The sequence below is a fragment of the Parasteatoda tepidariorum genome, chromosome 3, assembly GCF_982258835.1.
Source record: "Parasteatoda tepidariorum strain Cologne lab strain chromosome 3, Ptep-v5.0, whole genome shotgun sequence".
NCBI lineage: Eukaryota > Metazoa > Arthropoda > Arachnida > Araneae > Theridiidae > Parasteatoda > Parasteatoda tepidariorum.
The window spans coordinates 74,158,504-74,389,529 of record NC_141757.1 but is presented as its reverse complement, the minus strand read 5'-3'; the positions used below and the strand labels follow the sequence as shown (position 1 = coordinate 74,389,529).

At 29.1% G+C, this 231,026-nt stretch overlaps 4 protein-coding genes and 1 long non-coding RNA gene across 9 annotated transcripts; 2 read left to right on the top strand and 3 right to left on the bottom strand.

Annotated features, from left to right (window-relative positions):
- Window positions 1-12,432: 12,432 nt before the first annotated feature.
- On the bottom strand, window positions 12,433-45,441 carry LOC107436693 (putative divalent cation/proton antiporter TMEM165). 2 transcript variants are annotated; one of them, XM_087159608.1, is made up of 8 exons: window positions 44,984-45,441; window positions 38,101-38,323; window positions 35,573-35,671; window positions 35,417-35,496; window positions 33,628-33,645; window positions 31,238-31,414; window positions 27,556-27,661; window positions 12,433-16,677 (listed from the first exon to the last, which is right to left on the bottom strand). In XM_087159608.1, the coding sequence occupies exons 1-8, from the start codon at window positions 45,164-45,166 to the stop codon at window positions 16,607-16,609; spliced, it is 957 nt and encodes a 318-aa protein (XP_087015734.1). In that variant the 5' UTR covers window positions 45,167-45,441; the 3' UTR covers window positions 12,433-16,606. The 2 variants fall into 2 exon arrangements, with proteins under 2 accessions (XP_087015734.1, XP_087015735.1); XM_087159609.1 differs by lacking the exon at window positions 33,628-33,645 and having other exon boundaries at window positions 44,984-45,439.
- A 7,427-nt stretch (window positions 45,442-52,868) lies between these two features.
- LOC107436692 (sucrase-isomaltase, intestinal) lies at window positions 52,869-154,291 on the bottom strand. 2 transcript variants are annotated; one of them, XM_071181506.2, is made up of 24 exons: window positions 154,117-154,291; window positions 92,096-92,249; window positions 89,803-90,032; window positions 87,888-88,054; window positions 86,237-86,408; window positions 79,996-80,092; window positions 78,099-78,211; window positions 77,816-77,941; window positions 73,667-73,801; window positions 72,705-72,845; window positions 71,803-71,919; window positions 70,754-70,883; window positions 69,684-69,819; window positions 67,959-68,092; window positions 67,020-67,054; window positions 66,828-66,944; window positions 63,666-63,814; window positions 62,396-62,480; window positions 60,709-60,771; window positions 58,550-58,671; window positions 56,624-56,712; window positions 56,411-56,460; window positions 54,261-54,413; window positions 52,869-53,141 (listed from the first exon to the last, which is right to left on the bottom strand). In XM_071181506.2, exons 2-24 carry the CDS (start codon window positions 92,217-92,219, stop codon window positions 53,064-53,066), a joined length of 2,763 nt encoding a protein of 920 aa, XP_071037607.2. In that variant the 5' UTR covers window positions 92,220-92,249; window positions 154,117-154,291; the 3' UTR covers window positions 52,869-53,063. The 2 variants fall into 2 exon arrangements, with proteins under 2 accessions (XP_071037607.2, XP_042901074.2); XM_043045140.3 differs by lacking the exon at window positions 154,117-154,291 and adding an exon at window positions 99,264-99,453.
- Window positions 117,274-177,909, top strand: LOC107436691 (uncharacterized). Of its 2 annotated transcripts, none has more exons than XM_016048491.5 (14): window positions 117,274-117,628; window positions 155,897-156,074; window positions 157,853-157,929; window positions 158,019-158,117; window positions 162,205-162,393; window positions 163,712-163,821; window positions 163,953-164,070; window positions 164,502-164,709; window positions 165,541-165,608; window positions 165,708-165,788; window positions 168,005-168,169; window positions 172,270-172,364; window positions 174,037-174,145; window positions 176,008-177,909. In XM_016048491.5, exons 1-14 carry the CDS (start codon window positions 117,562-117,564, stop codon window positions 176,301-176,303), a joined length of 1,860 nt encoding a protein of 619 aa, XP_015903977.1. In that variant the 5' UTR covers window positions 117,274-117,561; the 3' UTR covers window positions 176,304-177,909. The 2 variants fall into 2 exon arrangements, with proteins under 2 accessions (XP_015903977.1, XP_071037614.1); XM_071181513.2 differs by lacking the exon at window positions 117,274-117,628 and adding an exon at window positions 144,561-144,766.
- A 14,647-nt stretch (window positions 177,910-192,556) lies between these two features.
- On the top strand, window positions 192,557-203,141 carry LOC147813901 (uncharacterized). Its single transcript, XR_015432278.1, has 2 exons — window positions 192,557-193,983; window positions 202,841-203,141. It is a non-coding gene; the product is annotated as an uncharacterized LOC147813901 (long non-coding RNA).
- An 8,053-nt stretch (window positions 203,142-211,194) lies between these two features.
- On the bottom strand, window positions 211,195-219,899 carry LOC107436689 (TWiK family of potassium channels protein 7). Of its 2 annotated transcripts, none has more exons than XM_071181453.2 (5): window positions 219,605-219,899; window positions 217,826-218,265; window positions 216,765-217,042; window positions 213,297-213,486; window positions 211,195-211,528 (listed from the first exon to the last, which is right to left on the bottom strand). In XM_071181453.2, exons 2-5 carry the CDS (start codon window positions 218,259-218,261, stop codon window positions 211,308-211,310), a joined length of 1,125 nt encoding a protein of 374 aa, XP_071037554.2. In that variant the 5' UTR covers window positions 218,262-218,265; window positions 219,605-219,899; the 3' UTR covers window positions 211,195-211,307. The 2 variants fall into 2 exon arrangements, with proteins under 2 accessions (XP_071037554.2, XP_015903970.3); XM_016048484.4 differs by having other exon boundaries at window positions 213,293-213,486; window positions 219,605-219,877.
- Window positions 219,900-231,026: the final 11,127 nt, after the last annotated feature.

Below are 231,026 nucleotides of genomic sequence, written 5' to 3'. Positions count from 1 at the left end.
GATGAATATTGAACGCAAAAAATCATTAAATAATAAAAAGCACATTTGGATTAAAAAATAATTCATAAAAAATTTTTTATAAAGTTTGTAAATGAAAAATACATTGAAACTGAAAAAAATCTTTACAGCCATCACTTTACACCTCACGTAAAAATTGAAGTTATATTTGGAATGAAAATTGAAGCTTTAAAAATCACATAATTTTCTTCTTCGAAATTGAATAATTGTTGCACATTTTGTTTCTTACTTTTAGATTTATATCTATGAAGCTAAAAAATTCAGCACGAAAAATAAAAATTAGAGAAAATCAGTTTTGACGCTGTTTATCGTAAATCTCGTTAAAGAAATAACTTTCACTGAAGATTCTTCGACGTTTTAGTTAAAATTTCATTCTGACGAGAATTACCATGATCAAAATAAAATTACGTTTTGAGTAAGACATTTTACATTTAGTAATAGAAAAATATTTAGTTCTTTTAAGTAATTTGTCTGCGTTAATTTTGCAACCTTTTGAGATTATATTTAATATTTTTAAGCTATTCAGGATCTAGAAATATTACTGCATTTCTTTTAAAATTTGTAAAAAAGAAACTGGTAACAAAATACCATTAAAGTCATTATACTGTACCTTGATTTTTGGTAGTCCAACATAGTGGTGAGGTTTTGACTAACAATATAACTTCCATAAGCACCTTTGATTCCAAAAACTCTAATTAGCTCTCAAAGTTTCATTTTAAACAATTTCAAATTTAGTTCAATTTGCCTCCAAACAAGATAAATTTTTTATTGATAATTTTCTATGACTTATAAAATTTTGCCTACATAAGAACAACATTAATGATTGTCTCTTACTCCTCCAAGTGCTCGACTTCGCGTGCAGGTCGTTGGGCTACCGAAGCACGACATTTTTTGCATTAACTTTCCTGTATTTTCATTATTACATCATTTAATTTATCCAAATTTTTTTAATATTTTTAAAACTAATCATGATGATATTGCTGTAAACTTTTTAGATTTACATATAGTGTTGTTCCACGAACCCACTACCTCTGTTTACAATAAACGCAAATACTTCAAATTTGACGTATTCAGTCTACAGAACTATTTCAGTTGCATTTCTGTCAAATTGCTCAAGGGCATTATTATTTCTCAAGTAATCAGATATAAAAGAATCAGATTTAAAAGAATTCGTAATCATAAAATCAATGTTACGATGGAAGTTGAAAATTTTAAAGCTTAATTTATGCACTTCAATTTTCTAATTAATTTCATCAATCACTTTTCAAACACTTTAAATTTCAGGTTTGAATTTACTTTATGAGATTTTCACTTTCCACAATGCTTAAACCGTTACAGGAACTTACATTAATTTATGATGCACCATGTTCGATCCAATAATTTGGAAGAATGGCTGTTGATGTTGTGGTATTAGTGTAGACGTGAATAGAATGAGGTTTAGCTATGACTTCGGATTCAACTTTTTGGTGTTATATTTTCAATAATTTTAGCGTTTTCTAGTAATTATTGATGGAGTGGGGTCTAGAGAAGGTAATGTTACTTGCGTCCGTGGAATCTTTTATTCACATTTGCTTCCTGGGTAGTGCGAAATGAGTAACGACTTCGACTGCAGGCCCCCCCAAAAAAAAATCTACAGCAAGTGTCAGGTAAATCTGTTACGTAATTTTAACATATTTGTTGTAGTTGATTTACGTCGCACTAGAGCTGCACAATAGGCTATTGGCGACGGTCTGGGAAACATCCCTGAGGATGATCCTAAGACATGCCATCACAATTTTAATCCTCTACAGAGGGAATGCACCCCCACTTCGGTAGCATGACGACCTGCACGCGAAGTCGAGCACTTTACGGTGGAACATTTTAACGAGAACCAATACAGCACACCCTCGGTCCCTACGCAGACTGATCCAAGTGGTCACCCACCAGCACACTGACCGTAGCCAGTGATGCTTGACTTCGGTGATCTGCTGGGAAACGTGTCTTAACGATCAGTCCACTGCGGGACTAACATATTTCTAGTTAAAACTATTGAAGTAAAATATATACTGAAGTAAAATATATATTGAAACAAAAAACTCCTTGAACACCAAAGTTGTTTTTCTTCTCTAATTGTAATTACAAGGGATATTTTAAAAACCTTCCCTGTATGCAGATTTGGTAAATTTTAAATTTATGGAAGAAATGAAGTGAGAAGTCTGAAAGGATAGCAAATAAGAAAACTTCAATACAAGCAGCTTTCTAAATAAATGAATATTTCATTTTATAAATAGTTTTAAAAGATACCAAAGTAGAGATTTTTCTGTAATGATTGCCCTTAATACATATTTTTAGAATTCTTGTGAAAACTGAGTGGAAAAAGTACGCATTGGCATTTAACAAAATCATTATCGAAACCTGACGAATCGAAGGCTTTATCTTTATTAACATTATATTTTATTTCGTAACCAGCGTTCACTATCAATGTTCAACTCCGCAGTCTCGTAGCTTTGAATCCAACCCAGTAGACGAGGGAACTCCTAGACTAAGCATTGGGACAAACTGTTCTTAGTAGAGAACTTTTTGATGGAACTAACTCGCATTTGTATTACATTTAGAAGGAAAAAAAACAGTAAAACTTACCTTGGATAGTCCGACAGCAAGGGGATTCTAACCTATGATGCGTCTTTGAAAAATACAAAGCGTATTTAATTGCAGAAGAGAACAGAGAAAAAGTAGAAGATTACTTTAGAAACATGTTTAAATTTTACATAATAATTTAACATAAATAATTTTTCTCCCTTGCTCTTTATATATTAAGGGCTATCAATATAGAAATCTTTTCAAATAAAATTAAATGACTTTAATTTTTTCCCAGTTTATAAATACAACTTATATAATTATGGAGAAATGAGACTTAACTGTGCCTTTAATAACTTACATAAAATATACCTAGTTAAGTTTTCAAACAATTCTTTTAATACAAAATCAAGAACTGCAGTTTTAAAAAAATGCACGGATTTAAAAGTGAGACCTAGATTTAAAAAAATTTATTCTTGAAGAATACTTCAGAAAACTAAATGAGAAGCAACTAGCTACAAACGTAATTTCATACAAAAATAATTTGTTTAGAATAAATCACTTGTTTAGCACTAAACTTCTTTCTAAAGAAAAAACTTCTAGAATTCAATTCTGAATTTGTACAACTAGATGTAATAGCCCCAAGCAATTGTCATCACTGCAAAAAAAAAAGAAGAAAAAACTGGCTGTTAAATTAGAAATCCGAAACACTTTTAAAATAACAATCGTAAGAATGCGAACGGAACTATTTTTAACTGTTAGAAGCCCACTCATTAGTCAAGAATATTTAATTAGAACAATCTGACAGATCGTTAAAAATACCATTCCGTTACTCTTAACGATATTTCAGAAATCGTTGCCCTCGCTTCTCTAAAAGTATCCGAAGTCCAAACAGTGCCTCTCGCCTTACTCGTCTCGTTAACCAAATGAGGCGTCAAATTTCTCTCAGGCACAAATAAAAAAAAAATATGTGATGAAATACTCATAAAAAAAGAGGAAACTACTTTTCCTACAATATAGCCCACTGAAAGAAGCCTAATGACGAAAATAAAAATGTCATTGGGCTACGTTCTCGGGTCTAGGGAACGTATTTACAGGGTGCTGGAATTATTAATAGGAAGAGAAAGTCGCAGGAAATGATTTACCTCTCGAAGAAGATTTTTATTTTCAAAAAAAAATATGTTTCGTTTTTTTTAATTATTTTAAATAGTTCATTATGCATATCTTTCAACTTTTATATGCACAAGTGTTTTTTTTTTCTTCTTTTTTTCAAGGATTATCATTGACAAGTAAACTTAGGAAATTTTTTCCTGTGTATTTCTTTTAACCTTAGGTATTATTCATTATTTAGAACAATGTTTCATAAAAAGGACTTAAAAGTTTAAAAAAATGAAGAAAACTGTTAAAGTATAGTTCAGTCTAACTATTCACAATTTGTGAGTAGTAATATTTTCTTATTTAATAGACAGAAATATGCGCAAACATTTAAAAAAAGAGGCTGAAGTAGAGAAAAGAGTAAGTTTGTTCTTGACCTAGATTATCTTCATGTTCATGACTTACGAGAGTTATAAAATAAGTAAAGGCAACATTCACGATAAACATTTTGATGAACGTACAAACAAAATTGCATTACATTGCTTCAATAAAATCACTAGAATGTCTTGCACCTTTTACCACAAGTTTGAAAGCTGTAAGATCTGCGCCTTACTGCTCGGATTAAAGATACATGTGATAAGAATCAGATAACTCAACCGGGTAATTTAAGTTTAAAGAAAGAAGTCGTAGTCACAAGGACTCATGCAAGGTAAGTACGGAATATGTTCAAACACCTTCCAAGACCAACATTTACGACTAGTGCAACATGTGGCGTTGCCATGGAAACGGATAGAAAGCTTGTTCCGCTATAGACATGGGCGTCTACGCTGTATAGTAAGGCACGGATGATGCAGCAATAATGGCAGCTTTGACAATTTCTTCTTGAAGTACAGCATGCGTAAGAACACCTTTGTAGACGTATGCCACAATTAAATTTCATTAAATTGATGATTTTCCTTGCGGCTTTCCCTTCAAAACTTCCAACATGTTGTAACAACATAACTTTCAGCATCGTTCGATAACTGAACCCAACTTCTACGCATAATTTCCAGTTAGTTCATCTACGAACAGGGCCGGATTAACCTATAGGCACACTAGGCACGTGCTTAGGGCCTACGAAATTCAGGGGCCTACGAAAAACTTGGGAGAAAAAAATTTGTTGTCAAAAATAGTTTAGCTTTAAAAACAACAAGTGTATTTTGCACAAAATTATGAAGATACAAATAAAAATATAATATTTTACGGTAATAAATTATTTTGCAGAATCTTATGATCTAATATATTACTTTTTTGCGATTTTTGGATTCAACGAAATCTTGTATTATGCTGTCGAATTCCAAACTACGCAAAATGTCTGATTGGATAGACATAAATGCGAGCGATGCCAAGCGATCTTGATTCATTGTTGAAAGCAAATAATTTTTTATCAATTTTAATCTGGAGAAGGATCTTTCTCCTTCTGCATTTGACCCAAGAATCGACAAATATATTCTTAATGCAATGTGAACGTTAGGAAAAGTATTCACAAGTTTATCTTTAATTTGAGCCTTCAACATTTCTTGTGCAGATTTATGTTCATACAAATTTGAAAATAGTAAAAATTCATCTACAAAGTTTTCCTCTAAATCGGATGAGTAAATTTTCATCAAATTTTGCGCTTTTAGTTTCATTTCAGATTCTGACAAATTTTTGTGAACAAGAAAACCGAAATTATCGTACAAATCACTGTAAGCTTTATGCCTTTTAGTCATTTTTGAAATTAATACATCTAAAATGGCGTAATACGTTTCCATACGAAGAAAATTTTAGCATATATTTTGAAAAGAGGGGAGGAGTGGGGGAAGGAGGGGAGGGCCCATAAACGGCTGTGCCTAGGGCCTACGAAAGGTATAATCCGGCTCTGTCTACGAACTATGGGAAAGGAGACTACTGTGTCAATGTGTTGTTGAAAAATAGATGGACGACTTCTGAGGTTCAAACCCTCAGTCTCAGCCGGACCAGAATTAAATATACTTCGATCCATCGCGCAACCGTTCTGTACGGTAACGGATTCTCGTCACAATCTTCAGGTGATACCCTGATTACTTCACTATGCATCTTCGTTACGGTCAACATCGATTTCTATAAACGATCTCTGTCCATGTTTTGCAAACATGATTTAGATCTTTTTAAACCGCTCTACCTCTTCTTATATAGTTTTAAGTACATCAACAAGCCACCTCATTACTCCGATATACTGTCTGTGCCCGATCGATGTTATGAGATTTTCTTGACTACACGGCCCCTATAACAACCCTCGTATATTAAAAAAAATCCTAAGTTGAAATTCATTTCAAAAAAGAAATTTAACATTGACAAATTAATTCAATTATAAAATTGCTTGCATTATCTTTGAAACAGATTACATCGAGATGAAAACTGTACTAAATATTTTTTTTCTTTTTTTTGTGATAAAGTAACTCTTTGGTTTAGACAAAAAAAATTCTTTTTAATTTCCTCAACTTGAACATGACCTTAATTCAATAACTCCCTCCACCGATTTATAAAACAATTAACCTTATGACCAGTCCCAATTTCTTTTCTTTTCTGCTAACAAAGCAATGGCACAATTTCTATACTTTTTCGGTCAAAAAAATAAGAAAAAAGTAGGTTATTCGAGTTTAGATGGAAAGTCAAATTATGTCATATTATACATTTTTAACTTAATAGCTTTAGATGATAAACAATTCACTGCTTTAGAACAAAAAAAAGATTTTCTTAAAAATGCTTCTAATTTTTCTATAATTTCACATGGAGTACTCTTCTATCAAGCACAAATAATATAGTAGTCAAGTATTCTTGTAAAAATTCGTGATATGCTTGATATATCTAGATTTATAATTGTTACATTCTTGGTAATAATATTCTTACATATTATCATCATCTTGATATTTTATTATGAAAAGATTTTGAATTGCAACTATAATTTTCTATTAGGTACTCCCGAAAACTATATAGCGATATTGTTAATTATGAATCGCCCAGAATAGTCGAAATTACACAAACATTGATTTAAATCATATTTTTATACAGGTTTTTTCTTAAAGATTGCTTTTAATATATGCTTTTAAAAGCTTATCGAAATCAAGTATAGTCCCAAATTAGTTAATTAGTAAAAATAAAAACGCCGTTGAAACTCGTCAGGTCGCAATAAATGAATGCGGATGTACAGAACATCAAAACCAGTTTGATTGCAGGCTGAAACTTGATGCTTTTATTAATGGTTTTTCAACCCGTCTAAGTTTCTTTCCGCAATCAAACTGGCTTTGGTATTTTTTACAGTCGTCTCCCCTAACTGTGATCCGTCAGATTCCGGTACGTTCTCTTTTTTTAGGCTTAAGTATTTTTTTTTCTACATCTTTGATAATTATTCAAAAAATATATATTAAGGGCAGCCTTTACGCAACAAGCTGAACTTGTTGATTAATGCACGTCGAGTTGCGGTGAAATGAAATCATATAGTCATAAAAGAACATGACAGCATACATATCAGACTTTGACACATTTCTAATAATTAACATTAAAATTACCAAAAAATAAGCGTTAATAAAGCTTTTCAAGCATTTATATAAATTAATTGCGTGAGCTATTAATGCTTCATAATAACAAAAATAGTAGTTATGTTTAAAAATATTAGCTAAACCTGTTTTATCAATTAATTGTAATTTCGTTAAAACTGAGCTCCTGGTATAAAAGGTAGTTCTTCAGAAAAGAAACAAATAAAATCCAATACAAGGTAGCGCTTCAATAGTAGATTTCGAATTCTTTCCTTGTAAATGAAGACATACATTCAAGTGAAGAGCTCACCCCTTTCGTTCCCCTTCCGGAAACACGAGTTAGGCCGGAAACTAAGCCTCATGGGTAAAGTCACCATTAAGTAACGAACACTAGAAGCTGAAATTACTCTTTGTGTTCTAATGGAATTCCCAAATACGTCAAAAAAGGAAATATTTCCGCAGTATTTCCTCGTTTTAGAGTTGATGTTATTTAGATTAATGGTCCGATTAGAAATTCAATTATAATTTTTATCAATTAAAAAATAAGCTGCAGAAGGTTATTAAAAGTTTTAGTTCAATGCTTATAAAATTTAAAAATAAATTTTGAAAAATACAATGCACTTTAGTCACATTTTGCTCCACAAAAACAACTTGCACAATATCCGTAAATTTGTTTTCCCGAAACAGGAATTTTGAATTAAGAATTAAAAGCGATAAAAATACTATTATCACTTTGAGATAAGCTGAGACAATAATAAGAATTTATAAAACCATGTCGAATTTGTAAATGGCTGATAGGTAATCAACAGTTTGAAGCAACAGGACGAAACTGATTAAATAAAGGTTTATCCATAAAATAAATCAATAAAACGATAGCATTTGTTTACAAACCACAACAATCAGTGTTAAGTAAGTTATGGGACACAAGAAAACAAAATTTATTAAAACGTTTCTAATTTGTATATGGCAGATAGGAGATTAAACAGTCAGAAGAAACTTTGATTCAAGTACGTTACGGGTTTATAGTCCCGCAGTGGACTGATCATTAAGACACGGTTCCCAGCAGATCACCGAAGTCAAGCATCACTGGCTGCGGTCAGTGTGCGGGTGGGTGACCCACTTGGATCAGTCTGCGTAGGGACCGAGGGTGTGCGGTATCGGTCCTCGTTAAACTGTGCTACCGTAAAGTGCTCGCCTTCGCGCGCAGGTCGTTGGGCTACCGAAGCGGGGGTGTTATCCCCTCTGCAGAGGATCAAAATTGTGATGGCATGTCTTCGGATCATCCTCAGGGATGTTTCCCAGACCGTCGCCAATAGCCTATTGTGCAGCTCTAGTGCGACGTAAATGAACTACAACAACGTTACGGGTTTATAATAATAAGGAAAAAGTTATAAATTATTTCCATATTTCAACAAGTGTATTAGAAATTTTTAAGCAAATCGGTTGAAAATTGCAGAAGTTGCATTTTATGTGTTTATTAAAAACACTGTTTTTATGAAAATACCCTTTAAAGTTTACTTAAGTTTATTTCATCCATACTTGTAATTATTGTTCATCCATACTTTCATCCATACGTAATTTTCTAATTTCTCACATTTATTGGAAATATAATAGGTATTATATGGATAATGGGTCTATAAGGTTATTTTCTTTAAGAAATTTCTTGAATAAAATAGCTTACATTTTTATTTAAATGATCAAATAGTCCTCTAGCTCCAAAAATAAAAATTATTTCATTTAAAAAATATATATATTTGGGGGGTAAAAAAGTTTATTTTTTTAAGGACTGCTAAAAGTGGATAAAACCGGGCACAGATAGAAATAATAAAATTAAAAAAATGAACTAAAAAGATTTATTTATGACAATAAATTACTATTGTGACTCTTACATTGCGAAACATATAGAGATTTAAAAATCAAGGAACATAAGTAACATGTTTGGAATTTATCGCAAATTAATGAAGTTGATCAGATTTCATAACAAAAATCACAATAAAACTTTGAACATGTTTAAATGCGATGCTACGAGCTTCATGTGCTTATCGCTTACAACTCAGAAACTATATCCTACAAACCAGAAATTTTTGACTGGGAATATTGTAGAATATTTTATCAAACAAATACCAGCCAGCAGCAGTCATGGCTTGTCCGGAGTTACATAAAAGACAATCTGATGAATATTGTAGAACATAGCTATATGGAATATAATATAGTCATCGTTTACAGTTTAGATGCAAAATCCAACAATCCAGAAATTTCGAATAAGAGTAATGTAGAATATAGCTATGTGAAATATAATGTAGTCATGTTGAACTTAATTAATTCTTCAAGAAATTAGAATCGACAGAATTAAATAGGTTTAAAAAATCATAGCTTTTCTAATCGAATGTTTATAAACGCTTGCATCGCAGACAAACAGCTTTCGTTTGCTTTTTATACATGTACAGGGTCATTCCTATGTCACGTAAAGGGCAATTTCTAAGGCATTTTCTTAATCAATTGTATCCTAATATGTTTAGTGACTTACAAAAATGAAAATTTATATTTTGTTTTTATGAAGTGCATATAGTACTCTATTTTTTATAACTAATAACTCTTTTCAAAATCATAAAATATATTAATTATAACAAGTCAACCAAGTGTTACGAACGGGACAGAGCTGAAATTGCGTAAATATAATGTTTGAAAAAAATCCATGAATTCAGCCAATTTAACGAAATTATTTAAACAATATATTTTTTTACACCGAAATTATGATTCAATAAATAAATTTCAATGATTTTAAATATGTTCGTATTCATATTTTCATTGCAATTAATTTTTGAGTGTGTTTGCAGTTTGTCACATGTGAGACATCTAGTAAGATTGCACAATGTCCCGCACGTGACAGTAAACAGCAAAATTTTAAATTTATTTCATTGTAGATTTCCGTTAAGCATTAAATAGGAAGCATTAAAAGGATTTCAACAACTAATGCAATTTTTTATTAAATGCACAATGAAAAATGAATTTTCTATGCTTCGTTTTTAATAAGCTATAAGACAATTACGTAAAACAATTTTTTTCACAAGAATTACTATTCAAATTAATTTTTTATTAAAGCTGAATTTGAAATATTTGTTGACAATTATGAAAGCAGGAAGCGCATCGCTAGAGATAAAATCATTGCGGACTGGAATGCTGAATTTCCTGCTTCGCCTCGGTCGCTTTGGATGAAAAGGTTCTTTCCATCCATTTTTCACCGTTTGCAATGTAAATTCTTTGCAACTGATTTTAAATTGACCCAAATTTTAACAAACCATGGAAATTTTAAGAGATATTTATTTCGTTTTCCATCTGCAGACCAGTGGAATTTGTGCTTGCGGTGATGCTGAACATATTCTTCTTCATTGTAGTCTGTATGCGAGTGCCCGAATGAATTTAAAGACTGATTTGAGACGTCTTTCTATTTGTTGGCCACCTGTCTTATCAGAACTGGTCAAAAGTATTGAAAGTCTTGCGGCCTTGCGGAATTTTGTTTTTAATGTAAATTTTTCTTCTTTTTGTTTTCTACTTACAACTGTAAGCCTCATGCTATACTTTGTGGTGCATGAGGAGTTTTAAGTCGCTTAAATAAAAAAAAATAAAAAAATTAATTATGAAAGCAAAAAAAAAAAAAAATTTTTCTTCCAAAATTTTTTGTCTACCATATGGGGTCCAGTCAGTCAGAAGAAAAGGACCATTTTCCAGATGAACCCTTTTCTTCATGAATGATTGATATACGAAATGTATTTCCATTATTTTTCCTGGATACAATTTAAAATTACGGAAACATTCAGCCGCCTCGTTGAGTCGTCATGCATTTGAACTTGACGTTTATCATCATTTTAAAATTAATTCCTCATCACTGGTATTGAATTTATAGTGCATTTTTTTCCTACCCTATCATATTTTCTTATACCTGGTACATTTAATATGGTCTCCCAAGGTTGGCAAATTTCAATTTTTACTTGTTCTTCCTCTTAAAAAAAAAATACTGTAATGCTTGGAACACGTTTGGATGCCTATTTTGTAAAAATTTTTGGACTGGTTTACGAGCCATATTAAACCATCATTTTTTGCCAAACGGATTATAGATGGCTTTTAAATAAAAAGTAAAAAAACTGCTCTACATGATTTTCAAACGATGTTTTTCAAAGAATTGAAACAGATGATGAAGTTTTGAATTAAAAACGATTTTAATGTCTTTCTTGCATTTTCCATTACTTAACAAATTCTTTTTTTTCCCTCCTTAAAATGATTATTTCTTTATAGCTATTTTATAGCGTTTTATATTTTTCATGTATAAGTTCTTTTTTGTCTTTTATTAATCTTCATTAAATTTTAATGAGCAATTCGTTAAAATTCTTATAATTCGTTAAAATTCAGAAATACTTAGAATTTTAAAATTAATATTCTGTATGAAATTAAATCATTTCTCAAGCATTATTTTGTTGCAAATAAATTTTGTTAATTTAAATGCTCATTATCTAATCAAATCTGCATAAAATTTAACAAACTATAAGTAACCTATGGCTATTAATTATTAGAGTAATATGTCTAGTAGAATAAGGAAGGATTCTATTAAAATGATATGAGCTGCCTAGCACCACAAATGGATTTGAACAAAGAGCTTACCTACATCTATTGAAATAAGAGGTTTTAAATATCTACCTGTTGAAGCACAAAAGATTTAACAGCATTTTATTGTAAGCTTACATAATTCAATACAGAAATGGTGAAATTAATTTACGTTACAGTTAATAAGTAATCGAAAAACAATAAATAGGGTTGTGACGATTAAAACATTGGACTGTGATCTATCTAGGGGATCTGAGCTAACTCCCATATTTTTTTTCTCAGCAGTGCTCTCTGGTCAAGCTTCTCCTTCTTAACTCAATTAGCAAGGCAAATGACTGGCAAGATTGGCTTTCTCAAGTGTCATTAGAAACAACAATAAATAAGTATTCACTAACCTTTATTAAATACATTATGGGGGAGATATCATTCATATATCATTTGTTACTGTAAGAGTAGAAGAAATCTGAAACTAAAAAAAAAAAATAATAATAAAAATAAAAAAGATATAAAAGGGCAGTTCCAATAAATTAAAATTAGTGTCCTCTTTTACCATTTATACTCAAATATGTGCACAATAGAAAAATGAAAAAACTTAAAACTCATATTGCATAATAAATAATAAGAGGAGAAAAACAGACAATTTTTTAATGAAAATATTTTTTTACATAACACAGGTTGCTTATAAAGACAATTTTTAAAAATGATAAAAATTCCAATTGCTTAATTTTCATAATAATCAGGAGAAAATTTCAATTTAATACAAAAGAAATTTATTGAATTTTTAATACACACTATTTCAAATAGTAATATAGGTAAACAGGATCAAACTTGAATAACCATTCTATTTACAAACAGCTAAAAAAATACATTTTCTCAATACTACTTGTTCTAAAAAATTGATCACATTCGTTCCAAGATCTTGTAAGTATGAAATATAATTGCTAATGTAAAAAGAAAACTAGGATACAACAATAACAAAATATTGCATAAAAAGATCAAAGGAACTTATTAACAACATATGAATAAAGAAATTACAGTTCAGCATGAAGTTTTATATCAACTAATACACTTTAGAATGTGCAGTCCAAGCCTCCATAGACAGGCATTTCAATTACTGACCTTTTCATATGGGATTGAAAAATTCAAAAAAAAAAATATTATTTCAAAAATGAAATAAATTTATTTGTTAATAGATTTTTTTGCTTTATTTTAAAACTTTTATTGTTTTAATGTTTCACTCTGATTTTCTATAAATAAATAAATTTTATTTTTTTTTAATTTAATCAATTTCCCAACCTTTTTTTTTTTTTTTTTACAAATAAACAGTATATTTTTTTCAAACTAACATTACTACTATAACACGCAAAATTACTAAGCCATGAAATTAAAAAAAAAAAAATTTAAAAAAACACCTTTTACTTATGACATTAACCTACTTGTAGATACGAAATTATTTTTTAAAACTATTTAAAGTAAAGAAAAACTATCATAGTGTTGCTAAGAAGCAATACTAGGCGTGAAAGAGAGAAATTACAACTCATTATTTAACTTTAATAATGTCAGAATGACCTAATGAAAGGAATATCAAAATTGATACAAGGTCGATAGAATTCGAGACTAGTTAATGTTGAGCCTGAAAAAAATAATGGTTAGGAAGCATTAACATAAGAGATCAATTAATAGCTACCATCTTCGATAAAATAAGTAAAATATTCTAGGATGCTGATAAATTACAGTTGTACTTTGCATGGAGCAAATTTTTTGTAAATAATTCTTTTATTAACTCTAGAGCCTGACTACTCTTAACCACAGTAAATCAGTTAAGGGAACCATAATATTAGGATTAAATCGAGATAAATCTTAAAGAAAGTTCTCTATGCATGCATATACAGTGACAGTAAATATCTTTTTAACTTTAATGCTGTTAATGTAAAAAGTATATAAATAATTTTCCCTGATTAAAACACCTTTGGAGACAATAAAATCACAGTACTGATGAAAAAAGAAAATTATTTGACAAATTTTTAACCCTTCAAATTTAAAAAAAAAAAAAAAAAATTCAAACAAAACACTTGTATTTTAAGCAACTTTATTCACAAAAATTTAATTCTTCCATTTATGGCATTTAAAAAATTAAAGAAAAGTTATTTTCATTATAGTAAAAATTCACCCTTTACTGCTTGGCAATAAATAAATTTAATTTTTATTATAAAAGGTTATTTCTTATTAAAATAGGCTATTTCTGATTAAAACAAGCAAAATAAATTAAACAATCAAAAATTTGCATTCACTTTAGCATCATACCATGATGTTAAGAATAATTTTTACAGATACAGAGCAGAAACTAAGATTAAAAGCAACTAAACACATTGTAAACAACCAAGATTGTTAACAAATAACACGTAGAGTTGAAAATAATAATTGCCTTCACTAAAATCACAAGATTCAATATCAATCACGGTGTATCTAAATAATAGGATTTAAATATTATATAATGTAACTAAAAACATTATTTTAAATTTATTAAAAGTAAAACTGAAAATATAAAATGAATTTAAAAATGGCAACAGAAATTAAACTCAGAATATTATTTTTGAAATATATCCTTTATCAATCAAAGTATGTTTTATAAAACATATTTATATATGTAATCTAACATCCTGTACAATGCCAAAAATTGACCAAGTATGAAATACTTTTCAAGGTATAGATTATATTATCAACAAAGTGGAAAATCCAGAATCTTATACAACGTTGAAAATGGACCAAGTATGAAATGTTTTAATATTTCTCACATTGCTCAGACATTGTAATGTCCAAATGACAAACCAGCAATGACAATTTAATTTTCTAATTTTACCTAAGCCTTTAATTTTTCTTTAAACATTATTCCTTTTTTTCTATTTAGCAATTTTATTTTTAACTTTCTTGGTGACCTTTCTCATGGTCAATGCGGTCATCCCACTTCCTGTGGGGAAAGTCAACCAACCCCTCTATTCACGCCTTTCTTTTTCTTCTTTTAATTTTAGGGGGGCTAACTAACCAATCTCTTTCCTTTAAATTTCAAACTCTCCGCCTCTTTAAATTTAATTGGCCGTAATTTTTTCTGGTATACCCCAGTTAAGGAATTTTTAAGTCTTTTTTAATGGATTCTCTCTCTCGAGCCTTCGGGCAGGTTACCTTTTTTTATTCTCCGAGATGTGGACTTCGGTCCGTATCGAGGGATTTCTTTTTACATTTTTTTCTTAACCTTTATTTTAAATTAAATCCACAGCTGCAATCAATTTCTGTAAATTTAAAATCAACATTTTATACCTTTAATTTTTCTTAACATTAAAAAAAAAACTTCTCGAATCTTTCTTTCCATATTTATTTTAACCTTCAAATTACTCATTCTTTTATAATTTACTTTTATCTATGACGCCTTCTGTGTTTTAATTTCTTTCGTCACCCATTTCTATTAAAGGTGTTCCTAATGTTAAAAATCGTTTTAAAGACGTCTTTCCACTAGTTATGTTGTTAGATATTTTTCTTAAATAAATCTTAATTGCAAGTTAAAAATGTGTGTTTCGTTTGATGGTTGTCCTTTGAAATGTCTTGTGTGTACAAGGTGAGTACCTTTCAATTATTGTTATGGGCATGCATAAATGTGAATTTATTAGTTTTTCTTATTGGAAACATCAGCTTACTGTATTAAATCATATATATTGTTGGGATATAGCATGACTTTATCGTTTTTATCTTTAATATTTAATTTATTTTAGTTTCGCCCTTTTTCCACATTTGGTGATACCAAATTATACAATTTGTTCAAACCTCACACTTTGTGACCATTTGAACCTATTGGGTTATTGTTATCCCACATTAGCATTGTACTACCACTTTCCTTAACGATCACGTCCCCCTTAATTATTTAATATTTACATATTTCAGCCTTATTTTAATTACTACAAAAATCAATCACTTAACTAATATTAATCATGACTATATCCAAATACAAGTAATATTTACCAAATATAACCCATCTATCAATTTTATTACATAAATAACTTTACTTTTATACACACCAAATAATACATTAATTTAACTGTTACAGGTTCCTCACCACATTGCCTATAAATATTTAAATACAACTTTACTAAATCACATTTTAATACATGACATTTGTCATTAATAAATAGTCAAACATTTGATTCTTAAAAAAAAATTTGAAAACATAAAATATTTTAACTTGATATAAAATCAAATTTCAGTCAGTAACTACAATTATACAAAAAGAAAACTAACACAATAATGCTTGAATATAACATTAAATTTTACGAGCGAGTTTTCTGACACATGTTCTGCTGGTGAAATATGGCATGATATGGTAAAAGTGAATTTACATCTCCATTTATGTATTTTAAAATAATATTTATGTTAATTTTCAATGCATCATAGAAAAGGTTAACACAGTTATAATAATTACAATTTTTAAACTAGCAGTATTAATTTGAATATTATTTACAATGAAATTCTTTACACACTGTACAATCAATAATATATTAACAGACAGGTTTAAAAATAAAGCCAAAAGTCAAGCAAAATTTAATAATAAATAAAAATAACTTAATAGAGACTTGAAATTTATAAATTGTAAGAGAATAAATAAGTTGTTTACCACTAATAATACAATAAAAAATATATATACACCAAAGCTTAAAAAAACCAAATAAAAATCCAGAAACCATCACGCTAGATTTAAAACTGGATTTAAAGCAATCAGAAAATGACCGTAAATTAGTTCTAAAAACTAAATATCTTCATGTTCCTGGACCAATAGCTAATGCCCAAACTGCAAAAATCAGGAAAACAACACCACCAATGAGAGTTACTGCAAAATAAATAAATTTTTTAGATGTAATATATATATATATATATATTAAATAAATGCTTGAAAAATTTAATATTCACCACACAAAATAAGCAACAACATAAGATAAATATTATTTAGAATATTATAATGTACGCCAAAAATATTTGAGCAAACATTTTTAGAATGATTGGAAAAGAGCAATAATAAAAATTATGGCAGAATTAATAATGATATAAATTTTAAGATCAATATGAATAATTCCTTCTTTAAAATTCTACACATAAAATTTGCAGAAATAACAGGAATGAAAATTCATTAACAAATGATTAAGTAGTTATATAGTATAGTTTCGACTGTAAAAAAATTAAATATCAAAAAGACAGGAAGCATACTGACAGGTAACGATTGGCTTTCACTAAGAGATTTTATTTTATTTTCTTAAATTTTTCTTTAATAGAAGAAATCTTATTTTAAATTTCTTTTTTAGTTTCATAATCATTTATTTTTCAGTTCCATAAAGAGACATAAATTTAATTTGTAGCAAGTTCTATCCCATTATTGGTTTACATAGTTATTGAACACATTTCCAGTTTCTGATAAAATTTATTTCTTTAATTGATTTAACAATCAATTCTTTAATTTACTTAAAACATTTATTTCTTTAATTGATTTAACAATCAATTCTTTAATTTTCTTAAAACATTTATTTCTTTAATTAATAATTTTTACTAACTTTAATTGTAATTGCAGGTGAGTAAATAACAACAACGCAACCCCCCCCCCCAGCATAATAATTTTTACTAACTTTAATTGCAATTGCAGGTGAGTAAATAACAACAACGCAACCCCCCCCCAGCATAATAATTTTTACTAACTTTAATTGCAATTGCAGGTGAGTAAATAACAACAACGCAACCCCCCCCCAGCATAATAATTTTTACTAACTTTAATTGCAATTGCAGGTGAGTAAATAACAACAACGCAACCCCCCCCCAGCATAATAATTTTTACTAACTTTAATTGCAATTGCAGGTGAGTAAATAACAACAACGCAACCCCCTCCCCCAGCATAATAATTTTTGCTAACTTTAATTGCAATTGCAGGTGCGTAAATAACAACAACGCAACCCCCCCCCCAGCATAATAATTTTTACTAACTTTAATTGCAATTGCAGGTGAGTAAATAACAACAACGCAACCCCCCCCCCCAGCATAGGAAAGGAAGAAATAATACACTACATGAGAGGATCTTTTTTACAGGAAAAAAAAATCGGAAATTTTGAATTACACATTTACTTTTTTGACACCCCAAATCTAAATCAATGTAGTTTTTCAATCGCTTGTTTCGGTGGTTATCATTATGAATTCCCAAGTTTTAAAAATTGCAATATTTTTAATATGGCAAAATTATGATGCGTAAATTTACACTTTTAAGGTATTTTATTTGAGTCCATTTCATAAAAAATCTAAGTGACTTTTCAATCACGTTTTTGGAGGTTATTGTAAAATTTCCAAGTGTTTTTTTAAAATCCTGATCTTTTAAAGACGATAATACTCGTGATTTTTTTATCGCTTTATAAGTGCCGATTTAATTGCAAACCTAAGATTTTTTAATTGCTCTTTCAACACTCTAGGGTTTCGAAAATCCTGATTTTTTTTACCAGCATAATAACAGTTTTCAAATTTGGCATTTTAATAATTATTACTTATGCTGGACTTTATTTGGGCCGATTTCATCATCAATCCATGCTTTTTCTCAGTTGCTACTATTTATTTCCACTTTTTTTTTTTAATATCTCGATTTTTTATGCAATATAATTACAAAAAGTCAAATTTGAATGTGAGTTTTAAACTGTTTACTGCTTTTGAGCTTTATTCCTAATTATTGGTAGGTTAAAAAAGCAATTAGAAAACTTTTAAAATCTAACATTCATAACATCTCTTATAATTCACTAAATATAAATGTCCAAATGTTAAAACTATACTAAACACTAATCCCAACTGAATGCTGAAGTTAATTTTGAGCTATAATGCATTTGTTTTACTTTAAATCATTTCATCATACAATTTTTTTCAAATACTTAATTTGTATTTATGTTGCTTGATAAAATATTTATCTTTTACTTTCATTTAAGAACATTATAGTTAATTTATTTTAAAATATACTTTTTGTATTACATAATGTTATAAAAAATCATATCTTCTTCCCCAAGTTTATATTTTTTAGATAAATTTATTTATTTATTTTACTTTTTTTAATAAAAAGGAAATTTTTTTTTTTTAAGTATGAGTTTGGCCTTTAGTTTTGAATGAATTGAATGATTAAAAGAATTAATTTTATGCAAATATATTACTAACTTGACTAATAAAAAAGAAAAGAAGGAATTAATTAAAAAAATTAAAGTAATATAAAAAGAACTATAATTATTTAAAGAAATTTGATTTCATGCATATATATTACTACGTTGACTGATAAAAAGAATTGTGTCAAAAAGACTGACGTTTATGTCATTGTTTTAGGCACAATTTTCAGTTGCATTAAAATATATAAATTTATACAAGCTAAATTAAAATGAATAAATAAAATTTTCTGAAAAAAATGTGGTCAACATATCTAGATATTTGGGCACATAGCCCTTCATTCAAAAAGATTGTGCATCATAATATATGAATTTCAATATAAATATTTTTATATTTTATAACATATTTTTTATTTACTTTAAAAATAAAAAATTATCCTTAACTAAAACTTTGAATATAATATGGTAAGATAATCAGTTATTTCCTCGTATTCTTAAGATAAATTTCATTTCAATGTGGTTAGTCAGTAAGCATGTACAATGTTCCAATTTAGCTTCTTTTTTTTTTCCGAAATCCCTCTGTTTCATCGCAATTTAATTCTTTATTAATTAATATTAAAATAATTTAAATTAAAATATATAAATTTATATAAATTGAAATAAAATGAATAATTAAACATTCTAGATTGTTTCTTTGGTGCTCTTGTCTCACATTATAATCTTTAAAAAATTGTGTTATGTTTAAGATAGGAAGTATTTATAATTCTTGCTGAGGGGTGCATCTAAATCTATGTACTCCATTGTGTGAATGCAACTTTAATTTAATTGTAATTCACATTGTAATTTAAGCTAAGGAATTATGTAGAAAGAATTTAATCATTAAAAATTACTCTGGTGTTCATTCGCCATTCAGTAGAAAAATGGCAAACTCAATACGTAAACAAAAAAAACAGAAATGGTATAGTAAATATAAAAAACAAATGATTGATCAAATTTAATGGTTTAATTAATTAGTAATGGTCTGTTGTAATCTGTTTGCCACCCCATTAAAACCACTATGTCAAAATAATTTATAGTGCTTCCTACTTAAAAAGGTGTTTCACTCACTTTCAAAAAATTTTATCGATCTTCGCATCAGAAAAATTTTATTTTTGTATCAGTAAAAACACAGTATTAGGTTAAAAATAACTTCACTAGCGAAGAAAAAGAATTTTTGTAATAGGAAGAAATAGGGTAAATAAAACATTTCTTTTGAGTTTCATTAACACATAATTTTTTTAATGAGATGAAACAAATAAAACCATAGAAATAATTATTTCATTTTCCCACAAAAAACCCCAACATTTCTCTGAAATTAAAATAGTAATTTTCTGAATATTTTTAAATGCAAGTTTTGCTTGCATACATTTTATATTATTAAGATTATGAAAATTTACCTAAAGCAGAATAACAACATATATCTAGAAAACTGTTTGATTGTCAACAGTTTTAACTACCTTGGATCAATTATAAATGAAAGAAAAGGTATAGATCAAGATATCGCTAAAGGTTGAACAAAGCATGTAGTGCTTTAACTATTCTAAATAAATTTTGGGCATGAATAAATAAGAACATTTAACTTAAAATCAGTACTTGTTAAATCAGTACTTTTAAATGGATCAAAAACTTAGTACAACTTGAAAACAAATATACAAATAAGTTACAGGTTTTTATCAACAAATGTATCAAAAGAATTCTTAAGATAAAATGGTTTCGCTGAATACCTAACAATGAATTAAACAAAATCAGCAGTCAAAAACCAATAGAATTCGAAATCAAATATAAAAAATAGTAATGGATTGGACATACAATCAGAAAATCCCCCCAAAAAAATTCAAAGTAACAGGCACTGGACTAAACACCTCAAAAGAGGGGTAGACCTAAAATGTCATAGTACAGAACTATGAATGAAATAAAGACAATAGAAAAATCATGGAGAGAGATAAAATGCTCATAAAAAAAACTTATGCTCCTCGTATTGAGACAAGGTTAAACCAGTACTTTTAAGCAAGTTTAATAACTAAAATAAGAACTTAATACAAGAAATACTCAGCGAAAATTCTATTCAACAAATTTATGAGGGCTGTTTTTTTAATAAGGGCCGTTTGAAAATAAAAACCAAACGAAAGAAAATCTTCATGAAGCAAATTTATTTTTTTATTCTACATACGTTTCTTTTTTTAAAAAAATAGTTGCCATGTTTACCTACATACTTATCTACCTTACAATTTGATTTAGAATACCCTCTACATAGTAACTTGCTGCCTGCTCCGATAACCAAGAGGACATGGCCGTTTTCCCATCTTCGTCATCGTTGTACTGGTAGCTGCCAAGAGGATGTTTGTCTTAGCGTAAGGTCTGGGCTGTATTGAGGGGTGGTCCAAAACCTTCCAGCCAAAAGAGGCCAATAAAGCTCGGAACTGAGCTATGGAGAGTCATTTGTCATGGAGTAGCAAAATTTCCTGTCAGCAAGCCAGTAGGAAACTTCACAAATCTGCCGGTGAATGTATGCAGCAGACAGGTTTATTGCCGTCTAAAACCGCATCACTGGCCAAAACAATAGCAAAATTTCCTGTCAGCAAGCCAATAGGAAGCTTTGTAAACTTCACAAATCTGCCGGTGAATGTATGCAGCAGGCAGGTTTTTTGCCAACTGAAACTGCATCACTGCCCATACCTAATATGTGGCGGGCGATTTGCAAAACTTTTAAAGGCACAGAACTGACTGTACAGGTTACCTGCACCGCTGTAACTGAGCAGCGTTGTTCACAAAGAATACCAGAACACGACACAAGCACTCGTTGCGACGCACCTGTCACCTATTAGTGTAAACCAGAAAACAGTCCACTTAAAAAACAGCCCTCATATGTTTATCAATTTAATTAATTGATGTTAATAAAAAAATTGAAGTACAATTATAGCTATGTGATAGCTGGAAGAATTTATCTGAAGTGTTTATTTCTTACCAAAACAAAAAGGACTATATATTCTAGTATTACGGGCAATATTCCCACATATTTTCAAAAAAAATCACATTTTTTTCCCTTTTTTACATATTACAAGCAGATAGCATATTATATATATAAAGCTGAGCCTGTTTATCTCAAAAACCTCTATATCTCGAAATTTCTAAAAATCGATACATTTACTATCTAGCATCAATGTATTTTCCTTGTTTATGTCGAACATTTTTTTTCAAAACCTCCGTTTCTCGAATTTCTAATAATGTAGCACAAATGTCTGAGCAAGATAACTTTCTTTATCACTAGAACTTGCAGTAGGAGATGAATTCTGTGAACGCACAGGAAGTAGAGAGTAACAAGTTCGAGGTGTTTTTGGAATTTCGATAATTGTCCTTGCACTTCTTTAACTCGAAAAAAATACAAAGATTCCGGCAGTAAGTGAGGGGTTGATGAGTAGGACGGAGGGACCAGCAGGAGTTAACTTTTCAACACAGATAAGAAAGCTAGGAATAGAAAATTCGTTTTCACCTCAAAATTGCAACCAATGGATCAAAGGATAATTAGAAATTTTAAGGTGAACTATTGAAAACAGTTGGTATGAAAACTTGTAGATGTCATTTATGAAAAAAGTTCTCTTCCAAAAATAAATTATCAGAATGACTGTTATCAGAACAACTGTTCTGCTAGGAAATATGTGCCTCTAAAAATTATCCAAAATGGTTTTAAAATGGTTAGGTTTAAAAATAGCTGTAAAGATGATGAACAAGAGATTGAAGGCTTCGGTAAAGAAGAAGAAACTGTTGACATTGAAAATACAGTGCCAAATTTGCAAGAATGAAATGCAATAAAATCGGGATTTAATGTTGAAATTTAAGTTAAAGATTTTTACTAGTGGACAACTGCCTGGCAACAAGCGGGAAATTGACAGATGCGGAAATCATAGATAATGACAAAGGAATATCAGATGAAAGAGTGCAAAATCATATTGATGAAGAAAAAGTGAGAGCAAAAGAAGCAGGAAACGCTGTAGAACTCTTACAAAGTTTTCTTAAATCCTAAGAAAATATTGGCTATGGGGGATTTGCTGCTCTTTTTAACCTTAAAAGAGCTATCCAAACAAAGAAGGTTAGACGTTAAAAATCTTTGAAAAATTATTTTCAGTGCTCAATGTATGTTAAAAGAAATTCTATGTAAATAAATGTATGTGGTATAATTAATTTATAAAAATGCCTGTATTTTTCTACTAAAAAAATTAACGCACTTTTAATAGAATTTCTTAATAAGTTTAATTTTTAAAGTACATGTATAACTTGAAACCTCTTTATCTCAAATTTTTTGCCCTTCCCATGAGATTCGAGATAAACAGGTCAGACTGTATAATGGAACTTTAAAAACCATAAATTCTGTGGGAAAAACTGCAAAGGAAATTGACGGCATAGGACACAGTTAAACAAATTTGTGAATAGAAAGTAAACGGATTTCATAAACCTTGGAAAAATGTGCAGCAGCAACCTGCGATAAAACAATTGAAACACATCATTGATTTATCATGGCGTCGGTGCAAATAGAGAGTGTCAAGAAAACTATATCTAAATTCAAATTCTGCATAAAATGATATCAGATATTAAAAATCATGTGAAAATCACAAGCAATTGTAAAAAAAAATTATTGGAAAACCACACAGATTAATGACGGAATTGAATGCGTTATAAAGTGATTGTTTAAACGCAGGATTCAAAATTTATATGTCGTAATATATTACAAATATTGATTTGATTTTATAGTAGGCAAATGAAGAAAAAAGAGACAAATATATCACATTGGAGAATAATTCTACTGTTTTAAATCGAAAATTTTAACGAAATAACCACTTGTAGATGATGTCATACTGTCTAACACTGATCACAAAATAGCTTTATAACGTCAAAAAAGTTTTTTTTTTTTTAAAAAAAAGGGGGGGGGAAGAACTAAATTTCTGGAACGAAAAATCTTAAATGCTTGAAATTTTAAAAGTACCTTTTCTCAGCGAAAACAGACATTTCTTAATCTTTCTTCTCTTTCTGAAGTTAGGTTTCACACTTAATCAATTTCCATGTAAAAAAGTTTCTTTGTGCAATAATGGGGGGGGGGGGTTGCTGATAATTATGGAATCCTTGATTAAGTTAAGAAATTAAAATTTTAAAATAGCAGAACTCGGGGGGGGGGGGGAATCATGTCTGCGTATAAATTTTTGATTCACAGAAGTCCTAGAATCTATGATCTTGAGATTGGTAATTATTTGCTCCACATAATTTAAAATTTAGTAAAAAAGTTGATTCCATTTAAAAATGCTCACTTCATGAACTTTTTCAACATGTTCAAAAGAATTTCGGATATTTAAAAGGTAAGTACAGGATGGTGTCAAATAACAAACTATTTTGAAGAACGTATTTGAATTTATTTTGGAGAAAATTGCATATTTTCACAATAATTATATTTTTTTATTTAAAAAAATGGTGCGGTACTGTAATAAATACAGAGCTAAATCAAGAAAAGTTTCAATATGTTTCCATAAATATTACCTTAAATATAATTTTTAACCGCAACAGCAGTTGAAAATTATATTCTATTAAATTAATCTCTTAGAATTTAAATTTCACTAATCAATAAAAAACTTTTTATAGATATCTTATCAATGAGCAAAACCAAAGCTAAAATTTAATCTTCTACAATTTAGCATGTTAAAGACTTACTCTGATCCACTAGCTATACCAGCCATAAACAAAAAGTTATTCCAGATAGTAGCTTTTAAAGGATAATAAATTTCATTTTAATATTTACTTGATTAATGGTTAGAAATTGTTTGATTGATTGATTGATTGGTTCATTTTACGTCGCACTAGAGCTGCACAATGGGCTATTGGCGACGGTCTGGGAAACATCCCTGAGGATGATCCGAAGACATGCCATCACAATTTTGATACTCTGCAGAGGGGATGGCACCCCCGCTTCGGTAGCCCAACGACCTGCACGCGAAGTCGAGCACTTTACGGTAGCACAGTTTAACGAGGACCAATACCGCACACCCTCGGTCCCTACGCAGACTGATCCAAGTGGTCACCCACCCGCACACTGACCGCAGCCAGTGATGCTTGACTTCGGTGATCTGCTGGGAACCGTGTCTTAACGATCAGTCCACTGCGGGACGGTTAGAAATTGTATTAAACATATTGTTTAATGGCATAAATGACAGGAATGGCTATGTGGTGCATATTCAAGCTAAATAGTTTACGGTCATATAAATGTGTGGTAAAAAAAAAATCTATGTCTGAATCAAAAACAAAAGGGAAAAGAATGAGAAAATAGACAATAAAGAGATTACTAGGAAATTTTAGAGCTAAGATCACGCAAAGTTTTGTTATAATTTTCAAAAAGTATACAGTATACATATCTGAAAGTACACATATATCTGAAAGTTACTATTTGATATCCTGACTAGTATAGGCTCCTTAGTGTTTACTTTACTTCCTCGCTTTTTTATACATAAGTTCTGCATTTTGAGATAAACATCCCACCTTTGTACTATCAACATGTTTGAATCAGCTCACAGATAATTTATGACAGAAATTTAAAAATAGCTATTTTGTACTTTTGCCAATAATATTTGATTTTAATCATATTAAATTTTTGAAAATGTCAATAAATATTCATTTACCGATCTGTAAAAGCATTAACTTAAAAAAAATTATACATTTCTCTTTTAAAATTTGAGTGTGCGGGTGGGTGACCACTTGGATCAGTCTGCGTAGGGACCGAGGGTGTGCGGTATTGGTCCTCGTTAAACTGTGGTATCGTAAAGTGTTCGACTTTGCGCGCAGGTCGTCGGACTACCAAAGCGGGGGTGCCATCCCCTCCGCAGAGGATCAAAATTGTGATGGCATGTCTTCGGATCATCCTCCGGGATGTTTCCCAGACCGTCGCCAATAGCCCATTGTGCAGCTCTAGTGCGACGTAAATTAACAACAGCAACAACAACTTTCACCATATTTTTAAATATAGAATTATTTATTTATTTTTGAACTTCAGTTCTCCTTACTTTTGTTTTAAAACAAACACAACATATCCATTATTTTTGTTTAATAAAGGAATTTGATTAATGTTCAACTATTTAAAGTATTTTTGTAGTATATTTTTGCTATATGAGTTGAAATAGGACAAAAGTGATAAACTTTGGCTATAATATGGCAATCCTTTACTTTGCTTTCAACTTTAACTAAGAAATGGGAGATTCTAAGTTAAAAATCTTGAGATTAAAATTTCCCACAGACGATAAAAAAAAAAATTTATTGATAATTGTGAAAATATGAAGAAAAAAAATTTAACACAGAAGACTGTGGTGTTTACTTTGACTGCAAGTGTAATTATTTGCAACACCAGTGAGAGAAATTTGCATTCAGTATATATAGTTGATAATATCTGTGTGTGTTTTACCCAAGGAGTAACATCCAATGGTCCTATGTACAAGATATGACGGCCCAAGATAAAATACCTTGGTCCAATTTTACTCATTTAAAAAACAATCTGATGTGTGTGACAAAATTTGTTGCAAAAAATCATATTAATAGATATTAATATAAAATGGTTTTCCCACAAAATTGATTATTACTTTCTGCAGAAAATAAATAATTAATTAAAATTGGCCCAAGGTGTAACACTCTCTAACTTATTTGTATTTATAACATAGTAACATAAATCTGTTTTACCTTTAATGGTATATAAGCTATTTGAGATATTACTTTCTACGTAAAAAAATTAAAAATTAAAATTAGTCTAAGATACGGCACTGTCTTTTATTTATTTGTATTAATTAATTTTACAATAGAAATCTGCAGTACCTTTAATGGTTTTCAAGTATTTTAATTATTACTTTCTGCATAAAAATTTTCTTAATTTTCCCACTCTACATTTGATTTGTATTCATCAACATTATAAGAAAAATCTGTGAAACCTTTAAGGGATGGAATAAATTTATTTTCACAGACATTGGAAAGTTTTCTTGTTCTTCTTTTTCGGGCAACATGAATGCAGATTAAATTCAGTTTTTTTTTTTAAAGAAAAAACTCATTGAAAATAAATTAGTTCTATAGTTGACTTGTGAGTGAATTATGTTTAAAACTATACTAAAATTGTTGCAATAAGAAAGTAACTGTACCATTCTCAGGAGAAAAAAAAAAGAAAATCAACAAATTTGCATTGGAACTGAAACTAATCAGATATAATTTTCCTGTATTCAATTTTCAGAAAATATATAAAAAATAAAAGTCTGCATTTTTTAACGATATTTTAGTAATTCAATAACTTGCATTAATGTAATAGAAAAAGTGATTAAAGGAGCAAAATTTGTTTAAAAAGTAGCATTATTAAGAAATGAAAGAGGTGTAATAGAGAATTTTCTTGCATGAAAATGATAAATTACAATACTTAAAAAGTGTACATAATTTTAAATTTCATTATTCTAATTTCTAGTGCATAAAAAATTTTTATATTTTGCGTTATTCGATAAATTAACAAAAATAATTCATATCATATGCTCAGTTGCTTAACAAAATATCTCACCAGATCTGACTGATATCCTTTGTGCTATTATTCTACCACCTATAACAGCAAGAGAAGTGCATATGCCATGTCCAATAATGGCTCCTAATGTTACTCCAATGGCATCCTAAAAGTTTAAAAGATAAATATTAATCACTGTGCTACAACAACAAAAAATCAACACCTAGATTGTTACATATTGTTACATATATATTAGACAGGATATTTAATAAAAATAAGAAAATTTATATTTAAAGCATGATTTATGAATTTTTTAATCTACTTTTTACCTTTCATAATTCAAGGACTGAATGATTTTTAAAGTTTTAAAAAGTGAAATAAAGAAATTGCAATGCTTACAATTCTTTTATTAAATGTTATTTTCAAAAAAAGAAATGATTTCACACAGAATAAAAATTAAAAAAAATTAAAAATTAGGAAATTAAGTGAATAAATTGTGATTTAATCTTCTTGTATGATGTAATAGTAAATGTAGTGAATTAACAACATGGTTTGCTTCATTTAGGGTAATGACTATGAATAATTTGTTTATTAATTATTATTCTCAAAATAAAAAAAAGAGAAGTATTTTATATTTTCCACTACAGGAATCTAAATGAACATGAAAAATACTTTCATTAATTAAAAAATTGGAAAACGATGAGAATAACTTGCAATTAATGAATACAGTGAAACCTCGATTTTACGTCCCCCGAATTTACGTTTTTCCCGCATTTTACGTTTTTTTCACCAGGACCCAGTTTTTCCGTATACCTCCAATGTTAATTTTTTCCGGATTGTAAGTTTTTAATTTACGGAATTTCCCGCATTTTACGTTTTTTGTAGAAAGAAAAAAAAATAAAAAAATGTTTTAATAAGCAATATTTAAGGTTTTTTACAGAAAGCAACTTGTCCGGAAAGCTGTAGCTGAACTAGCGAACGGAAACCTAAATGACGCCTGCAAACTAAAGTTAAGTGTTCTGGAGGCTATGCATTTTATTTCTGCTGCTTGGAGAAGCGTTACACAAAAGTGCATTTCCCACTGTTTTGAAGAAAGCGGAATCGTAGCTTCTAATGAACCGTTAACAGATGCAGGATTAGATAGACTATAGACTCGGAGAATGACAATGAAACAGTTAGCTATGACTTCAACGAGTACATCCGAGAAAACTTAGCAACATGCGAAGCTGAGAGAACCACTGCTCCATCCGTGGACAATGTTATGGACTTTTCATCCGCCGATGAAGATGAACAAGAAGGAACAGAAGCACAGCCCGTTCCTTCTTTCAACACAGCATTGAGAAGTTTGCTAATAGTGAAAGACTATTTTCTATCATACAAAGACCAGGAAAAAAATTTGCAAAAGATTTCAGTCCTGGAAGATGAGGCATTTACTTTGAACTCAATGTCTAAAAAACAATCTACTATTACGCACTATTTTGCACCTAAATTACATGATTCTTAACAAAAATTGTAAAAGTGATCTTGAACTGGTATGTTTTTTTCTTTAAATACTAATATTCTTTTCGTAAAATATAGATTTTAATAGTACCTTTTGAAAGAGTCATCTTTACTACCTTTAGTTTGTTTTATTTTCCCATTATTATTATATGATTTTTTGCTATCTAAGTATTTCCCGTATTTTACGTTTTCCCGGATTGTACGTTTTTTTTATCCAGTCCCCTGAGAAACGTAAAATCGGGGTTTCACTGTAATACAATATTTAAATTAGTGAATTAGTAGCATAAATCAATTCAATTTGTGTATCTATAAAGCAACAATGACTAACATTCAAATACATTATTCCAAGTTCCTGTGAATATTCCTCAAACCATTAAAATGAAAAAGCGACAGTCAAATTCTGATTTAAAAGCTATGTAGATAAGCATTTTGATATAACAGGATATGAAGACTGAACAGTTTCAATAAATTCAGCTAAGCATATTGTCAACAATTAAGAATGAAAGAGTTTATCAAACCAACTAATAAATATATGGCTCACAAGTAACCAGCAGTTCCCAACACTATTAATAGTGTCAAAAAGTTAAAATAAACAACACAATCATAGTTTGTGAGTTAAATAAAATGAAAAAACTAATTTTAATAGACAATTTTATAGATAATGACTATACAGAATTTTTCAATCCTTAAAAATATGAAATAACAGCTTTAAAGTTATGTACTCATAATTAACAAAAAACATATATATTATCAATTTGAAACACTTCAAATCTAATAAGAAAGACAAAAATATCTCTTAGAAATTGAACTTCCAATAAGTTTAAATTTTTGACTTTTTTTTTAATCCTCCAAATGCAGTTTTTTTAATTTTCACTTAAGCATTTTAAGAAATAAATACTTCTTCCATACAAACTCTAACCACAAATAATCACAATTTTCACAAGCGATTAAATTTCAAAGTGGTAAAACCACGCAATTGGTTGAAAATGACATCACTACATGTGGGGAGATAATCTGTATTGGTAGGCATTTGCTTGACTTTGGAGACAGAGTTCATATTCACATTTAACAAGTTAGTTTTTAATTTACTTTTTATATTTATTTAATAGATTTATTATTAATTTTTTTATAGTCTTGAGATATAAAACTGCATCAGTTTTCAATTGTGTTTATTGGCCTAGTAACAGTTTAGTTAAAAACTTAACTAAAAGAAATGGCTATCCAAGAGAACAATACTGCAGTTTAATGAATTTTAAAAAAACACTGATGGTAAGAAAAATATTAATAATACTACTGGAGTTAAATTTTTATAAATCAGGATAAGTAATTAACACAAATACTGTCATGGTAGACAGTATTTTTCTTTGTTTATGTTAAAAAATACATACTACTAAATAAATATTCATTTAAATAATTAAACTTGTTTTGAGATATGTTTTTATTTTTATAAAAGACCAAGCCATATTTTCAGTAAATCAATTTAACAAGTGAAAAATCAATATCGAGAATAATTAATAAAACATTAAAGCTAAAAGGTGGAAAATTTCATAAAATAATCATGTAATAGCATTACAGTAGAACCCCAATCATGTGACACCTTTTGAACCAAGGATATGTCAGAAAATCAAAATTGTCTAATAATCAGAACTTTAATCAGAGAAGTGACTAAACATTTAAGTAAAACGGCTGAAGATAAGTAGTGATTGTAACAAAATTTTAAAAAACAATTACAATTCTTTCTATTATAAATAATGATATGATAACATGAAGGAAAAATCATTGACACATTTCTGTTTATTGGTTGTTTTGTAACATTCAGATTTCGGATTCCTCACAACAGAAAAGTAACTGGTCATTTAACACCCATTAGAGCTATGATAATGCAATGACGAAATAGGATTTGAAGCTTGTCACTTGACTACAAAAAAATTTAAAAAATAAAAACCATTTTTTAAAAAAAAAATTACTATTATAAATAATGGTACAATATCATCAAGGAAAAATTATTGATACATTTCTACTTATTTGTTGCTTTCTAACATCTAAATTTTAGAATTATCACAACAGAACAGTAACCGTTCATGTAACACTCATTACAGTATGATAATATAATGAAGAAAAGGAATTCTATGCTTATCAATTGATATGCATGTAATATAACCGAACAGTTGCATGATCGGAGTTCTACTGTACTTAAGTTACAGTGGATTTACTGTACTAAAAAGAGTAATTAAGTAAATACTTCTCTGGCAGCAAGAATAATGGTTGTTAGTTGTGATCTGTCACCCCATTCTGCCAAAAATGTCATTGTAAATGCCTCAATAAATATCCTAGACACAAACATCATCAGTCTTCGCTTTAAAGTCCTTAATTTGCTCTTTTTTATTATGCCCGTTTCGACATCTACTTGACCCTCATACTGAAACACATAATTCATAAATAGCATTAATAAAACTTTATACACAAATAATTATTATCAAAAATAAATTTTAAAAATAACATTTGAAATTTTTAACAGGTTTATAATTATAATATTCAATCAGCTAAGCATAAATTATTAGCAAAGTATAATATATAACTTTTTAATATAATAAATTATTAGTAAAACATAACAAATTTCGATGAGTTTAGGAAAAATTCATTTTATCGCCATTTTTAAAAGAATCAAAACATGAATTTTATTATTGCTGATAGATTATTTAAAAATATATTTGTATACATTAGACAAATTATTGAATATTAAGTTTCACCTGCATTATATACAGTAGAGCGCCGATTATCCGAACCCTTATTATCCGAACGTCCAATTATCCGAACTGTGTCTGAATTCTTTTTTTTAAGTTTAGAATACTTTTTAACCCATCGACAATTTTTCTAAATTGAGAAGAATAAATAATACCCCCTACATCTGAAGACCATATTTAATTTACAACCTTTTTAGCAGTTTTCTTATAGTAACCATATATACATGCATTGTAATACAGTTAAACCTACATACCCCCTTAGCCCTTTACAACAGAAAATTATCTTCCAAGAATGCAAGCTTCATTTTGATAGTCTTACAATGGCTGGAATGCAGAAGGAGTTTATGAATTGATAAGTTCTGAATTTCTATAATTGGGGAATGGGTAGTTGTAACTTATGGTTAATAATTAGTGATTGCAGTGCTTGGAATCTTAAGTCTTGGAATAAAATTCTTAACAGAAAAACAAACGAAACTGAAGTTTCTGAACCAGTAGATCTTTCGGATGAAAATGATGAAATTGTGGCTGAAATTTTGAATGAAAATCGGAACTCTACAGACAAAGTGAAAGAAGTAGGTGATCAAGTTCAAGATAGTGGACCTTCTCATATAAAAGCATGCAATCCATTAGATTTCGCAATGAATTGGCTAGAACGTCAAAATGATGTTGATCCAGTTCAGTTGATTTATTTAAAAAGAATAAGGGATAAATGGCTGCTAAAAAAAACGCGTCTTCTTTGAAACGAGATCTTTGCTGGATTTCTTTTGAAAATGGAAAATAATGAAAAATGTTTTAAAATCAGTAATTAACAAAAAAATTATAAAAAACTGAAATATGATAAAAATAATTGAAAATGAAAAAAAACATTTAATTAAAAATATTTAAAAATTGAAAAAGGAAAAAAAATTTAAACACGCCAGAGCTATTCTAGATAGTACTGCCAGTCCTAAGCCTACAAAAGGTGCGAAGGGAAGTTAATGCATAAATAAGAATCATTTACACTAGATTTTAAACAACTTTCCAATTATCCGAACTTTTAATTATCCGAACCATGTTCGGTCCCGAGCAGTTCGGATAATCGGCGCTCTACTGTATTAATTTTCAGCCAATTAAATAAAAAAATTTAAAAAATATAAAAACTTAAAATTCAAATCAATTTGGGGTGCTTATTGGACTGATGGACCCATCTATGATAAGATAAAGGTCGCCAGGCCAACCTTTCTCGACCTGAAAAAAATTATACTGACTAACCACACACATGGTGTCGAAATTCAAAAATCAAGAAGAAAAAAATTATAGCGTCATTCAACATTTGCGGGTAGGTTCTCGTTCTGTGACGTCATTCATCCTCAGCCATTTACCCCTTATTAGGGAATTGTCGCTTGCATGAAGTGATTTCTAGATCTAAAATGGGAAATTCGGTAAAACATGACCCAGCCACCAGCCAATATTATGAAACATACAATCTTTCTGTGAAAATTAAATAAAAATTAGATTAATTTAAAGATTTCTCTCCCTTTATCTAAACTCCTTTAAAGGTTGAGTTAAGTCAAAAGAAACGAAACATCTTAAGAAGCAGAGTTTTAAATTTTTTTGTTAACTGATGTCAAAAATTAAATAAATGTGCATTAATAAATATCCATTCAATGAAATCAGCACTTTTTTCAGAAATAAAATCATTCTAAGAAAAAGGATTACTTTTCATTTATAATTTACATATATGCATAAAATTATGTATACAATAAAATCATACACCAAATTTTAATTTTATACATAAATATATATATATACACACACATACATATGAAGTTTCAGTAGCTCCTAAAAAATAAGGTTTTTAAAATTGATTAGCCAATTAAATCATAAATCATTAAAATAGTTAACTTACTAGAAAATTCTGCTTGCGCTATATCAAAAATAAATTACAACACCATTTAGTAACTAACATTTTAAATTAAGGATCTTCTTCAGACAAAAATGGGATTTTAACTTATGGAGAATTATATAAGCATAATTTGTTCATTGATAAAGTAACTAATAACTATTTTTGAATATTTTCTATTTAATTTTATTCATTGAAATGCAGTCTGTGAAACTTGGTTACTAAATTTTAAAAAAGTTATTTAAAAGTTTTAATTTAAAAAATATTTACAACCTTAAAATTAAAAATTTGATAACAAGATCCAGCAGAATGCATATATAAATGAATAAAACTAAACAAAAAATATTAATTACTGAATAACTAAAGATATTAGGCTCAAGTAGTTCTCTGTAATTAATATGAAGGAAGTAAAATCCCTTTTCCGTTTGAAGGGAACTCTTAACTCTAAAAACAGTGCAAACAGACACTAAAACAAAAAATTGGTAATAAAATTTATGGAAAACAACTCTCCCCCAATCCCTAATGAGTAAGGTTTGAAAATCTTGTTAACAATACTTGGCTTTTATTGAAAAGCTGCAAATTTATAGTAAGAATAGTAAAAAAAAAAGAAAAAATACTTTTACCAACTTGAACATAAAACTATTAAAAAATTACATAAGTAATTTAATGAGCTGGCACACGTAATCACAACACATAAAATTTTATTTACTTGAAGTAACATCATTTGTTAATTTTTTTTAGCAAGCTTCTTAACCCTTTAACTGATTTGCTCCTTGTGCATGTTTATACAAAAATTCCCCAATCAAGCACAATATCCTCATTGAATAACATATAGAAAATTGGTTTTCTATTCAAAAAAGCAACCAGTTTGTTTTTAGCAAGTTAGTCTATCTTCATGTTTCACATTTATTACTTCATAGTATTATTGTATGGTTTTATTTTATTTTTTCGCAACTTGATGACTGCTGCAGAAATCAAACTTTACAAGTTTTTATATCATTTTTCTACACAAGCAAAATAACTGTCTCTTTTTCATTTACAAGTAATTGATAGTCCTAATTAGCATTCTACATTTAATATGTTTACAATTAATTTTTTTGTAATAGTAATGCAACAAAAACTTTTATTTTAACTATTTCTCTTTTTTTTTCAGCCCACGGAAATCTAATCACTATAAATAAATACCTTCTCTTTTTACCCTTTGACTGATTTTCTACTTAAATTAAATTGTACAAAGATTTCCTTTTTTAGTTCGATATCTAATTAAATAGCATGTGGGAATCTTATTATGGGACATCTAGTTAAATAGCTTGTTCGATTAAATAGCATGTGGGAAAACTGTTTTTTTGAAGAAGACAGCAAATTGTACTCTTAATTGAGTTAGGTATAGCATTAAACTGTTGCCATTTATAAAGTATACTATGCTAACAATATAATTTAATAAGCTAAAAACAATTTTTCTCAGCTTAGCTTATATTCCAACGTTTTTTTCACTACATTTTAATGCAAGAATTATTTCGGTGCATTTTTAAATATTAGTATTTAATCAGGATACAAAATCCCTGCATTTTTTCCAACAACCCTGTATTTGATCTTTTCAATGATATTGAATATCAAATCAAATTTCAAGTGAACATACTAAACACTAAAAGGATCAAGGATCTAATTCAAACAACAACAAAAAAGTATCAAGTATCAAAAAAAGTTATCTGTAATACCGAGTAAATTTAGACTTTTGCTCAACTAGACATTTAACAAAATATCATAAATAATGAATAGTACATAAACATGTTACCTCCTCAACTTCACGTTTATTTATATCCTTTTGAACATCTTCAAATTCTTCTTTGCCTTCATCAGCTGGCATGGAATAACCTTTAAAATTTAAAACTCATTGGTAAAAGTCATTAAGAAATCTTCCATGTTAAAATGTTTTAACTTCACTACATACCTTCTTTTAACATTTTTAAGCCAAATATTGCAAATAAGGCAGTGGAAATATAATGGGTATAAGTCCTTGGAATAACAGTAGTAGCAAATCCCAAACAAGCTAAAAGATTTCATTAATTGAAATAAGATGTACTTTCAGCAGAAGTTCATATTATTATTAAACAGCATCAAGATATTAAATTCACACAGAAATACAATCCTAAATTTTTATGAAAAAATAAAATTTTACTTAAAAAATAAATAAAAAATAATAATACAAGGATCTATCAATTTTTATGCAAAGAAAAGGAGCATTAATTGATCTAGAAAGAAATTGGTTTATGTAACAGAATGATCAGTTTATAATGCCAACGTCAATTCATTTAAATCAAATAAATAAATAAATGGTATTACCTGATTATACATGGAAAGAAACACAAATGGAAAAAAAATAGGTTTGAAAAGAAAAGCTAAGGCAGGGATAGTTGGCCAAAAAACAAGAAAATGTCTTGTTGTGAGTACATTAATATTCTTTTTAAAAGCAATAAAAAGGACTTAAAATATATAACCTTTTTTTTTTTTTTTTGGTGCTAATAATAGAAACTGAAACAAACAAATAATATTTATTTTAATTAAATCTAGACAAATATAGTTATAAGACGTTTGCATGTATTTTAGTACGTAAACACAAAAGTTTTATTGCTTTGTATTTATTTCATACTTTCATTAATATTTAAGACAATAGCTTTCTGTTAGCTGAAAATTAAAAAATAAAATCTGTTTTCTGTTACGTTATTTGATTAATACATATTTTGTACATATTTTGATTAATATATATAAAAAAAAAAAAAAAAATGGGCTGACTTAGGAGGTAAATTGCTCTTTTCTCTATAGTATAAAACAGATTTGAATCCTAGTGATAGCTAGTAAATTCAAATACAGCTCCCAAAGTATAGAATGCTCTCCTTTCTATTACACAACACAGCTTTGAATCCTGGTGATAGTTGGTTAATTTAAATACAGCTTCCAAAAGCATTGAATACTTCCTTCTCTGTGTAGATGCTAATGTAGAATATCTCTAAAGGTAGACTGATCACGGTTTAGAATTATCTAGCTGTTGGAATATCAATGGGAGAATTTTGCGGTCTGCCTCACCATGCAACACAGATGCAGATCAGTTCCAACAAAACGTCTACCACAAAGGCAAGTTTGTTAAGTCTGCTCAGAAACCCATATCAAAATGTTTGAGGTAAATTTTAACCTGCATGCAATTGGTTGTGCATCTCTGGCATAAGACAATTAATTAATCAAAAATAACTTTAATTCTGGAGCTAAATACTTTTTATAGATGGATGATTAGGAGACATTTGATACACCGACACCGAATTTTGTGAAGTTTAAACTATAATGGGAGAAGAAAAAGAGTATCAAGAAAGATATATTTTTTTAAAAATGGTATTTTTACTAGGTAATCAAGTTACACATGGTGTAGCATACCTTTTGTAAAAAGAACTTTAAAGTTGAATAACTTAGTAAAACATCTCTGCATAAAATTCCAAATAACTCAGAGATGCTTAATAAGATTGTTTTATCATGATAAAGAAACCTGATTAAAAATGTATTGAACAAGTGAAGATTGTTTTACCTTTTAAAAATAAGGTTAAAAGATAGAAGGAAGTTAATGACTTAGTCCAATATTGAGCACAGCTAGTAAGTTATTGAAAAACTGAAAGGATTTAATGAAGAAAAGAAGTTACAGATAATTTTTTGCTATTTTATAATGCAGATGGCCAATAAAGAAATTGTAGTTTTGCGTCTGTGTGAATTTAGAATGCCAAAAACATGGCTTTTTAACATTGTCTTTTTGATTGCATAGTAAGACAACCCCTCAACGCAAAACATTATTCCAGTGGTTGTTAATTAAAAACATTGCTTAAACAAATAGAATTTTTCAATATTTCTTATCAGAACATATTATTTAGCTTTTTATATAAGTATCTTAAAATACCTTTTCTTCCACTAAAAAAAATATTTTTCAAAACTAAAGAAATTCTGTAATGGGTAAGGGTATTATTATTGATGATAATCTTAAATAACCAAGCTGCCATATCTTTATTGTTTTTTGCTATTTTAACAGCATTACATACTATTTTTCAGCATTTTAAAAATCCTACTTTATGTTTTTGTTTCTGTGTAAAATAAGTAAAATTTCTTTTTAATATTTTATATTATAAAATAGAGAAAAGATTTATTAAATTTGGTTCCAATGGTAATTTTTACTACATAAGATTTATTACAAACTTAAAGAAGCTACTATACAAAACACAAAAAAAAAGAAAAACAAAAAAAGAAGGAAGTGATGTTAACAAAAAAAATGACACTATAAAGAATCAGGCTCTTGGTAAAAATTTCATCCAACTCGCAATAAAAATTCTTTTGCATTATTATCAAATTTTAAAACAGAAATAATATGCTATTCAATTCAAAAATTTCACAAAAAAGAAATATAAGGTCAACAACTAATGTCAGATAATATTTTAAGGCACAAACCTGATAAAATAGTCATTATAGCTAAAGCTGATATAGCGCCCATGAACACTGTAATACGAGAATGTCTCATAGCCATAACTGCAGCAATAAAGAAAGTTTTGTCGCCTAACTCTGAAACTATAATAACAGATATCGCAGCAACAAAGCCATGAACAAAACCTAAACTATGAATGTCTTTAATCTTGTGAAAAAAGTCACCCGGCTTTTTGAAGTCTCCACCAACCTAGATAAAATTACAAACTTCATATTATAAAAATGTAATTAAACCACATCAAAATTTTAGTAAAAAAGTAATATGGTATATAATTGTTTTTTATATATACAGGGTGTTTATAAAGTCCCGGACCCATTTTGATGTTTAATAACTCATAAAATAATAAAGATAGATTAAAATTAATAACATAAATGGTTAGATAGACTCAAAAAGTTTCATGACTTTTGTCAATGAACTTCCACATGTGCCCCCTTCGTCGCACGGAGAATATCAAGTCGATAGTCAATTTCATGCCAGGTAGCAGCAAGCATATCAGCATCCACAGAAGCTATTGCGGTTGTAATTCTGGCTCTTAGGTCATCAATGTTAGACATGATCCTCCTTTAAACATTGTCCTTTATAAATCCCCAAAGAAAAAAGTCCAGCGGCGTTATATCAGGTGATCTGGGTGGCCAAGGAATTGGACCTCCTCGCCCAATCCATCTTCCTGGAAAATGGTCATTCAAAGAACTACAAATGATGATACCCCAATGAGGTGGTGAACCATCTTGTTGCAAAAAGACATGTGGCTGAAGCTCTTCTAGTTGCAAAAATACGAAGCTTTTCAACACGTCTAAGTATATAATAGCTGATGAGACCATCTTTTCTGTAAAAAAGAAAGGCACAATGACGGTCGTGCATCAATTCACATTACACATTAATCTTTGGGGAATCCCTTTGTGTCTCACGGTATTCATGGGGGTTTTCAGATCCCCATATGCTCACATTATGGAGATTAACAATGCCAGAAACATGAAAGGATGCTTCGTCAGAGAATATTATGCGCTTCAGAAAATCAGCATCATCTTCTATCCTTCCTACTATAACTGTTGCAAACGCCATCCTCCTAGGCCTATCATCCGGTTCAAAACCTTGAACAATTTGAACTTTGTATGCATGCACTCTTAATTGTTTCTTAATAACCTTGTACACCAGGGGTGTCAAACTCGTGGGCCGCATGCGGCCCGAGATGAACATTTTTGTGGCCCAGTAATATATCTGACGCAAAGTAAAAATAAATTAGAAAGGAAACTAGCATATGAAATTATAATATACTTTATTAATAAACTATACAGATCATTTTAAATTGTACGCGCGAAAATGTAAAATTCTAATTGGCTTGCGGCACCTGCCATTCCAGGGATATTGCATCGTATCAAAAACACGCAGAAAAAATTTCAAATCTTAGAACGGAATTTGAAACAAGGTTTAAAGATTTTAATTCATCGGAAAACAAATTTTGTTTGTTTTCGTCGATTTTCTCAATAAATATAGACTCAAATTTGAAGGCAAAATTCATTGAAGTGGTTATGCCTGAATTTTACAAATATTTACCGGCAAGGTTTGAAAATACTGGAAAATTCGCATATGAAATTATTTCCATGTTTGGAAGCACTTATCAGTGCAAGCAATTATTTTCTGTTATGAATGGAAATAAATCTCCTGTTCGAAACCGTATTAATAACGCTCATGTTGGGCCAAAAAAATTTCTCCCGAATTAGGAAAGATAGCAGCAGAGAAGAGATGTCAAGCATCAAACAATAATTTAACTTTATATATGTTTATTACAATGTGCTATTCAAAATAAAAATATTTGTTCCTATGAACATTGATTTTTTTTTTTTTTTTGCGGCCCACCTAAAGTTAAGCATTGTTTATTTGGCCCAAGTCAGCTTTTGAGTTTGACACCCCTGTTGTACACCATCGAAATTGGCACATCCAATTCTCTTGCCGCTGATCTCACAGATCTTCTAGGATTGTCTAAAAATGTCTGTCTAACACACTCAACGTCAAAATCACTTGTGCAGGGACGTCCAGAATGTTTCGTATCTGCGATACTTCCAGTTCCTAGAAAATTCTGTTTCCACCTCAAGATACTGCTTTTGGATGAAGGATCTTTTTGGTAAATTCTTCTACAATTTCTCTGTGCTTACACTATCGATTTCGTTTCTATGAACCACCATAAAATATGTGCTTTCTCTTGTGGTGTATGCATTCTCCTTAATATCCGCTCGAATAAAACATCGCATAGAAAAATACTACATAGAACAAACACATCAAAAGTAAACATAACATTGCAACAGTTGCCAAAAACGAAAGAGAGAAAAATGCAATTAATAAGCAGACGATATTTAGAAAAATACAGATATTTAAACAGGAAAATGAAATTATCTGAAATTAACCACACGCGCAGACGATATTTACAAAAGTAAAGGTATTCAAACCTGAAAAGGAAAATATATGATTTATTCCATCAATAAATGCCATAAGTTTGTTTATATCTTCATTATTTTATGAGTTATTAAACATCAAAATGGGTTTGGGAATTTATAAATACCCTGTATAATAATATTTTTTATTAAACTCAAATACACTTTAATTATAATTCACAATAAAAAAAAAATTGTGTTTTTAGATAAAATTATTTAGACCTCTTTACTTAACATTTATCTCACACACTTTTAAGTTAAAAGGTTAATTTTTTTTTTTTTTTTTAAATTCATTCAAACATAAATATATTTATGCTGCTAAAAATATTTTCAAGAATGTATGATGTTTTGCAAATATAATAACTAACTAAACTTAAAATGAATCAGAAAGCATTAATGTAGCTATTTTATTCCATTTTTAGTAAAAACTATTTTAACCCCTTAACTTAACAATTATCTTGGGCTTTTAAGGGGTTAATTTATTTGAAAAAAATAATTAATTCAGAAATAAATATATTTATGCCACTGAAAATATTTTCAAGAATGTATGATATTTTGAAATATAATAACAAATTGAACATAAAATTAACTATAATGCTATATAAAATTAACTACTTAGCTATTTTATTCTGTTTTTAAATAAAATTATTTTAATTATTTGAAAAAAGAAATTTACTCAGAAAGAAATATAAGTTAATAAAAATTTTCAAGAAAGTAAGATGTTTTGAAAACATAACAAAATAAAAAATTGAACTTAAAACATTAACTATAAAGTATTAGTTTATTGTAATGGGAATAAAATTTTTCACAAAATTAATTTTTAAAAAAAAGAAAAAAATTTTCAAGAAAAATATTTTTAATTTTTGCTTAAAGATGTCCAATAGAAATAGGTCCAAGATTACAAAAGAAAATGATTGCATAATTTTTATCAATTTGTGTTCAATAATGATTACATATTTTTTTTTATCAACAATGGTGTATCAACTCGTTAAAATGATACAAAAAAAAGTGAGAAAAATATTTAACTCTCTAAGTGGTGCTGAAAGAAAATGGTCTAAACATTTATGGACTTAATATTATCTTTTACCCAGTATCATAAATAACAAATCAGAATAAACAATTAGAAAAGAAAGTATATCATAAAAAAATAACTATCAGTCCCACATTTAATGTATCGTCATTGACCTTAAAAGCATAAGTAAATCAGGTCAGTTATGAAGTTCATCTTTCTTTCTAAGTTTGACGGTCACTTGATATCTGATTCAATTGATGTCTGGATATAAATAAAACACTTTGATTAAAAAGAAAAAAACTGCAGAACAAAAATAGCTACAATATTTATTAAAATTTTTAAAAAATTGTCAAATTTAACATAACCATATGTAGCAGATATTATTTCTTTTATTTTTATTTGCTTTTATCTTGAATTAAAAATAAATCAGAACTATTTTAACAAACTTTTTAATGGTTGAGAAAGAAAAGTGTTACTCAATCCAAGACAAGCTAAAGCACATATAATGTTATTAAAGTAAAAGTAATTTATCATAAATATCTTAAAACATTTCTAATGCTTAATTTTGTAAATAAAACAAATTTTAATAATTTTTTTTTAATTTCTGATGTAAATAAAAGAATATAATAAAAATATTTTTCTATCATTACATAATCTAAACTAGAGAATATACTGGCACCTGGATCAACATTAAATCCTACAAAAACAATCTGGATTGATATTCTCAGCATTAAAGTTATATATCAAGTTTTGTAGATAAGGTTGTATACATATAAAGGCAAATAAAAAATTAGAATGGATTCAAAGAAAGGGCAGATTTTGATCATGTTTAATAAAATCCATTTGAGCCTAGATTTTATTAAATTTATGGATTGATCAAAAAGGCTGATTTTTAAAGCTATTACTTCATATTTAAATATTTACTAAAATTAAAATTAGTTAATTTCAATTAATTTCTTAATTAAATATTTTATTGCATAATTTCATTTCATTTTAATTAAATCTTATTGAATTGAAATTTTATATTGTTTTACAGCAAATACATAATTATCAGAGTTCACCCTAGGAATAAAAAAAGGCAGAGTGCTTCCTCACAGAAAAGGACACTTTAAGCTTTAAAAGGGCATTCACCGGCATTAAAATTTATCAAAATGTGTATTGTATGTATAATAATATTTGAATTAGATCCTTAATTTTTAAACTACCCTCTTATACTATTTTATGTGCATATTTCACAAAGTAATTCTGATTCAGTAGCAAAATAACAGAAAAACTTGAAACTTCAGAAAAATAATTAAAGGCATGCTAAAAGACAATATCTGTGCATAAATTTTCTTCAAAAAAAAGCAAACTTTAAAAAAAAAGATAAATTGATAAATTAATCTTTTGATTGATTAAATTGATTTTAAACTGAAAATTTAGAGAAAATAAATACTTAAAGGAGCATTTTTAAATAAAAGGGATTTATTAAAAAAAATAATGGTAAAATATAAAATCACTAAAAAAAAACTCACTATACTCCCAAATAAAAGCAACAACATGCAAATTTTAACTATATAACTAAACAGCATGAAAAAAATTTCACCAAAATTAAGGAAATCGAAAATTAAAGTTAAATAATTACCAGAAACTAAATAAATCAGAAGTGGACTTTTCATTAAAACAGATGGTAAAGAAAACAACCTCTTCCTGAATAGATAAAATAAAAGGCAAGGATTTTAAGGGATGGCAGCTTATTTTTACAAAAGAGCAAAGAGGAGACATTTATACAAAGGGCAGATAAGATGGGCCTCCCTAAGAACACTGTAAATTACTATATATAATTTTAACTAAAATTTTTAATGCCATGAAAAACAGTACATTAAATTTAATATTATTATTACTACTTAATAAAAACTGATGGGTACTTTTTTGATAAATATATTTATTGTAATAAATCAGCTATGGTCTAAAACAAACTGTATGCATGTTAAAATAAAAACTGCACTAATTTTCATGCGAAATAATTTTAAATTTTAATGTCATGTCAGCAATTAATATTTTATTACTTAATTTTGTCAATTTTTTATTTTAATTTTGATTTTAAAATAAATTTTGTATTTTTTTATAGTAATATTATATTATTTTACAGCTACAGCAAACATAAATATTAAAAATAATATTAATGCTGCAAAAAAACAGTATATTAATTTTTACATTGTATTTGCTATTTAATCAAAAGTTATAAATTATTTTTCATAATTATTGTAATAATGTAGCTTCAAACATCGTCAAAAGTACAATAACATACATTAAAATAAGAACTGTACTAATTTCTTGCTGAACAATTTAAAATATTAGTTCGAAAGTCAGCAAACCAAAGTTGGCAATTTATCAGTATACATGAATCAGTTTTAAATAGTTTTCACAAAAAATAAAACCATATCAATATTGCTTTCAGGATTTAAGGACAAACATTAATTTTCCAATTAGAAAGTGTCTTGAAATATAATTAGAAAATATACAATTAGAAAATGTCTTGAAAAAAATTATTAAACAGCCTTACATAATTCATTACTAGAAATAAATACAGCTTCTTCTATATGCAAGTAAAAGATACAAAGTATTTTAAAATAATCTAAATGTATTTTTATGTTTCAAATATACTTATATATTTGATGATAATTTATAGGATGTTGGTATAATATCAAAAAACTAAACTTACAAGCAAACTGTTTTAAAGTTATTAATTCATAATAATTAAAACTTTTATTGGAAGAAGAAAACTTTAAGGAATCAAAATTTTTCTTTAAAATAAATACTATTAATTTCAAATTCTTTTAAATATAATTATAAGAAAGAAATAAGAGAAAATTTTTCTCACTTTAAATAACCACTTGAAACTAGTACGAGGATTTTAATATAAAAATCCTCAATTTTCCAATTATTTATTATTTTCCAAGTATTTATTATACTATTCAATTATTCCAATTTATAATTATTAGAAAAATCTTATTATTAATAAATCTCACTTTTAAGTTATTTGTTCTGTTTTGGCAAGAGCATAAAAGTTTCCTAAACAAAAGTGGTACTCTAAATTTCATTTTTAAAAATTGTCTCTTTAATATTTATAAAAAAAATTACCAGCATTTCTTTAAAGAACAAAAAAAAAATTAAAAGAGAATATCATCAATAAAATGATCATCACCTTTACTTTAAAACACTGGCAATAAGAAAATTAAATAAATTTCTTTATATAGCATTTGTCCTAGAGTTAAACATTTATAACACAGTTAAATAAAATTGTCTAAATGCCAAAGTAGTTTCTATGCAAGCCAAACAAGAAAATGCTATAAAATTCCTAATACAACAACAAAAAATAAAGAAAAGTAGCTTTTCGCATGTTTGAAAGAATTTTTTATATCTTACATCTTCATAATTCCCCGGAAACTCAACATTTCTATTGACACTAACAACAGGCTCAGAAGGGGCGATTTCTTCAGAATTAACAAAAACTGAAAAATTGATAACTATTATTGTCAGTAATAAAAAAGTCCAAGAGCTAGAAGACCGCATTAAAGCCATCAAGTTCGTAATATATTTCAAACACATTTATGACACGTAAAATACTGCTTCAATATATTAAAGGATGAATTGTACAAAATGTTTGTCAATTCTTCAGATCAGAGTTAAAAAATCGACACAATCAAACTAAGAAGTCAATCAGTTCCAGAAAGCAGTGATGATAAATTCAAAAGAAACACGCCAGGCTAATGGAACTTCTAATTAAATAATGCTACAAGAAATGACATAAATTTAAATTAACCATCCCAAGTGATAGTCACCAAGTAGCCACAGTATCAGTAATGTAAACAATATAATACCGACACAGCGCGGTTTACAGAGAATTTTCTTCAGCTTATGATCGTCGTTCATAAAGTTCATTTTGCTCGCAAAAGTAAAATTTTTATGTTGCGTTTCGTGTGCATAAAGCATATGCATCGATGAGTAGACAATAATTGGTTCTATTAAAATCGAAATGGTTCCAAGAAAAACTCGTGATTACTGGAAGATAGGGATGTACCCAGCTCACCTAGCCAGATTTTCATAGCCTAGTTATTATCCAAACTCGGCCGAAAATTTTACAACCTGATACCGGATACCCGAACCTAGTTTCTAGTCTCAAGACCAGATAACTGGTTCTCAAACCCGGACAGTTTTAGCCGGTATCTAATGTCAGATAACTCACATTTGTGTTCGTCACTATCATATTCAAATTTATAGTAACCTTAAAATTATTCATAAGAATAATTGCATTTTTTGAAATCCTTTCATTCCAACGAAGCGATCGCAACGCTCGAATACGCCATCTGGGGAGAAGACCGGTTCCATGCTTTTGGCCCTTCCACCTGCCCTCTCCTCCTCTTTTCAGTTGTATAGGAGTGTACTACGATACTTTTCCTTTTCTTAGCATTTTTCGTATTTAATTGTTAAGAATATTTTTCAAATTTCCGTTACATTTTCTTTTCGGACTATGTTTAATGTAGTTTTCAGTTCCATATAGTTTCCTAACTTAAAAGATTTTAATCTATTTGAAAATTAAGACAGAAACTAACGTACCGCCAAGGACTCTCCACACGCTAATGGTGAAAGCATGTAAAGTGTTACCATAGGTAGAGAGTTCTGCTTTACCCCGCCTGCAGCCCATTTCAGTCGCCAATAGTAATTAATCTGTAATAACTGGTTTAGGAATGACATATTTTACTCTTTTGCAAAATGATTCAAGAAATCATTAAGGTAATTTCGTTTATGATTAACAGATGATTAAAAAATTAAACCCTGATAGTCAAAGCATTTTTCATTTAATATACTTTCATTTATTGAAATAATTTTAAAATATGCTACGTTTAACAGAAACTAATTTCAGTAAAGCAAATGAAAAAGTAATTAGTATGAAGTTCTCTGTAAGCAGATGTCTCCACTTTATATCAAAGTTTCACGATAATCATTTCTACACTGAGGAAAAAAGTATGGTCAACAATATGGTATCTGAATATGGCACAGTGTTTCTGACTCTATGGGAGCACCAGAATGCTCGGTGAATTTTTGCAGAAAGTTTTTACTGAAGATGTGGCGTAACTACCACTATAAAATATTAATACCAATTCGCTAGTATATAAGACATGTTAACTTGATTCTATCAAGAGGTACCTTTTGATAGATGAAGGTTGACATAGTCTAAGATTAAATCCCTTCAAAGCCTTTTGGTAATGGTTTTGGAAAAATTAACAAAAAGTATGGTTTCAAAATCTGTGATAAAATTTGATAGACGTGGTAAAATTTGAAAATTCTATCATGATACATTTGAGCCTGGTTATTAACTAAAATTATGTTTTGTTTTTTTATTCTTCTCTTTTACCAGAAATGTCATGACTATGCAATAAAGTAATTCTACCAAAATGATTTTCACTGTATTTATCAAAACACTCCTCCCAAAATGTTCTTTTGAAACTCCTTTTAAAATTTAGTTTGCAAAAATCTAAAAATAAAAACGTATTATTATTTATATAAGTGAGGCAATAAATTTCCTTGTAAATTATTTGTTCTACATAAAAATTTTCGATTTTTATATTGTTTTGTACAAATGCTATAATACTCGGCCGGGTAGCCGGAAACAGTAAAGTAAGAAATTGAATTTTCAAAGGCTACCTGTTACTCTGACCATGCAAAATTTCAGGACCAATACTTCTCTTAATGAAAAGATTCTTGAAAAGTGTTTTATGTGTGAAATTGAAGAATTCTACGGAGTAAAAGACAAAAGTCTAATGTGGAGAGTTTCATGTCGCGCAATATATATATAAATAATGTAAACATTTCATAAATAATTTAATCATTTAATCGAGGAATGATAAAATTATCGAACATCAGAAAAAATTTTGCTCCTTATGTTGGATGAACCGACCGGTTGGCCGAGTGGTTAGCGTGTCTGACTGTGGAGCCGATAGCTGCGGGTTCGAATCCTGCTCAGGGCATGGATGTTTCTCTCTCTCTCTCTGTGTGTGTTCTATGTGCTCTCTTCTGTGTGATTGTGTGAGTGTAACCTGCTCTATAAACGGGTTTGTGGTTTTTAAGACGTGGGCGACGCTGCTCCACCGCCATGGCTTAGCCATAGGTGCCCACTCAGTAACGATAAGAGAGTAGCAATTCTGGTATTTCTGAGGCCAATGGGAAATAAACCCAAGTGCCCACCATTAAAAAAAATGTTGGAAGTATGTTGTTTGCCTATCTATATTTTCCATAACTTATTTTTAAACTATTTACAATTTCCGAATTTTTGAAAAGTCATTTTTAAAATGCATTTTTTACTTCTTTTCAGGTCTTTGTATTATGCAATTGTCTAATGGTTATAACTTTGATTTATTATAAGGGTTTTCGAACAGTCCCGCTGTGCACTGATCGTAAAGACTCGATTCCCAGTAGAATACCGATATAAAGCATCACTGGCTCCAGTCAGTAGGCAGGTGGGTGATCATTTTGATCCATCTGCGTAGCAACCAAGTCCTCGTTAAACTGTTATATCACAAGAACTCTCGACAAGAACACTCGACTTCACGCGCAAGTCGTCCGCCTGACAAATAGGGGGAGCCATCCTTCAATAGAGGACCAAAATTGTGATGGCATGTCTTCGGATTATCATCAGGGATGTTTCACAGATTGTCATCGCAGCTCTAATGTGAAGTAAATATACTTACCTACCTCTTTTAACCCTGTTTTTCAAAAGGCAGCTATAAAACTGCTTGTGATATAATAAATATTTTTCTTCCTTCCTCTAACATTTCTGAAATTCACCACTCATGGATTCTAAAAATATTCATTTAGAAGTTGATGGTGGAATGGATGGGTGGTCTAATGTAAACAATAACAAGCGTCCTTAAACCGGAAGAAATTTAGAAAATTTCCGGTGTATCCCTCCGCTTATGTTATGACTACGAGGCGATGTGTGAACAAGCCTAATATTCTATGCAGTTTTGTTATTGTAATTTGGGTTCAAATCTAAACATAATTGTACCATTTATAAGAGCTTTCAGAAATGTATTGATTCTCACAGGTCGTAAGGCCAAAAAAATTTTTGGAAAGTTAATATCTCATTGTGAATAATTCTTAAGATTCGCCATGTTTTGTATTTTATCCCTTATTTGGCTACATTTGAATAAAATGTCGCCAGAAATATCTTTTTAAGTTAGCCTAATTAGAAAATATTCTAATGATTATAATATTAGTATGATAATGCTAAAGTTTAAAGGCTGAAAGAAAGAACTCGGTACATGTGAAATACTGCAAAAGATATGATGCAATAATATGATGGCGCGTTTTTTTCAATCTGCGGCGTAAAAATATATCGGAAGCAGTAACCCGGAAGTCTTGAAAGAGCAGTTTTACCACTAGCGCCACCACCCTTAGCTTTACACGATCACCCATCCATAAAAAAAGCTGATGTTGTGACAAAATATGGAATATTCCCATCCACTCTATCTACTTTTAAAAAAAAAATCTAACGAAGTTGGAACAGCATATGCAATCAGCATTGATAGGATCACATAAAGACTTTCAAACTTTCAAGATGTGCTTAATTCAAATGTTTCAAATTTTCCATAAGTTTTCGGATGTACGGGCATTCGAGTCTCTGGACTGCTCATTCGTGGGAAGGCTTTAGAATTAACAAAAAACTTTTGAAAACGAAAATTTTCAAGCAAGTATTGGTTAGCTAAATCGATTCGAAGAACATGATGGTATTTTTTCAAAACAAATTTGTAGCCGAGAGAAATTAATTCAGAAAGCACCTAGCCAAAAATTCAGAAAATGCATTACATTGCTTTGTTTTGCTGCAATATATCAGATATAAGAAAAAAAAACTATGTTTATCCGCAAATCTGCCAACCTAGAAGCCTAAAAAATGTAAACTCATTATGCGCAGGATGTGGATAATGACAGGGATTTTTAAAGAGTGGTTAATTAAGTTTGATGAAGACAAAGACATGAAACGTAAGAAAAGAAAAATTCTGCTTCTTTTTAACAACTGCTCACCCCATTATGAGTCACCAAAATTAGAAAATTAAGGGAGAATGCTTTTCTCCTAATTGCAGGCCTATTTTATAACCACTTGACCAACGTATAATAAAGCAGTCAAGGGAAAAATCGTGTTCTCAACTTCTACGGTGTATGTTTCTTTATAACCATCGTTGAACAGCCGACCCAATTTTTGGGTTTACGACTACTAATGTTCAACTCGGTAGCCTTGTAATTTGGAGCACTTAGATCAAGTATTGAGAGAGATTGCTTTGGTGGAGGACTTTTTGATGGAAATAACCCGCATTTTAGTTACATGGTGAGGAAAACAACGAAAACTTCACACGGTCAGCCTGAAGGCAAGGGGAATCTAATCCATGATCCGTCTACCACTGAGGACATTTTACGTCATCTCTGTAGTCGGTGCGAGCCGGGTGCGTAATTCGTGTAAACCTGCCATCGCTGAAATTCGAACCCGGTTCGCCTTATTGGAAGGCGAGTGCTTTATCTCCTGAGCCACACGGCAGTACGGCGTATGTTTGTGAAAATTGAAAAACAAGGAAGCAATTTTAAAACCTGATTCAAAGCAAGCTATGGATATGATCGCTGGAGAGACACTAGCCAAAAAGTCATTTGTGATGGGTGAAAGAAAGCAAATTTAACCTTGGCTTTAGACAAAGAAGCTGTCGATGAAGAATTAAATGATGTTCTCATTGGTTTGCAACCATTATGAGAACATATTACAAAGGAAAAATCTATGCCAAATGAAATCAGTCTTGACTATTTTCTTACTGCAAACGATGATGCTAGTATGCGTGATACTGATATGATTGACCATGATATTGCTGGTATGATACAAATTAATTAAAAAAAAGCTATACATGTTATTTACTTACTCTTTATTTTTTACACACTATAAATTGGAATGCAATTTCGGCTAACCTTGTGAATTCCCTAACAAGTTTTAACCCTAGGGCTACCTTATATTTGAAACTAATGTTGTAATTATTATTATTTTCAATAAATATGTTTAAATTTTTCAATTTTCGCATTTTTTTATGACTCTGATCACTACATCGATTAACATTTAAAAAATTGTTCACATTTTTCGTGCAAGTAGGGGCGAGTAGGGGATAGGTAATGCTAGAAAGATAAATCCTTACAGTGGTATTAAGGACAAGAACAAAAAAATTCATATCTCTTTAATTTCCACAAATTCTAAGTTTAATATTAAACTTTCAAATAATGTGATGAATACAATACAGTTTAGTTGTTTCTTTCTCATGTGTACAAATGAGAGAGAGAGAGAGAATTAATTTCAAGTCGAAATTTTCAAGAGAAATAAAAGGGAAATTTAAAAAAATATTGTCATGTAACTATAATAATTAACTAATGTTTTTTCAAATTTAAAGTTTCGACATGTAAGTAATCATACAAGTTAATCGTTACAATCATCATTTAACGAAGAATGCTTCAATTGAGAAATTCATTTTGAATGTTTTATAATTTCTGCTATATATCCGATTTTATACAGTTCATTTGAATGTTTGGTACTTTTAAAATTTTTAGGCTATCGATTTTTTTAAAAAAAATAATAATAGTTATTTCTTTATTTTTAAGTGTAAATACAAATCAAGAAATCATATACCATAATTAGTAATGGTATCAGAAGTATAAAAAAATGAATAAGCGTAAGAATACCAAAATATCTTAATTCGTCTCTTTTCCCAAGGAAAAAAAGATGAGACAGAAGATTATTATGAAAATTGCCATTAATAGTCAAGGCTAACAATCAGACATGCCTTACTGAAGTATGCTCAATACCTTTAATTTGGTTGAGAATAAATGTGAAGTTATTAAGGTTGTTTTTCAAAGGCTCTGACGTATTATGAAATGATGCTTTTTGCGAATAATATGCTATTTTTATAACTGCTGTGAGTTTGCAACTGCTACTCATGACTGTTAGGTGAAGTTTAGCCTATCTAAAGCCAGCGCTGTCAACGATTATTTTGAAAATGGTGCAAAACGTCAACATGGATGAAAAACCACAGTTTCGTGAAAATGAAAAACGTTTGTAGTCTAATTTTTTTTAATATTTAAAAACTTACTCCAATACTGGATTACTTGGGCTTATAAAAATTTGCAAAAACTGAGAATAAGGCAGTGATTTTGAAAATTTTCATCTAGGTGGAAAAATGTCGCCAAATGGGCTATTTTTTAAAAAAAAAAGTTCAGTAACTTTTAAAATATTTAAGTTATTTGTCTGTTCTAAAGTCCAGATAATGTTAACAAAATTATCTATATAGTTTAAAATCATCGCATTGATTCATGTGTAAGGCATTCAAACTATGGCTTTTTTATTTTCCTTGGTTATAGAGCTTCGAAAAACAGCATTAAGTACAACGTTAGTGTTAAGTAGCGTTAGGTTTATTCCAATACCGCACGAAGGAACTTGCTACGTATTACTACCACACACGCTTTTATTTACTTCTTGAATCGTGGGTAGATCTATTCTTCTGAAACTACGATCAAATCCTTTTTTAAATACGCAGTCACATTGCTTCTGGACTAGACTTTAAGTGCATATCTCTTAAATATCTCATAAACATTGTGAAAAATTATTTATAGTGTCATTACATGGAAAATATTGTACTACCATCTATTTATTAAATAGAGAACTATTGCAAGTCGTAAGCTTAAACTAAAATTTTTAAAAAAAAAATAGATTTGCTGTATTTATAGAAATTTTGCACAGAACAATTCTTTTCAGGTGTATTTCTCTATCTGTTACTAAATTCATTCATCGGAGTGGAACAAAGGATGAATCCCGAGATTTTAACGTCATTATTTTATACCGTGGACAATGCGGTACATAGTAACTCAGTTTTAACTACTTGCTACAAAATTTGCCTTTAAATAAAAAGTTTTATTTATTTGTTTCCGAGGTGTAGTATTTAAAAAGTAAATTTTTTTTCATATTGTCTCAACATATCGTATTTCCAAGAAAATATTTTTATCGTAGTGAATATTTTTGAGAGTGTATGAAAAGTATAATGTATGTTTAGATGTATGTTAATGTATGTTTAGAGATTAAAAATATTTCTTAAACCTAAATAGGAGTTTTTAAGCAGAGGAGATTAATTTATTTTTCGGTATGTCTAAACAGTAATGTTTGAATTTGCTTTATTCCTAAGGCTACTGATTTTATAACAAAATGATTCAATCTCATTAACCATAATAACCACTATTTAAAGAACATAGAATACTTTATTTTTGTAGGACATAGTAAAATGAAAATTACTATAAAGATAAAAATTAATCACTAATAAGTTGAAGAGTTATGTTCTGTGGTGAAATATTAATGGTGATGAAATTATGATATTTAACATTTTCAACAAATTTAATAATATAGTCTTTTCTATGCTTGCTAATATCTTTACACTTAGCACTTATTATCCTTATTTCTCCATGTGATCTTGGTAATAGATTTCATCTCCATATTTACATCGATTGTCAAAACCTGCAAGAACAAATTCATGTTTTATTTAAGTTACGTATAATACAAAAATATTTGTTCTAGCGAATGGTATTGGAATAAAACTGCCATTCTTGTACAAAAGGTAAAGAAAGATAGCGTTACGGAAAAAATTATTTTATTTCCAACTTAATCTGAATAGAGCTAAATTAATTAATGTTGCACCACGTCATACTAATTCTAAAGGTGTTCATCAGAGTTTTTTCACCAAGACTCAGTTTGAGTGCCAGAAATTCAAAAGCACTCATTTTAAATTTTATATGCTATCTTGTTCAAGCCAATAATCTAGATTTAAAACTGACAAATGGCTTAAATTGTTAAAAAAATACTTAAAACTTTTTAATATTTTTCATTGAAACGACTACCACTATAACCATCTTCTGCATATTTTTATGAGCCTAAAACCACTATAACCATCTTCTGCATATTTTTATGAGCCTAAAACCACTATAACCATCTTCTGCATATTTTTATGAGCCTAAACAATGCAGTATAGCAGTAACTTTTCAGACATTATAATATTAGAAGTCTTTCATCTCGAGTACTTTTCATTTTCATAAAACTTTGGTTTTTTTTTTTTTTATCTTGACGCCCTTTTTTACATTAGTGTAGAAGGTAATGGCTAAAGATGAAAAAGAATTAAACTAACAGTCAGGAAAAACTGTAACAGCAAACTCAGAACACAAATGCAAAAATGGCGAAAGAGAATTCTTTCATATGAGAACTCAGCCTTCAAAGAAGAGCTTCTTCACAAAGAAGTATTTTAATAGGAACATTATTATTTGCTAAAATACAATTGAACGTAGTTTCCATTAGTTTTTCAAGAAAATTCGTAGACGGTTATTTTTTTTTTATTTTTTATAAAAGCAAGCAAACAAAATAGCTGCCTTTAGTTGTATTGACGAAATAGAAAATGATCAAATAAATAGAGAACAAAATAATTATACTTAAATTTTTAGTTCACACACATTTTTAGTTCATGACATTATGTTATTAAGCTAAAATGAAATTTAAGTGCTAAAAAGATTTAATAAGACTTGATATATAATCTTATCAGCATTTAAAAATTATCCTTAAAATGTAAATAAATAAGAAGAAACTTACTTTTGTATTTTTGTCAAAATTGAAACTTTGAATAGTTTTTGAATCTATGCTGACGTTGGTAACATCTCCAGATTTGAACACATAAACTCGCTTAAGTGTAGATTGCTGTCCATCATAAGAAGTACCTTCCGCTCTTTTGATTGTAAGATCACACTAAATAATATATTTTTCAATTTTAAGTTTTTAATAAAAACAAACTTAATGCATGAACCAATATAAATATCATACTTTTTTAAGCAGTTTTAAAAAAACTAAGCAATAATTATTTAAACATTATTACTGAAACTCCTATTACTGGTTTTCAAAAAATACTTTGAAAAAATTCACAACTCATTTAAAAACTTGACGCATAATTTTAATTTTATAATAATTAGACATTATTATAATAATTAGACGTCATTTTAATAATAATTAGACATTAAAACAAAGAGTATTCATTAATAATAAAGTATTTTTATTGCTTTCAATAAAAATATTTTTTTGGGCAATTTACCGTAAACGAAAAATAAGCAAAAAATTTTTTTCTCTTAGTACAAAATAAATGTAAGTAGTGGGAATCGGAAACTAATAAAATTGATAAAAGATACAAAAAAAATACTCTGGAAAATTGCAAGCATTTATTTTTATTTCTAACTAAATATATCAATTTATTTTATCATATTCCTTTAATTCATGATAAATGTGTCTAAAATTAACAACAGTAACTAGAAATTATTCATCTTAAAACGTTTAAATTAAAAAGAAAAAAAACTTATTTTATCACCAACTTTTGTCACCAAGCAACAAATAATGAACAGGGGTAAATTATTCTGAAAAAGATTATTCATTAAAAATATTTAGTATGATTAGAGACAAATTGTCAAAATTTCTTTCTTATTGCCAGTTCCTAAAGTCGTTGAATACGAAAATAATCAGGAAAAAGTTTCTTAAAAGACTTGGTTTTTGTCCAATATTAATATCTAAAGTTTGTTCCGCATTCCGATATGAACTTAGGATTCAATCTTATATTTACTGAAGTAAAAGAAGGTCAAAATAAGGAGAATTAAATTTAAATATTACTCACTGTACAATTGTAGTATTGCATCCTATATAGTATTATTTTTATACTAAATTGAATAAGATCAAAACTAAGTTGAGAGAATTAATAGTAAAGCATAAGGATTTCATGTATAAAAAAAAGTGCCATTTTTGGCTTATGCTAACTTAGGCGCTAGACATTGGTACATAGGAAATTAAGGCATAGTTTTCAATGCGTGTTGTTATACTTAACCGAATGAGGCTAAATTTAAATCAAGGAAACTAATAGTTTCAAAATTATGAGGGTCTTAGGCGTAAATATTTCTTAGTCCAAAATTGCTTTCTTTATACAAATACCCCTTTTAATTGCTAGTTCTATTGATATGTTTTTGGTTTCATTTAAGTCAGCGTTTAATATACCGCAGGCAAAATAATAATTGAAAGTGAACACCTAGAACAACTATTGATCTTATGATCGGATTTTCACATACTAGGACTATGATTCACGGGGCTAGCCTTAAATATGCTACGATATTTTAAGTTACGAAATTAGGTACAAGAAATATTTCTCTAAATAAGCATACCTTTCTTTCGACTGATTCAGATATTTTGTCCTTAAAATAAGGCAGAGGGTGTCGCAATCTCGTCGCAGTAGTCGTCGCAATCTCGTCGCAGGCAGAAGAGCTATCCAAACATTTGACTCCTTGATGTTAAATTCCCTTTTTGGGTATTTTACTATAACTCGAAAACTTTTAAAGCGGATCGAGAAATTTTTTTGCGTGAAATTATAAAATTCGTTACACTGGGTTTTTGATAAAATCTCTTTTTCTGATAATATCTATACGACTTTACATTCACTTTAAATGCTCACACACGAATTAGTTAATCAATTGCTCGCAGTCAACGGTGAACTCCTTCTTTCATAACCTTGAATGTTAGTGCCACTATTGTTGCTACATTTTTTATCACACTTGTCTACTTTTAATTTGGGTGACATTTATAAAGCGTAAGTAAAATTGTTATCTAACTTTGTTCATTACGAAATGAAAGAACTTCGATGAATATCAATTATTTTGCATTGGTAAATCCCGTGGTCAAAAGTAATAAAATTTGAACTCAATAAAGATACTTACATTCATCATATTGTAAAGATAAAGGTCATACTTCTTCTGTTCAATTGTGTCTAGATATAAAATAAGTAGTTAGGTTAGATTAAAACAAACAGAAAAAAATCATAAGTAAATCATATCACTTAACCATAATATAATATAATAAATCACAGAAAAAAATCATATCACTTAAACACAAAGTTATAAGAAATAAATATTTAATATAGGATTCATTACCTTTAGATAAGCCATCATCAGTGAAGAGTTCTCCTGATGCATTGTTGTTCAGTGGATAAATAAACAGACTGATATTCCTTACTTCATTTCTAGCAAAAAAGAGAAAAACATTACAAATAGTCATAATTACTTGTACTTATGACTTTCACTTGTCGTCATTATTCCTTGTAATAGTAGATAATAATTACTTGCCAGTTCTTAATTGAACAAATTTTACAAGATTTGAGGAACGGATTAAATTGCATATAAATGCCATTACATGTTGAACATAATTGTTGCCCTCAAGGCAAAATCAAACATAATTTATAAGAAGATCTCAAAAAGATATAGTAATAAAATACTTTTGTTTCCTTTCGGTACTGACATTTTTATTTAATTATAATTTAGACACGTTGTAATTAAGGACAATTAAATTCACCATGTAATGGCAATTTTGTATAGAAGGTGGCGGCAATTATATGTTTTGGCTTGAAGGCATCTGGGAATCACTTGACTTTGATAGCTCGAATTATTTGGACGACCAATAATCGACTTTCATAAAACTACGTTCGATTCGAAAGTACTAGATTTATAGTTTTCATTAGACTTATGAATGTAAGAGGTTTTTAGTTAAAAGTTAATGTCAACAAGTTTACATTTATGTACAGCATAAAATTAATTGCAATTGTGTACGAAGTCAATGACAATTATGTATAGCATAAATGCTAAATGCTCTATTGTTTTATGTGAATTTTGGCTTGAAGGTATCAGTTATGTGCAGCATATAATTGCAGTTATGTACAGAATGTAGTGGCAATTATATGCAGCATATTCCGTTCTTCATACTAAGTGTTCCGTTTGCATGGCGATTTTTACTTGAAGGCATCAATTATAAGCAGCATGTAATATCAATTATCTACGAAATTCAGTGGCAATTATATGCATCATATTGCATTTTTCATACTATAAGTTCCAATAATTCATATGGATAGGTAAAAAGTTGTTCTTTAAAGGCTTTTAAATACTTGAAATAAAACTTTTTTGCGAATAATGCGCTATTTTTATAATTATTATAAGTTCGTAACAGCTATTATTACCTGTTATATTTGTTATGCACACTTCTAGCTAACATCCTTTGTGCTAAATACTTAAACAGCACAAAATGCCAATACCAAGAAAACTCAGAGCTTTTTGAAACTAAACAGTGCTCTTTTGTTCCAATTTTTCAATATTTTTTCTTTTAAATAAAAGTTGAATAAGTTTCAAATATTTAAAATATTTGTCTCTTTTGAAATCAATTACACTTTTCTCACTAAGATGGTTTATATAATTTAAAATTTGAAATTCAAGTTTTACTTTAAGTTCATGAAACTCAGAACGTGTCGTATTTCTTTTTCTTGCCGAAAGAGCTTTGAAAAATGCTCTGAGAAATGAGGTAAAATTAATTTTCAAACTGCAACATAAGTTGACGCTGTACCTCGGGAGAAAAGTTTTTATTGTCAAATATTTTTTCACTTGCGTTGTTAATTTAAAGTTTTGAGAAAAGTGAGTCCATGATTTGCTACCTACTGTTATTAATACAGTTGCCCAAGCACATAATCTTCTATGAAGGTGCGACGAGTTCGCTTCGCGGACAGTTCCACCGAATACATACTCAGTTCAAGTTTAAGATTTGCAGTAAGATTAGAATAAGCCATGAAGAATCAAATGCTTAAAAATATGTTGTCAAAGTGTCAAAAAGCAAACAAACCATGACAGTATTACGCAGTGGGGGAGTAATCCTGCCATAATTTGCTTGCATTTTGACACTATGAAATCAATTTTTCAGCGTTTGAACCTTCATGGTTCTTGAATTCACTTTTCTCTAAGCTTAAAATCAATATTGGAGGTAGAACAGAATTTGTCATGAAAATTTTCCCCCGGGATGTAACGTCTTCTAATACTCACTTCGAAGGAGTTGTAAGTTGGGTGTCTTCAGTAGGCAAAATGCATCCTCCTCTTATATGAATTGGAATATAATCATCGACAGTTTTTGACACGGTTTGTCCATCTACACTTTCTAGACTGCTCTAATAATGAAATTCAAATTATTAAGATACGTAATTCTTTGGCTAATATTTAGAAACATACAAAATTTTTCAAATCCCAGCGTTGACACAACAATATCTCTTAAATTCCTTCAACACATTAAGAACTTCCTAAGTCCTGCACTTGTCAATTCATGACTCTGGACTATTAAAAATACGAAATTCCCATTCACATATAGATTGCAGCACCACAGAGCTGCTTAATACAAAAATTCTAGTAATTCCCATCACTGATGATAGATGGTGCCACCAGATAAATCAATCAAGCCACATTCTGAAATTCAGTTGACAAAACACAACTCAACCATAGCCTAACCCCAATGTCCAATACCTAACGAAAAGCTTATCCAAACCTAACTCTAAATCTCAGTTAAATTTTATTTTTACGGTATAGTATAGAAATATGGGTGACACAGCATAATCATCTGTGCATAAGCTTGTTGTAAATGGTTACAAAACCGTATAGTTTTGCCTTCACAAATTTGTAACCATTCCAGTTGTAAACGGTTTCAAAACCGTAAAGGTAAAAAGTGCTCCTAAGCGTAAATTTTATAATTAATTGGATGGAAAGACTGTTGCCGATAGTTTTACAGTAATTTTAGAATGAAAATCTAACTGTGTAAAAGAAAAGTATTCATAATATTTTCGTTTGATATTTAATATACATGAAACAAAATTAACAAGAAAATTTAAAAATCTTTAAATATTTAACAAAATTATGGAACAGCATTAATTTTAAAAATATTTAGATAAAAATAACTTCCAGTTAATCTTAGATATCATTAGTCGATTCGCGAATAATTAAGCTTCACAGAAAGTTAAGATATAAAATAAGTTGTACGATAAAGTCAATTTGAAACGTACATCGTTCTGTATTTACCATTAGGATTTCCCCATACTGAGTGTAACGTAATTGTTACACGTAATATATTTTTTTAAAATCATTATCAAAAGTAAATCTGAATTAATATGTGCGTTAAACTAGTAATAATCAACATCATGTTCTCAAGAACAAAGTGTATGTTACAAAAATATACAAAGTCTTCCGCATTCTTTATAAACTTCAACAATTATTCAAAATTATGTTATTTGTCATTCTCATATTCAATAATATATATCATACGAAATAAAATATAAGTCGCATTATACACCGAAGAGCCATTACATTATGACCACCCTCCACCTATAACAAATGGTATTGGTCCTCGTTAAACTGTGCTACTGTAAAGTGCTCGACTTCGCGTGCAGGTTATTGGGCTACCGAAGCGGGGGTGCCATCCCCTATGCAGAGGATCAAAATTGTGATGGCATGTCTTCGGATCATCCTCAGGGATATTTCCCAGACCGTCGCCAATAACCCATTATGCAGCTCTAGTGCGACGTAAATGAACTACAACAACAACATCTACAACAATGGGCTCGCCCAGGTTTTCATGGTTTCTAGCCCAGGAACTATGTTTTCATGGGGCACATGAGGACCCATGATCCTCATAGAGCAATCCCTGACGTCTGTAAGTTACTTGAACATAGTTGCAGACCAGGTTCACCCATTCATGGCAACAGTATTTCCTGCTGGGGATGGTGTTTACCAACAGGATAATGCACCATGTCATAAGGGTCGAATCGTCATGGATTGGTTCGAGGAACATTCCAGGGACTTTCAAGTCATGTCTTGGCCCCCAAATTCACCCGACCTTAATCCAATAGAGCATTTGTGGTCCTACTTGGAAAACCAAATTCGTGCTGCCACGCTACCCCCTCGCAATGTGAGGTAATTGCAGGACTAGTTGGTGAGCGCTTGGTACCAGATACCTCAGACTACCTATCAGCACCTTGTGGAATCAATGCCATGGCGAGTGCTACCAGTTTTGAGGTCTAAAGGTGGTCCTACATGTAATTAGCAGGGTGGTCATATTGTAATGGCTCTTCGGTGTGGTGTATGAAACGTCATGGTCGCAATACAACAATTGAAAAGGCAATAATTAATATTTGACAGTTATTTAATAAGAGTATACTTACATTTTCAAATTTAAAATCCCACCATTCACCTTTGGGTAAATATGCATCAACGTTCGTTTTTCCCTAAATTAAAAAATGTGTAGTTAAATATTTATTTCTGATTATTAGTATATTATTAATGAGATAAATTAATAGATTGTCAAATAAAAATAATGTCTTATTAAATATTAAAAATTGATATAAATAATTATAAATTATACAATATCAGTTTATCAACATACTTCGATGTATATTTTCTTATCGTATCTTAATGATTTATCTTAACGTTAATGCGTCATATACTTCGATTTTTGATAATAATTACAAAAAAAATATGTTAGATATTTGAGACTAGATTTAGATACAATTTATACTGCCACCACTGACCTTTATACATATACAAGATCAAAATTATGTGCGCATTAGGAAACTAAATTTATACTTCACCAGATTTTGACACAAATGTTAATTTTCCTCACCTAATAGTCCAGTAAATAATAGCTCAAAAATCGACCACAATTGGAGAAAGTGTGTGAAAAACTGGAAATTGTTCTAATGATTTTGTTTTTCTTCTAAATGAAAGGTACAAAAGTTTCTCTCTCTCTAACTAGTAAGCTTTAACTATTACGCAAGAAAGATTTTTAATTGGCAGCATACCATGATTGGTATGCCGCGAAATGCCCCAGATTATCCCTACAGTGCACTTGTCCTAGATTTGCTCAAACAGCTTTGTCAAGACCTGGTCAAGACTTAGAGCCGGCCTTATAAAGTGTTTGACCTTCAGAGCGAAAGAAAAGACATGACTATTGTCATTGCTCGGCCATCGCTTCTCCATCTCATCTTTTGGATTGCATTGGTGCCTCTGTGAGGCAACTGATGAGTGATGGAGAGACTGTCTATGACTTGCTGATACGACATGATCTTCTGGACTTGGTCTTGGGCTCTAGACCAAGGGGATAAGTAACAACAACAACAACAAGAAGATTTTTAAATTTTTTGAAAATTTTTGACCTTTTTTTTTAAATTTAAGAAATTAATTACTAGTTTCATGAATTTAAAGGGTTTTATGGCTTTTTAAAAAAAGTAAAAATTATTTTATTTTACTTAAACACAACTACCTTATTTTTTTAACAAAAGTTCAATTTTTGGGTACTCAAATTAGAGTTTTGTGTTCAACATTTCTTGTTCTACAGATTTGTTTGTTAAATGGGAATTTTTTACTTAATTTCAAATTATCTAAAAGAGTCTGAAATTATTTTCAGTGTCTTTCGTGTGTCAAAACCGAAGTTTTTCAAGCAGAGAGGAGCAAACATTTAATCCTTCTAATTGGATACAACTCAAATAAAACAATTTCCAGCTTTCCACGATTTTTCCCAGTAAAATCCTACTTTTACTGGGCTGCAATTATTAACTTGTGACTTTCTTATGTACTTGTGCATATATTCTTAGCTAAATTTTTAACAAATATTCGAAAAATACATATTTTGTATAGTAACTAAAGGACACGTTGGATATTGTCAGAAGCCTACATAAAACTATTCAGAAAATCTCTTCGATACGCATATTTAATTCAGGATTCAATATTGCATGTTTTTATAATGTATCGATTTCCTCTATTATTATTCTTATACAATTAAAAATTGCCATCAATAATTCGTATAAAAATAAGTTAACTTCTTTCTAGAAAAAAATAAGTAAAAAATTATACTTCTCTTAGGAGTGGCGAAACAAGAAGGCATTTTCCCCACATAAATTGTTCATCGATGTCCCACGTTGTTTGGTCGGCTGGGAATCTAAATTAAATTAATTTTTTCTAGATTCTCTCAGTAATAAAAATACTAACAAATTATATGGTTCATAAATTAACAAGATATTATGCATTAGAATATGAATAAAAAGGTTACTGTGCATAAATTTGAGATCATCATAATTAGTGACCACTTGAAATCATCACTTAATAGAGCTTAATTATTATAATACCTGAATGAAGAATTGACATTCAAAACGTGTTCTGTCAATTACATGATACGCAAGCCTTTCTGTGAGAAGTTCGTCATGAATTTAAATACAGTTGTACTAACAATATTTCGTACCAGTATTTACTACGCGATTCAAAAATTTTCAGTTTCTTGTTCAAATTTAAATTTCGTGTATAAAAATTGTCCAAATGATCAGTAGACAATTCAAGATGAGAACACCGCACATAATTAACCAGTTCTCGTGTATTAGTATTGTGTATTAGCAATAGTATCGTGTACTCGTGTACAAGATCATTATAAAGTCGTTCTTAGAAGGGTGCATGCAGAACTGTACAATGCATATTTGTATGATTTTTAGTGACAGGGAGTGATAGATATCGCGATTACATAATGCTGCATAAATGTCACGCTTCGCAACTATTCAATTACTTCTAATCAGTTCATTGACAACAACAATGGATTCAAGGGAGTTCATAGTGTTTGCTTGCTTTGAGTGCAGATCTAATAGTTATATATGTCCTTCCACACCATTTGTTCACAGCCATTTGTCTTAAACATATCTTGCTATAACAATAAACATTTGATGAAAAATATCAACATCATGCTTAAAAACTGAGCCCCGCGTTGTCCTGTTTCGGAAGCATCCATCTCACCACAACTTTGCATTCGCTTAAAATGCTCTCAGGCAAACTTCTTAATCAGTTATTATTCGGAATCCGGCGTGCGCTTCGTTTAAATTAATTTATGACTCTGTAGGATGACGTTACTGTCGCTACTGTATTTTAGACGCTGACCAACTTTTCTTCTCATGGAAACCAATCTATCAGTTTATCAATGCAATATACTGCATCTTTGACATTTTCAGTCTACATTCTTCGGAAAATGTATTCAAATGATGCAAATTTTACATAAATGTTTTTAAAAATTGAAGTTCTATTTTAATAACTCTAAGTCCTAATAGAGGATTAACATATTTAAAATTAGGATAACTTTTCTTACTCATGAAATAGTGGTCTGACAACGGTTTTGCCATCGGTGTGAGCCCTATAAAATAAAGTGTAGAGGTAAGGATTCAACTTATAGCGTCGGTTAACTGCCTTTCTGGAGATTTCAGCTACTTCCTCACCCATAAAAGCTGGATCTTGTTCCTAAAATAAATTAAAGAAAAGCAATTGTAGCATACAAATCGTGGCTTGCTTCATATTGATCTGGAACCACTAAGGCATGATACACTGTAAAAAATTCAGGATCAAACTACATAAAAAAGTACCGTCGTTCTTTACTGGACATGTTATGGAACAAAAATTCTGAGGTAAGTCAGTAAAATCAGTGGATCACTCTAATTAAAAAAATATTACCGTAAAAATTACGGTATAATATTTAACTGTAAAAATGGATTTTACAGTAAAATGGATTTTACGGATTATACAACCAAAGTGTCGGTGCTTTACACCGTTATTTGATCAGGAATTTTTTACAGTTTAGTCAGTTTATTAGGAAGTTCCATATAAGTTTATGGCGGCTAACTTTTTCATTCTATTACTATGTAATGATTTCTGTTAAAACTATAATTCATACACAGTGTGCATTTAAAAAAAAAACAGAACGCCTTAATTACCTTTGATATTCTGCTTGAATTATCATGTCCTAATATACAATTTTAATGGTTCGAAGATATTGCCTAAAATATAACTAGTTTATGCCGATGATATTTTAAGTTACGAAATCAGACATAAAATCATACTTTCTCTGAATAAACATACGGATTTTTTTTCTATTTGTTTTGAATAAATCTACGGATTTTCGACAAGTAACGATGTACCGGGTAGTGGTGATCTGGAAAATATGATCTCAATAATTTAACTTTCCGTTCTTCAGATTTGATTACTGGAACCATATTACCTGACTAAACACTTCATTCGCTTCAAATATATACAAACATGTCGACTGTTGCTTTATATTTGTATATTTTTTTTAGCAAATGAAGTTTTCAATCAGGTTATATCTTACTACTTCAGTTTCTTGGGATTACTTATTTATTGTTGGAACCATAGTTTTCACGTGACTAATACATAATTTGAAGATCAAAAATCATCCGGAAAAAAATGGTAATTTACTTAGTGATAAACATTGAAAGATTTTATAGTCAGGATCAATTCGCAGAAATAAGATAGTTTTGTCTACCACAATATATTAATAATGCAGGTATTTATATTTAAATCTGAAATCAAGGCACAGTTCTTTTTTAAAGCTGAAGGACCCAGATAGCAGACAAACTTACGGCAAACGTTTTATTTTCATTTGGTGGGCACAAAAAGTTTGCTTAATTAACCATCAGTAAACTTACTAGAAATATCAGTATGCCAAGCTTGTTTCCTTAAAGATTGAATAAAGGCATGAAAAAAACTTTACAAAAAATCTCATTTCTTAAGCTTTTCTGCAAACCTTGTTTTCGTATGTTTTTCATTCTACTTTTGATCACACACACATTTTATTTGTGAGAAAACATAATGATCAGGCCAACCTTCACTTTTACAATGTTAAAGAATGTTTATAAAAGCTTGCACAAAAAACCTTGTTTCAGTGAGGGCTGTAAAATCGAAAATAATCCTTGGGAAGGAGAATTTATTCGCTGGTTGAGAATACTTTATTGCGCGAAAAACGATTTATACTTGATTTCAAAAGGTTTTTCTAGCCTTGCTTTGTAGAGGCAAATTCATTATCTATAAAAAAGGGTTGTTTATGCGAGCTTAATGTTTATGGCACGAGAAAAATAATCACTTAATATAAGCAATCGGGTACTATCTTTTTTATAATATTGGTGTTTTTTATATAAATATTAATTTCTCCGGCTAGAAAATCCAAGCAAAACGTCTCATTTGATCAAGGGAAAAGTCGCTTAACACACACAACGACTTCTTAAAATGTTGAAGGAAAAATCCTTTGTACTCGCCTCACTTTGTTAATTTAAATTTTTATGCATTTGTTTCGTGGCAAAATTATTTAAATATCTAAAAAGACTGTCTTCTAAAATAAAAATGCATAAGACATAGAGAGAAAAAAATTAAGAAAGAGATAGTATAAAACATGGTACTTCAGCTTATTTTGAAATTGTAAGCAAATTTGTAAGAAATTTGTTATGTAAATTTGAAACCAACAATTATATTGTCACGTAATGAAAGGCCAAATTCTTAGGTTCTTTTATACTAAAACTTTTAAATTTGTTAGAAAATATCTCTAAAACAAGTATGAACTACACATTTTATGCATAATTTTACTATTCTAAAAAGTTTAAACGAATAGTCTCAAAACACCGAAGAAGAAAGATGTACTTGCCAATAAAAACTTAGTTTGTTTTAAAATTTAAGGGGGGGGGGATGACATATTTCGAACTCTCGAAATCGAGTTTATTCTCAAGACAACAGCATGTGAATGATGAATTCAGAACAGGTTAAAAAGTTTTAAAAAAAGCGCAATTTAAAAATAATGGGATGGAAATTGTTGGGTGAAATCAAAAAAAAAAAAAAAAAAATTCGTGGTGACAGAAGGAGGCAAATCATGGAATACATTTTAATGCGGAATGCAGAAATGGGGCGGAACTAAGGTCATCTAGTAAGGAATCAGCTTTCATATGAATGTAATGAGACTTAAAAGCATCAAAATAAGTTGAAGTATAAGAAATGGAAAGAGTTCTGCAGTCATAAAAGTTGAATTTATGGTCAAAGTTCAAATAATATGCAACAATAGATGATTAACCGAACTTGTGATACAGATATGTCTATCTCCTTTGGCAATTGCACCTTTTCTTATTCTTAATCTGTGTTGCTTTAACACTCATTTACGTGTAGCTGTCTTGAGAATAAGCGTCGTCTTCGAGCACTCAATCGACATTTCCTATTTTATTTATGAAACAAACAAAGCATTTATTGACTTATATATTCAAGAAATTCGAATAAAAAGTTCGACGTGATTGGTTAATAACATTCCGTTCACTTTTTTGATGGAAAGATTTCCCAAATTATCAGACACTGTTCGAATCTATTGATAGAGAAACTCTATTCTGGGAATAAAAAAATTATTAACTATAATTTTACGAACTATAACAACTCAGCTAAGAAAATGAGTTTAATTTTGAAATTGAACAGGAAATAAAATATTTACTTTCATTCCCCATCCGTTGTGGTTTCTATAAAAAGGATAGAAAGCTCCGAGCTGCATCCATCTTTTGCAGAGATCAACGGTTGTGTCAAATTCAAATCCACAAACATCAGCTCCAATCTGGAATCAAAAGTCATCTATTACTACCTGTCTATTACAAAGAACTGGTATTAAGGAAAGAAAATCAATACTTACGTATGGTATGCCAAATAGATTAAATTCAAGCATTCCTGTAAAGGAGTATCGATTATTAAAAAAAATTGAAATTATGATTTTTAAAAAAGGTCTTATGATTTTAAATTTTTAAAATTATAACTTCTCTAATAAAAAGAGCTGAATGGAAGGCTCTAAATAACAAGAGTGTGAATTTTAATAAATTTTCTTTAACGTTTAGTCATTGTTCTTTTGGGAGAAACTAAGAATAAACTTTTAATAAGAATAAGTATTTATTCTTTATCCTAAGATTTTAATTGGCAAGATCTGTAGATATCCAAAACTTATTTAAACTATTCACTTCTTAGCATTGGCACCATCAACGTCTTAATATGCTGATAAAAAAATTGGCTGTTTGTCACCGAAAACAAGAGGAAGTTTCTCTAGTGCAAACACACTCATTTAAAGGCTGTTACTTCCATCTACGTAAATTAATCCGTATTTTATTGCTAAATATGTCTAAAAATCTTTAGTCGAAAAATCATGATGTTTTCAAAAATGTCTTTTACAGCATTCTGCTCCTAAGATCTTTTATTATAAGCATAAAAGGCGAGTGCTATAATTCGGTAATTTCATTTTTAAAACATCGAAAATGACTTTTTTTTTTAATTTGACGAGTGAAGTATCTTCGTTTTAAAAAATTTGTACCCTATTACTATTTTGATTTCAGTATCATCTGTGATAGACAAACATCATATTTCCTGATTTTTTTTTTCTCTAAGTATTTAATAGTTTCCTAACTTTTCGGACACTATATCATAAAAGTTCTCAGCATTCTTCATTAGAAACCAACATTACTACTCTATTATCTCGCGCGGATATCTCCGGCTTTCTTCTTTAAAATGTTAAAAAAAAAACATTATAACGTGAAAACATCTTTACAAAATTATACAGGGTTTATCAACTATGAACCATCTTCACCTATGACTGAGTCGTGCAAGTCAGACCAGAAACTTCGATTGTCACCTAGCCAATGTCCAGTATAGCGTCCACTGGACGTATATGTTGACCTTGAAATAACTAAAGCTCTTGTGCCAATTGATTGTTCTCCTGCACTGAAATTTAAAAAAGAAATAGTATTGATATAATTCTTACTGTGTACAAAATAAGTATCAAAACTCATTCAATAAAATTTTTTTACATACGTTTGAGTGTCTGAAATCTTAATTTCATGGTAAAAAATAAAATTAATTAATTAATTAATTAATTTAAGCTTACCCTGTAAATAAACTTTATTTTATTTTTCCCATTTCCTACAATTTTGCCACAACTTAAATAAGTATTACATTAAGCCTTATTACTGCAAAAGTAAATTTATTAATTCTCAAACGCAAGTTTAGTCTTGTAATTTTAAGTTGAATTAATACTTTACCTAAGTCGCAGTAATTTACTACAAAATAATTTTCTTGTGACTCACATGAACATTATTTTGTAGTAAATTACTAGGTTAAAACTCACATCATTTAAACATATTCTTAATCATTTTCATTAGTTGTTTATTCTGAGCTTTAATTGAATTGCAAGAAAAACAATCTAAATTGCTTAAACTTAAAATAAAATATTATACACTTTCCTTTTACTTTTCAATTTTTTTTACTGATACAAATTATTTTTGGAGAGATAAATACAATTTTCTTTGTGCAATGAACAAATTTAATTAAAAATCCTTATTTAATATGTGACGTCTAATGCATGTTAAATCTTTTCAAAGCTTAATGCAGATTTTTGTGTGGTATAGTAGTTTAGTTTGAGATCAAGCACTGAAATATAAATAATATAATTTTATTGGGTTTAAATGACACTTTTATCACAAAAGATCGTTAGTGGAAAAAGATTATTCAATGAATTTGCCATGCAAAACTGCTGAGTTAATTGAACAAAAACTTTTACATGTTGAGAATTGTACATCCTTTTTTTTTTTAATTTCTTTTTTCTATTCCAAAAGTTGGGAAAGAGAAATTTTTTAAAAACTTATTTCAAAAGATCAAGCATAATAAAATTGTGAACATTTGGCTCTAAATTGTGAAAATGAAACTTAAAATAACTCAGAGATAAGTCTTAATTTTAACCGTAGAATCGTACAATAAATGCAAGAAAAATTGTAGCAAATGATGGTAATACATTGCTACTTAATGCCTTATACCTTAATAAATTTTGCTGTATATATACCCCTAAATATATTTGCATGTTTTAGCTCAATTCGAACCATGGAATAGTACAATTAAATGCAAGAAAATTTATAGGATTGTGTAATAATATAGTGTTATTTAATTGATTAATACCCTAATAAAATTGCTGCATCTATGCACTTAAATATATTTACATGTCTTAGAGCAATTTGAAACCATAGAATAGTATATTTAAATACAAGAAAAGTTAAAGGATTGTATGATTAAATAGTGCTACTTGATTGCTTACGACCCTACGAATGTTGCTGCATATTTGAATTTAAATATATTTTCATGTTTCAGCTCAATTTGTTCCATAGAATAGTAACAAAAAAAATTATAGTAGTGTTCGATAATGTAATGATCTTTAATTGCTTAATACCCTAATAGGGTTGCTGATTATTCACACTTCAATACTGTTCAGCGTGAACCAATATTTGTTTATAATAATGTATTGAAGATTGAAAGAAAATCTTACTCATATGTAGGTTTAGTTTCACTCCACCCGTACAAACTGTGCACATCATAATGTAAATACGTATCCTTGCCATTTGAGTGAATACTATCCATGCAAAGTGTTTTCATTGACAACCTCGAACTTCCACCACGTTTCACTAAAATAAGATTCATTAAAATATAAAATTTAGCAGAAAATTAAATTTTCACTTTTTTTTTTTTACTTTCAATTATCAGTCAAACATTTTGTGCAATTGTGCTTGTATTTGTATCAGTACAAAAAATTTTAACAATTTAATATTCATTGGATTTGTCAATATCGTTTTGTAAGCTTTACATGAAGTCGAATTAAAATCCTTTCTTAAGATGAAAGCAACACTAAAACTATCAAAGGAAAAGAATTTGTTTTCCTTACATTTTTTGAAAGTTCACAGTATAAAATTAATGTATCAAATAATTGGATGTGTTTGGGTGATAGTTCTAAAAGAACTACGAAAATTATGGTACACGGAGAAAAACATTTTGGTGAAATTACTTAACTGTATAATAGTGATATTTCTCGTAAAAAAAAATTTAATTCTGGGTTATAAAACCAAAATATGTGGTATTTAAATCATTGATTTGGTAAATTTTGCGTTCATATGGAAAAAAGTTTAACGGAAATTCTGATTTTCAAAATTGTAGTCTTTATTACCACACATTTAATAAAAATATAAATCTGAAAAGTAAATTTAATTGTAAATTTTTATACCATGTTCTAAAGTATCAGGATTAAATTACCAAATTTTACCAAGTATTATAAAACCATATTTTATCGTTAATTTTGCCGAAGCGCTTCGGTAAAAATTACCGAGCTTTTTGATGTTCCTATTGAACAAGAAACACACACTTTATCTACAATTTATCACATTCTAGTAGTTTACAACCATACTCTTTTTCTCAGATCACCGCCTTGAATTATATTAATAGACCATTCAAGTCTTACGTAAGCATTTGATAGAGGTTGTTTTGTGATTTGCTTATTTTTGCTAATAATAGGAGAGAGGATGCATTATAACCAAAAATATGCTTACGTTATATTTTTTTACTTACGAGGGTTGTAAGGAGGGTATTCATAATCACTCTCCGGACAATTTAATGACCAACATTTCTTATCATTTGGATCTGCGCAATAAAATTTATCATCCCCATTAGTTCCAAAATTAGCAGGTTCATTCATATCCTAAAAAACATTAATTTTTTTTAGAAGTAAAATTTTTACATCCATAAAATAGTTTGCAAACTATTAAAATATACACATATTTAGATACACAGCTTAATCTTCATCTTAAAAGAATCATAAAAGCATTCAGTTTCAACTTCAATAAAGTACTAAATATGTAATGATTGTTTATTGAAAAATTAATGATTGAACTTTTTGAAAACTTTAATTGGTTAATTTGTTGTTTTTGAAACTATTTTTTAACCAAAATTCTGAATCATAATTGTTTGAAGTTTTGGCTATGGGACAAACTTAGAAAAAGGATTTTTTTCTATTGAATTTTAATAACTAGTAACTTCAAAATGAAATTAAACTTTAGTACTCGTAAATAACTTGAGAGGAAAACTAATATTCCAAACTAAAACTAATGATTAAATGATTATAAGACATTTTTAAGAAATTTTCAAGCCAAATACATTCTTTTTCTCACAATCCACTATTGTTCACGTTGTCAAAAAGTCAAAATTTTTAGGGCAAATGTTTAGAGATTTATAAAGTATAGTTTATAGAATGTATCATTTTTTTCGAGAGCTCTTCGGAATAGTTGCTACGCACAATTGAAGCTGTCCCATATAATGTTACACACAGTATTGATAGCTTCGAGTGGGACTATAATAAAACAGGTTTGTGATAAATATTATAAGAAATTAAAGTATCTCTTAATCTTAAAATGAAATAAAGAAAAGTTTAAAGGTTAAATTTTTTACTAAGATTAGTTCAAGAAGATGAATAATTTTTATTAAATTAATTTTTATATCAGTTAACTATTTTAATAAATATATATTAATGGAACGAGAATTTTAGCTTCAAGTGACTATATTTAAAAAACTATCTTTATCATATTATTTTTTAATAAAAAAATAACAAAAGAATTACTTACTATCCATATACCATCAAATTCAAGTTCCTTGTGAAATTCTACAAAATTATTGATCCACCATTTCTTAGTTTCTTCAAGAAAAAAATCGGGAAATGCAACTGTCTCATTAGGCCAAACCTGAAAAAAAAATTTGTGTATCTCAAAAAAAGAAAATAAATACATTAACTGCACAAAATCCAACTATAACCTTCTTTTATTAACATCAGAAATAATGACCGTTAAAATGAAGTTTTCAAAAATAATAACAGGAGAAAGTGCTTGAAAAATGTCACAATAATGAATATTAGAGAAAAATAATTTATAAATTAATTACATATCATGATGTTAATCATAATGCATAATTAATAATTAATCATTATAGCAAAAATATTAAAACAAAAAATAGGTTCACAAGACATTTAAATGGCTGCAACAAATGTTATTCGTTACATATTGTAAAATAAAGAGTAGAAACAACTATATCTTGAGTAATAACAGTAATAACATGATCTTATCTTATTATCTTGCAGTAATAACATCTTATTATCGGATGTAATATTAAGAGATTTACAAATATAAAAAAAAATAATATATATTATTACGTATATGGTTTACTACGTATTATTGCAGAAAAAATGCTTAACATGTTTACTATCAAATAGTTAGTTAAATGTTTGAATACGTTTTTGTAACATTACTTATGATAATACACATTAAAATAGATGCATAAAGACAATTGATTTCATACTTGTTTATTTTAAAATTTAAAATTACTTCTGACTTAAACACGTAGAAAAAGTACTTTTTTTTCTATTTGAAACCCTTATTTCCGTTTTTCTTTTAACTACAATCCAACATTTAAAGCATTTTTATTGCGTATATAATGCGTAGCTAAACAATATTTACTAAATAGTTGAACATACTCTTCCAAATGTGACATTTAAATCTTGAACCTCTACTGGGAACATAGATTTATCCCAAGATGGCGATCGCTTTACATAAACATTATCCTTTATTCCAGATTCATAAGGTTTATATCCAGTCTTGACAGCAATAGCTGGGTCCTGTAATAATATATGAATTCAATCAGTACTTTTAAATTAAAGTCTCGTTAACTTAAGAGCAATTAACATCATCTTCATTCAATGAAAATTGTCATTTGTTTTCACTTCTGGAAAATAGATATGTTTAACAAAAAATTCTTCAAATAATATTTTCTACCTTAAAGATGCCACTAAAAACTTCTATATGCGTATTATTCTCTGTTATCGACTTTCTTATTCAATTAGATTTCGGGATACGGTACAGTTCATTTTTATGCATGTCTGTAAATACATATTTATATATTTTTAAGTTAATGCTGAGATTCATTCTTACTGAATCTTCTGTTCCAAGTTCATCATTTATCAATGAATTACCTCTAAATGTGTTAAAATATCTTAAATAACATCATTTGAAAAGATTAAAATTAAAAGCAAAGTATTAAAATTAAACTCAAAATTACTAACGAAGATACACAAGACGTCCCTAACCAATGAAGAATATATGTTTTGTATGGTTAACACTTCGAATTCTTTGATCCAAGAAATACGATTGGTCAAAATTTTTTTTAGGAAATCAATATCAACTATTTTCAGCATAATAATTATAAAAATTATGAATACTACGGTTATGTTTAGCTCTACTTTATGGTTCATCCTCTTCAAGGAAACACTTTAAGTTTTTTAATTATTTGACTTAAACATTTGTTAACAAACAATGTTACATAACTTTAAATATAAACATTTCAAAACTTACGAATTGCTAAAACGTTTAAAATTTCATTTAATTTTAAATTTTATGACTAAAATTTAACAAAAAAGATAAAAAAAGAAATTCAGCATACGACTATAATGATCCATTTCAATCCATGTTCTTGCTTAGTTTGTTTAACATACTCAGCTAAGCCTTTAAAAGTTTCTTTATTATAGGTAAAGTCCTTGTTTCCAGCCATGTGATCAATATCCAGAAATTGAACATCCTTAAAGAATAAAAAAATGACAGTGTTAGCAAAATTCCGAATTAAAGTTAAGGGGAAAGAACGATTTTTGTCCCTTTTTCACAAAAAAAGCAGATTGAATCTCCATCTGTTGCATATTGGTGATTACTAAATTTTGACAAATCACTAATGTGGAAAATTGGTTCTCTTCGAAAGTTACTACACAGTGAAAATGGACCATGCTGGGGAAAAAGGGATCCTGTCCACGCATAGACAAGGAGAACAGTATAGTAAATATAGTAAAGAAGACGTTGGGAGTAGTGGGGAGGAAATATTGTTCGGGAAGGAATTTTGAGGAAAAGGGGTTTTTCTCCAGCCAAGTTTCGTATTTTATACTTTTTTCGCATCAAAAATTATAAATTTTGCTTTTAAATTTTTAGGGGGGATACATACTTGTGACATTCCTGCATTTTCTTTATTTTCATTTTTACGATTTTAAGCCACTGCTTCCGCCTGAAAATTCTCAAATCTTGAAATTCGTTTTCCCGCGAATCAGCTTACGTGGACATAAATCATTTCTTCACCTTAATCTTTAATTTGTGGAAACTCCGTAGTATATTTTCTATGTTTTTTCACATCCTTTTATATAACCCCAGGCTTTCTGTCTGCGTGTAAACTGGCAGAAAACACTATATGTATATATATATATATATATATATATATATATATATATATATATATATATATATATATATATATATATATATATATATATATATATATACACATATATACATATATGGCAGTACTTTTACTTTCGTTACTTGTACCGCCGGTACAAGTAAAAAGTACGTACTTTTACTTGTACTTCGTTACTTTTTAAATTTAGTACTTTTACTTGTACTTTCGTTACTTTTTTAGGGAAAAAGTACAAGTATTTGTAACGGAACTGTCGAACGAAATCGTTACGTTTTTCTAAACCTCGGTAAGCTTTCTTAAAAAAAAAAAAAAAAAAAAAAAAAAATTTAAATTAAAAAAAAATAATGCTTATGTTTTTTTAATTTATAAAATTAATGTGCAATATATATGCATTCACAGCTAACTTCGTGTTTAAATACATTCTGTTTCAACTTATCATGCACATTCAATTATTTTTTACTAGCTCAAAGATCACAAAGCTATCTGAAATCCCGTGTTTGCTTTGTTTATGTTTGTGCTCTTAAAACGCGTTTCTATAGAGTAAAACAATTTTAAATTAATGGTAATTTAAATAAATAAAAATAATAAACTAAAAATAAAAATCAATAGATAAAATTTCTTTTTCGTGCAAATCCATAAAAAGTTAGATTTTAAAATTATATTTGATTTTAAAATTGTATTATACGATTATATTATAAAATTATATTATAATATTCTTCCGAATTTGAAAATAAATTAATGTCCATAACTTTTAAAATTAAAAATAATTAAATAAATAACAACAATTTTGCAAAAACATTAAAGAACATAAGAATATTATTCAATAAAATTTCAGGTTACTTTGAATTTTTGATTTCCTAGAAATGTACTTTTAAATCGTTATTTTTTTTGTTTAGTACTTGTACTTTTACTTGTACTTTTTACTCGTTACTTTTTAAAATAACAACTTTTTACTTTTTACTCGTTACTTTTTTTAAAAATACTTGTACTTTTACTCGTTACTTTTTAAAAGTAACGTTGCCATGTATGCATATATATATATATATACACATATATATATATATATACACGATTGTGCCGTGATTCTTGATTTCTGAAACAAAATAAGAAAAAAAATCTTTCCTATATCAAAGTATTTTAAACATATCTGAATGTATCTGAAGCGTTTCCAATATATGAAAATATTTGACGTTCTAAAAATAAATTATTAACATTTATTCTCAGAAAAAATAATCCTGATTATCCTGAAGAATGAAATGACTTAGATCCTTAAATAAAAAATTAATATATAAACATCCAATTTCAAATAGAAGTTCAAACTTATTGGCTAGATATTTCACGATCAAACCACGGAATATTTTACTGAGTGAAATACTAATTTGAATAGATTTTTAAAACTTTTTGAATCAAATATAGGTACAGCTATAGGTTTTTAACAATTCATAACTTAAAAAAGATTTCACATTTTATCTTAAATCAAAAATTTGTATTGAAAACTATAAAAATTGTTTTTAAAATACATCTTTAAATACTATATCTAACTATTTCGTTGAAAAATATTTTTTATCATTTCTCATTAAAATATTAACTTTAAATTAGTAACATCAAAGCATTGATTATATTAAAAATAAAAAGACATATATAAACTGCTGTTTGTAGAAAATGCAACACCATGAAAGAATCATCAGAATCAAATGAAATTTAATGCAGAAACGACTTGTACTGATACAAATAAATGATGAAATTTTCAAAACAAAAGAAACAAATTAAGCGTCCGAAATCAGTATTTGGTGCAGCCACCACGCGCTGCAATAAGTGCTGCTATACGACGTGGCATGGAGTCAAACAGATGTTGAATATCTGCTTGAGGAAGAGAATTCCATATCGCTTGTATGCGCAACCAAAGTTCGTCTTTGGAAACTGCAGGACGCGGATCACGAGTGAGACGCCGACCAACCATATCCCACACGTGCTCAATAGGCGACATATCCGGCGAATAAGCAGGCCAAGGAAGAAGTTGCATGCGTTGTGCTGAACAGAAGTCTCTAACAGTCCGCGCAACATGTGTGCGTGCATTATCCTGCTGAAAGATAGCTCCAGGGATGCCTTGAAGGAAAGGAACGACTTCGGGCTGTAGCACTTCACGGACGTATCTGTTGCTATTGAGATTACCCTCAATTCGTATCAAATTGGATCGTCCATGATACGAAATCGCACCCCAGACCATAACTCCGGGTGTTCGACCACTATGTCGTTCAATAATACACTCAGGAAGGCAGCGTTGACCGGCATAACGTCTAACACGAACACGGCCATCATGGGTCCACAAATTGAAGCGTGATTCATCTGAAAAGACAACTTGGTGCCAATCAGCTCGCCAGTCTCTGTGCTCAAGAGCCCACTGCCGACGCAGCCGTCGATGATCCGCCGTGAGGGGAATCCTGTATAATGGCACCCTTGCACGCAATCCACGGCGCAGCAGACGACGACGAATTGACGAAGCCGACAATTGTACACCTGTAGCAGTAGACCAATGTGCTGCCAGCTGCCTGGAGGAAGCTGTGCGATCATTCACCGCCATGCGGAGCAGGTGTCGATCATCGCGCTCTGACGTCACCTTCTGTCGTCCAGTGCCTGTTTTTCGAGTTGTTCGGTGCTCGTCGGTCCACTGCTTCCAAACTCGCATCACTGTGGAACTGTTCCGCTGCATACGAGCTGCTATTGCGCGATAGGAAAATCCTCCTTCTCGAAGGCCGATTATCCTCCCTCGTTCAAACTCCGTAAGTTGCTTGAATTTCTTATTCTTCCGTCGTGGAGGCATACTCAGGTCTCACTAAACGTTTGCCACTAACAAATAATCATAGACTATTTTCAACGTCCCGCTACAGCACTTTATTTATACGCTTTCAGCATCAATTCAGAGGGCGCTGCGCGCGCCACGCACACGCGATGGCTCTGAAACTTTATTAATTTGCATAATATCCTATAATTGACATTTGCTGCGAATTTCATTTGATTCTGATGATTCCTTCATGGTGTTGCATTTTCTACAAACAGCAGTTTACTATTTTTAGATTAGAAACAGGCTTACAACAATAGTTAGTTTTAACAACTAGTCCTGTTTGCTATTAATAAAGATTAAATAGTGCTTTCTATTTGAAGAAAGTATTTTTTTTTCAAAATTAAAAACAGTATACTACAATCTAAAAAAAGGCGCAACATGAACGTGTACGGACTAGTTTATTTTTACACTCATCTTAATTTATAAGTATATCTATAGATGGAAAATTTCAGAATGCTGAACATAAAAGAAGTAGAAATGTATTTTAAAAATAATTAAATGTTTTATTCTCGTACTTGAGGAATTTTAGCTGCTCGTGTCCTTTCAACAACAGCTTTCAGGTTCTCAATTTTGTTGTAGCCATAACGAGACAGCTGGAAGCCCAATCCCCAATAGGGAGGCATCATCGGTCTTCCTATAAGCTAAAATATACATTAAAATTTTCAATAATAATTCTTGCTAAAATTTTCAATTAAAATTTTAAAAATACTTCAAAAGACATATAAGATGATAGAACGAATCTGTAATAAAACTCTCAACGTAAACAACATCATAGATAATTAAATAATAAGCACTTACTGATGTGTATAACTGTACAACATGTTCCGGATTGTCACCGATAAAATAAAATAAATCCAAAACACCTCCAATTGTTCGAAATGATATCGCTGGAGCAGGCATCAAAGTAGCTTCTGCAATTATCAAATCAAAATTAATTTAAAAAAATTAATTTCAATTCCCAATTGAGAGATATTTTCAAAAAATCAAAATGATTAATTAAAGAGTTTTCGCGTATTTTCTTTTTAAAGAATTTTAAAAAAGTACAATAGAAGCTTTTGCCTTATTTTCTCTTCGTTTTATTCATCATTATCAATTGCTCGACAGCCCAAGATGGGTATTGGCTTTCTCAAGAAGTTTTTTCCCGGCTAATCCTTTTCCTGTATGTGTTTTCCAGTTTTTAGTTAAGACCATAAGGTCCTTCTTTTTATTCGTATAGTTTAAAAATTTATATTACAAGAATTAATTTAAAAAATACTTAATTTAAAAATTACTTAAATAATATTTATAATTAAATATATTTTATTATAATTTTCAAAAAAATGTCTTAGATTCCTCAACTATGACTATATTGCAAATGCTTTGTTTCTCGAATCAATTTTTCAATTTATTTTTTCGATGGAGAATCTGAAATACAAGTCTATTTGAGGACTACACAAAAAATATCAGATATAGGTTACTTCAAGATCGTTTTTCACTATTTCTTTAAACTGTTTCCTAATTTAGTAACACTTTTTAAATTAGAAACTTATTATGAAATTTGCGATCTTTATTGTGATGTTAATGAAATATTGCGATGTTTTCGATTTTGATACGTAATGCAAAACTTTTTTATCAAATTTATTTAAAAAATTTATTGTGAAAAACTCGCGTTTTTTTTCTTTTAATTTTGTAATTAGTATGATTTTAAAACAAATAAAAATGTGTGGTATTTATTATAAGCTTTTATTACTTTCTTTCAATTTCTCGGAATTTCAATTCTTTTGTGATAAAGACAAAAACTTTTTGACTAGAAAGTAGAAAAAAGTAGAAGATAAAGAGGTGTTCTCAATCATCTCCCTTTGTACACATTTTCAAAATCCTTCTCAAAAATAAAGTAAATAAAGTGAATGAATTTGGTGGAAAATTCGAATTTAAGTGTGACATATACAAAAATGTATAATAGTCTGCGCAATTTCGAATGAAAAAAAAAGATATTCAAAACATCGAAATGATTAATAATTATTCCAGATGAAGTTTGAAGGTGTCTTGAAAAACCTCCTTTCACATTCTCTAAGTTTATTTCGCATTATGAAAAAAAAGCACTGTCAAAACTACCAGAATAAGGTAACATTTACCGTATTACTGGCTATATGAAAAAAGCCAAGAAAAGCTCGATAATTTTACCAAAGAGCCTTGATAATGATGTTTTCCTTGTAAAATTAAGAATGAAGTATAGTTTTTATAAAATGTGATAATACTTCGCAATTATATCATGATACCTTAGAGCATGGCATAAAAACTATTTATTCGGTAAAACCAGTTTTTCATTTTACATTTTTTACTAAGTCTGTGGTAATAAGAACAATAATTTTAAAAACTAGAATGTCTGGTGAACCAAAACCATATAAAGAGAAAAATTTCCTAATGAATGGTTTAAGTACATATATTTTGATTTTAATAACCAGAAATATGCTTTTTTTTTCAGAAATGTCTCATTTCTATACAGTATGGTAATTTCTTTTTCCGTGCGGCTAACATATCTTTAGGTCTTTAATTTTGATTACCTCATTAAATGATTCGTCAGATTTTGATTAGGTTTTTGCTTTTCCTCTCACTTAAACATTAACAGCCCTAGTGTATATTTTTGGTTCATTTATGATAAGTATTTTAAAAAATATACCTTTAGAACGATAATAAGAAGCCTGCATATTCTTACCCATTGCATTGCTGTTTAGGAAAAGTACACCATGACTTTTAGAATTTTTTTCCAAGCAAGTATAAAATGGATGAACACCATATAAGTTTATTTGTCCCTATAAATAGAATATACATTTCAAATAATATCATTTAAAAGAGGAGACAAACCTTTAATTAAATGTCATTTATATTCAAATATAAGTTTAACACAGTTTTCATATCATAAAATAACTGTACTTAAAGATCTTTTCCAACTATGCATAGCTTGCTCGGAAAAAATATCAATTCGTTCCATTCTGACAACTCTTTCTTAGTGCGAAAATTTTTATGGCAATGAGTGTATGAAATTAACTGTAACATTGGTATTTCACAAAAAGTTTAAGTTTGATAGAAAACAATTTTACCTGGTCATTCTAGTGCAAAATAAACAATATTATAGTTAGCAGGTTGTGTAAATATATTAAATTAACTGCAATATAAAGCTTTTACAGAAAATCAAGGCTCGAAACGTGCTCCGTTTTTCAACTGAACAATAAACAATATTACAATTGTTAGTAAATTGTCCACAATGTAAAATTAACTGTAATTTGAGCATTTTAATGGAGATAAAAGCTTAAAAAAGAAGAATTTTACCCCCTTGTGTTCTTAGAGTTCTGAAGAATAAATAATTTTTCAATAGCTAATAAGCTCATAGGAAATTAATAACAATATGAAGAGTTTTTCTGGAGATCAAAGTCTGAATAATTGGAAATTAACTGTTATATGTAATATTTAAGGCAAGTCAGTCAGAGAACTATTGTGTCTTCTTCTTTCTTTTTAGTGTACATTAAGCAATATTACAATAATTGATAAGTTTTGAATAAAGTTAAAGTAACTCTAATATGGATACTTTACAAATAATCTAAGTTTGAAAGGGAACGATGTTGTTAAATTGACTCTTTTTAGGGCTAAGCAATAAATATAAATTTGCAATAGTTAGTAGGGGCTGCAAATTGAGAAATTGATTGCACTATTTCTATTACAAAACTTAAGAAAATTTGAAAAGGAATTAAAATTAAGAGAATACACATAGAAATATGTTGATGAAATTTATTTCCAATAAATGAAGAGTGAAAAATAGTAAATTTTTATTGCCTTTTGATAAGTAAAATTACATACAAAATTACTTGTAAGCAAAATTACTTATAAAATTACTTATATATAAGTATAAAAATAATTTTGTCGAGGCAGCTTAAACAGAAATTCTGGAAGCTCGAGAGGCATAAGATACTTATTTATTTATTTTTTGAAAAAAATTACATTTAAAAAAAGGATTTAGCAACAACTGTAAAATATTTAAACACACATTATTTAGGAATGTGTTCATTATACTTTCATTTGACTTAGTTGGAAAAAAACAATTTCAGTAACTATATATTAAGTAGAAACATCAATTCAAATATAATTTCAAAAGCAGATAGCAAATGTGAACTTTGTAAAGGAAAAAAAAATTGACATATTTGTAGGTGCTTTTTTCTTAATCCAATTTTAAAATATTTGTAGAAAAATATATTTGCCTAAGTAAACTAATAAACTAACAATTCAAGGTTTATTTTTGGATGAAGTAGAAAATGAAAATACACTCAATGAAGTCAAGACCAAAAGAATATACGTATATATAACTATTTTTCACTTGAAAACCTTACTTAAGACACTTGAGTTAAAATGCACTTTGATAATAAATAAATGATTAGATAAATAAAGTACTTGTTTTTGAAGGATAATATTTCAATTAAACGTATAATTTTAAATTGAATATTAATCTAATATTGTGTCTTACCTTAGATAATTATTTATTAAATGTTTTAAATCGAATAAACATGTATATTAAAGATAAACCGTTCAAAACAGATATTTTTAAAATGTTCTTTGTTCTTTCTTTAAATGAAAGTATCTCATTTTTAAAATGCTTAATTAACTTGGGTTGCAGAAATTTTTTTTCGAAACTCGTTTTTGAGGTTGAGAAAATGCAATATTGCAAGTGAAACATTGTACACTTTCCGACTAGCTAGGACACTTAAATCTCTGTTGTAGCTTCATTCTATAGGATAATGAAAGTTTCAATCATTTGCTTTCCACTATAATCTTAATTTATATCTTCATCAGAATCTAAATAGAATTTATGAATCCAAGCAGAATTTGTTATCAATCAAATTGTGGACTTTTTTCCTCGAACTCTGTGTTTTACACTTCTTTCCCGAATAGAGCTAGCAAATTTTTTTCTTATTCGAAGTTTCAATTAATTTCCACTTAAACAAACTGACAGACTAAATGGAAGAAAATAATAAAATAAAATAAAAATCTAAAAAAAACTTCGCCTTTCAGATAGACCAAAATGGGTAACATAATTTTATTTTGGTCAGAATTAAAATGAAAAATATACATAAGACGAAACACACTTTTTTCCCCCACGTCTTTTAAAAAAGACTAAGCAATGCATTTTCCATTTCCCCAACAAAAACGAATTTCTTCGTTTTGGTCAATTTGAAGAAGAAAATTTTTTTTTAAATTTTATTTCTTTTATTTCTCTGTATTGTTTTAGTTTTAAGTGTTTGCAATGAATTCTTATAATGATCTTATGGAAAATTTCTAAGATTATAGCAAAGTAATTTAAATCTCAATGATTAAAAGTCAACTCAAATGTTTCACTGTACAAACTATATAATTATTGTATAAAATTAGTTTTAAGACCCGGTTCATTTAAAATTTATGAGATTATCACTGAGCAATTTAAATCTAAATGATAAAGTTAAATGTTTTACCGCATACAAACTGCATAATAATTAATGCATTTTTAGAGCCCGGCTCATTTCAAAGATAATCACTTCATAGACTTCATTTTCGTAAACATTTCATAGTAGTTTAACTTATCCTAATTTTCTTTTAAGTTACCTAATGTTTCGAAGCAAATTATTTCAAACCGAAAAATGCTTTCATTTGTTTATGAGAAATTTTATATTAAAAAAAAAAAAAATTAAAAAAATTTTTTTTTTTTTTTTAAAAACAAAAATTTTTATTTTAAAAAAACTTTTTTATTTAAAAAAAAAAACTTTTTTATTTAAAGAAAAAACTTTTTTATTTAAAAAAAAACTTTTTATTTAAAAAAAACTTTTTCATTAAAAAAAAAACTTTTTTTATTAAGTTGTCTATAAGTAAATGAAATTGACCTGTGTAAATTAAGATTTTAATTCATGTAATTAGTTAAACATGTATGATAAGCGATATTCGTTAAGTGATATTAACACTAGAAAGACTAAAGACTGCTGCATATCTAGAAAATCTGAAGGAGCCAGCCTGGCCCTTCCCAGATTGTTGATGTGTAGATAAGTTAGACAGTCACACTCGTAAATTATAATCATAATTTAATTAATAAGAAATTTATTAGTGATCATCAAAATTCTCTGGGATTTCATTTGATTTAAATACTGAAAGTATTTGATTACACTGACTTAACAATTATACTTATGCTCTAGTTTCTTAGATAATTAAATTCCCTTTTTCTATAAATAGTAACTGAAGATATGTTGAAATATTTTTTTTTCAAATCAAACTGGGATACGTTATACCTTTTAAGGGGTACCTTATACCCTAACCTACCTGAAGTTATGGACCACTCTGGCCTCTACAGTAATTCTAGATATAAGATTCTACATATACGTTCCTATAAGGCTAACACAGGAATGATTGGGCACCTAAATTGGATCAAATTTTTTTATTTTTTATTTTGTAAATGGCGTTGAACAACCCGACGCAATTAAGAGTTGACAACTATCAATGTTCAACCCCGTAGCCTTGTAAGTTTGAACACAATCCAGAAGACAAGGGAACTCCTAGATCAATTATTGGGGGAAACTAGCGTTCATGGCCGTATTTTTTATAAAACTAGCCCGCATTTGTGATACATGGAGAGGAAAACCACGAAAACTTCCCAAGGTTACCCCGACAGCAAGGGGACTTTAGCCCATGATACGTATACTACTGGGGATATTTTACGACAGCACTGTGGTCAGTAAAAGTCGAGTGCAGAATACATATCGACCAGTCATCGCTGGGATTCGAACCTGAATCACCTGATTGGGAGACGAGCACTCTATCCCCTGAGCACTACTGCTCAACTGAATCCAATTATAAGAAAGTCAGAACTACTCAATACTTTCAGTATATTTTTTGAATTACATAGCAATAAAATTAAAGAGAGGTGCAAAAATAGCCTCTGTCGTCTTTCTAGTAGTGAAAAGGAAAGAAATAACAACTAACAAATAAATAAAAATAACATTAGGTGCATGGCGTTTTATCATTCCTATTTTTAAATACATTTTAATCGCACTTCCCAAAATTCTATACCTTTTTAAACATCAAGATTCGAAATCCGACAAAAAAAAAGCAAACTTTTTGAAAGAGATAGCATTTATGCGTATGTTTTCGTAAGTCATATATAGTTTCGCAACTTACTTAGGCGAAACAATCAAAAATTATTCATTGTCATTGGCATTATATTTCGTTCTCTATTAGCGCTTCACGTGTTTTGATAATACAAGTGCGCGTTCTGATGCATCGATATCTTCTAGAAAATTGCGATTTATTAGCATTAACTAAAGAGGTAAAAATTGCAAATTCATCCAGTTCCGCTACCAATATTTGCATTAATGAAACACCAATTATGTAATCTCATTAATTTATTCTTAGCTATTGCATTTTTGAAGGCAATTATTCAATTAATAATAAAGCTTATGTGTTAAATCAATCGATATCCTTTCAGAGTACTTTTAAATATTTTTTCTTCAAATATTTTTACTTTAAAATATTTCCTACTTTTTCAGTCTTTTTCAAACATCAGTATTAATAATTTTCTTTACTGAGAAAAAAATATGTGGCTGAAACTACCAAAATATGGTAACATTTACCATATTTCAGGCTCCATTGAAAAACCGAAAAAGCTCGATAATTTTTACCGAGGTGCTTTGGTAATGACTTTGGTGAAATTTACAATAAAATATTTGTACTTTATGATATATTTAATGAAATGCGATAAAATTTCGTAAATGTAGTCAAATTTGGTCGTTTTATGATACCTTGGAGCAGGAAATAGAGACCACTTATTCGGTTGAATTTACTTTTTAGTTTCGTCTTACTAAATGTGCGTTAATGAGAACTATAATTCCGAAAACCAGAATTTCTGGTATACTGTTTCCATATGAACGAAAAAGTAGCCAAATGAATGGTTTTAATACCGTATATTTTGGTTTTATTAACCAGAATTATGGTTTTCTTTTTTCTCAGAAAATTCATTACAGTTCGGTAAAATTATAAGAATTTTTTTCTACATGTATATTTCACAGACGGGTGTTCAAAAACTGTCAGAATAATCGAAAAATTATTTAAAGGAAAACGGGGTGTAATTACGATTTGCTGTGTCTAATTAGAAAACCAGTTACTTTATTCTCAACAATTTTGAAAATGAATTACAACGCTTGTCAGCAAATGGGCTTGAAACTAATAGACAATGTTTTTAAGAGAAACAATTAAATATGAAAAAAATGGATAAATATGACAACCATTTTTTCATTTAATAAAACAAGATCCAAGTCTTGATCAAGTCGCCCTGGTCAAACTTTACTATTAATGATGTCACTATTTTCTGGCTCTTTCTTAACTTCTGACCTTTTTTTCTTCTACTGCGCAGGTTAGGGGGAGTTGTTTTTATGCTTATCTCAATTTAGTTATGTTTCGCAGTCAGTTGTGTTATCTGGTTATTGGGTTTTTGTATCAAGTAAGCTTTTGTACTTACTATTCGCATGTTTTTGTCTTGTTTTTATTCTTCTGTATTTGCTATAGGTATTTCATATTTTATATTATGTATTATATTCTTTTCCTGGACATTGGCAAAACCTTTGGGGTACAGAGAGAGCAATTTTAGACTTTTTGCCGTGCTCCCTCGATAGAAAAGGTTTTGCTTTTATGACTTCCGAAGCTGGTACCCCCTGAAGACGTCAGCTTTTTTGTCATATTTATCCTTTTTTTCTTCATATTTCATTGTTTCTCTAGTTTCAATTCCTTTTGGATTCATTGCTGCATTGCGCATTTTTCCATAGTAAGTATTATTATTTTTAACTGCTTTTAAAATTTTGAATTCTTTTCTTAACAATGTTTTTAAAGCATTTGGAGTAACAAATTGACTCAAGTTTGGACAACAAAAAAAATTATAATAAATTACAATATACCCTCTCTGGCACCCTGTCTCGTGAAAACATGGGCCAAGAAACGAAGTTCAAATCATGTCTCAGTTTTTCCCGGGTGTGCTCTCCAAGTCCAAAAATGTAGTTGGATGGAAGATAGCTGGCTATTTGTAGATATTTGTCACTCATAACCAAACCTCCAATGCTAGTATCCCACCTGAAAAATAATAACTTATTAATTTTTTAAGAATTAACTGAAAATGAACAAGAGAAATTGTAGTTTTTTGCTACTTCAACTTTTGAGCATAGATAAACTGGTATTGAGATTTCTTTTGCCGTTTTCTTTAAGTTCTCTAGCTATCTCGTTATACACCGAAGAGCCATTGCATTATGACCAACCTGCTAATAACATGTAAGACCACCTTTAGCCCTCAAAAGGCTGCTAGCACCCACCGTGGCATTGATTCCACAAGGTGCTGATAGGTAGTCTGAGGTATCTGATACCAAGCACTCACCAACTGGTCCTGCAATTCCCTCACATTCCGAGGGGGTAGCATGGCATCGCGAATTTGGTTTTCCAAGTAGGACCACAAATGCTCTATTGGATTAAGGTCAGGTGAATTTGGGGGCCAAGTCATGACTTGAAAGTCACTGGAATATTCCTCGAACCAATCCATGATGATTCGACCCTTATGACATGGTGTATTATCCTGTTGGTAAACACCATCCCCCTCTAGAAGAACTGTTGCCATGAATGGGTGAACCTGATCTGCAATTATGTTCAAGTAGCTTACAGACGTCAGGGATTGTTCTATGAGGATTATGGGTCCTAATGTGCCCCATAAAAACATTGTTCCTGGGCGAGAAACCATGGGTGGTCATAATGTAATGGCTCTTCGGTGTATTACGAAATATTATTTTTCTTCAGTTAAATATCAATTATTACCTCAAACGTGTGCATTTTTTAAAACCATTTATGCAGAGGATTCTTAAAACATAAATTAAAGGTAGTTTATACGGAACTTCTTGCATCACAAAAGATCACAAAACAATAAAATTTACACATTTACTTGATCAGGGTTAAATATATTCTATGGAGAAATAGTTATTAAAGATAAGAAAAATTACTATCATAAAGTCAGAAAAAATTAACGGAATAATTTTTTCATAATATTTAGGTACAGGGTGTCCAAAATAGATTGACTTTTTTCAAACAAAAAAATTTGGTAAAGGTTTAAAAAAAGGCAGATTTATGTGACACTGCATATTTTTTTCCCTCCCAGAATATCTGGTTTTACTTCAAGTATTCTTCGAAAGATGGTGTTGCAAATAGTTATACTTTGAATTAAAGAAAGGTAATAATAAATTATATCACAACAGGCCAAATTACGACATATGGGTGAGAATTATGGTCGATGTTTCGAAATTATTGTAATGGGAGTTTTATCCATTAAAAAATTTCAAAAATATATGGTGTGGTTTTAAATTACTTACCTTTGATTTACAAGTTTGCTACTTACAGCTCCATCTATTGAAAAAAATTTGATCTAAAACTCGAAACTCGAAGAAGGAATGTTTATGCTCTGCCACATAAATTTACTGTTAGATTTTTCTTAAATATTTTCCTATAATGAATTTTTACCATTTAATGTTTTAAAACCACAAGTGTAATATAGAGTAACCAGAAAATACTTACAGTACTGTTCCATCATTTCGTTCAATTCTGTAATTGAATTTTTGAGGAGCATCTGATAGAACTACTTTGTAGCTTAGTTTGCCGGTATTCACGGATGGCTTGTTTTGTAAAAGAGGGAATGTATCCTGAACTGGAACTTCGTAGCGTTTCTCTTTGCTATCCCGAAGCTGCAAAATGAAATATTTTACTTCTAAATACTAAAAAAACACAGGTAACAAAAATGCTAGAGTGATTTTGAGACAAAACAGAATTAGTTTTTATTGAATATTAAATGATTTAACTTATATTTCTAAAACAAATATTTCCAAATTATGCGTCAAAACATCATCAAACCATCATCATATCTGGCTAGACAGCCCATGGTGGGCCAGTGCCTTCCTTTGAATTCGAATCCACTTCTCTCTACTTTTGACACTTGTTCGCCAGTTTTTCTCCTTTAGAGTAAGGAAATCAGTCTCAACTAAATCCAGCCATCTCAGCCTAGGTCTACCTCTTTTCCTGTTCGTTAGGGGTTTGTGTAATAGGAGTTTCTTTAAATTTGAGTATCATCATCAAACCATTATTTATAAATCGAAAAGCATCAGAGAAGAGTTAAAAAGGGTTTACTACTATCAAACTGGTTTTGATATTGTTAACCCCGGCATCCTTAATAGTGATTCGACTGATACCGTTTTTGTCTTTTCCCTTATTTAAATATTAATTTGCTCTCCCTAAGGTGTATATTTTTTTCCCACCTTTCTGCCAAGGATTCTAAAAATATTAAAGATAATCATTACGGAAGTAAAATTGCAAGTAAGTAACGATAATGTAATGCATGATAATGTAATAAAACTTACGATAATTACGATTTTGGGGGAAATCTTAACTTTTTGTATCCATCAGACTAATTTTGGAATTTATACTGATTTTAGAATTCAAATATTACACGAAAGATGCTGTTCATCTTTTTCTGAAAGTACACTTTAATTTTAATATAAATTCGTTCTTGTAAGTTAAACTAAGTTTAGATATCAAACGAAATATCAAACAAATATAGTTAAATATCAAACAAATATTATTTCTTTTCTAAATCAGCTGCTTTCATTTTAAACACTTTACCAAAATATTGAAGCTTTTATAACTTAAAGTATTTTTTAAAACATATAACAGAAACAATTAATGGCACTTTCTGGAGTAGGATATGTTAAAATGTTGATATGCAGTTGTTGTCATGAGAGTTAAATATCAATTTTTTTATACTAAATATAGTTCATAAATTGAGTGAAAGTCTTCTTCGGCATACTAACGCAATTTTTAATTGAAGATTTTCCTATAAACATTGTCATTTGTGGACAACAGCTGCAGTTTCTATGGGAATGACCAAATGTAATTATAGGTATTTTTGAAGTAATATGAAAATCATTCATAAGAAATACCGAATGTCTCAAAAATAACCGACAATTTGAAAAATCTGATGGAAAATGTATGGTTTGCTGAATGCCGTCTATGAAACAATGATTATGACTCTCACCAAGTTCCAAACTTAGTTCCTAAGTTTGTCAGCAGATGTCGCAGCTAACAATTAAAAATATGCTTCCCTAACAATGTTAGTCCAACCAAACTAAATTATTTGCTTTTGTTACCAGACTAAGTCACGTTATTGTTGAAAATTATCACTATTCTGAAGAAAAAAAATTACTATTTTTATTATTTAACTTCGCCGTCTGCTTAAAAATTTTGAAGCAGATTTTAAAAAACTAACAAAATAACTTATTTCCAAAGCAAATGCAGTGAACCATACATTTCTATGAACTTCCAATTTTCTTAAATAGATTTTTTTAATCAATGGTCACTTTTGCGACACTCATAAAAAAGCATATTAAAATACATAACATCTAAGATTACAATGCAGTTTAAATTTCAAATTGCATCTTACTTTGACTCTTAAAATATTTTCTGTAATGTAATCAACTTCTACGGTGATTTCTTCGAGACTGGGTCCATAAGGTGTACCTTTTGATCTGCTTTTTAATTTGCTAACAGAGCCCTTATCTTTTTTCGTGGTTTCTGTTAAAGTGTATCCATAATCATCTTTCTTCATATAACAACTCGGTCCTTTTTGAACTTTTTGAAAACTGCAACCATGTTCAAGACATGCGGATTCACCTGCAATTGTTGACAAAGTATACGTTAATTTTGCATGCAGCGTAATCCTAAGATTTCTGTCCTAAAAGTGTACGTAGTCCTTACCCTAGGATTATGAGGCATAAAAGAGACATGTATTAAAAAGCAGCACTACCTAACAAATAGCGCAAAAAGATTGGGTTGAACAGAATCAAACAAATCTAAACATGAAGTAGATTCGGTTGCAGTTAATTCCTCGGAAACGACCGATCAAACGTAGGGAAAAATAAATTTTCGTGTTACATAATCTGCTCAGAACATAAATATCAAGATTTATCTTTCTAATTGGAAAAAACAGCAACGAGAACTCGTGCAATATTATTGAAGGTGTACATTTTCAAAAAAATTGGTTCGATGTTGAACCTTAGTATCAGTACCAAGAATCATAATACAGTGCAAAATTTCAGCAACTATATTTAGGTGTTGAATTGAACCGCATTTTAGTTCAAATTGAATCATGTTATTGTGAAATCAATTTTAAGAAGCCCCATAGTATATTTGAATAAAGATAGGATATACTTTGCGTAAGTATGAATAATGGTAACTAACGCGAATAAGGCGCAAATAATTACACAAAAATGGACACATTCTCATCATAATTAGTCATTTTAGTCAATTTGTGTTTCGACACAGTGGCGTACGCAAGGGAGGGGTTTAGGGGTTTTAACTCCCCCCTCGAGCTCAGACAAAATGGTAAAAATGAAAATTTTAGTAGAAGTAATTTTAGTAGTTTATTTGCCTTATGCCTACTTTTTTTTCTCACGGTATTTCTCAGAACACTGAAAAAACATTTACTATAATAGGGTTGTACTTTTGAAACCAAATTCACCTGATACTGTTACGGACTGGTTTCTTTGTGTCCTGCCAGTCGCGATAATTTTCGAGACTGGCTTTCATTCGCGAAGTCTTTACGCGATGATTCTGGAATCCTATACGTTCTGTCGTGTTTGAGACAATTCGAGAATTTTGGAGTTGCGATGAAAATTTATATAAAAGAGGGAACGGAGAACAGTGGAGTTTATTAGTCAGACTAAGAGTTATCTCTGCCGTTTGTCTTTCGGAGCTCGTTGCTAAATCTGATTTGTTTTGTCTTAACAAAAAGTTCATTCAATCGCCGAACCTGTCATCGTCGTTATTTCGACTAGTGAAGAAATCAGTAACAATACTATTGGAGATACTGAGCTCGTTGAAGTTATTCATTCCAGCTCGAAACTTTAAGATCGTAGCATAGCGGATATTTCTGCGCCAATATATATATTTGCTGTTCTTGGATCTTTAGAATGTCAAAACGAAAGAATTTAACAATTTATAATTATTTTGAGAAAAATTCACGACCTGAAATTTGTGAGGTGACAGCATCTAGTACCAATGTAAGTTTTTCTGTTGAACAGAAATGTAACACTTCCGTTGAAGAAAACGTTTCTAGCACATCAAAATCTGATGAATGTGAAAGTGGCCCTCAAAGTGTTACTTCCCACCCATATGACATTGGACTTTTTTCAGAAGATATTACATGCGAGAAGATATTACATTATGTTCTTAAACTTAAAAAATCAAATCAAAATTTAACTAAACAATGTTGCCTAAATAAAAAGTCAAATTATCTAGCTGTCTAAATTAGGGAAATAATAGTGCTTTATTACATACTCGAATTTCTTTTAGTAGTTTCAGAAAATCATGAACACCCCCCTTAAAAAAATTCTGCGTATGCCACTGCTTCGACACTGAGAAAACTAAGTTCATGGAATTGAGAGTTTGTGCTTTATACAAGTTTGTTACCGTCATTCTTACTGCAATGTGTGGTTCAAATTAGCACCAGATCAAGATTTCAGAAAATATTGCAGCTCATCAAGATCCAAAATTTCTCTAACATTGTATGAAAACGGTAAAAAAAAAATCTCTTTACAATTAAAATTAATCAAAACTTAGACGATGAAAAGAAAACTATTGATGATTTGCAACGTTTAAGACCATTATTAACAATTTCAAGCAGTTAAAAAAATTATGGTAAGAAAGGAGTTAGAATTTTTTCTAAAATTACTTACTATCAAATCCAGGACATTCTATTCTATCTGACTCACCAACAGCAAGATCTTTTTTTGGTAAAAATACAATCAAGAGTGTGATGGAAACAATAATAATGAAAACAGTGATGCCACCAAGCATCATCTTCCGAAACCTTTTACTGCTCTCTTCATCCTATAAGTCATAAAAATAATGTCTAAATTCTAAATGCATTCAAGTCTTGTACCATAGAAGATATTTTACTAGTAAAAATCGAGTACTATTGGCAGTGTACTAAAAAAATGAGCGGACTACCCTCAATAACTTCTGATCTAATGATTGAATCTTCACTTTCTAGAACTCAATCTTAAGGGTTAGAGGGGGTGATTTTTAATATGCTAAATAATTGGCCCATACGATATTTGAATGTTACGAAATCAGACACAGAAACGTACCATCTCTGAATAACCATACCATTTTTTGACGGATTCGGATTTCTGATCACCAAGATATAGGGGGTAGCCACTGGGAAATATCGTCCCATTAGTTTGATCAGGCGAACGGTAAAAAATTTGGACCTCTTAATGTCAATTTTACTTTTTGCGTATTTCACCATACCACAAGAACTTTTTAAAAAAATTGAAAATTTTTTTAAAAAATCGTATTTTTTAAATATAATTACTCTGGAACTATTCAGCAGATTTTGCTCAAATTGTGTATTTCGTTATGTAAAATTATATTCCTAAAAAAAAAAAATTTAAAAATGGTGTACCTTAATATTCAAAATTTTTTCAACTATTTTTGAACAAATAATGAAAAATATATAATGTTTACTAAAAGTTATTTTTTGCATGAAATTTTCTTTGGATAGACAAATTTTATAATTGTGTGCAACAATTTTTCAATTTTCTAAAAACGTTCTTGATATATGGTTAAATAAACAAAAAGTAAAATTAACATTAAGGGGTTCAAGGTTTGAATCGCTCTCCTGACAAAGCTATTGACACCATATTTCCGAAATTGTGTTGTTCACTATATTTTGAAGGGTCGAAAAAAAGTATGTTTATTTCGTACATTTTCTAGTCTGATTTCGTATTTTAAAGTATCATCTTCACTAATTGATTAGCATATTTGAAGTCCCCTTCTTGAATTATTTAGATTGAGTGCAAGAACGGGAAAATTCAGTCATTAGATCTAAAGTTATTCAGGGAGGACCGTTTCTCATTTTTCCCACTGTACGTGTAATTTTCTTTACAATTTTACCGTTTGAAGTTATTTTATGTATGAGGCCTACTGTGTACCACGTAGCTGTGTCATTTTTCTCACCCAGGAAGATTTTCAAAAATATTAAATAATCTAAATAAGTCAAAATTCATACTAAAATTTAATAAACAAATATTAACGTCTATCAGATAAATGAATAAAATTTTATATATATATATATATATATATATATATATATATATATATATATATATATATATATATATATATATATATATATATATATAAATACAAGAAAACACGAAGAAAGTTAAGAAAAACAATAAGTTTCATAAGGTTTCATAAGGTAACTAACAAACCAAAGCCCAGAATTACAAATCACTTCAGCAGTGCAGTAAGAACGACACTTTAAAACCCTCTTGTTACACTCAATTTGCGCTTTTGTTTTCATCTTTTGTTTTCATATTTTGTAATCTGGCAATCTTTCTGCGACATTTTTAAATCATTCTTGAAAAATTTTCTGTCCGTGTAAGTTGATCTGATTTTGCTACTCGCTTTATAGTCCCCCTTTTTAATGTTTTTTTCTTTTTCTTTTATTTTATTTTCTGTTTTTACATGTTACTTATTTTTACTTTTTGTGATCTATTTTATGTGTTGTTAGTTTTATAAAAAAAATTTTGAGTGCTCCTCACACTATTGTATTAATATATTTTGCTTCGGCTTTATTGATACAATATCAGAAAGCACTCTGTTTTGCGGATATAATCGTGTGGGCTGAAGAAAAGGTTATATTTTTTTCCGGTTTCTTTTTTTTCCGGTTTTTTAAATAAATTTTCCTTTTTTTTAAAACTATTGTTTGTTATTTTTTTACTTATTATTTCCCCCCCCCACTCTTTTTTTCTTCATTTGTCTATTATTTTTCTTTGTTTTAATCTTCATTTTGATCATATATATATATATATATTTTTTTTTTTTGAAAAAAACATATAGAATGGTTAGCTAAACCTGCACCTCCCTTTCCTTAATACAAATACAGGCAACGGGCATTTACAGTTTTCGGTATATATAGCTTGCTACGAAGATTATACCAGATACGGTATATTATCAGTAAAATGACGAAATATTAACTATACATGTCTTAGGAACTTCACGCATTTGAAGTCAATTTTAAATTCTTTTCGCACTCTGTTCATATAAAATGCTGCAAAGATTATATTGTTATTACGTTTAACATTCGAAAAATTTTCTAAAGCAAATAAAAAAAAAAAATTTGAGATGTTATATGGACGGGAAATTGCTTATTTGTTACTCCACAGAAGATTTTCAGAAATGTGTAACAAGCCTTTTTTTAAACAAGTTTATTTTTACGTTTACATTATTAGCTTTACATTAAAAAAAAATTATGAAGTGCCCAGCAATCACAAGAACTTCTCCCGACAGGCTGCTTGTTATTATAGAAACAAGAGTAAAGTCGTTTTCAATGGGGGAAGATTGAAGAAAAGACCTGATTTTCCTACTCTTAACCAAAAGTGAAATGGAAAACCACACACTCCTATGCGAAGTAATAAATCGTCGTAACTATTGTAATGTAAAAACAGTGTTCTAATAGCTCCCCGAATTTGGTGCTGAACTATCTAAGACATTTGAAGAGGAACTTTATCTCAAGTTAATATAGAATTTAACGTTTATATTCACTCTAAAGAGTGTAGTTAATTCTAAGCACTAATTGGGAATGCTAACATCAAACTTACGGACTTTCATTCGTGAAATTTTTCACTTCCAAAAACACCAATTTTGACATATTTTTAAAATCATCAACAAACTGTTTACAATCGAATACGAAACGGCTTGAGTTTGTTGTTGTTTTTCACTCTGATATTCATCTATAGAAACAAAAGTTCGTCGCAATAAACGGTACGTGTGTTTTTAGTTGTGCTATAAGGATAATTATACTTAATTTTTTTAAATATCTGTCAATTGTATTAAATAATTTTATAATTAATTTTTATTCGCTTTTCTGCTAAACCTAATTCAAATTAGTCTTAATATTCTCTCTATGCTACGTATATGTTTCATTTAAAAACTAATTTTATTTTAAAAGTTAGTGTGTGTATGCCTCCGTAACTATAACTAACAGTTCTTACTTTAAGCTATTTCTTGAAATTATTGCTGACTTTTATTGTGTGTATCATTCCTTATTATTATAAATTTTAGTGTTACTGAAGGCCAAAAATGGAGGCAAACTGCCTTACACCAAAAGTAGTGAAAAGGAAAATTCCTGGTGTTTCCACCTTACCAAACACCAAAGGATTATTGGTGGTGTTTCACTACACCATATTTAGAGTTGCCGCTATTTTTGGTGTTAAAATACTTAATATAAGCTTTTATAGTATTCAGTATCCGTTATCAAGTGAGTTTGGTACCTGGAGAAGTTTTGGGGATAACACAACAGTAAATTACAATCCAGAGTACTGGCTGTATCATGTTTGTGAAATTATGAAAACTTTACTGCAACTAATTATTTGTAACCCTTTTAAAAATTCTAGCCAACAATGCAGATCACAGTAATGCGAATGGGTGGTCACAGTAATAAAAGCTAAAATTGCACTGATTACACTAATGAAACTGACTAATGAAAGAAAACATATAATGTGATACATAAAAAACTACAAATGTTTATTTACTTCTAAATACATTCTTCGCACATATGGAAGCTATCTACTACGCTGTAAAAAATTCTGGTTGAAATAACCGTAAAAAGTATCTACACTCAGAGTGCCGGTACATTTTACCGTAAAATATCTATTTTTACTGGAAGATGTTACGGCACAAAATATCTAATATACTGTAATTTTTACAGCAATAATTTCGGTAAAATTGCTGAATCACTCTATTTAAATAAATAACAGTAAAAATTAAAGTATAACACTATTTTCTGGTGAAAATGGATATCAATGATAATGTTCCCAAAGCGCCGTCACTTTATACCGTAATTAGATCTGTAATGTTTACAGTGTAATACTTATTTTTTTCATTTTATGTATGACAAAAGTAAAATTATTTTTCTACTTAGTTTACTTGAATAGCGTAATTTTTAAAAATTTTATTTTATTTTTTTCATTTTTCTCTTATCTTTAATTTTGTGCCTGTTATGTTAAAAAGGGGATCAAATTTAAAGTGACGGTAAATTTTGCTTAAAACATTTAGGAAACACCTTTGACTTGTATTGTTATCAGTCTCAAAAGCTCCAGTAGAAATGGGAATGCTCTAGCTAGTCACCTGGTGGTCAACATTTCGGCTCACTCTAACCGACTCAAAAGCGTCTTAATAAAATCAAGGTAAAAAAAAAAAAAAAAAAAAAAAAAAAAAAAAAAAACGTTCTTAATTCTGTAAAATTTAATATCGCATGTAAATGAAATAAAAACAGATATTTATTTTTGCATCGTTCTTATTTAATTTTTACTGAACTAAATTTAAACTTGTTTATCAAAATAAGGTTTATGATAAAAAACGCATGTATAGTAAAAAATAAAAAATAAAAATTAAAAAAATTTCATTTTGCAAAAAATTTAAAGAAGTATAAGTAATTAGATCAGTTTTATCTAATTTGATTCGAGCACACCCTAAGGTTCTACATAAAATTAATCATAAAATTAATCAAAAACCATAACTCTTGAAATCGGAAAATCGGGATATGAACTTTTAAATTTTAAGATGCACCCTTAACTAAATACATTTTCAATGAATATATTTATATATCTATGGAAAATGATGATAAAGATATAATCACATTTTTATCAATGAATAAAGATAATCACATTTTTATCAATTAAAATCAATTCCCTCACACGATATTTAGGGTTAGAAATTCATTGTTTTTAGAGTCATATTATCTGCTTTGACTTGAAAAGGATAACAATGAATGAATATAATAAGTGTGTTCCTTAAGAAATAATTCCAACCTTGATAATAGTTTTACAGATATTAGATATCTATAAAATAAATAAAAACAATGTATTGTTAGATGTTTCAGACGGAATATTTGTAATCAGTTTCAGCATACAATAAAAGAAATAAATAAATCAATTCTAAAATTTTCTGACACAGGTGTAAAATATTATTCAATACATAGCAAATAATTATATTATGTATACAAGAAAATAAAATTCGGATGAATAGCTATTGATATCTCATATGAAAAAGGCTTAAAAATGTGATTTTGGGTAAAATATGCTTTCCGGGTTAAAATGTCTGAATAGCTCCTTGTATAGCTCCTTGTAACTCCTAAAAAAATTTAAATTGTATTTTTAGAAATAGTTTTAGTAAATTATTTATTGCTGTCTGAAAAAGAAAAAAACTAGAATTTTGGAACATTTTAGAATGGTACCCTCTCCGTTTAATTTTATCTAGACTATTAGAACTACCAAGAATCGGTTCAATTTATTATTCAATGATTAACCCTTTAGAACCGACTGTCACAAATATGTAATTGAAACTTTATCAATTAGGGTTTTAAGATAAAACTACTCACCAAACTAATTCTTTATTTGTGGAAAGGGTTATAATAACTTGTTTTAATTCCCCACTACTTAAAATTTACTTCACTGCGAAATAAAAACTATACAATTACACATTGAACTAACATAGATTAGATATGTGATTAGCTTAAAATTTTTAAAGGGAAAGCAAAATAAATCTGTGAAATTAGGAATACCCACAATTAAGCTACCACTTTTTATTTATTGATTACTTTTCATTTTGATTCTAATTATGTACTAACACTTTCATGGATTGCCCGTTCCGAAACGGTTAACTCAGCAGATTTTAATCGATAAATTTAAAAGATTTAGCACGAGTTATTTCCTCCCTATTTTAGCTTCAAAAGAACTAATTTTGATTTATATGTTAAGTTTTCAACAACATTTTCGGGAAAATAAGGCTTTTAGAACTCTTGGATTATTTTCGAAAGATTATGATGTACAGGTCTGGAGAATATCTGTAATCTTATAACATAACCAGAATTTTATACCTAATGTTTGTACAATGTTAGATTAGATAATATTTCTAGTTATGTCGGTAATGTACTGAATAAAGTTTGTCAGGCATAATTATGTTCTGGAAAATAAATGTAAATAATGATAAACGATTTCCCCTTGCATTAATGTTCTGTATAAACAGAAAATAAGGACTGTATAAATAAAAACTTATTGAATCAATACCACATCAAATCAATGTCTTAATCCCGAAAACATTTCTCACCAAGTGCTAATAGCAGAGAAATGTTATTGAAATATTTTTAAAAAATAATGACTTCGTGTTTTCTGACGAAAAATTCTACTAAAAAAAATTATTGGAATAAAAAAATTTTTTTTAATAATCGGGCCGGTACTGTATGCAACATCACACAGATAACACAACTATTTATAGTCCTGTTTTTAATTTTAATAGTGCTGGGTGATATAAGATCTTTAAAACCGCGTTATATTGTTTAATAATATCAATATCTCGCGACACATCGAGATAATGATAAATAATTTACATTAAATAATTTACATGGTAAATAATTTACATTAATTAAGCTAATATATGGGTAATTTTCTTTACATTTGGTCAATATTTTTGTTTCGAAATGGAATTTGTGAAGAATCCCTATAACATCGAATGTAATATCTTTCAATATCGGTAATACTCACGATTTTTTTTTCTTTTTGGAAATAATAGTTGCATTATTTAATTTGATAATTATCATTATTGATAATACTCACGACATAATCGCATTTTATAATTTTCATTGTCGAGGATGCCAATAATTATCGTATATCCGATACTTATTGTAAGCTATGGTACTCATGATATATTGTGAAAATATTATTTTAATATATCGTTATCATAATATCGCGGAAATATCGATACATCACGATAGATCAATATTTTGTCCACTTCTAATTAAGAGAATTAATTAATGATTTTAAAAAAATAACTTACATCATGCCGAAACATTTTGCTGAATTTGTTAAACCAGAAATTCCTTCAGCAATTGTTTTCTTTTTTCTTTCGTCTGGTAAGTGCAAATATCACAACACAATCATATCGTGCAAATGAAAAATTATCAAGGAAATATGCTTTACTGTTCTTCAGAACAGAACTCCAATCAATCTTACCTTGAATGGATGATGATTCGAGTTTTTAAAAAGCAATAAAAAACAACTAGATAAAAACCATTATTCTGCGATTTATTATCAGTTTTTGTCGCTCTCTTGTTTCAACAATTTCGAAAATATTTTTTAACAGATTAAACTTTTAGAGTAATAAAAATTAGAAAATATATTTTAAAATAAAAAAATAATGAAAAGTTGTTTTCCTTTTAAAAACCTTTAAAAATTATTATTTATTATATTATTAAAATTATTAAAATTATAGCCAAACATCAAGCCAATTCAGCCAACCCCACGATATCTCATAATAATATTTAAATAATTTGGCTGAAGATTTTTAAGGCCAAAAAGTTCGTGCGGAAATTAAAATCAACCTAATTACATATATGCTAATGTTTAATGTAGTTGAAGAAAAAATGGTTAAATATAGATTTTGATGATCAGTTAGTTGTATTGAATAATAATAAGTTATACACATGCATTAAAATAAAAAGTTACCCGTTATAGTTATTGAAAATAGAAATATTTGCATTCGCTTTTTTTTAAAATTGAATCTAAATAAATAAACAGATTTTTTTTAAATTTAAAGATGGATTTCGAATGATTAAATTTATGAAATAAAGGAAATTTGAAAACATGTAATGCTTATAATGGCATCACATATGTACATTGTATTAAATTAAAAGTTAGGTTTTGCTAATGCTTACCATTCAGTAAATTCAAAACTTCGCTCAAGTTTTCTCCTTAATTTTTCTAGAAAAGTAATTAAAACTCAAATTTTGACCATCAAACAGTATACAATAATTTTCAAATTCAAAGGTTTCAATTTTTTTTTAAAAACATAAATAAAATGCTTAGTTGTTTTAAAATCGTAAATATGCGTATTTCGAGGGTGTATCGTGCATTTTCTAGAGAAAAAAAATATTATCTATCTTTGAAAAAAAAATACTTTATGATACTAAAGTATTTTTTTAAAAAGCGCATCTTATAGTAAATACTTTTTTTTATGAACTTTTAATGTTAAATCTTATCTATTTAAATCTAATATTCAAAGAATTGTCCAAAATATCTAACATTTAAAAAGGAAAACTTATGCATAGTAATATTTTATATTTCATAGACATAATGATCCAGCTTAAAATAGATTTTTTGATAACTTAAAAAAATCAAACATATTAGAGAGCACAAATAATATTTAAGAAAGGGAAAAGAACTCTACCGATATCTTTCGAAAAACTGGAGAAAAAGGTGAGAAAAATATCAAAACCAGTTTGATTGCCTGACTAAATTGGAAGATGTTTCTAAGCATCTTTCAATTCCTCTCGATTTCATTTAGAAATCAAACACGTTTTAATGATTTTCTCATTAAAGAATCGTTAGTTTTCGATAGCGTTTTTGCTAAATATTATTTTGCCCGCCCTAGTATGCTTCTATTTTTCTTAATTTACGTGGATTATGAAAATATATACTATTAAGGATAGTCATTACCAAGCATTCCATTTCGCACTTTTACATCAATTTTAAAGAAATTTTAATTTATTTTTAATTTATTTTCACAAATGTTCTTTCTACTTTTATTATTATTAGACCGATATAAATTATTTTCCCTTTGAAAATCACTTAAACGGTAGTATTGAAATAGCTCAGGGTCACCATGCTCATGTCTGTAGATTAAAAACTAGCTCACGAGATAAATATTAGTCATGAATTTGAAGATTTGTAAGATTTTCTAATTGGGGAAAGGACAATTTGTTTTGAAAGTCAAAGTAAAAAAACTTCAAAAAAAAAAAAAAAAAAAAAAAAAAAGAAAAAAAAAAGGAATATACTCTTAAAAATAACAACGTTTACTCCTACTTTTATGTTGACAACAAAATCAAAAGACGTTCAATATTTTTTTCTTTCCTTGATACTTCATTTATTTATTAATCTAATTCCATCATTCTATAATCAGATCAGTCAATCATGGTTATCAAGTCAATCAAGACTCAGCGCATCTCAATGACATTGTTTCTGTTCGTTATTTTTTTCGGAACGTAGTTTATTGAAATAAATAAATCCGTTATGGCCTTTGTTTTTACTAATAAAAAAAATCTAGAAGCAGGTTAAAAAGAATTGATCTCCATGCGCAGAATATACTAACTATAATAAAGTATTTGGTACATAAAATACTATTTTATTATATTTTTTTCAGTCTGATTTTAAAAAATGAAACAAAAATTTAATATCACTGGAGACTTCGGCACAGTAAAAATAAACAAAAGAAATATTTAGTTCAATTGTCTTTTGTAAAAGTTAATCCAGTAAGTTCATATTATCTAATAAGTTTCATTTAATAATAAATTCAATTTTCTCCAATAAGTTTATAGGAAAACAAACCAAAAAAAAAATTATAATTCTTTAAGAGCATTAAGAAAGGAGAAAGGAAATACTTCCCTTATTACTCCTCACAATTTAAAAAAAGAGAGGACTTAAGAGACAAGATTTTATTATGCAATAATATTTTAATTCATTTCATGAACTTAGAGAGAAATTAAAAGTAAAAAGACTGCTTAAATTGCTATTGTTAATCTGTCTAATAATTATCAAGAGCCGTTGTTTGGAAGAGAGAGGAAGTATCAACTCATACCGCCATCTAGTGATTAAAATAATAAAATTTCAGCTATTGATTACTCTTATTCTTCGTTGAATATATTCAAAATATAGTCTTTAAAATGAATAAAATGATGCTAACTATATCGAAAATCAAATTACAAGAAATTCGAGAAGAATTTCTTTTTTAATATTGAAGTCGTATATTTTTTGTACAATTTGTTTAAAAACGTGTTATTTATGATGAAACTTATCTCTGATAAACAATTACGAAATTATTGCTATACATTTTCTAATAAATATTGATATGCAACCACCATAAATCAAATTTTAACATTATTTTTATTATAAACAAAATAATGTCTACTAATTTTTTATTGATTTATTTAATAAACATTCATATGAAATCAAATATATAATTAATATTCATATTTAATGAATATTAATTACATATTTAATCAAATAATATATACATATAATAATATATATATATAATCAAAACATTAACGAATAAAATAACCAAATTCTGATTCACAAAAAAACTTACGATTTTTTTATTGATTGTTTTACTACAAATGCAAAAATAAAATAAATCGAAAGAACAACAGAAATATTCATCTTAATTCATTCATTAATTGCATATTTAGTAAAGTTTTGAATAATATATTTTGACAAAAAAAATGAGAAATGGTATTCATGTTCTCGTGCTACAAGAAAAGGAATTGAACCTTGATTTCACTTTAGTTTCATTTTATTTTTTTAATATTTTTATTTGTTTACTATGCATTAATTATTTATTTATTTTTCTCTAAACTGTTTATCGTTAACTTTGCTTCTGAAAGAAGTGAAGTTTTATTCAGCACTAGTGAAGCATGTTATTAATTTCAAAGTTTAAGCTTGAAAATTGTTTGTTTATTTACAGTCGAAGAAAAGTATTGAGAAGCTGCCGATTGTTATTTCAAGAATATGAAAATTGCACAAAAACTGAGTCTGAGCACAGAGGCTAATATCAAAACGAAGAATCTTCATTTGTTTTGAAAGACAATGAGCAATGTTTAGAGATCAAGAGGGAAACATTAGGTAATGTAATTTATACAATATACAGCAAATAAATATTATTTATGTTGTCTAGTGTATTTTGTAAACACTTTTATTTAACCTTTTAGAAAACATCAAATTTACAGCTCGAAAAAAAAAAAGTTTAAATGTTAGTAACTCAAGTCAGAAAAAAATTGGAACACTTTAAGTGCTGCTCTCCATGAAGAAGATTAAGAACTAGCTTTAGTTCGAAAAATATTAGTGCTGCTATCTATGATTGTAAATTAAAACTAAATTGGTCATTTAAGTACACAATAACTACACGCATTGTTTAGTGAAATGCAACGCAAAGTGTATGACACCAATTTGAAACCTAGCACTGAAAAAAATTGCTAATATCTTAAAATTATAAGTTTTGTTGAGCAAATATTAGAAATTACTGGCATTCAGATTTCCCTACATAAAAGTAGCCATTCTGCTCCGTTTTTAAAAGAAGTTGAATGTCTAATGGAAAGTGTAAATCATCGTTTAGAGACTGGCATTCATAAAAAATATTTATGAAGAAAACCTTTATTAAAATTATTTTTTGGCATCGAATGTAACTTTTTCATCTATCATTTATAACACTGAACATTTTACAGGCATTAAAAAAAAAAAAAAAAAATACTACAAATCAAGTTTGAAGTGTATGACATCATTTTTAAGCTTCTAGTAAAAAAAATAATAATAAAGAAATGAATAAATTATTTATTAAAATATAAATTGTGAATAGAAAATTTGGGAAAATTTAATTTTTAAAAGTCTCCTTTAATGTTAAAAGTTAATATCCCGTAATTAATAAGTCCGTGCATTATCCTGAATATTGCACGGACTTCTACTGAAGTTTTTAAAAGGGAAAGAATTTGCAGGTAAAATGCATTGTGAATGATATCATTTCGAAGACTGATCCTCGTATTAAGACATTTCTGTCAGACAAAGGGTTTCGTTCTGAAAATTAGTAAAATTATTTTTTATTAACTTTCTTTGTATCTATATTTCAAAATTATAGTATTCATACTACAAATTTTTTAAAAAAAAAAATTTTATTTGCCCTTACTAATGTTAAAAGTTTGACCATGTTTCCCAATATAATATTCATTATTTTAGACTATCCAGATTGACATTTGTGGGAAATATTTTTGTCTAAAAAATATAGGTTTCTCGGTGCAAGCTACTGAAATAAATTTCTTTAGGAATCCTTTGTAACATTAAAAGTTTAGGTACGTTTCACGCTTTAGAAGTCGACATTCTACTATCATTTAAAAAATAGTAATAAATAAATAATAAGATTGGATGTAAAATGCAAAGTGTATGGCAATATTTTAAGTGGCATAGGGAAGTATTTTCAAGCATGGGGAAGTGTTGGTGTAAAGTTATAGGTTTCATGGTGCAAATTAATTCAATTAATTTGTTATGTGTTTTTAAAACCGTTAAAAAAATTTACACTTTTCAATATAACAATATTCTACTACTGTTTTTCTCATTTTTTCTTTTTTTCTTTTTTTAAAAAAAAAGTAAAAAGGAGCTACAGCTCAAAAGCAAATGAAATGCTTAGAAATGTTCCATTTCAAACATTATAATGTTTGAAATGTATAACATAAATAATTTCTATAAGTGCTATAGCACTTATAGAAATTATTTATGTTCTAAAAATATTGATTTCATGGTGCACAAATGTGTAGTTATAGTTTTAGATGTAATTTATAGGGTTAAAAGTTTAAATGAATTTCCCAATTTAATACTCAACATTCTACTGCTATTTTTCAACAAAAAAAAAACAAAAACAAAAACAAAAAAAAAAAACAAAAAAAAATTACAGTTTGAATTCGAAGTTTTGAAAATTTAAAAAAAATCGACAATAATAGAAAATATTTATGTCCTAAAATAAGCTCTTACTCTGTGAAAACTTTTTTTTTATTTTTAATAAATAGTTTGAAATAGTGACGCTTTTTAAAAATAACTCACCGCACTGTGCACTGAATTAAAACATTTTGTACAAATGCTTATCAAAATAATTTTACTTCCGTGAAAAAGTTAACGAAATCGTAATGATATAGGGGATAGTTTGGCTTATTTTACAGATTATCATGGAACATACGTTTTTCTAGTATGAATAGTTTTCACTATTTTACTTTAATAATTTGGTGAAGCAGTGACTATGAATATAGTGATAGAATAGACATTTAAAAAAATTAATAAGATCAATAACATCTACTCGTATCAAATTGTTACCACTCACTTTGCATCTCAGTTGCAATTTTTTTAAATATAAAAATAGCATTAAAAAGCAAGCTTTAACTTAGATGAAAAAGTGACTGAATTTGTAATAGTGACTTTTCCTGACTGACTATATATAGGGAACTAGTTGCGAACAATTTATTAGTGCAGTTCAAGTTCGACCTTAACAAACGAACCAAAAATGAATGCTAAGAAGTGTTTTTATCTGTGAGGTAAATTTGGTAATATTTTAATGAAACAGTGGTCATAAAAAATTTGATTAGCAAATTTGCATGGTACAATTTTTATTTCAATGACAAAATTAGTTTTTACGACTGCCCATTTTAAAAAGGGACTTTAAATCAAAGAGTAAATTTTGAGTTGCCACTTTTCTCATAAATGTAAGTAAAAAGAAAATCTAGTTTTACTATAAGCAAATAAAGAATTTTTATATTATTAATCTGTATTGTGAAGCCAATTTTTATTTTCTTAATGTAATTATGTTTTACTGAAGTTTTTTTTTAAATAGTTTAACTTTTCTTAAATAAGGCATTTAAAATTAAAACAATTTGAGAAAAAGTGATCGAAATTGTATCGCTTTATCCAACAAAAATTTTCACAAATTTGCAAAGCGAGATCTACATTTTTATGTCATGCGCAGTTTTTACTGATTAATTACATAAAATAGTGCCTCACATTTTGCACTTGAGTTTAAACTTTTCTTTAAACTTGAGAGTTAAATATCATTTTTATTTTTGTAAGAGAGTGTTGTGAATTGTAATAAAACATTAAAAGAAATTTAATTCCCAAATTTGCTGTGCCAAAGCATTACCAATGAAGCTATATTTTTATGACATAGAAAGTTTTTACTTGTGCTCCTCTCAGTGCCGTAGTTAGCTTAACTCGCGCCCGGGGCACGATACCTTTTTAGCGCCCCCCTCATTCGAAATCCATCTAATATTATAAGTAAAATATACTCGCAAAGTAATAAATAAATAAAGTAAAATTAATAAAGTCATAGGCTCAAGTTAGGCATTTAATTTGAGACAAAAAATGTAGTTGAGAAAACAAGACTAGACTTTGAAATGTATATGATCATCTAGAATTAGTTTATAAGATACCTATTATTTATTTTACATATTTATAAAGAAATATTTTAAAAACACGCAGTTTTAAAACAATAAAAAAGTAAATATTTATTATCTCTAAGGAAATACATATATTTAATAATATGATTATAATACAATTATAAAACTAATTACTATGTGTAAATTTTCCGCTTTTGATGAAGCAAATTTATCAATAATATCATCAAAGTTGATCATTTCAAATTTTTCTCTTTCCGCACTTAAAAATGCCAGGTCACTTAGGTGATCTTGTCCCACCGTTGATCGTAGATATGTCAAAATTAATTTTAATTTGCTGAATGACCATTCGCAGCTAGCAATTGATACTGAGATAGTCAGGAGTATTTGAAGTGCCACTCTCAGGTTTGGAAAAACATCTTCTCCATACGGGATTATAAAAGTAAGAAATTCTAATGGAGTTTTAAGTTCAATTTTTTTTCTACAAAGGAGTAACATTTTACAGTCACATTCTTCGATAAAGAGTTCTATTCCATTAAAATCTGTATTATACACTGTACAAACATACAAACGATTTTTGTACAGTGCAAATATTTGGAGATAATATATGTAACCACACAGCGTAGATGCCATAAGGAAGTGCTGACAGATACAGGTCGAGTCAGCCAGCCGTTCGAAAAGATGTGTCATTTCTATTATGAATATATTATTAAAGTTTGATTAGTGTTTCTTTTTATTTACGAATTAACATTTATTATATTTCACTGGCACTAAATTTAAAATATTTTTTGCAGAAATAAATTATAATAAAAATAAAAATTATCCAACAATTTTTTTTGTTTTGCTGACCATTTGGCGCCGCCCCTTTGTGAGAAGCGCCCGGGGCATGACGCCCCCCCTTGCTCCCCCCTCGCTACGCCATTGGCTCCTCTTTAGAATGGAATTTGATTCAGATATTTTCCGAAAAGCAATTGTGTCCACAGCAATACGAAAAAAGGAAAAAATTAAACCTTAATTATATTTACCTGGAATTTCTTCATTCTATGCAAAACTGAAATAAGTGTAATAAGTACTCTAAATTTTTTAACATTTAATATTTTAAAATAGCATATCTTTTAAACACATTAAAAAATGCTCGCTAAACTTAGCTCAACTTAGATATTATTGTTACAATAAAAAGAAGAAGCACTGTGCCAAACACAAAAGTTTGAACGAAAAACGAAAGTGCTTTGTTAAAAACTAAACTTTGCACAAAACTCAAATTTTACGCTTGCTTTTTTAACTGCCAAATTATTGAAGTTATAATTCTTATGCGACTTCCAACAAGGTTGCGTTAAACGTTTAACGCTACATTTTTATTGGTCGGGAAATCATGTGGTAGGATCCAGTTTTCCCTCATTCATTTCCATATTGTTTTGGCTCTCACTAGCATAAAAATAATAAAAGTATTGTTTTTCTAAAAATATTTATTTAGCTTGTTTTGATACACATATAATTTAATAGGGTAGTATTTTTTATTTTCAAATTTAGTGGATAACAATTGTAAAAAATGAGTGAAAACAATCCCACGGACAATGCGACGGATTTAAGGTTATGTCAATGTACGTCTCTTGTGAATATCAATTGATTGTTAGGTTTTCTCTTCTGAAATTACATTATGACGCATTCACATACATTATTAATGCAAATACATTTTCCAGGGCCAGACGATGAGGCAACCACAAGCACTTCCACTGGTTCAAGAGGTCCGCGAGGGAAAAATGCACAATATTACCGTTATTACAGAGCACGGAAGCGAGTGGAGCAGGAAAAAGAGTCGTTGAATAGAACTAGTGATCCTTCTACGACTGGTGATTCTTCTACAATTAACGTCGCAGGTTGCGGAGTTTAACTTCTTCCGCGCGGAGGGACTCCACGCACTATTTTTTTTAATATACTAGCGTGCTTGAATGTGTAATTTTCAGTAAAAAAGTATTGTAGGTAAATGGGTATATTGATTAGTTCAACATAGATATCATTGCCCTGCTTAAAGGGCTTGTATATGGGTTAGGTTCGAATATAAATTTTTTATTTTTTTTAATTTCGATAAATTATTTTATGTAATCAAAAAATTTTTAGTTTTTCAGTTCAAGGAGTTTATATGTTATTTAAATGCACAGTTTAATTTACACTAAAGTAAATTTAAATTATAAAAAAAATCTATAATTTTCAACAAAAAAAAGAAGGAAAAAAACTTTTTTAAAGGTGCCCTCTTCCCTCTTTTACCATAAATATGAAAAACAGCAAATCGTACTATGTGAAATATTAATATTTGAAATATTAATATAAATATTTGGTCACATTTTTCAGTGGAAATGAACCGACATTTAATTTTTAGTCACACAAATTCAACAAAGCAACTAAAATATGCTAACACCCCTTAAATATCTGTTGCCTTATGCCGGTTTTAAAATAAATATTAATTTTCTGCTAAAGAACAGGAAAAATTATTTTATTTACAGTTCTAAAATATCTTTATGAAAGATAGCTCCCGAAATTCGTTTTTTTTTTTTTTTTTTCTTCTTAGATTTCTTATATTAAATTTCAGTGGCGCACGGTGAAGATTCATTGAAGGAAAAAAAATCATATGTAACCCCAATCATTCCTTGATTCTAAAACTCAAAGGTTTTGTAAAAATTAGACTGGTATTATTCAATTCAATCTTAATATATTTTCTAAGTATATTTAGAATAGGGGAAAGTCTCTTTTTTCGTATTTTCGTAGTCTCTTTCAATGTTTTTGACAAAAACGAAGAACAATTTTTTATTAAAATACATAATGATTATAATTTTATGCAAGCCCATTTTGTTATCCTTTGAGGCGGAATTTTTATTAAACATACTTTTCATAATTTTGAATTTATTTAAATCAAAATAACTTAATATTATGTTTAGAATTTTGATAATTTATGTTTATGAAATACAGCATGAAACACCTGTGTCTTTTTTTTCAGAACTAGAAGTAAAATCTTCACTATATTCTTAGAAAATAATTAATTAGTGGAGATATGCAATTTTAAGTATCTTGGAAGTAACTGTTAAAAAAAAATTTAGCGTATCAAAAGATTCCATAAAATTTGTAATGCAGAAATTCTTAGAAAAGCAAAGAAGAAACCGATTGATCTAGAAATTAAAAATCGTTGATGGAAATTAATTGGTCATGTTCGACGTAAACCTGAAAAATTTCAAGTACACGTTTTTGATTGGAACCCTCAGGGCAATAGAAAAAAAGGAAGACCTAAAATACTTGGACGATTGTAAACAATAGGAAAGAAATGTAGAGAGGCAAAATATCTGGCCACAAATAGAGCGAGATGGTAAGCTGTGATAGAAGCCATATGTATGAGTTCGGGGCATTTCAGCATTGTAAGTAGCAGAAGTATTATTATTTCCATCTAAATTTAAAATTTTATTTAATTGTTTGATATTTGTCATTATTTAATTTAAAAATGGTCAAAAGTCAAAGCTAATGGTCAAAACTAATGAAAAAAAAATTATTTTAAACCTTGTGAATTTAAATGACAAATTTCAAAATTCGAGGAAAATCAATGAAATAGTCCCACATCAGTTTACTGAATTCATAATAAAGTGTTTCATATGGCTTCATTAAGAATTCAATCCAGAAAATTTGACAGCTCACTGCATCACAAAGGAGCAGAAAAATAACAAAGAAACATTTCAAAAATTTAGGTAAAGTGAACAAAAAAGAACAATAAACATTTGAATCAATAAACATTTCAACAATATAAAACTTTAAACATTAACATGAAAAAAGTAAAGTTCGTGACAATCCATAAGAGTTCTTGCGTCCCAATACAATTTAGTGACATTCCCACTTTTCTGGGAGTTCCTATCTAGTCCCTTACACAATAAGAGGTGATCAGAGTTTAATATACCTGTGTCACAAATTGGGCATGCTTTGCTGGGAAGAATTTTTATGTTATATAAATGTTCTGATAAGCAATCGTGGCCTGTTTTAAGCCTAAAATGGGTTACTGCTTCCTTACGGGGTTGGTAACAGAGAAATTTCCAATTGTCTTGAATATTTTCCCATATTTTGCCTTTTGATTTTATAGTTAAATCATAATTATTTATTTCGTTGAGTTTTCTCATAACGTATTTTTTAAGAGTATCAGGTGTGACGGTTGTTATTTCTTGGAGCATAGTTGTTCCGTCTTTTGCCAGATAATGTGCGTTCTCATTGCCTTCGATACCAATATGTGAAGGGATCCACTGTATAACTATAGTTTTATTCATTTCCTTGAGGAGGTTTATATCGAGCTGGATTTCTTTTAACTGCTTAGTTTAAAAAATTGGTTTTCTGTGATTGCTTGAATAGCAGAAATGGAGTCTACCAATAGAACCACCCTCAGGAACTCATAAGCTCTTGTTTTTAAGTTCTGTAATGCTAGATAAATTGCTTGGATCTCTGCATCGAAATTGGTCATATAGTGACCCACGGGGGAGCTTTGGGAAAATAGTTTACAAAAAACACCAGCTCCAGATCTATCTTATATCTGAGATCCGTCGGTATATACTAAAAAACATGTATTTTAGTACATGTAGCCAGTCGCCTCCCGGGTATTTTTCGCAGATCATTTGCAACGCAGTTGACCTCAGCTCTGCCTCGATACTGTCTTTTTTCCGTAAGTTCCCTACAGTCAAGTTGTTTTCGATGCCTACATATTCAAGAGGGTTGATAATTTTAACTTTAATGGGTTTATATTAATAAAGTAAACAGCATCATATTAAACCACATCATTATTCGGTTTATATTAAAATACAAATCTGCTAGACAGATTTGCCTGATGGAACTATCCTCCTTAACATCCAGAATCTTTTATTTTAAACCGACAAGAAGTAGGAAACAGGCTCAGGCATAGATGGGTTGATTGCATAAATACAGATTTATAAGAACTTAAAGTAAACAATTTGAAAACCAGAACTACTTAACCAAGCCCGTTCAAAATTTGCATTTGTCATTCAAAATTTCACAGATGAAAATTATTTAAGTCTGTGTTCTTTACAATTCAAATATTTTCTTTTGAAAAGTAAATTAAGTAATAAATAACTAGAAAAATTATATTTTACGTGGAGGTATCTTCCGATTAAGAAAATTTATATTTGTAAACAGAAATTCTTTGATCAGTTTAAATAATTTCAAAGATATGACGAAATAAACAAAAATTGAAAATAACATTAAGGCACTCAACTTCCGACCTCTCTTTTGCCTATACTTTAGGGACCATGATTCTTAGATTTTGATGGTCAAGAATCAGAATCCGTTGCAAAAAAGGTATGTTTATTCAGAAAAAGAACGTTTTTGTGTCTGATTTCGCAATTTAGAAATTCAAATCACAAATTTATTATTAGAAGTAAGAATACCATCTTCGGATTAATAGTTAAAATGTTTCTTTTTTTTTTTAATTTTGCATGCTACACACCATCATCACAAAGCTTCATCATCTCAGTGGAAGATCAGCTTTGCTTTATCCCTTTACCCCACCAACATTAATGATTAGCTTCTTCTTACGACAAAATCAATTTGCGTCTTCTTACTTCATCACTACAGTACATCAACATATCAAAATAATCAAATATCATATTTCAGTTAACAAGGCAACTTCAAATTGACATAGATGTCTACTTTTCATCCTTTTGTATAAACTTAATCTGATTATAAACTAAACATATACAGTGGAACCTCCAAGGAAAACCACCTCTGTGTAACGACCTCCTCTATTTACGACCAATTTTTGGGAGGCACGGAATTTTTTCCACTGATTTCATGTGGAAGAAAATCTTTTAAAAGAGACCATCAAAATCTCTCCCAGCAACCGAGCGAACCCCCGCATCAAATGAGGAAAAGGTTTAAGAAACACGAAAAAAATATCAAAAGAAAAAATATTAGCAAAATTAGTTGATTTAAATGTATTCAAAAATCTTCGTGAGTGGCGCTAATTTAGAGAGCTCTTTTTGTGACGATCCCTGAAAGATATCTACAAACTCATGTAACGGTCAGTGCACTAAAGACGATGTTATCAATGATTAAATTATTTTTTAGTGCTGAAAGTGGAATTTTTTTTCAAAAAAATTATTTTAAGAAAAGCTAAGAATCTTAAACAAACCTCTTCTTATTTTTTAAAGCTAACTAATCCTTATGGCGTAAATTTAATTACAACCTTAAGCAAAAAACGCAATTGTTTATTTATTGAAAATGGTTCCATCATTCTTAATTGGTAAATTTATTTTTATACATAATTATATCAAAAGGGATCATTTTAATTGACGCTAAATTTTATTCATCGATCCAGTTTTCAAAACGCCAACACAAGTGGCATTTCCGCTTAAAGAAAATGACACTGGGTAAAATTAAAATCTCTGGCGAAAAATCAATTCGATAGCATTTTGAAGTCAATTTGGGTAACCTTTAAGAATGATCAACCTCCATTAACTATCATTTTTCTGTGAAACAGAGAGTGGTCACTTCTGAGACGTTTCTCTATAATCATTCTTATTTTATTATATACGCCGAAGAGCCATTACATTATGACCACCCTGCTAATAACATGTAGGACCACCTTTAGCCCTCAAAACTGCTAGTATCCGCCGTGGCATTGATTCCGCAAGGTGCTGATAGGTAATCTGAGGTATCTGGTACTAAGCGCTCACCAACTGGTCCTGCAATTCCCTCACATTGCGAGGGGGTAGTGTGGCAGCACGAATTTGGTTTTCCAAGTAGGACCACAAATGCTCTACTGGATTAAGATCAGGCGAATGTGGGGGCCAAGACATGACTTGAAAGTCACTGGAATGTTCCTCGACGATTATCCTTATGACATGGTGCATTATCCTGTTGGTAAACACCATCCCCCGCAGGAAAAACTGTTGCCATGAATGGGTGAACCTGGTCAGCAACTATGTTCAAGTAGCTTACAGACGTCAGGGATTGTTCTATGAGGATTATGGGTCGTAATGTGCGCCATGAAAACCTGGGTGAGCCCATTGTTATAGATGGAGGGTGGTCATAATGTAATGGCTCTTCGGTGTATATTCTGAGCTACATTTAAAATTGATAATGAAAGTATAACGTGCGTATGGCATAACTTCTGCTAAAAACACTAGCAAAAGATGGTTCCGATAACGTCTGCAATTTTCATACAATTTATTTAAATATTTAGTGTAAGTTATTGATATAGTTTCCGATTCAGATAATTTAAAAATATTTTTTTAAAAATTATTTCTTAACGAGTTGGTGGTGTGTTTAACGAAAAATGCTAAGTAACAACATTAATTATTTAAATTATCAAAAACTATAAACGCGCTAATATTTTTTATGGGGAATAGAAATATATCAGGATTGTACATGCTGTAGTACATGCTTTTAAAAGATAGTTTAAATCTGGTAATAAAATGCTCCCGCATTTTTATCTTTAATGAAAATCTCAATTCAATCTCGGCAGCTTTGATCAACATCTTCTTGATATGATTTTTTATAGCTTAGAAATAACAGATTAGCATTTTGTATAGTATAACTTAAAATTATTTTTAATTGTATTGGATGTACTTGTTTCAAATAATGAAAAAAGTACCTGTTAAAAGTTATGTGTTTAACAATGAATTTTTAAAAAATACATAAGGATTGAGTGTTATACCTCGGGACGCTTCCACATCTTATTTTTTTAGTTTTAACAATCATAGTCAGCTTCACAATCCATAGTGGGCCAGCATCCATGGTTTCGTGGCCAAAATTAGTATTTCGATAAAACTTGTTTCAAAATTTGGGGTTTTTTATGTACAGGTAAATTGAATTCATAATTGAAATTTTGAAATACACTAAAAATACCCAAAAAATCAAAATGGCGGCTGAAATATAGCGAGCAAAAATAAAAAAAATAATATAGTACGTTTAAATAATTAAATATAGCAATGGAAATATAATAATTTTCGTAATTTTATATTAAAAATGAAAAGTAAATTATATTTCCGAAGTAATATTACAAAAAAACGCGAAAACATGAAGAAAAAACATAATTTTTGTTTTTCGGTATACAGTCGAACCTCGCTAACTCGAACCTCGATTTCACGAATTTTTCGATATCTCGAAGAAAGAGAAATTCCCTACAAATTTCCTATACACTCAATGTTAAAAAAAACTTGATTTCACGAATTTTTTTTTCTAATCCCTCTATAACTTGAATTTTTTTTCTCCATAAATAGTGTAGATTTTTTTTTCTAAAATTGAAAAAATATTCCAAAAAAATAAAAAATTTAAGAATGGCTGACAAGGCATGGAATGATGTGTCTTCCTTTACGGTAATGAATGGCTTCAAGAAGTCTGGATTCATTAAAGATCACAAAAGTAGTGATACAATCAATATCGTTAATTCTGCTGAAAACTACACCGAAAATGATTGGAGCAGATTGACCGGTCTTATGAAGCTTGATGACATGGAATTTCATGACTTTGTAAACGTAGATGATGCAGTAACAGTGATGCAGTCAGTGGGATTACAATGATATCATCGCTGAAACGAAAGTTCCTTGTGAACTATCAGAAGAAGAGGATGAGGAAATCGAAGATTTACCGCTCAATGTTACTAACAAACAAGCACTTTCTGCAGTGAACACTGTAAGGAGATTTATTGAGAGGCAGCCGAATATGTCAGAGGAGATATTTAAAGTTATAGTCCACTTAGAAAGTGTTATAGACAAACTTACTTACACATCTCTAAAGCAAACAACAATTGAAAAGTGTAAAAGGTGTAAAAAGTGTTTTTAGAATAAATATGAAATAGTAAATAAGGTGTGTAAAGAGCATTTTTCTTTATTCGACCATCGATAACATACGATTTTCGATAATTCGAATTATCGATGTCTCGAATTTTTTCTCCTCTCCCTTCAAGTTCGAGATATCGAGGTTTGACTGTATTTAGTCCACCTTTGCAATACGGGTAAAATGGGGCAGGTTTTTTCGAAAGAAGAAACATCAAAGAAGACAGCAAAAAAAAGTTTAGCTAATTACCTCGTGGAACTTTTTGGAACTAAGTTTCGAAAGTCATTCAAACATTGTAAAATGTCAAATGATAAAATATAAACTATAAGTTTGTCAAGATTAATAACTAATCCAACAAATTGAAAAATTTTACTATAATTTCAGACTAATTACTCTGATAAAAATGTAACAGTAAGGTGAAATTCCTATATATATTTCTGAAATAAAAATTTAAAAGTTACATCTAAAAATAAAAAAAAATTAGCATATTTTTCATTACATTGTTCTCTCGTCGGTTCAAAAAGTAAATTATAATGTTTGGAATGATTATGAATACTTAATTTGGGCTATATTAAAACTGTCTACGCATATTTTAGTTGAAAATTTAATTTTTGACTTTTGGCCAAAGTTCATGGTCTTCTGGCCTACACTGCAATCTAATGACAGGCTTTGACTGCACATACGTTTTGCTCGATGGGATAAATTTAAATATTTTTTTTATTTTCTTATTTCATTTTTAAGGCACTGAATTAAAATTTTAAAAACTGCTGATATATTATTCAAGGAATGGAATTTCTCATTTTAAACCTAATATATTAGAACAGTCAAAATAAAATTCTGATAAATGGAGAGAACATGAGTATACACGAAAAATAATTTATTATTGCCCTTATTACAACAAAAATAGTAAATATTAGTACCATATTTACCAGAAATCATATTCCCGCTTTGCAATTGCAAGTATACACTTTCAGGGGCAGAAGGAAAGAGATCGAACTTTTTTTTAATGTTTTTAACAATTTAAGAAACTTTACTAAGAGTTATTTACACAATTTTTTTTTCTTTATGGAACAAATAATCCAGCAGTTTTAGAAAAAAAAATAAGAAAATATATTCTTCAAAGGGGCATGTCATATACAAAGCTCGCTGATTCCTCATTCATAATACGGAAATTAAAATGAATATTACAAATATTAAATTACTACATTCAACTATATACTTATAGAATATAGCATATCCTCTGTTTAAAAGAATACTTTACTTTGTAGAAAAAGTTACTTATTAAAACATATTTGTAAAGGTGCTTATTTCTAGACATAGCTACGTTGTATTTTTAAAAATGTAGCTGATAGATAAGAAAGACTTTCAAATTTGTAACTAGCATAACAAATATGTTAAAATTAGTGAAAAATACATAGACAAAAAAATCCTCTGTTGCATTAAATAGCATAATGATTGAAGATTTTGTATTACTATAAATTTCTGAACCAGGAACGGATTATCCCTTTCAATTCAAAATATTTCATAAATATTAAATATAGTTTTTACTCATCTTCGGAATAAAGTAAAAAAATTCGGCAAGCTTGTATTTTACTACTTCCAAAAAAATATTTGTTAATCTATTTAATAATTTACGTTGTGATAGAAATTACTTAGACAAAGAAAAGAAATATAGATTAATAAAGTCTTCGAGTAGAAGCTTTTCCTCTCCTTGTCTTAAAAAAAAAAAAAGATAATAAGACATAGGATGGAATTTTAAAAAATAAATAAATAAAAAATTAAAAGGAGTTAAAAACAAGGAGTTAAATTCTTTTTTCTGAGTTAAAACGATAAAATAAGTCTTCAAGACACAATTTTTATTAGATACACGCGAACAGTTTCAAATTATGTAACATTTAACAATATTTATATTTTCAATAAGTCTTTATCACTTCATTGTTTCAGTTAATTATTTATTGTTGACCTATGGGCTGTACCTCATCTTTCTCATCACCATGGCTACCAGATGTTCAACTCACTGCCAATGGATGCTTTGGAAAAGAGGAGGAGATAGCAAGAAAACAAGTTTTGAGATGCCGGCTCTGGAATCACAACCACGTGGATTATCGTCTGCGTCGCATATGTGATTTTACTCTCAGCCGCAGACGATCAAATTTCATAAATACATATTTATATTGTGTTTGTTCGAAACTCTATTTGAATTTATTTTTATTGTAACACTTGCGGCGAAAAGAAATATATTTTAATTGCGTATAGTATTAAATTATTTTGTCTATCTCCGAAAAAAGGATATTTTTCACGAAAAATATATATATATCGATCAAATTTATCGAGTGACAGAGCAATATGACTTTAAGAAACATGCTGCACATACCATTTGTTTTTGTGGCAATTTTTTCTTCCTTTTCAATGGGTAAGTTTCTTTTCATCGTTTTATAGTTAATTTGTTTATTATAGTTTCCTAGAAATTGTAAATATCACTATCCATGCATATTAAAATGCTTATTCACCTATATCAGTCACTAGCACAAATGGGAATCATACTATGAGAGTGAATAGAAAATGGGACTGTTCCTTGCGAAACATTGTCTCAAATTAACAAAGTTTCGGTTTTATTTAAAAGAAATAAAATTGTTTTACGCGTTTAGAAAAGTGTGGTTTCCCGGGTTTACCCTTCGATCTGAAAAAAATTGAAGGGGCATAAAGAAAATCGAGTTAGTTCAAATTTTTTTTAAGAATCACATTGGAAATACATATATTTATAAAATTCTTAAATCTGTATTTAAAACTCATCTTTGGTAAATGTGTATGGAAATTCTATTGTGAAAAATTTATTATTTCCAAGAAAATATATTTTAATTTTTTTTCAGAATATATAAGTATTAATAACTTAATTTCATATTAATTTAATTTTAAAATCATTGTTTTCTCTGTATTATATTTTTCTTTAACCTGACATTTGGTAAATATTTCGTTTAAAGAATTTAATTTCTTTATAAAAATAATTATATTGGATTTAATGTTTTAGTAATCAGATGGATGTTTGGGGCCGTTGCTTCCTTTACCTTATCTCTGTAATTCATTGGTTTTAATCATTCCATGTTAAAATTAATTACTAAAGTAAAGGCTAGAAATTTCACTGGTATAGAAATTGCAAAATAATTATCAAAAAGTGTAAAATCTCTAGCATTATTTCATTTTTAAATATTTTTTAGTTTACTTTATTTTAAAATTGAATTGAGTTGCTCAATTAGAATTTTTTTTCTTCTAATCAGCAACAGCGATGGAAAATGAAGAGTATCATTACATTCATAATATAATAAATTTATGAATAAATATATATAAATATATGTTATGATGGAATGTCTAATTTAAGAAATCAATTTAAATCGAATCAAAAGACTTTAGAAAATACTTATTATAGCTAAATTTCTATGTTATTTTGAATTCGAATCATCTGTTGTTGTTTTTTCATAATCAAGAAAAATTATTGATATTGTTATCTATTAAAAACTGTATTAATAAGAATATATGTATATATTTTGCTGTTAAGGGAAAATATATAGCTTATAAATTAAGTTTTAAATAATTTAATAATAAAAAACAATTATTAATTGTTTACTGAAAATATAATTTCGATCAATTGGATTGAGCGTAATATCGAGCTTTGAAAATTCTATTCAGAAGATATTTGATTATTTAGTATTTGACTACCGAAATATTTGCTATGCGCAGGAATTATAAGATAAAACAAAATAAACCAGGAAAAAGTCGTCATTGAACATGTTTTAACAAGTTCATATATCTGGCAACACTCAAGTATCAACTCTTTCGTCACATTAACCTCTACCTCTTTTTTCTCGTTTAATCCTTTCACCTCAAACTCGTGGAGAAATTACATCATACCGGTGAAATTACTCCTCTGATCTAAATATCACAACCTTGCGTCATATAAATTACCACTTACGATTAACATTGCAAATATGGTTATGAGTCATAATTTTATTATGATTATGAATCAATTATATAATTTGTCAATGAATTTGCAACGTATTAAATGTTGGGAATTTTGAATGTCACGTTTCTATAATATTTTTTTATAATTAATTTAATTATTCAACTGGAAAGTATTAATTTAATTGATCTGTGCATTTATCGATAGTCTTCCTTTATTGTTGGATTAAACAAATAATTCATGCATATTTCAGCACTTTGAATAGTTTTATATAATACATTGTGGTGCATGCTTATATATAACATTTTATGAATTATTTTTTAATTCAAGCGCTTTTTAATACTAAGTTTTATTGTTGACATAAATAAAATTAATGTCGCGAAATTTTCATATAGTATACTCCTTTTTTTCGAGGACCAAATATTCAAGCTGTTTTATATTTTTTATTTGATTTATAAAGTTAGAAAATATTGAAGTAAATAAATTAGAATCAAATATAGCATTGCAAATGTGTTAAGTTTCATAAATTTTTTTCTTTGTTGTACATTTACTTGAGTATTTCCCGACTTTTTCTCTCGATTAGAATAGAATGTATTCATGCTGATGAATTAAATACCTTATTAATTGTTAGCGGAAATGGGTTTCTGTATGTCTCCCTCCCCTAACCATTCGTCTGGTGCAGTGGTGGGGGGACTATGGTTGATTTAATCGTCAAATTAGGTGCCCACAACGATCAAGCTTCTACAGTAATATTTATATTGTATGTTATTGGGTAAAACAGGTAAAAAAGCGACTCCTTCAATTATAAAAGATACGCTATTCTTGTCTCTGTTAACATAACTGAAAATAATTGTTTAGATGCAGATCTTTACCAGAAAAAAATAATTTGGTCCAGCTAAATTTTATTATAAGCGGAATATTCCATTATCAATGCCGTTTAGCTTGATCAATTACATTTCTGAAAAATAGAAAAAAAATATACCGTTTCGTACATCGTGAGAAATTCTGGATCAAACTACGGTAAAAAGTATACTAGAACTCAGATTGCCGGCACTTTTTACAGTAAAATTCACACATGTTATGGAACGAAAATCTGATATACTGTAACTTTTACAGTAATAATTACAGCAAAATCACTGAATAACTCATTATTTTAAAAAGTATAGTATAATACTTTATGGTGAAATACGGTTTAATGGATTTTACGGATGATGCACCCAAAATGCCAGCACTTTTTACCGGAATTTTTTACAGTAATCTTAAACTGAAGAAACACCCATTATTTTATATATTTTCTTGCAAATAGATAGATTTTATATATAAAAAAAAAATTCTATTATTGAACATTTATTCGAATGCGTACAATGAAGAAGAGAGTATTATATAGTGAACTAAATTCGTCAATTTTAGTAATAGAAATAATGACTTGAGCGCATATTTTCGAATCTTAAAAGGTGAACTAAATGTATATTTTACTCGTATGTACAGTCTTGTTACATATGTTCATACAAAATGTTTTAAACCATTTGTAAAGTATTTTTATTTATTTCAACTTTTGTTAACTCATAATTTTTATAAAACCGAAGCTTAGCGCAATCATCCATAACTCTGGTTGCGAAAAATATACTAGTTTTGCGAAGACCATACCGCTTTCTAAATTGGAGAATTTCATCCCACTTGAAAAATTATATTTTAAAATTATTTTTTCTGCTTTTATGCCCTTACAAAGCGAATGTAAAAATGTAATTAAATTAACTCTCGTTCTTTTTTTTTTTTTTTTTTTTTTTAAGTTTTTAATTGCAGTGAAAATTCATCAGAAATTTAAAAATTTCGATATAATTAATCTTTCAAAAAATTTTATGGCATATAAATATTTTATAATTGAGTCAAGTGCATTTTATTTTATTACCAAAATGCAAAAAGTACACTACAAAAATGTCTTACGATATTCAAAATATTTTAAAAATAAATTATTTCTTAAGTAATAACCAATTTAATTGATTACACTTTTTCCACACAAAAAAAAACAAAAAAAAAAACATCATTTTATTGCATTTATGAGTTTTTTTTTTTTCTTTTAAGCTAAGCGTTTCTTACATTTTAATTTCATAAAATTATATTTTTGGCCATTATTTAAAGCTCGGGGTGCAGTTAAAAACGACGAATAAAAAAAACAAGCGAAAAAAAGCGATGCTTTATTATATTTATTCCATCTGAAATCAGATATTAAAAACCAATAGGAGGAAACAAATTTTTTCACAAATACTATTACAACTGCCAATAGAAGGTTGGAAGTTAATCCAATATTTCTTTCCTTCATTTAATCTACTTCTTGAATGGGCTGATATTTATGAATGAAAGAAGAAAAAAAATCTACAAAATACGACGAATCCATTCAAGGCAGGACTTGAACTCGATAAGGACCAACAAAGAAGCTATTTCAGTATGGTACTTGAAATCTTATCTGTTGTATATGTATTTTTTTTCTCTCGTTTTTTTCACGACGGCTTTGTGAATTATGTGTTTTTCTTTAGTGTTATCAAAGGACCGGAATCCAAGTTCTGGGAAATTTTTGATGTGACCGAATGTTGAAGCGCGTCCTAGCTATCTCATTCAATGATAACAATTTGAGTGACTTTATTGAAAATTCTCATTGGAAGGAAAATTGAGGAATTTCTTTATGAGGATATAAATGTCTTGGTCTTTGTTTATGAGTCCACAAAGTTCCGAGCAGAATTTTTTAATCTAAATTTTTTTTCTAATCATTGAGTTTAATCTATATCCAAGCTTAGTTTCGACTCTTTCTTCTGACTAGTTAGATTATCTTCATAGCAGTAGCTCAGATTTTAGACCTTTTCATATCCAGCTTGTTAAGCTTTAAATTTGATCAGGTAGGATGATTCAATGCTGTTTAAAATGCTTTTATTTACTTTTATTAGGCATATTGTTACCTTCATTAGGCATATGTGTTTTTCTTTAGTGTTATCAAAGGACCGAAATCCAAGTTCTGGGAAATTTTTGATGTGACCGAATGTTGAAGCGCGTCCTAGCTATCTCATTCAATGATAACAATTTGAGTGACTTTATTGAAAATTCTCATTGGAAGGAAAATTGAGGAATTTCTTTATGAGGATATAAATGTCTTGGTCTTTGTTTATGAGTCCACAAAGTTCCGAGCAGAATTTTTTAATCTAAATTTTTTTTCTAATCATTGAGTTTAATCTATATCCAAGCTTAGTTTCGACTCTTTCTTCTGACTAGTTAGATTATCTTCATAGCAGTAGCTCAGATTTTAGACCTTTTCATATCCAGCTTGTTAAGCTTTAAATTTGATCAGGTAGGATGATTCAATGCTGTTTAAAATGCTTTTATTTACTTTTATTAGGCATATTGTTACCTTCATTAGGCATATGTGTTTTTCTTTAGTGTTATCAAAGGACCGAAATCCAAGTTCTGGGAAATTTTTGATGTGACCGAATGTTGAAGCGCGTCCTAGCTATCTCATTCAATGATAACAATTTGAGTGACTTTATTGAAAATTCCCATTGGAAGGAAAATTGAGGAATTTCTTTATGAGGATATAAATGTCTTGGTCTTTGTTTATGAGTCCACAAAGTTCCGAGCAGAATTTTTTAATCTAATTTTTTTTTCTAATCATTGAGTTTAATCTATATCCAAGCTTAGTTTCGACTCTTTCTTCTGACTAGTTAGATTATCTTCATAGCAGTAGCTCAGATTTTAGACCTTTTCATATCCAGCTTGTTAAGCTTTAAATTTGATCAGGTAGGATGATTCAATGCTGTTTAAAATGCTTTTATTTACTTTTATTAGGCATATTGTTACCTTCATTAGGCATATTTGTTTTTCTTTAGTGTTATCAAAGAACCGAAATCCAAGTTCTGGGAAATTTTTGATGTGACCGAATGTTGAAGCGCGTCCTAGCTATCTCATTCAATGATAACAATTTGAGTGACTTTATTGAAAATTCCCATTGGAAGGAAAATTGAGGAATTTCTTTATGAGGATATAAATGTCTTGGTCTTTGTTTATGAGTCCACAAAGTTTCGAGCAGAATTTTTTAATCTAAATTTTTCTTCTTCTAATCATTGAGTTTAATCTATATCCAAGCTTAGTTTCGAGTCTTTCTTCTGGCTAGTTAGATTATCTTTATTGCAGTAGCTAAGATTTTAGACCTTTCATATCCAGCTTGTTAAGCTTTAAATTTGATCAGGTAGGATGATTCAATGCTGTTTAAAATGCTTTTATTTACTTTTACTAGGCATATCAAGTTAATTTTTCAAGCGATTATCATTGTTTGTTTCATTAAGATTTAATATTTATTTAAGTATACGCCTGTTTTTCACAAAATTATAAAAACTGAACTTATTTCTGTCTTAAGGTTTTTCAATTAAAATTATTCGTAACAATAATTAATTTATAAAAAGTTCGATGAATAGACTGTATGGGCATAGTTACACATAAATTAGAAATTATCTATAAATTATTTTTTACCTTATATACGGAGTGTATTTGAATTATTTATAATTGATAACTAGGTTAATTATAAACTGATACTGTCAACACCATATCATATTAATATACCAATTGTAATATCAGGTTAGAAAGTAACAGCATTATTATTATAACTGATTATTAAATTAATTATTTCCCAATATCATCAACACCATATATCATACTCCAATTATAATATGAGGTTGAGAAATAATCAAAGACAGTTGTGCTGACTAAACAGTTTCGATGCTTTGTACCAGCATTATCATCAGGTAAACTGACTATTAAGTTTATATGCCAAAACCATCAACTCCATATATTGTACTTCCATTATAATATCGGGTTCGAAAATAACAACAAAGACAGTTGTGCTGACTAAATAGTATCGATGCTATGGGCAAGCATTATCATCAGCATCATATTATATCATACTCCAATTCTATCAGGTTAATAATAGAATCAGGTTAAAAAGCAACAGCAAAGACAGTGGTTCTAACTAAACAATCTCGATGCTATGCACAAGCATTATCATCAGTATAACTGATAACTAAGTTTATTTTATGACAATACCATCAATGCTGCATCATATCATACTTCCATTATAATATCAGGTTATAAAGTTACAGCAAAGACAGTCGTGCTGACTGGACAGATTGATGCTGTAGACAAGCATCACCTTTATCAAATTGCAAAATTTTCTAGTATTTTCAGTGGTGATAGTGCAGTGTTTTCACTACAGCGCGAGAACGTTAGAATCTCACATATTTTTTTCTTTTCTCGCAATAAAAAATGATAAACACGAGAAGTTCGCGCACTCTATTAATCAATTTCAAAATGCGCGAATTTTGGAAAAAATTTTGTCTTTTTGAATAAAATCCGTTTCACTTTTCTTCCTTGATCTTTCATTATTTTGAACATCGGTCCTTGTTATCTAGCTTCCCTATTTACCAGTATTGTTCAGAACCGGTGCGAACCTAAGGTGCGAACAGCAGAACACCACCCCCCTGCCGAACCACGGAACCCCTTTCAGAACACATTTCTCTGCAACCACGTGTTCACCGTAGGTAAGGTTTCTTCATGTAAGACGTTTACATTTTTTGTGTATGAATCTAAGATGGACAAATACCTTGTTAAGGCGACATCTTGTACTCCGTAGCGGACAAATGAAAATGAAACAAAAAACGGTCAAAACGAAACAAATACGGATATTTTTCAGCCAAATAAATATAATAGCTGATGAAAAAGTAGATATAGAACATTTTCCATATGATGATGCAACAAAAATAATCAATTAGAAGATGTTAAAAATGTATTATAATTGAAGAAATAATTTTATTCCAAGTCTATTCGTGTTTTTTTAATTTTTAGAAATCTCACTCAACTTTTTGAAATCTCACCCTGTTTTTGAGAAATTCTCTCCCATTTTTTTTCTGTAATGAAAACACTGTAGTGTCTATTGCTTTCACCTATAATTTTCAGTGTTTCTTTGCTATATTATTTGTTATTGGAATAAAAAAATAACTCGGAGCCAAATAAATTGAAAACAAAATTCAGATAAAAGATTTTTTTTCCACTTAAAGGCAATTTATTTCGGTTTCCAATTTTCAAGAATTCAACAGTAGTATACAGAATCGGATGTTGAAGAAGTTATTTGTGAAAAAGACAAAGGAAATAATCAAATTTATATTGCATGTGAGGACCCATGGCAACTGTGGATCGTAAACTGTGTCTCGGTGGGGGAGGTGAGCGGAATTGCTTTACCACAAATTCCTTATAATCGCAAACCTTAAGAACATAATTGTTTTCCCACACTATGTAAGTGAAAGGAAGTGGAGAAAAAAGTTCTTTGTTGGAAAAAAGTACAGCACAACCAAAAACGCTTCTTTTTTTCTCTACGCTCCATGGAACACCGAATCGCGGATTCGATTCAACGATTTCGCTTCTCGGCTGGACATTGTTTTTGTGATTATTTTCTTGCTTTATTTTAGTTCTTAAGATGAGATATGTGGAACATCACTAGATCCTAATCGCCGGAGATCAAGACTGGAAATCTTTTGTCCGGTCCGTGTTTTCTGGCTGGTTGGTCTTGTAATTACGTTCGATATGGAGGTGGAAGGGTAGGGTTTTTTTTTACAGTGAATTTATGGAATCGATTTTCGAAATCACTCACTGTTAAGCCTACTCAATCAATCAGGATTTTAATGCAAGTTCTTTTCCCCCAAGTTTTTTGAGTTAATGTTGAAAGAAACAAAGGCATTTTTGAAGCGTATTTCCTATTCTGAATCAAACATCTAGCTGTAATAGTCATCATTAAATGCTAAAAAACACCCCTTTTTTAAAAATAAGAACGTATTTTTCTCAATAAAATATCAGTACAACATGATACTTTTGCTATAAGCATGATAAAAAATTTTGTTTTTAATATATATATATATATATATATATATATATATATATATATATATATATATATATATATATATATATATATATATATATATATATATATATATATATACAGTGGAGCATCGTTTATACGACGGCGAAGGGACCACCGAAAAACGTCGTATAAACGATAACGTCGTCTAATCGATTTTTACTTCTAAAACTGAAACTAACTCTGTTTTAAGTTAATTTTAATGTTTAACGTGTTGATTTACATAAATTTCTAAATTAGACAAAGCAAAACGAACAAATAGCCAGAGAAGAAAAATTGCAGTGGGCAATTTGAATGAATGTTACCTTTAATTATACTTTCTTGCTATTAGTCTCTACAATGCTTTGAATAGCGAGTTGAACTTACTGCTTTCTATGATGCAATTTTAGATTTCTAATCACGACCACATCTAATGACTGAAGCGCACTTGTGCAATTTGCAGGAAAAAAGAGAGCTTTTACATTTTCCAAAATAATTATTATCGATGGGTGCGCTGGACATTGGTCGATGAATAGCAAAATTTTTCGTTTTTGCCTCTTTATAACATTGTCTAGTTTTTTCAGTCATCTAGGAAAAATTGCGGTCGTCATGCAAGCATTCTTGTTGGCACCCTTTTCTGTATCATTCATGTCGGCAAATTCCGCCCTTTTTTAAAATACACAGGAAAAATTAAATAAACGTGAACAAAATCTAAAACCCGACGTATAACCGATTCTGTGCGTCGTATAAACGATATACTTTTACATTAAAATGAATAGGAATGATTTGGGACCACACTAAAACGTCGTATAAACGATGCTCAACTGTGTATATATATATATATATATATATATATATATATATATATATATATATATATATATATATATATATATATATATATATATATATATATATATATATATATATATATATATAGCACAATAAAAACAAAAACGGAAACAAAAAGAAAACGGAAGTAAGGTAATAGTAGATAATATCAAGCGCTAAAGCTGCTTTAAATATGATCACTATAACATAGCACTATGAAAACAAAGAGAAAAACGAAAATAATTAAACTTATTAATTATTTTCGTTTTTCTCTTTGTTTTTATAGTGCTATATATATATATATATATATATATATATATATATATATATATATATATATATATATATATATATATATATATATATATATATATATATATTAAAACAAAATGTGTGTGCGCTTGAGATATTCAAATTTTTGATAATGCTACGCCTGGTTTTTAATGATCACATTTTTTGGTACTTAAAAATATCCGATTATCCCGGGGTTTTTTTAAGTGTTTTTTTCTTCCGGTTGCCGAAAGATCTGGATAATCGAAACTGTATCACATAACTGTTCCTTAATGGTGCGTTAAAAAAAAAAATGCTTGATTTTGTTTTTTAATGACTGATGAGATTCTCTGCTGTCCATCGTTCACTAAACAAAGTAATCATGAAATATTGAAAGCATAAAAGTATCTAGGCGGATATCTTTTCAAGGAGCTGACATTCAATATGGTTTTCTTGAAGTCACCCCCTCAAAAAAATCGTGCCCTGTTATCATTGCTGCCTAACCACAATTAACCTGTAAAGAAAGAAAACGAAGGTGAAGAGGAAATAAATAAATAAAAAAAAGATAAATTCTCATTTCCTGTCTTCAGACGATGATGAAGAAAGAAGGGTGGAGAAAAAAAACAGATCCTAAAAATAACTGAAGAAGGCAGTGGATAGGGGAGAACCCACAAAAAGTTGAAGAAAATAAAAATAAGAAGTTTAAAGGGAGAGATAGAAGAAAAGGGAGATAGAAAAAGTAACTGAAAACCCACCGGATATTTCTTAAAACGCTGTTCCCCGGGGCTACATCGTCCACCACCCTTGTAATTTTTTTTTCTTGCCCTCTTACCTGCATTTTGCCACACGCGTAGTTCGGAAGAAAAAGTAAATCGGTAAAAAAAATGTTTATGGATTTCGGTGGAAGCCGCATAGTTAGCACGTTCACAACCACGCCTAGTTTACGATTTCTGGTAGATAAAAACCTACATCAAATCAAAAAAATTTATTTAGCATTATATATTATGTTTATAGCAAAATATTTTAAGTTTTCATTTTAAAGCTGAATGATTTTTAAATTCAAGTTATCTCTCTCAAAAATATGATTAAGAAATGGTTCAAGTAATAATAATAATTCGATGAACAAACTAGGGAAGATTTTTCTTCCAGCTTTGTTTCAGAGAGGACACCTGAATGACGTTAAGATAGTTTTTGATACAAATGAATACATTGTGGTAGTCATGAATATGTTAAAGTATCTCTACTCTCAACTGCTTCAGTTTTTAACATTTATTAAGGATTAGGTGCATTTGAAATTTTGTTTGTTTACCTATCACGATGTTAGTACCTTTAATTGGAACAAATTTTCTTATTTATATTGATTAATTCGAAATAATTTTATTTCAGTTATCACCTTCCTTATGCTATGCTATAATTGGCCTTTTCATATTATTGTTAAATTACCTTTCATGGAAGCATTAAATTAAAAATAAAGGCTTTTTCTAGTTCTAGTTTGGCCTATACCCCTTATATTATGTAATTACAATTATATGATTGCAATAATTGAAGTATGTAATTACAATTATAATTGTATGAACTATTTTGCCACAGCATTGTACCGTTTCTATATAGTAGTATCGATAAGCATTATCTTAGAACTAGTCTACGTAGAAACGTGTGAAAATAAAAGTACTGAATGATCATGTGAAGTTTTGCTTACGCGATATTTTTGCCTTTTCAACTATTTTGTAAATTATGAAATTCTGTTTATGATAAATAAAATTTACGTTAAACATTTCATGTATTATAACCCAAATATTTTTTTTAAAACTACATCATTAAGATCAATAATTATGCCTAATTTTTCAGCATTAAATACTTCAAGCATAATAATCCTGTCTAGTTTTCTTAGTACACCATCAAGATCAACTATTATTTAAATACATTTCGGAACACTGTGAAACTGGCTACTCCTAAGCTCTGGGACACAAATTGATCACAAGAAACATTGCTTTCCCGATATTTCACACTTGAAAATATCGACTTCAAATCCATAGTGATACTTATTAAATTATGCTTGTGATTATGAATGTGAGCATTAAATATTTCAATCATAATTATCCGTATTAATTTTTTTTATTACACTCCGTCATCAAGACTCCACCATCAAATATTAAGCAAACAAACTCCGCAGTTCTGCAATTCTGTCAACTACCAATTACTATGGCATATGGTAAAAAATTTCTCGTGAAATTTAAATTTTCCGGACTATGACATGGGTGTGAAGCGTGAAGAAGCCACACTTTCTTAGTTCCCATACATTCACGCCTCGTAACGCCTGAGTAGTTTAAATATAATAACAAAGTAAAAAAAAAATGAAAAGAAACTGAAGCCACTTACAGACTGAAAGTTTTATTTGAAGGATGGAAACAAACATTTCGTTCTGGTATTACAAAAAGAAAGAAAGAATTGAAAGCTAAAAAGGGAGTGCCACTGATTTTTATTTTATTCTTCTTTAATACAAGAGTGTTTGCATGAATTGTTCAGCCCTTAAAGAGGATGCCGACCGATTACGGCCGATTCCCTGCTGGGCCCTGCAAAACTGAACTTTAATCGCCTGAACCCCCTCCCCCTTTTCAATCTCATATAGAGGAATCTTCAGGTGGGAAAAGATTTAAAAGCAATGACTGTTGACGTAAACGAGATTTTGAGAAACTTTTGTAACCTTCGTATTATGCTTCCCTGTTTGGGTCGTTTTTACGGATTTGTGACCCAGTCGTTAAATACTTTGATGTCTTGTTTTCCAGTTTAAAACCGTTATACGTATATCTATTACTACACGTATCGATGTGTCAAAGTTAAATGTAATGTTGCCATCTTTCACAAAGAATAAAATAAGGATTCCTAAAATGCTTTGATGTCTTGTTCTCTAATTCAAAACTGTTGTACTATAAATGCCTCTTACACGTATGGTTAAGCTACGAGCTAAGGTTAAATGTTGGCATCTTTTACATGGAGTAAAACAAGCATTTGTTAAATACTTTGATGTCTTGTTTTCCAGTTTACAACCGTTATGTAGATGCCTATGACACTATGATAAGCTACAAGCTAAAGTCATATGTTAGCACCTTTTACATAGAGTAAAAACAGGCTTAAAGCTGTCTTATTCTTTCTTCTTTCGTGTCGCACGTGATATAATTTGCTTATCTTCAATTCATTCTTCTGTACGAGTTAATATTGAAATTAAGTACATTATAAATTAATCACGTGCGGTTTTGATTACGCGATATTCTGGCTCTAAGGACTTCGACTTTTTAACTAACGTACCCCGAATTATTATCTTGTATGTATACATGTAAACACAAATTGAAAAGCATTAAACAAAAAAGTTTATAAAGTATTAAACAAAATTTGAATCAAATAAAATATAATATTTACTATGCTTTCTTTTCTCAAAACATTTTCAAATTAAAATATAATATATTTGTAATTCCTCTTGTATTTTATTGTACTTACAGAAAAAAAACAAAATTACAAAAAAAAAAAAAATTATTGTAAATTTAAGAAGAAAAAAAACATCTATTTGGTTTCGCCATATTCAGATTAATTATTAACGATACATAAGTAAGTTTTTATATAAATCAACGAAGTCTTTAAAAATAATTTATTTAGAATTTTGTTTTTCAGTATGGTGTTAAGAATCTTTAAAAGGCAAAAGTCCCCCTTCAGACATTTCCTTTCAATATCTTCCGAAATTCCATTGGCTTTGAAAGCAAAAGAGGTTTTGTCCAAAATCCAAAAGTCGGTCGATTCTGTCATCTTCTGACCATCGACTGATATGACCTGCTCTCGACCTTGTTTCCTTTCTTTTGTACAGAGAAATAGTCAAAAGGGGTCGAAGTAAATTCTTTTGGGTATTCATCTTTCCTGCAGCATTCAAAAGCATTTCGATTTTTAAGGGTTATCAAAAAGCATTGGTTCCATTCAATTCAGTTCTTTGTACAAGACGAGTTTGGTCAGGTTAGGACATGTTTGAAATTTTTCTAAATATTTGAGGATGCTACTATTATTTTCATCCTTTAAAATACATTATTATTATTTTTTATTTACTAAGATGAATTAGTTTTCATTAGTTTCAGTTCATCAGTTCCTTGTACAAGAATAGCTTGTTCAAGAATAGCTTGTTCTGTTAGGACTTGTTTGAAATTTTACTAAATATTTGAGGATGCTACAATTATTTTCATCTTTAAGGATGCGTTTTTTTTTTCTTCTAAATTACCTTGATAGATAAAATTAGTGTTTAATTAGATCATTAGAATTTAGAAAAATGCTTTAACGCTAATATTTTTCTATAACAAAAATTAAAATTCAATTTTAATAAAATGCTTAAAAAGAAAGAGCTTTTCATTAACTATATACGGAATTTGAACATAACATAAATTTGTAAAAATCTGAGAAGAAAAACCAAAGTAATATTTGTTTAAGTTTTAAATCAAATTACGACGACTGCAGTTATTACACATAACTGTTGTTTCAATCATACAAGAAAGCCTATAATTTCGTTTATGAAGTGCTATTTCCTTATCATTATTTTTTAATTATTTCTCTTGTACAAAATATAATAATAAAAACTAAAAATTTCGCAATAAAAGTAAGAAAAAAACCCTTTTTTCAATTATACACTTTAAGAAAATGTAAGATATAAATATCAAACAAAAGAAATAGAATTTTGAGATTTGGTTCTTCGAAAAATTTCGAGTTCACTGTCATGTTTGATACAAATGTGACAATTAAAATCGATGCGTTTAATTTCTATTTTATCAAAGAATTTTAATCTCATTTCCTGTTCTTGAAATAACTTTAAAATGCGAAGGGCTATTCAAGATAAAAATTATTGGTTAAAATATTTTACAAATATAAATGCTAATTTATTTTATTAAAATTTTGTAATTTATGTAGAAAAATTACAAACTTTTTCTACATAATTACGAATTTTTGTAATTATTTATGTAGTTTTTTTGTAATTATTAAAAAAGTTACAAAAATGTAAATTTTTCGAGACAACATGGTGAGATTCGTGGTTATCAAATTTCTAAAGAAGGAGATTTTTTTGTCAGCATTATATTAAGATTCCACAAATAAACATCGTATTTATTTAAAAAATTTCAAATTCTTTTCTGCAAAATTATTTAAATTTGGAATCAAGTATGAACAAAGCCAGAAACCAATCGAACACTAGTAGTTCGAGCCCGCGCAAATCCAAAACTTATACTACATATTAAATTTTTAGTGCGTTGATGAGTCGCCGATGCACTTTGCATTGATGTCTATCATTCAAATCCATAGCTTTGTAAATTTGGACACAACTCAGAAGGCACTGGAACTCTTGGACATGGGGCAAACTCACCTTCGTGGATGACTTTTTCATGAAACTAACCCGCATTAGAAAAAAACCTTCCTCGGTTATCCCGATGAAAAGGAAAGCGTGATCTAGCATTTTAATATTTTGTTATGTGCTCGAAGTAATTTAAAATACTTATATGTGTGTGTAAAAGTCGAAATTCGCTGTTCCAACTCAATCTTCGGGATCTAAATAATAAACAAAGGCTTTAAAATATTCCATTCCCATCCACGAAATGACATTGGGGAGAATTATTTTGAACATCCAAAAGGAAGCCGGATAACAACTATCGAGCCCTCCTCATCCCTTAATGCGTACTCTATGTAACAAAAGTGGATACTATTTCTCAGAAAACCTCATATTTCATCAAAACACCCTTTTCATATTAGAAAATTATTCTTCACATTCCTCCCTCTTCTCCCCTATGTGTTGTTGTCCACTGACAACAACCTGTAACACCTACTCTTGGTTACCCGAAGGAGTGAATTTTCGCCTGAAGTTATAAGAATGCACCCTGACTGGTAGTTCCTAGAGATTCCAATCATCAAGTTCTCAAATATTCTAGAAGCACACCCTGCTCTAACTGAAGACAATTGTCTGGGGGCGGTTCCCCACTCCAAAGTGCAGAGGAGGATAGGAATGAGAACACACACTATTCCCCCACCTTCAGACGACTTACCTCATGTTCCACACCCTCAATTTGGCATTTCTTGAAGTATTTTTGGGCTCCAGCAATCTCGACCACCGACGTTGGTTTTAGAACTAAATTTTTTTTTCCTTCTCTCCTTTGGCGACATCCGCTCTGAGGATTGACTCACTGAGAATTTTGTATATTATGTCTTTTTGTGTTTCATTTTAAATTAAAAATAGTGGACAAATTGTAGTCCTGAACTATTGTTGTGTTAGCGTTCTATTGTTTGTTTTTTATGTTTTGGGTTATTCGGGTTTTTGAATATAGGCCTACATTTGAGTGTTCTGAAAACAAATGGTGAACAAAAGATTTCTGAATTTGAATTATTTTATTTACTTGAAGAATAAGATAATCGATAATCGTTAATTTTTTTAACTTATTTTTTTAAATAAAATTAATGTTATATGTAAATAAAATTTAAATTATTTTTTCTTTGTAAAAACTGGTTAGATATTCTTACATACCAATTCATCTTCACGAGGAAGATTCTTTAAAAATTATGCATTAGGTATTTGCTTATAAGTATATTTTGTGTATTTAAAACTGGAAATTGGCCTTAGATTCAAACACAATGGTGTCTGGTTCGGATGAATATGAAAAAATTTCTAGATAAAAATTAATATTAAGATTGATTTTTAGATTGATTAATTAGATTTCAGATTGCATTTTTTACAGTTCAAGTTTATTCAAACATCATTTGCAATTTGATTTGCACGTGACATAATTTTATACTGAGATTGTTAAAGCATTTTTTTATGATTATTTTTTTTTTCAGAGGAAGACGATTAGCTTAAATTAATATAATTTCAAATTTATCAATTTAATTAGGAAACCAACTGTACAGCCAAGAAACCAATCTGTACTTTTTTTTCTTTTTTTAGTCTCTAAAGAACTTTTGAGAATATTTTTAATTCTGTTTTTATATATATATTTATTTGCTTTAAATATGAGGTAGATTTTAAAACTTTACTTTTTATCTTTCCTTCAAAAAAATTGAATTTAAATCTATATGCATAGATTTAAAATTTTATTAATATTCTTTTGCTTTTCTTTTTTTTGTATGCCATTGGATTAATGTTATCATTTTTACATAACTTATAATAATGAACATTTCAAATGCATATCTAAAGGAATTTAAAGGGGAAGAAAATGACAAAAAATAAGTTTATTGCTAAAATTAAAATAAATATTTAACTTTAAAAAAAGTGTTTGTTACTTGAGAAATGTTTCAATCTGCTACAATTTTTCCAAGAGCTGATTTTTTTTTCTTTCTTTCTTCTGTTTACGATGTCACATAGCTGTGAGTCTAAACAAAATACTTGTCAGCCATAAACTGGTGTCAAACAGGGTAGGGCAGCGTTTTCATTTCTTGGAAAAACTCTGCACTCAGCCAACTATCTGGCGTGAAATCTGCACTCCATCTTGAAAAGAGGCAAACCAACTCTGAATGTTCCTTTCTTTTTCGCCGCCCCCGATACAGACGTCCAAATTTTGACAGCACCCTGATGACAAATCGCCAAATGGGGGCCCTCATTGTGGTGTGTGTGGTGGCAAGTCCACGTCACACCTGTGTGTCTAAAAGACTACCCATGTGACAAATGTGCTCTCATCCCACTCCTCTAGCTCACCTTTCTTTGGTTTCACAACAAAAAAGAATCTCTATTATAACTGGATGGTGGTAAATGGAAAGAGATGCCGATCAATTTTGATTTGCCCCTCAATGGAAAGATAAAGTGAAAGTGTTCTGGTAGTGGGCATTTAAACACTAAATTGCCAGTTGAATAAAGCAGCGTGAAACAATTTATTTCGAAACGCTGTCAAGCTGTAGAAGCAAGGTTATTCATCACAAGAATCCGTTTGTTCCGTTTTAAAATGTGTTTCACGAACATAATGCCATAAAACAAACAATTCTAGATACAAATATTCGAGTTAATCACGGGAGGAATAGTATTCTACTTGTATCGTTGTACACGTACTTCACGAACATTACAAAAGCTCCATTAGTACAGTCAAATTATTGGCATAAAACAAAAAATTATTGATATAAATATTCTAGTTTAATCACAGGAAGAACAGTATTCTACTTGCTCCGTTGTAAATTTATTTCACGAAAGCTATATTTATACAGTCAAGTTATTGCCATAAAGTCAAAATATTTTAGTTGATCAATGGAAACGTAGAATTCTGTTTGTGCCGTTGTAAATGTTTTTCGCGAACATTACATAGAAATATATTATACTTCCTATATTTGTGCAGTCAGATTATTTTCATTAAATAAAATATTCTTGGTAAAGATATTACTGTTAATTACAAATATGATAGTAATTTTTCGATAGTAAATGTAATTCGCAAACGTTATAGAATCTACATTTGTGTTTTCAAATTATTGCTATAAAATTGAATATTCTAGATTATCACAAGAAGAATGGTATTCCGTTTGTTCTGATTCGAATGTATTTCACAACGATACAAAAGCTACGTTTGATTAATCAAATTATTGCCAGAAATAATATATTCTAGATTCTGATACGAATGCAGTTGAAAATTTTATTCAACACTTCTTCAATTACATTTTCTTTTTCGTGCAATTATTGTTTTATTTATTTATTATTTTTTTATGAATAAGAACTAATCCTACTCCGAAATTTATAAGAAAATTAAGCCTGCTTAAGTACTTTAAAAGTTTTTCTTCTCATTGTATGTCGATGAAAAATAGCTGAAAAAAGTAACCATTTCATCTATGAAAAATAAGTTCGTAATTACGAATTCATCTGCGGATAAAAGAAATCTAACTACTTTGACCCAAAGAAATACATATAAAACCATACATTTGTTTATCCAAATAATCAATAAATAAAAACAAAATCTATACAATACTCTCCAATTATACGGCATAATCATTTCTACTATCTTATTAATATTATTATATCTGAATACCGAAGCTGTAATGAAATATAGGAGATTTATCATCCTAATTATCAAAGGCAATTATTTATCAGCCTTGCATTAAAAAATGCATCCCACCTGGTATTAAATATGTTAAATGTAAACGCTTTTCACAATAACACAGGTGGTAAATTCTTCTTTGTTAAGCAAATTCTATAATGAACCCTTTCAGCACACATTGTGTTACTCACGTTCTATTAAGTGTTGGAATAAATTGAAATCCCACACCTCATTGTATTTTGAATAATATAGTGTGGACTTCCCGGAACTTATTAAACCCTAGTTTTATTTAAGTTACCTACTAGTTCGGTGTGGTAATTGTCTTAAATTTTAATGTATGACTTTCAATACTTGCTATTTAATAGTTAAACGGGCATTTTCGCACTGGAGTTAATTAAATTTTAATAATACTCATACTTTTGAGCATTCGAATCGTACTCTTACTTTAAACTAATCCATACATTATACCAAATTAAACATACATTACATTGAATTATTTATGTATTGAAAAACAAAGATTTTAATTGGAAAACAGTACTTGACAGTAGAAACTGGCCAAAGAGGCGAATCAGTACACAATCTGTTAAAGAATCATGATTGATAAGTAATGAGATCTGAATCATACTTGTATTAAAATAATACATTCATTATTCTGAATTATACATGTAGTAAAATGATACGATATATCGAATTATGTATACAATGAACTACAAAGATTCAAAATAGGAAATATTGCTAGGCAATGGTAACTGGCAGAAGATAAAAATCAATGAGCAATCTTAGTTTAAAATTAGAATTATTAAGTGGCGAATGAACATTAGCTTTAAAAAATAATATTTATTTTATTGTGAATATAAGATTATGTCTATATTGGTCTTATTATTTTTTATTTTATTTAATTGGCATTCAGTTGGAAAGTGCTTCTGACCGCCTTTGATGTAACAGCTAAAAGTCACAACGAACATATTTCTCATAAAATGCTTTGCGTTATAATTACTTAGCTAAGTTTTAAACAACTGCCAAAACCTGTACAGGTCATTTGAAAGATTGTAAGCATCATATCCAGTCGTTCATGAACTGATTTCCCGATTGCTGGCTTATTTGAATTATTATTCAAATTGGAACTTTAAATATACCTACATTTTTTATGTATTTAAAAACCCCCGAAATGAGTATGTGATATAAAATTCATATAACTGACGTGTCAACTGTCACTTGTAACAATCATTTTTTCACATTCTTAATAAACTCCAAATAACAGTAGAGTCTGACATTAGCATCATGTGAAAGATTGCAAGTAACTTGTCTCACAAGAACTCTTAAAAGTGTATTAGGTTCATGAACTCATTTCCTTATAATGCTAGATAACTAAGGTGAATATTAAATACTCCTACACTTTTTTGCGTAATTGAGACCCCCTTGATCTGATTATATGATATAAAGTTCGTAATATGTTTTAGCTGGTATAATTTTTCTCCGGTACTAGTATCCTGTGAAAGATTGCAAGTATCCTGTCTCATAAGAACTGTTTTATGCGTAAAAGGTTTCTGAACTCATCTCCCTAGAATGCCTGCTAATTTTAGAGCTGGATCAACGGTGTTGAAACACTATCTCTGTGAGACATAGTTCTTCATAGTACTACAATCTAAAGAGCTTGATTAATCTGACAAAGTGATTCTGCTCTTTTAGTTGCCAGTTGGCATTAACGATCACTACATCTAGCCATATTGAAAAAAAAAAAAAATTTTTTTTTTAATCAGATGTTCCGGATGGAGAATGCAGCGAAATTAATTCCATTTATAAAGTGACGCAACGTTTGAACAACGTGCTGAGTATCACTTCACGGTCATTAACAAGCTCAGAATAACGACCCCGTTAATGTTAAACGCAGGGTGGAACAAAAAGAACGAAAGTATTTTCGTCAGTTTTAACTCTGCGTGCTATTTTTTTGTTGACGCCACATTATGAGAAAGCGTATACCGCCCTTTAACGCGGTTCTTTTCAAAGGAAAAATGTTTGCGCGGATTTTACACCTATGTGTAAACGCGAAGAACCTGTTTGAGATATTTATCTTTATTGTGTTACTAACAGGTTAAATTTAATACATATATTTAATTTTATTATGTATTTTTTAAAGAATTATCATATCACTATGTTAATTTAAAATTTCGTTGATAGGTTGGTTTTATTTTGTATTTTTCATATTGTAAAACTTTGTACTAGTGTCAAGTACATAACGTGAATTTGTAAGAAACAATAAAACAACAATAATAATAAAAAATGCATTCAGTTATATATATATATATATATATATATATATATATATATATATAATATTATTCACAAAATACTACATTCTAAAAAGCATTAAATATTTTGTACAAATCGTTAAGAAATTTCAATTTTGGAAGGTTACATGTAACATCAGTCTTTTCGAATCTTCTTAAAAATTTTGCACATGATATTTAGGCATAAATATTGTGTAATACCAAATTTATGACTTTCTAGCAGTCTCCTGAGCTACAAATTTAGAAATATTACACACCGTAAAAAATTCCTGATCAAATTATGGTAAAAAAAAAAGTATCGGCACTTTTTAAACGTTAAATCGATTTTTACCAGAACGTGGTAGTCAACAGAAAATGTGAATAATTACCTTAAAATTACTAAATCTTTTACATTTAAATAAATATTATTGAAAAAATTATGCTGTAATATTTTACTGCAAAAATAGATAATACGGTAAAATAATTTTAAGGAGGATGCACCCAAAGTGCCGGTACTTTATACCGTAATTTGATCCGGAATGTTTTGCAGAGCAGAAGTAAAAAGTAAGAAAGGACAGTGTTATTCATTTGAAATTTTATAAAAAAAATTCTTTTAATGAAGAAGTTAACTGGAGAATTAGTATTTAAACAAAAAGCGCTCCGTCAGAAAAATCTGTTCGATTTGAATTATACTATCGATACCTTCATTCAACCATAGTACGATACAAATTTGCTGAAACCTTCAGAAAGTGTTCAATTGAAACATGTTCCAGATAAGTTAAACCGTTGTATCGTATAATTAAGTTTAAAAAGTCAGATTATGTGGTTCAACCTACGATTCATATTGATGTTGCAGTAAAATTGAACAAAATTTTTAACATTGAAGTTTCAAAATAACATGTATAGTGTAATCTTATATTTTCTGTTTATTTATTTTCATATTTGTAGTTTGTTTGAAAAATAAATTAATAAGACTCGTAAATTTTATTTTGTACTTTTAAAAAAGAATGAATTTATCTATTTCTATTTTTAATTTAAACAATGAAATAAATTGATATCTTTTATAGTAAAAGTAATTAGCTTTCCTAACTAGTCCATTTAAATATTATTCATGTTTAATATTTCGTCTGTATTTTTATTTTATTTAATTATTTATTTAAACTGGCAACATTCTATCAATCCTTGAGTTGTTCTGAAATAATTTTATCATATTGGCTCATTTGGAAAATTGAAAATTTAAGTATACATTTTACAGTTATTATTTACAGCATCAGTTTACACTTACGTGTTTGTTAAAATAGTTATATTTCTTGCAAAAAATACTTTCCATTTTTTTTCTTTCTGAAACAATGGAAGAAAGGAAGAAATGCCATGTTTTTGCTTTGCTTCGAAACCAATCTTAACATAGGGTGAGTAATTTGTTTTGCCCTTACAGCATCAGTTCGTTAAAATAGTAATATTCCTCGCAAAAATGTTTTCCATTTTTTATATTAGATCTTTTTTGAAACAATGGAGAAAAAGATGTGCCATGTTTTTGCTTTGCTTCAAAATCAGTCTTAACAACATGGGGTGAATAATCTGATTAGCTGTTGAGTGCAATTATCGGGCTACTGTATTTCCACTGCAAGCAAACACTCCACTGGAAGGAGATCACCCCGTGAAAGTGGACCAGTAAACAAGTGAATTTTTTCTGAAGAATGAATGGATGGATGATACGGGGGCAGGTATGAGCGTGCAGATGGCACGTGCAGGTGAACCGTTCGTAGTACACTTTTGGATCACGATTTGCCCCAGGGGGTGGTGGTAAATTATTTCTGGGCCGCAATCATCTTCCAAACTTCGAACAGTGAAAATGGAAATCGGTAGCCCTTTTACACCCCTCTCCCGCCCCTCTTTGTAAAGGAGGGGGTATCTAAAGTCTTGGAAAAGAGGTATAATTATTTTCGCCCATGATCAGCGTTCATAATCGATTGGCGAGCGCCGACCTGTATTTTTTGTTATTTTTTCAACAAAATGTCTCAAGATTATTGCCTAGAGAAGGAAGTAAAGCATTATTAATGCCATCCGTTTTGACATAATCCCTCGTAATATTGCTTTTCTTTCTTCGGATCGCCCTCTTCTCGATCATTTATCATAGCGGTCTTGCCGCATATTTCGGTGGAATGTCACATTCTTTATCTGTCCGTAATTAATGTACGCCTCTCGCAAGAGATGTAAAGTGTAATTATTTAAGATTTCTTTGTGACAAAATATTTAGAGGAATGTTGTGTTTATCTGATGAAATCGTATCTCTTTCCTAATCTTCCTTCCTGAAAGAAAAATCCTACATTGTTTATGAAAACTGACACTGCTTTTAATTTACTTAGTAATTTATTTTCACGTTCAAAATTGAATTCAATACCTGTAAATGCATTCTGATATTGATGAGTTCTCAGATTTAACATTTTTAGCATCTTCGAGGATTATACTTTAACATTTCCGGCATTGTCTAATATTCTAATTATAATATTCCTGATTAATATTCCTGTTAATTTAATATTCCTGATTTTGACAACCATTTAACTTTTCCTTTTTAACATTTCTTGCTTTATGGGGTTATTTTCTGAGTAAGGAACTGTGAGTTTTTTTTATATATTGAATTCAGTTCACGCTTCTCGATAATTTCACTAAATAAAGATATATTTAATTTGCCATAGATACTCACAATAAATATTTCTTACAATTAATTTTCTGGTTGATTAAGAATTATTTCAAACTCTCCAAAATTATCTATAGGTTAAAAATATATTACCGAAAATAGTTAATGATAAATAAAAAGCAATCACTTAATATTTTTTCTGTTACCATTTCAATTTTCTGATGAATTTACTCGACTATCATTAATATAAAATTAGACTTCTAAAAATTCTAGATATTTTTTTAATTTTTTTAAAAGGAACATGATCATTGAAAAAAAAAATTTCCGTCAGATAAATGCTTCTTATTTGTTAATTAAAAATTATTTCTAACTCTCTAAAATTATCGATAGATTAAAAATATGTTACCGTAAATAATTACAATAATAAAGAGCAATCGCTTAATATTTTCTGTTACCATTTCAATTTTCTGACGAATTTTCTCGTACTACCTTTATTATAAAGTTAGACTTCTTAAAATTATAGAATTTAAAAAAATAGCCAGGATCAGTGAAAAACATTTATTTTAAAATTTTAAGTCTTTTCTTTAAAAAAAAAAAAAAATGAAAAAGTAGAAAAATAAATAAAGCGGAAATCAGCTCGTAATTTTCAATTTATTTCCTTTGACTGATGCGAATCAAAAGTGTTTCTAAGATTACGACTTTATTCTTTTTTTATATCAAAGAAATGAGTTATTTATTTACTTCCCGTTGCATCCCAAATCATGAAGTGTAAAGTCGTATTTCAAGAAGCGCTTTTCTTAGCGTGATCTTTAAAATAATAACTAGCATACCGTAAAGCGCCACCGGGTGCAAACATTCTTTTAAGAAACACCGGGCACCATAATGTACTCCGAAAAGCACCGGACCATAACCACCCGGATGGTATACCAGATTATGCTGAGGCCAGGCCAAAGACCCGACTCGTCTTACGCCTCCTCTTCTTCAAAGACAATTTGAAACAACTTTAGAAATGATTAGAGGATGTTTTTGCCTGCTTCCGGTTCAATGAAAGTAAGTATAAAATAGCCCACGGCTATATAGCCCACTGTGCTCAAATTTCCCATTCACTCATTGTGTTCGCTCATATCAATTGTGTAATGAGAAGAAATCAAAGCTTTTTGTTGTCATTGGAGATCATCAGGTTTAGACGAGATTAAGTTTCAAAGGATAGGAGAAAATACTCTGGAATATGGATGTGAGATTGCGAATATTTATCTAGTGTTTAGTTACATGATAAACTTGTTTAATTGTAAGCAGTTGCAGAGAAATAAAATACCACAATTGTTTCTCTACAATTATAACAAACAGGGTTTAGAAACTTTTCCTCCTAGAGATTCTTTTCCTGAAAATTTTACTCGATCCAGCGCATATCAATGTCTGTAGTGTTTTACACTGTAAAAAATGGTTATTCAAATCCTACGAAACATGTTTCTTCGTTTTTGACGAAAACTATTTTGCGGTATATGCTTCGAGCGAACATTTTGTCAAGGAATGAAACAACTATCGCTACTTCTTCGAGGAAGTAAAGAAATCTTTCATCATTCTATTTTATTCTTCAAAAAAAAAAAAAAAAAATTCACAGGTGGCATTGTTTGTTACTTTTTTGTGAACATTATATAAGCTGATCAACGTCATCCCAACAACACAAGGACAGATAGAACCGAAGGATAAATTACACACTTGCCCAAAGCGGGATTCGATCTCGGGGTCCTGGTAAGATGTTAATTCTCTGACCACCATACAGCAGGTTGGCTTATGCCGTTATTTTAGTTTTGATCGTGTAGTCCTAGTTTCGTCATTCTAGTTAGCAAATTAACAATCTCCCATAATGTTCTGCGATGAGGTTTTAATTTAGGAAACATTTTCGCCATATATTTGAGATTTCTTGTTTCCTCACAAATCACGTGACGATAGGATTCTCAAAATTACGAACTACAGCTCAAGGATCGCAGAATAATAAAAAATGAGAGTGTATGATAAACTCTCAAAGCAACAGGATTAATGTGGATAACCAGTTTCAAGGACTTCCGATTAGCATTAATTTTTTTTATATATTTTGAGGTTTTATTGGCAATTACTTCAAAGGAAATGCGTAATTCCGTTCCTTTATTTATTATTACTTATATAGTTAATTGATCAATGTGAAGCCGCCAAGTGGCGTCTTCGTTTAGATGAGACGGAAAAAAATCCTAGCATTAAAAGCATTCCGAAACCAGCTGAATCGGATTGCCGAGTGATAAAGGGGGTAAGTTGGTTACTATTCTGTAAGTGTAGATGGATATTACGTTAATTTTCTTAACTTGTAAAATAATTGTTTGTACATTCATTTTAGCCGCGAATTACTAACGCAATTTTTTCGTTTCTGTTTGTTTCTAGATCAATATTGACGTTTAAACATACATTCTGCTCTTAAAATTAATTTTGGAAAAAAAAAAAATCAGCAACTTTAAGGAAAAGAAGTATGAATTAAAATTATATGTGAGGGAAAAAAAAAAGAATTGTTTTTAGTTCAGTTTTTTACATAAAGTATTTGAACACATTTTTGTTCAAATAAAATAGACGAACTGTAGAAACTCCACGTAGAAATGAAAAGATCTGGACACCGTTCTGTTTTTTTCTTACAAATCAATTTATGACTTTCTTCCTTTATAAAGCTAAATGGTGTTAAAAAATTCAAGGTTTGTTTAGATTCTTGTATAGTCCAGTTATTTCTCACGCAGTCTTTGAATACAATTTTTGTTCAATTAGAATGAATGAGCTGTCTAAATTCCACGAATAAGGCAGGAATAAGATCAAGGTATTGTCATTTCATGTTCTTATAAATAAATAAGTATATCAGTTTCGTTCTAAGTTAAGTTAAACAGTTAGACGAAAACATAATACTATAATAAACAGGCACGAATATAAATTAAATGCAAAGAAACAAAAAAGAAAAATTTATAATCTTGCGTTGTTCAGTTTATTCACACCCAGTTTTTGATTACATTTTTGTTCAATCACAATGAACGAGCTACCGAAATACCGGACATCGCTATTCCATGTTCTAATATATCAACTCTCTGCCTTTATGAATCGATTTATTACTTTAATTCTAAATAAGGCTAAACAGTGTAATAGCAACATAACATCGTAAGAAAGAGACATGAATTTAAATTATATCTAAAGGGGGGGATAGAGTATCTTGTTAGGTTTTTGTATAGTCCAGTTGTTCCACATTCATTATTTGAATACATTTTTATTCAATCAGAATGAACGGGCTGTCGAAATTCTACTAATAAATAATACCATCTGGACATTGCTATCCGATGTTCTTATAAATCACCTCTCCGCCCATCCAGAAGAACACAGAGACATTTCTGTCTAAGAAGAGAAATGAGGCCATTTCCATCTTGTTGGTGTCGTCCTTGTCTTTTTGGCGTGAGTCAGTGATTGAGTTATCTTCATCTTCCTCCTCTTCTGATCAGCCAAACACCATCGTGATCAATAGCGCGTGTGGAAGTGGCCTTACCTGCTGGAAGGAAGTGGGAGTCTTTAAGAAAATCGTGACGGGATGATCGGTTCTTTACGCCAACCCTCTTTTACGAGATGTTGTGTCAAAGGTCAAATGTGAGATTGTATTCTTATTCAGTATTCTTTTGTTTCCATTATATAGAGAGAAATCGGTGTAGAGATTTGTTAATTTTTTACGATGTTCTATGTAATGTACGAGGTGTTTTATGACTCGATACAAAATAAACAAACACATAAAATTGTAAAATAACAACAAATAACTGAATCAAAGTTTTTTTAATTTCATTTCTATGTTGGAAAATAAATTTAAAAACTAGGCGTATTCTTTTTATTGAGTACAATTTTATACTAAAAAATATTTATAAAACTTTTGTTGTAATAAAAGATTCGATTTTAATTGTTAGATTTGGAGAACTCTTGTGACTGAAATATAGACAATTATTGTATTCGGCACTACCTTTAAAATAATAATAAAAATAGTATGTATGTATGTATGTATGTGTATATATATATATATATATATATATATATATATATTGAAACGCCATTTGATCTGTCTGAATTAAAGAGCCTGAATTGAAGCATAAAAAAATCGAAAATAAGTTCAATTAAGATATTTTACTGTCAAAATGAGCCCTTCACAAAATACTTTAATGTGGTGGAGTGGGCCCTTCGCAATATTCTTCATTTTAAAAATTTGCACTCCCACAAAATTCTCTGGAAAAATGACGTTATTTTAAAAGTAAAACTCTTTAAAAGAAAAGGCTTTTTGTATTTTTCCGCTGAAACAGGACCCCAGCAGAAAAAGTTTCGGAAATTACAGATTCCGAAAATTATGAGTGGATATTTCCCAAAAATAGATATTGTATTAAAGTCTAGACAGAATCATATTTTTTTTCACAAAATCATAAAAACCAGAAACCTGTTTTCTCAAATGTACAAAATCATGAGAAGATTTTTGCAGAAAGTTTAAAACAGCCCTTGGTGAATATAAACTTACATCACCAATAAGCGATCTACAAGCGGTAGAACAATTCTCCGCTAAACTCATCACCTGGGGAAGTCGTTAAAGCAACCGGATGTCTCCACATCAGGTTAGAAAGCGAGATTAAATTCCATCGCCTGTACCATATCTGCCTAATTGCCGACACAGGGCCGTCCTACACACAACCATAAATTCGGCTCCTTCAAGAAAAGAAGAAAAAAAAATACTCCCTCATTAGGCCTTTAGGTTTCGTAACTTTTGATTGGCACACCTATTTCACTTGCCGCTTATTATACCAGATCCCAGTTGATGAACACGCATAAATTGTCTGGAGGCATCATTCCGGCAGTTGGGTGAAGAAATTCAGTCATCACCGCTAGTCGGAGTATTTATTTTTTTTTTCTTCTATCATCCATTCGAATGTAGTTAATAGAAAATAGTGTTCTACCATTCTCTCTTTAATTGACTGCAGCCGCCCTTTCATTGTCTGCAACAATATTAAGGATTGATTCTTACAATGATGTATTTAGTTATAACAAGTGAAAATCAAATATATGTTTTATTGTGAGAGTAATGTTTAATTAATGTTATTTTAAACAAACCTATTACTCCTTTTAAACCAGGAATTGAATATTATAGAGAAATTACTCGAATTGCAGGATTATTCACAGTAAGAGTTGTCAATAATACGCGTGTTTATATTTTTATGTTTTAAACTATTTGTATTCTTTTTTAATAGGGTAAACATTAGTGAGTAGTAAAAGATGAGACAATCACTTTCTCTATAAACTATATGATAATAATTATTATTCGTACAGTTATAACTTGTTTCAACACAATTATAAAGCAATTTTTATTAACGATTGTAAGGATTTTTTTCTCTAGTTATTTTCAAATATCTCAAAAGTTGTATTAGCTTAGAATCATCTTGTGTATTTCATTAGTACAACTAACTTCTGTAAATTTTCAAATTGTTGTCAAATTATTGCACACGCACCTAACTTTATATTTATTTATTTTTTAACCAGGCGTCCTAAATATGATTTTTAGTTTTAAAAAATGGAATAAATTAAAAAAATAAGTAAATAATTAAAATAGAAAAAGACAGAAAAATTCGGTTCTATTTCCTCTCCTCAAGTTTCAAAATTAATTACAAATATTTGTTAACAAATAGCACTACAAACTGATATAAGTAAATAAACGATATGAACAAAACAAACTGAGTAAAACAATGATTTTAAAGTAACTTTTTTTTAGCAAAAGTACTGCAGCCTACGGACAAAATTGAAGACGAGCAGAGATGTAATGCTCTGACATGACCAGCTGCGTTATCTACTTTGTAGTTTCCTTAGTAGAAGGCAGTAAACCATACATTGCTATCTACTTAGTAGTTTCTTTAGTAAAAGGTAGTAAACCATACATTTCTATGCTATCTACTTATTAGCTTCCTTAGTCGAAGGCAGTAAGCCATATATTTCTATGCTATCTACTTTGTAGTTTCCATAGAAGAATGTAGTAAACCATACATTCCTACGCTGTTTACTTCGTAGTTTTCTTAATGGAATGCAATAAACCATGCATTTCTGTCTCCTTTCATTTTTAATTAATTTTATCAATCATCTTTTGTCTTTGTGACACCAGGGCAAATACTTCCTGTGAGCGCAATAAAGGAGAAACTAAGATAAATATAATCTAACTTTATTCAAGATATTTCTTGTGTTGAAAAAAAGAAATACTTTCTAACGTTCAGTTTTTATTCTGTTTTATCTTCTTTTTCATGCTGTAACAGATACTTAGTGTTGTTAAAAACAGCTAAGAGAAAAATAAAAAAAATTGTTTTACATTTTTATTAGCACTAAGCAAAATTCTTATGCTACTTTTACAGCAATCTTGTAAACATTAAATTAATAAAAAGACTTTCAAACACAGCTGTGTTTTTTTCCTAATGTAAAAATATCTGTGTCATATTGATGGATTGATGTCATTGTAAGGATTGATGTCAGTAATCGCACTCATTAATAAAATGTGTCATCTGTTACGTTTTAAAAAATTGTGCCGTGCGACATTTTATACTTTAGATATACAAAAGTGGAAATTCAGGATTGAATTTTTACTTTGTTTTATACTGTCCCTCCGCGCGGTAACTTGTTATTAAAATCAATCGATAGAAAAATAAAAAAAGTATTCAACGTGTTTTCATTTAAACTAAACAAAACCCTTCTGTAACTTAACAGCAATTTTGTGAATTTGCAAAAAGCATTAAAAGGCAGCCCTTTTTTTTCCCGAGGGGAAATTACCCGTGGAGTTCCCATAATGATGGATGCAGCTCTCACATTTTAACCTCGTTGATGGCAGTAATCACTCTCATCAATAAGATGTGCCTTCTGTGTTATATTTTAGAAAGTTGTGCCGTGCTGCATTTTATACTTTAAAATGAGATATTGTTCACCGAACCATGGCACAAGCCATCACTTGAACCAAGTTTGTCCCACATAATTGCTTCTGCATGGGCGGAGGTTAGAGAAAAAAAAATGATCACATTTCTGGAAGGCTACAATACGACTATTTTCTCACGGTTTTCTTTTACCTTCGAAATCACCTTTTACTTGTGTTACTGTGCCCTTCATCGTGTATATAACTTCGAATCTTTTATTTTTTCTTTCTTTCTTAAGTCCTGCCATTTTGGCTTAAATGCTTTCCGATTCTTTTCTCTGCGATTTATTTTTTTTGTGCATTGTAATCGTTTTTGATGTGGTTACAGTTACGGTGTAAACATTATTGCTCTTATGATGGCTGCTGAGTAGCAATTTTTTTCTTCTTCTAATGAATTAAATGAACCGCACATTGAATCGAAAATGTTCTAAAGAGATTTTTTTTTATAACTACTCGCTACTTAAACCCCGAAACTATGCAGAAAAGTTTACAGAAAAGCATTTTAAAATAAGAGGGCTGGAAGAGCTTATATAACTCAAGTGGTTCCCAACTGGCTGCCCGCGAATCCTTTTTTTGTGGCCCGCGAACTAAAATATATTAGCTGTCATTTTTTTGTGGACAATTTTCGTAAAAAATCTATATGGGTTTAAAATACTTTTCTTTCGTTGAAAAAAAAAATAATAATTTCTTCGTTGCTATGAAATTGAATTTACCAACCGTGCAAAAAAATTTATTTCTCAGGTTTTGCATCCAAGAAAATATTTATTATTATTTGTAATTCAATACTTTTGTTTTGTTCAACTTGCTAAAAATCTGACAGTAATATTTAATGTTCCTTCAAACATTAAAGAGTCCTATATAAAATTTTGATAAAGTTGCGGCCCGCCATTTGACTGGTGTTTTTAATTGCGGCCCCCACTCTCATGTAAGTTGGAAACCCCTGAGCTAGGCGATGCATAAAAATAGCCACTTTCTATGGGGGCTATAAAATCTCGGAAATTCGGAAAGTAGTTTTTTATTATTAGCAAGCGTTCAGTTTTATACATGCTTATGTGTGCCTAATAAGTAGTGGAAATTTTTTTTTACACTATATCATAAAGGTGTAAATAAAAAGTTAAGTTAAGGTGTAAATAAAAGTCTCGCAAAGTTAGAAAATACTTACATTTTGTACTTTCCACAAATTTTTTTTGAACAAAACGGTTATTGTTTAAAATATTGATGGGTTGGAACAAATTCGTTATATATCTAGGCGGAATGGCAGTTATACGAAATGCAAATCATTACAGGGTAATAAAGAATGGTTAAAATATAGTAACAACTTAAAATACGAAACAGAAAGGTTGGTTTTTAAGCTTACGGAGGAAACGATGTTCAACTATTTTTTTCCCCCTTTGATATCCCTGTGGTTACCAACTGGCGGCCCGCATCCGGCCCGCGAAGCCTTTTTTTTTGTGGCCAGCGAACTAAAATGTATTAGTTGTCGTTTTTTTGCGGACAATTTTCATAAAAAATCACTATGGATTTAAAATACTATTCTTTCGTTTAAAAAAACCTAATTTCTTCGTTTCTGTGAAATTTAACATACCAACGGTGCAAAAAAATTTATTTCTCAGGTTTTGAATCCAAGAAAATATTTATTTAAATACAAAAATAATCGTGTATGTTGCTCTTTCTTATTTCGTTTTTTTTTTTTTTTTTTTTTTTTTTTTTTTTTTTTTTTTTTTCTAGAAGAAGTTCTCCCATTTAGCTTTTTGAAACCACTCATTTTGTACGAAATTATTTATATTTGCAAATTTTAAAATGTATAAAATAGGGAATGAATATCATGTTTTTTTTTTCTTCCTTGAATTGAATATCGCATGAGAGGAAAAAAGTAATAATTTCAGATGAACGAGAATTTTTTTCTTGTTGATATAATTCCTAATAAGTCGACAAAAATGTTAATTTATCACAGAATTAAATTTAAAAGAAAAAAAATCTTGTCACTAAGTTTCCAATTAAGAGAAGATTCAAAATGATACGCAACAAGCAATATTTGTATCGCTTGTTATTTTGCTTTTTAATATTAAAAAAACTGAGATAAAAATTTGACAGTAATATTTAATGTTCCTTCAAACATTAAAGAGTCCTATATAAAGAGTCCTATATAAAGAGTCCTATATTAAAATTCCTATATGCGACCCGACATTTGACTTGTGTTTTTAATTGCGGCCTCCGGCCACATGTAAGTAGGAAACCCCTGGTATATCCGTTTTGTGGCCTTTCGTATATCCGTAATTTAGGTTCTAGAAAATATTCCCCTTTTTGTGCGTGTTTAATACATGTTTGTGTGTGATTACAAATCATAGAATTACATTTGATTTTAAATAATTAGATATAAGTAATTAGTGTTCATCTTCTCAATCTTTAATATTGCATTTTGTATCGTAACATGCTGTCTTTTGGATTCATACACAGTAAACAAGTTTCTGTTTTTGAAAATAATTTTCGTTTAGTTTGTCTTAATTTTGATGATTAAAAACAATTTTCAAATTTTTAGGCAAAATACTTGTTTTTATTCAAGCAATGAAGACAAAAATAGACAAATATAATTACAAGAAATTATAAGTACTTCGGTTCAAACGAGTAAAGAATTAAAAACCTGATGCGACAGACCATGACAAAACTTTTTTTGTCCGGAAAAAGCATTCTTTGGCGAATCATGAAAGAAGATTTCGTAACAACAAAAAAGAAGAAATATTTTTGTTTCCATTTTTATTTATTTTTTACGTCTCGAAAATAGTTTTATTGTAAACTTGCAATTTGCGATAATCTACTTTGTTTTCTTCATTATTAATCGTTAGGAAAAAAAAGTGGAAGAAATAAATTGTTCAAAGAAATGTATAACAATTGTACATTCTTTGATGGAAATTGAACTTCGCTTTTTGTTTTTGGTGTTAGAAAAGTTCATCGAAAAATACGAACCACCTTTAAGAGATGCCTCTGCTTAGTACCTTTCAACAAAACTGTTTATTTTTACACATCCGGTTGGGTAGTTTGAGTTGAGCGAGTTTCTAGGAACGACTTCGTAGATGTTTATTTTATTTTGTTCTTTTTCCTTAAAAATGTAAAAAACAAAAACTGTCACTTAAATAACTATTATTACCTGCTTTTGGTAAAGTTAGTCGATTCGGAGATTCTTTGAATGGATATTATCTCTATTATGAAATTATTTACAAGAAATCGTTCGATAATTATTAGTACAATTTTGTGAGAAATATTTTTTTGAATAAAAGGAGCAAGTCGTGATGACGATAGTTTAAAAAGTATCACCATCGCTTACAATAAATATCGAATACTTCATAAATATCGTTTTATCGAAAATAAAGTTGCGAATTTTATCGATTATAGTTATCGAATGCGATAATATCATAATCATTGTCACACAACGATAAATATCTAATATCATAATAAAATGAATATTATCAACTATGATGAATACTGAATATGATAGTATCGCAAATGTTTTCGATAACTGTAGTTACCGAATAAGACTGCTTTAAGAGTGCAGATAAATTTCTTTTGATGAATTGGCCGATGTAAAATTTAATCAAATGAGATTGAGATATGAAATTGCGATATTTTGACAAATTCCGGTATGTACCAGGACCAGGGTTGGGTTTTTGGCCCCAAAAACTGGTTTTTGACATGACAGTGGTAAAAACCGTGTTTTTACCGGTAAAAACCGTCAAAAACCTTCTGTTTTCTTTAATTTATGGCATATAGGGTACAATATATTATTTTCACATAATTGCCTTTATAAATGAATGCTGTAAATGATTGCTATTGATTTTGCAACTATATACATGCATTCTTATAGAAGGATATACATTCATATAGAAATATTGTAATATACTTATTGAAAATGGTGATAATTACTTTTATCATTACAGCTTGATTTGCAAAGGATTCAAAATTTTGCACTTCCTAATTGTTACAAATAAACAAACAAACAAAAAAGCTTGGAACTATTAATAAATTCAAGAACTAAAAAGAAGAATTTAAAATTTGGCTTTTCTTAAATACTAGAAATAAGCTAAACAAAACTTTCAAAGCTTGTAACTACTAACAAACTCTAAGTCAAGAATGACTTGTCATTCTTCAGTAATGTAATATGCCAAACAAAATGATGCTTGGAAATGTTGAAAATTTTGTTTAGTATCCTAATATTTTACTTCAAATAGTATGTTTTGATATAATCATGTTGGGAAAATGCAAGAATCTGTTCTTAAATATCTTTTAACAACTTTTTTTCTAATTTTATTGCCCAAAAATGAATTAATTTTAAATTATAAGCAGTTAAACTCAAAAATACAGTTTTGCCAAAACTATGGGTTTTTGACAGTTTTTGACACGACGGTAAAAACCATGGTATAAACCGGTAAAAACCGTCACGTGTCAAGAACTTGCCAACCCTGACCAGGACTATTAATAAGCTTACCTCTTATAGATGCTATATTGCGAAAGAAACTCTTCATTTCTGTTTTTATCCTCCACTGGCATTTTAAAACTTAAAATTTAGAGAGTTCAGGTTAACCAACCCAATGTAAACCATGAAATTTCAAAAACTGAAAATTGTTTTCATAATATCAAAATGCTAACAAATTAGTGCAGGATTACTTCTTCACTGCGTAGATTTCAGTTATAGTATCATAATCTCTTTTAAAAGAAATTTAAAACTTCATGGTATTTTCTAGGTTAAGCTGAATTCACTTTTTCTGTACTTAAATTTGAAATTATTTATGTAGGTAATCCCATGGTATAACGTCTTTTTAAGTAATTTCCGTGTTGAAGTGCACTTAAATGTATACCAGAACACGTAAATAAATTTAATTGATGACCTAATGTATACACTGTGAATTTTTTTTATCAAATTACTGTATAAAAAACCGGTACTTTAGTTGCATCATCCATTTTTACCGTTGTTGTTTCTTATCACATTTGGTAAAGCCGAGCTCGTCAGCCATTGTCTTTTTAGCGAAAGTTAGGAAGGTGCGCTTTTCGTTTGTCAAGAGAGCCCCACTAGGGGGAAAGTACGTATTTGTTCAGAAATCCACTAATAGCCTCAATTTAGACATAGATCAGAAGGGGAAGGAAATTTTCTCCAGATCCCTATACCTATCGTACGTGCAACCGACCACAGATTTTACGAGCACGTACGTCGCTTGTTCGCATGTACTCGGTGCATATACTCCGGACTGGAGTCCGATTTTCTAACCACTACCATAATCCCCATTTTTACCGTACAATAGTATACCGTAATTTTGACAGTAATATTTATTTAATTAGAGTGAATATTACCGTAAATATTACTGTCAAAATTACGATATATCAATTTTTTTTCGTTCCGTAACATATTCCGGCGAAAAATGGATTTTACGGTAAAAAGTACTGGCACAATGACTGCCGGTACTTTTTATCGTAATTTGATCCGGAAATTTTTGCAGTGTTTATTCATATGTAAGGATTGCTTGACGCAAGGGTTTTAGTACGAATATAATAGTTTTCGTACACAAACAAAACATTTAATACATCACAAAATACACGTATAAAACATACTAACATATGCAAAGTAAGCTTTACTTAAGGTTGTTACGGTTTTTACTTTTGTAGAACATTATTAAGACTCCTATAACACAATAGTTGCAATCAATATTTTTAAAATTAAGATTAATAAAAACATTAATTATACATTTCGCAAGGAGGAATCTACACCATAGATTCTTATTTCACAAGTATTTTTTGTTCAACAGAGTCAAAAAACGAAAGTTTTTTAGTCTTTTTAATTGGATGTACATTTAAATGTACATTTAATGTACATTTATTAATAAATATATATTTTGGAGTATTTGAAGAGCTATAAGACGTAAGGGTAATCGATACGAAACCATTAAATACCTTTTATTCGAAGTTCTTTTTTATTTTGTAAAGTTAAAAAATTCACCATTAAAACTCGAATTCAGATTGACTATCGGAAAAAATGACTAACCTTTTTCTGATTTTCGGGCCGACGCAACTCCTGTATACAGTATGGTACAAGTCGATACAGCAATGCATGTGAAAAACAAAATTATAAATCTAAACTACTCGTTGAAGTTTGAAAGATTTAAGAAAGGAAAAAGAGAAACATCTGGAATTTCGAAATCTTGTGTTAATTTAATGACAAACAGGGTAGCATTCCAACAGGAAAAATAAGTAATTTAAACTTTTGCCTAGTCATTATTTTCAATTTTCCCTAAAGAATGTTTTTTTCTTTTTTTTCTTTTTTTTTTTAAAGATTTTGTATACCTTCTTTCTTTCGTTTTCCATGCAAACCTTAAAATCTTTTTCTCTTTTCTTTTTTTTCTTCTTTGAGTTCGACAAAATTATAGGTATCAGAGTAAATTCGAATTTTATTTCAAAATTAAGAGTTTTTTCTTTCCAAATAATGATAGACGTGGAGGTAATTTAACTCCTTTTTTAATTTGAAAAAAAAGTCGCCAAATAAGAAATTTAATGCAACAGTGGGAATTTTTATTTATTTATTTTATCGAAATATACAGTTTGTAGTTTGCATAGGGGGGATAAATTCTTTTAATTCTTAATATTTGGAAGGGCCTAGAAAACAAATTCTTCTACTTTCTTTTTTTTCTTCTTTTTATTAAATTCTGTTTTTGAAATTAGTGTTGTTGATAATGGATTTCTTCACTTTTTAAAAATACCACGCATGACTTCATCCATCCATCCATATATATATATGGAGAGAATAACCTCTCAAGTCGTTAATCTCTGAATGAATTAAATGATATAATATAACGTTTAAAAAAATATTTAGATGATAAAAAATTATTTGTATATTATCATGTCACATTAAGCGTAATTATATAATTTTTAACAATTTCGAAACTGCTAATCAATTTGATAAATAAATCAAAGTTAATTTCTGTCAACTTAAAAATAATCCCTATTAAGAATTTATTTTTAAGAAATATCTAATTGCGTTAGAAAAATTATTTAATTACATTAAATGCTGGTTCAACGGTCCAAATAGAATTGGACATTACATTTACATAATAATTACTGAGGTACTTTTTTCTGGTGCTCTTTTTTCGGTGCTTTTACTTCCAGTGTTTTTTCCGGCCCACCTAATTACAACATTAAGTCGCTGGGACTCTAATTTACTATCCAAAGGCATATCTGACAATTTTCGCATTTTCTGAGATTGGATTTTCCTAGTGGCAGTAAAACAACTATCGAAAAACAATCTTACTCAAAAATATATTCTTATTTTGGGCAGGTTAAAATTCGCTATCGTAAAAACTATTAATTTTTTTTATCGATTTGTTACAACTACTTAGATTTAGTGGTGGTCAAACTCATTTATATTTATTATTTTAATTCAAAAAGTTTAATGGAATAACATGAGTTCCACTACCACTTTAAATATGAAAATAAAATCTTACGGGAGATATGGAAGGATTGGCAGCTATGCAGCTGGCTTTAACGACTCTGTCTTTTTTTGAAGCTGTAGTTGGTCGCAATTCTAATGCAAGCTTTAATTTCTCTTAAAATTTTACTGCCTAAACTTAAAAGAAAAGAAAAAAAAGCCAAAAATCAATATTTTTTTTTTTTTTTTTGAAGTGAACAAGTTGTTAAAGGCTTCTGGATTGGAAAATCGCCGTCGGAATGGTTACTTCAACTTGTATTCAATAATTAAGCGAAAGTACATTGCAATATTTTTCAACAATTATGCAATATTGTCTGAAATTGTGTTTTCTTTTCTTTTCTAGTGAAGGGGTTATGTTTCTTCCCCAATGAATACCTTGGCACATACCTGATTCAGACACAAACGGAGGGATTCGGCAACACAGCCACCTCTTTCTCTGAAATAACTTTTGAGCCGGACGCCATTCCTCCTTGGGGAAAGTGTTTCCGAAGAAGGGGAAACAATGTCATCCTCAAAGACAGGTGGGGTACCTTTTTTTCTTTTCATTATTTTATTTTAAGTCATTTCTTTTCTTTCCGTCAAGCATTTTTTTTCTTTCTTTTTATCTTATGCTTCCTCACCGTAAATTGTAACGTAATAACGTTGACTTCCGAACTGTGACGGAAAGTAATCTTATGCACTGCTAGTCATTGCTAGTTGCCAGAGGGTGTGGGTGTGACGGTGAGATATTTTGAAGGTCAATGTTCATGTTAGCAATTACCTTTTTTTTCTTCCTTCCCTTCCCCTCGAAAATGTTAGAAATTTTCTTTGACAACAAAGACTAGGAATTTAATAACAAGAACAGTGTATTTATATGCATAAAATATTTCTATATTTTTATGTATTATTAATTTATTTATTTTTATGTATATAAATAATTATTATACACGTAGTTTTCATACATTTTTCATAATAATACGTATTTTTCATAGATAATAGGCGAATTCTAATCTTTATTTAGGTATTTTAGTAAGCAATAAAGAATGAAAGCACTGAAAAGAAGCCCCCTCACTAACTGTTATTTAAATTTAGCACCTGATTCTATTCGGACTGTTAATCCCGAATTCAATGCAATTAAGTACAAATTTGCACTTTTAAAAAACTAATTTAGATTCAAAGTTTAATTTGAAATTGACTAAAAGGAACTTTTATTGCTTTATACATTTTTTAGATGCAGATACAATTAGAGAATATATACGTTATTATGTTAGAGAATATCGTTATAAATAATGTATCGATTAACAGTTTTCTTTCAGGTGAGTTAAAAATATTAACAAAAATGATAAAGTATTTCAGTTAATGCGATCATCAAAAATGGCTAGTTAAGAAGGTTTTATTTATATCTTCTTATTACACCACAATATAATGAGAGTAATTATTAAAATTTAGAACAATTTTAGAGCTGCTTATGAAGCTTCTTTTTAATTAATCTTAATACATTAATTATTTTTAAAAAAAACTCTAATTTCGTTTGAATAAGTATCGTATTAAATTGTGGCTCAATGACTCGAATTGCATTATTTATTAAATTCAATAATTACTAACGGAGCGCCCTCTTTTTTCTGAAGCTCATTCCCCCCCCCCCCTTAAAGACAGCCTAAGTGTATAAGATAAAATAATCAATCAAATAAATGACTTAATTTTTAAATGTGACTAAATGAGTATACAAATTTGTTAAATTATGTAACACTATTCGATGTATGATTTTCTCAGTTGATTCACATGACTCTGACCTAAACCTAAAATTTTCGTGAATTAATACAAAATGTTACACACAATGTTTTTCACAAAAAACACGACGAGACGAAAAAATCATGCGTTTTCCCGGAAATTGAAAATATGAGAATTGTTGGGAGTTTGAAATTCATAACGTTTGTTATAACTGTTTAGTTAAGTTATGTCGCTTGGCTATGAAAATGGCCCAAAATGAGAAGATGGGAATGAAAATCACAGCATTTTAAAAATGAGAAAAAAAATGTTTGTGATATAAATCTTAAATACTTGAAATGTTACTTCAGCACTTCATCGTTTAAGCTCATAAAAATTTGTAAAAATTGAAGTTTTAAATATTTAAAATATTTTCCGTTTAGTATGTATATAATTTAGAATTTAAGCTTTGATTCAATTTCAAAATTTTCAAACTGCGGGCTCTGTTACTATTATTTTCCTAGCCAAATAAGTGGCGTTATTGTTTTTGAATAACAAATATATGAAAATTTAGTTGAAAGTTAAATTTAGTTTCCATTTTCCGTCATTTTAGCACTGGAGGTGAAGATTGTATGAGATGTTTTCATATTACTTTGAAAGCCCCTAATGTCATACAAATCCACACAGAAGGTAAGCATATTTAATTATTACTGTATTTAAAACACAATTATATTAATTTAAATAGATTTTTAAAAAAATTATTTTTTAATATTTAACAGGATTAGGAAAATGTTATACTAAAGAAGAAGCTGTAAAGGCGACTTGTCCTGATGATAGAGCTGTGTATGAAAGAAAATTCAAAGAAATAATGCTCTACAGTAAGCTCCACTTTTGCTTTGCAAACTACTACTTTTACTACTTAGTATATTGGTTAGAATAATACAGCATATTAAGCGTCATTTTAGGTTATTTTTAACGACAAGTTTAGAATGTATACCATGTGAAACTGCCAGGTAATGTGCCAGTATAAAACAGTTTATTTCGCAGAAAAATACTCTTATTTATAAAAAGGACTCCTGTTTAAAAGATATATTGCAGTACAATTACAACGGGTAACAATTAAAAGCAGAAAAAGATCTGTGTTTATCCTCAAACAGTTTTTTATTGTAAAATATGAGTTATTATTCTGTAGAATTTGCAGTTATTATTTTCAATGTAGAAAAACCTGTCATCCATTTAATACATAAATTTTCTATATTCACGATTAGTCGCTATTATACCTAAACCTTAAATTTGAGTGCTTCTTAAATTTCACTTTACATATTCTACCACTAAATAACTCTTAAACGAATCTTACTCTTTAGGTTTTTCCGTAGTAACTGCTTTTTATATATATTTTTAGAGCACATGTAAAAAAAGTGAACACATTAGGTGTCCAAAATAAAAATTTAATCGAGAAAAAGACAAAAACATCAACAAAATCTGAAATACTACTGCAGAAAAAGGCAGGTAAAAAAAAATAACACAGGTTTTATTTCCTGACGATACTTTGAAGTTTTTCTAACAATCGGCTGACAACTCTCCTCTGTGTACTACGGCAATCAAACAAGTTTTGATGCTTTCAACTCCACCTCCCACAATAATTCTTTAGATATCAAAAACATTTTGGTTTTTTCTTCACCCAAAAGTAAAAGCACGATTTGAGAATGAAATAAGGTATATAAAGACAATTTCTTACAAACTATACTACTACAATAGATTGTGTGTTGTACAAAATTTTAAAACTAATTTTGATGTGTGGCATGCATAAAACACGAATAGTACATAGTTTAACTCTAGGACATATGGACTGGACACAATAGCCTGTAGCAAATCTCATCACCTGCTGTGTCCGATTAAGAACAAAATCTTGTGAGTCACAAGAACAATTTGTGGAGAGTCCACGTGTGGGAGTAAATTGTATATCTATATGCAACCCTTTTGTGCACATGTGTATGGTTGGGCGTACCTTTTTTACAAACCATCACCTCTGACCCAACGAATAAACATAGAGAATAGAGAAGCCCAAGAATTCCAAAGGAATATTCCACCCGTCTCGAACGTATCTTCTTTCTCACTTGGGTGGGGTGTGGATTCTTCTTGATTTTGACCTTTACTTTCTTGACGTGGGAAGATGCTAGTCGGAGAAAGTCTTTCAAGAGCAAGGACGGGCGCTGCATCATTTTGGAACGCAACAACCTCCCAAAAATGCACAAGCGTTTCTAAAACGAGATTTCATTATTTTGTTCTTCTATTACTCGTTTTTCTGTTTAATGATAGATACTTTATTCATTTTTGAAAATAAAATCATGTTTAGTTTGGATTTATGTAAGGGGGAATTTCCGTGTAAGTTGTTAAAAATGTAGATTCACAAACCATATTTTAATTTTTTTTTTTATAAAAAAAATTATTAGAATGTTTTAAGTAGTTCATTAGTATTATTTATAAGAATAAAAACCTTGTGAAGATGTTAATGGATTATTTTATTCTTCTATTACCCGCTTTTTAGTTTAATAATCGACTCTTTTTTATTTACCGTTTTTCTAATATGAAATTTTCGGGGAATATTTTGATTTTTAATGTTAGTTGTTGGAAATGTAGTTTTATAATATTTTTTTTTAAAAAATCACCAGAGGGTCTTACATAGTTTATTATTACTACCATTTAGGAGAACAAAAAAAAAAAAAAAACTAAGTTGTGAAGATATTAAAAAAACAAAAACCTACGTTATACAAACATTTAAATGAAAAATAATTATGATAGCATACAAGTTTGGGTGCGTCGCAGGAGATTTAATTTATTCAATTCTCAATTTATTTTACTTAATTTACGTAATATTATAGCTTTATATAGGTAGTAATAGTTTCTTGATATATAAATACATAGACATTGGCCTCCGTAATATCGGCTTTGTATTCTGTAACAGCATATATTTGTATGAGGATCGAGTCAAATGTAATACTCCGAGTTTATATATTTTGCTACTATTTTTAAACTTAAACACAATTTTCTCTCCAACACTTTTCTTTTTTATTATTGTTTTAAAGATTGCAAAATTAAAATTATTTAAAGAAATGTAATAATATTGTAGTTCAACATTGAAGTATAATAAATTCGATATAATTTTTTTTATTGTAATACATGAAAAATTGAAAGACATTAATTAAGTGCAAAAAACTACTTTGTGTTCTCTAAAATAAAATGCTGTCATGTTCAGAGAAATTTTCCTGATAATATTCCGAAACATAGAGTATATTTTATATATTCATCTTGCATGTCTTATATTTTATATATTCATCTTGCATTCATCTTACATGTCCTCTTTAGGAATGTGTGATGTTATATTTTTAAGTTCGAATGTAATAAGCTATATTTTTAGTAATCTCTTACAACCGATAGAACATAAAACATCATTATTAAATCGCGAGATTCTATTTTATGTTGTCTATCATAAATTTCTCTAAAATTTAGAGGAATTAAACCAATAGTTTCTTTATCATAGATTTACATTATATTTTAGAACAATAGAACATTTTGCGCCATTTTTATAATTAGCAATGATAGAAAATAACTGTTACAAAATCACAAAAATTATTTTAAACAAAAGCATATTATTCGCTAAAAAGTGTTATTTCATTCGACGACGGAGTTATAAAATGAGGTCAAATGTGTTATAACAATAGAATTTCTTTTGTATAAGTTCTTAAAAACGAAGAGTTAAATAACTGCATTCCAAGCACTTTCCAAACGATATACAGTTAGAATTAAAGAGCTTACTATCATTTATCTAAATTCCGTTTCAGGATACTGTCCAAACAAGGGCAGAAACGAAAGGGTATAATGACATATTAAAGGCAATTGAGATCTTTATCGTTTCGAAGGAGGAAAACTCCTCAACCTACCTTCTTTTCGTCCAAAAAATACATAGACGGCAGCCATCATTTTGTGTCTTTCAGCAGAACAGTTTCACAAAACGAGACTATAACTTGCCACCGGTTGCCAGATCCTTTTAAGTTGGAGGAAATAAATAATTTAAAAAAGAAAGCAATAAAATGATCAGGTTTTGAGAAAATTAGAGGGATCACCCGACGGCTGAGGTGATTTACGCTTCTTAACAGCAAACGGAACGCTAAAGATTTGTTTAGTCGAGGCCTATAGTATTGGGAGTGGCAACATCCTGGCTACTAAGGTAGTAATTTTCGAAGTCATTTGCACCCCGTACTCTGAGCTTCGCTCTGAGTGCCATGCCCGGGCCATGAAGGAAAAAAAAAAGCCTGCTTGTTTATGAACTACAGAGTAGTGGAGATATCAGCAGAAATATTGAAGCAGGAAGTATTCTGGCTGAATAAATTATTCGATGAAGCATGAGACGTAGTCTCTAGCTTCCAACTACATGGCATTTTTTTTAAAAATAAATTTTTATTTCTTCTTCAAAATTTTTGGAAGTAATTGTAGTTAAATTATTAATAATAGATAGAGCTTAATTTTTCGCGCTCAGTTCATTCTGTTTAACAAATAAAATTATGCCATTAACTGAAAAAGGGAATACACTGCTCATTGAACATAATACAATGAGTAAAATATAATTGAGCATAAAAGTTGATGGCAAAGAAACTCAAAGCACGTTTGTAGGGAATAACTATAACCTCTACTGAACCCATGTTTATCTCATTAAATTACATGGATTGCTCCCGGGTCTGTAAAGTGTTGTTAAATTGCGGAAAAACTAAGAACTACTTCCATTACTTCATCAAGTCAGTGCCTGAATTCATTTCATCGTTTTAGGTTCAAATAACCCCTCTAGGGCCAGTGGTACTTATTAAATGATAAAAGTGTTTAAACTGTTTAGTTAGATTTTCGATTTCTTTGCAAATAAAATTTTAGTGTGCTAAAAATGTCTCTACAAGTAATCGAAATGTTTTGCAGGAAAGCAAGATTTAACCAGCAATTCACCTCACGAACAAGTTTTCTGTCCAATAAGTGGAAAGTTTAGGTTTACTTACACAGCTAGCAATGGAGAATTTCGATGTGACCAAACCTTGTCAGAACTGTCAAACTGCCCTGACGGTAATGTCTTGGGGGTCAAGTTTCGTCAATGCTCCTTCCCTAATATGGGTAAGTATCTAAAAAAATCGAAGTTTATTTAAATTTTTTAGGCTTTTCATTTAAACCAGAAATAGATTTTATGCATAATATTTGGTCAGGAATATTCGTTTCACACTTTTTCTAACATCTCGAAACTGTAAGAAGCTGAGAGTAAAATGTAGCCAAACCTCGATCTATCATTCGCTTTCCTGTATATATCGTCTTGTTTTAACGGTTTCATCACAAATGCCATTCTTCTAATGCCAAGAGTACTCGTTTAGATCGTTTTTGAAACTCGAATATTGCCGCTTATATCGTTCAAATATTCGGCAGATAATTTTTAAAAAATATCGAAGTTACTCTGTTTTGAGAAGAAAAACAGTAACATGCGAAGGATTAAAAAAATGAGTATTTGTTACAGTATGAGGGAAAACTCTTCAAACAGAACATTTGATGTTTATGCATCAGTTTTATTTTTATTTTATAACCTTCGTTGAACAGCCGACCTAATTTTCTGAGTTTACGACAACCAATGTTTAACTCCATAGATTTGTAATTTTGAACCCAATCCAGAAGATAAGGGAACTCGTGGATCAGGTATTGGAAGAAATTTGCCTTCGTGGGGGACTTTTTGATGGAAATAAACCGCATTTGTGTTACGTGGTGGGTGTGAGCTGGGTGTGGAATTCATATCAGCCTGCCATTGCTAGGATTCGAACCCAGGTCACCTCATGCGAGAGCTTTTTTCTTTGAACCACCGCAGCTCTTTTACATCAGTTAATAAAAATGCTAAATGTTGTGTTGTTTCAAGGAAATGGTTGCAAAGCTGAATAAGGGCGAAGTAATCAACCATCAACCGGAACCGCAACCATTGCTAACATTAGAGGAAGGCCTCGAAATCATGAAAGAACTTACTGAATTCAAAAGAGGTTATAGAAAATGAACAGCAAACTGTTACTAATAACGAAAATTTATTGTTTGCGCTGAGAAGAAAAAAATTTATTCAAACTAAAATTTCTAAATATTTTAAGTAAATAAATGTGTTCAATTCGTCTTTTTTTTTTTTTTTTTTTTTTTGCATTGTCAATATTTTTGCATAATTTTTTCCATTAACATTTTATACTTATTGTAATCTTAATTTTAAATCAAAACCATTACTTTTTTATAACTTTTCATGCATTAAGTCATTATTTGATGTTTTAAATTGACCCTCGGTTTCTACTCGACAAATAAACCTGTGACCAATTTTGTGCTTATCATACGATTATCAATATTTTAAAAATGATACGCATAAAAAACCTTGTCTAATGTGTGCATTGTACTGTAAAATATAATTTTTCTTTTGCAGATGTCAACTTCCGATGTTTAGGGGATTGGGCTGGTCCAAATAATGATCGTTATCTTGCACTTATGGAACTGAAGGAGGACTCAGAAGAAAGATTTAAATTCAGATGTGGAGTAAGTATTTTAATGTTTCAACCATTAATAGCAGCAAAGTTAATTCTATGATAACTTGTTAATACTCGTATTGCCTACATTTATTATGACAAATACTTATCTATGATTTTGTTGCTTCTTTCTTTTTCTAGATCTACAGAGTTGATCCGTTAACTGGTCGAGTATTTGTGTCGCTTTCAGCTGATTCAACATGTTATAACCAACTCAGATCTGCTACAGATGGCTACGAATCATTGATTTTGACTCCTTGTAAGTGAGAAATGTATATTATGCAATATTTATCAGAATTTCCCTAGTCTAATACTAGATAAAAAATTAAAAAAAAGATTTAAAAAAATCATTATGATATGATTATGTTGAACAAAAAAATAAATGCATTCAATGTAAAAAAAAAAAAATATTAATAGTAATAAAGTAATCCTACTGCAGCCAGTTGTCGGCCAAGGGGTCGTAGAGCTATGGCCAAAAAAATTTGAGACTAATGGCATGTGGTATAGTGAAAACATTGCTTTCCTGTTTCCCATTATGTAAAATTCGTCGCTGCATTAAAATACCTTTCACTATACTAAAGTAGGGTATCTCGGAATATTAATTTTAAAGCTTTTATTTTGTTTGATCCTAATTGATGTTATCACTTATTATTCAGAGAAATTGAATACAGTTTTTATTGTCTTAAACAGTTCCGGAGAAAAGTCCGCCAGGTCCTGTACTTCATGCTCACTGTCGATTCCCTGATTGGGTACAGGGTGATTGGGAAGGCATACAGGTGGTGAGGAATGTTTTAATATACAAAGATCATTACAGACTACAAAGGATTTCTCTGACGTGTCTTAGAAAGGAAGAAGGTACCAAAGAAGATAGGTTCATCGTTTTTTCATCCACTCACTGGTAAGCTCTCTTTTATGTGATTTCTTTTCAATTATTATATTGTACAATTAATAAGGGGTGGAACAAAATCAATTGGCCTCCGCCAGCGCATTATTGGTATCAGAGTAAACTAATGAGTGGCGCTTTGGCACTTGATTACAACAGGAAGGATCAAACCATCATCATTTACTTCTTTAATGGGTATTAAAATCTTCGTCACATTTGAAACTTGCACCAAGTGTTCTTCTAAGCAGGCTTCTCCTGATCATAGTCTTGTATGTTTTGGGCTCTTCAGGCAAAACCTTATCAATAATCCATCGATAGTTTCGAATTTCTTGAGGATGCGTTGTAAAAGATGAATGCTCGAATATCACGAAACTTTCCTCGTCTTTGACCAAATCGTTTCCTGGTATATTCTCCGAACAAAACTTTCGTCAAAGTTCGTCAAAACTTTCAAAAGAACTATCGTCACTTCTCGTGACGTATCGTACCTCTGCAACAATACTAAGGAATAATTTGATGTAAAAAAGTCACATTTGGAAAAAAAAAGTTACTCATCATCACTACATCGTCCCAAGTTCTTCAAATATATTAGCATTACCTACTTTTAAATATTATTGTCCATTTCAATGTGGTTTTTATTTCAATGCGATTGATGTAAAAATAGCATAGTATGCCTTGATGCAAAAATATCACCTTTGGAATAAATGTGACTTATCTCTAAATCGCTCCAAACCCTAGAAATGCCTAAACATTGCATTCGTATTGTTGCATTGGAATATGATCTTTTATTTATTCTAACAGAGAATTTGACATTTATCATTTCAATAATTTTCTTTTTCTTCTCCTCAGCGGTGAAGAATCCTACAACTGCGTTTGGGTAAAGAAAAGAAGTGAAAACGTGATGGAATTCCAAATAGGTAAATCTTAATTTGATTCATTTTACTGATTATTACTCTTAATCGATGATTCCTTGTGTTATCGATAGGCTGTACAATTTATTCTTTCCTTCCCCCCAGGTTCCCAACCTAGTCATTTGTACTCAGACACGTTGTGTCACGATCTGCAGTTTAGTGAAGACTCATGGGTCACGCAAGGAAGTAAGTCTTTATTTTTCTCCTTGTTTTAACGAGCTTCTGTTTGACTTTCTCGGGATCCTTCAATAAAGTGCTACTTGAATTATGCTCTTGTTTTTATATCGGAACTTTTAAAAATAATCACTGTCTGCTTTTGAGAACGCTAAAATTTTATTGATTTAAATAAGAATCATTTGTCATAATTATAAAACTATTTTAGCTTATTAAAATTTTACTATTAAACTAGTTATATTATTTGTTAAACTAATTTGAATACTTCGTGCTTGTTTTTATTTTAAGAACTAGTCTGTAAATAATTCGTTAAAATCAAGCTTTGTAGCTATTAAATGTTCGAATGTGACACGAATTTACGTTATGTCACGATCATTACGTGATGTTGTTATGTGGCACGTTATGTCACGATCTGATGTTTAGCAAAGATTCATGGGTCTCACACGGGTGTAAGTCCTCATTTTTCTCCTTATTTCAGTTTATCGGGATCCTTCACTAAAGTGCTACTTGAATTAGCTCATATTTTTGTCGAAGCCTTTTAAAATATTCCTAATCTGCTTTGAGATGATAATTTTTATTTTTTAAATTCTGAATAATTTGTCATAATTATAACACCATTTTAGCTTAGAACCTAAATGTTATTGTTAAGCTGTTATTTCATAAACTAATTTTTACATCATTAGATTGTTAGCAATTATTTAAACGCTAATTAGTTAGTAAAGTTTGTTATTAGTGTTTTTGTTATTATAGTAATTATTCGAATGTGACAGGGGTTCCCATTGCTTAAATTACAGATCAATTTGATCCATTGAACCGATTGCTTAGTGATCGAACATGTTTAGTGAAATTTAAAAATAGGCGAATTTCAAGTTGAAAAACTAAAGTATTATGATCAGATAGATGTGAGTAGAGAAATTTTTTTTATTCAACTAAGTCTTTAAATAATGCAGTCTTCAAGGAAAAGTTATACTTTAAAAACGCTATCTTCTGTTATTTCTGAACACTCTAAAGCTCATAAAATAAAGCAAAAAGAAAAACAAGTTTTCTTAAATAACTTGTTATTTCATAATTTATACATGTTAATTCAGCATGAAAATTCATAATAATATTATATGCTATAATTAGTTTATTTTTTGTTACAAACTAAATGTACCCATTATGTGTTAAGAAAAAGCAGAGAAAATGTTTATGTCGGCTATATTTCTTGTATTCTTTATATAAAGAATAAAATTTAATCTTATTATTATTTAACTTAGATTTGGTACCTTATAGGTTGAACCCGATTTTTCATAAAAATGTAATAATAATAAAAAAAATCCATGCATATCAATATGGCTCACACATCATAAAAAATACATTCATGTTAATATGGCTCAACACATCATAAAAAAAAATTTAAAAAAAATCCATGCATATCGATGTGGCTCAACACATCATAAAAAATGATAATAATAATAAATCCATGCATATCAATGTGGCTCAACATATCATAAAAATCCATTCATATTAATAGCTCAACACATCATAAAAAAAAATAATAAAAAATATCCATGCATGTCAATATGGCTTAACACATCATAAAAAAAGATAATAATAATAAATCCATGCTTATCAATATGGCTCACACATCATAAAAATCCATTCATATTAATAGCTCAACACATCATAAAAAAAATTATAATAAAAAAAAATCCATGCATATCAATATGGCTCAACACATTATAAAAAATGATAATAATAATAAATCCATGCATATCAATATGGCTCAACACATCATAAAAAATGATAATAATAATAAATCCATGCATATCAATATGGCTCAACATATCATAAAAATCCATTCATATTAATAGCTTAACACATCAAAAAAAAATAATAATAAAAAAAATCCATGCATATCAATATGTCTCAACACATCATAAAAAATGATAATAATAATAAATCTATGCATATCAATATGGCTCAACATATCATAAAAATCCATTCATATTAATAGCTTAACACATCATAAAATAAATAATAATAAAAAATATCCATGCATATGGCTCAACACATTATAAAAAATGATAATAATAATAAATCCATGCATATCAATATGGTTCAGCATATAATAAACAAAATGATACTAAAAAATTAATTTATATCAATATATGGCTCAACATCCTAAGAAAGTTATAGCAATGAGTTATTATTAATTTTTTTTTTTTTTTTTTTTTTTTTTTTTGCAGGATTAAAGCCAACTCAAATGTTTCCATGCCCTATTATGGGAGATTACACTGGAATCTTACCTGAAAATCCTGGATTTTGTGCAAAGGTGGCTTCAGATTGTAATAATCCCGATGTTATGTTCTACACCGTTAGTAGCTGCGAAAATAAATCCTTAATTTTTGAAGGTAAGTAAATTTGAGCTGTATTGATTTCTATATTTTGTTATTTATGAAAATTAACAAACCTATAAGAGTAAAAATTATATTTGTAAGGCAATTTTTGTCTCTTAATTATGAGTTATTAGATTTATAAAGAAAAATAGCTGCTTATTAGACTAGCTACTCTCTAAAAAATGCATACTCAAAATTCACAAAAGTGTCTTTGTTTTCGATCTAACAGTTAGCTAAACAATGCGCCAAGCGAGTATTTCGTGAAATTGAGGAAATTGCTACTTTCATTTAAAGAATGCGACTTTCGTCAAAAACAATAGGCATAATTCCCCTGATGAACAAATACGACATAAAATAAACACAAATTAAAATCTTAGGTAAACTCTAAGATAGTTCAACAACAAAATAGTTTCCTCAACAAAAAAAAAGTGATTTTGTGATATGACTAGAAGAAAACTACGAACCTCAGGGATGGCACAATCGTAAGAAAAAATGAGAGTTACATTTCTGAAAGGAAGTAGTATAACTCTAATTATTTTTTTTATTTTTTTTTTAATCTCTTTGAAATAGTTTTCTTTTCTTGGAAAAAACAATTGAATAAGAAAATTAAAAAGGAATAAGGAATTTAAAAAAAATTAGTATGGAATTAAAAAGGAATATCCCTCAAATTTTTCTAACCTTGCTTACATTTTTAACTATTACTTTTAAACTTAAGTCGCTTGAAAACTTTAAATCTAATGATTTACTGTTGCCATTTTCTTATATAAAATTCTGAATGGGGGAGGGGATATCTCACAAAAGAGAGATTGCAATGTTGCAAATCAACATTCTTCATTCCACAAATTACGAGACTTCTGGAACGTCAATCGAAACACTTGACGTACTTCTGAAACTCATTACAAGTTAATAATTGTTCTTCGGAACTATTCGACGTTCAAATAAACGGATAAAAAGTTCTCTCTCAATTTTTTTTTATTTTTTATTTTATCCATCTTCCATTTACAACACTTGGATGCGCAAGCTCTATGTGAAACACTTCTTTTTTTTCTTTTTGCACTTCTTTTCATGTTTTTGCACTTGTTCTTTCTCCGCTACCGTTCATTTTCTGCGGAGGGGCGTAAGTTCAAGGCACTAATTGTCCACCCATGTGTAACAAGTCGTAATTGAACTGTCTACTGCACAGTTTTGTCGAAAAAAAGAACTTTTCACTGTTATTCAGCAAGACTAATTAGTTTTATACAAAAAATGGTTTGCATGAAATGCTACAAAAAATTTTAGACGTTTTTTCTTTTTCCAGAAGTATTTTTCTTTCGCTACATTTCAATCAAAGGGCAATCTATTGTTCAAATTTGATATTGTTCTCCATATTTCGAAACTTACACAATGCTTTCATCCAAAAATTATTTTATGCGGTGCTTTCATTCTCTGCACTAGTTTTTATTTTTATTGTTAAATAATATTATATAGAGAAGTAGCTATTTAAATTGTGCTTATTTCAATTTTTTCTTGTTTAATCGAAAATAATATTCACTTTGTTTCAGTTGTTTTTCTTTCTTCTTTCGTTGTTTCAATGAATTTAATCTGATTGGTTTTATTATATTACAAATCTATATTATAAAAAGTTCTGTTTTTTATATTAGCATCAGCGTTGCCACTCGATAGGGAGAGCAGGGAAAACCTGGAAAATACAGGGAATTTAAAAATCACCTAAAATAACAGGGAAAATGCAGGGAATTTTGTTTCTTATTTTTGCCTTTTAAAAAATGGTGTCCACTCAAAGCGTAATCTATGGGATATTTAACCGTGATATTTCAGCTATACTAACCTATTTCATTTACAATAGCATTATTTAAGTATGTTCAGCTGTTTTTTCCAGCAATTAAAACTAATAAATATAGTTAGCCCAATATAGCTCACACAAGAGCACAGTAATTATTGTTTCCTCGTAATATATTGTGTATAATGTGTACAGGGAAAACACGGGGAATTTTTTTTCTTCCAAATTTGAATAGCAACCCTGAGCATTCTTGTAATTTGACTTTTAAAAATAGTAGCGTATTGGAGAATAGCATAACGCAGTAATAGCACAATCTCTTGTTTTAAATCAGTAATTTTGTCTTCTCAATTTTTAGTAGTGAGTAATTCTCTACTTTTCTAAAATTTTATGAAGCTCTTTTTCTTTTTTTTCCTGTATCACAAAATTATAAACCATAAAAATATGGAATTGTCTCAGTTCGAATTAGCAATTATCTAGGTAATACCGGACTTGTAAATTTTGATAAAAAGAAATATGGAAAATTTTAATTTATAATATAGATTAACAGTTTATTTAGAACCGAGATTATGGAATAGTTCTCTCGCCTCTCAGTTAAATGACCCAACTTCGAATCCCAGCAGATACGAATTCTGCTTTCGGTTTGCACAACCCACAGTGTTGATGTATAATATCCTCAGTGGTAGACGGATCATATCTAAGAATTTCCTTACCGTCGGGCTAACCACGGAAGGTTTTCGTGTTATGCAAATGCGTGTTAGTTCTATCAAAAAGTATTCCAGGCTTGTCGCAATGCTAGATCCAAAAGCCCCCTTGTCGTCAGGATTGGGTTCAGAATTACAAGGCTACGGATTCCAAAAGCGATTCCATGAAGGTCTAAGCGTTCTATCATGAAGTTTCTTATATTTATGGATGAAATTGTTATTTTTCATAAACGCGTCTAAAATTACTTTTTGAGTTTTCTATTGCGTAAGTCATATTGCTTTGTAAGCGCATCTAAAACTGCTTTTGGACGATTGAAGATTAATCATGACTTTTAATAGATAATAAAAATGATATCTAAAAAAGAATAAAGGTAATCACACGTATAATAACAAAGAAAAACAGTCAAATACTGCAAAGAAAATGAAGCTATTCTTTGAATATGCTGAAGAAACAGGAGCCTTAAAGATTAGCCTCTGGGGGTGTTTTCTATTTCCAGCAATTTTATCCCTACAATAATGCCGATACGTGCAGGGCGATCAGCATAATAATTTGTCACCTGACAGGCCTCAAGCTATTTCATTTACCGTTCGGAATTCGCCATTTTTAAAGAACGTATTGAATATTCGTTTTCTTCGCATGAATGAACACGAGGCTATTATCTAAAGAGATCTTCAATTTCCTAGAGTCATCAAAAGAGACTATTAAGATTGACATTTATAAACAGTTTTATGGTAGGTACGAAGAAATTTGTATTATTTAACTACTTTAGTACCGGATTTCTTTCTTGATGGAAAAGAAGAAAAAAAACTAAAGACTGATACGAAGTTAGATCTAAATACTAAGAATGAATTAGATCATGGTAAAATCGATCACCTAAAAATTTCTTTATGTAAAAATCACCAGATTAATGAGGCAGTATTTTCACCGTTTGTAAAATATGTGCTAGACGTTTTATGAGCAAATGTTTCCGGAACTGCCGTTTTTCAAAACCACTCTATACTATACCGTCTCAAGGTAAAACGTGTTTTAAGGTTTAGGCCTTTATCATCAATGATTCGACAAGTTTTGATTCACTTTTTTTTTCTTCCACGCATGAATATTAACTTGCGATCCCTAATCTGTTTATTCTATTGGCTTCATTTTTAGCAAAGATTTTAAAAACTATACTCAGAGAGCGGGGATTATGGGACACCCTGTATATTCCTGAATAATAATAACTACACAAACAATAGTAGGAGCTACAAAAACAATAATGGTAACCTCATGTGCAATAGCAAAGAAAAACATTAAGGAAGTGGAGCAAATTTTTTGAAGATGGTAAAGAAACAGGAGCTTAAAAGATTACAAATAGATATGCTTTCTTTTCTGAATTATTTAATCTCCGGCAATAATGCCGATGCTTGCAGGGCAATCATTTTAATAATCATCAAGCCTGTGGTTCGGCTGCCTACGTTTTACTTGATGATTCTAGCAAATTTGTGAGACATAAATATATTACAGACATCCATGTGAATAATGTCTAGAACACTTTTATTATAAGTTATGCAAGGTCATTTTTAAAGTTTATACTAAAATGTTATTTTCACGACCATTCCTTCTTTTTTAAAGTTTAATTATATTTTTTTAACCCTTTCAGAACGAGAATATCGTTGTTTGGGAAGTTGGCGAGACACTAATGGAGTAACATTCACCTATACTCAAAGACGAGAGATGGAAGGATTTCAATGTTTTGTAAGTTCTTTATGATGATCAGATTTACTTCATAGGACTGAATTAATTTAAAACCTGATTTTCTAAACAAATTATTACTGTAATTAAATTCGAAATTATGATTGTATTTCTAAATGAAGACTAACACTGGAATATTGATATTGACTTTTATAGATAAAAATATTAATACTCACAGGATTGGATATAATATAAAGACCAACACCCTACTTACTACTCATAACTGTACTCCGAAATTGTAGTTATAAGTAAAATGACGTGCAAAATGAAGACGATTTTATATTCTTAAAATTTATAAGTTATTGAAATTCAGACAATTTGTAAATAATGATAGATTTTTTTTTAACTACTACCAAGAAAGATATTATGAAATGTTGAAATTTTAGAGAAAGTTCCGGTAATCGTAGCGGCAGTAATATATCGCCGTGTGCTTGTACTTCTTTGTCACAATCTATTCGGAAAACAAGTCTAGTCACAAAAGCCATCGTTTAGCTTTGCGTAAAATTTCGGTTAGAGTTTTCTGATCTGCCAATCATTCCACAAAAAAGATTTTATTTCAAGTTTTAAATTATTCAATTATATTTATGGACAACAAAACTTGTCTGCAGAACTTCCTATACTGTTTTTTGCAAGTTTTTCAAAATCCATGTTCCTGAGTAGTAACGGGGGTTGGACTACACCTTAAGACCTGGAGTGACATTATATATATATATATATATATATATATATATATATATATATATATATATATATATATATATATATATATATATATATATATATATATATATATATATATATATATATATATATATATATATATATATATATATATATATAGGAATAAATTTTTATAATTTCTAAATGTGCAGATGTTATTTTAAAATATTTGAAATCTAACACATTCCATAAAATTAGGTGAATTGAATCCCAAATTTTAGCTACAAACTAAACTTTCTAACTTTTCATTAAACGACAACAAATATTGACTACAGTAGTGGTCACCAAACTTATAAAGCTACCGCACCATTTTTAAACCTACTGTAGGCTACTTGCTCTGCTTTAAAAAAAGATCTTACACTTAGTTTATCAGCTTAGTGGTAGGGATGGAGGTTAGCCAACCGAAGCGATAAAGCAAGTTACTTGTGGCTCACGATCGATGGTTTGACTGAACTGGACTAAAGACCTATTCAGTCCGAATAGGATAAGTCAAAAGTTACCATTCCTTATCGTACCATGTCATGTGAAATTATGAGAGTTAACTTTTCATTTGTTCTTTAATTATACCTGCTATGAAAGTTTGGCACGTGTAAAATTGTGTCTTTTCCCGTTTTTAGTTGCTTAAGATTATCAATCGTGTCCATGCTCATGTTTAAATTAAAACTCCATATCGCCTAAAGTCTCATGTTTTCTTCATATTAAAAATTACTTTTGTTTCAGCAGTATTATATGCATATATTTTATTTTTATTTTATAACCGTCGTTGAACAGCCGACCCAATTTTGGGTTTAAGACTACTAATGTTCAACTATATGCATATATTGAACTGTCCATACAAATTAAGAACCCTGAGCCTGTGTTTTAAATACCCTTCCATAAATTAGTCTCTGATTGTATATTTAATGTACATATTTCTTTTGTGACATAAATCACTTATTTATAATTTTTTCTACAGTCTGGTAAAGTCTTGCAAAGTGGTAAAGAAGCATACATTAAAGAAGCAGGACTGAGTTGTATACGGGGAGAAGATCCACTTATATATGGAATGAAGATAACAAAACATGGTACGTTATTTAAGTAGTTATGTTAGAAACTATTAAATCGTGCAGCAAGTAAAAATAATTCATCTTCTTTTGAGATCCGCATTTCCTTAGTGTTTCTAAAATCATATTCATCATAGAAGGAGGGGGGAAAAAGTGGAGCTCAATAAAGTCTTTATGTCATTTCATTTTGTAAATAAGCAGGAATGTAAAAATATTTAATTAAAATTCCATTAACCATAAAATTGCCTTAATTATAACCATTTAATTAAAATTCAGAATTTTTTTTTTTAAAAAAAGAGGGTTAACTGACTTTATATGCATGAAAATTGACATATTTTAAAAGTTTTCATTTTAAAATGAAAAATCACTCCCATATCACGTTTTCAAAAATTTGACTAGTTTTAAGATAGAGGGTCTGTTTTTTTTTGTATTTAAACTACAATAACCCGAGTAATATTTCGAATTCAATAGCATTGTATTCTACGATAATGACATTAAAAAAAACTTAAATCGGATAACATCTTCCAATCGCACATTTCTTTTTTGAAAATTGATGACTTCCAAGTTTTTCATTCCTATAATAAATCGAAAAATTACTGCAGCAATATTTTGTTTCTGAAACCATCTTTGTAAATTTACATGCATTGAATGAGTTGTGTTGTTCACTGATAAGTAAAATAAATGAGACCATACGGATCTAGAATATAATAATGATAATATGTGCATTTTTTTAACTTTAATAACATATTAATTTTTAGGAACATTTAAGGTCAAAAAATAATAATCCGATTTTAAAAACATTTTTCTTAAAACTTTTTTCATTTATTCATTTTTTAAGTGTCTATTTTCAAGTGATTGCATGTCAAAATATTGTTAGTGTCATTAGTTTTTTCTTAATTATAAACTTAAATACTTTTGGAGGTGATAAAATTTCGTAAACTTAAAATATACAGTGCACAAAATAAAAACGGACCACCCTGAATAACTTTTGATCTAATGATCAGATCTTCGTGTTCTCGGACTCAATCACAATGGTTTTAAGGGGTAGCCTCAAATTTTCTAATTAATTAGTGCCGACGATGTTTTAAGTTACAAAATTAGACACAAAAGCGTACTTTCTCTGAATAAACATACCGTTTTTTTTCCACGAAATCATATTTTTGACCGTCAAAATATGGAGACAGCTGCAGTTTGGGAAATATGGTACCCATAGTTCAGTCAGGACAGCTATCTAAAGTTTGGACCCTTTAATGTTAATTTTTCTTTTTGCGTATTTCACCATATCTCGAAAACTTTTTAAGCAAAAGCGAAATTTAAAATCTTTGAATACAATTAAAAATTTATTTATTTAAGATAATTCCAAGCAAAAGAGAACTTTTAGAAAATATTTATTATTATTTTTTTATTATTTTCTTTCATAATAGTTGTAAAACTTTTGAATTGCCAGGTATACAATTTTTTACTTGACGAAATGCAAAATTTGAGCGAAATCGATCAAAATGAGAAATCGAATTTTTAATATACAAATTTTTTAAAAGTTGATTTCTGAGTGCCTATTCTTCTATATTGTCCTGTAGAATAACATTCTTTAAAATGATTTGAAAAATTTCTATTTTTTAATCGAAGTGCATTAGCACTCACACCTCTTGCATATTATAGTAAACTAATAATGAATAAATTAATAATAGTGGGCATCTTACCTTAATATTCTCATGAATACTGAATTTCAAAGAACAATCAAGTAACTATTTTAGCTGTTTTTGTGCAAATAATTATGAAGTGTCACTTTCTATTGATATCTTATGTTTTACTAAGCATTAAGATTATCTGAGTATTTTATTTCAAACTGGCATGTCGTAGTAAAAATTCTTTTTTATTTTTAGCATCTTGTCCAGATGTTGGCCTTTCTGTTTCTCATGGTCCAAGATATCCAACCAGTCCTCCCGAAGACTTGGATGAGACTTTCTATAGTCCTGTACCAAATGATCCATACTGGTATCCGAACGAAAGAGATGCAGTCGACGGAAAAACAAGAAAATCCCCTACACGTTCTACAAAAGAAGAGGAACAACATATAAATGCCGCCGTCTTGCCTACTTATCATGCCTCGTGGATTTTTGTGTATACTTTTAGTACATACTGCTTCTTCTGGATTCATCAGTATGTATATTTTCCTTAGAAAATCAGACAATAAGGATTATGTGTACAAATATCTCAATTCTAGTGAAGTCTTGCTCGATGAATCCAGTGATTTTGTAGATTCGAAGCAAAAACAGATTGCCTTTTGATGTATATAGTATCGGGAGATGCCGGAAATCGCCCGATGGAGCTTAACTAAATTGGAAATCCGACTAATTGCAATTGTATGCTTTTGGGCTTTAATCGTTGTCCAAAAACGGTGAATGTACTTTGAACTTGACTATTTAATGATGAATGATACTAGAGCCTATGGAGTTTTCAGGTGAAAATGGAGACTCCGTTGATCTTTAGGGTTTACCAGAGTTCCTGGAAGGGCGAAAAAGAATTATTTGATAATTAAAATTTTATGTTTGAAATTATTAGTTCGTAGATACCATTCATATGCAAAGATATAAATGAAACATCTAATGAACAGCAAGAATGCTTTGTTAATTAGTAGTGAACATTTTTGATCTGATAAAGTTATGAGAGTACTATGAAAAGAGTAATTAATGAGATAAAAGGATGTTAAATTTATAGGATGTTAAGTGAAAATTTATTTGAGTAGTGTAAGTTACTGTTGCTACTTTACACCATTGGATAAATCCCCAAAAAACCGAAACTGGTGGTAAAAAAAAATGCATAAGTCAGATAATTCTTTCCTTTCTTTATTATAATTGTGAACAGTTGTTGACAAAAGATCAATTGGCAAGTAAATTGATTTTTATCATAAACAGAAGTTTTTCCGCCATTTAAAATATTATATGGTATTTTTGACGTGATTATCATATAGTATTATCCGAATTGTTAGTTTTAGTTTTATTCATTTAATGTCTCTTCCTAGTCTATAGTACATACTTCAATTTATGGTCTAGGTTTATGATTAAGGTATAAAAAAATAATTTTTCCAGGCACGAAAAAATTTATTTCAAGAAACTTTTATGTATGTAGAAATTTTTTTTTTTTTTTTCAAAAATATTTGCTGAAAGATTTGTTAGTCTCTGTAAAAAGTAGACCGTGAGTCGTATATCAAGGTATATATCAGGCGTATATAAAGAGAGTAAACAGTGGAATCTTGCATGTTTCTGTGCGATTGTATATTAAAAGAGTTGAGAGTTTTTTGATGTTTTGATGAGCTTTGTGATCTACTTATAAAAATATTTCTGGAATTCTTTTGATCGACTATGACTGACAGTAAAAAGGGGAAACATTTGCTCAGACTCTTTTTATTGTGCAGTTTACAACTTAGTATCAACTATGAACGTTGAATTAAATGTATATTTTTTTTTGTTTGTTTTTTACAACACATAAGGAATGGGAGTTCCTACATAATTAGTTTTCTATGTTAATAATAATTCTCAATGGACAACTAAAATGGAATTCCAAGCAAAGGGAGGTTCCTGGGAAATTCCATTTTACAGGTTGATTCAACAACCAATCAAAGATATACCAGTTCCTATGCAACTAGTGCTATGTATAAATTTTTTGTAATTATTTATAATATAGTTAAAATTTGTACAGAAAAAATGTTGGTTTTGTAATATTTTGTTGAAGATTATGCTTTCATATTGTATGTTTGAGTCAATAAATGATGTAATTCTATCGTTTATGAATGAGTTTTTTTAATTATGATTAACAATAAATTTTTTAATTAAACAATTAATCAAAGCTTAAAACTAAAAACTATATAATATACACCGCAGAGTCATTACAATATGACCACCCTCCATCTATAACAATGCGCTCGCCCAGGTTTTCATGGTTTCTCGCCCAGGAACAATGTTTTCATGGGGCACATTAGGACCCATAATCCTCATAGAACAATCCCTGACGTCTGTAAGCTACTTGAACATAGTTGCAGACCAGGTTCACACATTCATAGCAACAGTTTTTTCTGCGGGGGATGATGTTTACCAACAGGATAATGCGCTATGTCATAAGGGTCGAATCATCATGGATTGATTCGAGGAACATTCCAGTGACTTTCAAGTCATGTCTTGGCCCCTAAATTCACCTGACCTTAATCTAATAGAGCATTTGTGGTCCTACTTGGAAAATCAAATTCGTGCTGCCACGCTACCCCCTCGCAATATGAGGGAATTGCAGGACCAATTGGTGAGCGCTTGGTACCAGATACCTCAGACTACCTATCAGCACCTTGTGGAATCAGTGCCACGGCGGGTGCTAGCAGTTTTGAGGGTTAAAGGTGGTCCTACATGTTATTAGCAGGGTGGTCATAATGTAATGGCTCTTCGGTGTATATATCCATAGATAAGGGGAGTTCGGGGTAATACCGGGTAACTAAGATTCAAAGGCCTATAAAGTATTTCACCTATTGACTGTCTGATGCAATCCAGGTATTTATTGTTTAGTTATATACTATAATGTATCACTTTTCTAAAGTCATAGATATGCTACTTTTTTTTTATAAAGGATTTTTTTTCTAGACAAACAGCCGGCTTTACCCCACTACATGTTAGCTCTATCAGAAATATATAGGTAAACGAAATTCAATTTCCGTTTACCTACATAAATAATTAAAAAATAAAAGAAAGTGAGTTCAAATAAACCTGGAACTTCATGATTTATTCTAGGTTTGCCTGAACTCACTTTTCTTTTAATTTTAAATTATCAATTGACGTGAATACAATTTACCAAGAAAATTTTTTTCCGTGGTTTAGTGTCCTCCTAAGTCTGTATCACATTTATTCTTTAAAACCATAGGAGTGAGTGAAGTTTTAAATCGTAAACGGAAACGTTTAAAAAAATTTCTTTTTGAAAAACCGGAACTTGGAAAACACGTTTCAATGGTTGATGTAAGTACTAAAAATTATGGCCTATCTGCATGTACTAAGTACGACACTATTGCTATATAGATGATATGTGTCATGCGACAAATCATCCATATAACAGCATTAACACTTATTATAGTTTTATAGTAAAACTTAAGGAAAATTTCCTTAGAGATCCATAAATAAGTTTAAATTTTCGAAATTAAAACTTATTTACGAATCTGAAATATTAGTTTTGACGCATTAAAAACACATTAATTTTGACACATTAAATTTGCTATATTGAAGAATTTTTTATAAAGTTCAACTCTAAATTTGCTTTTTTTTGCTTAATTTAACTATTAAAAACATTAAAGAATAACAATGATTAACACAAATTAACTTTTTCAAAAAACAAAAAAAAACACGTTGTATTCTTTTAAATCAATTTTTAAATTTTTTTTTTATTTTTGGATACAGAGATGGAGGGATTCAGAACAATTCTAATTTGCAATTTTCATAATGAATTTTTGACTGTATTGCTTCAATTAGTGCGATAAATTAGCAGAAACGTAACATTTGTCCTTTTTTCATTTCATGAATAAGAACTGAAATGAACGTTAATTTCCTTTAAACTTTTTGCATTCATTTGTCTTACTAAAATTTGCCTTTATTTTAAGTATATATTAAGCTACAAAATTTGTATTTGTGCACTTACCAGAACAGGACTGGAAGATCTGAACTTACAAAGATCTCCAATTGCTCATTTTTAGTTTGTGGCAAAGGGGAGAATGGAAATATAGTTAATTTACATTTAACGTTTTATAGACTTTTTTTTAACAAAAATATCTCTATGAAATTGTTAAAGATAAATCATTGACTATTTCGAAAGTTAGGCGTCTTAGCAAAGGATTTGCCCACCTTATAAAAATTTTATTTAATATTTTATGACTTAACATGCATACCAATGTTAAATTTTTTATAATTTATTGAGTGCCGAGTGTGTTGCATATGAGAAAATTGCATCATTGCACTGCATTTTACAGAGTTATCTCTCGGAGTTTTCTACGAAAAGTTTGCTACAGACTGAATATATACTATGCATAAAATAATGTTCCTCTAATTTCAAAACACTTTCTCAATTTCAAACACTTAATTTAATTTCAAAATGGAAAAAAAAAACTGCATAAATATTTGGATTTTTTTCCTTCTTTGCATAAATATTTGGATTTTTCTTCATCAAAAGAAGAAAGAAATTGGACGGTACACATCTGTTCTTAATCATCGACCGTAAGTCGCTATGCATAAGTTGGTTATCTCAATTTCTACTAACGAGAATAATGAATCAACTTGCTTCATTTTTCACAATAAAACTTAACAATACAATTAAATATTTTGTTCTGTAAAAAATAACTTTTAATTATGCTTGAAAATATGACTTTTAATCATTGTTATTGAATTGAAATTTATTTCAAAAGTTAAAAATAAAAATTTAGTAATTTAAATTTTCTTATAAAAATATTTTTTGAAAAATTTAAATTTCATATTAAAAATTTTTAAACATTTACTTGTGCAATAAATTTATTATTCACCATTTAGGTAACTAGAATAATATTGAATAATTTAATGTTTTTTTTTTCCTTTCGATTTTGTTATTGCTGGTTCTTTGAGAGAGAAAACTAAATAGGAAGCTTTTCTCCTTCCTTTTTATTTTGTTTTAAAATCAAAATAAATAAATAAACAAATAACTGAAATTATTTACGAGCTCGCAATTTTTTTTAATTCATAATCAAAATTTTATTCCTTAATACTTAATGATAGAATGTGATTTTTTCTCTTGCAATCCATGAAACTTAAAAAAGTCTTTGAAAAGTTAAAAATAAAAATTAAGTAATTGAGATTTATTCATAAATAATTTTTGAAAAATTGAAATTTCATTATAAAATATATTAAACATTTACTTATATAATAATTTCAATTATTCACTATTTAGATAACAAAAATAGTGAATAATTTAACCCCCCCTTTCTTTTTCTTCAATTTTGTTAAATAGAAATCTTTTTTCTTTCCTTTTTATTCTTGTTTAAAACTAAAATAAATAAGTAAATAAAATTATTTAGGAGCGGATTATTTCTTTTATTTTTACTTTATTCAAAATTTTATTACTTTAATAGACTTAATAATTGCACAGTTGTTTTTTCTCTTAAAATCTATGAAACTTTAAAAAAAAAATTTAAAGAAAAATTTGAAAAACTTCTTTTTTTTTTCTATTTTTTTTTTTTTTTTTTTGAATTAGGTAGAAAAAAATACTCATATAATTTTTTTTTTTTTCCTGAGCAAACGTTTATCTTTTTTAACCTTGTTCTAATTTCAAAACAAACCTTCATAACTTACACTTTCCAGGCTCTATTCTCGTTGATTAAAAGTAACTACTTAATAATTGTAAGAAAAGAGAAAAACCAGTTTTAAAGAACTAAAAACTACTTATTGTACGAAAATTAAGAAGAAAAAATTTACTAAAAATACATAATAATGATCTACCAACGATACAATATATAATTACTGATCAGATAGTAAAAGAAGAATGATTAGTTTCCTTTATTTACTAGTATTGTTTTAAAGTAAAAAAAAAATTACATATTCATCCATTCAATAAGAATCCAAGCTCCGGTTCGGCCTGTCTGGTTTTATTATCGCAATCGTGGGAAAAGTTTTTCAACTCTTTCTCAACTAAAACCTATAAATCAAAATTTAATAAGACAAAGGGAAAGTTAAAGTTTAACCAAATACTAAATTACAGTTAAAAATTAAAACCTCTGAAATGGTGTTTTTTCAAATCAGTAAGTGTACTCTTGTTAGTTTGGTTAATATAATTTGCTTCAAGCTCGTGTCGAAGATTAATGTCATCAATATGGAAAACTACATTTTCATTTCCAAATGCTGAAACGTTCGGCAATTTTTGTAGTGCCAAGTTCTGTTTTAAAAAACATATTTAATGAAAATATTATTTTCACAATTTGTAAGATTTTGCAAGAATGTCTTACGTACGTTTGCTGGTGTTGCGTAACTACCACTATAAATATTAAATACCAATTCACTAGTATATAATAAGACTATCTTGAGGTACCTTTTAATAGATGAAGGTTGACATAGTTGATAATAACACTTAATTGGAGACCTCCGGACGTGATAAAAATTCTCCATGATCGATGGATGGTCCACATTAAACAGTTCATTTGCTAATGAAATAGTTCTCAAAAATGCCGACCAGGTGGCCGAGTGGTTAGCGTGCCTGAATACGGAGTCGATGGTTGCGGGTTCGAATCCCGCTCAGAGCATGGATGTTTCTTTCTCTCTCTCTGTGTTCTATGTCCTTTCTCCTTTGTGTGTGTGAATGTGACCCGCACTATAAACGAGTTTGTGGTTGTGTTACGTGGGCGACGCTGCTCCACCACCGTGCCTTCGCCACAGGTGCCCAATGGGTAACGAGAAGAGAGTAGCAGTTCTGGCATTCCTGTGGCCAATGGGTCGATGGCCCAAGTGCCCGCCATTAAAAAAAATGAATAAATAAAGTAAAAAAAAGTTCTCAAAAATCCGGTGATGTAAATATAATCTTCCGGACAATAAATAAAGTAAAAGAAGAAGAAAAATGAGCTTAAAATAAATAAAAAGTAAATAAACAGCATAAATCAACAAGTGGTATTAAATACACGAATGGGTGACCTTCGTGCTAAAATACAAACTAAGGTAAACAACGTTAAAGAGCACAAAAATATTATTAAAAGCAGACAGCTGTTTCGGATGCTCAAAGGGCAACCTTCATCAGTGCAACCTGCTGCATCCTAATTTATGAGTCATGCATTATATTGTACCGTAAAAGTAACTTTACTTATTCATAAGTGTATCATATCTTACTGCATTATAAAATTTAGTGTTTCTGAATAACAAACAAGGTGGCGGATACTTAGCACCAAGAAGTGTGAAAGAACATTTTTTTGGTGTTTCACAACACCAAAAATCTATCCTTGACTCTTGGTGCAGTGAAACAACATTTAGGTGTAAAGTATAGGTGGTAGGTGCCACCATTTTGGTGCTCGAATACTCGAAAATATTTCTCAGTGTTGTTTATTAAATAAAAAAATCTTAAACAAAATCAGTTATCGAAGTAGCGTGCTATAAGGAGCAAAACAACTGTAGACGTAGTATGCTGTGTTGTGCGCTATTTTAGCGAGAAGAGTGATAAAAAAGCGATTTATCAAAACTACTTTTAACGTTGATTAATTAAGAAACAAGGTTATATCGCTAACTAATTTTATTAATCTGATTGGTGCAAATCTCATGTGGATCCCTCGATGGATGCGATGAGAATGAATTTGTGACCAATCATTAAAGAGAATTACGTCTGATGTTCCAGAGCAGCAATTTTTCATAAAGCTTGGCTGCAGTTGTTTGGTTTGCATAGGTTCATGATTATAGTATTTTTAATTAAATTTCTTTTACAACCGTCGTTGAACAGCCCACCCAATTTTTGAGTTTACGGCTACCAATGTCCAACGCTGTAGCCTTGGAATTTTTAATCCAATTCAGAAGACAAGGGAACTCCAGGATCAAGTATCGGAAGAAATTTTGACTTCGTGGAGAGCTTTTTAATGGAACTAACTCGCATCTGAGACGGTTAATCTGACAGCAAGGGGACTCTAACCCATGATCCGTTTACCATTGAGGATATTTTACGTCTTCAATGTGGTCGGTGCGACACATCACTAATGGTACTATTGAACTGCGTTGGCTAGCATATATTACTTATTTCAGCGTGATTGAGAAATATAAAAGCCGAAATTCTTCAGTTGTGTGTAAATTTGACCCGTTTAAAAGTTGTTAGTTACAAAGCTCAATGGTTGGTTCAAAGTAAAGAAACACATTTTTTCGCGGAAATTTTCGATGACTTTTGCTTAGAGGAAATAAAAGAGCAATTAACATTTTTTCTAAAAAATCGCAAGTATTTAATTTCTTAATTAAATATTCGCTCTCGAGAAAAGCATAAAAAGTTGAACGTTAAAAGAAAAAATGCACCAAATTATATCGAATAACGAACTGGTTTATGTAAACGCGAATAAATATATCGTAATAAAATAATATAAATAAGCCAATTTACTATTCAAAACCATTTTAAACATTTTTGTAAATTTAATTCTCCTGCAAAGTTCGTCTCCTAAAATTAGTTAAGTATTTTGATAGTAGTATTTAATAACTGTCGTTGAACAGCTAATCCAATTTAGAGTTTATGACCACCAATGTTCAACTTCGTAACCTTATAATTTTAAGGCAAATCCAGAAGTCAAAGGAACTACTGGATTAATTATTGGTAGAAACTTACCATCGTTATAGACTTTTTGATGGAACTAAACCGCATTTACGTTATATGAAGAAGAAAACCACGAAAATCTCCCCGGTTAGCCTGACGACAAAGGGACTCTAACCCACGATCTGTCAAAGACTGAAAATAGTTTACGTCACCACTGTGATCGGTGCGAGCCGGGTGCGGAATTCATTTCGACCAGCTATCGCTGGGGTTAGAACTCGATTTTAAAATAGTTTGCGGTTACTACATTTAAGGAAGTCACTGCATTTTTTTTCAGGCATTTAAGAAAGATTTTTGCAATAACTTATTTTAATTCCTATCACTACACAGAAGCATGGATCCTCTAAAAATTTGCATTTTAGGGAGAATATAAATTTAAACCTCCTTGTTGTTAGAGCAAATAGTTAAGATTACACAGCAAAATAATTCCAGACCAAATTACGGTAAAAAATACAGGCACTCAAGGTGTCGGTACTTTTTACCGTAATATCCATTTTCCGACGAACATCTTACGGAAAAAAATCTTATATACCGTAATTTCGACAGTAATGATTACCGTAAAATCACTGAATCATTTTAATTAAATAAACATTACTGTAAGAATTATGGTATAATATTTTACGGTAAAAACGGATTCTGCGGATAATGCATCCATAGTGCCGGTACTTTATACCGTAATTTGATCCATAATTTTTTACAGTGAATAGTCATACTTCCAACTTTTGAGAACTGCCCATTTCTATACATTATTAGTCAGATATCATCATTTATTTTTAATTTCTGAAAAATTACAACTATATATGAGGATCAAAAATTTCGTCATCTATCCTAACATAGCAACAAATGATATTTTTAATTTTGCACCTGGTGTGTTATGAAAAAAAAATTTTTTTTTTTGTCCATGTGCAGTCCATCCCCGAAACCCCGTAATCAGACACCTGTTACTCTCACCCACATTCCTATGGTTTTGACAGGGAGATTTCTTTTTAACTGACTTGTTCCCACACCTTTGTCTTTTCCTTTAAATTCCTACACCCACCGCAAAGCATTCCATTTCGTCGGCTTATTTATTAGTTTCTTTCTCTCTCTCTTTTTTTTTTCCATCTCTCTATTAATTTCAGAGCAGTGAAATGAACCATGTCTCCAGTGCAAACAAAAGCCGTTTCGAATTCCTTGTGGCAGGATGTTAGGATGATTGCGTTTTTCCTTATTGCCTCTTAGGGGGGTCAATTTCCAACTTCACTCATTTGTATAAAGACTATACAGTCAAAAAGACAGATTGTGTTTTGCCTCACAACTTTATTATTCTACTTATATGTTTTTTAATTATTTATTTATTTTTTTACGGACTCGTTATGGATTGCCTAGATCGATTATTTTTCTGGAGCCTGTAGTGTCAATATCAGTTCGGTTGCTAATTTCCTTAAAGGGGAAAAAAAGCTTTTTATTTCTGCATTATTAAAAATAAAGATGCAAATTGCGGTAAAATTTTAATGAGCAAAAATCTGATATCCATAATATTTACAGTGCTATTTATTGTAAAATCTCTAAATCACTATAGTTAAATAAATATTACTGTATAATATACTTCGTGAAATTTTGCGGTAAAATGTATTTAATTCCATAAAATTAATTTTACGGATGATGCACCCAGGGTGCTTGTAATTTTTACTATAACATGATCTGGATTTCTTACAGGTTAGTTTTTTAGTACAAATGTGCACATTTTATAATCCTGGTTATCAGAAATGTAAGTAAATTATTCACACCTTTGAAATCAATTTTATTTTTAAATAAATTTATAACTACACATACATAACTCATAAGTTAACTACCAAAATAATTAATTACGACCAAATAGTTATTTCGAAACTTATTTGAATTCAGTCTTCGAAAAGAATTATTCGAAACATATGACTAATATAAAATGAAGTTAATTTAGATAAATAAATTAAATGTAACAAACAAAAAGAGTAAATAAAGAATAAAAAGTAAAATTCATAATTGAGAATCGCCTCTACTCTGCAAAAAATTCAGATCAAATTACGGTATAAGATACGGCACTTTGGGAGCATTATTCGTAAAATCTATTTTTACCATAATATACTATTCCGTCATTTTTACAGTAATGTTTATTTAATTGAAATGATTCAGGGATTTAACGGTAATTATTACTATAAAAATTTACAGTATTTTAGAATTTTTTCTTTTTTTTGCAAAAGTACCGGCACCCTCCTCAAATAAGATAATATTCTATGAATACCAACATTATAATCTATATTACTTATTTTAAAAGAACCTTTCTTCTTTTCCAAATAAGCAGTAGTTTATTTTTAGCTGATGAAAGTGTCATTTATTTAGAAGTTTATATTTTTAAAAAAAAATATTGCTATTGATACGGTTAATTCTTCAATTCAAATTTTTTATTTCAAAAAATAAAAATGAATTCATTGAAATTATAATTACTTAAACCATAAATACTATTATTGAAACCATAAACATTAATTCATTGAAACCATAAATACTGTATTATCTTATAAGTTACATATATCATACTTTCTTATTTATTGGCCATTAGCAATTACCAATAGTATCGTGGAAGTTTCGCATCATTTAATTTACCAAAATAAGTTAAGACTTAATGTAACGTTTTACAATTCTTGTTTGTAATAAGTAATTCAATAAAACAATAATAAGATAAAATAACCAAAAATTATTATTTCTGAAGCAAAAATAATATATAAATATATATATATATAGCAAGATAAATAAATACAAAAAAAACACAAAGAAAATTAAGAAAAACAATAAGTTTTATTTATTGCGCATAAGCTGCAAGTAAATAGAATTCATAAAATAAGTTCAAAATGTCGAGAAGAGATGGGAGAAATTATAGAACAATGAGAAGAAAAAAAAAAGGGGCGGGGGAGAAAAATAATAATAAAAAAATAATAAAAAATAATAATAATAAAAAATAATAATAAAAAAGAAAAATAATAATAAGATATATATTTATAATGTAATAATATAATTTATAATACAATAAATATATATTTATATAAATAATTATTTTTCCCTCCCTTTTTTTTATTGTTCTGTAATTTTTCCCATGTATTCTCGACATTTCGAACTGGCATATTATATAAATACATACCATGAATTTTAAAAAACCGGAATTATTTATATATCTCAGGTGACGAATAACATGTTCTTTTTCACATTCACTTAAATGACTAATTATTTTACGTCACTCTTGTGGTAAGATGAAGTTTAGAATTTTTAGAATGCGGAACAGTTAGATGGATGCGTGCTTAGGGAAGGGGATGGTTCTTCCAAGAAAAATTAGAATTGCTTAATTTGGTTAGCTCTCTTTGTACATTTTTTTACTGTCATTAAATAATCAATAGGTAAGTCAGCATTAATTTGTGTGGTTATAAACGCATTAAAATTAAATTGGTACACTAAATTGTTATTTTTATTGGCGGGTATTCTTTTACACGTTTAGTTAAGTTGACTTTATTTAATCTATTGTATATTTATACTCGCATTGCCGTGAGAAACTGAGAAAATACCATCTCATTTATATTTCAAAGTACTTGTGCTTTGGGTAGCGATCCGATCACATTAAATGGTGGGCACAGTATGTGTATATATATATATATATATATATATATATATATATATATATATATATATATATATATATATATATATATATATATATATATATATATATATATATATATATATATATATATATATATATATATATATACATATATTGAACGTAACGAACCACCCGATGTTATCTATTTATTTAAAGTCAAATGAGTCGGATGATACTTAACCTCAATGTAACATTTTAAACTCTTATTATCGTTTGTAGGCAAAGGCATTTTTCTATAGCCTACACAGCATAGATACTAAACTAAACCCAGTGGCACGACACCCCATAGAGGACCTAGGCAAAGCCTCCACTTCTCTAGGAGGCTTTGACCTAGGCCTACTGTGTCCATCTCAGTTTTCTTGACCTTGGGCTCTGGGGTGCAGGAGCAGATGTTCCGGTTATGTGGTCAACCGAACGCGAAACCCCCCGTGTTTAGCTCCCAAGCATGCTTGGTACTCATTTATCGACCTACTGAAGGGATGAAAGGCTGAACACAGTATAGAGAAGAATATTAAAATGTTCAGAACTTCTTTGTGACGCTGACACTTAATCGATATTAAAATAAATGCATTGAACCCCAACTCACCAAAAAAATCATTTAGCTTTAGAAAATATTAAGAAGCAAAAACACCCTGAGCCCTTCGACTGAATAGTTGATGTTAATAACGCCAAATAAGGCAAGTCTTACGGATATAAGAAATATAAACGTTTGAAGATGTAATTAAAAATAAATGCAAGTAAGTTTATCGCAATTACCAAACCAGGGTTTTTATCGAAATTTCGAAACGAATTAATTGAGTTTTTATCTCAGAAATTGAGCATTACACCTTGAAATGCTTTGCTCTAAATTCTTCCAGTTCGTCATCTTTGTCTCATTACTTGATTATTGTATAACTTGAATGTGGTTGACGCCTCAGGCTTATAGCCTGTCACTTAATCTTCTCCTTTGTAATTACGTACACGGATTTTGATCGGTTTTTCTCATCCCTAACAGTCATTATTTTAAAAGGAAAAAATCTTAAATATTTTTTTTTTATCTTTGCAAAGGTCAAGGATGTTTGAGTTAGTATATAAGATGAAAAATTAATAAAAGGCTCGGTTCTGGTCTGTGGAAAATTTTATATTTGTTTGTCAGCCTCGATGTCATGTCTATTTTCTTATATAATAATTTTTAATATGAAAATCACGAAGCTGTCACCACTAAGCATCTCAACTATTTTATGTGCTCAAAACAGATATTTTTGAGAATTGTCCCAAACCACTGCCAGTTCAAATCACACGAAACAAACATTTTTAAGAAAAGTTTACCAAATGAATTCAAAAATTGTACATTTTGAACCTAAATGTTTATGTAAACGAGATCGTAATCCAACAGCACTTGAAAAAGGATATTAGGTGTTGTAACATTGAAATCTGGCCACAATTATGCCAAACCGTGGTTAGCAACTTTCATTAACAGAATGTGAAACTATGTGTAAAGGCGAAATATTATTAAAATATTCAGCTGATGCGGTGCTCTATTTATAATTGAAACATACTTACCTCATAAGAAATTTCGAAAAAAAATAGGTATGAAAAATGGGAAAAAATATTCTTTCTCCTAAAGTAAAAATTTTATGTTATGATATACTGCATAAAACAATTCCGCAGCAGAATTTCTAATTTATAATATTACTTTACGAAAAAAGAAAAATTAAATAAATAAAATTGATGAAAACACGCGACTTTTAATAAAACAATATCTATTCTTTAAATCAAATATACACATTGATTATCGTACTGGGAGCTATTAAACTGAAGAAAATTCGTACCCTTGATTAAATTTAATCCAAGATAAGATTTTTTCCCCAGATGAACGATCTTAATGTAAGATAAAGCTGGAAGAATCTACCCTCATGTTCTATATGTTATTTTTTTTTTGATAGACTATTATTTAATAAGACTAAGCTAATGAAGACATTAATTTTGTTACTGGTTAAATGGAACAATAAGCGTAATTGTTTTATTCAAAATTCCATACTATATGTTTTATCATTATAAACATTTTTTAAACTGTATTTCGTGTAAAGTGAGAACCAATTCTTAAATATGATGCGGATATAACTTTTATATTTTATATCGATTCAATAGTACTTTTTAGGAGACAGAATTGTAAAAATATGACTGTTTTGCATAATTTTTGTTAAGTTTTTACATTGGTAATTCAAATAAAATAATTTAGTAACTATACAAACTTAACTAAACTTACCAATCTGCAATTGTTTCATTAAAAATAAATAATTTTGAGCTGATCAAGGGAGATCTGAAAAACATGCCTATTTTGGAGCAGTTGGAGTACATTTGGCAAACATTTCCTGAAAAACGGTAATTATAGAGCAAATCTGATTTAAAGTACAACCAGTATAATTTAGAGAAAGATTATAACACGTTTGGAAAAATTTTGTACAAAAATGCTTGCCTTCGAGCAGAATTGAGTAGTTAAAGTGAATCGCTGCAACCCAAGCACAGAAATCACTGCAATAAACTTACCTTCTTTGAACAGCCGACCCAATTTCGGCTTACGACAACTAACGTTCAAATCCGAAGCCTTGTAATTTTGATCCCAATCCAGGAAACAAGGGAACTCCTTAATCAGAGGTATTGATCTGTTATGGGAACTTGGATCACTTAGTGACCCCGACACATTTAACGTGCAAGAGTCACTATTTAATATGCCGGGATTCTTCTGTCTGCTGGATTCGAACTCCCATTCTCACGAACATGAGTATAATACCCTACCAACCAGGCTAACCCGGCATAAATATAAATTTTGTAATATGTACTTGTATGATACATTCATATTCAAGACGGCGGACAATACAAGTTTGAATACCAACAGGCTGATTACCGCTACTGGTCTTCATGGATCAAACAGTTGAAACGTAAAGTAACTGCAGTATTGGATATTTATTATGAATTAAGGTCCTATTGTTCATCATGGAAGGTTTTTCAGAAAAAATTCTTTTTTCTCTGCATGTAACGTAAGTGTTGTTTTTTTTTTCACCCAAAAAATCTCCCACAAATGCAAGTTTACCCAGATACTTAAATCAGGAGTTCTTTTTTCTCCTGACTACAATTCAAAATTATAAGGTGGATGTTATTGCGCGTACACACAAGTGTATATACAACATCTCAATCTGCATAGTTACACAAATCCACAAAATGAGACCACTGCTCATCGTTCGACGATAATTTATTAAAATATAATTAAGATAATATAATAGATAGTAAATGAATAGGCATTCATTGGTGCTTCATAAATCTTATTATAAAATGTATATTAAGGAATAACCCTTTCAGTAACACGTAGACATACAGGGACTATTTATTACTAATCACGGCTGGTACGAATGCGTATGCTGCCCAATTTAAACTCTGTCTATTAAATATCTTGCTATAGTCCATTCCACCTTAAGTTGGCACTGGAGAGAAAGGTAGGTAGACCGGATTACATGGAAACTGGGTTACTCTTTAAGTCAGTACGGGGATGAGGTAGCAACAAAGGGAGAGAAAGTGGTCAGTATTGGCGTTTAAGAAAGCAAAACACCGATTTTTTTTTAAAAAACCAAGAATCGTACTAAAATTTTGTACAGAATGCGGAAAAGAGCACGAATTTTTAGAGCATTTCTCATAATCATTATTTTAAGATACTAGTTGTAAGCTGATTTCTTAATTAGTATTTAAAAAGCAGATTTTCTTATTATGATTTTTTAAGTAAACGAAACTAATTTTAAACAGAAAAAAATATACATATTTAAAAATATTCTTTTTTGCTGAAATATAAGTAAAAAAAAAAAAAAAAAAAAGAAATGCATAGATGCGCAAAAATACTTTGTTTTAAATATTTATTTTTATATTCTTATTCTTATTTTGTGTAGATTAATGTACATTAATTTATCCCACATTGGTGATTTGTTGGGGAAGGAAAAGTCAGCATAGGCTGGAAATTATTGATCATGTAAAAGATCATACTTATGTTTTATAATACTTACTGTTTTTTTTCCTTATTATAATTTTTTTATTAAACGAAACTAATTTTAAACAAAAAAAAATATTTAAAAAGATTCTTTTTTGCTGAAATCTAAGTAAAAAAAAAAACGAAATGCATAGACGCGCATAAATACTTCGTTTTAAATACTTTGTATTATTTTATTTTTATATGCTTATTTTGTGTAGATTAATGTACATTATTTTATCCCTCATTGGTGTTTTGTTGGGGAAGAAAAGGTCAACATAGGCAGGAAATCATTGATCATAAAAAATATCATACCTATGTTTTTTTAATATTTACTGTTCTTTTTTTTATAAATAAAAAATTTTAAAAAAAAATTTCAGAAAAGTTTTTTTTTTACTATAAAATTTTTTTTCCTGAAATATATTTGCTTCTAGGAGACAAAAGAACTTACCGGGAAAAAATAATTAGTATTATCCATATGGAGGGCGCGTACTGTTTGTTCGCCCCCCCCCCATGTTTTCAGCTGCCATATCCCACCCTCTTAGACTCAAAACAGGAACTCTTTGAATAACATGATAACCACCTATCCTGGTGGTTATCATGTTATTCATTTAATATTTTAGCAATTGACAGTTCCTTCTGCAAACTCTTTGTGGGGTAGCCCTGAATTGAATTCAATCCACAATTTCTCATCAGGCGAAATTCTACTTGGATGGGTAGGCGCATTTCTTCAAAAGAAAATACATATTTTGAAATATCAGAACTTTCCTTTACTTTTCAGGATCTTTGCAGGTGAAAGGAGGCTTAAGAGAAAAATCCGTATAATTTGTTATTTAAGTACAGTAGAATTAGTTAGTCTCGAAATATTTTGTCAGATACTGAAATATCTTAATATTTTCTACATAAGAGAAAGGATTTCTCAGCTTTTTGGGCTTTGTCTTTCAAAAATAATTATTAAAATATTGATTGGTTTAAATTAACCTTTCGATGTTTAAAAAAAATTAATGATTCAAATTTTGCGTCTTTTTTGAAATTATTTCAATTCCTATACATTTTATTAGTTTATAACTAACGAATTAACACTTCCATTATGGCAATTGTATTTCAGGTAATATTTAAAAGTCCCTTTAATTGCACAAACTAAAAATCTTAAATTTTGACATTATTTAAATTCCTATAAAAAGCGAATTGTACTTCAGAACTAAACATGGCGCAAAAGACGCAAAATTTGAAACTTTACAGAGATCGAATAAAGCGAAAAAATTTTTTCTTTTGTCGTAAAAAAATAATAATAAAATCACAAGTTGAATTAGCTACACAGCAAATATGCTCAACTGTCATCAGTTTAATAATATTCACCTGTCTATTGGGGTGTTTTTTTTTTTTCCATTTATTCTGAGGGGAAAAAAATTTTCATTAAATATTGTACAGATGAGGTTAATATTTAGAAAATTAAATAATCAAATACAAAAAAAAAAAAAAAACGAAATAAGAACTGCACAAGTGATAGGACACTTAAGCAAAGCCAAGGCGAATGGAAAAGCTGACTGACCAGTGTAGAAACATAGCCAATTCCTTGTCCTTGAAAACTAATTCAGCGCCAAACTAAAACACCTCCTTCTTCTTTGTACATTCGCTTTACTGAGAAGGTACTTATAAGTTAAATACATTTAAACATGAAAAACTTCTAATGAATGTTTCAAGACATACTTTTCTTACTATACAACATTTATTTATATTTGTACGCGCATTTAAACTGCAATTAATTCCAAAATAGCGAAGAACTACTTTTCAAGGGCGGAGTATTACATTTCCTACCTTTCTCTCCAGTGCCAACTTAAGGTGGAATGGACTATAGAAGTCAGTCTTAGATTTCTTACAAAAGTGGTACGAAGTTTTTTTTTTACCTTCCTGAATTTCCTTCCTTATTCTAAAATATTAATGAAATATTGTTCTAAAAATTTCCAAAGTTAAATTCTTATTCTTTATTGCATCGATAAATTAAACACCGTTTTGTTCTGGCATTATCTTTCAAGAATACACCATTATGTAGAAGAACTACAACATTGACTTGCATTTACCACGGCATTAAGTCATTTACAACTTGCCATTAAACGAAAACAAAAACTAGGACATTTTCTCTTCTGTTTTTACAAAAAATATTTTTATTCAAATGTCATTGAAAATTTGAAGAAAAAAATCATATATAATATCTTCTCAAATTGAATGGTAATTCTCCACCCGAGCAAGATCATTCGTGTTTCGAATGTAGCTGAACCCCGGGCGAAATACCTCACCTGTTCCTTTGAGTAGGGCCGCCCCTGCGTATTCGATCTCTGCGTCGGCACCGTTTATACGCGAAAAAATGACGCAGACGAGAATCCGGAACCTCAGAAGGACGCGAAAATTCGACTCCACCCTTATTCCTTACTAAAGAAATCACCTGCATTCTTTGTTTCATCGTTGCCAACGAGAGTAAAGAAAAAGGTAATAATAAATAGAGAAGAAAATGAAGGTCAAAGTTGACTTTCAGTTTCTTTCCTCATTGGGTGGACCGAATGAAAACAAAAATTAAAAAAAGGCGACTCTCTTCGTCGCTTCATTTTTACTACCACCCACACTAACTATCGACATGTGCTTGCAAATTGACTTATAGTTAGCGAGGTAATTAAGGATGGTAATTTGTTTTTCTATAATTAGAAGCTTTTCTGCGCAAAATAGGTTCCCTTAATTTATGAGAAATCTGTGTGCGTGCTTTATAAGTATAAAAGGAAAATTCCTAGCGTGGGAAAATTGGAAAAGCTTTTGGTATAAATTATATAAATACATTATTATTTTTATTATATAAAAAAGAAGTCCAAATGTAAAGGGTTTAATAAAACAGCAAGTTCAAGACATTTTCCTTATGGGCCTTATTTAGATTGACTTCTATCTATTCTATATATTAATGTTAAGATTTTAATAAATTACAAATTCATTAAATCTACCAATTATGAAAAAATGCAGAAATTAAAAGTTATTGATATTAATGAAATTCAGTATCATTATTACTTTAGAGATTCATGACAATTGTCTTTTAAATTCGCAGAAGCAAGCGTGGATATATGATATTACTATCAATTCACTATATTCACTGTATGATATCACCATCACTATGTAAGGCTATAAAAAAATCTCATTTATTCACACAAAAAAGAAGTTCAAGAAAACTCATTGAACGCAACACGTGGTTGCATTCGTAAGCGCAGTCGGAAAGAAATTTATAGGGAAGTGGGAAGCACAAGTTCTTTTTTCTTTTTTTCTAAAAAAATACTCTCTCTCTGTATATATATATATATATATATATATATATATATATATATATATATATATATATATATATATATATATATATATATATATTAAAAATATTACTAAATTTAATAATCTGTCTTATTTTTAATATTTTATGTATTAGGCAAAATCAAGTTTTCCAATCGTTAATAACTTTTCAAAACTTATTTGACAATCAATTAAAATAATTTGAAACACATTCCAATGAAACAAGTCAAGAAAATAGTAAGCAACATTTAAATTAAATATCAATAATAATGATACTTCGTATGAAATGGATTTATTGCTTAATTATAAGAATTATTGTAGAGGAAAATAAGCTCTGCACACCACTTTTAGATCTCTCTTACTAGCGTGTGACATGTTATGGGATAAGCGCTTTACCCTTCTTTGGATAGATGACCTCTCGTCTATAGGATGAGCGCTACATCCCACTTCCTCGGTATGGCTGAGAGTTCAACCGAACTGATAAGATCATAGTAGAGATAACGTAGCATGGCTCTATATTATCATGGCTAGAACACAATAAATGCTTCTTAAAAAGTTTAGGTATTTATTTCTTCACAACTATGGGTACATTTGAAACGCTAACTTTTTAATCTGAAATAGATTTAAAATGAATTCCTCATTGCGAATAATTATAAAAAATTCGGGCAATGTCCTGCATTATGTTAATCATATGTATATACCCTTAACATCACATGGTTTAGACCAAAAAAATTATTCTTAAAAAATTTGTAGTATTTATATTTTCTTATCTATTAGCGTTTTTGAAACATTTGACGCTTTTTTTTAATCTGAAACACGTTTCAAATGAATTCCTCATTACTAATAATTATAAAAAATTCGCAAAATGTCCTGCATTTCGCTTACTATATTAATGCTCTTAACGTAGCACGGTTTGGACTAAACAATTGTTTCTTAGAAATTTTGAGTTTTCATTTCTCCACAACTATAGGTATAATTGAAGAATTTGACGCTAACCTTTTAATCTGAAACAAGTTTCAAATAAATTTCTCATTGCAAAAAAGTCTAAAAAATTCGCAAAATGTCCTCCTTCATTTTGAAAATTATGCTCATAACGTATCATTGTTTGGATTGAAAATTGCTTCTTAAAAATATTATGCACCTTTTTTTTGTTGACCCATATGGATATTTTTTAAGAAAAAAGTTGACGCTCCCTTTATGATCTGAAAAAAGTTCAGAATTATTTCCTCATTGCGAAAAATAAAAAAATATTCTACGTTAATTATACATATATACTCTTAGGGTCAGTAAACAAATCCTTCTTAAAAATTTTGAGTACTTATTTCTTGAAACATATTGGTAATGTTTGAAAAAATGACTCTCACTTGTAATTTGAAATAAGTTTGAAATGAATTCCTCATCCCGAAAAATTATAAGAAATTCACAAAGTGTCCTCTATTATGTTAACTATTTATATATACTCTTAACGTTGCATGTTTTGTACTAAACAAGTCCTTAAAATTTTGGCTATTTATTTCTTCTCAACTATGTGCATTTTTGAAAAATTTTATGTTTACTTTGTAATCTGAATTTAGAATTGCCCGTAACTGCAGAGTCAAAATTTGATGTGTTGAAAGGTTTATTTTTACTTTTAAATTTAATGCGATTTTTTTCTTTGAAATTCCAATTAGTTTGCTTAGTTCCGTTTCATTTTTAAATGAAGTGCTTGTTTTTCGTTTTTTTTCTCCCGTTTACGCACTTTTGAGGGGGAAAAATTATTTATTTCTCACGAAATCTTCATTTTATAAGCTCGCTCTTGACTTTATGCCAAAAGCATCAAGAAAAATGAATAAATAAAATAAATAATTAAGAGAGATAGAGAGAAAGAGAAACAATAGATGCTGCCAGATTCCATTCTTAACATTTGTTTCGAAATTTTTAAAAATCAAAATCGTTCAAAAGATAAAAATCGTTTCCAATTATCGTTATATATATTTAACAAGTAAAATTATTTCTTGTGTGTTACTTCTTAATCTGTCACACATTTATTGTAATTGTAGGTTTAAGTTTTTTTTCCTCCCTAAGTTGATTATTTTTCACATTCAAGTAATATTACTACGTAGCGATTATCATATTAATAAAATGTTCATTTAATATGTCAAACGCAAGGCCTTTGGTGGAAGACTACTCCAGAACACAGCGTGTTTCTAGATCTTTCTAGCGATCAATGTTCTGCTAGTTCTCCACACCGATTAATAAAATCTGATTCAATGTAATTGAACTGTTAATGAAATATGGCAACTACTTTATATGAGCCATAGAATTCTAGATGCCTATAAAAAGTTAGATATTATAATACTCATTTTAAAATCCGAAGTATTAAATGAGTTGATGTTCAAATTTGAAATTTAAAAAAATTATAATATCATAAATTATAAGAAATCAAACATGTAATTTTGCTAGACACGAGAGTATTCATCCTAGAAGCAGGCCAGAGAAAGACTTGAAGATCAAAAACTGGGGAATTGTTGTCGTATCATCGAAATATCAGTTAGAAAGAGACTGTCAGAAAATCAGGGCTTATCTAAGAAGGGTGACTCCCCTTTAATGGTAAAATAATGAATGTTATGAATTTAAAAAAAAAAAAAAAACATTATTTCATAGTTTTTCATAATGTACAATCACAGCATCTCTTAAAATTTTATATTTCCAGTCCTAACTTATTGGAAACTCTCTTCTGAATCAGAAAATTTGATTGTTTTCTCCCACAAATGTTTATTTATTGAGTTATTAAACACTTAAGTTGTCCTAAAAAGTTTCCGTAAGATACGCAATCGAAATCGATCCCTGATTATGACGCGACATGCAATGACTGGAAACGCGCATTAACGTCTGCTAAGGCTATTACAATACTCTTTTAGTTCTGCTATCATGTAAATCGCATGATCGTTCCTTATTATGTAATTAATTGCAAATTTTGTGAATTAAATTTATGCTTTTGTGGTGTGAGCAAAATGGAAGAAAGATTTTTAAAACTTCAGACTGTTTAATTATCAATGTTCAAAAATTCAATATAAATGTAACTTCATTATTCATATAATTTCAGCGAATCATTAAGCTAACAGTTTTTCTTTAATAAGGATTCTTTCTACTAATGCAGTTTCTTTTATTTTTATACTATATTAAATATTTAAATACATTATAAAACGCGTATCTATTCACAATATTTTTCTTTAAGTAAATAGGAATTTCGCTATGGTTAGAAATTAGTTTTATTTACATAGTTTAATATATCACCTTATTTTTTATGCATGGAAACTGTTAGAACTTGCGAAGTTGAATTCTAAAATAGTAAAATTAATGCATTAAGCATTTTTAATGAAGAAAAATTTATTGAAATAATTGTAAAAATCACAGGTTTAGCATTTAGTATTGCCAAAAACCAAATGATCGTTTTCAAGAATCTAGTCCATTGAAAAATATCATTCCATAATCATCATCGCCATAATCTAAGTGTTTATGCTTAAAATTTCATTTTATGCAATATAATTCTGATCTATAATTTCAGCGAATCATTAAGTTAAACATTTTTGTTTGACTAAAGCTGAAGAATGAGAATCAGAAACTCTCATGTAGAACGAAAATAATTTTAATGCACTTTTTTAAAATTTAATCTATAATTAAATTGGCAGTAATGTTGATATCCATTCTCAACATTTTTATTCTTTAAGTAAATAACAATTTTGCTGCGACTAAAAATTTTTTTTATATGTTTTTATAAAATTCAAATCCTGTTTCTGTAATGCAGAATTAAATAAATGCATATTCTTGATTTATGACTCTTGATTATATAGATTAATGGAATTAATATAAGGTTAATAAATTTTACTGAAATATATTAATGTAATATTTTCTTAATTTAAAACAATAAATTAATAACAATAAAATATTTTGTTGCATTCTTGGAAATTAGAGCTGGAATAAATAACTAAAAAAATAACTTTATTTTTTACTTTTTTAAAATCTAAAACTATTTTATATAAAAAATTAATTCATTATATCCCTTCAATAAAAATGGGAATATTAAGACATAAAACAAAATCTTCGAAAACAATCTAAAATATTCTTTAAAATTAGAATTAACATTTAAAAAAATGAGAGAATAAAATTATTTTGCATTTATGAAGCATCATATGAATAGATCATATGAGGTATAACTCAATCACCTTTTTTTATTGAACTATAATTATTCATAGCTCTAAAATTTCCTCAGCTATTAATAATATTTCCGTATTGAAATTTTACAAAAATTCATTATAATTATCCCCCATTTTTATTAAACTGCATTGGGTTATAACTAAATTATGGTATAATTAAATCTTCGAGCTGGCATGTTTGTTAACAATCTAAAACAGTTAGCTTTTTGCACGAAAATTCAAACGAAAGCTAGAACATAATGTCTTTAAACCAACACTGATTGTTAACAGGCACAAGTGACGTCAGTTCATGAATAATCACGTGACTTTTCGTTTCAGATGAAAACAAAAGTAAGCTTTCTTTGATTAGAAAATAGTTAAATAATCAGCACTCTTAGGAAAGTAATAAAATATTTTTTTTGTTGGGGGGGGGGGAAATTTTGAGTGCCTTCATATATATATATATATATATATATATATATATATATATATATATATATATATATATATATACATAAATTGGCTGTAATGTCCCTTTTGCAGTAAAAAATGGAAGTGAATTCATTTGAAAGACTGAAATGTTCGACGTGACGTATCTTCAATTACAAAAAAGCAGCGTGCTTTCAACTTTCTTCTGTTAGAACTGCTGAGAGCTTTCCATACAAGGACTTTTCATACGAGCTGTAAGCTAGGGTAACTGTAAAACTACTAAAGTTGGTAAACACTGCATTCTTTAAACAAATAAAAGCATCTTCTAAAATTTAACCATTTGCATTTAAAGGATTTCTCACAGGCACCACTGTCACTTTTAAATTACCCACCACTCAAATGTTAAAATTTTTACACCTGGTGACCACTTTATTTAGTAGTTTTCAGGTATTATATGGTAAAAGTGCAAGCAGTAAGACTTGTCTTGTAAACTTTTAGTGGTTACGTCCATTTTTTATGTCGTTGAAAAAGTTGATTCGTTTTATATTGTTGCTAAGGGTAAAATTCAGTAATAGGTAATGTTATGTAGCTTTTAAAAAAACTTTTTTAATCGAATACTGCTATAAAGAAGTGGTGTAGAATTGACATTCGAATGATGAAATAATTTTTATAGTATTTTGCGCAATTAGTGAGAAAGCAAAATTGTAAATTCTGTATAGATACCAACTTTCATCTTTATATAATAATGAATACTAAGCGAGTTTCCTGATATGGAGCAAGTGGAGCATGCTCCAGTTTGGTTTCAACTGTAAGAAATCAAACAATCGTTTGGCTGACAACTTTTCGATGCTATACTTCGCTATTGCCATATCAATGTAGATAAGTAAGTATGAAACTTACTTTGCTGTTTTATCTTTACACTTTTTATCCATAAAAACTTTAAGGACTTTTAAACAATTAGTTTTATCAACTTCGTATTGGTTTCATTCGATTTAGCTTAAAACACTACACATGAAGTAATACCTCATTTGTCTATTTAGATATTTCAGATGAGTAAATAGATCTAATCAATCATAGTACTTTTTTATACTTCTTGCTTACTAAATCCCCGATAACTTCTAAACTAATAGTCCTATTGTCTTGATTTTATTGCTATTCGATTCAGCTTAAGAAAATACATAGAAAACGATACTTGTCTATGTGAGCTTAAGTTTTTCCTATTTTTGACCCCTATCTCCTTTAGTAAATATAATATGTACTTGTCTGTGATTTATAGTTTAAAGTTGTGTTTTTTGTAGCTTTATTTCTAAAAAATATCTTAAATAAATATTGGATTGCGCGAATTTCTGTTAGTGTTTTGAAATTTTTTTTTTATAATGTACCTTTGCGTAGAAATGTAAAACATTCTAATCAATTTCGAATCTTTTATCATAGAGTTCAGTGCCCATTTTTCGCAAAAACTTTTTGCCATATTTTTATTTACTGCTGTCTGTGATATAATAAATTCAACAATAAGACATCAATGCGAAAAATTCTACGTTAATAATTTTTCAAAAAGCATTTATGTAGTAAATATAAGCAAAAACGCTTTTCCGTTTTTATTCTTCAATTTAAATTATTAATGGAGAATGTGTCACCCATATAAATACAAATTTTATTTAACATAAATAAATAAGAGAACAAGAAAGATGGTGATAAATTAAAGAATTTATTTTTTATCGTTACTTACTTTATAGATGTACTTCTGTATTAATTAACACACGGCAGCTTTAAAGAATTAACACCCAAGCATTTTATAGAGTTAAAATACGGCAAATAGCCAAACAGTAAAATAAAACTAAATTCAACCGAAACTAATTAAAAGAAAACGATAAACTAATCGTTTAAAGGTTTTTTTAATCACAACGAGGTGTTAAACAGGGTGCTAAACCCATTTTAACAGAGAGTGTTGCCATTATGTCTTGCTATGAAAAAAGAAAATAAAAAGAAAAAAAAGGAATCGTGTCGTTTCTTGGCATGCTTTAGAATTAGAGAAAGTCTACATACCTTTAGAACCGATATTTTTTTAAAGTTACAGATAAAAGTCGAATGTGAATAGAAAAAATCGTTTGATTTTATTTTGCTTTTTGAATCTAAATAAAGCTAATTCAATTCTTGATATTATACAAATAAGTTTTTAAAATTTAAGTACAAGCAAAGTTTTTTATTTATCAAAAATTATATTTTAATTTATTTCAATTGAATAATTCATGATTATCAAAATAAAGTTATTTGAGATGCTTGTAACTTTTGAAAAATCGAAAGTATCAATAAATAGAACCTTTTCAATAAGATAAAACATGGATAAAAATCGTTTGCAAATAAATCTATTACCACGTAAAAGAACTCCAACTGGCATCCTAAATTAAACGTACTATTCTTGTAATAACTTTATTTTCCTGTTTGTTTTTTTCTCTTTTGTTATTTCATGTTACACTCAAAACAATGAAAAATTCGAAAGTTTATATTACTTTTTTTATTGTGAGAAAGGTAAACAATATTTTTATTCTCATTGAGCAATGCATTCCAACTTGAAATTCTCACAATAAACCTGGCAACATAATTCATCCAAAATGCTCGCATAAACTGAGAGATTTGGACGTAACTGCCATTACAACTGTTCAAAACGTGCACCATTTTTGCATCCTTTTAAGAAAAGTAAAATCTTTAACAACGTAGGAGGAGCAGAATGAAGGTATTATTATCCATTGAAACTGTTTTATTTATTTAAACCGTTTATCCTCGTCTTAAAGCTTAAGTAAAGATTATTTTTCTTTTAGATGAGTGACTACTTTTAGGACTGTGATCGTGACTGACCGTTTTATTCCCCCTCTCCGTTCAATAATAATGGAGAGATATGTTACCCATTGTCATCAGTTTACTTACCTCTGCCAAAACGTGACGGGATTGAAGGATACCTTTGCCGGAAATGGGTTTTTGAGATGCATCTTAGCTGATACAGCATAATCTAATATTGTACATAGACCGGAAACACTGTGTGATAAATACCAAATTGGAAATTATTTTGCATTAAATAGAATTTTTTGATGTCAATAAACTTTAATAAATGATCTGAAATCTTGAATTCGTTGAAAGGTGATTTTTAAAATACCAAAACAATATGTTATTATATAGGTTGGAATTATGATTAGATTTATATTTAAAGAAGAAAACTCGCTAAATGACGTGTTAAATTATCTATCATATCTTGTATCTAGGATTTAAATTTAATTTGTGGTTGCTAGTAGATTGAAAAAGTGATCACAATTCATAGGAAGTATCAAAATTTGATTGTTTTTCTATGGATGAGTTACGTGCAATGATTTCAATTTCTCGCCTTGAAATCATTAAAATTTAGTTTTGTTGATTAAAGTTATAATAATTTAGAATTTATTAGTTTTTCGAATGGGTCGTTTTAAAATTCGTTATTTTTAAAATTAAGTAGAGGATCACTAGTTAGAGTTAAGTTTGTATAAATAATTTTATTTTAAAATACATTTAGATCTAGGAAAGATAATTTGCGAATTTCACGACACGGTGCCAAAGAAGTGCGCTCCGAATTTTTTCAACTTTGAAAAATTTACTTACAAGTAGAAGTGTAAGATACAATTGAATTATTCTCGACCTTTCAATGTGGCGTTGCCATTCTTTATTTAATAAAAAAAAAAAAAAAAAATCAATATTTTAAGTCTTTCCACCAGAAAAATAAACTACAACAGAAAAGATTTAAACTTTAAAGCATGGTTGTCTAAACTATGATCGTTTGAGGGCCACATTGCAAAGAAAAAAATTGCTGGGCCACACATACGATATTTTTTCAACAAATTGAAATAAAAATTAACTCTATTATTAAAATAAATGAACTTCTTTTCATTATTAATTTTTTTAATTTGAATTAGATATGTATAGGTACAGATTTACTTTTAATTTGTAAAAGTTTCGTCTCATTTAGTTTGGATTTCATAAAGAAGGAAAAAATTCAAATTATTGAGATGGATGAATTTGCTTTTACAAATACAAATATAGATACAAATATAGATACTGCCAAAAGCTGAAGACATTAATAAAGCCATGATTGTGAAAATTAGGATATTTATAGCGGGGTAGGTAATCTTTATAAAACTCCATAAAGAACCATTCTCAAATTTTTCTTTCAGTTGAATGTCACTTTGCAGTTCAATGCATTCCTTTTGAAGATTTAGAGGTAATTTATTTATTTCTAGAGAAAATGGGATAGAAAATATGTTGAAATACTTTTCATTTTTTCGAGAATCTGGAAATTTACTTTCAAGCTCTTCAATTAAATCAGAAATTAATGCTGCATATTTTTTGCTGCTCACAGGTTTATGTGCAGCCAAAGTACTGAAATGTGTCAAATCGTTTACCTTATTTGATTGTGCCAAAATTTTAACTTTCTTTCAAACGCTGTTATTGTTTGGAACATATTATTGATAAATTGATTTTTTCCTTGAAGTCTCAAATTTAAATCATTCAAATGCTCTGCTAAGTCTACTAAAAATGCTAAATCTAAAACCCAATCTACGTCTTGAAATTCAGTCACAGGTTTCCCTTTTGATAGCTTAAAAATTTTTCATAGATAAGGAAAACCATTTCATCTTCATTTTTGATGCATGGAATAAATCTACAGATTTGGTTGCATCCTTTAACGATACTAAAACAACCATTTTAATATTTTTATTTTAAAATATTAAAATTCAAATATTAATATTCAAATATTAATATTCATTTAAAATATCAAATTTAACTTTTCGTAACTTGCAGTTGGGCCGCACTTTAGACAAGCATACTTTAAAGGATAATAACATTCACTGTAAGATTTTTAAAACGTGGAGAATGTTCTTAGTGGAGCTGCTCAATCATTTTGCCTCGAATACATCAATCCATTTTTCAGTTTCCTGTTGCAAATTTAATATATACTTTCATTTTAGTGAAATAATTAACATAAAAAAATACATCGGAAAAGATTTAGAAAACTTTTAATTTAATTAAAATTAAGTTTTTTTGATTAAAGTTCAAATGATTTAATATTTATTATATTTTAAAAGTGACTTCAAATTTACTATTTGTTTAAAGAAAAAAATTAAGTTGAGGCTCACTGATAAGAGTTAAGTTCGTATTAATAAGTTTCTCAATTTTGAAATTTTTATATTCATTTAGATCTACAAAAGACGTGGGAAAGTTTCACAACATGGTGCCAAAGGTAAATGCGTTCCAAGTCTCTTCAACTTTTGACAAGTTTACTTTCAAAAGTTATAGAAGTAAAGGTTAAAATCGTTTGACTGTCAATATTTCAAACAATCTAGTTTATAATTCTAATGTGACTTTGCAATTTTTTTTTATTTAATAAAAATTCTTTCATCAATAATTTAAATAATTTTACGATAAAAAAAAGCTACAACAGAAAATATTTAAATTTTGAAAGATAATAGTATTGAAGTCAAGAGTTTTAGAAATTTAGAGAACGTTCTTACTGAATCTGATTCAATCATTCTGCTTAAAATACAACTATAAATTTCTAAGCTTCCTACTGCAAATTTATTACATATCTTCATTTTGATGAAAAAATTACAACAGCAAATACAGTCAGAAAAGTTTTGAAATTTTTTTAATTAAATGAAAATTAAGTTTTATTGTCTAAAGTTCAAATGATTTAGTATTTGTTGTTTATAAACGTGTTGGGTTTAAAATTTATTAGTATTATTTTTTTTAAATTATAAGTCGATGCCCTTGTAAGACTTAAGTTTGTATTGATAAGTTTATTAATTTCAAAAATTTGAAATTCATTTAGATCTAGAAAAGATAATGAGCGAGTTTTACGATACGGTGACAAAGAAGTGAACTCCAAATTTATTCAATTTTCGAAAAGTCTACGTTCAAAAGTTGATGAAATAAAAGTTACAATCGTAATTCTAATGTGGCGTTATAATTCTTTATTTAATAAAAATTCTTTCATCGATATCTTAAATAATTCCATCACAAAAATTAACTAGAACAGAAAAGATACAAACTTCAAAAAATAATAATACTCAATGCAAGATTTCGAGAGCGTTCTTACTGAATATGGTTCAATCATTCCGCATAAAAAACATTATTTATCAGTTTCTTACGACAAATCGAATATATATTTTCATTTTGATGAGAAAGTTGCAACAAAAAATGCAGTCAGAACAGTTTTAAGAGAAATTTTAAATTTTTCATAATTTTATTTTACACAAAATAATTTGTTTGCATTGATTTTTTTTTTAAATAGGGAGAGAGCGAGAGAGAAAGGGGAAAGAAAGAGAGAAAAAGAGAAATATGGGATATCTCGCCACCACTCTTTTCTCTAAGATTTAAATTAATCCAACTTTTTAAAATTATTAAGAATAGTAATTGTTGTAACCTCTTTAACGATTTTGGAGCGATCTACCACTTCCACAAGCTTCAAGTATGGAAACTCGCCCATTAATTTCTGAATATTTTGAATATTAAGGCATTTGATGAGAGTAAGGATGGCATGTAACACATTTTCAGCAATTTTGTATCATTAGCAAGACTATTCGTAAGAAAGACAACAAGAAAAAAAAAGCCAATTTTTGACACGTAAGTTGCGATGAAATTCTAGTATATACAAAGCAAGATACAAGTGTGGTTAGCGAAATTCATAACAAAATATTTCAAAAAAAATATTTTCTTTCATTTAACTTGAAAATTTGAATTAAATCATACTATCATTCATATTCATATTATCACTTAGTTGCTATTTATTTTTGCAAAGATAAATAAATCAATACATTATTTTTTAAATAATATTGTTATTTTTTTAATATTAAATATTTAGTTATGAAAATTAAATGAGATTTATTTTTGAAATAGTACAACTTAAACTGTCTGCTTGGTTTAAAATTCATGGGTCTATATATATTGACTTTAAATCTTAGCTTTTAATCTAATCTTAATTTTAAATTCCGGGACAAAAGTATTCCATTCTTTTCTAGAATTCGATTTTCTAGGATTCTTTAGGGAAATTGAACTTAGTAAAATATAAATAATTTGAAATAATTCTTAAAATTTCCATCGGAAGTATTTTTTCACCCTCCTATTTGTATAAACTTGAATGAATTGTAAAGAAATCATATAAATTATATAATTTTTAGGATCAAAAGAATCATATTTAATTTTAAATAATAATAATTTTAGCATAATTTATTAATTGATAAATTAAACATATATAACATTGAAAAAAAAATTTTCTTTCTTTTTTTAATTTTTTCAAATCGAACATGTTGAAACAAAGAAGTAAAATTCTTCCTCTAAAACAGGGTTTCTTAACCTGTGGTTCATGAACCCCTAAGGGGTCCATGAGTTATATTTTGGAGGTCCGCTGACTACTCCTAATTTTTAAAACGTTTGGAAGCCTACCCATTGCTTGTAAAGCGAGTTATGGCTGCTATAATTCCGTTTGCTACAGTGTATCTTTGCGACGCGGGATTTTCCACTATTGTGATAATAAAAACATAACATCGAAATCGATTGAATGTTGAACAAGATATGCCCGTTTGCTTAGTTGGAAACCATCCCCCAATTCAATTTGTTAAGTAAGGAAAAGCAGCAGCAACCTTCACATTAAACATTTTAATTTTAAAAATTTTGTATACTATTAAAATAATAAAATTAAATGTTTTCTAATAATTGACGTTCTTTGCAATTATTTTTTTCACAGGGGGATGGTCCGTGACTTCTTAAATAATTTTAAAAGGGGTCCATTATATCAAAAAGGTTAAGGAACACTGCTCTAAAAGGATTTTTTTTTTTTAATTATAAAAAGAAAAAAGAAAAAAACTATGCTCAAAAGCTTTAGTGCTGCCATCTAGTAATTTTAGTATAAAATGTAACCTACTATCTACTAATGTTTTAATCAATATTTTTTTTATTATTAAAACTCCTGAATTGATTTTATAATAGATAAATTAGGCAATACCAATAAGTTAAGTATTTATGATTCAGATATGACAGTGCCTTTGTGCTTATATACATATTTTTTTTCCCTGTCAAATATGGAAGGAGTGGTTAGATATGGAGAAAAAACAAATTAGAAACTTCTTCTAATAATACTAGAAAGAGTAGTGTCAACTCGTTCTAAATCACTAGTTTGTTAGCACACTTGCATTTATTTCACAAAACTAATTATAACAGCATAAAAGATGAATTTTTATGACGTATGATGATGATGTCACGTTTTTATAAGATTGTCCCTAAGAACTTTTTAGCAAATTAAATTATTCAATTTAATTTGTTAATTGAATGATTCAATTTAATTTATTAATCAAATTAAATTATTTAATTTAATTTGATATGAAATTATCAATAACAATTAATGAATTATAATTAATTAATAATTACGTTTTACTATCAAATCAAATTATTTGTTAAATTCAACTTTTTGTCTCCTGCCCCATGCTCCAGTCTCAACTCACTTAATTACATCTTATTTCATGCTCTTTGCAAGCATAAATTTATTCTGAAAATTATTAATTTCTAAATTATAATTCAATTTTTAATATTTTATTCTTATAAACACATTTCAACGAATCTATATAACCGGATAAAAAAGACAAATCAAAGGTTCTTTCTTCTAAGTCCGTATATGATGCTGCCATCTAACATTAAAACCATCTACTATCTAACTTGTTTTGCATAATATTGAATATTATCTTATATATATTGAACATAATAGTAAATATATTAGATTAAGTACTTCATTGCTGGTCAAATAATTTTAATTTCATATCAACAGCTTTAATTAATAGCATTATTTCATTCTATTAGTAGGTACTTATGTAGTATTTTATAAATCACAAGGGAAATTTCAAATCTTGACTCAGCTCGAAATGCGTGTTCACGAAAATGAACCAAGCTCAAAATGCGTGTTTACAAAAATGGACTAAGTCCAAAGTTACGCGTTTATGAAAATAGACGAAGTTCAAAATTCGTGTTTACGAAAATAGGTATAGCAATTGATTCCGTCTTTCAGACTTCTTGTGTGAATATTTTTCTTCCTTTCCTTAAATGAATAAGCTAATGAATCTAAATAAATATACAATAGTGTCCATTTACATTTCATTTACACTTGGTACATTTTATTAAATCAGCTTTTTTTTTTTTTTTCAAAACGCTTTAAAAATCGACGATTGTTCTTCCAAAGTTGCCACGGCGGAATTTATGAACATATAACAGTAATTGTAAATTTACGTTGAATGAATTTTGAGTTATGAAACTCACTTTATCGTTTGGAATTCTGAAGTGTCAGTTTGGCGAATTACGAACTCTTGATCACGCCCGGAATTAAATTTCAAGCGAAATGATTTCGAATTCCATTCCGGTGAGTTCAGGAGGAGACGAAGTCTCTGTTCCGTAATGGAACGGTAGGTGGCATCCCGAAATAAGTTGAATGACAGCAGTGAAGATTCTGGAATGAGCAGAACTTCATCCCCTCCCATTGCTTATGCTAATTTTTTTTAATTTCAATTTAGCCCTTTTACTTGTATAGTGCGCAAAAAAGTAGATAAACAAACGAAATTCCCTGAATAAATTTCAATCTAATGATCTGATTTTTATGTACTCAATCTTAATGGTCCAACGGAATGATCTCAGATATGTTTAGTACAGACGATATTTTGAAATACAAAATCAAACACAAAAACGTACTTCCTCTGAGTAAATAATTTTTTTTTTTTTTTTACTGATTATGATTTCTGATTCCCAAAATAAAGAGGGTAGCCGTAATTTGGGAAATATAACCCCAATAGCTTGGTCAGGAAAACGGTTCTAAGTTAGGAACCCTTAACGCTAATTATACTTTTTGAGTATTTCGCAATATCTCGAGAATTTTTTTACCGGATTGAATTTTTTTTCTGCATACAATTATAAAAGTTGACTACGCACAAATAATTCCGTGAAAAAAAAAACTTTTAGCGAATGTTTATTATTTTTTTATTATTTCCTTTAATAATAGACGGGAAAATTTTGAATTGTAAGGGATAAAAATGTTTTCCACCATTTTAAAGAACGTAATTTTATGCTGCAAAATCCAAACATTTTAACGAAATCGGTCAAATAGTTCCGGAAAAATTTAATTTTCAAAAAGTTGAATATTTAAAATTCAATTTCTCAGAAACTATTCGATCGTTTCTGTTCAAATGTTGCATTTTTTTCATAAATAATTACATTCAGTAAACTGATGTAAAAATGTCTATATCTTACAATTCAAAATTTCTCGACTGTCATTAACTTAAATAATAAAAAGTTAGAAATAAACATTAGTTTTTTTTCGGGGAATTACCCTTGAATAAAAAAATTTCCTAACTGTGTATAAAAAATTTTCTGTTCACTTAAAAATTTCTTTATATATGGCGAAATACGCAAAACGTAAAATTTAAACGAAGGGGCCAAACTTTCAACCGTTCTCTTGACCAAACTATTGCGACGATATTTTCTGAATTTTGGCTATTCCCTATTTTTTGAGGGCCAGAAATCAAAATCAGTCGAAAAAAACAAATGTTTATTATGAGAAAGTGCGCTTATGTGCCTAATTTCGTAACTTAAAATATCATATGTACTATTTTGTTAGCATTTAAGTAATTAATTAGCATATTTCCCACGAAACATTAGGATAGAGTCCTAGTAAATGAAATTTCGATCCTTATATCAGAAGTTATATGAGGTGTTTCGGTTTCGTTTATTTTTTGCGCACTGTGCTTTCGTTAATTTTTATGAAAAAAGTACTCGTATTTGTAATGAAAATAACAAAATTGTTACATTTTAAATATAAGATAGGATAGAGTCCTATATCAAAAGTTATACGGGGTGTTTCGGTTTCGTTTATTTTTTGCGCACTGTGCTTTCGTTAATTTTTATGAAAAAAGTACTCGTATTTGTAATGAAAATAACAAAATTGTTACATTTTAAATATTAAGTTTCTATGTAAGATTCTGCTAAACCAATAAGAATTTAACAGTCGTTAAAAGATTAGGACTTTCATACATTTTTCAAAATGAACTCAAATTCCTTTTCCATCAAATATTGATTTCAAAACGAGAATAATGAAATGTGAACGTATTTTCAAGCACTTATATTTAGAAAATAAATAATGTTTTTATTACTAATTGGTCATTGAGCCATGTACAATCAATCATTTCGTTGTGAAGCTTATATTACATGTAATTTTTAATCTAATCCTCTCAAATATTAATCCATAGCTGCAGAGGGAGTTGTAACATTGGAAATCGTGGTTAGAGGTTTCTCTTCTTCGGTGTCTGGAATATCCGGCTGCCGTATGAGTCCGATTTCGTTCGCCATCCATTTCACTTTCGTTGTTATCTGTTCTTGCATCAGATTTATGCACATACTGACGAGAGCCATTCCCAACATCATGTAAAAGCAAGTTCCCATCAGAGTCAGCGTCTTTGCTGAAATAAAATAACAATTACACTCTAAAATAATTTAAATATAAACAGTAAGGTATATGTACACGAAGAAAGAAACAATCCAGTCTACACGGAATTAAAAGTTTTGGTAAAATTATCGTTCTGTACGGTAATGACGTTTCTAGTAAAATATACATAATTCTGGTAATAAAAACAAAAATATACTATACTTAAACCTGTCATTTAGTAATTTTTTAGGTCCGTATGATAACGATAAAAAAGAAAATATGGTTTTCTTAATCATTGTTCTCTAATGAGAATAATAAAGTTAATACTTTACATTTAGTAAAAAATACAAAACCGTAAAAGTAAATTTAACCGAATAAAAGGTTTTTATGGCACTCTCTAAGGTATTACCAACTTTTACCACATTTACTAAATTTTATCACGTATTATAAAATTAAATACTATCGTTAATTTGACCAAAATTATTAGCGAAGTGCTTTGGTACAAATTACCTTATTACCGCTTTTTGGTGTTCTAGTAGAGCCAGAAACACTTAATTTTATCAAATTTTGGTAGTTTGACTATACTTTTTTTCTAAGTGTATAGTAAATTGACATAGTTGTAATTAGGCACAGCCTTTTACTTACATGTGCTAACAAAATAAAAAAAAATTAGAGTCGAACTTATCTTACTGTTTTCCTACTATGGCACACAAAAAATTTTTTTTTTAAAACTCGAAGAAAGAAATTAAAGCGATGATGTTTTCAGTAATAGCAACTATGGTTTTCTAAAGATTTAATGAAACTTTAATTGAAGATTTACCAAAATGTTAAAATAGCGTAACTTAAGAGACTGGTGTTTGATTTATTATGGCGTTTTTGAAATGGAACATAGAGAAATTAGATTATGCAAGTAACTGCACGGCGAAAAAAATTCTTATAAAATTTCCGTACTGCATGGTAATGACATTTCTGATATAAAAACCCATTATTCTGGTTAATAAAACAGAATGTACTGTATTAAAACTTTTCATTTGGCAATTTTCCCGTTCATATGTTGACATTTAACGGAAAGTCTGGTTTTCAAAAATTATAGAACGTATTACTACACATTTAGTAAAAAATACAAAGCTTAAAAAGTACATTTAACCGCATAAATGGTTTTTATGCCATTCTCTAAGGTATCATGATAAATTTACCAAATTTTACCACATATTAATAAACCATCTCATATTGTTAATTTTACTGAAATCACTACCAAATCACTACCGAGCTTTTTGGTGTTCTCATAGAGCCAGAGACACGATAAATTTACAATATTTTTCTTTTTTCAGAGTGCGATCTGTGAAAATAACGATTTACTTTTGTGAAGAATTGAACCAGAAATCGAAAAAATGACAGCGGCTGATTTAAAATACTGGCAATATTTCATTGGTTCGTATTTAGCTTACCTGAGGTTTACAACAAAAATATATTTTTAAGAAAAGTTGAACGGCAACTATAAAATGATTATATTTTTATTCATGTATTTTATCATGTGGTGAATTAGTGTCTCGAAAATGCATTGAAAACAAACGTATTCAAATTTGTTGATACATATATCTACCCGAAATCTTAAGTTTCTAATTCAAATACAATTTAACAAAATCAAATTCTTAGGGATACCACTATCAATTTAAGTTGTAACCGCTGGCTCAAAACTTACTTTGAAAATATTGTTAAGCAAAAACGCATTTTTAAAACGTGTCACATTCAAATCCCAACAAAGCCGAAAGTATTTCAAGTCAAAAAGTTTTCTTACGTACAAATACTTCCTTTGTATCCTTGAAAAGCGCTTCCTGGATAGTAATCCCCAAAGCCAATGGTTGTCAAGGTGATGAAAGTGAAATATCCGGAACTCAGCATATCCCAATCTTCCAGAATCGCAAAAATCCCAGCTCCCAAGAGGATGAAGAGGGATATTAGTAAAAGGTTCAATATAATAGGTATCTGAATCTGTATCAGACAGAAAAAGAAATAGTTACTTTCACGAAAGATAAAAGTTTTGAAGAACAAATGCTTTATTTCAAAACGTGATACAGTGTAATCTTTTTGCATTAAGATCCAATCACAGAAATGGAATTTTTTTTTAAAATTCATTGATTAATATATGGAAAAAGTATACTTGAAATCTTGAGATATAAGAAAATAATTTATCTAAAATAATTTAAAAAAAAAAAGAAAAAAAAATATACATATATATATATATATATATACAATTATATATATATATATATATATATATATATATATATACAATTATATATATATATATATATATATATATATATATATATATATATATATATATATATATACAATTATATATATATATATATATATATATATATATATATATATATATATATATATATATATATATATATATATATATATATAAATATAGTAGGAATTCTGATTTACAATAAGAACTCAGAAGTAAAAACTGTTTAATAAAAGTTTTCTAAAAATGAAGCAATAGCCGTTCTTTACATTGAAATAAAAATAACTATTCTTTCAAGCTTCAAAACTACAACCAAAAATTTTAAAGCTATTAAAAATTCATTAAAAAAATTTAATAATTTGAAGTAAATTAATATTCAATGATGAATAAAAATACTGATGTAATTAAATTAAAATTTTTTCATTCTAGTGTGGGAACTGGAATTAAAAATATTGTAATGAAATGAGCAAATCTAAAAGTATTTTTAATGATAATGTTATCTATAATTATGTGAGAGGTTTTAATAAAACATGAGGTTTATAATATTTATTTTTTCCTTTTTCTTTGGAAAATTCACATTTTTATTTCAAGTCACTAACACTTCTTCTCGTCTAGCTAGTCTTGAAAATGGGCGCCTGTTTTTGAGAGCCTGAAACATATCGACTATTATTCCCAATTCGCATATTTTTGAAGCGAATGAAGTTTTTAATCAGTAATATGAGGTTTAAAATTTCTTTCTTTTTTTTATTTATCTTTAGTTCTTAAAACATAATAAGATTGTTTAAAAATTTGCCAAATATCTTAAGTAATTCCAAAAAATTTTTGTTTTTAAAAATTGCATTTTTTTAAAGCAAAACTGATTTTTTAGCAAATAAATACCACTCTGGGATACATTTTATTGTATCTAAGGTAAAATTACAGGGGATTAATTTTATTTACTTGATTGTTGGGTATTCAAAAGTATTCATAAACAAAACTATTTTTTTCCGCAAATAAATATCACCAGCTTGGAACATGTTTTATAGTACTGAAGGAAAATTGCAGGTGATTTATTTTATTTACTTGATTGTTGGATATTTAAAATTTCTCACGAACAAAACTATTTTTTTTCCCGCAAATAAATATCATGCCTTATTGTACCGAAGGAAAATTGCAGGGGATTTATTTTATTTACTTGATTGTTGAATATTTAAAATTTCTCATAAACAAAACTGATTTTTTCCACAGATAAATACCACTTTGGAATATGTTTTATCGTATCTAAGGAAAAAAAACAGGAGATTAATTTTATTTACTTCATTGTTGAATATATCGCCCGCCTACTCAATTCACACTCCATTTACTTCCTGCCTACTCAGATCACATAATAAGAATATGATCAATATGGATCAATAAAATACAGTGAGCTAATAGAAAATGAATGTAAGTGAATCAGCAACAAGAAGAGGGAACAGAGAGAAAATATACCGAACATCGTTACACAGCAGCTCTCAAAATGAAAGAAATAGGGATGCTGTAAAATTTCCCGTTTTCAGCGGGAATAATTTCTTAAACTGCGCATTGTAGATTGATTAAATTTGCTTTTAAGCTTAATATTAAACTATATTAAAACAATATAAGTATATTTTATCTTTCAAATTATTAGAAAATGAAATGTGGAATTAGCGGGAATAAAAAAAAAGAACCTACAATAAAAAAAATTCAACAATTTTGTCTGTATAAAACTGTTACCTTAATGGTTTAAAGAGGCACATTATAGGTGCTACTAGGAGATTCACAAAAAAAAAACGTTATGTGTTGTAGAACTGACTTAATAAAGTTACAAAAGCTCCTTTTCGGATGGATCTCTGAGTCATGGAGACAGTTGCTGTCGTTTCTCAAATAAATATCATTTCTCAAATAGATTAAACGGGAAAATGTGCAAAATCAATTTATCGTTGTTTTTATTTGCTTGTGCTTTCCATCATATTTCAAGAACTGAAGAATCAAAAACTTTTTGGATCCAAAATAATAAATTCGTTTGACCAAGAAAAATATTTTTAGTAAAATTAATAAAATAATTATTTATTAGTAATAAATAAAAAAATTTAAATTGCAGATATAAAAAGTATTGCACTTTTTAACACTATAAGAATGATAAAAACGAAAATTTGAAACACACCAGGTCAATAGTCATCGCAAAATTTCGTTCACTAATAAATCAGAAAAGAAATTTCTTTCTTTTTTCACTTAGTGCGCCTTAATTCCCTTTTAAAGACAATGGGGGGGGATGCTGTGTATTTTTCGATTATTAAATCATGGTAAATTTCAAAACTGACTTACGACATTTTTCTCCGCTAGTTTTTCAGTTGCACCACTTTCAAATGATTCACTTTGAGTTATAGAAAATTACTTTTATTACATAAAATCCGATCAACTTTAATTGACAGTTTATATTTGATGCAAATTTAAAATAAATAAAGACTTCTCAATGTGAATTTTGTAATTTAGAGTCAATTTCAAAAAAATATTATTTTCTCATTCACCCGTCAGAGAGGACATTTTAGTCAAAAAAATAAAATTTTCATAACTTGAAGAAAATGTCTTAAAATATTCTACAGATAGCACAGTGAAAATGGAATCTATATCCATTAATCAGAAGATAATGGGTAATACAAATTACAAAAACAGCACTATGAGCTTCTTACGCGGTACTCTTTCAGTTTCTAAATCGCCAATATCATGTCTATAAGTTACAAACTTTAGTTTACATCTATATTCTGAAAATGAAAATGCAATTTAAGTTAGTTCACAAGACTTTTTTCAGTATACTTTCCTGAATAATAACAAAAGTCGTAATTATTTTTATTTTTTAAAAGCAAAATATAAATGCTTAGGTATTCATTATAGATTTACTTTCTGATTGAACATTATATTTTAAAGATTTACTATTTGCAATTACTGTGTGTTTGAAATGTGTCTATAGAGCTTTTAATCTATGAATTATTTAAATCTTTTTTATGTTCCTTACTTTTTCTGTGGGCATGTAAGATTCTTGGCCAACTTCATCTGAGGACAGCGACGGTAGTCTTCCGTCCATCTTTACAGTAGACTCTCTAGAATACTCATTTCGACGACGTGATCCCCTGCACCATCGACAGCATAGTCTGCTGTATGTGTAACGAAACACAGAAGCCATCAATTCACCAATATTAGCCAGGAAGATCAGTGTAAGAGGAATGCCAATCAAAGAATACAAAATCGTCACCAGTTTTCCCACTTGTGTATATGGAGTCACATGGCCATAGCCTAGAAAGATAATGTTTTCAATCACGTCTTCGAGATATATTTTTGAAATTTAATTTCTGGCTCGATGACTTAAATTTAACTGATGATTTATTGAGAGATAAAAAGAAAAACATTGTGCCCCTCAGCAGCTTAGCAAAAAATTTAAGCTCTTACACGGACAGCTTCGTGAAAGGTTTTTAAAAATACTTAATTTATTGTCCCAACAAGTTCCTCAACCAAATAGATTGAAGACACAACTGTTTCGTTCGGGAGAATTAAGGGGGGGCAAAAATTACGTTTTAAAAGTTTTTCAAAACTGCTCTACAGTTTTTTTTAAAGAAAAATTAAAAATATCCTGGTTTACAGAAAAATGTGGATAATGTATAAACAAGTTTCACTTGAGAGATCTGTCAAGTATAAGGTCTTAAATGCTATAAAAAATCGCAACGGTAACAAGATTACCCTGATTTAAATATTGGAGATATCTTTTGTTAGAGAGTTTGCCAGAGTGCCAAATACCGTATTTGAAAAATTTTGCCGAACTGCTCCGGGTAGCAAAGTTGCATTGATTTACAGAAGGATGTGGGTTGTCAGTGTTTTTTCCTCGCGAGCTTGTTTGAATCTCAAATATCATTGTTTAAAATTTTGGCAAATTTGTCCCTGAGAGGTAAAGTTGCCTTGGTTTACAGAAGGTTGAAATAATATGTACGGATGTTTCCTTCAGAAGCTTATCCGGGTATCAAAAATAATACTTTTATAAACAATTTTCTGATAAGCAATCGATGAAAAGTAAGAAAAACATACCAATAGTAGTGAGAATGGTCACAGCATAGAGTAATCCATTACCGAATGTCCATTTTCTTGGCCATTCATCAATGTCCATTGTACTATCATAAGAAAAGTTCTTTGTAACTCCAACTATGAATTTGTCTAGGAACTTGAGCTGCTCGTACACTTTGGCATCCCATTCTTCCCAAGTAAAATTTTTATTCCTCCAATACCAGAAAAGGCTAGTGAGGTAAGCGATGGAATCGTTCACGTCAATCGATCTGTACAATCTTTCTGTCCTCACCAGGGATTCATTATCGTATTCAATACAGACGAATATGTAAGCACCGAACCCGGCGTAAAGACAAACCAACAAGAAAAGACCCACGTGAGAAAAGAGTAATCGGAGAACGATTTTGCCACATGATCTTTGTGACTGAGGCAAAGAATCATCTTCTTCAGTGGGCGGCATTAGTCTGTGGGAAGAAAACAAGAAATAATTAAGTTATGATGTTAAAGTAAATTTTCAGATATACTTTGAATAAAAATCCATACATTTACAAGATTCCGGTATTTCATGAAGTAATTTTGTGTTTTAAATTGTCGAACATTATATATTTTAGCTAAAATTTGCATGGAATAAATTTTTTATCCGTCAGTAATTCTGTTAGCTTCGGTCAAGACCATTTCACTGAAAAAAATTTCAGATCAAATTACGGTATAAAAGTGAATGCACTTTGAATGCATCATCCGTAAAATCCATTTAATCGTAAAATTTTTTCCGTAAAATATTACACCGTAATTTTTACAATAATATTTATTGCATAAGAGTGATTCAGTAAATTTACAGTAATTATTACTGTAAAAATTACGGTATATCAGATTTTTTGTTCCGTAACATGTTCCGGTAAAAATGAATTTTGGGATAAAAAGTTCCGGCTCCCTGAGTGCCGTAATTCACTGTAATTTAATCCGGAATTATTTACTGTGTATGAAGAAAATGCAGTTATTTTTAATTCCATATCTCAATTACTATGTCATTTATGTAAGCAAATATTTTTTCTTTCTAAAAGATATTTCTTTTAGACGATAATCAACACATAGTTCGTTCCATTCATCCATTAAAATTTTAATTTTTACAATAATATTTATTGCATTAGAAAGATTCAGTGATTTTACTGTTATTATTATTATTATAAAAATTACGGTACATCAGATTTTTTGTTCCGTAACATGTTCCGGTAGCAATGGATTTTACAGTAAAAAGTACTGGAACCTTGAGTGCCGTTACTTTTGGCAGTCATTTATCCGGAATTCTTTACAGTGTTGACTGTTTTCTGACAATTGCATTCGATTTTAACATGGAAAATAATCACTAAGCAACACAAATAAATCGTGTCACAAAAATAACATTTGCCAAATTTGGAAGCAGAAAACGAAAACAAATGAAACTCAAAGAATGCAAAATGTATAATACTAAATAAAAATCACATATGTGTAAATGTGTGTTACGGAGTTGTAATCACATATGTGTAAATGTGTGTCGAAAAAGAACACATGCACACAATTTGCAAACAATGATAATGAAATAATATATTTTTACTTCAGTTTTATATTTCAAAAAATATTAAGTTTACAATTAATACCTAAATATTGCGCGTGGAAAAATAATTGAGCATGCTGAAAAATTTGTTGGAAAAATTTAAAAAATCAATGGATTTAAATGAAAAATATATATTGCATAAAATATTTATTTACCTCATTATATAGCAATAGAAATAAAGGAGGTAAAAGAAAAATTTAAATTATAATTACCTGTTAGAATTGTTGTTATGTAGATGTGGGTATGAAATAAATTATTGTCACGCCCCTAACATTAATGTTTACAACGCTTAATAGACAAAATAGTTAGCTGTTATTGTTTAATTTATTTAAATAACTTTTATTAACTACTCTTCAATACTAAAAATTAATATCAAAATTCATATTTTTCAATCTCGGTGCAGCGCAATAAATTAAGATTTCTAAAATTTGCTAACATTTTTAAGATAGTTTAGGAACGTTTCTCTATGGTTAAAAACTCACTATAAGGACTGTTAGATTATACAGTTCGAAACTTGTAGGATTATTTGTACAGTTGTTTGATACCATGTGATTTAATGATTTTAGACTCAGTTAATTTCTAACAGACACATAGTAACTTTAGTAGTTAAATATCTTAATAAAAATATGATTTTCGTTTACTGAATATATAGTAGTACGTATTTAAGTGTTATTCTTCAAAAATAGAATCATATGTACATTTCAAAATTTCAGTTTTATGTCCACTTTTATTTTGATTGCCTAAGACGTTTAAATTTTTGCAGCTTGCGTTGTTTTTGAAATGTATTCATTCATTTAAATTGTCTTTTGCGCTTTAATTTTTCATTAAAACACCAGATATTATAGTGCCATAAATACATTATATGTATCTATTTTAAATCATATGAGTATTTAATTCAAGTAAGGACAAAAAAAAATGGAACAGTTAATATAAATCAAGCTAAAACTTAAGCAATAATACAAATTCTAAATTCCAAAAATAATTCCATCAAAATACGCAGAAAGTAAAATTAACGTTAAGGGGTCTTAACTTTGAACCGCTCTACTGAGCAAATCATTAGGACCATATTTCCCAGATTGTGGTTATGCTCTACATTTTGACAGTCAAAAATTCAAATCTGCAGAAAAAAGGCATGTATGTTCGGAGAAAGTGCGTTTTGTGTCTTATTTAGCATCTTAATATCGTCTGTACTATTTAATTAGTATCTTCAAACCACTAAGAATTTGTGCTAGTACGTGAAAATCCGATCATTAGATCAAAAGTTATTCTGGATGATTCGTATTATTTTCGCGCAATGTCCATATTAGTTAAAAATAATACGTAATACTAAATTATCATTCGTTTATCTAGTTTCAAATGCAATCATGTTTATTTACGGTTTTAAAATCTTGTTAATATGTTTCTTTTTCTGTTATTTTGTTTCTATTTAATTATTTTGATATTTGAAAGTTACTTGGGTCCATATGAACATTTGAAAAAAAAAACTTGAATAATTGTTTTGCAAATTACTGATCCAAGATTTTTTTAGAAAACTGTTTTTCTGAACCTTTGAAATTAAATAGGTTAGGTACCAAAAAAAAGTAAATAAAACATTATAATGCTGCATATTATTGTCTTTGTTTTAGAAATTGGAATGTACTTACCCCATTGGCGGAAAATAGCATTGTAAAGAAAATGCTAGTTATTCAAAATACTAAAATTATATAAGCTACTTACTGCGTAAAATATAAGAGCCAAATAAAAAACAACACAACAAAGCTTAAGCTTAGATTCAAAAATAAATTTTCTTCTACTTTGACAGTTGATGTTTAAAACGAAATATGTGTATTTAAATGCTACAGATGTATTGTATTTTCATGCAATTTCCAATAGAAGTAATTTCTTTTTAAATACATTATGTAACTTTTAATAGAAGTTACTCTCTTTTTAAGGATTTCAAATCAAACTCGAGTCACTCCGTTATAAAAATACAAATTATGCCTTAGTTTTTTTTGAAATACAATCTTGGAGCAACAAATATCCTTTAAAAAATATAAGGAAACAAGATTACCAGCTTTAGTTTTAAAAATGATTTTATAAGAAAGATTTAATCTTTATTTTTTTTTTCTTTGCTAATAAAATTTTATTTCTTAAAAGTTTATTCCAAAAAGTAAAATAAAAAGTTTTTAAAAAAGTATTAGTTATAATAATGAAAAAGGCAACAAAAAAATTAAATTTAGCAATTATATCTATTTGTAGTTTCTTTTCTCCGTTTAACTTTAAGAATAGCTTTTAGCTAGAATTTGGGAATTCAGAACAGTTATTATGTTTCTTTAATCTCGTTATTTCGTGAAAGTCTATGGTATTAATATTCTTAAGCTAATAAACCAAAATTTTAATTGTGCTACAATAAAGTTTCAAAATTCAATTAAATAAATGTAGGCATAAGAGTTTTATCATTAAGTTTTCCTTCATTTAATAATTTCAATATTTGCTAACAGAATATTTCCTAGTAAGAAAGCAAATTTACGAAAACATAAATTCTTAACATAATTAATACAATCTGAATATAATTATTGAAAACTGAAATATATGGCTACATGAAATATTGCTTTTCAAAAAAATAGGTTTTTGGAAGAAAGTTTTAATACTTATTTCAAAAAAGTAAATAGCAGATGTTTTAGAGGGTTGGAAAGAATATTTTTTTTTTAAAAAATGACTATGGAAAATATGTTGTTGAAAAAGTGATTTCCCGCTTCGAAATTCAATTATCAATTCGATTTTCATATTTATCATTTCATAGAATGAAAATAGGTTTTTGGTGTTTAAACTGAAAGTGTTCTTTGAAGCTATAGCTATTTATTATTAAAAAAATAAAAAAGTTATTTAAAAAAGAACATAATATAATAGAACATTATTAATGTTGTTTGTTTAAAAGCAAATTTTTTACTTAATTCGCAACTTTTAGTTGCATGTATTTATAATAAGATGAACCTACTTTTTTCTAAATATATTTATATATAAAAGAGCCGTAGTCTGATTATGTTAATAAAAATATCTAATTATAAATACAATTGAAAGGCATTATACTGAATTAAATAAAAATGTTATAAAATGTAATTTTTAATTTAAAAAATAACAAACAAAATCTTGCAAAATAGTTTAAATTCAAAAGCAAGTTTCTAATTTTAAGGTTATTGCCTTCTGGTATTGTTGAAAAGATCTTATCTCTTTTAATTTGCTTTCAATTTTCTTGCAAATTATTGACATAAAACAATTTAATAAATCAAATATATTTTTGCACCGATATTATTCAAAAATCACAGTTAACGACACTTTTAAAACTATATTATTTAAGAAAGTAATTATTTCTTACTTTATTAGATTTTCTCTTTATTTTGATTTAGATTAGAAAAAAATTTTAAAAAAGTTTCTTTTAACGCTTAAAACGTAGAAATGTCGGCTTTTCTGCATTCCTTATTGAAATACTTTTGAGTTGTTTCGCTTGTATTTGAAAAGTTTCTTAAATGGTTCTGATACAATAGAAATATTTCTGAAACATACCAAAACTAATATATAGATAACATCACATAAATGATTTAAAATTAACATTACAAAAACATTTCCTTATCAACCATAAGGGAAACTTCTATGAGATTACGCTTTAGAAATATATTTTTTGGGCTATTTGACATTTTTGATCATTTTTTTCCGACTAATTTGAATTTTAATAGTAAAATTTTGTTTTTTATTTTAAGTTTATTGATTTCTAGTGTTAAAGAGTAGTTCTCTTTCAATTTGCTTAAAATTTTCTTAGAAATTATTGCAATACAACAATTTAATAAATAAAATGCAAAGTGGTACCAAAATTATTCAAAAATCTTAATATACGACATTTTTAAAATTGTTATTTAAGGAAATATTTCTTTTCTTCATTGAATTTTCTAAATTCTTTTGATTTTAATTAATAAAGAACTTATAAAAAATTTCAAAAAGGTTTTTTTTACCCCTTAAAACGTAGAAATGTCTGCTCTTCTGCATTTCTAATTGAAAATTTTTTGAAGTGTTTCGCACGCATTTGAAAAGTTTCTGAAATGTTTCTGATATGTTTGAAACATTTCTAAATTATACCAGAAATAATTTTTTCAAATAACATTCCAGAAATTATTTAAAACTGACATTAGAAAAACATTTCATTGTCAACTAGTGAAACTTTCATAAGATTACATTTCAGAAATATATGTATTTGGAGCAATTTAAAATTTTCTGCCGTTTTTTTTTTAAAAACTTATTTGAAAGTTAATTGTAAAATTTTGTGTTGTACGGATTTTGTTGCAATTTTAATTTTCTCAGTTTAAAAACTTTGAAATTTAGTTTGTTCAATTTATACATTTTTATTACACAACAAGTAATGTAAGAAGTTAATAAAAAAGCAAGAATATTTTATAAATACACTAAAATTATTATTCTAATGAATATAATAGAGTTTCTTATTAGCAGAGTTACGATAAAATACTGGTTTTTTCCATTCCTATCTTTAAACGGTGATAAATCTTACTTCAATTAATTTAATTACACTGTTATTAATTTTATAAAAGCAGCAACCCTTTCGGTGTTATGGGTAGAGCTTTTGTTTATCACGGCTTCGTCCGGAGTTCAATTTTACGTGCTAAAAGTTGCTAGCCTGGTCAATTTGCTTTTTTATTTGCTTAGTGATTCAGATAAAACTCATAACAGGTAAAGATACCGGTAAAGACGCAACCCATTGAGGCAGAATTTTTATTATCATATTTTTCATACATTTTTTCATGATTTTGCACTAATTTAGGTAAAAAAGTAAAAATATTATAATTATCATTTTAGTAATTTATTATTATGAAATACAGCATGAAGTATTTGTGTCTTTTTTTGCTTTGCTTTGATGAAACAATAATTTTCAAATTTGCACTTATTTGCTGCTATTTAGATCTTTGAGAATCAGTTATTCATCACTGAAATTTCTTTAATTCTCAAAATCAATTATAAATTTTTGAATATATTTGAAAAAAAAGATTTTCAATATACTATTTTTGGATTATATATTTTAATACAAATATAATTCCGATAATCTAACAAATCTTTTTAGTAACTATTAGACTGTCCCTTATAATTAAAATATACCAAAATATATTTTCATTTGAAATTAAAGGGTCTAAAAGTATATAAAAGGAACACTGGTGTCCCATCTGCCTCAAAGAGTAAATGTCTTGAGTCAGGAATTAATTTATAGACTTTTAATTATGTTCAACACTATTAAAAGTTGTATTGAACATTATATTGAACATTAAAAGTAAATATCAGGAAAAAATTAACTTGTTACGTTATTTATAATGCAAGATATAGTAAAACTAACTAAAAAAAACTTATTATATGATATTCTTTTACCCATATATAAAGTTTTGATATTATATGATTTTTTGATTTTGTATGCATATATTTTTAGTTACATTAATTCATTTATTTTATTTTCTATAATTTGTTTTAAAATTAAATCAATTTATTTTTTAACACTATTCTTAAAAAGTTAATTTATATTTTAAGTAAAATGTATTTTAAAGTCAGCTTTGAAATTTTAAACATAACGTCATGTGTTTTTGTATAATAATTTATAATCAAACATTTTCTTTGATGCACCAGGAAAGATGAAAATCAGAAAGTGATTCGGGACACTTATTATATGCGAAATCATTAACTTGAACTTTATTCTTACCCTAAAATAATATCTTTTAATTAAATGAATCATATTAATCACTGTTTTTGGTTTTGGATGATAATTTTTTTCAAGAAAAGCTAGTATGCTTTAAAATTTTTGAATATAATTTCAAAGCATTTCTGTTTTGTTTCCTAGAAAATGATTTAGAAATTATTTGTGTTATGGAAAAAAAAATAAGAGAAATAAGATGAATTATAAACTCATAGGAACTATTACCCCTTACGCAAGTTTGTTAAAAAAAATTATTTTAACACACTAACTGTTTGGTGGCAAAAAAAGCGTTTTTTTGCTAGAAAAGCAGCCTTGTGAAATTGCAAAAAACTCCGAATAAAATTCTTTGTTAATTTCCAAAATGAAACTTAAAATATGTAAAATGTTAAAATATTTTGATGATAACTACAACTGAAAGTATGTGATATAAAAATTCTGAAAGACTCAATTAAATAAGCAAATTTAATAATATAAATCCTGAAGAATCCTCAAAATCCTGAGTACCGAAATCCAATTACACTTTAAGAAATTCCGGATCAAATTACGGTATAAAGTACAGGTACTATGGGTGCATCATTTGTTAAAATCCATTTTACTGCAAAATCCATTTTTTCCATAGAATATTATACCGTGATTTTTAAAGTAATATTTATTTAATTAGAGTGATTCAGTGATTTTACAGTAATTATTACTTTAATAATTGCTGTAACATGTTCCGTAACATGTTCTGGTAAAAATAAATTTTACGATAAAAAGCTCCGGTGCCCCGAGTGCCGTGATTCACTGTAATTTAATCCGGAATTATTTACTACCGGAATTAATAAAGAAAATGCAGTTATTTTTAATACCATATCTCAATTACTATGTCATTTATGCAAGCAAATATTTTTTATTTCTAAAACATACCTCTTTTAGACAATAATCAACATAGTTCGTTCCATTCATCCAGATCAGTGCTTGAAGAAATTACTTCAAAGAAGATTATTCACTGCCAAAATTCGTAGCTATAAGGTTGCTAAGTGGGGAAGATGTAAACATTTTGACACTTTTCGTGACCGATGTCACTCAGTGTCTCTCAGTAACCAACAACAGCAGTCATTTTAGAGGTAAGTTACACATTGATTGAGTTATTATTACTGTTTTTGTAAGTTTATGAACCCTTCCTAAAGGCACAAGGGTAAAGTTTATGATGCTGAAGTTACTAAGACAACTGAACCATACGTTGAATGAAAAAAATGCTTTTGAATTAATAAAGTCTTCTTTTCTACTAATAAAAAACATTTGCAAATGCGTGACAATGTTTGTGCGTGTTGGCTTTGAAAACATTTAATTTAATTCGTATATGTTTTGATTTAAAAGCATGGTAATACTAGAAGATATGTTTTGTTTTCATTTCACTATTTGAAAATAAAGATGTATTTTAAAAAAAGAATTTTTAAAATATGATTTAAAAAATTTACTTTTATCTGTGGGAGGATTAGTTTAAGTAAGTACTAGTTACTAAAATGCTTATTTGAAATTATTTTTTAAAAAATGAACCAAATATGAATGCATGCTTTTTTTTATTTTTTCAAAATATTTTACATTAGTTCTTGAAAAGTATTCTGCTTTTCACTGAACTTTTTCCTTAACTGTGGGTCACAAAGTCCTCCATGTTTCCATAACAACCTCTGGGGTACTGAATTGGAGATTGATCGTTCTCTGGTTCAGGTCAAAATTACCATCTGTGGATGAATGAATGGATGTATAAATGGGTGTGCCATATAAACGATGCGACGTATGCGTGAGGTAGAAGTAAAATTCTATACCATAGATGGCGCCACTAGAAAACAAGGGCAGTCTCACCCTCTCTGCCTTAATGGCGACAACAACAAAAATATTAAAATTAGTGCTAATAATTAATAAAATAATAATTGTTTAAATTAATTAAATTTAATTTTATTTTTAAAGATAAGGCTTGGAATTAGTGTGTTAAATTAGTATTATTTTTGCTACCACTAAAAATAATAACTCCAGAAATAACAACTAATTATCCAATAAACTGGCACATTTCAAGAGTAAAACCGGTGTATCATTCAACCAAAGCCAATATACAGATTTTTTCTTTTATCCAAATCTAAATAACGATGTAAATAAAATAATTCCTACTGTAATACAACATTTTATTTTCTCGTAATCGTTGAAAAGACAATTTATACCATATTTACAGATGTATCAAAGTTTAATTCCTAAGCTTTGTAATTTTGAACCTAATATGAAAGCAGTTGATAAGAGAACTCCTGGATCAAGTATTTCGGTGAAGGATTTCTGGAGGATTTCTTAAGCAAGCATTCAAGATACAAGGGGGAAAAATATCACTGTTAACTCGATGGTAAGTGTTAAGAGGACGCGAATTCTCGGGACAAATCTTTCATGGCAAATTTTCTTTCACTTCCGTAAGTAATTTAAATTATCGAAAAAGATAATTCAGGTAAACGTAGAGATAGCCATGAAGTTTCTAATGCTGTAAAAATTAGAGGATTACTTAGAATTATGCGGTGGACATGCCTTCCCACAATAATTTTTTTGCATTTTGATGTTTTGAAAATATTTTTTCAGTATTTGAAACTTCATGGTTTACTGCATGATCAGCTCCAGATTTATCTGAACTTACTTCTTTTCGTTAAACTTTAAATTCTATCATAGCAAAGGAGATGTAAAGCTCAATTCATCCTAATATATGCATACCTGTATAGGGAAAAGGAATGGGTTTTCAAGACTCACAATTAACATTTAAGGGGAAATGGTTCTAAAAGACTTACACTTGCTAACTGTATAAAGAAAAGGATAGGGTTTTAGAGACTCACACTCGGCATTTAAGGGGAAATGGGTCTAAAAGACCTGAACTTGATACCTGTATAAGGAAAAGAATATGGTTTTAGAGACTCACACTCGGCATTTAAGGGGAAATGGATCTAAAAGACCTACACTTGATACCTGTATAAGGAAAAGGATATGATTTTAGAGACTCACACTCGGCATTTAAGGGGAAATGGCTCTAAAAGACCTACACTTGATACCTGTATAAGGAAAAGGATATGATTTTAGAGACTCACACTCGGCATTTAAGGGGAAATGGCTCTAAAAGACCTACACTTGATACCTGTATAAGGAAAAGGATATGATTTTAGAGACTCACACTCGGCATTTAAGGGGAAATGGCTCTAAAAGACCTACACTTGATACCTGTATAAGGAAAAGGATATGATTTTAGAGACTCACACTCGGCATTTAAGGGGAAATGGGTCTAAAAGACCTACACTTGATACCTGTATAAGGAAAAGGATATGATTTTAGAGACTCACACTCGGCATTTAAGGGGAAATGGCTCTAAAAGACCTACACTTGATACCTGTATAAGGAAAAGGATATGATTTTAGAGACTCACACTCGGCATTTAAGGGGAAATGGGTCTAAAAGACCTACACTTGATACCTGTATAAGGAAAAGGATATGATTTTAGAGACTCACACTCGGCATTTAAGGGGAAATGGGTCTAAAAGACCTACACTTGATACCTGTATAAGGAAAAGGATATGATTTTAGAGACTCACACTCGGCATTTAAGGGGAAATGGGTCTAAAAGACCTACACTTGATACCTGTATAAGGAAAAGGATATGATTTTAGAGACTCACACTCGGCATTTAAGGGGAAATGGCTCTAAAAGACCTACACTTGATACCTGTATAAGGAAAAGGATATGATTTTAGAGACTCACACTCGGCATTTAAGGGGAAATGGCTCTAAAAGACCTACACTTGATACCTGTATAAGGAAAAGGATATGATTTTAGAGACTCACACTCGGCATTTAAGGGGAAATGGGTCTAAAAGACCTACACTTGATACCTGTATAAGGAAAAGGATATGATTTTAGAGACTCACACTCGGCATTTAAGGGGAAATGGCTCTAAAAGACCTACACTTGATACCTGTATAAGGAAAAGGATATGATTTTAGAGACTCACACTCGGCATTTAAGGGGAAATGGCTCTAAAAGACCTACACTTGATACCTGTATAAGGAAAAGGATATGATTTTAGAGACTCACACTCGGCATTTAAGGGGAAATGGCTCTAAAAGACCTACACTTGATACCTGTATAAGGAAAAGGATATGATTTTAGAGACTCACACTCGGCATTTAAGGGGAAATGGGTCTAAAAGACCTACACTTGATACCTGTATAAGGAAAAGGATATGATTTTAGAGACTCACACTCGGCATTTAAGGGGAAATGGCTCTAAAAGACCTACACTTGATACCTGTATAAGGAAAAGGATATGATTTTAGAGACTCACACTCGGCATTTAAGGGGAAATGGCTCTAAAAGACCTACACTTGATACCTGTATAAGGAAAAGGATATGATTTTAGAGACTCACACTCGGCATTTAAGGGGAAATGGGTCTAAAAGACCTACACTTGATACCTGTATAAGGAAAAGGATATGATTTTAGAGACTCACACTCGGCATTTAAGGGGAAATGGCTCTAAAAGACCTACACTTGATACCTGTATAAGGAAAAGGATATGATTTTAGAGACTCACACTCGGCATTTAAGGGGAAATGGCTCTAAAAGACCTACACTTGATACCTGTATAAGGAAAAGGATATGATTTTAGAGACTCACACTCGGCATTTAAGGGGAAATGGCTCTAAAAGACCTACACTTGATACCTGTATAAGGAAAAGGATATGATTTTAGAGACTCACACTCGGCATTTAAGGGGAAATGGGTCTAAAAGACCTACACTTGATACCTGTATAAGGAAAAGGATATGATTTTAGAGACTCACACTCGGCATTTAAGGGGAAATGGCTCTAAAAGACCTACACTTGATACCTGTATAAGGAAAAGGATATGATTTTAGAGACTCACACTCGGCATTTAAGGGGAAATGGCTCTAAAAGACCTACACTTGATACCTGTATAAGGAAAAGGATATGATTTTAGAGACTCACACTCGGCATTTAAGGGGAAATGGCTCTAAAAGACCTACACTTGATACCTGTATAAGGAAAAGGATATGATTTTAGAGACTCACACTCGGCATTTAAGGGGAAATGGCTCTAAAAGACCTACACTTGATACCTGTATAAGGAAAAGGATATGATTTTAGAGACTCACACTCGGCATTTAAGGGGAAATGGCTCTAAAAGACCTACACTTGATACTTGTATAAGGAAAAGGATATGATTTTAGAGACTCACACTCGGCATTTAAGGGGAAATGGGTCTAAAAGACCTACACTTGATACCTGTATAAGGAAAAGGATATGATTTTAGAGACTCACACTCGGCATTTAAGGGGAAATGGCTCTAAAAGACCTACACTTGATACCTGTATAAGGAAAAGGATATGATTTTAGAGACTCACACTCGGCATTTAAGGGGAAATGGGTCTAAAAGACCTACACTTGATACCTGTATAAGGAAAAGGATATGATTTTAGAGACTCACACTCGGCATTTAAGGGGAAATGGGTCTAAAAGACCTACACTTGATACCTGTATAAGGAAAAGGATAGGATTTTAGAGACTCACACTCGGCATTTAAGGGGAAATGGCTCTAAAAGACCTACACTTGATACCTGTATAAGGAAAAGGATAGGATTTTAGAGACTCACACTCGGCATTTAAGGGGAAATGGCTCTAAAAGACCTACACTTGATACCTGTATAAGGAAAAGGATATGATTTTAGAGACTCACACTCGGCATTTAAGGGGAAATGGGTCTAAAAGACCTACACTTGATACCTGTATAAGGAAAAGGATATGATTTTAGAGACTCACACTCGGCATTTAAGGGGAAATGGCTCTAAAAGACCTACACTTGATACCTGTATAAGGAAAAGGATATGATTTTAGAAA

Bases quoted from the DNA above. Each gene is read 5' to 3' on its own strand.
- LOC107436693 (XM_087159608.1), bottom strand. From the start codon at position 45,166: ATGTGTTTGAAATATATTACGAACTTGATGGCTTTAATGCGGTCTTCT. The intron at 38,324-44,983 runs GTAAGATATAAA...AATTTTATCTAG, and splicing joins TTCCGGGGAATTATGAAGAT to GTTGGTGGAGACTTCAAAAA. The intron at 35,497-35,572 runs GTATGTAGTGAA...TAAATTTTAAAG, and splicing joins CTTAAAAATGTTAAAAGAAG to GTTATTCCATGCCAGCTGAT.
- LOC107436692 (XM_043045140.3), bottom strand. The intron at 72,846-73,666 runs GTATGCTGAATT...ATATTATTACAG, and splicing joins TGAAATGGATCATTATAGTC to GACCCAGCTATTGCTGTCAA. The intron at 63,815-66,827 runs GTAAATATTTTA...AATTTATTTTAG, and splicing joins ACAACGGATGGGGAATGAAA to GAACAAGATCCAGCTTTTAT.
- LOC107436691 (XM_016048491.5), top strand. From the start codon at position 117,562: ATGACTTTAAGAAACATGCTGCACATACCATTTGTTTTTGTGGCAATT. The intron at 156,075-157,852 runs GTGGGGTACCTT...CCGTCATTTTAG, and splicing joins AATGTCATCCTCAAAGACAG to CACTGGAGGTGAAGATTGTA. The intron at 165,789-168,004 runs GTAAGTCTTTAT...TTTTTTTTGCAG, and splicing joins CTCATGGGTCACGCAAGGAA to GATTAAAGCCAACTCAAATG.
- LOC107436689 (XM_016048484.4), bottom strand. From the start codon at position 218,261: ATGCCGCCCACTGAAGAAGATGATTCTTTGCCTCAGTCACAAAGATCA. The intron at 217,043-217,825 runs GTATGTTTTTCT...TTATCTTTCTAG, and splicing joins GACCATTCTCACTACTATTG to GCTATGGCCATGTGACTCCA. The intron at 213,487-216,764 runs GTAAGGAACATA...TGTCTGATACAG, and splicing joins CTTACATGCCCACAGAAAAA to ATTCAGATACCTATTATATT.